The 288,358-nt window shown below is 37.6% G+C and overlaps 3 protein-coding genes and 1 long non-coding RNA gene across 11 annotated transcripts in view; 2 read left to right on the top strand and 2 right to left on the bottom strand.

Annotated features, from left to right (window-relative positions):
- Positions 1-18,265: 18,265 nt before the first annotated feature.
- LOC116439572 lies at positions 18,266-30,900 on the bottom strand. Its single transcript, XR_004238196.1, has 5 exons — positions 30,707-30,900; positions 30,235-30,314; positions 28,644-28,772; positions 22,790-22,903; positions 18,266-19,637 (listed from the first exon to the last, which is right to left on the bottom strand). It is a non-coding gene; the product is annotated as an uncharacterized LOC116439572 (long non-coding RNA).
- Positions 30,901-71,318: 40,418 nt separating this feature from the next.
- DYNC2H1 (dynein cytoplasmic 2 heavy chain 1) lies at positions 71,319-226,362 on the bottom strand. 5 transcript variants are annotated; one of them, XM_032099265.1, is made up of 89 exons: positions 225,830-226,362; positions 223,292-223,462; positions 222,648-222,783; positions 222,213-222,331; positions 221,511-221,655; positions 220,508-220,740; positions 220,134-220,268; positions 219,927-220,040; positions 219,634-219,745; positions 219,358-219,482; positions 218,087-218,262; positions 216,521-216,716; positions 215,884-215,979; positions 215,267-215,419; positions 215,058-215,156; positions 212,752-212,891; positions 212,427-212,655; positions 211,844-211,971; positions 210,470-210,585; positions 209,057-209,184; positions 205,344-205,493; positions 204,340-204,545; positions 203,347-203,502; positions 203,143-203,257; positions 202,457-202,627; positions 201,892-202,274; positions 201,040-201,172; positions 200,832-200,949; positions 200,558-200,670; positions 200,350-200,469; positions 199,635-199,785; positions 197,941-198,143; positions 197,286-197,468; positions 196,796-196,978; positions 196,434-196,657; positions 195,743-195,858; positions 194,679-194,878; positions 193,761-194,025; positions 193,222-193,429; positions 192,730-192,859; positions 191,099-191,254; positions 189,920-190,179; positions 189,034-189,280; positions 188,197-188,348; positions 187,529-187,673; positions 186,159-186,261; positions 184,110-184,277; positions 183,865-183,989; positions 182,456-182,704; positions 181,559-181,667; positions 180,451-180,564; positions 179,484-179,626; positions 178,122-178,203; positions 176,715-176,869; positions 174,918-175,055; positions 172,501-172,614; positions 171,184-171,344; positions 170,902-171,025; positions 170,184-170,305; positions 169,221-169,307; positions 167,739-167,865; positions 165,907-166,048; positions 165,252-165,361; positions 162,715-162,813; positions 161,483-161,606; positions 158,478-158,641; positions 157,637-157,756; positions 154,807-154,941; positions 153,903-154,046; positions 152,173-152,262; positions 150,182-150,247; positions 148,068-148,118; positions 145,921-145,998; positions 144,625-144,756; positions 143,201-143,273; positions 139,758-139,918; positions 137,707-137,832; positions 134,100-134,210; positions 132,153-132,308; positions 130,843-130,918; positions 129,122-129,333; positions 127,286-127,390; positions 108,693-108,809; positions 101,258-101,467; positions 98,288-98,377; positions 82,805-82,914; positions 82,393-82,474; positions 75,772-75,888; positions 71,319-71,893 (listed from the first exon to the last, which is right to left on the bottom strand). In XM_032099265.1, the coding sequence occupies exons 1-89, from the start codon at positions 226,028-226,030 to the stop codon at positions 71,735-71,737; spliced, it is 12,921 nt and encodes a 4,306-aa protein (XP_031955156.1). In that variant the 5' UTR covers positions 226,031-226,362; the 3' UTR covers positions 71,319-71,734. The 5 variants fall into 5 exon arrangements, with proteins under 5 accessions (XP_031955156.1, XP_031955157.1, XP_031955159.1 ...); XM_032099266.1 differs by having other exon boundaries at positions 184,110-184,256; XM_032099268.1 differs by lacking the exons at positions 71,319-71,893; positions 75,772-75,888; positions 82,393-82,474; ... (1 more) ...; positions 98,288-98,377; positions 101,258-101,467 and adding an exon at positions 112,510-112,628 and having other exon boundaries at positions 108,726-108,809.
- A 744-nt stretch (positions 226,363-227,106) lies between these two features.
- On the top strand, positions 227,107-242,620 carry DCUN1D5 (defective in cullin neddylation 1 domain containing 5). 4 transcript variants are annotated; one of them, XM_032099261.1, is made up of 9 exons: positions 227,107-227,511; positions 227,971-228,012; positions 230,114-230,196; positions 232,733-232,803; positions 233,231-233,322; positions 238,163-238,271; positions 238,366-238,470; positions 239,318-239,420; positions 240,165-242,620. In XM_032099261.1, the coding sequence occupies exons 1-9, from the start codon at positions 227,432-227,434 to the stop codon at positions 240,218-240,220; spliced, it is 741 nt and encodes a 246-aa protein (XP_031955152.1). In that variant the 5' UTR covers positions 227,107-227,431; the 3' UTR covers positions 240,221-242,620. The 4 variants fall into 4 exon arrangements, with proteins under 4 accessions (XP_031955152.1, XP_031955153.1, XP_031955154.1 ...); XM_032099262.1 differs by lacking the exon at positions 227,971-228,012 and having other exon boundaries at positions 227,130-227,511; positions 240,165-242,609; XM_032099263.1 differs by lacking the exons at positions 227,107-227,511; positions 227,971-228,012 and adding an exon at positions 228,034-228,194.
- Positions 242,621-281,821: 39,201 nt separating this feature from the next.
- The window catches only part of LOC116439569 (collagenase 3-like), a 7,058-nt gene continuing 521 nt past the window's right edge, over positions 281,822-288,358 (top strand). Inside the window, exons 1-10 of the mRNA XM_032099260.1 lie at positions 281,822-282,133; positions 282,234-282,475; positions 283,583-283,731; positions 283,831-283,956; positions 284,829-284,990; positions 285,581-285,698; positions 286,273-286,406; positions 286,750-286,909; positions 287,602-287,705; positions 288,266-288,358. The exon at positions 288,266-288,358 is cut by the window's right edge and continues 521 nt beyond it. Coding sequence (XP_031955151.1) covers positions 281,837-282,133; positions 282,234-282,475; positions 283,583-283,731; positions 283,831-283,956; positions 284,829-284,990; positions 285,581-285,698; positions 286,273-286,406; positions 286,750-286,909; positions 287,602-287,705; positions 288,266-288,358 — 1,585 coding nt within the window. The 5' untranslated portion in view covers positions 281,822-281,836. The remainder of the gene's footprint in view (positions 282,134-282,233; positions 282,476-283,582; positions 283,732-283,830; positions 283,957-284,828; positions 284,991-285,580; positions 285,699-286,272; positions 286,407-286,749; positions 286,910-287,601; positions 287,706-288,265) is intronic.

Below are 288,358 nucleotides of genomic sequence, written 5' to 3'. Positions count from 1 at the left end.
AATACAGATCCATTAAAATGTAATTTCCCAGTATCCTTTCAAGAAAGAGTTGCCTTTACATGCAGAACCTTCCTAGAGGGCTCCTGAGACCTCAGAAGAGTGTTGTCTCTACTGACATTTTTATAAGTGCATATTTGGAAACAAATCCACCTGCAAACCCACCATTTCAGAATCTTGAAGATGCCAGGTGGACTCTGTATGCTGAATTATTTACTCAGGGTAGCTCAATGAGCACTTCATTCACAACTGTATGTCCTGGGCTAGGTGGTCCTGTGGGGGGGACTAATTTTGGCCTCAATAGCATCAGACTGGCCAGACTTCCTCATGCTAAGGCATACTATTTTTGATATCCAAGGACTCACAGAGTTTTTACTGTTTTATGGTTTCCATGCTCATGGGTACAAGTACTGAGTACTTTGCAATCCTAATTCAGTATCTCAAAAATCCAAATTCTACTGACTAGAGAGTCAAAGACGGCTGTCAGTACCAAAAGCATAAAATGCATATTAAGCATGCTAAAGATGATGTGGAAATGCTAATACACTTACAGTTTTTATAAGTCTGTCTAAGTTTAACCATGAAAATTATGTCCTAGCACATCCTCAAAGGAGAAAAAAAGGATGCTGAAAGAAGCAGAATCAAAGGAAATGTTTATATGTGGCAAACGGTGCTCATACATCTAGAACAAACCACAAAATTAGATTGTCTAGGCAACCACTGAAATTAAAATTTAGGTAAAGGTTAAATTTAGTTTGTCAAGAGACAGACAATTAATATGTTCATTTATTATGCTTGTAATAATGAAGTTTTCTGTCAGCGATTAGACCATAAAAATTCCAATCAGCAGTTGTAATGAGATACTCTCTTCTGGCTTAACAGCTGAGGCTTAGACAAGATTAAGCCTTTCTTAAGCAGACCACCCATAAGTGTTTCTTAATATTTAAACCTTATAGGAATAAATTTATTAAAGCACTGTATATTTTACACCATTTCAAGGTTTATAGGCTTCTTTCATGAACTATTGTATACTTATTTGACTAATTTTATGTTTCCATAAGTAGCACGTCAGAAAAATCCTTGACTTTCAGAGCACCTTCAACATAAACCTCCTAACCAAGAGTTGCACACTGTAGCTGAAAAAAAAAGAGTTTGCCATTACTGGGAAGAAGCCACAGACTTTGTATTAACCCAGTAACACAAGTTCTCTGAACTTGTCCACAAATCTGTTGTCCTGAGCTGATTTTAGCATGTCACAGCTGTGACAGCAATTGTCTAGAGGTCACATAGCTATGTCCTAAATTGTTTTAGCTTTGGTTTAGCTGTGTGCAATGGTGCAGTGCAATGAATGCCTACTGCTAACTAAGAGGTAGTGATAACAAGTAGTTATTCTGGGTGGAGTGAGCTGCCTAGAATAGGATCCTTGAATAAAGACGCCATGTAGTACAGCAACAGACATAAACAAAACCCCAGGACTGCAAACACAAATGGTAGTTGCCAATTACTTGGCACTGTAGGAGTGCAGCCATGTGTGTCTGGTTAAATGTTTTTAAAGGATAATAACACAGAAAAGAAAAGCAAGAAAATATGAAATTGGGAATTTCTAGAGTTAAAGGAAGCAACATTTTAGTTTAGATAGTATTTAAATATAATTCAAGCAGATCCTAGGCAAGGAATGTCAGTGTCACACTCCTCCCTGCAAACAACTTGAGACACTGACCACTTGAAAACCTCCACTGTTCTCTTGAGAGGGCTGTGGCAAGATGAGGGAAGAGGATGGGTAAGCAGAACAGCAGGGAAAAGTGATAGGTACCAGAACGTTTGCATATATCAGTCCTAAATGTGTTGTTAACAATGTTAGCAATATTGTAAATGAACCAAGAAAAGTTTTAGTTAGACATAAAAGATTTTAGTTAAACTAATGATGGATTCTTGGTTCCCTCTAGGAAGCTTAGTTCTCATCAAGATTTTTGATGTAACGGCATTCATTTGGGACAATTTCCTTTTCATCTGTAATTCAGATTCATCCTCTTCTTCTCTTTTCTATCCTTTTCTTTTGAAATGCATGAAACTGAAGCAGGAAGAAAATCAGACACTTTGCAGAATATTTCCTTAATTCTTGTAGATATTTTGCAATGGTTGCAAGTTATACAATATTGAAAAGTGCTGTGGATACAGTTTTTAATATTTGTTTTTAAAAAATAACATCCCTGAATTCCTCAACAAGTGGAAACCTTTAATTTCTTGAAATGTTTTTGGGGAAAATAAGTGTACTGACTTGACTGTTCCCCAAGAAGTTACACAGTGAGTTACATGACACAAAGAAGTTACCAACATTGTAATTTGATCAGCTCATCATTTTATAACATCTGGTACGACATGGCTCTGTTTACCAACAAGCAAGTACTTTACTTTCATGAGGAAGGACATTAACTCACTGGAATGCCTGACATTTTGTTCCATTGAAATCTATGAATTCAGAAGAAGGAATTCAGTAAAATATCTCCACTCATCCTGTGGGAGAGTACACTGCCATGGGGGCTGTCTCACCGTGCCAAGAGAACACAACAGCTCTCTGCTGGTGGACAGCCAAGAGCAGAGGGACTTGTGTGGCTCAAGGCCAACCCAGCCTCTCCCACACTGTGCTCTGGCTGTTAATATGAGACAGAAAGTCAAGGCCAGGGCAACCCTCTGTCCCGCTGTCAGAAAGCACTCATGTCACTGCGGCTGGTGGTAATGGTGAGGGAGGAGGGAGTGAAGTCAGGCTGTACACACCTGTGTTAAGGGCCAGCCTTGGGACCAGATAAACCAGAAACCAGACATTGAAAAGGGAGGTTGCAGGTGGCTCTGCACTCCTCCAAAAAGCCTTACCATTGTCCCCAGAGGCACAGTCCAGAACTGAATCCAAAGTCTCATGGTGCAGTGTTTCCTTGCTCAGGATATTGACTCCTTTCAGCTTGCATAGTGCCTTTTTTTCCCCAAAACTACAAACACAGATTTCCTTAGGAGTCATGCTCAATAGACATTCTTGTTTGTATTAGACTGCACATGCACTGGGACAGGAAGCTGTAGCATTTCCAAGGCATTGATAGCAAAAAATAATAAAAAGACACATTCTGCGCAATGAGGTGTAACTTTGTACGTCAATTAGTGATTGTAAATAGATAAAAGCTTCATTTGACTCAAAGATTTTCACCACACTTATGGAAAATAAAAGTCATTTCCCTTATTTAAAATGGATCTGAAGCCACTAGGGGAGTGCTTCAAATGCTAAGCATTGGCCTGATCATCATCTGAGTCACCCTAATGCATTGTGGCTTCCAAACACTGCCTCTATGCCCTACCTTATTGCCACGGAATACCTGCCGGGCCTGCAAAGGGGCATCAGAAGCCCTAGAGTCTCTTGAATGGCATGAGATGGGTTTCCGTGCTTGAGAACGGCATCCTGCTCCATTGTCTGCTAACACCATCATCTTAGCAAAGAGAGGTCTCTGCACAGAGAGAAAACAACAGGCAAACATCTCTCCTCTGTACTGTGAGTTTCAGGTGTATAAAATCTCTCTGAAGCATAAGGTATCACTCCAATTTATCATGAGAATTAAAATGCTGTGTTCATCATGTTCACTACACTCCATGACATCTCCATGAAAAACTGTCATTATTTTGGGGAAAATAATTATTTGTTGATCCACCTGTATTGGGTCTGGCTGGGATGGAGTTAGCATTCCCCACAGTGTCTTTCATAGCACTGTGTTTTGTAGCTGGAAGCTGTTGATAACGCACCAGTGTTTTGGCTCCTGCTGAGCAGTACTCCCACAGCATGGAGGCTGTCTCTCCAACCCTACAAAAAGTCAGTAGGATGGAATAGGTCAGGAGATTGGGAATGGACATGGCTGGAACAGCTGACTCGAACTGACCAAAAGGATATTCTGCACCTCATGATGTTGCACTCAGCAATAAAAGCTAAGACAAAAGAGGAGGAGGGGGGACGTTTATTATGAAGATGTTTGTCTCCCATAGAAATCACTATACATAACGAGGCCCTGCTTCCCAGGAAGTGTCTGGATGCTGCCTGCTGCTGGGAAGTAGAGAATAACTATTTTTGTTATCTTTTGCCTCTGAACACAGCCTTTGGTTTTCCTTATTAAGCTGCCTTTATCCTGACTCAAGAGTTTTTTGTCTGATTTTTGCCCCCTGACCCTTTGAGGAGGGGGTCTGAGAGAGCATTTTGGTGGGCACCTGACAATTAGCCAGAGTCAACCCACCACACCATTATTTCAAGAAACTTATCTCCGTAAGAAAATATAAGTTATTTTCAGTTCATTTCTCTACATAGTCACATTCTTCTGTGCGGTTGGAGTTACTGGGAAAAAAAAAAGAAATTGAAAACTTTCTTTGACACAGGTTCTGTACAAACTGAAAATATGGCATTGGTAAATGAAGACAAATTCTTCAACGGACTACAGACTATGCAGGTTAGCAGTCTGGGTGGCAAAGGTCCCATGTAGCCAGACCTTGAGCAGTGGGCAACTTGATTGACATAGGATGTGACTTCTTGAGATGTCTCTGTTATATGCAGAAGAAAAAAAGACAAAACAAATAAAAAAATCCAGCAGTAACAACGCCCCCAAAAGTTCGTCATTTGTTGCTGGAAAAGTTAGTAAGGTTGGTGGTCTTATACTGCTGGGAGTAAGGTAGGAACAAGATCTTACTCTAAGCAATTATCCAGTTTGTGCTCTCAGTATTGCCGCTTTTTTTGGACTAAGATCACTCTTAAACAAGCAACTCCTTTTGGAAGGACCATGAAACCAATTGTGCAGAGACCAATTTCTGCAAGAACCCTATGTGATACAGCAGTCATTGCCTTACTTGCCCTCTGTTTGCAAAGCCATATTCTGCCAAGAGTACCACGCCGACCATTTGCCTCAGGCTTTGTTGTATCAATCAACCAAAAATGAGGCTGTTCGTTTATGAGTAAAGCATGTCAACACAACCTTAATGGGCTAAGGCCTTACATCATTCAAATGGAAAAATCCAAACTTATCTACATGAATAATGTTATCAATTGCATAACTGTGTAAGAGGCACAAGGATCCACGTGATTTACCTGGCCCAGCAAAGCCCTGTATGGAGGGAAGAAGTCCCAGCCTCCTGGCTGAACGTTTGCTCCCATAACATTACCTCACACAGTAGACCAGTATAAAGGAAAGAAGTTTCCAAAAGATCTGTGTCAGATTAGTTCCCTTGTTAATGACAGGAAGGATGAGGACTTGAGCCAACTAAGCTGAGTCAGAGTGTATCCTGCCCTGCTACATGCTGTGCTCTTGCTCTTCCTCTCACTCAAGCTGGAGTCAAGGGAAATTCCTGCATCTCAAGGCAAACATTTTAGTGAACACCGAAGTGACTCTAGGTTAAGAGCTTCACCCCAAGTCCATGATATTTGTAAAGACCTATGGGATACCCATTACTGCTGTAGAGTAGCAGAGTACTCCTCATCCTCCCAAAGCCAGCTGGCCTTTCGGTGACGGGAATGCACTCTGCTGAGACAGCTCCAGGCCTTAAGAATACAGAAGTAAATGAGCACAAAGAATCAGAAAATTACTAAAATCTTTATTAGAAGTGGAAGCATAGAGAAACTCTATTCTAAGCAAAAAATACACAGAGCAGACAGAGACAGTGAGGAACAGGACAGTTATTGCAAGGGCAGGAGATTGTACAGAAAAAGGTCCAGAAATTTTGGAGACAACCATCCAGGGAAGAAAATGGATGCACAGAAAAGGAGGACTGAATGACAGAGTAGAAAAGAAGGGACTATATTTTCCTGATAGGAGTGTCCTAGTGTCTACTTGGTGTAGAACTGAACTTGCTCTGCAACTCGGTTTCCTCCCACTTAACATGGTAGAAGTATTTAACTACTGCAAAACTTGCAATTAAACTTCTCATTTTCAAATCTCCACACTCCCTTTTGTGCTGGAAGATTGTCAGCAGCTTCACAGCTTAATGTGCCACCATGGTGGACATCCAAAATACCAGGAAATCCCAGACAGTTATTTTCACCTGCCAAAGTCAATGAAAATAACCTTTAGCTTTCTGATACCTCATTTAGGGTCAGCATTGTCCCATGTGCAAATTTCTTTTTTTTTTTTTTTCCCTTGGTTGGTTGGTTAGTTGGTTGGGTTTTTTTGGTTTGCGGTGTTTTTTGTTGTTTGAGGTTTTTTCGGTTGGTTGGTCAGTTGGTTGGTTGGTTGGTTTGGTTTGGTTTGGGTTTGGTTTGATTTGGGTTTGATTTGTTTTGCATTTTTTTAAAGGTAATTGCATTTAAAAACCCAAAACAAAACAGGAAAGCATGGCAAAGGGAGCCATTCAAATGTAAATTCCAAGTTCAGTCCTCATGCAAGCATTCAAACAGAAGAGAGCTGCAGATTTCATAATTGTTATAGTTCCCACTCCACCATCCCTAACCGACTCAGTGCCTGGAATGAACAGTGCTGCCTGAATAGCAGCTATTCATAATTTATCACAAGCTTCCTGAGGAAGTGGTGCACTGAATTCTTTTCTGTGCAACTACTCAAAAATATATCTACAGGGAGGCTATTACTACAGTATCTCAAACAGCAGCACTATGTGCATCTTTGCACAGAAAATTGCATATAAGATTAAAGCTTAGCAAAACAAGAGAACAGAAATGGGGTGAGGGAAGTAGTGCTTTTCATTCAGCGACAGAGAGTACAATTTGTAGGTACATACCTTCCCTCAAAAGTAAAATTTTACAAATTTCAAAGGTCACACTGAGATTAATCTCTCAATATCAAACATTTCCCAGGTCATTACAAGAGTAGAAATTAATATTAAACTCCCAAACCACTGAAGCTTTTTGATTTTACCCAGACAGATAGCAGAATATCACCACAGTAAAAGGCATACAGAGAAATTCCATGTCCCTCTGACAGCAGAAGATGGGAGCACAGATAATTCCATGGTCTTCCATCTCCTTTCTGCACATTTTATGAGCAGAAGTTAAAAACATTTTGCAGTGTCTCTGAAACAAGGATGACATAAAGCAGAAGTAATGTAATGAATAAATCAACACAGCTAGGATGTAAAAATATTTACCCTAAATGGCTATAAAAGTTTTAAGGACAATCAACACACAATCAGCCTTGGCTTTTTTATCCAGGTGGCTGAAAACTAGGAGAAGTGCTTGGATCAGCTCTCTGGAGAACATCTGTAGTACTGGGAATGACAAGGACTTTGTAGCTCTTATGTTCTTGTTATTGGTGCTGTATAAATATGTGCAAAATACTTTTCCCATGCTTAAAAAATTGCACTTGGTTCCATACAGAATAAAATAGAGACATAAAGACCCTTGGAATTTGAATAAGATCCACATAGATATAGAAGGAGGAACTCAATACCATGGAGGTGGCATAGCAAGGGGCTGGCATGGCCTGTGAAAGCTGTACCTGTGCCCGTGCTGGAGCTGGGCTATCTCTGCGTGGAGCAGTTTAAGGCCCCTCATTCATGGGAACACTGGTGTTTGTAACACCAGCTGAGTCTCTAGCAGCGAAAGGTAGTAGACAAGGAGTTAGACAGAGTGCAAGGTTAAACAAGGAAAATGAAAATCTAACTCAGCAGATGCAAAAATCAGAGCAGTGGTTAAGTTACCACCTATTTAAAACAGAAGTGGAGCAATGTGTGTTGTCCTGAGGTCCACACATCCACCATACAGGCCTAGGTGGGAGGTTTTGCTTTAGACTGGCTGTTATCTGGCGCTGTGAATGGAAAACACGATTGCCCAGCTGTGGCTCAGGCATGCACCCCTCCTTTCTCCAAGGATTGCAATTCACCCCTCTGGAACTGCTCCGTCCTGGAGCCAGAACACCGATAACAGGGACAATCGGGAGATTTTTACTTCAGAATCCAAGCCAATGTGGCGACACAGGTATAGCCTTAAAGGACTTCCTGAATGACCCCTAGTGGTAACTGTTTGCCAGCAGCCTCTGTGTCCCGCTGGGGTTTCCCTACAACAGGCTGTAAAGCGCTATAGAAAGCGACTTTATCACTGTTTTGGCTTGGTAGAATTGTTGTGGTTCAGCACAGTAATAAGTATTGTTAACAAACATTTACTACTAGAATATATGATTTCTTTGCAAACTCAAAATCTTCCATCCGCTTTTCTGATAAATTTTAGCAGTATACCAAATTCTGCTGAATCACACCATATTGAACTCAAAAAACACTGATTAATTATTATAATTAATACAAATTACAGGTTAAGCGATAGCCATCTGTCTTCTCTCCCATTCTTTGTAAGCATTTCAGGGATGTAAATATCAGGCAGGGAAAACAACTGTTTAAGCTAAAGGCCATGCTGACACAAGAACAAATGGGTATAAATTGGCTATGAATAAATTTAGGCTTGAAATTAGGAAGGAAAAAAAAGATAAGCATTACAGCAGCAAGGATCTAAAAAAGAACTTTTTATGGGAGCAGTGCAGGACTAAAATCAGCCTACTCTTAAGGTTGAGACAGATATGTTTAAAAAACATTCAAAGTAATATGGAACTTGTTAAAGATTGGAAAAAAAGAGGTACCTTCAGAGAGGTTCTTCTGAAGCCATGTACATGACAGTGTAGCTACAGCCATATCTCCATATGGCCCAGGAACAGGGAGACATCAGGCTTCAGATGACATTGGAGGTTTCTCTAATCAGACACCGTTAATTGCTTCACTTTATCTGGTCTAGATAAGATCACATGTGGTTCCACAATATTTTGACTAAAGATTAAAATATGTGAATTTTGTTTGAAGCAACAGAATATGTTTTAAACACCTAGAAAGAAATACAGTGCAGATGTGAATATTGGTAAGACAGGTAAATTATAATCTACCACTGCAGTTTTGATGCTGAAATACCTCTCTTCAGTTGTTATTACTTTGAGCTTTCAATTTCTTTCAGATTATTTATAGTAGATATAGGCTATATTATCATGTACAATCCTTCTCTTAGCTTTAAGGGACCTACAGAAATACAGAAGGCACCAAGAAGAGCAGATCTGTCATGGGCCAAAGATAGATGAAAAAATATATATCCAATTCCGGAAAGAAAAATTCCATTACAGGGTTTAATTTAGTCAATGATAAATGAAACAATGCAAGCTTCAAATATATTTCTGAAAATGTTTCTTACTTTCTTACTCCTTTCATATCCTTTGTCCACATTACAAATTCATAATAAAAGTTATGTGGTTTATGAAGCATATGTATTAAATTAGCTTCAATTCCAACCTTTCCTGCAATCTTTTCAGCCCACATCTTTTTTCTCTGTTTGTGTAATATACCTGTAATCCTTTATTTGCATTGCAATTCACTATTCAGCATGAGTAAAGGGAATGGACTTTCACCTTAAAAATATTTTAATTTGTTACTCCAAAAGTATTAAGATAATATTTTTTAGCTTATAGCAGCTTATCAAAAATAAATAAAATATGTTTTTCTTTTTAAAGATGCATGAAGTAGCAGTTTGTCCTAAGGGGTACACTACCACTTAAGAAGCTGAAGGATCATCTAGCTTAAGTACAGCTGGAGAAGAACAGATTTATTTGAATAAATTTATCTTTGGATGGCTGCAATTTCATTTTTGTCTAGATTGAACCTGTTCAGGAGAATTTCAAATTACTGGTTCCGGTGTCCAATACTTGCTAAACAGTGCATTATTGACCTGGTGAAAAGGAGGGAAATGTGACTGCTTGAATATTATCAGTACTTTCTACAACTCTGTGAAACATGCCCCAAAACACTGAACAAAGCAGAAGTGCATAAACTTGGAGGCTATCTTCATTATTCTATTAGCTCAGAAATGCTCAGGGCAAGAATATGGCTTTGTGAGTCCATGAGATTAGGGGGTAGCATCAAAGTCTCGGCCGCTTATACTTCATAGAGTTACTAAGAAATTCTATCAGCTTTACTAAAAAAAGAAACCAAACCAACCCAAATTAGAATTGTGGGGGTTTTTTTATTCAGCTATATCTGAGACCCCTGTACTGAACAGTTCTGAGCCACACACATCCTCTCCAGTCAGACACGTGCTCTCTGGGGCTAGCCTTGTATCCCAGCTCCCAGGGGATCCAGGAGGCTGCTGTGCACTTCTGAGCTGGATGCCTTTTCTGGCGCAGTCCTGTGCGTGACCTTGCTGCTGGGTTAGGTTAGCTGGCTCCCTGCTCCATCTGAGAGTGCTGAATGGCTCCACTGAAGTATGAAGGCTCCCAGCACAGTCAGCAGAGACAAGTAAATACTCCACTTTTGATCATTATCGAGAGATGTGCAGGGGTGCCTGTATCTCTGTGCTGACTGTGTAGGGTGTCTGGGACATACCTAAGTGCCTTGCATCCCACTGGCAGGCCATGAACCTACACGTACAACATTTCAATGCCTGACTTAGAAACTTTCTTAATATAGAACCACAGGCACAGCAGTTTTGAGTCAGGAGTTCAGGATTCTGGCTTCCAGGTCCATTGTAGGAATAACGAGGAAAGCCAGCACAGGGCCTGTGAGAAAATGCTAAGAGGCATTGGCTTGTTTAGTCTGGTAAAGAGCTGGTCTACATGCAGTCTGCAAATGTGCCTGTGGGAATCATAAAGGAACACAGCCAAATTATTCTTGGTCATGATATATATTATACATATGCAAGGAGTAACAGTCACACATTGTGAATTGAGGTGTTCAACTTCTGCTTTAAGGTCAACTTTTTCGCTGGTGGGTAGCTGAGCAATGAAGCAGATTATCCAGAGTGGTGGGGGATCCTCATTACAGGCTTTACTGGTCTATTGATGGTGACAGTTTCACTGGTAGGAGGGATAATATGCCACTGAAGTCCCTTCCAATCAACACCAGAAAGGTTTTCTGTTTCCATATGAACCTCAGAACATAGCTTGTAAAAACAACCCCTCAGGTTCATACCAGTAGTTATAAGCAGAATTTAAGGACTCCAGTGGTGTGAAATAAGTTTCTAAAATATAGAAATATCTTTCATCTTATGACTTGTATTAACCATCATATGTTCAAAATTCTTGCCATTCCCTGGTTAAACAGGTAGAGCTGAAAAGAAGCATAGGAGACCTGAAGACATGGGCAATGTGTGGTTGCAGTGACCATAATGCTGAGGACAATCCACACCAGAGAGTTCCTAAGAGTTGTTTGGTGGGAAGCAGAGGGCATTGGAGCCTGCTAAGCACCTAACTTGTGAAAGACATGGGTCTGGATGTAAGATATAAACAGGTATTTCTTACAGCTCTGATTTTCTTGCAGCAACAGTTCTCATGATGTTTTGAAACAATTACAGAATTACAGTTGATACTCAAAAACAAGAGTAGGTGGATTTTCTTTTACTTTGGAGAAAGAAAAGGAGGATTTGGTAAACAGCAGTTCTGTAAAAACGTACTAACATTCACTGAGATGACAGCAGCAAGCAAAAGAACTTTCTTTTTATCAGCTTTGTAGGCTTAAGTCATACACAAAGGCAAGAAGAAAAATAAAGTCAACTCTGAACATTCATTTCCATTTGTGAGAAAGATGGAAAAAAATTGCACAGTTCCTAAGAGAATTAAGAACTCAAAGAATGTGAAAGCGTATCTACAACCTCTCTGGTTAGTGGCCACAGATGAGAAGAAACTGTGTAGATCTCTGATTTCAAAACTCCAACGTGTGGATGCTCAAACCAGTAGAGGTGTGAGAGTCACTGCTGATTGAGGCGTGAGCCTGGAAGAAGCCCAGCCATGTTAGCTCTGCTACAGCCTTGTTAAGGCACACTCCTGCACTTGGGCTGTCTCCCACACTGCTGATTCTCCCTGCTTGGTGTGCCATCACTTCAGGGATCAATGCAACTATCCTGAGCTCAAAATGTTTTGTCTGCATGGTCTAGATATGCCCAGAATTTTCAAGAACTAACAAAATCATCCTTACTAGCTGATATTTTTTTGGAAATACATGGACAAAAGTACACTGGTAAAAGTCATTAGACTCAAATTCTTTTTCTTCACAGAAGAGAAGAAGCAGAACCTGACTCAGACCTAAACCACTAATTCTGAAGTAGACTTATGTTGAAAGAATCTGTTATGGTTAAACATATTTATTAATGACAGAAAGTTTCTCATACATATCTCTTTTCACTCTTCAGGACAGTAAATTAGGTAATATAATTACAAGTGCTGCAAATATGGAAATAAAAACTGAACCAGATGTTGCAAAACTTAAATGTTCAAAAGATTGATTTGATTTAGTGCTGTCATTAAATTAAGAGAAAAGGAGTCAGTCCTAAACAGTTGTAATTGTATTACATAATTTTGGATGCTTTTGGGTCACAGTAAAGAGGAGGTGGCTACTCCTGCCAGTAGTTGCTACATAAGCAAGATGACTTTTCACTAACTTTCTGGAGTTGTTTCCAGCAAAACATAGACTAGAGCTCTGTAATGTACTAAAAGGACATGAGGCTCAAAACCAGAATATTATGTTTCACTACTATGCAAAGGAAAATTTTTAGGATCAAATAAACAGGGAATAGTTTCTTGTTATGAATGTGATAATGTTAAGATGTGATAATGGTTCAAATTCCACACTTAAATAATGGTAAGACTGGATCCAGCCTCTGGGAGTGGCTTACAGTGAATAAAGTGCTATTAAATGTGAAAGAGGAAGGTAATTAATGGGCATTTATGGCAAGTAGCAGTATATTTCTTTTTCTTCCAAACTTTAAATGTCATCGTTTGATATTTAGATTGCTGGAGCCACTGGGGGCTTCTCAAAGTTTCTAAAAAAGAAGCAAAAAATACAGGCTAAGAGCTAACTGCATATCCCAGCAATAAGAATTATTTTGAACTGTAATAGAGCACAATCTCATTCATTATCCTGATATTTAGTTGAAATAGAGTTTGAACCAGAAAGCAAGGTCAATCTTGTGAAGGTGCTGTAATGGAAATGGATAGTGTACAGCGGCCAGGATCATTTACATCGGTTTTCATCAAAATTTTAAACCCCTGTAAATTCTGAGTCCTTACAGTCTGGCTTTTAAATTACACTGCCTGTCTTTAACACCTACAGGTGAAGGTTCCTACAAGTGTTTCCTGCATCTTAAGTTCTCTTCCCCAAGTAGGAGATTGTGTCCATCAATGTTAATGGTGTCTTTGCAGACACATTCAGCACTGGCAAGAAGTGTGAATTTTCTGGGAGTGTCAGGGAAGGCATTTCCTGCTCTGCTGTCAAAGAGACAAAGCAATCTTCAAGAAACCCGAACACTGCTGTGGCTGAGTCCTGTACAACATTTCACCTCACCCATGGTGTATCACGAAAATACAACTCCTTTCCCAGCAGAACAAATCCCATGGAACAGCAGGTCTTTGGGAAGCCTGGCTGAAGGCACTCCCTAACACCTGGACATCTGCACAACACTGCCTAAAGGATGAACAGGAACTTCTGGTGTTCCACCCCAGCCAGCACAGTGGGTCCTCTCAGATTAGACCTGGTAGGAGTTTTCACAGAAGTAATTTAAAATTTGACTGCATAGTACACTATTAGCAGATAATTTTGCAGCAAGGGGGAGGGCTATGACTAAATGGGTCATGACTGTGTAATAAAACACTGCATGTGGTACACAGGTGCTGAGCAAGAAAAATCAGAACTTCAGCATCTGCTGTGATTAGATAAGGGGAAGATTCTTACCAAATGCAAACTGTCTCATTCTTCCACACATTTATCTGACTATGATATTTACTCCAGTGAGGATCTATGCAGTGGAACATGCTTTCAAAGAGATTACAAATGAACTAGAAAAATGTTCTCAGGGAAGGGTGTCCTCTAATAGCAGCACAATCCAAATTCAGCCAAAAACGCCAGCCAGGTCCAGATGAACATTTTAGTAACAAGTATTAGAAACAAGTCAGAGTTGTGTATAGCAGCACACCAGGGACTAGTTTAAGGTCTGTGGCTGAGAGAAGGAACCTGCCACCATACTGCAGATGGTTTTTATTACAGGCTTCTTGTTGTTCATCAGAAGGCACTTAATAAAACAGATCAGCAAATAAAATAAGAACAGAGTTTACAGTTGTAGCACAAAACCAAATAAGCAGTAAAAAGCTCCAAGATACATTTTTTTTCAGTCCTGACTTCTTAAATGCAACAGGCAGAGCTCTGCACATTTCAGGCAGAAGGATTTCAGAGGAAGTCTGAAGCAAATCTTTGTCTGAAGGGTCTTCTGCCATTGCCATGGATAAGACCACGAACAGCTATGCATTTTGTCATATCGAATATTTTGAAAAGCTGCTAAGAATGTAACAAACCAAATTCTGCTTTTAGCAATATTCCAGATGACCCCACTGGCTATAGCAAACAAGCTTGGGGTGTTAATGACAGCAAATTTTAGTCAAAGGGATAAAGATTTCTTCCAAAAGGCAAAATGAAAATCAAGCTGCAATTGCATTTCTGTTATTCTTTCTACCCCAGCTACCTAGGGGCAAATATGTAGCTGAAATGTTATCACCCAAATCAGCTGATTAAGAATAACTTCAGTCTAAGCTGATGTAACTATATATGCCTAATTATTGCATTTCAAAATATTACTAGGAGGAAAATAAAAGCAGAGAAAAATTGACTGATGTGTTTTCACTACATTTCCTTAGTACTGTGTCAAAACAGAGGAGGTTTTGGGCAAGTCAAATACTCTCTTCTCAAGGTCCTTTCCAGTTCTCCTTTTTTCTCTCTCTCTGACAGTGAGATTATGCAAGCTTCATGAAGTAAAGCACTTCATGATCTTCAGATAAAAAGTAATTTGGAGAGTAGATTATTATTTTAGACAAATAAATGCCATACTTTACTGCAAGGCAAAGATAATTTGACTGCTGTTGGAAGAAATGGAAAGTAGCAAGAGCAAGAGAGAGACTATAAGATTATTTAGAAAGACAAAAACTCATGCCCTCTGATTTAACAAATTTGTATTTGTCAGATATAATAATACTAACAGATTGTGGTCCATATGCTTTAATAGCAAAAGGTAGAGTTCCGCTTGCTGACAACAACTCTGGGGTATGGTTGATTTAATGCAAGTATGTAGCTGATTTAATGAAGTGCAAAAAAAGATAAGGAAAGTCTAGGAGATATTCCAATAAGAATGGAGCAGAATCATTTTTTTCCTGGCTCCAATTTCATACAAACAGGCAAGTCTCCTGGAGTATAACCATCACTAGCCATGACTATGGCATGTATTAATGATTACCTAGATTTTTGCTACCTTAGAAATTAAAAGGGAGGTCTAGTATGTAGACAGAATATGTTAAATTCATACAGAGGTCTGCTGAAACTAGGGACATGCTTTAATACAATTCCCCTCACCTTCCAGGCCTTTTAGCAAAAGAATTATACTAATAGATCCTGACTCTGTGACTGAATAGAACCCTAAGTAGCTGTGTTACTGGATACTGCACAAGCAAAGACAAAAAAAAATTTATTTTCTACTTCCCACTGGTGACCAATGTCAGACCATTTCCTTGGATGCAGGGCTTCAGCACACGTCTCAACTGCTCTGAATGCAAACACTGAAAATAACAAGTATCCCATTTTCCTCCTCCTCTCCTTAGCTTTTCTATCTGAGCTGATATGATATGTTATGGAATACCCCTTTGGTTAATTTGGGACTAGCTGTGTCTCCTGCCAGGATCTTGCCCATTCCCAGCCCCTTGATGGGAATGTTAGAGAGACAGCACTGATGCTGTGCCAGCACTGCTCAGCAGCAGCCGCAACACTGCTGTGTTATCCACAACTTTCTAGCTACCTATGCAAAGCACAGCACTATGGGGGCTGCCATGGGGAAAATTAGCTCCATGTCAGCCATTCCCATTAAACTGGCAATTTACACATACAGCTGGTGGGGCAGGAAAGGATTTTAACATGAGAAGACTTCTGGGAGCAAGAAGAGTTAATGTAAGAGCCTTCAAGAGATAAACAGAGATTCATGTATTCAGTTCATCTTTGTTTTAACTGCAAACAAGCCCTCTTCCCACTGAACACTTTTATTGTGTGTGAACATTTTGAGTCCATCAGCCCGGAAACAGCTGTACCTCCAAGCTGCATCCCCACACCACAGACACCACAGGCACAGATCATTTCGCCAGATTTCAGAAGCTTAATCCAGTTGCCCGCATCTGGGTGTCTTGTGACATTGGGGTGACTTAACACATTCTACCTGGCCTGCAACTGCCAGCCTTAAAGGATATGGGCATCTGTGTACATTGTAAATACCCCATGGCACCTCAAAGTCACCAGGTAAGTATACACATCATAGATTTCTCAAGCTGATAAAATGAATTCCAATAAAGAGACAGGTCACCAGTGAGCCATGAGAGTGACTTTGGTTGCTGTGTCCACAATTGTACAAGTTACACATCTGAGCTCTCTCGCTGAGCTGAGGAGTCTGAACAAATGTAACACTGACTAAAGGTGCATGCCAAAAATAATAGAGCTAGTGGGAGATATTCATCACTGCAAGCTTAAAGCCAGTTTCAGTAAACGTTCTTTTGTTTTTACTCATTAATTTAACCATATAGCCAGTTAATATCTAGTGCAAATACAGGCTATAGCCGTCATTTGCCATGGAGGAATTTGGGGCAAGGCATCTGGGGACAAGTCCATCTTCTCAGTGACATAATTCTAAAATGCTGTTGTGAAATTATTTTTCCCTTGTCAGCAAAGAGCAGCGAATTAATAGCTGTGTTAAAAGAGTAGCTGCATGTTTCTGAAAAATTAAATAGCCAACCCTCAAGCTGACAAAGCAGCTTAGTGATGTACTGCAAAAGGTGCAAACAGCAGCACGGGCAGCTTTCAGAAACTGAATCCCAAGCGATACAAGGAGAATAGGCCAACATGACAGTGTCTATCTGCTTAGAGCCTCAAATCTTCTATTTCTCTGGAAAAAATAAAACAGAACTCAGAGCAAATAGGTGTATCATGAATTGAGATTTTGTTCTCTCAAATGGGGGTTGACATTGTCATCAAAGCTTGCTCATGGGATTACAGTGGGGCAACAACCTGTTCTTATTTTTATTTTTAATTTTACATTTATTTTTAACTTTACCTTTATTTTTGCTTTAATTAAGCATGGAAAAAGCAAATAAGACATTTCAACCTGTGATATTATAAACAAAAAGTCATTGTGGAAGTTTTATAAAGAAGTATCAATATAAATCTACACAATAATGAAGTGAATTAATACAGCAACTAAAGACCATCAAGTTGAATAACTGCGGACAACTGACTTTATTAATTATGAAAAGATCTGAAAATTCCATAGTTTGGAGTTGGACTCTTAGCAAAATACAGTCTTCCTTGTCTCACCTGAGAATTTTAGCAGGAATGCAAGAGCCTGTTTTCCTACTCAGACTGATCTGTCTGCAATGATACCTTTAGTCAACGTGTTGCCTTGGAAAACAAACGTCTTTAGAAATATATATGGAATATTTTCCCACGACAACTACTAATCACCCACATGATGTGCCACTATTAAAGAGGAAATCCAGTCCTGTCCCAATTAAAGATCATTTCAGGGTTAATATTATATTCCAAGCCTTTCACGTAGTACCAAGGCCAGAGAGAAACAGATTATGGACCCTTTGTGCATGTGGGAAACTCCCGTGAGACACTCTGTTTATGTTTTATGCATATTTTTTATATCATTAGTTCTCTAATCAGTTTACAAACAAACACTCCTAACACAATACATTCTCACAAAACAGAAGCATTTAATAACACAGGATATTTCTATTCTGTTCCTACATCTGGAATAATAGCTTTTAATTATGTCATTTCCTGCTCTGAAATCTTTTAAGTAGTATCACTGTGGTTACACTCACCTTGAAATGCAGACTCCTATTAGAGTTTTCATGCCTTGAGAGGCCTCCCAGAAACAGAGACTAGACAGGAGTAAGGTAATAAGGTAGTTATTTATTTGAAAGGCCTTCAAAGCTACACTCTGGGGAGCCAGAGGCTACTGCCAAGATGGACCTCAAGATGGATGACAGGTCACGAGTTCTTCACACTTTTATAGGTTTGGTTCATTTGCATATCAGGGTTAATTCTCCAATTAAAGCTTCAGTTTAATGATGTAATTCCCCTCCACTTGCCCCCCCCACAAAGGCTTTTGGTTTATACTTCTTGGGCCTAGGATGGTCTGGGTGTCCTTGGAGAGCAGGCCTGGGGAGGCTTTGTTATGTCTGCCTAGCACGAGAGAGCAGAAGTTAACAGGCTACAAGAAACTTCAGAGTTACACACTAGGCAGTACAGGATTTGAAAAATATAAAAGTTACAACCTAAGGCATCAGTTTGAGCAGAAACATGAACATTGTGGCAGCTGTACAGTGTGATACCTATGAAGTGTATGAGGCAGGAGTACTACACAATACGCTCTAAAAGTGTGTGCATCTGTGTGTGTGTCTGTGTGTGGGTGTACATCTGTGTTTGAAATCCCAACAGTACATGAAAGAATATGGGAAAGATTGGCCTAGTTATATCTAACATTACTTGTACTTGCAAGAATGCTATAAAAAGGTACTGCCTCTTAAATTATAGCCAGGGCCATACCAAGAGGGCTACCCAGCCTGGCACCATGCCTGTGAAAGGCCAGTAAGTAGGCACAACAGGAATATAAAATCATGACAAATAACAAGTTATCCTTCCCCTGGTGTGTCCTCCCACTTCAGTTTGGAGACTTTTCAGAGCAAGAGGTTTCTGCTGTTCCTTTATGCTTTAAGGCAGTGGAGAGGGAAGTCTTCTTTCATTCCTGAGTATGTTTTCACTCTAATCCCAATCACTTCTTGTTCTTTTTATGCCATTTATATTTTTATATATCTACAATAGTCATCTCTATTCCAAACTAGAAGCTACTTGTCAATTCTATCTCTTTTTATAGCCATGCTATTTTAAAGCCCTGATTATACTTGCCATCCTTCTCTGATTAGCTTACACTGGCATATGCAGAAGCAAATTATGCTTTTGATAGCCTTGTGGTTAACACACTGATAAGGTTGTCCATAACTGAGAAATCAACCCCACACACATATCCCAGTTCCCACGTGGTTTCCAAGGCAGAGATTTACAGCGACTTGAGTAAGAATGATAGGAAAAATAGTCCTTAATGTCTCCCTTGCTCAGTCATTCCCTTCCAAAAAGACTTATCCAAGATCCATGGTCAGGTCCTTGACCCCTTCCCACCCAAAATGTCCAGATATAGAAATTTTTGTTTCTATTGGTCAGAATTGCCAAAACTGTAAGACTTGAGAAAGAAACTCATAAAACCAACATCGAGAGCAAAAGACAGTGGCAGGTTTGGCAACCAGTGTGCCATCCTGCCAGCCAGAGGCACTCTCAGTTTGAAAGCAGAGGTCAGTACTAATTCATTCCATTTCAAAGGCTTGCTGGTCTTTTCTTCCTTTTCAAAGTGTACATGTTTGTGCTTGACCAGTCTAGTCATGGCTCACGTGATGTGAACAGTGGGCAAACCTTGAAGTCCTCTCTTTGTGCAATTGCCTCGATCCATTGTCCCTTCCATGTGTTATGTCTTTGGAAAAAGAGACATGCTGGGAAAGCACAGCAGCATCCAATTCCTGAGGGCACATAAAATGGCAACAATGATTACTGGTTTAAGTAAATATAGCAACAGTGGTGGCAATGGAATCTACTCCTACAGTGAATAAAATTTAACATCCACTTTCAGACACTTCCTGTTATCCATCAATTACTGCATCAGCAGGAAATAGCATACTCAGGAGGAGCCACCTGGGTAATTGCACGGCAGGTAGTTAAAGGAGTAGGCAAGTCAGATGGTTAAAATTTAAAGGAGATCAAACAATTTGTGTTTGAAAATCTCTGATTTTAGTGAGGACCATGTTATTAAAAATTTTAAAAAATTATTTCTGCTTCTCAGTCAGAATTTATGTAGCACATAGCTGCATGAAAACAGGAAGAAGAAAGATCAGGGGGATCTGTTCTGTCAGTTCCAATATCAGGCTCTTATCTGTAGACCTTTTCTCGAAGCACAACAGTGAGTCACTGATAGCAAAGTGATGGTATTTCCCATTATTTCCCTTTTGCAGCTATCTCTGGCTGATGTTAAGTTTTATCCTGACACTTTCTGACATTTTTTAATCAATTTAACCATCTTAAATATTTGTTTAGGTTCCTATCGAATGAAAAGAATAAATATGTATTTCAACCACAGCCTGAGATTAATTCTTTGCTGGTCTTACACAGAAGACAGTGCAGTTCTGTAGTGGATTTAGTGACATCCACTAGCTGATGTGGTTAGATGGATAAAACTCCCAGTGGGCATCATACTAGGAAGCCCTTTATTGAACAGATATATTCTTCCCATCCAATATAAAGGCAAAACAAGGAAGAAAAATCTAAGGCAGAGAGAGTACCAATATAAATATGAGAAAGCAACACTAAGAGAGAAGTATCAATTTCCTTTTCAATAAAATGATGGCTGTTGAAGCTAGGAAAGGAAGATGTGATAGGTTCTGGCTACTCAGGTTGCACAACCTAATACCTAGAGAAACTGGTATCATACCTGGACATCAAATGTCCTGCTGTCTCCTAGGCAAAATTTAAGTGTGCCAAAAATGCTATTATTTTCAAAGAAGTCAAAGAATGGCTACAAGATCCTATTTCCCAGAACATGTTGTCTTCTGCCAAACCCCACATAACTACAACTCTGACTTGATGAATTTAATTTTGACTTAATTTTTAAGGGAGTTTCAAAGGGAGTTCTGTGCTTACTGTGTTTAGAACAATGAAAGAAGGAGTTCTTCTAACCCTGGGACAAAAAAATAATGCAGAGAAAAAGAAAGGAAATGGATCTGTACAACCAAAATTCAAATAGTAAATGACAAAAGCACCTCCTTGGCCCCCATCACATTCTCTGTCTTATGTCTGCTGTTCATTTAAAAAAAAATTGGTTATGAAAGCTTCTTATGAAATTTTTTATAGATATTTTTAAAATAGAAATTGTTAGGTACATTCAAGTAATGACTGTCAGACCTCCTTACATGATAGTAATAAAAATATTTATATTACTCATCATTTACATACATATTTTACCCAATATAATCATTCCTAGCAACTATTTGAATTTCAGGCTATTTTCTCTAGCGTGATAATTTCCCCCAAGTTACTCACTTTGCTACTTCCTTTTCTGATGGCTCCTTCTCTGTTTTCACTGAAGCTTTAAAAGCTGTGCAGTCCATCAGCTTCTGGCTGTCCACATCAGCAAAAACCTTAGTTCATTTCCCACAGTTAAGGCCAGGTAACATCATCTGTGCTTTTACATAATATTTTCATATTAGCAATGTTAATATTGCTCTAGCTGTGTTCCTCCTTGACGGATATGAAATGAATGCTCAGAAATTCGTATTGTGTGGTAGGTCTGAGGAATCCATTAATCCCACTTAAAAGCCATATTACAAAGAGGATGCACAGAGCACACTGTGGAGAAAGGGACTTAAGGCTCTGACAGCAACACACTGTTACCTATACCTTCCCTATGCAGGTATAGTATGGCTTCCCTTATCCAAATTCCAGTAGCTGCATCAGTGCATTAGACAATGCCCTGTAGTGTTTAAGCACAGAGAACTTGTGCAGTATTTTATGCTTTTAAGTGATGAAAAGGGGGAAAAAAAGGGACCAGGCCTTGCTTGACCTTCTTGGACCTGCTCACTTTGAAGCACACAGTGTGGTTGCTTGTCCTGGCCAGGAGCTCTCCTTCAGTGCTCAGCAGACTCTCTATCTCATGCAGCTGTTCCTTCAGGCACAGCCCGTTGTGGACAACCATGGAGCCACCATGTTGAGGACATGAAAACTACTTGCAGGACTCCTTTTACTGCTATCCTGATGTATTTCTCCCAGGTAAGGAAACTTAAAAGTGAAGAAAATTGTGTTACCCATTTTGAATACTTCCCTGCTTCACTCAGATGGACTAAGAAAAAAAGTATCCCAGTAGATAAAAATGTGTCCCAGAGTGAAATTCTGGCCCAGGCAAAGCCATTGGCAAAATCTCAACACATTCAATCTGACACATGGTTCTATTCTGGACTTTATATACATGGTAAATGGAAATTTAATTATACCTTTATGCACTGCTACAATCCACTATTTATCTGCTCTGAACTATTGACCTTCTTCTGTCATGCCTCAAGCATCAAGGGTCTGTTTGTTCGATTTAATTGCCCACAGGCAAGTAAGTCCGATGTGCTCTTCTTCGCCTTGATGATGTGACTGCTGTTAATTGAGAGTGATTACAGCACAAACCATGTTACTGGGGGAGCTGGAAAAGTCAGGCCAATATGTGTAGTTCTGGGAGATGATGAGAACCTTTCAGCTTTTAAGGAATCGATGCAAGTTGAAAAGCTGAAAGGTATGGGTATGTTCAGGAAGTGAGCATACGGTGATCACACTCCTGGAGGGAGGCAAGGAGATGTCCTTCATGTCCAGCTAGACATGTCCTCTGTGCATTTCCCTGAAGACATGTCTTTTCTTCATGATACCCTTATTAAGGAGTGACAAGGTAGTGTTGTTTTTCACAAATGAATGTTTGCATTCAGCAGCATGCTCCTGAATTTCTGTTTTATCAGGTTGCAAGTAATTACCATGCGTCACATCACCTGGAGTGCCATTATGCAAATTTGCATATGGCTTGAATACTCTGCTTAGGCAAATATTTATCATCCTTTAAAGCTTCTCGTGGAAAAGAATGTCATACCTTCTGTTCTCTCTTATCACTTCACATGTACCATGATTCAATAAGAATTCGCAGCTGAAGGGAAGGTCTGTGGAGAAAAGGCTTGGTGCCTGCAGAGAAATTTCTTTCAGAATTCTGGAAGAATAAGACAAAGGGAAAAATTGTAGGTAAATAGCATATAAAAAGAAACATATATCTTGATGGTCCACCTTGTTCAGAAGTAATTTTATTCTCTTGTCCCAGGTTCTATTCTGTATACTCTCCTCCTGGGCCTGACTTGAAGGGTTCAGTAACCATTGCAGGCATGTTATTACAGTGAAAGCCTTTCTCTCATCAGGGTTGCTGGAAAGTTTGCTACCATCTCTCATTTGCTCTCTCACTGAATGTTCATAGAATAAAATACATAATAAAAAGCCTGTAAGAATAATGAGCAAGAAAAATATGGTCTTAATCAGGTTTCCTTTTGAGGTATTAAGGATTATCTGCCTAAGAAGTGAATGAGGACTAGCAATGATACTTCTGCCCAAAAATTAAGTTGGTACACTACTGCCTCATTTAAATTTCTGGACCACAACTCTAATTTAGAGATCCAAGCAAGCCACACTGACAAATACAAGTATGAACTTGGTTTTGACGGAAAGAAAAGGAGCAAGGTGAGAGCGTTCTCTGCTATAGAACTTTGGGTTTAGGCAAGTGTCAAACCTCACTTGAGACCCAGGCATGTTTATAAAGTGCAGGCATTTATAAACTCCCAGTCTTGGCTTTTTCAGAAAAAAAAATGGAGGAGGAGGAGGGGAGGGAGACAGAAGGGAGACAGAACAGACAGTAGACACAGACTAGGCCTGCTTGGTGTTCCCTCTCCATGCGTGGTGCTTGTGGGGTCTGGAAAGAGTCAGAAAAGCTTTCCATACCACAGGGATGAGCTGCTACATCTGGAACTGGAGTCTTGTAAACATTCCTGTTGATTGGGCAGAGAAAGACCAAATGCTGTTGTGGTGAATGTTTGTTGCATTCACCACTGTTTCATCCAGCCAGACGTCATTTCACCCATCCAGAATAAACAAATTGCTGCAGGCCTTGTCTATCTGCTCTTCCTGCAGGTGTTGGCACTTCTCATGAGGTCTCAGAAGGCAGCAGCACAGCACCATTGCATCAGTTGAGTACCCTAAACCCCGTTGTCATTGGAGGACCCCACTCACATCGTGGAGCTGAAATGCCTGTTCTGTTTAATTGCACAAGCTGAATGTATGACAGGTATTTTTTCCCCCAGTCTTGCTTACTCTTTCTTAGAGAGCACTACAAAAGATACATGTTGCCTTCCCAAAGACACAGCATAATAGCATCTGATTATTGAAGGACCAGCAATCAAGAAACGGGAAGAAAACAGAGCATTTTGTTTTAAATTATAAAAAGAAACTAGCTTGACTTTATGTAAGTCAGGCTGATCTGGTACAAAAATAGGTAGATAAACCAGGGAAGGGTATTTTGCCTCATAAGAAGGAAACTTAAAATCCCTTGAGTGCCCGGCAATCTTGATTCTGTCAGCTGAAGAAAGAGATACGTAGATATACACATCCAGGTAACAATTTGAGATGCCTTGGAAGAAAAGGTGGTGGTAAAATCTTTGCTAAGCAGAAATTAGTAAAATAACGATTTGTTCTTTTTCTTACCTGTTTTTTCCTTAATTGTCTTCTTTGTCATGTGAAATTTACAACCCAAGTTGAACCAGAACATAGCAGTACATGGTTAATGGCTCACATAAATCAGGTAAATTAGCTATTTTTACCATTTTTCTTCCTGAAAGCTTTAAGACCAATTTGTGTTGCCTTCTCAGTTGAAAGAAAAATGTCTGTGCCGGTGTGTTGATAATGTGGGAGCTGCAGGAACTGTTGTATTAAACTAGCTGTTTCTTAACATATGATTTTCTTAAAACTGTCCATGTACACCTGCTTTAGAACTACTCAGTCCTGCTTCCTCTTAGTACTGGGATATGTTCAGAGCTATACCCTCAGTATAAAAGAACTTTAAAACAATATCATACTCTTAAGTCTCTAACTACAATCTCTATAAAAACGCTACAAAACACTTTCAAGCATGGTGTAGCAGGTTTGGTTTGAAATCGGGCAGAAACACCAATTTAGTGTAGTGGTTTGGTCCAAAATACTCATTACTGTTTACCTTCTGTGAGATAAGAATTAGGAGAAAAGCAAAGCAGGCACAAAACTTGAAAGAATATGAAGAAGTTTATTAATAGACCTAAAATAAGGAAAAAGAAAAGAGAAAAAAAAACATACCACACCTTCAGAACACTTCTCCTCCCCCCACCTTCCTCCCTTCTCCCACTGACAATGTAAAAAGACAACCCTTGAGATGTTCAGTCTGTTTACTACTTCCGTAATAGCCTTGTTCAGTTCATTTAGGAAGAGGAGTCTCTCTTGCTCGTGCTATGGAGGAATTATCACAACGAGACAGCCGCCTGGGTTGGTTCTCTGCTCGCATCATGTGAGAGTCCCCCTCCCACGACTTGCAGCTTTTCCCACAACTGCTTTCGAGGGTCCAATCTTGAGCCAATGGGGTACCATTTTAAGGTTGAGCCGTTCAGAAACAAAAGTTCTCTTCACCCATCTCTGGGAGCATTTCATCTCTAAGAACAGAGGCCCTCCTCCTTCCCTGGGAGCAAAGGGTCCTCCTCATCTTCATCTCTAGAACTATCTCTGGGAGCATCTCTAGGAACTGAGGTCTTCTCCTTTCCATTTGGAGCAAAAGTCCTCATCGCTTCCATCTCTCCCTGTTCAAACTTCTCATCAAATTACAGCTGCTTCAGCATTTGCCTATCTCAGCGCAGGTGCTTTTGCTCACAAGTTGAATGCTCCACCCCCCATGCCTTCATGGAATTACAATGAGTACTCTGACATATCATAGCTTCACAACAGAATTTCAGCTTTAAGCATCTCCTCTTTCTTCTCCCTCAGGTTTTCAGCTCTTCACAGCACCAAAAGGGTTAATCTCACCTCAGCCTTGCAGCTGGAATTTCGCTTATCGCTGGTGGTCACATGATCTCTGCCAGACAACAGGGCAGCTTCAGCTGAATCTTGGCCGCACTGGAGAGGGGGAGCCGGGCTGCTCTATCTGCATGTAGCAGGGCTAGGGGGCGGGGGCGGGGGGGCTGCAGGTGGAACAGGGCCCATTGGCTCCAGGATGGCCATGGCCCCGCAGACACCTGTCCCAGCGCCAGAAATGAGACAGAGACCTGCCTGGGGTTTGTCTACTCTTAAGTGTGGATCACAGAGGCGGTCAAAATTTTAAGTGGCTTAAGAAATTGTCCATATTCAAGCTGGCCAGCTGATAGGTTCTGTCAGGTCATAGAAGAGCTGTAAGCACCTCCTTGCAAGAAAATCACTTCTGGGACTCTGCTTTGCTAACCCATGACACATGGCAAAGTATATTGTTTCCTTCATTTTGGAGATGCTTAGTTTCAGAAACCTTAAAAAGACCCTGGTTTTCAGAGGGAAGACACTGACCTTGATATCACAAGGGACAATATCTTCCTTTGTTTTTAGTTGCTGAGTGATTTGACCATGATCATACAAAATAAATCAATATTATCTTTTAGACTACTAAATGTTCATGATCAAACCAGGACCTGAACCCTGACTAGAGAGTGGCAAATAACTATTATAATCACTGAGCAGCCTTTCATTTTACACTGGAGTTAAACTGCTAAATCTTAGTTAAAGCAAATCCTGCTTTGCTTTTTGTACTCCATGCCCTTCATTTACTTCAGATGGCTTGAAAGTCTAGTTAGTAAACAATGCTCTGAGGAACAGAAGTTACCTTGTCCAGCCCAGAAGTAACTAACATGTAGTATGGATCATCAGGGCATTGCACTTGCAGGGACAGCCTGAGTATTCCTGCATCCAACAAACCCCCCACATAGATTTCCCCACTTACTGCTTCAAAGCATATAACATTTTGCTTCACTTAGCACTTCTGATGTTATTCCAATAATGTTGAATGGACTTGAGCAGCAAGGAGGAAATTTTAATGATGTCATAAATACAGCCAGCAGAATCTTGCACTTTCCCGGTAGAGACAATATGGGTGTTTTGTGATACAGCTGAAGAGCTAATGCTGTCCATAGGTTTGGTAACCACTGTGAGAGAGTAACACTTCAGCCAGCTCAATAGCATTCCCTGCAGCCAAAGAGAAAGGACTGAGGCTTTGGAGTCCCCCCAGCCTGCTCATCCGTTGGCAGGCTCTCCCCACTACAAACTGCATGAATCACAGATGAACAGCAAGAATGGGTACCTAGGGTGGGTAATCTGTGAACTTCTGCAGAAGGTTTAAATACATCATATGTACAAAAAAAGACCTAGCCTCTGCAGGGCACCAAGGTTGGTATTCCTATGACACTCTTTCTCTAGGAGCATGAAGGCAAGCATTCCCCAAAGATGAGAGCTGGAATGCAAAGTTGTTGTACTGTCACACTGTGTACCCCCCAGCACAGACAAAGCTGCTATGCAGTTCTTGTTTTGGTATCAGTTTATCGTTTCATCACTCTTGGAAGGTTGGCTGCTGTATCAGGTGCAATTTCTCTTGACAGACAGAAACACAGTTATGAAACACCACCTATCACCATCACATACTCTCAATTAAGAGAACTGGGCCTGGGGGCAATAATAAGTCTGGAATTATTTCACAACTTGATTTTACTCCAGGAAATAAATATTCCGTTCTGCTATTCTTTTGTTCTTCATGAAAATGTGGATTTTCATTTCAAAATTAACAGAATAAAGAAGACAATCAGTTTCACAGTATAAAGCTAAATTGCTAATGTGTTGCACTTTTACATTTTGCAGCATGCCAGTGATCTTTTCTGTTGGGAACTGGATTATATAGCATATACTTAACAAATAAATTTCCATGAATCTAAATTCCTTGTTTCATTCCACCTTCTACTTAATTTCTCTGAATAAATTAACTCTTGTTCACTCAAGCAAAAGTGGTTGTAAAGCACACAGCATGTTTATGAGACCACACTGTACACAGTCAAAGCTCTTCCTTCCCTTTCTCTTTCCTTCCCTCCACACACGACTCAGGAGGAGAAAACAATGTTCCACCACAAAAGTTGTTGAAAGGACATAAACTTTACAGGGAAAGTGAGTATGGACATGCAACTTTGGGATATAATGTTTCCGATTCACCATCAAGTTCCAGTCTAGGACTATCCAACCTTTTGCCAGGTAAAATACAATTTTCAACCACTTCTCTCTGTAAGGTGGAAAACACTTTATCTTCAAGCTCTCCCTAATATTCAGTGAAGAGCCATCATCTAAACATAGAAGACCCGTTTACTTCCATCGACTGACTGTCAGTGACACCCTAAGCATCTGCTGGGCCTTTGATCTGATGAGCAGTCAGAACAAGGTAGCTTCCTTAGCAATGAAGAGCGGCCATTTATCAACAATGAACATATTAAATAGAAATGCATGTAAAAATAATACAATTAATGTTTTCAGAAGACAAGATTCCTGTCAATCTCTGATTATCAAAATATTGTCCAGCCTTACCCATGGGCAAAGCACTGGAGTAGAACTGTGCTGCCAACATCTGCGTCTTTGCATGATGCCAACATGCAGAACCATGCTCTGAGAGGCAACACACAGGCCCATGATCAAGCCCCGAGGCTCTCAGGTGCAGAGGCACTTGGGGAGCACAAGCCTGCTACATGGGATCCTGTTGAGCTGTTTTGAAAACAGCTGAATGTAGTGCAGGCATTGGTTGCCAAGCATTTCTGTTTGGTTTGCCAGCTACTCATATGCTTACTGGAAGGTGCACACCATTAAACACATCCTCATAGCCTCTCTATTCCCACCTGGTGTTCCTGTATTTTGAGTTGCCCAAAGCTGATTTGTCCAATCTAGGCCACTATTCCTCTTCTTTTTTGACCTGGGACATCCTCCAAGCTGACACAGGGTAACTGGCTGATATTTCTCTTTGATGTCTGAAAAGTGAAAATGGACCATGGGAGACTGGTTAATGCAAACAACAGGGCAGAGATTATGGAATGCAATCTCTGTTTGAGCCTTGTAATAAAGTCAGGTTCCTGTTGTCTTCAGAAAGGCAACAGAAATTTCTACAGAAGAGTAGTGCTAACTGGTTCTGGGGGCTCTTCTTAGTAAGGACACTCAAGCCTTGTACCAGACAAGGCATCTCTGGTGTGCTACTACAGCAAAGTATTTCTCATCCTTCAGAACCCAGAAAGAATATTTAGTGCTGGGCTAGCTCAGACAAATATGATTTTCATTGTGTGAGAAATGGCAGCATTTTGAAATTAATTTCTGCACTGAATTAGATTGTTTATGAATACTAAAATCTATGGGAAGAAGAATGCCTCTGCTAAAAATGGGAAATGCCACTAAAACTGTTGGCATTTTCAATAGAAAAGAAAGTATTCCATTTGCTGAAAGAAAATCAATTTTAACCTGACAAATGGATGCTGTGTTCTTGTGACTTACTCACTTATGAAATGTAGGCTCCAATTTTCACCTTTCTGTTTTCATCATCAGATTTGTTAGTTAAATAATAAAAAGTAAGTTTGGTCTGAGAAGTTATTTACCTGTGTTAAAAAAAATCATATTTTCTGAAGGGAATTGTCCTGCATCACTAGCTTTAAGAAGCATTGACCACAGCATGTGGCACGTGTGGTGTGTCCATGCACATCTCCACGCAGATGCACCCCATTTTTTCCTTGAGACCCGAATAAAATCTCCAATTCTTAGAAAAACAGGCTTTAACTTCCATTGTGTGAGGCTCCCAGCAGTGTCTCTCCACCTCACTGCAGCAGATTTACTGCTTGTGTTAAGCTTTGTTGTTCTGCAGTATGTATGCACTTGAAAAGTTAATTCTGACTACTGAGAGACTACCGGAGCCCCAGTTTAAGCATGGGAAATATAGCTGGAATTTGAAATGCTTCTGAAAGCACAGTGAACTCCTGAAGTGTGCCTACTGTTTCTGCAAATTACATCTGCCTGGGAGATGCAATGTTATATGCTTTGGGATTTGTTTTATTTGGCTTCTTGTTTGTGTAAGGCTAAGAGCATAAGCAAAATCAAATCAAAGTAACTGAAAAGTTCAACTGTGAAATAATAAGCAAAGGAGAAACATTTCTTTCTCTTTGTCTCCAGGTGGAGGGTTATTGCAATCCAGATAATAATTTTCTTAACTTCTTCACTCTTCTTTGCACAAAGAGAGCAAGCACAGGCTTCACAAGATACAACCTCTCTCCTGCCCCAGAAGAAAAAATAAAAGAAAGAACCCCTCTTTCCTCTAAACCCAAAAGCTACAGGAAGCACTTTGTATTCAGATTTGCCCTTGGCTTTTTCAAAAAAGATTTTGTCAATTTAAATTCTCTTCATGCCCCTCCATAGTTAACTTTCTCCTGTTTTCTCAAGCTACCCACTCACCATTAGCATGATGGGAATATTTTTCAAATGTCAGCCTTTACCCCGAGTCACCACACTCCCAAAACATCTTGACTGTGGCGCTGGATGCAGAACACAGAGTGTTTTGATTAGGTTCCATCTTAAAAATCTGATATGGGCAACAGTTTTTACACTATCTCATAATGTGAAAACAAAATGAAAGACTGAAATTAATAGGCTATGGAGAATTGCATCAGCTGCATAAGAGATAGGCTGGCACTGCAGAGCGCTATATTTAACCTTCAGGCTCTGGAAGCATGAAAGCATGCTGACCACAGACAGCAGAGCTAATGGTTATTTTCGTACTGCTGTTTATCATCACTGCTCACAGTGTAGGTGCAATAGTTTATAATACATCAAAGGCTTAAACTGAGTGAATGGATTAGTGAATTAGGAAGCAGGTGATAATAGCCTGGAGTTCTACAGCAAGACGGTAAAAATGTTTAGTACATACCTGCCTCCCTCCTTCAGCCTGACCAGCTGTGGTCTCAGGTTGTGGCAGCTCCAAGATAGAGCTTGTTTCAAATGTACATCCATGGGGTGACACAGAAACACATTGCTTTTCACAGTTGTGGCACTTAAGCAGGAAGCGATAGAGATTTGTCAGAGTCATGAGAAGGCAGAACACTATAGAGGAGGTCACATGGATTATTGTCAACACTTTCGCAAGCACGTAACATGCTGCTCCCCACTGAACAGACACCATTTTGTGAGGCTGGAAGAAAGAAAAAAATAACAGCACCATCTCAGAGCCACAGTCTGAGAAAAAAAGTAAAGTGTTATTAACAAAACAAAACTAACACAGGCTGTGCTAAAAAAAGACTTTTTTAGGTCACATCAGCAAGACAGAACATGCCAAAGGTTACAGAGGAGGCTTATCTCTATACAAGATAACTGCAGAGGTTCACAGATCCATGAAGTATGTCCCTTGTCAGTGCTGGGGACCTAAGAATGACTGGTAAAGACTATTCATTTCTGCTTTATACTGCTTTTTCTTTTTTTCAGACCAAAGCCGCCTTTCTAAGGAATATACTTAAAATCATACAGATTAATTCAAGTTTTCTTACTCAAATGCCTCACATGATAAATGAGTGTTGTTCATTGGTTTGAAAAATCTTTTCATGAGAAGAAAACATTCAGTTTATAAATTCCTGCACAGCTGAAACCACACATTTGACAACTGACCTTGCAGGATCTTAAAATCACAGAATCACCTATGCTGGATAGTAACACTGGGAGTCATCGATCCAAACCTCCTGTGCAAACCAGGGCTAGCTCCTATGCAGATCAGGTTGTCTGGGGTCTTGGGCAGCTGAGTTCTGAGTACCTCCAAGGATGGGGATTCACAACCTCTCTGGGAAGTCTGTGACAGTGCTTTACCACTATTGCTGTACAGATTTTCTCTTCTCCTTAACGCAACTCATGTCTGTTCCCCGCAGTCTCTCATAGAACCCCTCCACAGACAGTCTGGTTTCTATGCATTCACTGGTTGGGTGTTTAGACACTGAATAAGACTTCCTTGAGTCTTCTCTTCTCCAGGCTACAAAGTTTTGGCTCTTGCAGCCTCTCCTTACATAAGATGCTACTGTCCCTTGATTATTTTCATGGTCCCTCCTGTTACAATCTGGTTTAAACCCAGAAAAGCAAAGAAAGCTAAGTCTCTGCATAAACTGGAAAGAATTTGGAAGGTTCAAAATATTCCCAGAAACAAGATTAAAACCAAACGAGGTCAGATGTTGATGCCAAAAGATGGATGTATTTTATTTAATAGGAGAGATGCAAATAAGAAAGAAAGAAAGAAAGAAAGGAAGGAAGGAAGGAAAGGAAAGGAAAGGAAAGGAAAGGAAAGGAAAGGAAAGGAAAGGAAAGGAAAGGAAAGGAAAGGAAAGGAAAGGAAAGGAAAGGAAAGGAAAGGAAAGGAAAGGAAAGGAAAGGAAAGGAAAGGAAAGGAAAGGAAAGGAAAGGAAAGGAAAGGAAAGGAAAGGAAAGGAAAGGAAAGGAAAGGAAAGGAAAGGAAAGGAAAGGAAAGGAAAGGAAAGGAAAGGAAAGGAAAGGAAAGGAAAGGAAAGGAAAGGAAAGGAAAGGAAAGGAAAGGAAAAGGAAAGGAAAGGAAAGGAAAGGAAAGGAAAGGAAAGGAAAGGAAAGGAAAGGAAAGGAAAGGAAAGGAAAGGAAAGGAAAGGAAAGGAAAGGAAAGGAAAGGAAAGGAAAGGAAAGGAAAGGAAAGGAAAGGAAAGGAAAGGAAAGGAAAGGAAAGGAAAGGAAAGGAAAGGAAAGGAAAGGAAAGGAAAGGAAAGGAAAGGAAAGGAAAGGAAAGGAAAGGAAAGGAAAGGAAAGGAAAGGAAAGGAAAGGAAAGGAAAGGAAAGGAAAGGAAAGGAAAGGAAAGGAAAGGAAAGGAAAGAAAAGAAAAGAAAAGAAAAGAAAAGAAAAGAAAAGAAAAGAAAAGAAAAGAAAAGAAAAGAAAAGAAAAGAAAAAAAAGAAAAGAAAGAAGTGTGCGTGGGCGTTGGGGGGACAGGGAGAGGTGACAGGGGTTAGGTGGAAGCAAATCACCCATCCGAGGGTCCCGACGATGTCTCGTTGCTCCCCTCCATCTGGTCTGACGGTGGTGACGGTCCCCTGTTGCCATTGTGGCCATGCCACCACACGCTGTGCCAGGCCGCCACACGCCACCACACCACACGCCAAAGAGTGCAGAATCCCGTGGATTAATATACACTTTGGGCCAGGTGGGTACCCCCATGTGTCTCCCCTTGCAGGGGGCAGCTTGACACACTGTCCCTTGCAACACTGAGGGTCTGTTGCAACATCTCTGGTGCTCTGGTGCAGGGTCTGGGGACCCCTTTGAGGGGGCCCCTGTGATGGGCCATGTCACCCCTTCTGCTGTGGATAAGCTTCCTCCCACCCTGGTGAGGACCCTTCAGCTGGGCTGCTCTGCACAGTGGAGGATGGGCAGTCACTGCACCTCTGACCAGAGGCTTTTCCAAGATACCCAAAGCCTCTTCTCCCTCCACCCTTTGGTTCGAGGATCTGTTCCAGCCTGGAAGCTGATAGCCCTGGGGCTGTGGTCTCCACCTCGGAGGTGTTAAGCCTGTGCTTTGTGAATGTCCCCAGCCCTGAGTTGTTACTTTATCTTATCTTCATCAGTGAGCAGTGTAAGGCCTCAGTCAGAGCCCCACTCAGGTTGCAGTAGTCTTCTCTGCAGCTTTTGTAATACAGTTTAAAAGTCCTTTAAGAAAATGTTTAAGTCATAAACTATAATATTTCAATCTCTGACACCTTCCTGGACCTGCTCCAGAATGCCCACGTGTCTCTTGTACTGGGCAGCCCAGCACGGGACGTGAAACTCCAGTTGTATTTCACCAATACTGAGCAGAGGGGAGGAATCACCTTCCTCAACCTCCTGTCCCTTCTCTCAGTACCTGGAACCTGCCAGAGCATATTTTCACCTCCTGCTCTATTTGTGGTTCCTCAGGCATCTCTCTGCAGAGCTATTTCCCAGATGGTCATACCCAGCCTGTCTTGTGCCTGGGGTTGCTCCTCCGTGGGCTCAGGACTTTGACATTGCCATTGCTGAGCTTCATAAGGCTCCTGCCAGCCCATTCCTCCAGCCTCTACAGTTCCCTCTAAATGGCAGACCTGCCCTGCAGCTCATCAACAGCTTCTGCCAGTCAGGCAAACCATATATCTGTGCTCATTCCCAGAAAAACTCCCAGTCTGAAAACAGATCCTGAGGAAAAACTAAACCAAAGAAACAAACCAAACCAACCAACCAACCAACCAAAAAAACCCACTACAGACCTCCCATGATTGTGTATTACTTGTAAACACATTCCTGGAAGGAAAGTTTCTGTATGGAATGGGTTACATCCAAGAATCACCCCATGTGCATGATACTTCAAATCTGACACCATCACCTGAAGATCTCTGAAGACCTTCCATTGCTACCACTGGTAATGAGTGGGAATATGTGCTGAAACAGCACTAAAGTGCTGATCATTGGCTTTGCCTGGGTCATTTCCCGGTCTCCTGAGATCAGTTTGGCTGGGACAGGGAGCACCCTGCACCTGTGTATGTGCCTTGTATCCCCACCTTGCTGCCTAGTGGTGTTTCTCAGTAGGTCTGTTCTAAGATTCTGATGCACACTGTAATGTGAGAGAGCTACTGAGCACCCAGGAGAGCTGTACTCTGAATACTAATTTTTCTCTCGCATTCCTCCTTTTTTTCCTAAGGTACAACTGATAAAATTCACTTTCCTGACAAATTACTATCATCCACTCAGCATTAGAAGTGGTAGCTTTTAGGTGACAATCAGTATATTTTTCCAAATGAATTGAACAATCATGATGATAGAAGAAGAAAGTAATTTTTACTTACAGTACATTTGCAAAGTGGGGGGTAGCCACTAGAAATACCGAAGAGCACGAAGGTTAACAATACCTGATTTTGCACTGACAGAATATTTGTACAAAGGGGAAAAGAATGAACATTTTTCAGTATAACCGTAGTGCATTTGTGATTCAATAAAACCAGGAAAGCTATGGAACAGGGACACAAAGCTGGTTTAATCTATGACTATCAGAGATTGATTTCCATTGAGAGTTAATGCAGGAAAAATGCTAATATAATTACTTTCCTTTGGAAAAATGCAGTCAAAGTGAAATAGCATGTCTTTATTTTCCATAGTATTTTTATGTACAACAGTGTGCCAGTTTGGACAAATTTGGAGGAAAATATCCTCTGATAGAAGGCAGGTTACAACCAGCCCTCCCCCACCAGGTTCAGGAAAAAATAAATTTTCCTCGGAGGAAAGCGAAAGAGATAAAAACTATTTATTTAGCATACACACAGGAAAAGGGTAATGATGCTAAATAATAAAACCTCTCGTTGTGGAGAGAAACCTGGGAAAATTCAGAAAATTCCTTCTGTAGACTGAGTCTCTCTCCTCCTCCTCGGAGCTGGGTGGTGGTGGGCCCACCTCCAAGGCCTCAGTGGAGAACTCTCCCGATGTGTTCTGATGTTGAAACAGTCTAAAAAAGAAGACAGAAAAGAAGCCCAAAGTCCCAGGAAAACAAAGTTCAACTCTCCGTCTCCCTCCAGAGAAAAAGTAGCCGAAAGCTGGCTGAAGAGCAAGCAGGGTGCTTCCTCCTGCTCCCACCTCTGCAGAAGCAGAGAAGTCTATATATCTCTGTGTCCTTGAACAAACTGCTTTGAAAGGTTGCTCGGGTTTTTTTTCTCTCCCCCCTCTCAGGCTCAGTTTAAAGGCACAGAAAGGCACAAAATTAATTTCTGGGCATAAAGCAGTGATAGGGGATACACATCATGAAGTCACCCCAAGAAAAACAGTTCAAAATATTGGAAAGCAAAATATTTGGATGGTAGGAATATGCAGATTTTATGATACAGGAGAAACCCTGCAGAATGTAGAGGCCTTGTTTCTACATGCTGTACTTCTGAAGGTAAGGTCTGACTGCCTGCAAGACATGTTTTGCTTGTCCCTGGCAATTTAAACATGACCTGTGTAAGGTCTGTTAAAATTCTAAAGCTCTTTATGCGTGCCCATTTCCTACAGAGGACACAGATTTATGGGAAGAACAAATATTGTAAGAACCAACAGCCTTAAATCCATTATTTTAACAAACTATAAACGAATTGTCATCATTTTGCATAGTTTAGAAGTCAGAAGAGAGATCTGATGAGGTAGTGCAATTTGCTGCATAGCACATTACAACCATCAGGCCCATTTCAAACCTCCAGATATGTAGAAACTTCAAGCTCCCCTGCAGACTTCCAAGTGAACCAGGGATCCTAGTCTTGGTTTCAGTGATAACTGAATAATGGTAACAAAGTGAAATAAATTGGATTTTGAAGTCTGCCATTTTCTACGTTTACAGTTTTGAGTAAGCAAGATGAATGCACATGGGAGTGTGAGCAGACTAATACAAATCATTTACATTGAAAGCATCTTTTCAGCAGAAAAATTTCAAAGCACAGGTATTTTATCTTGGCGAGATCTTCATGAAAACGAATAAGTCATCTGTAAGACTGCTGGGCTTGCAGGAAAACATTACCTGACTTTTCCAGCAGTTCATGCACTCTGCTGTCATAGAAGGATGCTTTACTTTAAAAACTTAAGCAACTGCTGTCACATGCTTTTTTTTTAAAACTCAGAGAGAACAATGCTACACCGCACATCTAAGGCTCTTTTGCATGCACTGCCTCATTATTTTACATCTGCTGAGGCCTCCAAAGTTTTGCTTACTGTATGTAAGAAAGCTCCAGTCCTTGGCAAGGTTCTTACGAGCTCTGTAAAAAGAAGTATTTTTCAGGTACACACTCTTTGGAAATAAATGGAGAGGTGTACCACATGATCTTCCTTGAATGAAAGATGAAGGTCTTAGTCAAATTTTCTAACGGTTGATAGCAAGGAATTTTTAAGAAAAAACTCTTTTATTTAAAGTATTACATGACTTATGTGTAATGATGAAATACATGACTAAATGATGAAACACAGATTAAATGATGAAATACATGTTCTGTCTGTCTTCTTCATTAGTAAATGATCCTAAATCTCAAAATTTTGGTTAAAAAAAAGGTGTTAATATAAAATTTCCCTGGCAATTAACCTTCAACTAATGTATCAGCATCAGTCAATCTCGTCAGACAGGGTGAATCAGAAAAGGTAAAACATTTACTCTGTAACAGAGTATCATTTTAGTATTTCCTCGCAAGGAATGGGTTCAGTCTGGTGAAGTCTCCTTCTGGACCAACACTCACAGCTTAATAATGCAACTCACTGATTCACATATGGTCACTGAGCAGGCTCAGATGGTGATGTAGCAGATGCTTTGAGGGCTGGGCAAATAGAAGGCTGCGCCTGACAATGTGGGAAGTACCTGACCAAATAAAATTTAGGACCTGACAAGGAGTGCTTGACTTTGACTGGGGAGCGTGTGAACTTTGGCTTGGGACAGCATAGGACAATAGGCACAAAGATGGACTATTTCCCAAAAAAGGAGGTGAGTGGCACCAAGGGCTGGACAGGGCAGATCCCCACAGGCAGGCCTGAGGCTGGGGCTCGTAGGGGTCAGCAGCTCAGCTAGAGGCAGTGCTGCCAGGCTTTTCCAGGGAGGAAAAGGCAGTGAGGAGCAGTGGAGTACCTGCCCTAGGAAACACTCACACAGCAGCTATCCTCCCTTCACAAAATTGTATTTCGAGGAACAATATCCTCAGGAATGTGATCCTTGAAGAAAAGTAACTGAGCTCTGTTCCCTATTAATTTCCTTTAATTTTAACTTGTACTCTATACATTTCCTCTGACTGGTCTCTTCTGTGGAGAAAAAAGTCCATTTTCATCACAAAGGCTTTTAAAAACACAAATGGTACCTTTATACAAAATAGAGGCTACATACATGATTCTCCAAGGTTTTTTAAACCCTTGGTGCAATGGAGAGCTTTTACAGTATACATATCTTTTTGCACGTTATAATTAAGTCACTGTCCTATTTTTTCCTAAATATAGGCTATTGAATGAGGGCTTTGGTGGATCAATGCCGTGTTTATTCCAGAGGGTCCCTCGTGGAGACGCTTAGGCGGCACTCTGCCAGCACCCACGTGTGCACACGATCTCACCTTCGCAGGCAGTCGCAAACAGCCGCTCACACACACAGTCTGTGCAAGAACCAGAGATGAAGAGGGGAGAGGGGTTCTCTGCCTGCAATTCCGAGGTGTTCAATGGCAACACACCTGAAGGGAACAGAGGCAAGAAGAACCCTGAACTGAACGCCCGCACCGGTTTTATCCCGAAAGCTCCCAAAGGCGGGCAGAGCATCCAAAACCAATAGTCTGAGGGCTGGGGGCAAAGGCAAGGATGAGTGGCATAACAGGGGCCAATGGGAAAAGGGATGGGAGGGGGGAGAGGGCCAGTGACCAGCAGAATCTAGACAAAGGGAGAACTTTCTGGCACAGTGTTGTAGGGAGAGATCACTTTTAGGGTAACTTGGGGGGTGTAAAGTGGACTTAGCCACCGCAACATCAGGCCAATTCTGAAAGAACAATGTCAACATCAGACTTGAATTCTGGTTGCCTCTAAGATAATTAAGCATTTGAATACAACATAAGCATTTTAAGAAAAAAACAAAACAAAACAAAAAAAACCCCACAAAACCAAAACCAAACAAAACCAAAAAAATAAAATTAGACAAAAACAACAATAAAAACAAAACCCCCAAACACATATACTCCAAATGTAGTAGAAAATAAATCAGCAAAGATCACCCTCTCAGTTTAACAGCAAGCAGGACGTAGGACTACAGATTGTTTGAGTTGCATTTCAACCTGTGGTTCTATAACTACAGGAAAAAAGAGACAGGGATTGAATATTGCCATAGATTAATCTATAGACTAAGATGATGGATGCATTGGCCAAGATGCCCTAAATGGTGGTACATAGAGGGTATGACCTTCCCACGCAGGTGGGGAGTGTCTGGCAGCTCACCATTGTCACACTTTATTGTTCAACTGCTTTTCTTAGGAGTTCATTTTGGTTTAGCAGTATTCTGATGCATCCTTGCTACATTTGATGACCAAAAGCCTGAGCTGAGTGATCACTGCGAGCACAAGCCAGCTATGAAGTGCATATTCATACCACCATCTCTCTCTCAGACACTGCATGTGTGCTCGGCTAATCTACAAGAGGCAAACCCATCCACTAGTGAGAGGTCTTTATTTGTGGCTGTGCAAAATGAATTCTTGCCCCTGGTGGCTCCTGGGCAGCCTTTTTTCCCATGTCATGGCAAATATCACTAGATTATCCTTGTGCTGAATTGTGACTTTACACCTGCTGAGTCCATACATGCTCTGTTCATTTGCTCAGTTTTGCGTTGTGCAGGTCAGGCTTTGAGCTCATCCACAGGGTGTTTACAGGATCAGAGAATCATACAGTATGCTGAGTTGGAAGGGACCCACAAGGATCGTCATTTAGGAAGAGCTGAGGAAAGCTTCACTGTGGCTTGCTTGGTGCAGGTCTGATGTCCTTATGCACTGGGCCGTTTTAAGGCTTGAGCTCCTCCAGGCAAAAGCCGTGGAAGTCTCCTAACCCTGCCCTGGGACACAGGAAAGCAGCACAGATAGTCCAGGCTTATGAAGAGATTCAGAGCCACATTTAAATGACAGCATAAGGATGGACAGGAATCCTGATGGCTCCTCATGTACTATCCCTGTGATTTGCTTCCAGGGTGGTCCATGATTTGAGCCGAAGAGGCAGAGGCAGTGTCCATAGTGGCATCAAAGGCAGAGGTGACTGACTGTACCCTCCTGCAGTGCATCTAAGAGATGCTCAACACATGGCACCCACAACACTGACTCGCATGCCTGTGGCACTGTGAGAAGACTGTTGACACCCATTTTACATGGTCAGGGTAGTTTCCCACAGGGAAATTAGCAAAGCTTGGGACTGTGCCTGAAATTCCCAGTGTGAGGCTGCCTGCATGGGTTCTGAGGGGCCCATAGACCCCCAGCCACCATGAGCTCCTCTTCAGCAATAACTGAGGACACATTTCCTGCCTTCTGTGGCCCTTTGAGTCACAGACATTTTATCATTTAAAGTGCTTTTGGAGTTCATATTGAATTGTGAAACAGTGAGAGGACTGACTGTGGGAACCTGCCATGTCTTTTACCCCTATAATGTAACACATGGGTGAAACAACAGAGCACGAAAGCATGTGGAAAGCACAGGCTTTTTGGAAGAGTCTTCAAAGGCCATTCCAAGCCAAGGCACCAGGACATCATGCAGTCCCATCCATACTGCCAGGGGGAATAATCTCTGGACCATCTAACTACAAAACCACCCACAGTTTTTGCATACCTATTTCTTCCACTTTCAAAAAAAATTTTTGGCTAATACAGCAGGCTATGGTTAATCAGGAGAACAGGGTCCTGGAGGGAACCAAGAAGCAGTCCAAACCGACAGTGTAAAATGAGACAATGATTGCAACACAAATTCTGCATTAAATGAAATAATTCACTTTGAAATTCTGGAATAACTTTCTGAAGGTGACAGGATTGCTGATGATCCACGTATGAGTGCTTCAAGCATGGGCTGAAGACTTTCTGGTTTCTGTCTTGCTGCTCAGATCAGTCCTCACATGAAATATTCCGACTCAAGTCCCAGCTCATGGCTAACTAAACATAGATCTTCTATTACAAAACAGTAATTCCACTAGAATCCTAGTAGAGCATGGACAGTAATAGATCCTCTACTCCTCCCTTTCCCTCAAATGAAGCTTTAACCTCAGGCTAAACAAATCTGCAAAATTACTTCTGGAGGAATTTAATTTCCCTGTTCACTAGTTTTACTTGTATTAATTAAAAGAAAATTCTCAGTCACATCTTATTTGGCTGGGAGAAAATATTTTACCATCAAACCTTTCTGAATAAAATATCCTTTCTGCTTTGAATAAGTTCCTCCTCCAAAAAAATCCAGGTAAATTATCTAGCTATGAACATTTAATGAGTACATCTCATTAGTATATAGGTATCAGTCAGAAACGTAAAATACATAAAAAATTCAGTTTATTTCACCTCATCCTGAGTTTAGCAATATTCATGTAGCAATATTCATATACATGCATATTGGGATGTATGGGAATGTCGGAGTTTTTAAGTGTATACTTTGTTCCATGCCTTAAAGGCACCTTCACACTGCCTTTTGGTTTCTAATTGTAGAGCACGACAATCATGCCATGGAACATCTGAGATCTTCCTCCCAATCAGTCTCAGGAGTCCTAACAAGGGAAGAGAGTATCTTACAGGGAGTTCAAACGTAGATTTATCATTGAGAAAAATTCCAGTTTTGCATGTTCATTTCTGGCTGCCCTTTTAGTGAGGCATTCTGTGTCATGGGAAAGAACTGGCCATTTTAAAATCTTCTTCTTCTTCTGTAATATCCCAGAGAGGGACAGTTAGACTATTGTTTTATACCAAAGCATAGTTTTTACTAAAATCAGCAGTAGGAGAGTACATTTGTATAATCACAATCTGCATCTCTCCTTCTCAAACAGAAAACAGTACCACAGTAGCAAAAAAAGCAAAAAGATCTGAACAGTTCATTCAGATTTTGCTAAACGACCGCTCAATTTGCAGTTGTTACAGAAGAATGTAGTGTCAGCCATTAAAGTTATTTTTCACTGCAGGACTTGTTCAACACAATCATAAGCACAGGCAACCTTTCAGAGGCAGACTGGTTGCCTATCAGAAGGTTAGAGAGACTCCCCAGAGAGGTGGACTGTGCTTCTTGTCAGTAGTAAGGTCAACGTGGTCACTGCTTTTTGGCTCATCTTTCTACCACAACACTTTATTTTCACACAACTGGGCCCATGGCATACAAAAACTCACAGCCTTGGCTAGGTCCCTACTGATACCTTTCTCCCAAGCTGGCAAAAATCAGCAGGTTTCATAATCTGTGTTTTTGCACAAGCATGGTGCTAATAATGCGAAGGTCATGGATTTGATCCCCATATGGGCCATTCACTTAAGAGCTGGACTCAGTGATCCTTGTGAGTCTCTTCCAACAGAGAATTCTGTGATTCTGTATTTGTCTCTTGCTGTAATAGTTGAGTTTCCACAATTGGTAACATGTCTTAACAACACTCATTGGAAACTGGTCACGTAACCTGTGGTGGGAAATATGATGGTTTTGGCCCTCTTTGCTCCCTGTAGAGGTAGTCCTTGGGCATTCAGGGTATTTTAAATTAAGTCCTCAGTTCTGTGTCGAGATGTCAGTGCCCTGGGCAGAAGGGATGCCATCCCACATCATGTGATTGTGGTTGCTGTCAGATTCTGTGGATTTGCATATCCTGCCAAACAGCTATTCCTGTAAACATACCATGGATGGTGAACTTTTATTATGGCAACATGATCAGCTTGCAGAAAGACTGCCTTTCTAGTTAAATGGCTGGTGTGTTTGTTAGAGTCCTCTCTCTTATTGTGAATGCCTTTCTTCCCTCCAGGACAACACTGACAGAGAATTTGAACATTTATTATCCAATATGTGAGTCATTATCATAAAATATCATGAAAAGTATTGATTGAAGAAAAATAAACCTTTCTTAACATATAATCAGGAGTTTGGGACAGCAAAAATAATTTAATAACTGTGAACTGTCAGCAGAGATAATGTACATTATATCAATTCTCCACTAAATACGGACCACAAAGGTTATCTGATTGAGATTCTCTGGTGTGGATAATACAGCAGGACTGTAGTAGTTTCTGAGACAAGCACAGCTGAATAATCCAAGTTGACATCTGTCTGGGCGCACTATCACAACTCGTTCCTTAAATTCCTAGATGCTGGTCTAAGATGTTTGTTCACATCCGTGAGCAGTGAATGAACAATTCCCTCCCAAGACAGGTGTCCATTAGCAAAATGGCATGCCTCATTTGGCCTTAAGCATGGGTGACAGCTAATAAAAGCATATGAACATGTGTTATGCATATATATGCCATAAAGCATAATCCTCTTTGCTCTGTGCAGAAATATTTGCTATTGCCCCGATTATTGTGAGTGCTGGGAAGTATTTCAGCATGGAATATTATGTCCTTAACATCTGTGTCCAGGCTGGAAACATGCAAATATTGCAGAATACTTTTCACAAACGTCCATTTAGGGGTTATTCTATTCCTGCTGTCTATCCACAATAGGATCCATATAAAGACAGTTCACTAACACGTGCTGCCTTCGTGCCAGCTGTCGCAGTCGCTGCTGCTGGGCCCTGGCACTGAGTTAGGGCTGACAAGTGGAACAGACAAAGGTTGATGCCCCTTAGTGGTGCAAAGCTATAGTCCAGGAAGGACAAATTGTTACTCTAGGCTACTTTCTGAAGCAAATCATGAATGGAACATCTATCCTGTAAACCACCAGATAGGTTTCAGCATTTGTGTCCAACTTTTTCCCAATGCCTTAAAAAGAGATGTAAAAATATCTTCTAATATGCTCACTGATAGGAAAGATACATTCCATTTTAAATCTTTTATGTGACAGTATGTTTCACCAAGTAGATCATAAAAATTTAAATTACGGAAGAGGGGGAGAAGAGACATGAAAATGCTTCAAAGCTTACTGAGAGCTTGTACAAATCTGACTCTGCATCAGAATTTTCACTTAGGCAAATGCTTTCCATCTCCCCAAGAAGAGTTATTCTGACTAAGGAAGGCTTCTGCAGTGGACATTGATTTCAACTGCATCTCTGCAATACAGCTAACTGCAATGAACATGTCAAAGCTGATATCCCCATTGCATCCGAAAGCAAGATGTCTCAAAGCAGCAACTGAGAGCTAGATGAGTTTTCCACGACAAAGCAAGGAACCCTTGTTTATCTAAAGCAATACAGTGTTTTCTTCCAAGCTGGCCAAAATAACAAGCCTGTGGTAGTTTCTGTCTTAGATACTTTGACAGCAAATAATTACTAGTACTGCAGGACATAAGCTCAGTAAGAAAAGAAAAACATAAGAAAACATCCTTCATATCATGACATTGGTTTCTGCATCTGACAGCCCCAGCTAACAGCCACTGTTTCTCAAATTTTAGATCTTCTAACAATCACCTTCAAGCATTCTCCAAATAATGAAAATGTCCCTTTAACCAGTCTCAAACACTTACAGCATTAACTTCCCAAAAGCTCCCCAGAGATGAATGACTACAGAAAACGAACATATTGGACATACCTATGCAGTATTCATTATGATCAATATTCTTTTACAACTTCATTATGCTCCTTATCTACATACACTATTGCACCTTACACTTTGATTGTACCTGCAGATCCTCGTTGCCTTCTGGGCTTGTGCACAGCACTAATTAAGCAAAATGGCAAATTCACTTGCAAAGTCTGGCCAGACAAGGATTCAGCGGCAGGGTGCTGCAGCCTGGGTGGCTGTTGGAGACACAAAGAGGCAGCTGATGTCCAGCTCCTCCAGCACTGCTTGACAGACATATAAAGGTCAGGGTTTCATGACATGGTGCTCTTGAGCGTATTGTGGACCCTCTTCCTTGTGCTGGCTTAGCATCTTGGTATGCTTCTTTTTTCTCTCATTCTTCATTGCCATTTTGGTTTCCTGGTCCTTGGCTTAGCTTCCAGTCATCTTTCCACGCTGCTGGGCAGATGACTCTTTATCTTGATGTCCAGCTTACAGACTTGGATATTAAAGGAAAAGGGGGAACTGAGAAATTATTTGCATCCACTTTGCAGAAGTGGAAGAAGTGAGAGAAGACTCTGAACTGAGTATTCACAGAGAGACCAGGATTAGCCATTAGCTTGGGAGCAGAGGCCACTCTGGGCATGGTTACAACAGGGAGGTCACTGAAGAAGAGGAAGCACCAAGACGTGCTGTCAGGGAGATCTTCTGTCTGCAGCCAAAGCATGCACAGGAGGGTGAGTGGTGGTGCTTGGAGCAGACCATGTGTAGCATGAGGAGCTATGACTCTGGTCTCCCAGATCCTCACTGGCATGGACAGCAGAGCCAGGCGGGGGGACACAGCCAGGTGGAGAGTCTAGTGCACAAAAACTGTAGAGAAGACTCCCTCTTTCCAAGATATCACACAGATATATGGATATATTTCCCTGAAACTGAGCACCAACCAGGCCAGAAGTGTGTTTGAAACACAGAAAATATAACTACTGGTGGTGTGATTTGGAAAGTTTCCAAAATGGTTCTCCTAGCTGGAGGCAGATGCTGCAGGCCACAGAGTTTATTAAAACAGTCCCAACCAAAGGTTTGCAGCACTTGAGGCCAGATTAGTAATAACAGATGGGCAAAATATAAAGCTGCACAGACTAATTGGGTGCCCTGTTAGTGTACACTTCCCATAATCAGGAGATTTTTGAATGACATGTGTTTATCTTCCCCCCCGTTCTTGGGATACTATTTCATTATACACAGTAATGAGACACCTGGCTTGGTGGCTGCTGGGCAGAAAATCCTTATGGGGATGTTCACCTGCTATGTGCCAGCTTCTTCACTGGTAAAACATAGATGGTCTATCCTGACTGCTTCTCTGGGATCAACAGCAGACAGGCTATCTGGAAATCACTGTGATCGGAGCTATCAGCATTCAGGAGGCATCTCTGCCTGGGCTAAGAAGGTCAGATGGAGGTCACTTTTCAGCAAGGTAGAGTGGGAAAAGGATGGAAAGGAGAGGAAATGACTTCAAACATGTCACAGACAGTATGGATAGAGGCACAGCAGCAGTGAGTGAGTTCACAAGACCTCAGTTACCATCCTTGCTTGGAGATGAGAATCCTGCAGCCATTTGGGTGGCCCACCTCTGCTTGGGGCATCAGCAGCACTTGAGCCATATTCCCTCAAATCCACATGCGAACAGTGGAATTTTTCCTCCAAGAAGGCTGGGGTCACTGAAGCATTGTGGTGGAGGTTTTTTATTTCTTTGTAATTCACAGATATTTCTGTTCACAGCCCCTGTTCAAGCAAGAGACCTCATGATGGACTTTTGCAAAACTGACTGGCATTTCCAACACCTTAAAGGGAATTTCTTCCCTCCTGATGTGGCATAACCACCATCCCAACAAACATCTAATTTTTTTTATGGTTGTAAGTACAAAACAAATCCATTTGTGTCCCTGTCCATTTTCTTCTACCTTTACATATATGTTCTTTGCCCCTGGTGGACACAAGATCCTGCCACCTGCCCTGTGTGTCAAAGATGGAGCAGGGCAGGTCTGTACCAGTTCTCACCTCTGAACACCTGTGGAATTGCTGGTATGGAGCTCTAGAGAGGAGCTGGCTCTGGCCAAAAAGACTAAACAAAGCTCAACACTAGCTGAGTTATTGGAGACAGGCACTGAGTAATCATGTTCCTACCTGTATAAACTGGAATCAAAAGTGAGTTATTCAGTCAGTGGAAATAAATGGATTTTTCCAGCTGGTGTGGCTGACGTGTACCGTGTATATCACGTTTATATAACTTCCTTCCACCAACCAGCTCCCCTTTCAATAATCAAGCTCTATAGCTATAACAATTCTACTGACTGGAAAGAAATGTGTGTTCACAACATGCACCAAGAGATAAATCTTGTTACAGCACTGGCAACACATTCCATGCATTACATGTGCCAAAGGAGTAGGATTTATTCGGGTCATTTATGCTCCACTGGAGTGGAAAAATGAAAAAAAAATAGGCTTTGCTATAATGAATTGAGCTCTTTGAGTCCTGCAGAGAATAATCCCCATGCACGGGTTGACAGGGATTGCCATCCATCAACGCAGCAAGGGGTGGCCTTGCAGGACGTGTCTGTCCTGGACTCACGGCTCTGTGTGCACCCTTCCTTCTTCAGCCATCCGTACTCAGAGCCCTGCTCCATGTGCTGCACACCTGGGCAGCAGCCCCTCACACAGCCACCACCATGCTCTCCCTACACTTCACAGGAGCACCTCCTGCTGCCTGGCACACCCTGTGCCGCATGAAAACCCTTCCTGAAGCTCCCTGCCCCTTTTGGACAGGCCACTCTGAGGGAGTTTCATTTTGCACAAGTTATTGTTCATCCTGCAAAAATGCCCAGAGGAAAGTGGCCAGTGTCCCACTTGGCTGTGCAGCTGCAGAGCCACAGACTCCTGTGATCTAAATAGAACAATGAGGAGAAAAAAGGGCAGAGGAGGGGAGCACAGCAGGCCAGAGCTACGGCTGAGACCAGAGCTGGCTTCAAAGCCATCACCGTTCCCTCAGAAAAAGGAGGAGAAATTAATTTATAAACTTCTGGGAGTTGCTGCCTCCTCCTTCTCCTCCTTTGTCTGTCCGTAAGGCTGTGAGCTCTCAAAGAAGAAAGCACCCCTTTCCCAGGATTAAGAAAACAGCTAGCCCATTGTAGCTAGTGCTACAACTACAGGGTAACCCAACATACATCCACAGGGAGCTGGCTGGTATCTCGCAAGTGCTGTAGGTAAACAGCTAATCTATCTATCCCCTTATGCACCAGCATGTTTCCTTTATTCATCACGCTTAAAATTTGTTAGCATTGAGGACAGGAAGTTGAAGGAGAAGAATAGAGCAGGGAAAAAAGGGCCAAAGGTCTGTATTTGAGTTTCAGCATCAAACAGAATAAACCCATCAGGATGCCACAGGCCACCTGTCCCTACACAGGAAGAAGCAGCAGCAACTTCACCTTTACTCTAAGGGGAATAGCATCAATGGTGCTTTTAACCCTTACCAGCTTGCACTTTACCCAGAAGACACTGTGTGAAGTCAAAGCAGCCAAAAAGGTATCATGAAATGTAGAAATGTAGGTATGGAGTTGTGTTCATGAGGAAATCAAATGGCTCTCTTCTTTTTAAAAGTGAAAATTAAATGTATTTTTCTGAATTAATATCACTGCAGTAATACATGTGTGGATCTGAAAGGACATAATCTTTAGTCTTTCACTGTGAAGGTATTTTAGATAGTATAGATATCTCCAGCTTTTGAGTAAAAACCAGCAGACTACCAGGTTCACTTGTTTCAAAAAACTTCAAGCTACACAGGAAACCATCAATTATGTATTTGCCATTCAATCTATTGACTCTACATCTGCATTGTCACAGGGAGGAAGAAACAAGAACTATTACACTGTGATTAAAATGGTAATGAAAAGGTCTGGGAAGGGAGAGTGCCTTTGAAAGAGTGCAGGAAATGTTTGCACAGCTCCTGAGTGTCTGGTAACACTAAGCTTCTTGGTCTTCCTAGTTTGAGGCAGGTTTCTCATATTGTCATAACACAAGAAGACCTGGGGAGGATGGTTGGATATATCATGTTCTACCAGGCACAGAGAATTTTTAAATTCCTCAACTGATGAACCAGGCCAGATCTAGGCTGGCTTGTTTTCCCATCATCCCATCAAGCCTCACTGGTCTGGCTAAGATAAATGAACAGGAGGTTCATGCTATACAGAAGTGAATGGGATGGAGGACTGTGGAAAATTTCCTTTTCTCTGTCATTTTCTCTAGACAATCAGAGTGAGACACCTATCTAAAAATGACATAGTTTGAGACAACATAGCACGATATCTGAGCCACAGGATGCAGAAGGATAGTAGGTGTCAGAGGATCAGCAAAGGAAGGGTGAAGTATATGGTAGCTTGGAGTGCACTCCAAGACTTGGAGTGAACTCTTGGGTCACTGACTGTAGTTGGCAACAGTCTTTGCAGGCTCCCTCATATAAACTCAATCCTTACTCAAGCACAATCCATCATGAAATGCTGAAGGATGCTCCTGTTGGAAAGAAAATATACCTTAGTGTCCTCTTGCTCTTGCAGTCAGAAACACACCCATTATTCTGTCTGGTCTTACTCACAGCCATGTAGGTTTCTGTTTGTTCATGCAAATCTTCTCTGCTCTTGTTTATCCTTCCCTACTACTAAGAAATATTAGTCCTAAGGTTGTTTTCTGAAAAAAACTTACTGTGACATGATCTGTTACTGCAAGTTTCATTTTATGCTATCTCATTCTCACCTCCATGTGTTCAGTCTTTCTCTCATTCAGAACTGGATTGGGTTTTTTGCTTTTTATTTTGTATGTTATTCATGTGTGATTGATGGGGTATGGATGTTTAGGCTATGCTTTCCCTTTTTCTTAAATGGAAATGCTGTGGGTTTTTACTTTCAGGGAAGATATTTGAAAGCAAAATGGTGTAGGAGGAAGAGGGATTAACACAATGGGATACACAGTTTCAGGGTGGGAAATGCAGTTTGAGGCATACATTGAACTGCACCTTAGGTTCAAATATGAATAAAATATATATATGCTTACATATATATGCACTCTATAATCAACATTTCTAGAGACACAATTAGGTAAACTGTTTAGAAACACAAGAGATTTGAAATGCTATCATTTCTTTCTAAAGAGAATTGGAATGCAGCCTCAACATGGAACTGGCAAAACCACACAAAAGGCAAACTAATTTTCATTTTGTAGTTGTATGCTTATTCCTAAGATAGTAAACATTACCCAAAATAATAAATGGTAAAAATTAAAACAGATATTATACATATTTGTGTATGTCCTGATATCTCTGCCTTGTTAAAATCAATAGGAAAGGCAGAGCATGAACCTGAAGCCAGGGTACAGCAGTGGCTGCAGCATATTTGGCAGAATCCAGCTGCACTGCTGGAGCAGATGGCCCAATATAAACAAAAAGAGTTGTTGGTGTCTTCAGATAGATAGATCTGACTAAGCAGTCACTGATGTTTGTTTTTTTTTCACAACCTCCCTCCAAACCATGTAAAATTATGCCACAGTGAAGTAACTGCTCTGTTCTTTATTCAGTCTCGGGCATAATGGTTTTTACAGCCATCCAGATCTCTTTCACATAGCAGCATCCTGATGAATACAAAGAGCCAAGAACATGCACGGGCTGGGAGGAGATACCTGATGTTTTCCACGGATAACTTGTGTCCAGGCCTATATCCTGCCAAGTAGTTCAAGGTACACTCTTCACATGGGTGTCTCCACAGGCTGGGGTAACTAAGAAACATCAATGTCATTAAGCAGAGCCCAAAAAGGAGTGTATAAGGCTACCCTCACTCATGCTTTGAGATCCTCCCTCTGGAAAAGTAGGTCTTTCTCAGACGAATCTGATGATGGGATCAATAGTGAAACACCACAATTTCTCCTCTGCCATATTCTCTATGCATACATTACCTAGACAAATCATCCCAGAAACAGGAGACTAGCACTGTTAATCAGTGTAGCATATTAAATATTCTTGATGCTTCAGGGGGGAGTGAGGGGAAGTCTAATGTAATTGTCCTGAGCAGAATATATTTCCATTACAATGAAATCTCAAAATCAGTCCCCTATTCATTTCAGCAAAGGAAAATTACCATACCCCTAGATATTTGGGGTCAGTGGGGATACGATTACAACCTTCTGAATCTGTGAGAGCCATTTTGAGCTGCATTGTTTTATGATGACTCTGTCACTGCAATGTGACAAAATGGCACAGGTTTTAGTTCAGACCAGTAGATGGGGATTAATCAAGCTGTTATTCTTGCTGTTGTATACCACCAGTGGAGGCTTTTAACTAACCAGCTGAGAGACTTATGAGTGTGGAAATTGGTTTTTTGCATATTCATTAAGAAGGAGAATTGTTCTCCCTTAGCAGAGCAATCTGTATGAGAGCACAGGACCATAACTTCCAATGGAGTCAGGCAAACTGCCTGGTTACAACTGAGCCACATCTCTGGGAGTGGGAATGAGAGTTTGAATGCCCTGGGAACCTGGACTAGTCTGTAAATAAGAGGAGATTTTCCCTGCAGACAAAATCCCTTCAGAGCTCAAACGGACAGCAGGAAGCACTACATTTTCTCCTGAAGCCGTATAAAAATCAGGTAAAAATAGAAAAATCTGCTGTGTGTTCCCCTCACTGCGACATAAGAGACTGTTACCTCTGCATCTGGAGAGAATAAATTTGGAAGAGGTGCAAAACCTCCTATTGTCTTTATCAATCTCCAGGTGAAAACAGTGACATTCAGGGAAGAAACCTTAAGCTGCTGCTGGGAGTTTGCAATTGGTTTGAGGGGTAGGAGAAGCAGCACGTGGATCTCTAAATGAGAGAGCCTGGTAGACACAAAGTCTGAGCATCTGAAACAATCACCTGAGATAGTTACCTTCATAATTGGCCAAGGAACAGTCATCATCAAAGCACAGGTCAAAACACCATGAAGTACATCTGGCAGGTACATATTGGGAGCTGTGCCCCAAATCAGTTTGTGTCACTCTACTGCCCCTAGATCCCAAACACTGTCTCCCAGCACTGGCATGGTGACCTGTTTTGCAGATATAAAATTGCTTGAGACAATTGCCACTTTATCCTTAATTTAAAAAATGACCCTTGAGATCCTCAGAAAAATGGCCTTTTTGTGGTGTTTTTTGCAGCCTCCTCTGATGCACTGCAAAGCCATGTGCCACACACATGTGGCTATAAGACACCATGGTCCTGGGTGAGGTGTGCATAGAAACAGATACCCCAGATCCAACTCTGTATGGTATGTAGAAAACTGCTGAACTCAGAGATAGTTGCTGATGAAGACAAGTTTAGTGCATTTGGTAGGTTTATCTTTTTCTAAGTCACGGCTCAGACTGGGCCTCAACAGTCTATTCTTCAATGTCAAATCCCTGAGGAGTATTATTTCCAGAAATGTTTAATGACTATTTAATAACAGCTGCATAAAATATCTCTAATCATATTTTAATATTCCCAATGACAGAATTGTTCAGTGATGAAGTATCTTATGATTATAAAAAATATATCACTCCATTTTCAGAGAGCTGTCCTTAAAGCAAACCCTGGCCATGCAGCATGACCCTCTCATCCCAGCTGAAAGGGCAGGCCAGGTATGAACTACATGAATCACAGGGAGAAAAGGAGGGAGGAAAATGCTTTGTCTGTACATAGGAACTCACAGCAGCAAAACCCGTGTCTGGCTTTTTAGAAAGGCTGGAAAATCTTATCACTTAAGCATTTGCAAGCAGGCAGGTGAAGACAAGATATCAGTAATGAAATTCCTTGCTTGAGGGCACCAGCTGATCACCTATGGGGTGCAAGGCAAAGCTCCGACAGCTGCCTGAAGAGCCCAGAGCAGATGCTGACATGTTGCTGGAGTGCTTGGTCTTTCCCTGAAATGTAAGCTGCTGCCCAGAGGTGGGATACAGCTCTGCAGGGGGTTTTCACACCCCAGCTGCATCCAACCTCTCCCTCGTGAGCAGCCAAGGCAAAGCAGGCACAGTGGGTGCTACCAGAACCTGCCATTTGGTTTACCTGAGCTTGCCAAAGGCACTTGGGGCTCCCTTTTGTGTCTGCAGTGTTGCTGCTCTCCTCAGCTCAGTCTGGCTGCCTTTCCCTTTGCTTTCGGTTTTGGAGCCAAATGACATCAGCACCTTGTGGTAGTGTCCTCCCCCAGCCCCAGGGTTAAGCCATAACCCTCAGGGGGGCTGTGATGGCTGCATCCAGTTCACTCTAGAATCTGGGGAGCAGATGTCAGCAGGGTGGCTGAGGGTGGTCTGGCATGGTGACCCCAACATTTTGCTGGTTTGCAACTCTAAGTCAGTCATCTCACTCCATAGGCAGTGGACAGACCAGGCCCCACTGAGCAACGCTGCATGACAGCATCTCCCCTTGAGTAGGAATGTCAAGGTTATTCCTCAGTGTTTAGAGAGTCCTTATAGCATCAGATACTAAACTTTGAAATCTTTGGCAACTTTAATACACTAAACTTCGAAACCTTAGCTGAGTGATATAAAAGATTGTGCAGATATAATCCTTCAGACATAAACTGTTGACCAAGCTGGGACTAGGACTGAACACAGCTACACCTAGGTTCCTCTCTGAAAAGGAGTTTAGAATAGTTTAGTTCGGTAGGGGGTCCTTTCTGAGCCCTACTCAACAGGAGGGTCTTCCTGATAGTTCTGACCCTGCATGCAGTTAATAATCAAGTTTATCTTGCCATCAAGTCTTGTTAAACCACTGTTCCATTTACCATTGAACTCTTTTAACTCACTGGTTTAGATCAATAAAGTATATTGTAGCTTTCCTCTCACAGGTGAAGAGCTTGACTCCCTCTGTGACAGAGCTACACCTGGGAGTTAACTTGCCTTGGGAGAGATGTGTGACAAGTCCTCATGAACCACTTGTTAATGTGGATGTGATGCTAGTCAGGAACTTCCTAATGTAGAAGGTCTTACTTTTCTTTACCCAGATATCACCTGAGCTCCCTGCTCCTGGTCTCAGACAGACCTGGGCATCAATGCCAGCCATATACCCCATTTTGTACAGTGGCTGTTGGGGTTCACACTACTCACAGGGACATCTGTAATAACCCTAAATGGTCTCTGGTCCCAAACAGAACTGCAGGTCAAGCATGCAAAGAGGTTTACAGCCTTCAGGTAGATGAAAGAAATACGTTAAAACAAGTGAAATGTGCGTGTCTGTATGTGCATGAAATAAAATATGAAAAGAAAATTTACATGAGTTTACAGTGTTTGCACATTTACATGACCATTAAAAGCCAGTTTCTGGTAAATGGATTATTGGCCCAGTTGACTCAGATTCTTGGCTTCCATAATTTATCGCTAGTTTAAACATTTGCCACTCTCCTTATGATCAGGTTGCTGTGAACTGGGGAAGTAAAATATGTTCTTAAAGCACTTTACATTCCTAAAGGGGATTGAAGTAATCCTAGACCCTGTTACATTTCCATTTTTAACTGAATTAGTGACCCTATTAAAATGTGCAAAAATTAGACTTTTCTTTGCAAATAGATACGGTTCCAGAAGGAATCCTTTTTTAATGTATCTATCCTCATCACTATCAGAAAACCATTTTCTCTACATTACTTATATATGCATTTAAATTCCCTTTTGAATGGACTTCACCAGTCTGAGACCTTTGAAGTGCAGCTACCTCTGAGGAGAAACACCTTTAAAATCTATTCAGACCATTGCGGAGTATTGATATGGAAGAAAATCTGCTGAGTGTCTTGAAGGTTTATGCCTGTTCTTTCAAGAATTTTTACAGGCTATTTATGTCTTTTTGGAACTGACATTTCCTAAAGCTGTCTGTAAAAGAACATTCCATGGCAACCTTAAGGCATCAGCTGCTTTCTAAAAGGGAGCAGCATCTCTTTATAATTCCAGCATTTACAGTAAATCTAAGCCTATGTACAATAGCATTGCTAAATTCCTTGTTTAGGTATTGATTATTTAACTCCAACCAAGGAAAGCGGAGAACTCCCTGTACCTAAAATATTCCTTTGGGTGGTGTGACTTTAGTGCAAGTCGTATATCAGTTCCAGAGAATTTACTTTCTGTTGAGTGAGTGAGTGAGTGGCATGACTGATGCAACTCATGTAATCCAGACTTCTTGGTGTGTTGCAGGAAGTAACAGGGCACAGAATTCTCTCCCTTTCTGTATGTGGAGATGCTTGGTCAGTCATCTGCACAGGAAAGTTATCGTTCTATAGATTCTTGTAATGCCTTGATCCATCATCCTTTTGTAATACCTGGCTGACAGTTTACACTTAACGAGCCTTACAAGGCAATACTGAAATGAGTCTGGCTGTTGCCTCGTCCTTCAAGCAGCTTCACACCACTGTGAACCACTGTGGTTTAACTTCGCCAGGCAGCTAAGCCCCAAGCAGATGCTTTCTCAGTCTTTACCTGTGGGATGCAGGAGATAATTGAAGGGTAAAAGGGAGTGTGCTGGTTTGGGCTGGGGTAGAAGTTATTTTATTTATAGTAGCTGTTATGAGGCTATGTTTTGGATTTGTGCTGGAAACAGTATTGATAAATGAGGGATGTTTTTGTTATTGCTGAACAGGGCTTACACAGAGCCAAGGCCTGTTCTGCCAGCGAGAAGGCTGGGGGTGCACAAGGATTTGGGAGGGAACACAGCTGGGACAGTTGACCCGAACTGATCCAAGGGACATTCCAGACCACATCGTGCATAGAAAGCTGGAGGAAGAAGAACAAAAGTGAGGCACATTTGGAGTGATGGAGCTTCTCTTCCCAAGTCACTGCTATGTGTGATGGATCCCTGCTTTCCCAGGGATGGGTGAACACCTGCCTGCTCATGGGCAGTGGGGAATTAATTCTTTGTTTTGCTTTCCTTGCGTGCATGGCTTTTGCCTTAGCTAATACTTGTCTTTACCTCAACCTATGAGGTTTTTTAGTAAATTTACTGTCTTGGATCCATTTGCAAATTCTCAGTGGAACGACCATAAAAATCATAGAATGGTTTGGGGCAGAAAGAACCTTTTGTCTAATCCAACCCCCTGGCAAGGACAGGAACATTTTCCACTACATCAGGTTGCTCTGGGCCCCATTCAATCTGGCCTTGAGCAATTCCAATGATGTTGCACCTTCTCTGGGCTACCTGTTCCAGTGCAACACCACCTTCATCACAAAAATGTTCTTATTTCCAATCTAAATCTACCTTCTTTCAGGTTACAGCTGTTGCCCCTTGACCTGTTAGGCCCTGGTAAAAGATCTCTTTCCATCTTACTTATAACTCCTTTACATATTGAAAGGCCACAATAAGGTCTATCCAGAGCCTTCTCTTCTCCAGGCTGAACAACCCCTGAGATGGTGGCTTTGCACCCATGTTGCAGAGAAATGGGGCACGATGGTATCTTTGTAGACAGAGACATTGCAGTCTCACAGAGAAAAGCAAAATGAACAAACTGGAGGATTTCACATGCTGAGGAAGACAGGCACACTTGCTCCTGCCCAGAGCCTAGTCCTGAGATCCCTAGATAGGGATGGTCTTTTCTTCTAGTCCTAGTCAGCCCTAGTCCTATGCTAGAAAAGACTGCCTGACCTCCTATGTAAGCACACTGTGGGATTGTCTCAGGCAGCACGCCCTTTAATGGCTGGCTTCAAACCCAGATCAAAACATCTGCATTCAGCCAGTACATGCTCAGCATCAGCTGCACGAGGCACACAAACACGTGGGGAGATAATTGCTCTACTATTGCTTTCTTGAGGCACTGAGAAGTACATCATGATCTCCTTTGGGATACCTTGTGAGGACAGAAAGAGCATTTTTGAACAGTTACTTGTGATCCAGCCCTCCTTTGGTCTGTTTGCATGGGAGACACATGGCTGTTTTGAAAGGAGTCTGAAAGAGATTTATTTATTCATGTGGTCTCTGAAAGGTTATTGCCTGCATCAAGCTGCTGAGGACTTGTCCTGTCATGTTGTCCGAATAAAAACACAGCTCCTAAACCTGCACGACTTCAATAACCTTAGTGAAACCTAGTTGGCTTTGATGGAACAAGTGGACATGACATCAGATGCCAAGGATTTGCTTGTCATCTCCATTGTAGCTCCACTTCAGGATGCTTGCTGGGCTACAGAAATCTGTCAGAGACTAATCTGCTTGGGATGTCAAGGAAGCCAGAGCTGAAGCCTTGATGTATGAATCTCATGTGCTGATAACTCTCTGCTGAGCTTTGATGAATGCATAAAGAGTTGGCAGATGAGTGGGATTTTTGATTAACTGTGCTAGTCTATGCACACTCAAGCTTCAGTGAGATTGTATATTGTCAGTCTGCTGTCTTCTGTGTGCTGAATTCTCATTTAAGCTTTTGTATTTAACAGAAAATTTTGATTTCTCTTTCACTATGGAGTCTAAAATGAAGTTCAAATCAGACACAATTTACAGCATTATAAAGACTGGGTAGTAATTTCTGTCTCTGTAAGTAGCTTTGAGATGGGATTGCCTTTAATGTTTATAACTTCTCGTATTCACATTTGCATTAATGCATGTTCCTTAACAAGATAAAAATATTTCTCCACCAAGCACATCCATCTAGAATTGTGCTCATGAATATTTTTTTCCCAGGTATCAAGTTCCTCAATTTTTGCAAAAAAAAAAGAAGTTAACTTCTGCTTTTTAAAGGGAAACTTGAATCTAACTGAATCATTCAGACACAGAAGAAACCTTAACAATAACTTGGAAGATCCAAATTTAAATCGCAACATGCATCCTGAGCAAGGCGAACAAAAATACAGAAAATTATGTATTTTCGAACCTGTAAGAGAAGAGAAATAGTGCATTCCACTTTTCTTGTAAAAAAAAGCAGTGCCTAGACAGCCACCAAGGTGGGGAACCACTATTGTCATCAGGGACAAACATTACAGGTAAAACAATTTCTGTCCTGTTTTGCTTGTGGACTAAAAGCAAAGTGAGGCTGTAGGAACAAGAACAGACACACAATGTAAGAAGGGTATCAAGCTATTAGAAAGCATCCAAAGAAGGTCTATGAAGATGGTGAAAGGTCTGGAGGGGAAGTCATACAAGCAGCAGCTGAGGTCACTTGGTCTGTTCAGCCTGAGGAGACTGCGGGGAGACCTCATTGAAGTCCGCATCTTCCTCATGAGGGGAACAGGAGGGGCAGACGCTGATCTCTTCTCTGTGGTGACCAATGACAGGACTTGAGGGAATGGCCTGAAGCTGTGTCAGGGGAGGTTTAGGTCGGATATTAGGAAAAGGTTCTTCACCCAGAGGGTGGTTGGGCACTGGAACAGGCTCCCCGGGGAAGTGGTCATGGCACCAAGCCTGCCTGAAGTCAGGAAGCATTGGGACAATGTTCTCAGGCACATGGTGTGATTCATGTGGTTGTCTTGAGCAGGGCCAGGAGTTGGAATTTGATAACCATTGTGAGTCCTTTCCAACTCAGGATATTCTAAGAGTCTGTGATTCTATGATCATACAGAAATAGTCAACACTGTAAGGTGCAAATATGGCCCCAAGGTGCCTTGATGTGTTTTATGTTTTCATTTTGTGGTTTGTCATTTTCTTATCCTAGATATTGAACATGTTCTTACAGCCCTTGGTTTCCATCAAGTTTCTATTCAGTCAGTACGTTGGACTGTCTGGTGCAAATCATCCTGGCTTAACTGTTTTCCTGCTTCAAATTAGCTGGAGTGCATCTCAATATATTGGGATGAAACTTCTCATAGCCAACATCAGATCTAATTTTTGCAGCATATCTGTGTTGACTCTAGGAGTTAATCCAGTTTTCAACAATGCAGGTGAGGCCATACCCTGTCTCTGACCCATGAGCTTGTACCTCTTCATACTTGATCTCACCTTGTCACTATGATGGCAGTAAAGCCTTTGCCTGATGAAGAGTTATATGGCTTCATCTGCTGTATTCTTCTGTACTGTCCCTTGCTACTACCCATTTTGTTCAAGGAAATCACTATGGAGAATTAAGCCAGAGTATGTATTATTTAATAATTATTGTATATTACAGTTATTGAATAATTTTAATACATTGCCTCACTGCTCTATCTTGAAACCTTTCTGCCAGTGTCAGCTATATTTGTAGGAAAACATCTCTTTTAATTATTATTTTTGAACAGGAATCCTCTAATTTCTTACTTTATCTCTGTTAAACAGGCTACAAAAACTAACTCAATGCAACATAAAAGTTCCCAATAGAACAATTTATTGAGGTAAGTCATCTCCACTGTATGAAACTCCTGAAAAGGAAGGGGCAAAGGAGGAATCACAGGCACTGGGTTTTCCTGCCATGTTTTGCACTCCTCAGTGCATGAGTTTCAGAGAAGCCTCTCAGCCTCTTTAACCAATTTTCATTATGTTGGGCAATGGTAGCACTTACTGCCTCCACCCTTTCTTGTGCCCTTTAGTGTTTCTAAGCCATGCAGAATTCATCCAGTCAAAATCCATGGTCTGGATGTGCTACCGGGTCTTTGCTACTTTCATTGCCCTGCAGCCTGATGTACTGACAATGTTTAAATGTTTTTATTACCTCTGTATATCCTGTCAGCTGTTCTTCCTGCAGAAAAGCCCAAGAGGTCTTTAGGAAGAATTGGTCACAACTGACAGGTTTTGAAAACACAATTTTCACTGTCCTTTATAGGAATGGTGCCATTTACAACTATTTCTGGCAGAGTGCCCCTCTGTGCCCAACAGAACCAGGAGAAACCAGTGAAGTGTGTGGCTGAAGTGTTTCTTTTATTACTTTAGGGACCTCACGAGTTTTGAGTTAGACATGAGGAATTAAAGGAAAAAAATTCCAAAGCCAGTTCATTTCATCTGTGTTGGGATGACAAAAGGTCTGTCTCCTACCAAAGCTCAGTATGCATGACCCGTTTGCTCTTAACAAGTCATCCCATCTCTACTGAAAGGTGTGTAAACCCTTGAATGGTACAGAAAAGCCAGTGAGAAAAGGAAAAGGAGGAAAAATCCCACACATTTTGAGTTAACAAAGGCTCTACTTGTTCGCTGCTTTTGAACACAATGCAACATTTCCATTCACCAGTCTTCAGTGACTTTTAAGTTATCATTCAAAGTGACCCAGTGCACTTCAGAGCGCAGCCTTCCGTTTTTCACCCAGCAAGAAGTGCACCTGTCCAAGCCATGAGCAGCCAGCTTCTCCAGGAGACTGTTGTGGGAAATGGTGTTAAAGGCTTTACTAAAGTCCAAGCAGAAAAAATCCACAGCTTTTCTCTCATCCACTGAGAGGGTTACCTGGTCACAGAAAGAGATCCGGTTGGTCAAGCAGGACCTGCCTTTCACAGACCTGTGGCTGGGCCTTATCCCCTGTTATCCTGCATGTGCTGTATGATTGCACCCAAGGTAATCTGTTCCACAACTTCCCTCAGCACTGAGGTTAGGCTGACAGGAGTTCTAGTTCCCTGGGTCATCTGATGGTACAGCCTAACTCCCTTCAGATGGTTTCTTCCACCTATTTTACAAATTAATTTCAGCATAGGATGAAAGGACTGCTATGCTTTCACTTAAAAAAAAAGAGAGGCTGCAAAATAATGGCGATCAAAGCCCAGTGTTCCATGACAGCTGGTGCCAAAGCCAGCTGCCCTGCCACCCCTCCTAGGTGGTGTGGGGAACTGGGGCAAGGCTCTTGGGACCTACAGTTACACCAGGATTTTAGGTCACATCTTGACAGCTGAGGATGACTTGCTAGGCCAAGTGAAAGCCATATCTGGTCCCAGTTTGGACCAGATAACTTGGCTGGAAAACACTCAAATACTGATGAGAGTAATTTTGTGTAGAGAAAAATACCCTGGTATTATTCCCAAGTAAAAGCCTGTGTCAACACTTCAGCAAAAACCTGAGAGCTGGGGTTTGCTGACTACCAAATCCTCATGAAATCCTTAGAAGCACAAGACAGGATTTTTCGTAAGGTTCATAACTCCAAAGGATAAATGAGCCTGAGGCACTTCCAAAGTCCTGTTCATAATCATCAAAGTATCACCTCCCGTATATTCTGAAGGGAAATGTTGGTGTCTGTGGTTTCAGATTGTTTTCTGTACTTTGTACTGTGCACAACAGCTATTTTAGTAACTGAATTTAAATTTTTGGTAGCCTTCTTGCTTGTCTGATAATACACCTTTTTTATACCTCTGTTCCAGCATCCAGAACAAACCCCAAATATTGCAGCAATCTGTAGGAACCAAACAGCATGAAAATCCAGTGCCACATGTTTTGGAGTCATAAGCTGGTAGGCAATTTATCCAGAAGGAATCTAAAATTGTAGTTTCATTTTTTGGAGTAAAAGCTACAGTATGTACATTGAAAGCAGCCAGACTCTGTAAACTAAATTTTATAATGGCAGAAATGGGTCCCTGTAGTTCTCAAAAAATGCACTCACGTATCTTGGATTAAATCAAATCCTTGTTTACAAAGCGAATTAATTCTCTTGACATATACTTTTAGCGTTAACTGTTTCAAGATATTTTATTTTGTGATTGGATAATTTGTTAGAGAAACTGAATTAGATACATCTTAGATGTATCAATTTATTTTGGTGTCCTTTGGTGGTTTTGTCATATCTTTTCTCCTGGTATTCTTTTAGATATGGAGGAATATGTTCAGATTTCAAAACAGAAAATTCCTATGAATTGAGGGATAAAAACTTCTGTATTTCAGCAATCCTAGAGGGACACTCTAAAGTGTTAAAACCCTTTTTTAATCTCTTATTTAGGACTGGTTTCAATGTACTTTCCTGCTCAGAAGTCATGTTCTAGTGAATCATCATTTTTCAAAGGAAAAAGAAATCAGCATAAATTTCTTAATCCGGCCCATGAAAAAAAACCCAACCAATAAGTTCTGCTGTTCACCACAGCCATGGCCCCCACTGCACAGAGTTAAGGTCAAATTAACTCAATGAGACGTTTCATCAGCTGATGCGAACCAGCACAATTTCCCTGAAGACAACAGAGACATGTTGACTTACAGCTGCTCAGACTGTCCATGTAAATTTTCCAAGTTTTCCACAGCACTTAACCCTTCTGATGATTTATGTTAATGACACTGCCCTAGACAGGTCTTCAAGGTGGTCATAATGGACTATAGTGAACAAATAACTTCTGTCATATCACAGAATAGTCTGAGTTGGAAGGGACCCACAAAGGACCATCATGTCCAACTCTGAACTGAATGTCAAACCCACAACCTTGGCATTATTAGCACCATGCCTCAACCAACTGAGCTGATCATATGAAATCTTCTGTAAAATCTCACTTGGATTAAACGACCCACACGATGGATCAAACCACCCCTGTCTCCAGCAGCATTCAGTAGCAGATGCTTTGTGCTGAGTGCAAAGATGGTCCTTCAACAGATGCGTCACTTCTTTCTTGGCTCTCCAAGAAAATCTCCACAACGCTCCTTCTATGCTTTGCAAATGTCCTCCATAATGTTAAAAACAGTTCATAATAGGCTAAGATAAGAGTGGTTTTGCAATTTTGAAAGAAAATATAGTTCCTGCCTGTTCTTATTCTCCGTTAGTGCATTTCTGTTCTGTTGGAAGTTTGGAGCCTGGCAGTAGTGGGAAGAGGTGTGTGCCTGCTCTGGGCAGCTGAAACCTCTGGGGAACAGAGGGGACCTTCCACCTGGGAACCAACGAGACCTTTCTTGCTGAAGGGACCTTCTGGAGAATAGGACAAAGGTAAAAAACCCAAAACCACAGAGGGCAGGGATCATGCTACACCACAAAATAAGTATTGTCACAAAATAAGTAAGAATTAATATTTCTTTTATCTTGAGTATTTTCTCAGAAAAATAAAAATTTCCCTGCCAAACACCTACCTCTGAAGTAGTTCCATCTGTAGGTAGGAAAGAAAGGTGATCTATTTATAAATAACTTTAAAATTAAAAGATAAATTCAAAATTTTAAAGATGTATTTAAATTCCATGTTGCTTTAAAGTAAAATGGCAAGAAAAAGTAAGTATTTGCTTATTGGATCTTGGCTCAACTCCCCTCATTTAATGAAAGAAGATGGGCAACCCCTCACATTACAATATTTGGCTTGTCTTGTTCATGAAAAAGCACTAGGAGAGTGCTGTTCAACAGGATATGAACCTTGTAGGAAGCAATTTACTATAGTATCTGGATATCAAATAAAATTAAAAATTTTACATGGTTTTACCTGAAACTTTGTGACTACCTGATCATTAAAAAAGAAGGAAAAAGTTCAGAATTCAGAAAAACTTAGCAAAACCAGTTGAAGATGGCTAGATGGGAAATAACTTTTTTTTGCTATCAATAGACTCCACAAGGCTGTGACTGTTTTGTTCAGGAGGAAATTATTAAGAGGGGATATCATCAATATGTATAAAGTAAACAATCTAGATAGAAAAGTCCAGTCACAAGTATGTTTCAGGCTCAAAATTTCAGACAACTCAAAGAAGGTTTGTACATACATATATGCATCACAGGAGCATTCAGGGATATACTGGGTAACACATGTTTTCCTGGAAAGGGAATGAAATCTGCCCTTTGGAAAAATTAAGAAAACCTTTCATTTGCAGGAAAGAGAAGGAAATGTACACGGCTTTACCTTACTGCTTTTGCCTGTTGCTGGGTGCATTAGCTTTTATATTTTTCCCCCAGTATTTGTAGTGGCAGCATGCTGGATCAGTTGGTATGTGGTTCTGATCTAAACCAGCAATTTTCACCTTCCATTCACAACGGCAGCACCCGGTCAGATGCTAAATTTTACTCATCTTTGCATTATTCCACTGCAGAAGTATTTTCTGGATTACAAAGCATACAATTCTTCATCAAGTCAATATATTTTCAGTGTGGACTAAATTCTACTCTTCAGGGTAGCTGGCATGATGCCAGTGGGTGACAGGCTCTTCCGACTGCAGTTGCTTCACATTCTAGTATTGAAGCACTCCACCATTCCTCAACAAGTATGGCAAATCCATTATTTAGGATTCTTCAGTAATTTTTAATTTTTCTACCACTTTGTTTTTAGCTTTCCCTTTATTTAATTTTGTTCTGTTCAACTTTTTATTGGTTAGGAAATTGCTGTGTTTCACTTGCTTTTTTAAAATCTGCATCAGCTTTCTTTTACTTCAGTTTAGGCTGGTTTCCAGTTTCACTACTTTGGACCTTTTTGTTTCCATCCAATGAAAGATAACAAATTCAGTAATAGTAGAATAAAACATATTTCAAACATCTAGCTGAAGCTGTTGAAAAATGAGATTTACAGGGATTAGTTACATTGGCATCACAGACACAAGACAGGGTAATTTTGGCTTGCCTGCGGCAACACAAATTTCACATCTCATCAGCTCACTCCTAGAAGCAGCTTTGTGCTAGGAAGTGATCAGGTTGAAACCTTCAGGTTTGTTTCTTATAACTTCTGGAGTTGACCGGGAAATGCAGTCAGGATACTTTTATTTGTATTAATTCCTGTGATTCTGCTGTTGCTGCTCCAGGCAATCCCTAGAAGCAGGTGTGATACAGTCTATTCTTTGATATGAACTGGATCATAACTGCCAAGATATGAAAAAAATTCTTCATTCCCCCTTAAAACTATTTCAGTGAAGTTTTCCTCATTTTATCTACCTTAATGGCCAATCACATAACAGATGAGTTGGAGGGAGGGAGTGGGAGGGAGGGAGGGAGTGGGAGGGAGGGAGGGAGGGAGGGAGGAAGGCAGGAAGGAAGGCAGGAAGGAAGGCAGGCAGGAAGGAAGGAAGGCAGGCAGGAAGGCAGGAAGGCAGGAAGGCAGGAAGGAAGGAAGGAAGGCAGGCAGGAAGGAAGGCAGGCAGGAAGGAAGGAAGGCAGGAAGGAAGGAAGGAAGGAAGGAAGGAAGGAAGGAAGGAAGGGCAAACTAAAAATTGACTGATTACCTCTTTGCTACCTTTCAAGATGATCAATCATACAGCACCTAAGAGAGAGGCATAAAGGGTACGCAGGTTAAGAGAGAAGTGACCCTTGGGCACAGCATGTCTGAATGTAGAAAAAGCAGTAAAATTAATGCAGACTTCTTCTTAAAGAAGTATGCTGTTGTACTGAAGAGCCACAGCAAATATTCTTGCCTGGGATTCCTGCCCTGGTAAAGCTCAAGTATGAAACTGAGATCCTCAGCTGCTGTAAAAGGGCACAACACTACTCACTCTCTCCCTCCATCTCTCTCGCTCTCATTTTTTCTTGTTGTACAGTTTAGTTTCTTTCTCCCAACTTCTCCCACGTTGTGAAAATCCCTGTATACTGTATCAAATTATTTTCCTGACTCCATCAATAAATTCAAGCTTTTTTAAAGGTTAACAAATTGTTTCTCTAAAATCTGACCTCAAAAAATCCATGCTGACCTTCCTTGTTTTTGAGATAGTTGAGTATCAGATTTTTTTGGTTTACAATTTCAGTAGGCTTTACATAGAACAAAGTCTTTATGGAGGATTGTTAAAAAACCAACTTTTCCTTCCCCTAGAACCACAGCCACTTACATGATAGGTTAGACACCTACATTGACCAGTAAGGCAACATTGTGCTGGAGTTCTTTGAGTTTCTTTAGGACTCTTGGATGAGGACCTAATAACTTATTTCTTACAAGTATTTTCTAGTTTCTTCTAAAACATTTTATTTTGACAGGTCAGTTTAAAATGATCCCTAAGGCTCATCCCTTATTTAAAAAACACAGAGCAAGATGTCAGTATGGGAACCACACTCAGCTTCTCTGAAATGAATTTTCATGTAAAGAATTTAGGTTTGTGTTGTGGTCTTGCCTTCCCTGAGTACTCTTTTTGCATTTCATCTAATAACCAAATACTCCCCTTGGCAGGCATCTTGCTTCTGAAGTATTCAGAACATTTATTTTTGGTTTTATGCCTTAAGTGAGGTTCCTCTAAATTGTTTTTGGCTTGCTGTATTATGGTTTAACATTTCATTCATCCATTTATTCCGTGAACTGCTTCATTTTCCATTGACTAACCCCTGAACTTGCTGATAGCTTATGAGGCAGCAGTAAAACTGAAGGACTTGCAGGTCATTTCTATATGGAGCACAAAGTAGAAAGAGCAAAATTACATTATTTTCTTACTGTAATTTATACACTGTGCTTGAAATGATGAACATGTAAATAATCCACCAGAGGCAGAGTGTATTTCAGATTGGAGGGGACACTGTGAGGTCCCCAATAGCAGGGTCAGCTCTGAGGTCAGAAAGGACTGGTCAGGGTTTTATCCAGTCCAATTTTCAATACTTCCAAGCACGGTGACTGAACAACCTCTCTGGGAAACCTGTGCTTGACTGTCTTCAGGGGGAAAATCTTTTTCCCTGTATGCAGTTATCTTCTGTCCCCTGTCCTCCTGCCACAATATCTGATAACCTCCGTGTAGGCAATGGCAAGCTGCCAGTAAGTCCCTCCCAGTAAAAGCTGCCTCTTATCCAGGTTGAACAAGGCCAGTTTCTTAAGCCCCTTCCCATAAGGCATGTGCTCCAGCACCCTGACCATCTTGGGTAAGTATCTCAAGTTCTCCAATGTCTTGCTTGGACTTTCTCCAGTATGTCCGTGTCTCTCCACCGCAGAGCCCAGCACCGGGCCCAGAATGCCAGATGTGTGTCGCCAATACTGTGCAGGGAAGGATCACCTTCCTCAGCCTGCTGGCCTGACGCAGAGCAGGAGGCTGCTGGCCTTCCGTGCTGCAAGGGCACCCTTCTCCTCACTGTTCCTTCTCCCTATGCAGATACTGAAGATGCACAGAAACAGCTGCAAACAGGCCAGAGTGGTCAGTCAGTGCCTTTTCCACTTGCACAAACCAGGCATCTTGAAGGAACAAGAAATCCACTTTCTGAATTGCTTACTTCTATAAAGAACTACATCATAACTAACTAGAAGCATTTTTTTTAAGTTGTAGCTGCTTATTCAGCGTTGCTGTAAGAAATTTCCTTTGGAACGGACTGTTGATGCAATGTTGTATAAATTGTCCTACCTCCCAAACCCCCCTAAGCCCCCGTGCCAGTCTCTCACCAGGGTCTAGCCCACAGTACCACCTAGTGGGAGACGCTGATATGACCGTGCCCATCCCAAAATCGCTCTGAAGACACTGTCATTTCTTCCCGATCTCAGCAGGGAGAGAAAAGTGTATGAAAATCCTCTTAGGTGCGGCAATAGTACCACGTGGGATTGCATGAGGAGAACTCACCTTGCCAGGGGCTGAGACGAGTCAGCTCTGACGATGAATTTGCCTATCTGAAACACTTCATAAGCAGGATTACTAGTTACTTTTTCCAAGGCTGATCTGTTGAGAAGATCCGTATCTGCCACTCTGAAAAATTAAGTGGATCTAACACTGGGGGAAAATGATGAAGAATACATCTAAGACTTCTTCTAAAGAGAGCTGGGACAGCTTGCTGCCTCCTGAGATGCAAAGTCAGTAGCAACTCTGACACTTCTGTAGAAACTGCTCCCACTTAGAGTACACAGATCTGACATCCACCTAGGGCATCTGCTCGCTGCAGTTCAGGCAACTTCCTTTACAGGATCACCAAGCAGGAATGAACACCACACAGGGTACTTACTTACAGGGTACTTACACAGGGTACTTACATGTCCTCAAATGACATGTGCTCTCAATTTCTGTGTCGGAACAAGACACTGCAATGCAGATGGCTTTGATCAGAAAAAAGTAAAATAGCAGCATACTCTAACACAGGGTGAATACCCAAAAGCTTGCATTGACTAGCCTGTCATACCTACACAGCCATTCTAGAACTGGTGTGTGCAAAGATTTCTGGATATTCTATCGTGATTGTTTATGTGATATAATCAAGCCAAATTAATTCACGTTTAAAATAGAAGGAAATAACCACCTCAATTTCCACAAAGATCATATCCTAAGAACTATTCCTGAGGCCAACTGCAGCCCATATTAAGAGTAATATTATAAAGCTGTTCAAAGAAGTAACACCAATTTTGCTCCTTGATTTTCTAAAACAGGCCAGTGAAAAGTCTTTCTGTTTGCAGCAAACATACAGAAAGTGAAAAAACCCTCTTCTGTTGCTTTCTAGGTATCTTACATAAAGGCCATGAGAATTAGAAGTAAGAAATTTAAAGACTGGCATTTCTTAAAACACATTCATTTGGTGAGCTCTGCTGCAAGGAGCTTCAGTATCTGAAATGAAAAGCAGATCCAGGAGATGGGGCTGAGTTATGCAGCCTCACTGGCTGGAGGCCATGAGCTGAGGTGAAGGAGAATGGCCTCTCAGGCATATGGAAAGCTTCTGATCTGTGAAGAACTCCAGTGCACTGATGAAGCTGCACACCTTCAGAGGAGAACACAGCGTTAAGAACTCACAGAGGCTGAGCTTGGTTTCTCAAATGTGACCTGGTCTTTATTGGTCTTGAGACTCTCCCACATGTAGTTTCTTATTCACACCTTTCATTTTCAGAGGGTTAAAAATGTAAAAATTAAAGGGAATTAAAAATACCTATTTTTACTATGTAAAACTATTTTTTACTATTTTACTATGTAAAACTTCATATGGCAATTTCTAGCCCTGGTAAAGGCTGCACATTTTTATTATGGTAACCAATATTAAGTATAATTTATGCAAACCCTTTTTTTTTGATGAAAGACAATCCATCAGATTAATAAGTCATATAATTCATATTTGATGCTTTTGAGCATGGAGTTCAGGTTATTACCCCTTCAGCTCTAACAACAATATAGCTGTTTGGGGACAAATTACTGCTCGTCTGAGTATTGGTCTCTGAAAGCTGAAATAAAGAAAACTGAGGGGAAAGACAATTTATATCACCAGTTCTATTTATACTCAGCACAACTTGCATAACTTGCCTTTCACTGCTGCATTTGGATTTTTATGAAATGCTAAAAATTTTCTGGGAAAAAATCCTAAGTCAACTTGACTTAGCACTAAAACATGTGAGGTATTCTATCAACATCATAGGTCTTGTTTCTGAAAGACTGTTTACCTCAAATAGCAAAAAGTGAGTCTGACTCTTCAACAAAAGTATATTCTTCTGTTTGGGCACACAGCACACTCTGTGACAGTAGACTTGCAGTGAATTTGCTAAATGCACCAAACAGCATATCTTCCAGTGAATGACAGCACCAATATCTCACAGAAAACTGACTGCTATAAGGTGTAAAAGAAACTGTTCCTTTTTAAATTTAAAATAAATGCATTTACAAAAAAAATTTGTATTTTAAAAACATTTAGATATTACTGCATAATCTTCATTATTTTCAAAGGTTTTGTTATTTGTTTAAGGTTTTTTCACTTTGCATTTTGTCACTTTGATTTCTGTTGATAACAATTTGCACTAACTGAAGATATGCCTTTCTCAAGTCTTCAGAAGAGAGTGTTTAGAGAGTAGCAATGTGTGTTTTCTAAGATCTCTTTATATATCTCTTTTTAGTCTTACAAGTTCCTATACCCTTGAAACTGAATAGCAGAACAGACTCTTTCAAACCCTGGTCCGACCATTAAGGCATTTCTGACGTTTTTATTTCTTGTGTTTCCTGATTCATACTTCTCAATGGCCTATGCATGTGATACGGCTGCACTTTGGTGGTAATAAAAACTCTACAGTTCTGTTTTTACTGCCAAAAATATAATTCCTATGATCTAGAGTAGCAGTTACCTATAGTATCTTCTGTTTAGATTACAACATTGGGTAGAAAGAAAGCACATTGTACATTGCAAGCAGACAATACGTATCAAGGAACACATGATAAGTCATTTCTTTTACCTCTTTAGGTCATCTGGGAGCCATCTAAAACATGAGGGTTATAACTCCAGTTATGAGAAGCAAAGATTAGTGAATCACTTAAACAAAGTAAGTATCAAACATACTGCTTAATATACTGTGAGTGTAATATACAGCTCCCAAGGTTTGGGGGTCTTTTTGTGATGGTAGTATTACATAATTAAAAATCTACTAGATTTCAAGCTGAAAAATTAGTTTGACATTTAAATCAGTTTATTGTCCTGTGCTGAAAAAAATAAAGACATCAAAGACACATAGGAAGAGAGAGCCTTTCACGTCTGTAACCAACATCAGTCTCAGTGGGCTCAACAGGACCTCTGTCCAAATAAAAATATAACTCAATGCTCCAGTTATAGCTAAACATTAAGAAGGCTGGGTTTTTTCATATCATTCAGGGACGGTCTTAGAAAGAGCAGAAGCAAACAGACAGTTCTAGTAATGTGAAAGGGCTCCAAACTGAGAGGACAACCAAACAAAATGAGATTTAATCAAGCTGGCTAAGAGAAGGCTCTGACAGAAATGCATGAATGCATGTCCTGGGAACAAAACTCCTGATGCTGTGAGGTGAGAAATATTCCACAGTTGTAAATCCATGCCAGTAGTGGATGACAGAAGAGGTAACAAACCTCCAGAGATAGGCCAGTTCTGAGGGGTTAGGATACAGACAAGTCATCAGTAAGAAACTGAATCAGTTCCTGACCCTGAAACAGAAATACGGTGTGATAGGTCTGGAGGAGTCTCTTTTCTATCTATTCTTTGTGATAGCATCAGTATCTGTTTATTAGTAGGATGAGTAAAACTAAATATATAGCAAGAGGAGACTTGAAAAGAGAGACTTTAAATAATAATTGTACTTCTCTTGGCAATATGGAAGGCATTTTGAAGCTTACAATGAGGAGAGAAAAAAAATTTAAAAAACAAAACATGAAAATCCCCACAATATTCTACTAATGATTCACTTCAGGGATTCTACCACTCACTACAGTAGATTTTTACTTCCCATTACAAGCAAGATTGGTCATCAAAGCCACCTACTACATCTCTGGTCTTTACTTTCTGTACAAGGTAGGTGAAAATAAGATGTATTATTTTCCAGACATATTTGCCCTAACAGGCAAAACAGCCTGAACAGCTGAGTATCTCTGTATTTCTCTACCTGCCTACAAAAGAGAAGCTGGAATTTGTAAGAGCCAGTAGATCCCTCAGTTTTGAGAGGTAGGAAAGCTGAAATCCAGTCTAGGTTATGAAAATGTTGGATCCAAAAGGGAAAGTTGCAGCATGTTCTTTACATGTGCCTATGGGAATTAAAAGCATGCCCTCTGCAAAACTTTTCATCTCCAAGAAAGTCTAGTATGGCAGAATATTTTCTCTGGACAAGTCACCCTCTAAAACCACACTGAGCTTGTACATAGATTTACACAAGAGCTTTTGTTCTGATGGAGATTGTCATTTTTTTCCCAAAATTTTCTTCAGAGACAATTTATTTCCAAATTTGCTACCTTTTTACTCCTCAGTGAATCAGAGTGAAATACATACGGGAAGATGAGGCAATTATCTGGAAAGTATTAAGTAAGTATATTCTGCTTTTTGACAGGATTCAGTTTTAAAAATGTATGTTCAATGTATCAAATTATTTTAGGACAGTTTTTAATTAGAAGAACAACTAAAATGGAAAACTTTCCACAGAGACAAAGATGAGAAGAAGAGAGAAAAACGCTTTCTTCAGGAAGTTGACCTGGAGAAAAGGCCAATCTTTTCTCTGCTTTCTTTCTCTCTCCCTCAAACCATCAATGAAAAATATAAGGCAAGTGAAATATAGACTTAATTTAAATACTACTTCAAAATGAAGATAAAATCTATCAGGTATCTCAGAGCCAAACCACCTATTTGTTTTCCAAACAATCCAAGAAAGTGCTATTTTGCCTTTGGCTTTAAAAAATATCTTCATGAGGTGTGTAGTTCCAGTTAAAAATTAGACACTTTCAACTGTTATGCTGAGACATCAGCAATGCTGCTTCCTGCTGGATTTTGGGATTTTGTCTAATTGCACTCCCATGCTGTGACAGCATCCCATGATACATCATGAAAGTGAAATCAACCTTGGGTATCCTGCACTAAGAATAAGATTCCAGGTGTTCCTCACGTCACCAAAAGCACTATTATACCCCTCTGTTATTCATTTAACAACTGGATGGAAATCTCTTTGTTTTGGTCTAAGGAAGTGTTTGGCTATTGTGAGCCATTATGTGCACATTTTTACTGGAATTTAGTACAGTTTCATAATTGTTTTTTCAGTAACTTTTAGATAATCACCATGATAGTAGCCTAACTTTGTAACGCCACATGAATTTGTAACTCTGCATGAAGTTAGTGGAAGTCCTATTATTTACTACTTATACAAAGAAATATAATTACAAGTAAAACATCATTAAAAGAGACTGAAACATTTATCCTGACTCTTACCCTCAAGTAAAACATTAAAGTTCAGTTACAAAAGGTAGGTTTTATAGTTTTATTTTATTAAATATCAGAGGAACATGAATAACAGTTCCAAAAGAATAATGAAAAAAACCAATCAAAGAAAAAAATGCTGACTTTGAATTTATATTCAGTATTTCTGGGCAAACCAGAAGAGATTTCAACAAGTTCAAGAAGAAATACAGCACATTACAATCTTAAGAAATGCCCCAAATTAGCAGTCTGCTGAATAGTGCCATGTTAATTTTTACAATATGCCACAAAGATACACTGAAGTTCTATCAAGTAGAATTATTTGAATATATCTTAAAAAAATAAGCAGGAATTAATAAACCATTGCTTTAAAAATATAAAAGAATTAATCTAAAGTTCTCTTTTAGTAAGTAAGAAATTACATGTTTAAATGTCTCTTAACTTCATGAATTAGCACAGTTTCAGATTACTGATTTTTTAAAAATAAAGCAGCACCACATTGAATCCACTGGTCCTGGTTTCCTCCACAGGGTACATCAATATTTGTAACCACACGGTCTCTCTCCACACTACTGTAGACTGGTAAAGATATACATTCCTCTGCAGAATATGGGCCACATGCATCCTGTCAACAAACAAGCACTAAGTTATCACCTAAAAAAGGCAACAAAACATGAGAAAGCAATAATCTCCACTGGCATGGTATTTAAAGCTAAGATACAGTTTGGACACTGCAGCCTTGGGCAAGAAAGTCTGCATTCAGGCCACTAAGGAGAAGGATTACCAAGGAAGCAGAGACTTCAGAAAAATTGCTCGCTCCGTAACTCAAACACCAGGAAGTACATAACAGGGTGATCCTATGAACTAGGTATAAAAACCTTCCTTCAGCTAAAACCATCCCAAAAACATGCCAAAAGTGTCTGCAAACCAGGGCAAGGGAAGTGCTGAACAGTTTCCTGCAGGGAGAAAGCTGCTCAGGAGCTCCTGTGCTGAAGTGCAGTGAGCAGCTGTCCTGGCAGGCTGGAGTCCTGCGGCGGCCGCGCCCTTGGCAGACCCTACTGCCGCTTCCATCCCTGCTGCAAACCCTGCCCTCCTCCCGGGGCACAGCCCCTGGTGTGATCCAAGATACCTGCAAGCATCATACTGCAGGAACTACAATCTGAAAAATCTTACCCCACACATTTCAGGCTATTTTATGGAACTGCTCCTCTCTGCTGTCTGTACACAAACTGCCTTGGTTGCAGTTTGCTTTTAGGGCTTTGCATGGGGCATTGTCTGTATGTGTGACCCCAGAACTGAGCTCAAAGACTCAGTCTAGACTTCCTACAGCATTTAATTTCAACCCATAATGTATTTAGTTACTGCAAATAATTCAGGGTTTGATTCAACTGATATATATTAAGCATCACACTCAAAATGTCCCTTCCTGTCAACAGGAAAATGTCAGAAGATTGTCACAAACCAAATAACAAAGCAGCACACTTGTCAGAAAAGAATTTAAAATAAAAATGAGTGTCATTTTAACTCAGATCACATCAAATGTGACTTAGTGATGCTCCAGTATTAGAAAATAACTAAAAACGGGAAAAAGGAAACATGCAAACAGTAACTGTCTCCAGCACTTTGCCTTGCATGTCAAGTGTAAAACCCTTACTGAAGAATTTTTTTTATCCCTTTTGAAAATCAACTTCCCCTGTCTTTTGGACATCAGTGTTAAAATCCTTGCAGAAGATCGATGTGCAGCAATATTTGTATAGAGTAACTTAATAATCAGGAACTCAGCTGTTCTCAGAGATTGTACTTACCCCGTTTATCCCTTGGTTAACACTACCGAAGAAGACAAAATGCTAGCCAGTCTAAGAGTAAAATGTTAATCAGAGAATTTAAGTTTTGCCAAAGCTGGAAGCCAGAAGCTGGTCAGTTTGCCTTTAAAGACCTTTTTTTACACTTTGTAGGGACAAAATATTCTTGTGCCTTTCTCAATCCCACTGATGTTTTAAGGAATTACATTATTGGAGGGTTGAAGCCATTCTGTGGAAGTCTTTTTGAATCACAAATCCTTATGTCCTTGGCTTAAGTACAGTCCAAAAATTCTCTTTGTCAGACCGCATCACACACAGTTCCATCCCCTTTAGTGACGCGCTTCACAGCATGGGATCTATCAGTGGATTAAAACTGGCAAGGACCTTCACAGTTTAATGAGAATAAGCATCATGTTAGCAGCTCAAAATATTCTGTTTTGAGCACTGCAGCATTTTGAGGGGAAATCCTGTAGGCTACTTTAAGTTTGGTTGAAAATTACTTCAAAGCATTACATTACAAACAGATTTTTGCTCACTAGATTTTAGAAGATGTATTTATGGAGAAATGAAAACAAATTCAAAACCTAAGAATCCTAAGAAAATATGTTCAATTTTATGCACGCTTCTCCCAAGGAGAGGTAATGAAATTAAGAGAAATGCATGATATCCCATTTTGCTTTGGTTTCTGAGCACAGTATTTGATTATAGTCAATTTTTACAGTGATGGTCACAGCAAAAGAACTCAAGGGTAGACCAATTCAGAAAAACTCTCCTTAGAGAGACTTTGTATTTAAAATCTGGGCAGTTGACAAGTTATGGCCTGTGTTTTATGAGAATTGTATTTTTTTCCAACACAAAGATGTCAGTTGCTACTCATTTCAAATATAAGTACATTTGAGAAAGTTTAATTCATGGATTATTGAAGAATCTAATTTTTTAATTTTATAGATAAAGATCTCTGCTGATTTCACGTATAACTTCTGGATCCTACCTTTGGAGTTTAAAAAATACAGTCTTATTCAGAAAAGTACTAAAAAATCTGTTCTAACACAAGATGAATGTTTTTCAGAACAATGGGAGGACTACTTACAATTCTCATTTTCAATGTGTTTCCTCTTGGTGTTACCATGGAAAATCACATATATTGTCATCCTCCACCATCCACCACTGAGCCAATATATTAGAATGTCTGGCAATTCTGTATTTATCCCATGCACCACCTCTCAAGTAAATAAGAAATCTATTTATTTATCTGAAAAAACCAAACCCTGTAATTACTGAAGAACTGGAAAATCTTTCACTGGTCAGCTTTGTAAGAGGTTTCGTGATGTTTTCATTTTCTGTCCTTTTTTTAAAATTGTCACTATTTTCTTTTCTAACCAAGCTGGGAGCAATGGTGCAAATGGTGTCTAGCATTTACTTCTGTGTTCAACGTCTAAATCTGTTGACCTTTACACTTCTAATGCTGTACTATAATATAATGCTATATTTCCACTGCTGGAAATAACAATGAGAGAAAAAAAAAGTTGGCATACAGCAGTGTGTTATCAATGGAGCTCCTTGCACAATATCTATCACAATATACAACAAAGGTCATCATTGCCATAATTTATCATAATTAATAAACTCAATTCTAACTGAAATTTCAACTTTTTTTGGTCCAGTGAACTTTTCTCTCTAACAGTTTTCTAACTAAACAAGGCTTTCTTTAGTGATAACTCTGCTGAGTTATGTGGCTTGCCAAATAATAATCTCCTACAGTTAATGAATTTATCTGCCTGGCGAGTTAATTTCTACAGGACAGGATAAAAGTTGACATTTTTCTCCATATATATATATATACATAATACACTGCTAATTTTATTTATTGTGATAAAGATGCAGGGAGAAAGATGCATTTGCTCCTATTTCTCACTTTCTACATTTCCATTTGATTTTTATTGTGGTTTTTTATGTCCATGTGCATGGGTGTTCATGGGCTTGTCTCTCCCCGAGTTAGCGGTCTAGGTTGTCTCTAGAGTCACGCCTAGACAGATTTATCCCAGCTACCTTCTGATGGGATGGGCTTCCTAAATGTAGGTGGGATGAATTCTAAAATAAGCAATTTTTTAGTTAACAGACACATCCTTCAATATATTCTACGTGACTTCTTGAGTTATTTATCAGTGACTGCTAGGATAATTGGAGGGCAGAAGCAGCAACAGTTTTTACTGTTTGGATTACTTTGCTCTCGTCTTAAAATCTGCAAGCACTGGCATTTTTTAAATTAGTTTAACTAGGGGAAAGGCTTTCTTTGCTTACAGCTCACATCATATTCTCTCTTTTTTCATTGCTGTTGCATTTACTTTAATATTTAAAATGCAAAGAAAATATATTCTAGGAATGAACTCCCAAACACATGTACACATTTACTAAATACAGGTTTGGAAATATGCTAATGTTTTTAAAAGACAAATAAAAAAAGGTATGACTGAAATAAAGCCCTTTCCTTCATCTAAGCAATATAAGCTAAAGAATATTAACAAAATTATAATAAATTTCTGTCTTAAATAAAGTAAGTAACTGTTTTTCCTAGTAAAGACTGGGATTTTTATTTTGAAATGGAAGGAAAACAGGTCAGCAACATCATACTGAAAAGCTACTACACAGAAAAAATCAAATTATGGGTCTTGAAAGTTTAGGGCTTTTAATAATTTAGTACCTGTGGAATCCAGGCCATGTAACAAGGGAGAACAGATGACACACTGGGAGAATCATGCAGATTTTCTGAAAGTCGATTTCCATCGAAATGACAACCTTCCAGTTGTAAGCCACTGATCTGCCATGGAAATACAAAATATTCAAACATAAATAATAGACTTAATATGCCAATAATGATTACATTGTGCTTTAATAAATGATGAACCTTTTTACTGTGACCATATTTTTAAATAACAGGAAATTAATTATTGTTATGTCCTTTGTGAGAATAGGAAACATGATTTAAAAGCAAGATCTGGACCACACTTCAGTGTGAACTTCCTCTGATTTGGATTCACATTCTTTGATATGTTGGAGAAAAATACCTGTAAATGTATTTAATTTAATTTAATTCATCAATTATGAAACTGCAGTTGCCTGGCATTAGATCAATGGAATTATGATAGCAACAGCCAAATTCACAATCATTATAATGTCTAGAAGAAGAGAAGAATAATCACTGCAATAAGCATGATTTCCTGCTTGGAAATCTGAGCACAGCTTTCAAAGAATGGAATGTACAGCTACAGAGCTTCAGCAGTGGCAAACAAAATATATTGAAATAATATGAGAGAAAATTTTATTTAGCAAACCCAGGATTTCTTAGATAAACTGTTGTTTCGCAAAAAAATTAAAGAAGAATTACAGCTGCTTCTTTAAGTAAGTATGCAATGCTTTATATGCAACATGTTTCAAGTGTTTTCTTTTAATGAAGTCATTTCAGCCTCTGAATTACAGGTTCTCTCTTTTCTTCTCTGGAGTCTTCCATAAGTTAGTGACAATTATACTTACTCAGGATTTCTTAAAAAAAATCTCCAGTATTTGTTGATCATATTATTTTCTCCATTACAAATAACACTAGTTATACTACTACTACTACTTGTTATTTTGGCCTGCTGAAAAGAGAACTTCAGTTTTAACCGCAGTAAAACTTAATAACAACTTTCATGCAGCTTTTTGGAAGGCTAACTCTCCAGCTGCAGCTCTCTAACAGAAGCTACAATCTGAAAATCATCTGTCTGTTATACCATCATACTAAAGCACTGAATTAAATTTATCATGGCTGAGGATGGCTTTCACGAAATGCAAGGTTCATAAAGCAGTGCTGGAATTAGGAAATACAGTGCTGCTGGAAACTGAATGAGTGACCACATAACCAAAACGGAGAAGAACATCATTTTCTAATATATTTTCCCTTGCAAGAAATTTTAAAACATCCACCAGACTGCAAAAAGGGGTTAAAGTATGATGTTACAATGAAGATCAATATCATAGAAGATATAATGCGTATAATTTGCTTAGGTAATTTTAGTATTCTAAAATTATTTATTTGACACGAAAAGATAGAATTAAACAGTAACACAATGGGGGTTACTGTCATGCTTGAAAAGCAATGCTTTCCTCCCAAGTGTTAGGGGTTTTTAATTAATAATGTAGTAACTGTAAACTAGCTAAGATTACATTTTGCATTTTTAATATCTAACTATTCTTTTTATTGTAGACAGGCATTACGCTCTTCAAGAATTTGCTTCTTTAAACTCATATTTCTCTTTTAACACTTAGCTGGGGACTCTTCCTTACAATGTGTAAGATGCAGATGTACATACTCTAACATGAAAAATAATTGTTATAAAACATGGCATTTAAAAAGGACATAGAACAAAGCTGTGTTTCTGTCTGTTTTCAGATAGACAGTGACCAGAGAAGTGACAACATTCTTTGGAGCAATCTGTGCTTCATACAGAGTAGGACTTAGAGTGAAACCACCAAAACTTGTGGGTAACGTGAACCAAAACAACCCCAAATGGAAAGTTCAGAGTAGACTTTTTCTCTAACTTTCACAAATTATTGTAACAAGTCCTCAGTGAAATGAATGATATTTTTCAAGTTTTTATCTGGAACTGCAAAAACTCTTTTTATCCTTCAACCTCTTGTCAAAAGTTTAAGGTCTGCTCTTTGTTATGAAAGTGCGACACTATTCTCACTTCTGCTGCCAAGTCTGTGATCTCTTCAGGTATGTTGCTTTTAAGGTACGGTGTTAACCTTTGATATTTTGCACCACTTCTTTTCAAACTCAAAAACTCTCTACGCAGAGAGATTTTGGAAAAAGCTGGCTTTATGCAGAAAAGTTTGGGTGTCAATAATCTTTAATGATAGCCTATATACATTCCAGTGCCACTTCTGCCTTGAAACAACAAAGATTACGAATAAAAGTATCCTAAATGGCATAAAATGAAGAAAGTCTTACTAATGAATATACTGAATCTTTAACACAGACTCCTTCCTACTGCTCTCTGTTGTTAAGGCCTCACTTTATAATATGCACAGGTCCCAGATTATACTTTATCTCACTACAACTCTGATTGAAAGCTTTCAAAGTTCTTCCTTACCCCTATCACACAAATATTAGGAAGATTCATCTCCTATGTTATTTTTTCTGTCCTTCTTGCTTTCTGCAGGGAGTAATTTTAGGGAGTTTAGTTTAATAAATAAGTTTGGCAAAGTTATTGCAGAAAGACTGGTCTGATTAAGAGGTTTTAAAGTTTATTGCTAGGGTGTTCAAAGGTCTGGCCATCCTGAACATCTCTGAAAGAAATTTCTATAGAAGTGGGTCACCTATTGAAAAAACTTTTTACTGCACGTTTCTTCTTTTGATATCAGTAGTCCTTTTGACATTATAGTTATGTAAAATAATACCATTTGATCTCCTGGAAAACTTCAACCAATGGTAGAAACTGTTTGAAGATTAAGAGCAAATTTTTGCTTTGATTCAGTATTAAAAGATATTAAGAAAAAAATCAACAATACCAGAACAATGTACTTTCAAGACACCATTTGTCTGAGTACTCCCATAGCCATGTTTTCATTTCTATAATAAACAATATAGAGAAAATACAAGTACTATGAAAAACATGAATTTCACAGCATCTGTAATATAATCATAATATCTGTGAAACTCAGCAGAGAGTAATGGCAGGAGTTGACCATAATTTTTAATTTTTAGAAAGAATTTGGCAGTTCACAGCTATTGGTACTAGTTTAGGTTCAAAAAAGTTATTTTCACACATTTCAGACTATGTTTCTTTAAAATACCTTTGTAGAAAGTGTGCTGATATCATGGTCCAAAGTATGTCTGTTTCTAAATTTCAAATTCTCTGCAACAGATTTTCCCTTACTAATTAATGCCAAAATTTCCCATGAAACAATGCAAACTGCAGTGGAATTCAGGAGTCATATTTTCACTTCATTACCTCTGCAGGCCTCCATCATTAATTTATTGATATTTCAGGATGGAGGTATACTGTAAAAAAGACCTCTCAGGATGCCTTATAATAATATATCTCTCAGTTGCTAAGAGTATAGTTTTGATATCAATACTCATATTGTGAATTTGAGACTTTCAATAATTTTTTATTTTTCACTATTTATATTAAGTTCTAACCAAGGTCATATTACTTACTACCCAATAAGTCACTTGCCATGTTTCCTCCTTTCTTTCACTCTTTTCTACAATACAGAAAACGGAAGGCCAAAAGGAATGACTACCTGCTTTTGTACAACAGCACAATCAGTGCACAAAGCAAACCAAGAGATGTATTTGCATATCAATCTGTGATTATAGTGCAACAGCCATACATTTTCAGTACCTTTTGTTAAAGCAATTCAGAGTGCTATTAAAGAATGTGTAATTTTATACAGATTGATTCTAAATCAAATATTCATCACCTCCTACTAGAAGAGATCCACTCCACATCATACATCTAAACCATCACCTGAATTGACACTGATAATTTAACACCTGATTTGATAATTCATACAGACTTAGGTGTGTTCTTGCCCTGAGTGTTCCTCTGCCTACTTTGTAGTTTCGCTGACAGTATTAGCACTGCATGCTTCTAACTTACAGATGATCACTGGGTAAATTATTTGTATTTTTAGGCATAGAAAGATCAAATATCTACAATTGCTGAAGCTTGATGCCATTTTTTAAAATCACAGGAAAACTGAGAAAGCATTTTCATCACACAGATCATAAAGAGATCTTCTTCTTTTCCTTATCACAGAACAAATTCTAAGCCATCAAAACCTTTTAAAATTAAAGGTAAGAAAAAATCTTGAAGAATACGTCTTCAAAACCTGACAGTGTTACTAAGAAAGTTACACAGAGTATGTGTAACTATCAGGTTTAAATTCATCTGCATTCCTACTTGTGCCAATCCTTCAACAGAGACATTCTATTAGGCTTTTAAATTATTTGTTGATTCAGGGACTCGAGCATGACTCCCCAAACCCTGAAACAGAGTCCCCCAACTCTGTGAGTACAGAATCAAGTCTCTCAGTGGAGTTAGTTACATAAGGTGGAATAACACCATTAGCACCAATTGAGACTGACAAACCTCAGAATAGCCTACACCTGGTCTGGTTCCTGTAGGGGAGTTTGGTAAACTCCAAATTTCTGATTTAGGTGGAGTAAAACAAGGTCCCAGCTACCTCATCACAGTATAATGTTTAAGGACTTAGCTATTCTGCTGATTGATTTTTGGTTTTTTTTTGAGTTCCCACTCCGAATAGCTTCTCATTCTACAAGGTTAGCCTGAATTTTTGAAACTGCAGATATAAAGTTTACCAATATTAAAATTCATATGGCTCAGGCAAACCAAGCTTAATGTGCAAGCTAGAGGATCCTTATCAAACAAGACACATTTTAGAGAATGATTTTTCTGAATCGATGACATTTTTAGGCCCTAGCTACAGTCCATGTGGTATTTAGCTTTACTAATGGGAAAGTTTCTCCTCAGCTCTCCACAAGCATGAGGAAGGACTCATGGTAGGGAAATCTAAATATTCAGCATTGCAAAGGGTTCCAAAGCGTTTCTGTTCATCAAAGATTAAAAGAAGCAGTGAAAATACTAGTGAATACTTACTAACAGAGAATCAATGAATATTTCTCTTACAGAGGAGAAGATAATACTCAAATCAAGTGAAGAAACATGACAAGATTCTTATGTTTTGCTAAAAATAACCACTCACCTAACTGCTTGTATCATTCCCAGGGCAGAGAATTTGCTCTTAAACAAAATTCTCTTTTGATTTTCAATCCCTTGTAGAACATGACACATTCTTGTAAAGCATTAGATTATATACTTTAACCTTTTTGCTTACATATGATATAGACTGTTAACAGTGTACTTTAACTAGTATTGCCAAAAGTTTACCACATAAATTCTCACACATTAAAACATTTTAAACCTCAGTTAGAAGTTTAATAAAAACTGGAGTACTGTTACAAAACTCTTACCTCTCATTCTTTATTTGATAAGCAACTATTTCAACCTAGCAACTGTAAAATATTGTGGTATTTTTTAATAGATGAATATGCTGAGATAATGTTATTCAGGGTGTTGAGATACTTGACATTGACTTCAGACATTTTTCAAAAATGTTAAGATGGTTTTGGAGAACTTTAAGCTTCTGTAATCTGCAGCTGATAGCCAGCCTACTGGAATGACTGGCCTGAGATGTGAAACTCAGTTTTGCTTACTGTTATGGACTTAGAAGTCTTGTCTGAATCTGTAACATTAGACCATGTGACTTGCAGGCTCCAAGGTTGGTCCTATACCAGGTTTATTCCTAGCCCTAAAAGTCCCTTGGTTTATTAATCTCAAAGTTCTACACCCCTATCTTCTCACGCTTCTCATGCTTCTCATGAAATGAAGCAGGCAACCATTTTTCTTAATTAAGTATCAAGACTGGAAACTCCTCGAAATTACATTTTCTAGTTCCAGCAGGAATTAATTCAACAAAGTTCAAAAGACTGTACTGTATTAAGGTCAGATTGGATGATTACAGTTATTGCAGGATTATTTTGGGATCAACATACCTGTAGGAAGACATAGCACAGAAAATTTATTTTGTCAATTCCCTACAAAATTAAGTATAAAAAAGGTGCACAGAGACCTGTGCTGACCGAAGAGGTAGTTTTATCTGGAATGTTAAGCAGCTAAATTAAACCATTTGAGGATTCATCTCTATTTTGCTGTCTAAGCAATCAGTAGTGACTTTATGGCTGCTGGCTATAGGCTTAACTGGTCATTAAAGAATTGTTGTGTCTTTATCATATCAAAAACTAGTCATCTTACTTTGGTTTACTCCCTTAGTAGTCTCCTTTCAGTGACTAAAGAAATGCTAACACATGGCCTTAGACTTACAGATTTACATGTGTATTTCCTCTTGCTACAAGCCACTTGTCTTTCTGGACAAGAGTGAGATTTTAACTGCAAGAAATTGCAGCTTCAATTTTCAACTAAGAGGTGGTTGAAGATAATGGAGCAAGAATAAGCTTAGTTTTTAAATGAGAACAGTGATGAGGGAGAAGAAAAAAGGATAACTGCTTTCCTTTTCTAATTTCTGTGGAATTTTTGCACTGCCGTTTTTGTAGCTGTATACCATTAACCAGCCTTTTTATCTCAGGTACTCTAATGTATTTACAGCTCAGTTTTCCAGAAAGTTTATGGACAGATGATTTGGACTGAACTGATAAAACATCCTCATAAAATCCTAGTAAAATATTCTAGTAAAATACCTTAACTTGGAGTTTGCCTTCCTGTATTCGCCCTTTCCATGAAGCTGTAAATTTAAGGCTGTCCACTGAACAGCTCATTACTCTGCAATGGAAACACATATACAGTAAATCTTACGGACATGTAACAACAGGATATCAAACACAAAACCAAACCCCATGTATTTTCAATGTGTACCATATCATATTAGGTCTTACTTTGAAGAAAAATACATCTCTAACTGAAAAAAACATAACAATCAGCATTTAAACAAGTAATAGCTATTTTACTTCAAGGCAAGAAATAAAAGTAAGATGACTGATGACAGCAATTGACAAAACTTTTTGGATCTGTGTCCTGAAAATGAAATAACCATCCTCACACATAAGGAACACTGGCACATTAGCACAAATAGGCACATTATTTTCCCCTCACCTTGCAGTCTCCTGGCGTAAGGCATTGAGAAAAGTGTCTGGATGAAACAGCTCGGAAAGGTCAAGGGTGTCCGACAACAGTTTCTGTTTCTCTGCTTTTTCTACCCAATTCTAAAAGACAGAATATTTTCAAAAAACAAAGGAAAAAAAAAAAAAGAAAGAAAAACATGGGAAAACAAAAAATCCTGAAATTATTATTTGATTTTTCAACATTTTGAGTTAATGTGGGTATGCCAATTATTATGATTAATGAAAAATGTTTCTGTGAACATACTGTAACCTCAAAGCTTAATATTAATTTCAATTATTTCAAACTGATGAAAAGGAAATTAACACCTTTTTAAAATATAAAGAAAAGCAACAGTTTATGTGTAACATGACTCATCCATTCTAAATAAACTCATGTTTCATTCTTTTTTCAGTGCAGCTTACTTTGCACAGTGAAAATTCATCATTGTACAGTGAAAATTATCATTTCAACAATTTTATCATTGTTGAAACCCTTTCACCTTTACTTACAGGGGAGTTCATGTTTTCCATCAAAAGGGCTGCCATTACTGCGTTTGCTTTAATAAGTTCAGGAAAATAACTGCATTCCTTTAGGTAGGCTTTAGACCATTCTTTTGTATAAATGACAAATTATACTGAAGAAACACTTGATTTTCAGTCTGCAGTTATAGTTTTTAGAAGTACTTGCCAACAGGCTTTTTTAAATACCTCCTACTACTATGTTGACGCTGTCATTTTTAGTATATTAGTTTGAGACGTGAGTTCACAGCATTTATTGTAAGATAAAAATTGGCCCCTGTTTTACGTGGTAATAAATGAGTCTAATAAAGGTGGGGGGAGTAACTGTCCTCAATTATCCTTACAGAGCACATGCCTCAAACCTCTTCCACTCTTTCTGCCAGGCAGCTATGAAGCCTGTTAGGAGCAACAAGCTCGGAATTTCCCATCAATGCAACACCTTATGTGCCAATGTGAGAAAAGAGACACACATCGCACCTCGCAATCTTTATCAACCATGCATCCCAAGAAATGCAGTCTGAGTTTGATCCTCAAAACATTAACAATCTTGGACTAAAGAATTTGCTATCATCAAACAAGTTATTTAGATACCTGGGTGGTTACACAACAGTCCACGCTCAAAATCCTCTTCTGAAACTTTTACAATGAATCTCTTTTGGTACAGTTTCTTTATATGATATAGCCACAGTCCTGACTATGGCACTGTAGTATGAACCTGAAGTCACTGTATAATCCACACTATAAGTAAGCTCTTCACAGAAAGATTAAGTCTTCAAGGCCAGGTTGGATGGGGCTCTGAGCAACCTGGTCTAGTAGAAGGTGTCCCTGCCCATGGCAGGGGGTTTGGAACCAGATGATATTTAAGGTACCTTCCAACTCAAACCATTTTGTGATTCTACTAATACTAAGCTAGAAACTAATCAGAGAATAAGATTCTACATGCTATCACTAAATAGAGAAAGACAAGTCCCATTCCTTTCAAAATACCAGCTCCCAGGAAATTATAAAATTGCCATAGTCACTGAATAAAAAATCTTGGGAGTTACACTCTCATCACACAATGCACCTGCCAAGCACCTATATCTTGTTTAAAAAGTACTTTAGTGTATTGTTTGGACTGCAAACTGATGAATAATTCCACAGAACCATTTTGGAAGTGACAAAATCATATCACTCATGGAGTTTTATTTTATTTTGGCAGTGTGTCACACACATCTCCATAATGTTTCCACCATGTTCAAGCCTTTAATCAGTTTTTTTTTAATCTGCCATGTCCCTGATTATGAGCCCTCAACCCAAATGATTATGAATCAGTTCGGAGGTTTTTGCTTTCCATATCCATTAGGTAAATGTACATGGTTAATGACTCTTGTCTGCATGAGTCTTTAAATGACTACATATAACAATTTCTTTTATCATATAGCAGTGACTCTGTATTCTGGTTAAGAGAGGCTTAGTAAACTGCTTTGTGTAATAAAAGTAGACATCATTTCAACTTGTAATTAATACAATCATTCTATTGCTGTCATCAAATAAACTTTTAATGTAACTGCTAAAGAGAAACACTGTCAGGAACACAGATGTTTATATTCCACCCAATTAAAAGACCAGTATGGGTGACATTAATTCTGAACTCATATAATTAAGTAGCGCTAGGATGTACTCAATAACGAAAACTTTCATTAGATCACAAAACCAAAATTGTATTGGCTTGTACTGCTCTATATAAAGCTGAATATGTAGCTCATTTATATCCATTTAATAAATAATTTTAGATAGAATCAAATGTATTTTACAACGCACTTGTAAAAAAAGTCCTTATGCTTCTTTTAGTCCTATAACACCACATGACAGCCTATTAGGGAAATGTTTCAGTCTCAAAAGACAACACCCCTCTATTGACAGACCATTTGGCACTGGTAGTCCCACTGGCATAAGGCTGGAAGAGATCAGGTGTTGATGGGAAGGAAGTTTAAGATTAGCTGTAGAAAGACTGAAGTGATGTTTCTTGAAAGGGAGAAATCCTGTAGAAGATAACAGCCCTCCCCCCATCCCAACTCTGACAGAAACATATATTGACTGCATTTGTCAAAGTGATGAAAAGTTGTTTGACTTGTTATTCATCTTGGATGGCCATGCAGCATTTCAGTCTCAAGGGCTTTCTTCCATCACCAACTCTTATATAACTATTATATGAACAATGTGGTCTACAAGTCCAAATATCCTAACCTGGAAATATTTTTACTACAAAATTTAAAAAAAAAAAAATCTACCATTCACTCTTCTTTGCAACCGTTTCTTTCAAAATTTCATTATTTCAATATTTCCTGAACCTTTCTTGTTAGAATTACACTAGAAATTAAACTGTGATAGATCAATTTAGGAAATTATGATTATAAATATAATATCAAAACTTATCAGCGATACTCAAACTGCTTGGAAAGCAATTCCTTGCAGGATATTTCAAAACTTCCATTAATGTGCGGTTCTGTTTACTGTAATAAAAATACTTTGTTTTCTTTTCCCCTTATAAAAACAAGTCTCTAAGTGTGGTCTCGGGTGGTTCAAATAGTATTTTTTCATGTAGCTTAACATCCAAGAAACATCTACTCCATTTTCAGAGAGAAGTCTTCCTTATCATCTATAATCCCAAAGCAAACTGAGAACCTCATTGAACAGTGGAAGGAATAAGGAGGCTGCCAGATTTTCACATTTTTATACAGCTTTAGAATCACAGAACTCCTCTGAAATGAACCAAATACTCTTCCTTCACCAGTTTTAATTCATTCCAAATGTATAATCTTCTACTGCTGTGGTCCCCAAAGAGAACTTACACTGAAAAAGAAAATCATATAAATCACTACAGAAGTGATTTCATTTTTGTGCCTAGATGGAATTGTATTCAGTGTTATATGAATATGCATAGCCAGGAACCATGTGGTGTAATTCTGTTTTTCTACTAGTTTTAGAAGGTTTCCACTTTACTGGGCAAAAAAGTGCAGGAATCTGGCTAAGTCTGAGAGCAAATGATGGTGAGTAGCACTGCTAGAGGAGTAAGTACTCAGTTAACTGGAGTTTAGACTGAGCAAAGGTCAAACAAGCAGTTATTCTACAGTGCTATTTTCCTCACAGTGTTCTACAGGTGGGCTCCTAAGTGCAGGTATTCAGTGGTAAATGCCAGCAGGAGTGACAGTATCACAGCTCAAAGAAATGAAACAGAGGGATTTTTCCAGGCATTGAGCCCAGAGGGGGTTATGCCTAAGGTCTGAGGAACAACTGGTATACAACAATTCGTTCCCTTGTGGTAAGTTTTTTGTATGTGAAATCCTTGAGTCATTATTCTTGAGGTAGTTATCCTCTATTAAATGACCACGTGAATACTGCAGTGTTTCAGGTATATGATAAGGTGTTGTCTCATACTATCTTTCAAATGGTAAATAACACAGTAATTTAATTCAGAGTTTATGTTTGGTTTAACATTTTTCCCCTTGCCCTTCCCTTTCCTTTTCCTTCTCCCTTTCCCTTCTCTTTTCCCTTTCCCTCCCCTCCCCTCCCCTCCCCTCCCCTCCCCTCTCCTCTCCTCTCCTCTCCTCACCTGCCCCAGGGATGCTGAAATCTATACTGTAATGGTGCTGGTGTGACTAAACAGGGGTAAAGAATATTCAATATATAAGCCACTAGTAATGATGGGATGCAGTGCAGTAATTTGTTTTACAGTACCAGCCTGAAGGCTGTGTTACAATAAAGAGAGCCAACAGAGAACTGCTTACTTTGCTATGGCTCGTTTTCCTTGGTAACACCCCATAAGATACATATTTTCCACTAAGCATCTCCCTCACAGTCCTTGTTCCTCTTCTGAAACAATGACCCCTTGAACAGCAGTCAGCAGTCTCTCTCCATTTTTTTCCCCTTGTTTACTAGTCATTTATTTCTTGTTAACATCCTCTTTTAAGGCTGCCAAAACAGAAAGAAAATCTGTCACCCATGCCTGTGTCACAGAACCCTACCATATTAGTAACTATTAAGGCTTAACCTAACTCTCAGGTAAGTATGGAATGTTAATCAAACGTACTAAAGCAGTCTAATCAGAAATTGTTTAACTCTGTGGGGGGTCCATATCCCAAAATACCCAAAAGATATCACAATTAAAAGGTAAAGAAGGAAATCTGTTTTTTTCAACATGAAAAAAAGAGATCACAGAATGGCAACAGTGGCTGATGCAACCCCATGTAAAACAAGGAACTACACGATGTCATGGCCATGCCTGTGACATGGCATCTTGGCACACCATGCTGGCTCATGCTAAAGCTGCTTACATTCCATTAAAGAGAACACTCCAACATGGGATTAATGCTCAGACTATCAAATAGTTTGTTCAGCAAAGGAGAATTTTGTGTAGACACAGACTATAATTAAGTTTTTTTTTAATTGGTGCAGTAAGCTGCTATGTATTGTTGTTTGCTCCTACACTGTAAAGCCAAGCCAGTTAGCATAAAGGTACCTCAAGTGCAGCATATCAGCTCCCTGAAGTTCATAAAACCTTTTATTAAACCTGAAAGCGAATTTTTGTTAAACAGTTTTGTTAAACAGCACACTATTTTTTTGTTGTATTTTTAAATTAGTTTTTGTTTTATTTTTTTCAGATATAATGACTTTAGTTTTTAAATTACTTCCATTATAGAAAAAATTTATTCATAAAATTAAACATTTTGGCATCCAATCCAATTGCAATTCAGAGTCGTGCCAAATTCAGTATCAATTTAGGTTGCTCAGAGCATTGTCTACTCTAGCTCTGTGTATCTCCAAAGAAATCTCTACAAACCATATATCTCCACAAACCTCTCTGGACCATCTGGGTAATGTTTTTCAAATTCACAGCCAAAAACTGGACAAGGGTTTCAGATGCGGCCTCAAAAGTCTAGAAGAAATAACAACTCTCTTTGACTTTTAGTAAGGTCATTAGGAATTCTGCATTTCCATGGTATGTTTGGATATACATATTGGTTTCAGTTTTATTATTCTAGTAATATCTTACTGGTTTTTTATTTGATAGATTCTTCTGTTGATATATTCAAATCATTACTTTGTACTTTCTCAGTGTGATAATATATTACACGAATACACGACAGAATAAATCCTTTTCATAGCTTCGTAACCTACGTATCTGAAGAATGAACAATATTTGGTTTAGTCCTAAATTATTTACTGCATTTTGACTGATGTATAGGTATTTTCACTTGCTTAATTTATTGCATGGGATAATGAAATGTTAGAAATAATAGTGAAAATGTTAGTGATAGAAAACCTATAGGAAAACACACTGTATGTATAAGGAAAAGCACATACAACACTGTGCAACAGTACAAACATGACATGAATTTTGAAACTCAAGTTCAGATGTAGAGAACAAATTTCTCACTGGATCATAACTCTCTTAGTTCAGAGTGACTGTGTGGAATTACCAATACAAATACATCAATATGCTTTTGCACATTCTCCTCCACGTAGGAGCACACATTTTAATTTAGTTGCTATTTATAGCACTCAGTTGAACACACTGGGAAACATTATAGAGCAGGAGGGTATTTATCCTTACCGTCTTTAAGCATCACTTACACAGCTTAAATAAGGATCTAAGCTTCCCATCACTCTTAACAACTCTTCTATTTTGACTCATGGTTTGGTTTCTTTTTTCTTCAATTATGTACCTTGCTGAACATTTAGAGATAAAGACCACACCAAAAATAACTCTACTAAGGAAAAAATCAAACAACAAAACAAACAAAACCCCAAATCTGAATGCCTTTCTGTTGACTTCAGTTTTAAAACGCAGTTATGTCTGTTTACAGAACTGTTGAGTGCACTTGCATCCTGAACTGATTGCTTTATTTGACTGTAAAATCTCAAGAGTAGAACAACTGCACACACAATAGATAAAGAACGGTTTAGTCAAGAATTATTCGTATGACTCTTTTCCTTCACAAACTAAATTTGAGATGTCAGCCTTCGAACTTAAAAGACTCTGAAATTTTAAATATTTTTTAATGTATTTGCAAAGGAATACAATATGAAACTATGCTATAATTTCCAATTCGGTAATATGGCATCTCCTTCAGAGAAAGATAGGTCAATATGCAGCTACATTTCTGCCTTCCCCCAAAGAAAGGCCAAAAAGATTGCTAATTAGGGACGGTGCTTGCTTGTGGAATGGAAAAGTGTTTCTATTTAAAAATGGGCTTTTTTTTTAAAATACATATCTGCTAATGATATTTGAGAAATAGTTACAGCATTGTACCATTGATTTTGACCAATTAAAATCTCAAAACAGGAGATGAAACATTTTGCAAACTGTTACACCAACCCAGCTCCCAGCAAACCATCTAGAAGTTAAAAAAGAGCCACAATCACACCTATGTGTTAGTTACAAAGCTGTCTTATTACTCTAAGTGATTTATTTCTATGTATGCACTGCTAACTATGACATCAGATTTATAAATAAAACAATAAAAGATTTTTAATAGATTGTTTATTATTAGTAGACAGAATATTTCTGTCAATATAGTAGTGATCAGAAGAGCAAGTTACTCTAAACAAGGGCAATCTGCCTGATCAATCTAGTGGCCTTTTATGATGGCGTGACTACAGCAGTGGACAAGGCAAGACCTACAGATCTGGATGTATGGGCCATCTATCTGGATTTCTGTAAAGCCTTTGACATGGTCCCTCACAACATACTTGTCTCTAAACTGGAGAGAGATGGATTTGATGGGTAGATTGTGAGATGGATAAAAAATTGGTTGGATGGTCACATCCAGAGGGTGGTGATCAATGACTCAGAGTCCCAATGGACATCACTGACAAGTAGTGGCCCCCAGGGGTCCATACTGGGACCAGCGTTAATTAGTATCTTCGTTAATGACACAGATGAAGGGATCAAGTGCATCCTCAGCGAATTTGCTGATGACACCAAGCTGAGTGGTGCTGTTGACACACCTGAAGGATGGGATGCCATCCAGAGGAACCTGGGCTTGAGAACTGGGGACATTGGAATCTCTTGAGGTTTAACATGGCCAACTACAAGCTGCTGCACCTGTGTGGGGCATCCCCCAGTATCAAGACAGGCTGAGGATGAGCAGATGGAGAGCAGCCCTGCTGAAAAGGACTTGGTGGTGCTGGTGGATGAGAGGCTGGACATGAGCTGCCAATGTGCCCTCACAGCCCAGAGAGCCAGAGGTGTCCTGGGCTGCATCCAAATCAGCGTGGGGCAGCAGGGCCAGGGAGGGGATTCTGCCCCTCTGCTCTGCTCTGGTGAGATCCCACCTGCAGTGCTGCAATGTCCGGGGGGACTGCATGCTACTGTATTCCCTATCATCTGCCCTATGCCAGACATGAATCCTGTGCCTTCCTGTGTCTTTAAGCTGTTTCTCAGGAGAGGGAGGAGAGAAGCCAGGCGAATTTTTCAGAGCCGGTTTGTGCTCAAGGACACACACACTCCCCTGCGTTCCTGCGGCAGAGCGGAGGAAGCACCTTCCTGCTTTTAGCCAGCTCTCAGCTCCTCTTCTCGGGAGAGAGACTGAGAGTTAAAACTTTGCTTTTTAGCTAGCCTGCTAGCTGAGCTGCTTGCCTCCTTTGGCAAGAATTTTTCTTGGGACTGTTCTGTTCCGGTCTGGAACATCATTCCCAGGAGGCCCTACACCATGGGGCCCATGCCGAACCCCAGCTCTGGAGAGGGCAGAGCCACACCTACAAAGGACTCTGCATTTACCAGGTTTTCTCCACAGTGAGAGGTTTTATTATCTAACATTATTCTTTTTCCATGCCTGTGTGCACTTTTCTTGTTAATAAATAGGTTTATTTTTTACTTTCCTCCAAAGAATTTCTTTCCCGAACCTGGAGGGGTAGGGGCTGCTGAAATCTGCCCTCGATCAGAGAACGTTCATTTTGGATGAACTCCTCCAATTTGTCTCAAACCAAGACATGTGTCCAGCTCTGGGGTCCCCTGCAGAGGAAGGACACAGGCCTGTTGAAGAGAGTCCAGAGGAGGGACACCAGGATGATCAGAGGGCTGGAGTATCTCTCCTATGAGGAAAGGCTGAGAGAGTTGGGATTTTTCAGCCTGGAAAAGAGAAGGCTTAAGGATGACCTAACTGCAACCTTCTAGCACCTGATGGGAGCCCTACAAGAAAGACGGAAAGAGACTATTTACAAGGGCATGTAGTGACAGGACCAGGGCGAATGGCTTCAGACTGAAAGAGGGTAGATTTAGATTAGATATTAGGGAATAAATTCTTACCTGTGAGGGTGGGTAAGGTATTGGAACAGGTTGCTCACAGAAGTTGTGGATGCCCCATCCCTAGAAGTGTTCAAGGCCAGGTTGGATGGGGTTCTGAGCAACCTGATCTACTGGAAGGCGTCCCTGCCTATGCCAGGGGTTGGAACAAGATGGTCTTTAAGGTCCCTTCCAACCCAAACCTCTCTCTGATTCTAAGTTGTCTACAAAAAGCAAAGCAGATTGACGGGATGAACCTACAAATTGGTGCATTAGCATGTGCTGCAGCCTTCTCATTCATTAATAGATGGAATTTAAAATTACCAGTCTTTGACAGAATAACATAAGGACTCATGTTCACATGTGAATGATAATAACATCATTTTCTACCCCTTATACTAAAATTAACCTTTTCTGCTTGAGCTTTTGTCAGACAAGACTATCCATTTTACTCTGCTTTCTCTTTTGCAGACAGCTCTGTCCATGATAGAGATACAGTGAAAAACAAGCTATTAGAAACAGAGCAATCTACACTTTTAATTTTGATAGATTGAATGCATAAAATTTATTACTATTTTATCATTGCATCTTTTCAGATTTCTTTCTGTATTGTGAAAATGTATTTCATAGCTTAAAGAGAAAAATCAATGAATGATGATTATTTTATTCGTTTAAATAAAGTATATCAACTACAGTTTTAAATCTTATAAAATATATAGTACAGCTTTTTGTAATTTACTAAGTATATAAATACTATCTTTCATCCATAGAAAAAATACAAAATACTAAATCTAGTTTTTTTAAATTTAAACCTAGGTTAGGAAAGAAGATCATTTTCTTTAAAATATGGTAATTTCTCAGACACAATGTCTGTAGAGACAATGACCTGGGTTCTTCTTCTTTTACTCAACATTTACAAAAATCTTTTTATGAGTAATTATCTCCTGCAATAAATATTTTATAATCAAAGAGCTAAACACCTGGTTAGTGGTGTGATAAGGGGTGCTGCTCAAACTTCTGCTTACAAGGTAGTATTTTACAATTTCAACAGAACAGCCATTCTCACAAAACATGCTTAAAATTTCAAGAGTTTAATGAACAGCAGCTGAATTCTGTTGAAACAGATTACATTTCACAACAGTTAAGCCTGATATTTATTGAAAAGCCCATAATTTGCAGATGCCTCAGTTTAACAGAGCATCTAAACCTCACTGGGAATAGGCTTCAAAAGCTCACAAGAAAACCAAAAGAAATGCAGGTAGCAGTATTTTCCATTTTCCAATGCTGCTGTTTAAAAACCATTTTTCCAGGTTTTTTGTGCAAAAGGCACAATGTTTTTCCAAAACTTGACGTAAATCTTGCTCATTGGCAACCAAAATGATTTACATTTGAAATAGCATAGTTTGCAGATTTAGTGTTAAAACCCACTGTATTTTGGAGGAAAATAAACATTTCACTATGAAAAAAAAGTGATGTTCAGTTTTGGGCATCACAATTTACGACAGATATTAAGTTATTAGAGTGTCCCAAGGAGGGCTGAGAAGATGGTGAAGAGCCTGGAGGGGAAACTTTACCAATGCATGAACACAGCTTTCTGTAAGTGACAAGAGTACACAATCTCTTTAAGCACAAAAATTGCTTCAGCTTCTGCTTTAATTTCCTTAGAAATGAGATCTTATTTCAGTGGACAACTCCTATTACCCATCCATGTCCAAAACTTAGAACTCACATTCTGTGTGGTCCCTTGTTCAGATGGTGCATCTTTACAAAGCACTACCATTCCGTATCAGCCATGACTTCATCAGTGCAATCTCACTGAGACAGTGATTAAGAGTGACATGATAAAACAGCTGCTAAGAGCTTCAAATTTGCATATTAGAGACAAACAAAACATTTTTTTTTAGTAGTACCTGCATATTTCCAAATTTTACCAAACAGTTATCACTTAGATATAAGGTCTTGAAAGACATATCCTGGCTGATAAACTCTGAACGGAATGAAATCATGCTGCAACATGATGAGAACTGAGGGAGCCAATTAAAGATCAGTTCCTTAGCAGATAATGTTAGGCTGTAGTTGTATTTTTGTTTTGATATTCATGATAGCTAAAGAGAAGAAGCCAAGAAAAGCAGCAGAAAAATGCTAATTCTTCAGAATACAGTGGAAATTTGAACTAAGATAATGGAATGGGTGGATTTAAACCACATTACTTTTATGAATTTTTGTGCTTTAATATTAGAATACTAAATCTGGAGCATTCTGCACTGTACAGATACCTAGGTAACAGCTGTTCACATAGACAGCCATGAGAGGAACAATGACAAGGTGGGTGTCATAGGTTAGCAAGCATAGTCCCTCTGAAGGTGGTATAATTTTTTTTTCCCTCTTTTAGGTCTGTTAATAAACTTCTTTATATTCTTTCAAGTTTGGTGCCTGCTTTGCATTTCTCCTAATTCTTATCTCACAGAAGATAAACAGTAATGAGTATTTTGGGCCAAACCACTACAGTGGGGAACAAGCAAAACTAATCCATCTGAATCAGCCTCTCCTAAAACTGTAAAAGACAAACCATTAAGCTATTGTCCCTGCTGCAGACTCTGCTAAGGCAATGTATTAGAAAGCACTCTGAAAACTAAGTGTAATTACTTGAATTGGGATAGGCCTTATTATGGAGTACCCCAGTGGATGAATAGGGGGACTGAGCATGACAATTCTGGATTTTTACAAGAATTGTATGAGTTCTTTAGCCTGGTGAAAATTGAGAGGACTCAATTCCCTTGGTTTTCTAAGAGCAGACTTTCTGCCTGTTATCAGTGAATGAAAATTTAGTATCTCTGCCTAGATGCCTAGGATATGACAGAGAAATCCTGTGTTTCCTATTCCCAGAAGGTTTTCCAGTATATTCAGCAGGCAATTTCCAAGAGTTCAAACCTCATATAACTTGGGTGTCCAATCCACCTTTCTGGGGGCCTAATTGTTGAAATAGAGGACTATGGTTCCAAAACAGGAACAAAGTCATTCTTTCTCAAATACTGAAAGACCATTAAAACAGCAAAAATCTTATACTAGGTGCTCAAATTGGTATTGAAGTTAACTATTACTACCTTAGATTTTACTCAGGATGGAAAGGCACAAGAGACCAGCATCTCAGAAAATAAATATAAGTCTCTTGAAAAAATATGAAATTTAACTTCTTTATATACTAGGAGTACTTTATAGATAAATGCACATTTTCAACAAAACCTTTCATAAATTATGCAACTAAAGACTTTCAGTGTTTATAACATTTCCTTGATTAGAACTCTGAAATTGGTGCTTATGATTCTGAGGACAGAATGTATGCTGCAAGACTTTTAGCAGCTCTCTGACCAAACAATCATCCTAAGGAAGAACTGGTTTTGTAAATGACATAAAACCAGCAGAGTCCAAAAGAATGAAATAAAAGATCTTTTTGGAATAAGAAGGGTTTGGGGTTCTTTTTTGAAGAGGTGAAATTAAGCTCTTTATTTAGTTCTTGTGAAAACAAAAATTAATTTCCAATCTGTTGACCTGAAATATTTTTTCAAGGTTGCTGTTCAGCTGACATTTGCCTGGGCTGCTGTTTCACCTCTTAACAGCTGCAGTTGTGAGTCTCCTCTTTCTCTTTCTCTCCTGCTGGTATCCACAGCCACGAGAAGACACTTATCTAGAGACTGGGATGCACTTAATACCCTTATACTGATGTGCATTATTCCTGAGCTATGATCGTGAACCATGAGAGAAGGAAACCACAGAAAACATTTAGGGTGCCATCATGAGGAAACTGACAGTGTAAGGACCGAGCACTAAAACTTATACAATGATCCATGATAATTCATACATTTCATATCTTAATGCCAGTAGCAAATACGTCACTGTAGACAGACAAGCTGAAACACAAAATTATAAAGTTCAATGTCAGCACTGCTTATTGAAAGTATTCAGAACTCCATCTTAGAAGAATGTTCAATACATATCTTTTGTTTCAATTTAAAGCAAAAGCTACCATCCAAATATCAGAACTTCCACATGGGAAGAAGTCACCTATTTACATCAGGTCAATCGCCATAACTAATAGTACACAGCAATGCATGCCTCTACTGCATTTTGCATATACAAATACAAATTTCTTCACACTTTCAATAGGCAGGTTTGGTTTTTTTTTATTTTCCTTTTTACTGAGTCAATTCAGACCTGAAAAATGCAACACCTGTTGTTTTTCTGCCTGTTGTTGTATAATGCTCTCAGAACAGCTTTACACTTTTAGAAATTCTGCTATAAATATTTTACCATCTGGCCTGTATTTTGTGTTCCTCCCCATCCCCATTAAATGCTTGTTGCAGCTACTTTTACTGTTTTCTGCACTGGCAGCAAACCTCTTGACAAGGCAGCCTTTAACTAATAACCTAGGTAGAGACTTACTGCATCCTTAGGAAATGTAATCCTTCAATACAACTTTGATCTTTCAATATCTCCTATTTCCTCTTAAAAAATGCCTAAATCAAACCTGTCTCAAACAGTAAGTCAATATCTTATAGTCAATGAAACAGAGGGAGATAAGAGTAACTATAAAAAAAAAGCTTATAAAGTTGGTCATATAAAACTAAACTAATCCAAAATATGGCATTTATTGAAAAATAAATCTGAAGATAATTTTCAGAGTTATGAAATATCTTTATTGAAGCCTTTATTGAATTTTTGAACACTAAACCTAGAATTAACTAATGATTAATTACATTTATAAAATCAATAATGAAAAGTCACAAAAAAGGAAAGTTAATTAAAAATGATCAAGACTAATCAGAAAGGTGTAATGGGCACAATCATGACTTGGAATCACATTTATGGACAAAGATGATTCAACTGAAATGCATAACTAGAAATAATCAACATTTTTCTAATAATATACACCAAAAAATATAGAATTTGTATTTCAGATGTGATTTGACTAGAAGCTTGACAGGCAAAGCAGACTGATACTGTATTATTAAGAATTGCTCCAAACACAACTATATTACATATTTGCCATTAAAGAAATAAAATGAGACAACCAGTGACTGTTATCACTAATAAAAAATTTAACATAATTTACTGCTTAAGGACACAGTTAAGTACCTACATTAAAGCTATGCCTTAATAATCTTTCTCTCTCTTACAATAAATAACTGATTCCTTCATAATAACTTTCATAAAAATGACTAATCCAAATGTACCATTTTGTCAGCAGTTTGAGCAATGAGAAAGGAAGATTACTATCATGGTAATGCAGCAAATATAATGCAGCACATTTGTCAACAGCTGAGTGGAGTAATAGATGGAAATAAAAACTTTTGGAATATGTGTGGTTGAAAATCATCTATTACTATTAACACTAATTTCATCCTGTTACCTCTGCATTATCACTTTGTATGGGAGGTGCACTACACACAGAAGCTTGAACTCTAATCTCAGGCTTCCATTAAAAATAAATCATGTAAGTAAGGAAAATTCCATGCAGTTTGGTCACAACCAAATGAAAGGAGAAGTTGCAAACAGTACTCTTGAAGCTTACGAACATGCTGACTCACCACAAATGATGCTTTTTTAACACTAAAGGCTTTAGTAGTCAGCAAAAAGACAGATGAGACTAAGTTCAACTCCAGCTGTATGACGAAATAACATTTGAACATGTATTATCACTTGTTGCTATACATATTTATATTTTTTTCTTGTTTATACTTTAAGCCTTTTTTGAAGAAAAGGATAAAGAAAAAATAAGCATTAGCCAAAACAAATTGTTTGCCTAACAAGAATCTTATCAATACTTTGGAAACATCTGTTTGACAGTTTCTTTAGAAAAGTAATGCCTAGAAGTCACATGCCCTTCAAATGTTTCTTCTGAATCTGACAGTCAACACTAATATTGACGGGAATCTTGCTATCCCATTTGACAAGATGTGTTAATCAAGATCAAAACCAACAGCTTTCTATTTATTGCCGGGACATAACAAAGATCTGTCCTTCCTAAAGTAGTCTTCCTTTCTTGAAGGTTCTCACAGTTTTCTCTCTATGTATCCAACATAGATAAGGAATCTGTTTCCTTAAATATTAATTAATTTAGGTAAATTACTTTTATTTTTTCTGCGTATTATCTTACATACAACACTTCTGACAATCAAAATATATATAGATTTACCTAAACTAAAATTTACCCTCTTCACTGTCAGACTATGGACAGACAGGGCTATTGTCAGACTCTGCACGCTCTCTTATAGCCCCTTCTAAACCTGGAGAATGCAGATGTTTTCATTTTTTTCTTCAAAGACTAGTCATCTATGAATTTCTACATTACCTTTATTAGAAATGCTTCACTTACATCTTGATAGGCATCTCTCTACCAGATTAAACAGTGTGTCTTGACTTAGATGCAAAATTTCATCTGGGTAAAAAAAGTCTTTTTTCCCCACAGTTCACAATAAAGATTAATGACTAAAATCTAACATATAAACCAATTGTGAAGTAACTAACCATATTATCACATTACTCCTTGATCTTCATATTTTTACATGCATTTTCACATATCTAAAACTCTTTGGGACCTGTGTTTGTAGAGGTCTACTGCAGTGGAATTTACATAATACACTGTGTCACTGAACACCAGCATGCTGAGGTAAATGACTCTGAAATTACCTGTATGGCAAGTGCTCGAGCTACAAGACTTCTGAGATATTGCAAAGGATCTTCTGGACCTTCCCACTTGCTTTGCCATGTGACAGGACACTGAAATAAAATATGTATTTACTGAAAGTATACATTTCAAATCCATCATCATTACATTTTAAGCCAGAAACTTGAATGAAATTAATAATCAGGAGATCAAATACATCTATAAAGGAAAAGGGCAATACTAGTAACAAAATGATCAAGAACATACAATCAGAAACAGAAAGGTCATATTCCCACTAATTCTTTGTATGGCCCAGACACAGTTCTGATGGAGAACTTGCAAGAACCTCTGCTACTCAATAAGGAAACATCAGTTGGTTCCACAAAGACTTCCAAAAGGCCTAAGACAACTATTTATTGGAAAATCACAATGCCATCTTTCAACTGCAACCACAGTTTTCCACTCCTTTGCTGCAGCCTCCTCAGTCTTGAACACGCAGTTGTGTGGCTGTGTGGTGAGGACAATCTGGTACAATTCCTCTGAATAATTATTTTCTCATCACCTTACAGTTTTTGCAGAGCAACACCCGAGAAAAAACATCCTGCAAGACTTCCCTGTACAAGTTTTTTCACTGACTTCAAAAAGAAAGGCTTAAAAGAGCATCTGTTAAATTTCCTCCTTAAAAATAAGGATAGGAACATTAACTTTACCTAGTCCACAGGAATCTAAACCACAGTGAAAGTGACTGCAAGATTCTCCTACTTATGAGAAAGAGAATTGATGTGAAACAGTACCTGTGGAATATTGCACACTACTGAAGATGCTGAGCAGAAAAAACAGTTTATACTGTTTAATATTTACAGCTGCATTTTCCAGGAAGTTTCCATTCTAATAGCATATGTATTAAACACGTATTCAAAATCTGATCATAGAAGTTTGTAAAAAAAGGTATCTTTCAAAGTAAATACTCTATGTTTACCTTTTATAGATAAAAACCAGAACATAACTAGATTTGAGGATAGTAACTACAAATGGATTGAATAAACTAGAGCACAAATGAGACAATTAACAAAGCATTGTTAACTGCATTGGGGGGAGTCGTCCTAATCGGGATTTTTTGAAACTTATTTTTTATTTGAAACCTGGCATTTTTGCAGCCTCTTCTACTTGATATGCATTTAAAGACAGCTCATCAATTCATCAATATATCACTTAAAAGGCATTTGCCTAATGTTGCTAATATATCACTCTAAATTACTTTAAAGAAATAGCTTAGCTAATTGTTATTATGTAAGTGTATCTCAGATGTACTTATGCTCATTTTGGCTGGGATGGAGTTAATTTTCTTCACAGTGGCTAGTATGGGGCTAACATACCAATTTTACACAAATACAGCACATTGCTGAAACCTTTGTAAGTCATACATTTATTGAATTTCACAGTTCTGTTAGTAATCCAGCAGTTTCTTCAGGTGCTATAATCTTAAAAGAACGACAATCTTAGTGGGTTTAAAATACAGGTTTTGAAAAATAGTCCTTTGCTACATAACACATGAAAACACTTAAGAAGAGTGTATAGAAAATACATGAAGCAAATCACTTTTTTGATGATAAATATAGTGAGGCTTAGCTGCCATGCCACGAATGTGGCACTAGGCTCTCTGGAAGGCTGCTGAAAAAAATGCTATATGGTCACAATCCAGTGCAGTGATCCGTGTCAAGGAAAGTGGGTAAGTAAGCAGATGAAATGACAGAAGCACTGGTCAATACATCAGGAAGCACTGAACTGATACTTGTGAGAGGTTAAAATGCATAGAATTTTTAAGAAACTTTCTGTGGTAGCCATCAGCTTCACCGCTGCTGCCGGTTCCAATTGAAGCGTGCAGCTTAAGCACACAAGCGAGCCATGCTCTCTTGCTCAGTAACAAGAAATATAACTGTAGGAACTAAAGAATGGCCATTACATGTATCACTTTCATTCACTATGACTTGGACTTAGCACCAGTTTCTACCACACAGTCAAAATGTGTTTAAAAGGCGATCAGATTGCTAACATGAAAACACGAATTTATTCTAATTGTACAGCAATTTTGCTAACAAATGCTGTCTTGTGAATCTAAAAAGACAACAAATTTATTTATTATTTTGATTAGAATTTGATATATCAATAAATGCATAACAATCTTTTTAACAGTACTTGTTCTTCACATGAAGATAAACAGGATGCTAACAGGAATTATCATTCATTGAAGAAGCAATCTCACTATCTATGCATTAGCATCGACAGAATTTATGAGTTGCTGGAGGTGAAACAAAACCAGAGTTTCATGTCACACCAATGCTTGACTATCTTTGTAATCCAATTATCTAGCTATTAATGATAGAGCATGTAAACTTGCTGTCACTAATTATACCAGATTATAAACGTGTCCAGTTTAATGCCAAAAAACATGGAGAAAGTACATGTACAAATTCTGACTGCTTTTCTTCTACATCAAGAATACAGGGTGAGATGATAGGCTGGTATGATAGGCAGAGCTTGTCTGGTGTGGTATGGCAATACTCCATACTGAATAAATGCAAAGGGAATTGTTATTACAACTTAAATTTTAAGAAAATGTAAAAACTAAGTAAAGGGACAGATTTACATGTTCTACTGGCTAATATATTTGACTTATCTAGCATGACTTGCTATTTAAAATTCAAATAGTATTCCACAGCTTCTAACCTTACTGCATTTGTCTGTAAGAGAAAACTTGATAAGAGAGTAATACATTCAGAAGCTTCTGCAAACAAAAAAAAATTCTGAAAAAAATTCTGGAAAAAAAAAGATTTTGCTTTAGGTTTCTATCTTTAAAGAACTCCATTTTAGAGTCTTTATCAATAAAAAAACTTAGAACAAATAGTAACATGAAAATATGTGTCAGAATTAGTTTAGTTTCCTTGGGTTTTTCAATGCTTATTACAATGTATATTTATTACAAAATGACTTACCTTCTGGTTTAACAGAGCACTTGCTAGTCTTTGTACTTCAGAGCTCAGTAGTGAGGTACCTCTGATGACCTTACTTAAAGAAGCAAGTGACTGATGGACACTCTGCACAAGGCGAATGGCATTGAATTGCTCCAGAGTAATGAATGATAAGACTGGAGATCCTTGTTGTTCTGCAGGAGGAGACACCTTTTGATGGATCAGGTTAGAATTCTAAGAAAGAACACGTGATACTCAGTTAATAAACTCAGGGAAACTCTGATGTTGTACAACATATTGTTTGTTTAATTCATAATACCTCATATGACCTCGTTAGCTTTAGAAGTAGTGACGGTATCAACCCTCTTCTGACATGGATTAAAAGTATAATGATACTTTCAGTACTGTCTGTGACATCTTCAATAAAAGCACCACTCTTCTGAGACAAGCCTGTCCACCCAGTTACTTCAAAAGTACTTGAATTGCTGAAAAATCTTCACTTAGCTGAATCACTGCTTTTAGTATTTGTGTCAATGTGCCAATGTAAAAAGCAGTGGTGTACTCAGCACAACAAGATTTTCTGGGTACTGTAAACTATGCTGCCAGTACTTGCTTTGTGAGACTGCTTCAACATGGAATTAAATTAAACAGAATAAATACAAAATATATATCATTTTATGCATAAATCTTGAGTAACTCAGGCTCTGAGAGATACTTCTGCTCTCACATTGCCATTTTTAATACTTATTTCCCTTCCATTAAAGCCACTGAAAATTCAAATTTATTCAATAATTTCAAGAGATGGTGTAATTTTGCAAATCTTAATTCATATGCAGCTTATTACATAAATACAGTTTTGCATGTGTTTGGAAACTGTCAACCTGACATGTGACAAGATGCTGCAATGAATTCCAGTTACAGAATTAAAAACTTTATTGGAAAATTCTATAAGGCATAAATATAAAAAGTAAATTCTAGCCTATAGGGAAAAATGTTTTGCTATTTCAATTTCTAGTAATTTAGTAAAGATAAAATCAGATTTTACTTTCTCTGAAGTATGTAGTCTTAAAATAACAAGTAGTTTTGATTATTTTTCAGGTTAAATGCATTTCTGAATTGTCACATGGCATCTCGCTTTCCAGAACACAGAAGATATTTACCTCTATAATCTTTCCCAGGCACTATATGTTTGTCAGAACTTTTACATTTTTAATTTCAGGCTCATACTGCACTCAGCTACAAAGCTAAAATATGAGAGAAGCTAAATGAATGAGCAATACTTTGGCTTATGACTGACCAACAGAAAAATGAAGAATAAAGTCTTCAAACATTGTTAAAAAGGTATACAACAAAGTTACTGATCAAAGTGTAAGAAGCATATAGTATTTACAATTGTTATGCTTTGTATTTTTTGTTTGCATGCTTTCAAAAATTACAGTACCAGTTCCACATCAGTTTTTCTGAGACCATAATCTGCTGAGTATATGTAAACTGTAATATAAAACTACCATAAACTAGTTGATAATTTCTTATTGAGGTATTTAATTGCACAAAATAAAGAAAAACCCAAGACACTGCACTTTGGAGGCTTTGCTCAATCTTTGACACTTTCAAATTCACAAAAGCTTATTGAAAGAGAAGTCATCTAAGTTCCTCAATATTGTCCTTTACATAACAGTCTCCTGTGAATTGCATATTCATTTCATCACTCTTTCTAATGCTTTCCCCAGAGAATTTGTTGAAACAACCCATCTGTCTTTTCCATAGGAAAATTAAACATGAATACCAATATCAGCTTATACATTTAATGTCCTATTACATTCCCTTAAAATCCATTATGTATATAACTCACATCAGCTTTTAAAATATGTGTATGCTCATGACCTGCTTGGGAATTAAGACGAAGAACTGCTAAAGTACTGAGTGCTTTTCCTAATCATAAGAAACTGAAGATAGATTCTAATCTTTAATATTCAATACTGTATTATGCTACCAATATTAATCAGGTGTATTTTGAGACTTTGATGACTTTCCCTCTTTCATTTCTGTATGTGTTGCTATCTTAGTACAATGTAACACCTCATATAGTCTTACCTAAACTGTCCCAGAGCTCGACTTTGTTACCTTCTTAAACTCAAGCTTTTGCAAACTCCAGTGTGTTTTGAAAACTGCCTCCTCAGAAATGCAACAAATGAAAATAAACTCATATACCTCTGTTAGTTCTGCATTTTATTCAAAATTCTATTTTGGTTGTGGTGATGGGTTTTAGAAATCTCTACTGCCCTTTTGATGTACCTATTTTGCCTCCTCCTTTGAGTCTCTCTGCCTATTCTTTCAGATATTAGCCGCTCACTGTGTTTTACAGGCTTTTCATTGTTGAAAATACAATGAAGAATGACCCTGTATTTCTGTTTCACTGATTTTCCTTCATGGAAAAAACCCTGGGTTTTTTTTAAAGCTGAGGTAGATAATGAGGTACCAGGCACATGGTGTGATTCTTGGGGCTGTTCTGTACAGTGCCAAGAGTAGGACTTCAAAGATCCTTGTGGTTCCATACAAATTCAGAATATTCTCTGATTCTATGATTCTACAATGACAATTTTCTTGCATCATTATGCAACTTTATGAAAACAATGAGTTACAATTTACAAACATAAGACACAGAACACACAATAATTAATGATCATACATTCAGCTAACAATTTTGAAGGAGTTGCTGCTGAAATTATGGGTGGGCCTTCTAACTTTCATGGAGCTGGTAAGGGGATTTTCTGAAACAAGGCAGAAAATGCCTTGAAAATATAGCACCGATTCCTCTCTCTCTCTCTCTCCTCATGAGAGAGCGCCATTTGGACATGATGAAACATTTATGCACTCTCGCTGCGTCCTTGTACTTTTGTGCTTCTCTGACAACTATTGCATGAGGGGTGATGCTTGAGTTCCACAGGACAGTGACTTCCAGCTGATCCAGTTATGTGACAATGAATGCTTACACAGGTGCTCAGCCACGCTCTGTCAGGGCAGAAGGCTGTGCGGGAAGAGAACGGACACCAGGACAGAGACTGGCTGAATTAACTCTGATTAACTCAAGGGCCCAGCCCTTGCAAACACCCTTCCACATTAAGGAAGGGTTTTTTAAATTTGGGTGACATTTGACAACTTATTCAGTGAAGACTTTATAGCGCAACAAGTCTTTCATGCAAACTAATACTGAATGTATGAGTATGTGATTTTTTCTAACTAAATGGCAGGTTTATGAGAGTTTAATTAATTTGATGAGTGTTAAGCTGTTATCAAATCATGCCACAAAACACTGTAAAAGCAGTTTTAGGACAGTATTCATTACAAGGGTGTTTTTAAATGGCAAGAATTAAAATGTATGTTTTCAAATGAGGCTAATGTAGGCAAAAATGTCACGACATTCTGTATTAGTTCAGAACAGCTCAATAAAAGGAGAAGTTTGCTTGTGTAGTTTCGACACAGGTGCACATTGATATGAAGCACGTTTTGAGTATCTATTTCATTTAGAGTAAAATTCAACTTAAAATTTCAGTCTGAATTCTGGCTGGACTAATAAATAGTGGACGAAGGAGAGGCAGCTGCCATGATTCTATTGTTATAGATACAGAATAATAAACTTCCCAGCTCAACAATTTCAGGATATCTTGTAGTAACATTTATCAGGGTTTTGCAACATGTGTGGTCTGAGAGGAAATTTTTTTTTTTTTTCTGAAAAATTTTCAGAAACATTTCTGAAAAAGTAACAACAAATAAGTCCTCACTACCATATTAATGTATAAGAATTATTTCCCATTTCAAAATGTCTAAAATGAAAAAAGCTAAACTTTCCAAAGTATATCTGCCATTTTTGCTGTTTGGCCACAGAGAATGTGATAAGCTCTGAAAACTGAACAAAAATTACTCCTATTCACATAACCACAAAACAGCTGAGGTTGGAAGGAACCTCTGGAGATTTTCAGGTGCTCAAAGCTACAGCAGGTTGCCCAGACCTGGAGACTGCATCCAGTCTCCAGCCAAGATCCCTTGGAGCTTCATATGCTCCACACTATACCTGGCAGTTGACTGGAGCCTACGTAGAAAAGCTCCAAGGAGTCATAGTCTGAGGGCCAGACAAGCCTTGGCAGTATTTCCACAACGTCCCACAGCTGAACCCCTGCAAGGCAGCAAAACTCCCCAAACAACAGATGAGGTCAGAAAATGGGTGCATCCTTCTCCCACCTGCAGGGAATTGCTCACTAGTTTTCCTTACCACTTCCTCCTGGTGCTTCTGTGTGGATCAGGCTTAGTTGGCTTGGGAGTTTCATTAAGAGTGCAGAGACAAAAATACAGCCACACTAAGAGATTGTGATCAATCATAGAGGCGTAAATTCTACACGACATACCTAGGTCAAGTGGTAAATTTTGGTGTATTTCAGCATTATCAGTACATAGATATACAACGACTATTTTCAAGGTATTTATAAGATAATCCTTTTTTAATTAATCCTTGACTAACATACTCAACACGGGAATAAAAATGTTTAAAACATACTTAATCTTTGTCTACATATTAACAAACTTCTGAGTGTCTTTCTGCCTCTGGAATAATTTTTTTTTTTTACAGACTTCAGGAATACTTTTTTTTATTTTACTTCTTCATATCTGGGAAACAGTTTTAGTTTCATATTCTCTGCCCATTCATGCATAAATAAAATAATTTATGATTGTTAACTTAAGCAGCAATTCAACAATCTTCTTCATTCCAATTTCCAGGTCTTTATAAATTCTGCAAACAAAGACGATGCCTTCATTGAGCTATCAATCTAGAATGAGAATGTAGAACTGTATGCAATGTCTGTGAAATATTAAAGATCCCTAGGCTTTTTCAAAGCTTAAAGCAATTACTGGTTGAACAGACTATGAAAACTAATTTTGATAAAGAATATTATTATTTAAATTTTCTGAAACACTCAAGAAAGTGTCCCCCCCACAAAAAAACCCCTATAAAATATCAGAAGCCATCCTATTCTAAAGGATCTATTCAAAAGATTAATTTCATTATCTACTTATAGCATAAAGACTTTAGAAAATCAAAGAAACTTCAAGATAATACAGAATCATTGAATGGTTTGGGTTGAAAGGGATCTTAAAGATCATCTAGTTCCAACCCTCCTGGACAGGTAGGGACACCTTCCACAGACCAGGCTGCTCAAAGCCCCATTTAACCTGGTTTGGAGTATTTCAGGGATGGCGTATCTGCCAGTTCTCTGGGAACCCTGTCCCAGAGTCTCACAACCCTCTCAGGAAAGAATTTCCTAATATCTAATCTAAAGCCACCTGCTTTCAGTTTGAAGTCATTCCCTTTTATTCTGTCCCTACACACCCTTGTAACACATCCCTCTCCAGCTCTCTTACTGGAAGGGCACAACGTCTCCCCAATGCCTTCTCTTCTCCCAGCAAATAACTCCTACTCTTTCAGGGTGTTCTCACAGGAGAGGAGCTTTGCAAACAATATACAAAATTTCTGTACCCACTGATTCTGTGAAAAATGAAATTGCTCTAGCTAGGAATAGGTCATGCTAACCAGGTCTTATGCTTACTGTGCAAGGCTGGAAGTACTGGCCTTCTAGATGTGTTACCAGCTTGTTACAAGAGCTTGCTGTGTGAAGTGGAATTCAGCACCAGGTATCTCCTATTATTATGTGAAGCTTGGGATAGTATGGGAAAATAGCAAAGGTCTTGAAAGTATGAGCACAGTTTGAAAAGAGAGGCCTCAGAACTATGAACAACAACCTGATGGTCATGTAATGGCCATTTAGAAAGGGCACAATTAAGAACTGGCAAGGTTACTTGTGCTCTTACGCAAGAGGCAATGCAATTACGCAGCAAAGAAAAGATTCTAAGTGACACAATAAAGGTACCTGCTACAGCCTGAAAAATAACCCCACCTAAGTGTCACCCACCCTGTAGATCAGGAACTGAGGTAAAGGGCTAAAAAATCATATGAAAGGAGATCTCAGATTTGAGGGCAATGGTAGGGGTGAAAGAAGAGGCCTGCATCAAGTCCAGCTTCCCTTGTCAAAGAGCTCTCAGGTAATCTTGATTACCTCCATGTAGGTAACTAAGACTATCAAGAACCTCAGCCACCAGTACCAGCTATGTGGCTTCAGCTTCATGGTACTGCATGCTCACAGCTAATTTATGACCCAAGTTTTAAAGAATATGAACTTTGAATTTGCACTGCTAATAACTAACAATTACAAAGAACTAGCCATTAGCAACGTGTGCTGTTAATGAATACTAATGTAGTGCAGATTTGTTTTACTGTTTAAAACTGGCCTAATTTACCCATCTTCCAAACACTACAATCAAAATCTCTATTTTTCTGCTTATTTGTGTATGTATATGTAATAGTTTCATCTGAGCTCTTTCAAAGATTTACAGGCCTAGAGGTATGTTTAACTCTAGTCAGTAAGAGATAACGGAAGGTGTCACACTGAAATATACTTTTTCTTACAGGATCACAGACCTGGTTAACAGAGGTCCATGTTCAGAGGCCACAGATTTCAACATGAAGCTATTTAGTACTGGAAGACTATTTTGACACACAAACATGATGTATCATACACTTAGGATGGATTAGATGAGAATTTAATGAGATATTCCAAAATGTAATGGCAAATTCAAGTGTGTACCTCATGTCACTTCCTTGTATGTGGTTATTTGAGTAAGGGAAAGGTTTTTCCCAGTACAGTGTTGCTGTGTACAAGACATAGTTTTAGGTCACAATGTCTCTGATCTATTACTTAATCATTGAGGAGACAAAGTAACAGCCAAATGTCTAGGTGAGCACCTAGCATGAGGTGGGAGAGATCCTTCCTAAGTATGTGTAGTGTCTTCATTCACACACATCACACTTAATGGGTGCCTGCAATAGGAATTCAATGGTTGGAAACCAAGCTTTACGATATGTATTAAGAAACACCACCAAACTGAACCAAGCTAGACCAACAAAGGAATATAAAGGGAGTGATACTGGATAGTGAAGAAGGGATTTTAATGAACCTCAGTTTAAAGCTAATACCATATTTCAACAGTATAAAGAAAAAACTTCATTATATTTAAAATCATTAAACACTGCCTTGTGAGTATTAGATAAATGCAGAGACTAAATTAAAATCTAAAGTACATTAGTATTTTTCTGGAAACACATAAAGGATGTTAGTTTCATGTTTTGAGTGTGGTCTCACCTATACGGAGAGACAAAAAGTACAGCCTGTTATACCACATACAGACTTCATAGCTAATTATGCACCTAACATTATACTTCCCACCTCAAATACATTTCATTTACTTTTTCTCTTCTTATGTTTCAATACTCAAGATAATTCCTTAGACCACATTTTTAATGTAGTTACCAGGAAAAAAAGTTGTCTTTTCAAATTAGGTACATTCCTACCTGATTAAGTTTCTTCCATAGGTTGAGAACAGGAGAAAGTTCTGTAGACCATATTTCTCTGTCAAATTTGCAGCCAGCAGTTACTGACCTACTCAGGATCCGAAGCTGTGAAATCACCTGAGTGATGAGAATACAAATGCACTCTTGAAGAAGGATAAACAAACTTCTTTTAGTACAAAAATGTGATACACTAGCAAATACTCTTCAATTTATCTATAAACTATCCTTTCCTGCATACTTAATTACTGATCATGATCTGATCAAAACACAAACAATATCCATATTCAAGTCCAAACATACTGGAACCTCATTCATATTAAGCTACAAAAAACCCCCTACATATTTTTCTTATCCCAGTAATTGTCTTTGTTCAATTATAATTTAAAAACTAATGAGGTGCATAATTAATTAAAAAGCCTATTTTCCACAAAATTTAGATACAAAACTCGAGCTCTGCCCTTGGAAACAAACCCCCAAAATATGTTGCTAAATACATACAGTAATTATCAGGCATCAAAACTCAAGACAACTATAGGAAATTCATTCTGATCTGACCAAGATCTCTTATTTACACATTCATGCTACCTCAAACTATTTAAATGCATACTTATTAAATAAAGAAAGCAAGAAATCAAAAGAATAACTACAAACCTTCCAGAAAGAAGGGGAGATTTTAATTCATTAGGTCCAACTGCCTTTTATTGTTAGCAACCCTGGTAAGTTCAAAAATCAACTGATAAAATATATACATACATTTGGAAGAAAGGACACTGAAATTAAAATTCTTCAGTGATATTGAGTCTGTTCCTTAAATTGTATATAAACACCCCTGGTATTTTTGAGGCATTTTAGCGACATTCTAGCTGTTTTTCACAGTGTATATTTTGCAAGGCATGCTGCAGAACAACTTATTAATTCTCTCCTCTTGCACTTGACAATAAAGAATTAAGCTTGATAGTAAAAAATATATTAATCATTCAGAAGGACTGGACTCTTTAACTGTAACAGACTGAGGGAGAAAGTAAAGTTGTTTCTGCTGGGATTTGGTTTATTTTCTTAGTCTTGAAAGATGTGCACTGATGAAGTGTTTTCTGTTGTTTTTCATTTTCTTTCACTGAAGCAAACGGCACCTTCTTATTTATCAGCTTTGATAGGGACTATGAAGCACTATAAGATGATAACACACCATCATAGTAAACCATCATTTTCACTTCTAAAACAAGCACTGATCATGAGACTGTGTTTTAAAATCCTGAGAGAAGATTATAAGGCCAGTAGTAGAATCACAACATCAGAACTGAGGAAAGAAGATTTCAGCTTAGCCAGGGATCTTTTTGGCAGGAGACAGTTGGCAACTGTTTTGGAGGGCAAAGAGGGACCAAGAGAGCTGGTTAATCCTCAAGAAAAAAATTCTCAAAGCACAAAACCAGTTCTTTCTGATGCAGAGGAAACAAGCATGATAAGCAAGTCAAAGAACAATCACGGCAGAAGATCATAATGGATGTAAAGGAAGCTACTGACCTCCGGTCACAGAATGAACTGAGTCAGAAAGGATCCACAGGCATCATTGAAGTCCAGCTCCTGGCCCTGCACAGCACCATCCCCAAGAGTCACACCATGTGCCTCAGAGCATTGTGCAATCATTTCCTGAACTCTGTCAGGCTGGTGCCATGACCATGTTCCAGTGTCCAGCCACCCTGTGGGTGAAGAACCTGTTCCTGATATCCAACCTAAACCTCCCCTGACACAGCTTCAGGCCATTCCCTCGGGTCCTGTCACTGGGCACCACAGAGAAAAGATCAGTGCTTGCCCCTCTGTTTCCCCTCATGAGGAAGCTGGAGACTGCAGTGAAATCTCCCACAGAAAATGGGCACAAGGATGGACTACCCAGCACAGGCATAAAGACATAGCTCAATTGTGTTAGGATGGAGTGAGGAAAGCCAAATCTCATCTGGCTTTGAAAACAGCAGTGTATGCAAAGGCCTAAAAGGACTTGTGGAGTATTCTGGTAGCTGAAAGAAAAGAAAATATAAGCCACTGCTCTTTATAGCTTCTGTTATGTAAAATAACATTTCATTCTCTCATTCTCGTAACTTAATTTTAAACTTTCATAATCCTTTGTGTGCCCCAGCTATTGTGTATACCAAAAAAGATTCTTATTTAATTTAGCAAAAAATTAATTTCTCTGATGGATGTTTTGATCATAGTATCTTTATCCTTCCTGCTATTCTTCCTCATTTTCACTCTGCACATATGCAAATGTTCTGACAAGCAATACAGATAATAAACACACATTTGTGCCTTCCAGATATCATTCTTTTAGCTATAGTTTTGTATCTTTTAATTTGTTTTTGGATAGTTGCCTGCCATAATCTGCTAAGCAATAAAACATTTATATCAAATGCACTTTAACTGGTAATTCACTATGTAATAGTTCATATAAACTTGCATATAGTGCATACTATAAAGCTGAAAAATGTTTATACGATTGCTTTGTGAATATGGGGGATTGAAAATACTAACTCTGATATTCATTTTTAAAGCGCCTTTAGAGGTATAAACATGTATCTCCATATAGCTGAAATGATTTTGAGAAGTAGTGACTGCAAGAGCAAGTAACTAAAGTATTTTTCTAGCTCTACAATATGGGGTTAGCTGTCTGTTTCTAGTTATCTAATTATAAAATCTGTCAATATAGTTTAAATAGGAAATACACTATCTATCCTTAATTTCAATTTTTTTTCTTCAGTGTGCCTGTATGTGTTCCTGGTTTGTAAATTTCATCAAAGTAGTTAAAAAATACTGGGTTATCATTATCAAAAGTTAAACACTTAAATTAACTGAATCAAAAGAAATCAAGTTTTAGCTCTCAGTGTTCTAGAGTACTGTAACATACAATGATCTTCATCAAATATTCATGGAAAATCTTTAACTCTTAACAGTTCATCCCATTTCTCTCAGGTATAAACATGTATGATGGTAATATAATTTACTCCTAAAGTTTCCATGACAGCAAAGATTTCAATTCACTGTAATTTTTTTTTTAATTAATGGGTTGGGCTGAAACTTTGTGTACTGGTGGCTCTTTCAGCGTGAGTATTTTTTGAAAATTTTAACCTAGAATAGTCATTCACCTTCAAGAAACAGATGAAAATACATTTGATTCACGTCAAAATACTCAGGTTAACTTCACCTTTGAACTGCTTCAACACCCCAAACTTTTGCTAATGAACTGCAAATTCGATGGCATGACATCTGTCCAAATTTAGGAAAGAATTAGAGTAACACATATTACTACTTAAGTATGATTACAAGTTTGATTTTAGAACTTGAATGGCACAAGTATTTCATTCTCACAGATCTCACTGAAGTTCCTTACATTATTGACCAGTCTGTGCTACTTTGAATCAGCCAAATCTTGAGAAAATGTTTACTCAGTACTCTCAAATCAATCTCTTTCTGGATGTTATGAAAATGAAAAGGGAATTTTTTTTTTTTAATAGGATCATAGAAGAATTAATGTTGGAAAGAACCTAAGGAGGTCTCTAGTCTAACCTCCTGCTGGAATCATGATGAGCTTTAAGATCACACCAGGTTGCTAAGGGCTTTATGTGGTTTTGAAAAATCTCAAGCAGAGAGACAGAACAACCTCTTCCACTGCTTTACCACCCTAATGATTAAAACGTTTCCCTTAATATCAAATCTGGACCTTTCTTGTTTCAGTTTATATCCTGTAAGAGTCAAATGCATGGATTGGGACAAAGAATGTGTTAAGATTGGGAAGGGCCTGAATAAAACCACGAGTGGGATATATTACCCGGGTAGAATTCTCAGGTGCATCACAAGTGTCCAAGGGATTGTAGTATGTTTGCAGTTGCTCCACATAACTGTTTTCACCTCCAGGCAAGTGAAATAAGTTTTGAGTTGGAAGGGACACTGGATTTAAAAGAAAACGGATTATCAAGAATACATTTCTGGGGGTCACATGAAAACCAAAGCAACAAGACAGGAATGAACACACAGACTGGATAAGTACCTAGAAGGAAGGAGACCTTGGTTCAGATGACAAAGAGAATACAATTAGGAATCTGATTTAAGAAGATGAAAGAACTCTTGGGTTGAAAGAAGGCTCTGCATGCGGTCACATTAGGCAAGCACAAATACATCCTTACCTATCCTCAGGCACTTATTTAAAGCTTACTTAAAACTAACTCAAAAATATTATCGCCTTAGCCTCCCTAAGAGGAGGGCTCCCAACAGACAGATCTTAAGTGGGCTAACTTGAACTTGACAGACTCTCTTATTGAGTACATAAGAAAGCAAAGTTCCTTACATAGGTACCTGAGATGGATGGGTCTGTGCTGTGGAAATTAGAATGAAGGTTTTAATTTCATTTCCTGAAAATCTAACTACAAAGCTTGAGAAGAATTTATTTTCTCTCAATGTACTATATATACAATACCGTCAGGCCAACCTATAATCAACTTCAAATACCTACTCTAGATTAAGCTTGCCTTAAACACAGTGTTTCTATGGCCACAAAATGAGATCAGAAATGACCAGCACAGATGCATATATCCAGGTCTGTGGAATCATATCATTTGCACTCTAACCCAGGTATTTATTTACAGTACCAAGGAAACTGAAAATTTAATTATAGGTGTATAATACCAGGTACTCAAAATAAGAGTACTTTTACAATACCTAACCTTTGAATGCTCTCCTTTGTTATTGCAATGTATTCTTTTTATATATTATACACTAAAAGCTCTTGTATGTTGTGCTAGTCCAGACCAAACACACATCTGAATATTCCGAATAATGAGAAGAGTGAAAGAATCTACCATTAAGCAGGAAAATAGTACCTTGATTAAAAATATGAGAGGGATAGAAAAAGAGGAAATAAAAATATAAAAGCAATCACCAATAATGGTGAGGAGGAGCAAGAAGATTATTCAGACTCACAATTCTTTGTAGAATCTGTCTGTTTTAAGTAAGGTCACCTAATCATAACAGTATTTATACAAAAAATTCAATAGAGCAATTTATTTGTGAACAATGCATCTAATACTGATGAACAGCCTACAGAAACTGCTACCAAGTACCTTCTCTATTCTTAGTGGAAAATTCATGCACTGCATGTTTTTTTCTGAGTTATCAGTGCAGAAAAATACAAATTGCATATATTAAGAAAGGTGGGCTGGTCAAACTAAGAATGTCAATATTTATTTCTCTAGTTATTAAATTACTTATGCATCTCAGCTTTTTAATCTATTGCCTATTTTTGGGTGCATCTGTGGACATATGCTGCTATGATATTGACCAGCACATCAGAGTAAAAAACAGATGAATCTAGAGAAATTATGAGAGATAATGAACAGAATGGAAAGCTACAAAGACAACAAATGTTCCCATGTGGCTTCATACAGAACTACTAGAAAGACATGTTTTACCTGAAAATTAAAATTCACGGAAAAAATAAAAACGAGGAAATGAGAAGATTTGAACTTTTCATTCTCTGGAACTCAGACAAGACAGATTTCTAGGAACACAAAATCTATTTCTGTTCATTACTAATGCACAAGATGAGGAAAAAGTCTTGCCTTCAGTCATTCACCACTACTGCAAAAACTGCTACTTCACAAATACAACATATAATAAACACAGACTTACATCTAAGTCTTGTACTCATTTCAGAAGCAATATACCCTACAAATCATGCAACAAAATCATATTTTTACACATAGTATTACGACTTGAAAAGGAGGAAAGTAATAGAGTAAAAAACATCTTGTGAAATTCTGTCAGTGAACTAAAAAAAAAAATCTCAGATCAATCATTTCTGAACTCAATATGATTACTGTTTTAAGAATGCAAAACGGTAAAGATTTGCTAGTCAGATAACAGGTATTTTTTTCTCACACCTATGGAACATACAAAAAGGATCTTCATTTTTGTACAAAAATCTAGCAAAGTCCTCTCAGTAAATCTACAGATGTCAAAGCAGATACTCTACTGCCATCTACCAGTTTTAAAAGGACATAGTCGTAGCACAGAAACCACTTCTATGCTTCATTGCTGAATGAAACAATATATCCCTTTACACAGCTGTTTGAGGAAATATTTCTGTTTTTATAAGACTTTACAGCTCAAACTGAAGTATGAAGCTTTAGCTTAATTACTTCGGTAAATATTGTGAAAGTACTAACCAAATGCAACGCAACTATGTCTTTACTGCATCATGAGAGGGACGAGGTTTCTGTGTGACATCCCTTCTGTCACAACTACATGCTTCCAAACAGTCTACTTTCACAGCAATGAGAGAACAGGAACCAAGCTGTGAGAAACAAAGACTGAGCTGCCACTGGAACCTCTCTTCAGTCCCTGACTGTGTGCCTTGCCCTCTCTGCAAGAAAAGGATCCATGGATGCTGTTAGGATGAGGGTACTTTAATGGCACTTGTAAGCGAATCATTCCTACTGCATGTGGATCAGTAAGAGACAGTGTAGGTGTAAGCTTGCTCTTTTGTTGTTCCATCAAGACCACCTCAAAGCTGCACTCTCACTCATTAAGGATCTGAAGTAGGGCTGGACTCTATACAGAGATACATACCTTCTCAGTCAAATACAAAGCAAATGTGGCAAAGACATTGACCACACCTGCATCTTTCCTTTATATAGAAGCACATCATTTATCATGTACCTTTGACAACAGGAAGACTCTCTGCAGAGCAGCGGTTCAGGGAAGGAAGGAAGGAAGTCAGCACTGTGCTGTATATGGACAGCACAAGCCCAGTACTGACACAGACAGTACTCTAGCTGAACCTTCTCCTGAAGAATAACTGAGTTTTCCTTCATACAGGTCCACAGGATACACATTACCTGGAGACCATGATGCTAAAAGGCATGCCAGAAGAGGTGATTGACCTTAACTAATAACATATCCTAACAAAATTCAAAGAGACTGGAAAATGGCAGCCTGTTTTTAGAAGAGAACAAACTTCTCATATGCAGAGCACCACCAATATATTCTCATATACACAGCACCAATCCCATGGGAATTAGTAAGGTTATTTGAAGCATTACATTGAATCACTAAATTGGTAAAGAGATGTTTTCTAGCTCTTTTTGCTAGAGCACAGTACTGTGGCTTCTACTCCATTAATGGCACAGCACATTTCTTTCATGCATCACCACACGTGTATTCAAAATATTCCCCATATTTTAAAAATCCTTTTTAAGTACTCAGATCTCTCTTATTGCAGGGTAATAAATACAGATTGACATTACTCATCAATTTCTACTAGAGACTGTTAGTCATATATTTGTGATGTGGGATGTAATAAATGTCAGTAATTAAACACTCTGAACAATTAAAGGGTTATATAATTGCTAAATTATTTTAAGAAAATAAATTTATGTTCATCTGGAATCTATAGTAATAACATAAGAAGTTCAAGAATAATATAAATTGCTTTTCAATAATTAAAATACTTTTCAATAATTAAACTCATTACTCTATGTGGCACAATTAGAATAACGGAGGAGCAGTAAATATAAAATTCATGCTCTGAGTTCTGTTGAGCTAGATTGTGAAAGAGAAAATTGTGTCTGTTGACAAACACTCAAGAAGCTGCAGCTATCACTACAGCTGCACCTTGAAAAATAACCCCACACCACAGCCCACCTATTCTATACACAGTAGAAGTACTGCAGAGTCAGATGTATGACTGCAATATTGGGAGGACATACCCCAACTTTTCTTTATCTGACTTGGGTAATAACAACCGAGGAGATTTGGTGTACAAACTCAAGCATGATCCAGCAATTTAAGAGTTGCCAATGTCCTCATACACCCTCCCCTACACCTTCCGTCTCTGTTGCTCTCAGAAACAAGGCAAAAAGCAGCACTGGAACCATATACCTGATCACAGTTCTAGTAAGACAGAGAGCAGTTTTAATCTAAGTAAAAGGATATGCAAGGAATAATAGGAAGAGGTACAGAATCAGCCAGTGACTTGCTGAAAATAAGAGCACATCAGAAACTAAGTAAAAAAAAAAAAAAGAACCTAATGATAAAATGCTGTTTTACTGAAGTCAGTGAGATCACAGCAATTAGATTTAATGAGGCAAAATTTGCTTCATGTTTCCTGACCCTGGTTCATACCTTGTCTACTTTACTAGATTGCTCTACACTGTTCTTCATTATTAGTTTAACATTAATTTTAACTTGAGAAATACTCATCACATAATAAAAAATAGTTATAAAAAGGTAACTTTTTTCCTACAAAATTTCTCATTTTCAAGTACAGACAGAAGAGCAAGAGTATTTATTTTAAATAAATACTGTATTTAGTAGCTACACTAAGGCCCAATTACCTATTCCTTTTGACTTCTGATGGATCTCATTAAACAAATTACTGTTTCTCTTTAAGCAATCCCATCTACAAAAAGAACGCATTCAGTGTGAGATTTCTGTGCTAGTATTAATTCCTGTGGAGTATTCAGTTGGGCAACATGCTTTTTACCTGATTTTTTGAACTTGACATTGTTCAGATACCATAATTTTCTTAAGTCATCCTGATGTAATGTTAAATATGTGAATATGAATGTCAATATTAAATAACACTACGTGAATATTAATTTTCTATGTAAAGTTTCTGCTAGAACAACCTCTCAAGTTTTCAAATGATTCAGCTGCCATTCATGATGAGTATGAAATGTCATGGTATGAATCACAGAATGACAGAGTGGTTGGGGTTGGAAGGGGCCTCTAGAGATCATCTAGTCCAACCTCCCCACCAAAGTAGGTTCACCCAGAGCAGGCCACACAGCATCACCTCCAGACAGGTTTTCAATATCTCTAGAAGAGGAGGTATTCAACCACATCCTCTCTGGCAGCCTGTTCCAGTGTTCTGTCACCCACACATTTAGGAAGTTTTCCCTCATATTCAGATGGAATATCCTGTGATTCAGTTTGTGCCCACTGCCCCTTGTCCTGTCGCTGGGCATCAGTGAAGAGAGTCTGGCCCCAGCTTCTTGACACCCACTCTTAAGATATCTGTAAACATTGATAAAAATCCTCAGTCGTCCCTTCTCCAGGTGAAACAGACGCAACTCTCTCATAAGAGAGATGCTCCAGTCCCCAATCATCACAGTTCTCCCCTGAGCCCTCTGCAGCAGCTCCTCATCTTTCTTGAACTGCGGAATCCAGCACTGGACACAGCACTCCAGATGTGCCTCACCAGGGCTGAGTAGAGGGGCAGGATCACCTCTCTCGACCTGCTGACAAAGCTCTTCAATGCACCCCAGGAACCCTCTGGCCTTCTTGGCTACTGCTGGCTCAGGGACAGCTTGTTGTCCATGAGGACCCCCAGGTCCTTCTCTGCAGAGCTGCTTTCCAGCAGGTCAGACCTCAGTCTGTGCTGGTGCATGGGGTTATTCCTTCCCAGGTGCAGAACTCTGCATTTGCCTTTGAACTGCATTAGGTTTCCCTCTGCCCAACTTCCCGGCCTGTCCAGGTCTTGTTGAACACCAGCACAGCCCTCTGGGGTATCAGTCACTCCTCCCACATGAAAATAAGTATGAATACAGGCATGGATCATTCCTAGGCATTTTTAAATACTCTCTATAACACTCTGCACTGTAGTTCTGTAAAAGTCAAATTGACATTTACAGCAGTGATCTGCAAGATGAGATTTTTACTGAGTATGAGAAAAAAACACACAAGCTTTATACTATGTCAAAGAAGTGCATCAACAATTTTTTCATGGGAATTATAGCTCAAAATCTTAAATTAAGAGTTACCTTTTAGTCACAGAAGCCCTCTAAATACCATTATTTGCAACTGTGCATCTTTGTATTTCAAAATATATGTGAAAAAGCTGTATAATTGATGATGACTTCACTGCAGGAAATTTCTAAAGTGGTGGTTAACAGACAACATTGCAAATGCAGGCAGAAATTATTATTTATATTTATATATATGTTGAGGATACCCATGAAGTAAACTGCAGAGTTAAGATTTTGGACTTAAGGAAATAAGACACTGGTTTAATACACATAAGGGAGAGGGAAAATATGATACAGTATAGTAAGGAGAGAGAAAATTTGAGGCAGTAGAGTGGTCAGCACATTAATTTCAGTTGATTAAAAAGGGGAATAAAAGAATATTTTTGAATGAGCTTCAGAACAAGTCCTCTCATTGTGCAGAAATGCCAGGATTTTTAGCAAAATGACTGAGTAAGCATGGAATATCTCTGTGGATTGAAAGGCAAAAAAAAAAGCAACACATAAAAAATATCAAGGACAGTGAAAGAACTGCTTGGGAAATTCAAGATGAAATTAGAAAAGCCAAAGCCCAGCTGGACATAAGACCAGCAGGAAACAATTAAGACAGGTTTCAACACATATGAAGAAGTTCAAAAAAACATGGGGCATTGGCTGAATGTAAGAGAATGTAAGTGAGGCATGGTACATAGAACCTGAAGTATTCTAAGGCCTCTGTGCATGGTGTAGGAAGCAAAGGAGTAGATAATAATGGGAGAGAAACAGTCCACACAAAGAACATGAACACACTCATACACTACCAGGGACTTCAAACCAGCTGTTGGCCAGTCACCAGTGGTTTTCCTGAGGCTCATTAGTGGAGCCAATTCTGTTTAGTATCTTTACCAATGATCTTGATGAGGAGATTGAGTGCACTCTCAGCATGCTGGCAGACAGCGGGCAAGTAAAAGGTCAGTCTCACAAGCAAACTCTCTTCCATTAATGGGAATGATGGCCTTGCCTAAGGATGCACAATGGTGGGAACCATTCACTTGCTTTAGCACTTGAATAAAATAAAGCTGGTAACAAACAAATGAAATTTGAAATGTGTTGGTCTTTACTGCCCTGGAAAATAAAACATGCAAAAAAATACATCCACTAACTAATAAAATTCCCTTTTTATCTTTCAGACAAGCACTATAACTTGCATACTTTAAGATGCTTTAAATTTCACTTCCTCCCCCTGAACTTTTCCATTTTAAATTGAATACTTAGATATGAAATGCAAGTGTGACAACTATACTTACACTGTTACAATATTCAATGCAGAAATGGCAAACGCAACTATTTTCCAAATCCTGATATAATAAAAATCTAATTTTTCAAATAGTCCAGTTTTCAGTAGAAAAGAAACCTTCCTGTATTCTGCATAGGCAACAACCTCCTAGTTACAGCTGTTATCTTTAATCTCCTAAATGCTCATTAAAATGCTCACTATACAAGTTTTAGAAATGCTGCTGACATTATTACAAAGTTTGATCCATAGTTCAATGGAAAGAAATAGGTAATTCCAAAAGGTGATTCACTCCTTTATTTTAGATGCCTATCTAAGACTGGCACAAATTATTCCCTGTAAATGCTTGTCTTTCCTTAATAACAAAAAAAAAAGGGATGACTAGGTAAGAAGAGGTGGATAATATTCATATGATTGAAGCTAGTTGAGAGGTATTACACTGGGTTTCTTTTTTTAGTTTCAGTTGGGCTTTGAATTGGGCTTATCATATTTTTCTATCACAGTACCTAAACATTTAAAAGAAAAATAAACTCATAAGAAATTATTCCAGTATCAGTCAGGGGAATTTCAATAAATCAATAAATACATCAGAAGTCTTTTCTAGTAGGATTTAAACCAAATATTCTCTAAGAGCTGAACTAAAAATCTGATGGAACCTCTCTGTGTATTTCAAAGATAAACTTTAATTCCATGGTATCTGTTTTAAAAATACCATTGACTTGTGGGAAATGTTAGAATAACATCTAAGTAAAATATTTGGTATTAAAACAGGAGGCATTTTAAGAAATATTAAAACACTAACTGAAGATAAAATCAGTGAAGGAAACAGGAATTCACACATCTACATAATTCACTCCATGGCAGGTATGAATACGGTATTTTGGAGTTGGACTGTAATACACAGGGAGCCCAGATAACCATAAGATTAGGCACCTTACTCTCAGAAAAATCAAGCTTTGTTAGATGACTATCACTCTTAGAAAATATTTTTTCTGTTATATTAGTTTAGCTGCCAACGTGTAGTGACTATCCAAAAAATTATGCCTGTTCTGGTACATAAAAGGGGAAGTTTGTGACTTCCAGCAAGAATGAAAAGGCTCCTTCTCCACCTGCAGATGTGCAATTGCAGAATAAGTAGAAACAGGTGAGGAGGGTAAAGTTCTATCAGCATGTGGGCTACTGGGGCCCAACACACGGATCAGAACCAGTGCCTTCAAGAGAAAGTGGCAGGTGACCACTGATGTGGGGGCCCAGGTGGTGCTCTTGGCAGTTCTGCTTGTGAAGGGAATGGGACAGAACAGGGGAATGTTAACTTGGCTGCAAAGTGTGTGTCACCTCTGTGACAAACTGTGACAAATACCTGCCAGCAGGACCGGTTCTAGCAAGGAGAGCTTTAAACCAGGCTTATGAGGCAGTGATGGCCACAATCCAAAGAAAAGGTGCTGGGCAGACAATCAGGTAAAAGCACCTACAGTATAACCTGATGGGAAAGGTATTCCTGCAAATAGGTCAAATAGCAAGTCAGTCCTCTTGGCAATAATACAAAGCAGCACATTAAAGTTACGGGAATTGTTTAACTCCTTACGGTGCTTTCATGAATACCAGGTGGAATCCACAAAGAAATTAGTTAGATGGGGCAGAAAAGCAGAATCAATTATTCTCAAAAGAGCTGAGATAAAAATCTATGGTTAAAAGAAAAAGGAGCATCTCAAACCACTTATCTGCAACTGCTTTCAGTTAATAAAAATAATAGTGTTGCTAACTAGGAGAAGTGAGAGTCATTCCTGTCACTCACTCTGAGACGAAACAGGTAAAGACAAGCATGCAGCTTGAGAGAGATGTATCTGGGAAAATATTACCTTATATCCTCTGCCCTGTCACAGAAAATGCTAGATGGATTTGGATTCTATTTGAGTCTATAAAATTAGTATGTAAAAGGTTCTTAAAGCAAGTAACTTGGTTGCAAAATCTGAACCACCCGAACTGCAGAATATCACTGGCCTGGTTGAAAAGCAAATAAAATTACAAAGGACAAAATATAGGAGGATAAATACTTTCATCAAGTTCAGTTGAACAGTTAATATGTAGGTTATAAGTATTCAGAGGTCAAAATTTTTAATTTGTATATAAATTCTACAATTACATAATTTTATAGTGTTTCTTTGAAAATTTGGTAAGAAGCTACAATCTGTGGACTCTTCAGCAATTATTTTGTTTTGTAAAATAAAGTATTATATTACATTTCTGATGTCCTTAAGCTTTTTGAAGATGTATTGGATTGACCGTGGCTGGCCACCAGGTGCCCTCTAAAGCTGTTCTATCACTCCACTTCCCAGCTGGACAAGGAAAAAAAAATGTAAAGAAAGGTTCATGGGTCAAGCTAAGGACAGGGAGAGATCACTCACCAGTCAGCATCACGAGCAAAACAGGCTTGAATTGCAGAAACGGATTTAATTTATTGCTAATCAAATCAGAGTAGGATAATGAGAAATAAATCTTCAAATGCCTTTTTGTCATATCTCATTTCTTCCTGGGATCAACTTAATTCCTGAATTCTCTACCCTATCCAACCCAAATAGTGCAGAGCGACAGAGAATGGGGGCTGTGGTCAGTTCATCACACACTGTCTTTTTCTCCTCACTCTCTTTCCCTGCTCCAGCATGGGGTCCCACTCACTTAAGACATTATTCCATGAACTTTAAAAAGCAAGTTTCAATTATGCATGCACAATCAACCTTAGGAGGTCCTAAAAAGTTACTGCAAATCCACAGACTTGCCTTCCACTTGTGCCATCACTGGGATGGTGGACACAAAAGAATCAAGATGCTGTTCTAGTACAGAGAGACTGTAACTATCCTTCATCTTTGCATGATAATGTGAGAGACTGTACTCATTCATTTACGAAAATATCAAAAACGACCTATTCTTCAACCTTACTGAGACTTAACCTGTCACCCATGATACTCCCTGTGAAGCATTAAAATGTGTAAAAGAATGCTGAATTCCTGAGGCAAGATATTTTTAGAATTATTAAACACAGTATTGTATACAGAAGTTAGCAATGAGCAAACCACGTGCTAGCCATATTCATTATCATTGGCAGTCATATTTGAAGTCTTGCACAACTTGCCAGTTACTGATTGGCTTTCTTCTCAAAGTAATTTACTGTATTATTGAAGAATGTTTAGATTACCCAGTCGACTGATCATATATAGCTACTACAAACAGGCTGTAGTCATTTGTATTCGGCAAGGTTTGTTGGGATCACTCAACACAGGCAGCTTTATGTGCTACACTCTCTGGAGTGCCTGCAATGACTATGTCTGCTGTGCACAGAAGGGAGACAAAACAATAATGCCTCTGCATTTTCATTTCATCTTCCTAGGGGGGTTACTGGCATAAGTCATATTAGCTACATGTATGGTGAATCCTGCACAGAAAAAGATAGTCCTTACTGCTTTTTAAAGGTGTAAAAATACATGCAGGCCTGTCTGTTTCAATGTAAAAATTCCATTTATCACATATGATACATATTATTTTGATGATGACACTTATGTATAGTTCTATTAAAATTATAATGAAGGATGAAATTTGTTCATAACAATTCATAAAAGCACAAAACTAAGAATAAGAGATGAGTACACTGGCACCAAAAGCCCACTTTGCAAGAAGGTTACTGGAGAAATATCTAAATTACAGACTCTTCTCATTGCACAGGATGCCTAAAGCCAACCTCCACACATTCTGATTGCTCCGATCATTGGTTTAACACACTGGGAGACTGGACCACCTGAATACAGGCCAATATGCAGGCAAAATACAGTGTTTATCAGCTCAGGAGAAAGAAGCATGACTGTAACTAAGTGGTGAGGACTTGTGGAGTATGAGGAACATCTGCAGATGTACAGAAAATCTCTATTGGTGTAAAACAGGTAGGATGAGGTATACTGACTCCTGCAGCTGCACTGTAAGTGGAGTTTTTTTTTTATTTTAATGCACTGTTGTGCAAAGAGAAACAGCAAGAGATGTGAGATTATTCATGACCATATTCAACATAGGAGATGTGTCAAAGGCTTGTTCAAACATCAGGTGAGGCAGAACCAAAGAGACACAGCGAACTCTAGAAATCCAGCCTCTAAAAATTTACTTATCCTTACCTATGTAGAGCAACTAAGCACAAAATTCAGAAAAAAAATCTAATTCATGTTTCTAAAAATATCATGTGTTTTTAAGTAAAATGTTTTCTTAAAAAAAAAAAAAAGGCTTTTCCCAGTATGGATTTAATATTAATATTCTCTGAATCACACCACAGAACATTGGAAGACATAATTTCTAAAATTTCAATTAGTAATTGCCAATGTAAAAATAATACTGGTAGCAATATTCAGCTTTTAAATTAGGAAAGCTGCGAATACAGTCATCACTTGTAAAATTTCTGAAAAAAGCCCCTTTCTTCTTATTGCTGTTTTAGGTTTACCCAAACACAAGCAATGCGTAGATTACAAAAGAGATATCTGCATGACTGCAAAATGCCGCACTGTGCTGCAGCCTATTTCTACTACAGTACAGTGTGTTGCTGCAGCAACACAAACTATCACTTCTAGGCATGAAAAATTAATCATATTCATAGAAAGTCTACAGAATCAGTGAAGTAGTGGATGTGGTATTGCCTTTTGCCTTTCTAGTCCTAGAGACATGGTGGCTGAGCTGGTAGCAACTGATTTCTGACTACCCTTGTTCATCCACCTTTGCTTTGCTTTAGCTTGGTAATGGATTTCTGAGAAACACTCCTGTAGGAAAACAATCATTCAATTTCCAGCTGTTAACCATGGGATCACCTATGGATCTAAAACAGCTGCCAAACTGTCAGAAATGGAAAAGGAGTAGCATTCACAGGGAGGGAGAAGCACAGTTTAAGGAAAATCTCATGTTTCTGTTACTTAAACTGCCTAAGACTTAAAGAAATATCGCAAAATACTATTGGAAGGGTGAGAAAATATCTCCTATGACAAAAAAAACATCTCACAGAATTTTAACTACAGCAGTCTCACATATTCAAGACTATAATCCGTAGTTTATAGCTTAGAATCAATGCTATGGCAGACCAGCTCAGCAGAGTGAGTTTACATGCAAATGCACTCATTATCTATTTCCCTTCACACAGAAACTCTGAGTATATTCTGATTCTCAAATATTAGGATTTTTAACTGCAGCTTTTAACAGGTTGTGCAAGTACAGCTGAAATAAAAAAAATAAGCAGCAGTCTACAGTGAATCTGAGAGAAACAAAAGCATCTAAATGGTTGTTTATGTAAATGATGTTAAGACAAAACCAAAGACAGCTACATTGAATCTCAGAGCATGTATTAGCTTTGTAAGAGACAAGTTCTTGAGTTCATCCTATTACCTCAGGCACCTTCATCCTACTGATTTGTCTTTACATATCTTTATATTTTCATGTTCTAGAGAAACCACAAAGAGTTTGACAATACAGCTATGGATTTAAGTGAATAGATGTATTTTAAAAAGTTTACAGTACTATATTTGATAGGCAACAAATGCAATATGCGAATGCCTTTTTTTTTCAGCAGATCAGAGGTCTTATATTAATAGAAAATTTCTGCTTGGAGGCCTTTTTAAGTGTCTGTAAACAAATAATTAGATACTTTTTTAAAAAACTGTAATTCTTAGTCTTGAAATTATTGGAAATTCCAGTTATAGGGAACTTCCAACAGATTTTGCCAAGAAAGGTTGGGCCAGATTATCACTGAAGTTTCTTCCAACCTATGATTCTATGATTTAATTTTTTCCCTCTATAACTTGTCCATACATAAAACAGCATGCTAAGGCTGTGCAGAAAATTAAAGAGAGCCTTGATATACAGATCTTGATGCAAGATTCTCGAATCCATCAACTTTCACGTTATCTGACACTACTAATTTACCAGTCAAATAAACTATGTTAGTAAGTATTTAAAAGATTTGTACTGTTTAACTGCACTTATACAGTAACTGTGTGCTCTCATCCAGACTTCACTGAAAAGCAGTGGAAGAAAAATATAGAACAAAGAATTTAAGCTTTGCTTTGAAGTCCTAAACTTGCTCCATATTTGATCTAAAAGGTATTAGAATGACCAGCAGACCTGAATAAACAAAAGGTGAACTTTCACCTGCCTATGAGTATTACTGAATTTCAACTCAGGCTGAGGTACAGCCACTTCTTAGTCAAACTACTCCCTTGACTCTAGGCTCTAGGAGCTCAATTTAGTTGTTACACATAGTGACATGAAAATGTTACAGATAGACAAATATGACATAGGACCCCCAGACCAATACCCTACTGGATCAGGGCGTTCAAGAAATGGGAATCAGTTGCTTAAACAATGGCTTCTAGTGCCATTTTGCCCTGAATTCCAGTTGCTGGCCCAGTAGAGCATGTATATTCACTTGGGTCCTGCATTGTATTTGACACTTCCTAGTAGATGTCTTAAATGCACCAGGACATCTCCAGATTTATACAAGATACCAATTTTTAAGCAACTGAATTGACACCTAAGAGAACTGACACAATACTAGCAATGAAAAGCTTTGTCCAAAGAACCAAACATACTGGTAATGGAGACATAAGGAATTAAAATCACTCCATCTTTTCTCTTCACAGACTGACAAAAAAAAAGTAATGAGGAGAACAAGGGACATTCAGAATTTCTGGGCTCCCCCAAAGGTAAGTAGGAAAGCTGCCCCAGCTGGGTCCTTAGCAGTACTCAGGATAATGAGTGACCCATGTCGCTCACACAAGCTGCAATTTCTACACACAACTCTTAAAGAGGTAAAAAATGTTTAATCATTGCCTGTTATTCCAACACTAAGATCAATGCACTCTCACACACTAAATACATATTCAAATCTGGACTAGACTGCAATTAAATTATAGTGGAGAACTCTTGACTATTATAAAGCCATCTGCCATATCTTACAGTTAAATCAATAAAGGAAATACATCAAATCAGTGAATTTTTAAATTAAGACCTACAGCACCCTCAAACTTCCTTTTCATTACGATGGGAATTTCATTATGACATGCCTAAGTAGTTATAAGCTATTCTTCAGTGAGAATAACATTTTTTTAAAAAAAACACATTTCTAATTGGAATGATGGAATTTTTTGACTAATTGGAAGAATTCTGGAATTAGTGGAAGAATTCTTCAGAATTTCTCTTCCAGCAAAAGCAAAAAATCTTACCCATATTCTATGTGTAAAACTATCGTACCACTCTTCATTGTAAAGTGAATTATACTGTTGGAAACCTTCTCAATAAGTATTTGTTTATTTAAGTTCTAAATGAATGCTCTTGTAACTAAAGATTAAATGTTACTATATAAAAATACTCTACAGATAAAAGTCAACATATTAAAAAAACACAACCATTTACTCTTTCTTATGGAAACTGCATTTATGAACAGGTGGTTGGGTTCTTCAGCTTATAATGGCCCCAGAAAAGATTCAGAAGTCAATGAAAAATGCTAAAGTTACCTGGGAACTGATCATACGCTGTGATGAACGAGCAATATTAGCTGGGAGGCCAAAAAAGTCAGGTTTATCATCTTCTGGAAGGCTTTCAATAATATTACGATAATCCTGCATAAGAAGAAAAAAATAGACATAGCAGAGGGAACTTTTTATTCTGCTCATGAAAATAAACAGCATATGCTGAAAAGAATTTCATTAGGTGCAGAGCACAACACAAAGACTAAAATAAGTATACAAGACGTGGCATATTATGGTAATCTTATTTATAGACTTCTTCATTTTATTTATCAGAAACTATCTTCTTTCATATAACTCTAAAAGAGCATAAAGCAATTCTGGTTACAGTAATGCTATCAAAGGAAAACAAAAATATGCCAAGACTATCCCTGAAAAGTAGGTACAATACTTCTTTTGAAAACTTAAAGGCAAGAGTAATGACAAAATAAAAAACCAAAAATACTTTGGAATTCTAAAACAAGTATAGTACATATTAATAAAATTAAGAGCACTCACTTCTATTTAAATCTAGGAAGATATTATCACTCAAAGAAAGTGAAATAGTTTAGGTAAAAATAGGTTTGCATAATCATTGGAGATGTGGAATAGCATCAATAGCAGTTGCAGTGTAATAGTCACTAGTGATGCCCTCTTGCACAAAACAGAAAGAGGCCTTGCAGACTAAGGTAGGCTAATGGTGTTAGACATCTTTTTTATTGTGATTTAAAGGCAAAAATATTTACTGTCTGAAAGTCTGGCTGCACCCTGTTGTGTATGTGTCACATGCATTTTGTCTTTGCTAGCAGGAGCATGTGCTGGATATGCACAACTCACTTTAATGTGGAATCTCACTTCAGAGGCAACAACAGCAGCAGAACTCTACACCAAACACTGAGGAAACACTAACTGAAGACACGAAACTATAAATTCTTACATAAATAATCACACAAGATAGCGAGAGATATTAAATGCTGGGCAGGCTAGAAAAAAAGGTTCATCTACTTGAACATATTATCTACAAGAACAGAGACCAGCCGGGTTTGTTTATTCCTTCTGTCTTTATGATGCTAACTCAGAACATCTATAGCAAATAAAAAATAACTTTCATATTAAAGTAATAAAGTAACTCCAAATCAAATCAAGCCTAAGCAGTCAGAATCCAGGTAAAGAATGCCAAATGACAGCAATTTACTTTAACTGAGATAATACTATTTACATAATTTCGTATTAGAGGTCTACTATGGAGTCTTCCATTAAAATGCAAGTGAACCTTAATCACAGTAAAACCAAGAATTACATTGTGAAAGGACAGGGAGAGATCAGTTGTTTAGACTGTTGGAATTCCCTCTCATTTACACTTCTACTGAAGGAGAATCAGAATCCATATTTATCACCAAATAAAATGTCATATACCCTCCATGGCCTGTCAGCAGATTGTCAGAATGTTGATATATTTTGGAAACAGAGAGGTATATTTAGATTTTCCTATTTCATTCAGAAGTTGCAGGAATATTTAGCAGTCTTTAAAAAACTACTGTTACGTTAATATACTAATTATATAAAAAAATATAACTAAAAATATAATTATATCCTTGGCATAAATTAACTCAATTTCTTTTACTGATTTCTTCATAGGTAGGCTGTTCTGCACCACAGTCCAATCAGATATAATAAAAAAAAAAGAGTGAATGAACTGACAAGAATTAATGCTCCACAAAAAAGAGCTAATTTTCTGAAGAAACAGAGGTATCCTTTGGATTGCAACTTCAGTTTTCTTTGTGGAAATATTTCAAAAACAGTTCTTGAAAATAAATTATTAGGTGGTAGAAGATGTATACTTACCAAAATACTGCAGGAATTTGGTAAAGAGATGGAACATGGGAAACTACTCATCTTCTTGCCTCTGGCATTTAAACTGCCAATGATTCGTGAATTGAAAAGCTGCTCCAAGTAGGACCGAAGAACCCTCATATCGAAGGAATTATCTACACGGCCTCCATAAATTGCATTTTCAAACAAGCCATGAACAAATTCCCACTGAAATTCTTTGGAACCTATGAATTAATTCATTAACATTAGTTTTGTATCACGGGACAGCACTGCATTATAAGCATTTCTTCTTGTCACTGCAGTTCTTCAGGGAAATAAAAAGAAATTAATACATCAAATAATTAATTTTTAATTGTTCTTCTATATGACCAAATAGCAAAAGCTGCAGAAACTTGGAAAGAGTTTGTAAATATATGTCATTGACAATATGAACACTTACTGTGTTGCAAATGAATTATTAGAAATTTTACTTTAGCCTTCAAGTGCTTTTTGAACCAATTGGTTTTATTATTTATTTATTAAAAATTATTTATTTATTAGAAATTATTTTTATTTATTTATTAGAAATTATGTTATTAAAACTTCAATTTTGTGCTCCTTTGTCATAAATAAAATTGTATACGCTATTTTCTACCATGGTACCATCTGATCTCATAAAATAAACTGACTGATGAAACCAAAAGCAGATCATGCTCCAAATAAGTAAGACTGGTGGAAATGTCATCCTTTCAAACACAAAGAGGTCCAGGATAGATACTCTGCAAATCATTATAAATCACACAACACAGCACATAAATTTAAGCATGCTACTAATAGTTTCCTGATGTTGCATTAGATTACTCTGACCTAACTATACCCCACAAGTTCAAAATGTCTTATTTTTCTTCCATTCTATCACAGTTGCCCAAAATAACTGCATGGGACAATGAACTACTTATATCCTATAGCTTTCATGTGCAGGTAAAAGCTTGGTCAGAAAGGTAATCCTTTAAGTCCTTTGGAAGACGGAAGTGGCAATTACTTTAAGAGGGGGTTTACTGGTGGTGACTGTTGTTTCCTAGTGCTTCAATCATTCCTTTGTAAGAAAAGAGATTTTCACAGTAATAATTAATGATTATCATTGACAGTTAATGATTCAATCTCTTTACATCACTGTGTGGTTCAAGTCTGCACAACTAAGGTCTAATTCCAGAAGTATTAATCATCCACAAATCCCATTTGAGTCAACGATTGTAACTTATCTCTACATATCAGTTCCTAACTTTACTTTGAAATTGTACAAAATGCAAAGAGTTGAAGAAAATTACCTTCAACATATTAAATAATATTAGAAATTCCTACGCTGGTTAACAGAATAATGAAGTGGGGTCTGTCTGATACTGAGTGTCAATATGAAGAATTCTTTAGTAATTCATATTCAATTCATTTATACAATATTTTGGGGAACTCACACTGGGAAGGAATGGAGACACAAGATTTCATCTTACAGGCTGCCTGTATCTCCAATTTGTTCCTCTGGACTCAAGAAGCTGAGCAGAATACTCCTTGGGCACCAAGAATTTTTGATTTACCCAACCACCCAAAAATGGATTTATGATTTACCCTGTTTTTCTAGTTTTGCTTACTGGTGATGAGCTCTACAGCATCTCCTCTCTTATATGAATGTTGTAGAAAGATAAAGCTCCTACATGCAACATCCCAACTAATGGGACTTTCCTTAAGAAGTGACTTACCCTCAAAGAGTCTATCAATAATGTCAAAACCAGCACGGAGATCAGACAAAGAAAATTCATAGAACTTGGTCCAACCCTACCATGAAAAGAAATCCAAACAATTTAATTAGTCACACAGTGAGGATCATGAAGTAAAATACAAGCACCATGTGGTTACTGAATGCTGTATAATATACTTACTGAAAAAAGAAACAACCTGTGTCCATTAAGTGCATTTTTTGAAATAGTCAGTAGTAGTAGTATAAAAAAAATTCAGTTGTAACAGTGCATTTAATTTTATATACTCACGTAAACCAGAATCCACTGAGTATAAAAGTGTAAACTTAAGGTTATTTTATTTTCTATCAATATTTACTTCAACTAAAACTCACTGACATCTGTGACTAGATCATGAACTGAATTACCATTTTGTTTCTGAGGGCCTCTTTGTATTTCAGTATACAGACAGTATTTTCATAAATAGGACTGACTCTTCAAACATAGTCTTTAATATACTCTGGTGCCAAAGAACGTGAATTTGAACAAGAACAAAGGAGAATTCACGTGTCAGTTTAATACTTTAAATATCTTCACCCATTGTACTACTTGAACACAATATTCAAAAGCCTGTTACTGCAAAAGGTAAACAACCTTAAAAATATCACAGAGTCGAAACTAGCAAAAAAACTCTCCAACATTCCAGGCTCGGCCAGATCAGATCCTTCAGATGACAGTGTAACTTCATATCTAGTCTAAATAGAATAAAATAAACCAGACATAGAGCAGTTTACTGTTTGGTGGGTTTTTTGGTCTGTTTAATTTAAGCACCTGCAGCCAGAAAAAAATGTTCAGTTTAATTAAAAATTTAGCTAAAGAAGAAACACATCTCTGAAAATCATTATAATCCTCACAAGAAACTAACAATTTCCCTTGCTCTTCCTTCTCCTTGAAGGAGTTTGTATGAAGAAAGAGTAGACAGTGTCATTTCCTTCCCCCAATGTCTCTTTTCACACATCTTCCATTTGCTCTCCCAAGCAAACAGGATTCACAGAATCTTTTCCATGGGACCCCACTTCTGCATCAGTATCACTTAGTACATGAATCACAAAATAACCCCATGCAGGCAGGAGCAATTTTCAGAGGGACAGGAACTGAGGTTACCAAGATCTTACTTTGCAATGAATTCAGAGACAATAAAGACAGGCACCAGAAATATCCAAGTTTTTCTCATTTCTGAATATGACCCAACATATACGTGATGAAAAATGCTTCCAAGTACAAGAGCTAATAAATGGGGTAAATTTTTTAAAAGATAGCAAATAAAATATTACCTGAGGGATGTAATTTCTTCTTTCTTGGCATACAGCATGAAACCATGCTAAACAAAAGAGAGAATGTGCTCTAGACAGATTTCCCTTTTTGTTGATTTGCTCTGGTGTCCAAGATTCATAAGTTCGCAAAAGATTTTTTTTGAGGCCTGGGGGTGCCTGTATTGGAAGGAAAAACACTGTTCTAGACAGAAAACCTGACATTTTTATGTGCTAGTTTCTTAAATTGTAACCTAGAATTTGTAACTTAATGAAATGACAAACAGTACTTAATAGAATGGAATTTAACAAGGAAAGAAAATGTTTGTAATAAATGGCTTAACAACAGAATGATTCTATACTGAAAATAACTTCAACATACTGAAGGAAATGGTAACCAGGTTACCAGGACCGACAGGACTGTACTACACTAAAAGAACCTAGTGAAAGAATAGTACTCTACCAAAATGTATCAGCATAAAGTAAATTCAACTGTTTTCAAACAAAAGAACTTTTTTTCTGATTTTACAAGCTCAACTACCAATGACTTCTGTGATGTGATGAATGTCAAATCGCCTTATGCCATCACCACACTCTGTTAGTTAGCATATAGCTATGGTATATAAGAATGATAAAATGCCAGTTCTCTGATTTAGTGGTAGGTAATGATCACAACCACTAGAAAGAACTGCATTTAAGGTGTATACAGTAATTGAAATTACAGTGCTTAAAAGTAAAAACAACTGGACACTCAGCCATTCTCAAATTATTTGCAAGTCTGAAGACAAATATAAATATTAAGATATTTAAATTACAATTCTGTCTTTCTAATAATGTTCTTTGTTCTTTCTTTTTAAAAATGGCTGTTAGTGGTTCCATAAGATTACCATAGTTGGTTCTGATAAATACCTGCAAAACACTGTAGTAAATTCACTTTTTTTTTATAATGTCTGTATCTTCATTGGTAACATTCTACATACACTGGTACATACTATAACCACATAATAATCAAATACCATTTTCCAAGTCATTGCCTATCATTGTTCTTTCATGATAACAAAATATTTACTACAATTGGAAAGGAAACAAAATTACTTAGAATATTGCATTTGTGCAAAGTTCCAATTATTCCAAAAATAGTGGGATGAGTGAGACAGTCCTGCAGTTTCTATACCATTGAAGACCTCAATATAAGCAAGAGGGTACTCAAATATAAAATACCTGTAGCCAATATAAAAGTATAACAATTTTGGCTTCTTGAAAGTCAGCAACATTGGACTCTAAAAGGTGAGAGTTTCTTGGATTAGCTGCAGGCAAAATCTCCATACTCCATCATGAATGGAAGAGTTAGGAGCACTCCAGTTAATGATTTCCATACTGGACATTACTGCTTAAGTGCATTCATGATTAGACTACTTTCCAGTCAGCTGGAGGAACATGGTCCCAGTTATTCCTTAAGCTGAGCCATTTCAAATGCAAAGCTGTCAAATTTGAGTAAAGGCTTTTAACTGTATGTTCTGATGTATAGGAGGAGAGCCATTTTTGTTGAAAGGATCCAGTGAATATAAAGCTACATGGCCAAAAACGAAAACAAGGAAGAGAAAGTGGGATTCCGTGATCTTCAGATGAGGATATTCATCAAGAAGGAGAAATTCCTTGTTTTGCATCCATGTAACAACACCTGTGTAGATTTCTGGTTTTAAGAAAAACTGATTAAATGCACAGAAGTATTTGGAGCACAAAACAGATCAATTACTTCTCCTATGTAAACTTATTTTCAGTTCATACTTTCAACTGGGAAAAGCATATAGGAAAAAAATCATCTTTCAAGGTAAACTCATTTTATTTTTTGTATTACATGTAATTGAAATGTAAGATAAAACCAGTTTTTCTATCTAAACATATAGTTTGCTATACATCAAGGTTCATTCACTGTAAGAACCTAATAAAAGCTTTCCAAACAGATCTTACTTCATAGGTTATTTTCAGACTTGATTGAAGCAAAATTGGAGTAAATTTTGGATGAACTTCAGTAGTAAGCCAAAGACGGAAGTTTGGTTGAGGATGTAATGTATTCAGTTCCTATGAAAGAGATGTTATATACTGAAATAGGCTTTGAAGTGATTGGAGTTTTTTATATATAGAACACTATTTACAAAATTATATCCTGGATTGAAAGTTTTATCTAAAACTTTTTATTAGAAAGGTTTATCTAAAAAATCTGTAGTTGTGTATAAACATAAGCTTATAGCTCAAGATGTGTTGCCTCTGCACATTCTGTATCATTGCTGTGCTCAAATTTGAAATTCATCCTAGCTGTGCCAAAGTATTTGCCCCTTTCCCTTAGATACTTAATTCAGGACATAAAAATATAGAGCAGTTCTTTACTTCTTTTAAGTACAAAAACACCAGAAGGCTACATCAAAAATGATGAAGGCTTGCAATGTGGGCTGCATATCAACAACAGATCTCAATGACTTTCAATACCAGTATAGCTATATTAATTTCTTTTTCTTCAAGTGTTTGCTGTATGGCCCCTTCATATATCATGATTCACAGAAAATTGAAGATTGGAAAATTGAGTTCTAAGAGAAATACTGCCAGAAGTTATTTCACACATGAAGGCTTCACAAAAATATATATTAATTGAATATATGGAAACACACTGCTGGTACTTTACGCTCAGCTGAAACCCATATTCTTCAACTACGATTGAAGACAGCAAAGTTGCCTGACAAGTGGTTTCAGAACAATGTCAAGAGTTTTATGTATGTGTTAGAAGAAACATAGCTCAAAAACCTCTTAAAAAATTTTCTCACAATCCATTCACCTCTAGAGCATAATTATCATTTTGTTTTCAGTGTTTTTAGTAAAGAAAAAATCTGAAAAAACAGTACCAGTTCATTCAGCTATTTAAGCAAAATGATAACTCTAACATTACGGAATTGTGGAGCTTGGAAGGAACCACCAGAGACTGCCTAGTCCAACTCTGTGCTCAAAGCAGAGCCAGATACAAGTTGCCCGGACCTGTAGCCAGTCAGGTTTCCAGTATCTCCAAGGATGGAGACTCTGCAGGCTCTCTGGGCAACCTGTTCAAGTGTTTGACCACTGTCACATTAAAATAAGTCTTATCATAAATTTAAATAGCATTTCCTGTATTTTAGATTGTGGCCATGTGATGCCATGAAGATTTTTGCCTTTTCTTTTATACCCCTGTTATACCTTTTACAACTTCTGTATTCCTAGTGCTTTTTGCCTACATTCTTGGACTTGTTTGTCAAGCTAAGAGACTAAACATTTTAGAAGCTTTGTAGTTAGAGATCAGTGTGCCCCAGACCCCAAGGTCCTCTCCAGAACACATTCTGTAAACTAAGATAGAACCATCCAGGGGAAGGTTCCTCGGGGAGGGGGGGGGCTCACTTGAGCCTCTCATTGGGGAATCTTTGATAGATATGCTAATTAGTAAAACCTATAATGTTATACCCAATGTGGGGGGGGGGAGGAGGAGGAGAGACACAGAGACACAGAGATAGACTCGGTAGGGTGCATCTCAATGCATATGACCTGGACGTGCGCACCTAAGGATCCTTACAAATAAATACCAAGGTAAAATCCCTTTTCCCCTTCTAACCGTGTATGCCTCTTGATTTTAAGACCAAGAAAAGGCATCACATGGCCTCTTGTCCTGTCATGGAACACCACTGAAAAGGGTCTGACTCAGTCTTCTTTACTCATTCCCATCAGCCAATACACAAAATACTAAGATTCCCCTGAGGCTTCTCTTTCCCAGGCTGAACAGTCCCAGTTCTCACAGTTTCTCTTTGTACGATACATGCTCCAGTTCCTTCATCACCTTTGCAGCCCTTCACTGAACTGGTTTCAGTATGTCCATGTCTCTCTTGTCCTGGGTAGCCAAGCACTGGACTCAGAACTCCAGGTGTGTCTCACCAGAGCTGAATAGAGGGGAAGGACAACCCACCTCCACCAGCTGGCAACACTGCCTAAAACAACCCAGGATGCCAGTGGTCTTTGCTGCAAGGTCACTTTGCTGGCTCATGGTCCCCTTCTTACCCACCAGGACTCCCAGGTCTTTTCTGCCAAGCTGCTTTTCAGCCAGATCATCGCCAGACTGTCTGGGTGGTTGGAGTTACTCTTTCTCATGGGAAGCACTTGCCATTTCCCTTTGCTGAACTTCACAAGGTTCTTGTCTACCAAGGGCCTTTTGAACAAAAGTACACTCATCTATTACATCAATCTTTTCCCTCATTTTTTTATCATCTCTACTTGCTGAGGATGCACTTTGTCCCATTATTCACCTCATTAATTAAGATGTTAAACAGTGTTGGCCACAGTATCAATGCCTAGAGCACAACACTAATGACTGGCCTCCAACTGGATTTTTTGATGCTGAAAAGTGCCCCTTGGAGTAATGCAATTAGGCCAGTTTTCAATCTACCTCACTAAGGTACACTCGGGTCCATATCCAGAGACTGTGAGAACTGAATTTCTGCCCCTGGATGGAATGGAATTATAAATCTGCAGCAGTCTCTTAAAACGATGTTCAAACGTAAGAATGACATAGCTTCGCACTTGCCAATGGTACATAAAACAGGCAAGAGGATGTGCAGAGTCAAACATCAGCAAATCTCAGTCTATATTAACCTCAGCAGGAAGTTTAACGCATTCAGTATTATGCTCATGTGGAAAGAATAAGAACCTCCTGACACATACCCATATTTTAATACTTACATTATCTGAAATTTTGTATTCAGTAAGGAGCTTACAAACATTTCCTTACTGCTGACTGTCTTGTTCAGACTACATGACACACATCAGTGTTATCTTGCTTTGCCTTTCCGTTTTTTCAGAATGGATTATAGGAATGCTAAAGGTACATGCCACATGGTTACTGCTAGACAGATGACAGACTCCAAGCTCACGTCCATGGACTGTGTTTTACAAAATCATTGAAAACTAGAAAATTAAAACTGCAGTAACTGTTAAAGGAATTCCGTGATTTTCTTCTGACTTAATTTGTTCTGAGGATTTCACAGTGATAGACATGAAAAGTATACCATATAAATGCAATTTTAGTTAGAAAGTTAATGATTTCATATGCCGCAAGTGTGTGTTTCTATAAAATACGAGACATTTTAATTTCAAATTAGCAAAAACCTCCTAATGATTCAGACTCAGGCTGCACTTCACAAAAAAAAGAACTACTAAAAAGAAAGTCCTAGAACTAAGGAGGAAAAAAATTAAATTCAAGCATACATAGATTGATAGGTCATAAAAAACATGGACGGTATCCCATAAAATACCAGAAGTCCTAATTGGAGCATTTGACCACTCATTGTGGTAGAAATACTCTACCTTGTATGAAAATTAAAGCATTCATGCAAAGAAAGAAGCTCCTTAGATCTGAAGCAGTTCAACTTATGCATGACTGAGAAAACCGTGAAAGCATATTTTTAAACTGCAATTTTAAAGATCACTGTGGAAATGCCTGAACTGCCTCAGAAATGTTGCATACTAATTTTGTCTGGTTTCCAGTATCTTCTTCTCTATTTGCTCTCACCTTTTCCAAAACAGGAAGCCAAGATGTAACAAGATGCAGGTTCTTCAAACACAGCCATTCTCCGTTCTGTGCACATTCTCTTAAAGTTTGAATAGCCAGGTCAGCTTGGCCCTGGCCCATGGCAATCTGAAATGGCAGACACAGTTGTATCAAGAATCTCTCAGACCTCATTTAATAGTTAAATACAAAATCGCGTTTGCAGGTTAGGATGAATACGTAAAAAAAAAAAAGAGTGCTAAAGATAACCAGAATTTTCTCTTATGTGATAGGTTACTAAAGTAGAGAAAAGATTAAGAGAAACAAGTTTTTCTTTGCAACTTATCTAGCCAGAGTTTCTGAACAAACAACATTACCTAGTCTTTGAATGGAAAAAAAACATACATCACTTGGTGACAGTGATGGTATTCCCTGGGAAGTCGAAAAGTAATTTAAATATCAATGACTAAACTGCATTACTGCAGAACCACAAAAGTAAGAGATAAATGAGAACAAAGTTTCTTTTGACTGGAAGTTAGGAATACTTCCTTTGAAGAGAAATACTCAATTTTGTATTAAGATGAGTTAAAAACTAAGGCTGCTCTCTTTCCAGCTGGGATATATGAATAATTTAACATATACTCCTTTCTTCATTTTTATAGTACCATGTTAGTTCTACTGTAGAATCTATTTGGAAGCTATATATATAAAAAAAAAAACCCTGAACCAAACAAATGGAAAATAACGAGGTCTTAGCCAACTGAAAAATCCTGTCTTAGCATTACGATTCTCTGACTAAGGAACACTGAGCATAATATCTTGAAATAATTGAAAATAGCCAAGAGAAGACAACTGGAAATCCAGCAATATGGTTACAGATGGCATAAATTTAGCACTCTGTTCTTTATCCTATAGAAGAAGTAAATCAACAGAGAACAAAATTCTGTCTTACATGTTCAACTCAAATTACATGAGAAAGTGTAGGAAAACATAGTAACAAAATATTCTCAGTAGTAAGACAACTTTCAGGTGATTTAGCTTTGAGTCCTGATCCTTGACTGAATACCATACCATGCTACATTTTGGAAGTCCAACATGTAAAGGATATTTAGAGATAAACATGAAAATCTATGTGGCACAGTGAGAAATAGGTATTCTGCAATGTTCACAGATAGATAAGATGGCAGTAGGATATAAATATTTACAGTTTGATGGGAAAAATACATTGTATCAGTTTATATTCCAGGAAAGGAACAATTTCAAGGACTATTTAAAAGCAATATTAAACTTGACATTTTCCATTTCTATGCTAACTAGTGATCAGCTAGATAACAACTTCCCCCCCCTTAATATATCAAATGACAGAAGGAAATAATATTTTACAGAAAGTTATAAAGCATATTGGTACTGTTTATTGAGAATATTAGGAAACCATTTGATTCATAGAATAATTTGAATTGGAATGAATCCTGGAAGGTGTCTAGTCCAATCTCCTGCTCTCAGTAGGGCCAGGTATGAAAGATCAGACCAGGAGCTAAGGGCTTTGTCCAGTGGATTCTTGGGAACCTTCAAGGATGCAAAACTTCTCAAAATATTTTACAGAATTTCACAAAATACCTAGTATTCACAAACACTGAGCACCTGATTTATGTTTTCTGTTGAAGAAAGAAATGTGCAAATCCTACAAGCAGAGGAAATGATGAAGCCTAGTTTTCAGTGGGTTTTGTTTGTTTCAATTACTCCACACTAAAAAAGATAATTATGCAGCATGTATAATTCTCAGCCTCTTTTGTTCCTTTCCATCCATCTTCTCATTTTTTCCTTCTCCACACTGGAGGAATGTCTCTTGTTTGGATACTGCTTCTGTGAGCATGACTAATTGTGTCTCTCTTCTCCAGCCCATTTTGCCAATGGAATGAGAAGTTAGTTCAAGACAGGTGGGAACAACAAAACAACACGACACCAAATGATGATTTTACATACTAACTTCTTTAAAAAACAAAGTAAAAGAGATATTACTACAGTAAAATTTTACACGTTGTGGTTTTTAATCATTACACTTAGATAAGACTGACCTGATGGTAGCACTCAGTTTTTCTTTCAACACCGGCAAGTTCCTGCAACTCTTGAGAAGGGTCAGCACCAGGAGAAATTATTATCAAGATGGGCTCAATTTCCAGTGTCTCTTTATACAGACGTTTCATATTCAGAGGAGATGGAGATAATTCTTTTATTCCTACAATTAGAATTACAATTATTATGGAAATAAAGTGACCACACATGATGGAGTACTTCACTATCCATTTTAGAGCTCATCTGGCTGTCAAGAGTTCTGTTTAGCAGACACCATAAAATGGGCTTTAAAATGAAGAAAAAATCCTTACAACATGCAGGTATAAGGTACCTTATATTGATAAGAAAAATATACAAGCTTGGTACCTGGATTTCCAGCTTGACAAATATAAACTGCAGTCTTTATTTAGAGTGAAGCCTTGAGGAAAACATACAAAGAGAGAATATGCTACTTGCTGAAACTAATTGCAGTTTATATGTCCACATGCAGAATTTCTCTCCTTACTGCCCTGGGAGCCTGAATTATTAGACACACACGGTTTTTGGTACTGTGATTACTGACTGTCGCGAAGCCCAGCGGCTTGGCTGTGCCGCATAGTGAGGTGCCGCGACCTTCCTAAAAGCGTCTCCACAGCGGAGCCGCTTGGCAGGACCAGCACACTCACACACGTGTACATGCACACACACACACGGAGAGCTCCAGAAAATACAGCAATGGCAACGAGGCAGGAAGGGTACAAAGTTCAAAAGAGGCAGGTACAGAGTTCCACGGGAGAGGTTTATTGCAGCAATGCTCATGAAGGGTTCCAGGGATGAAGACAAGGAACAATGGAGGGTCCAGGTTTAAGTATGGGACCAATGATCTGAGGGCAGTGGGGCAGTACACAGGCAGGAGTAGGGAATGGGAGCCAATGGAGAACTCTGAGGGAGTGGTGATGGGGCAGGGGCCAGTGGAGGGAACCTGGAGTGGAGAACCTTCTAGGACATGGGACAAGTAAGGTAACAAAGGAGCAGGGAGGCCATGGGCCAACCAAGAGAGCGGAACTGGGGTACATTAACATAGCAGGGCAAAGCATCCTGGGGAAAGCCTCTTCTGTTCACCCTAACCTGGGGAGGATCTCTGATACTAGGGACTATCTCACCAGTGGACTCTCTTTGTCCCTTGTATCACAGGCCCACTGGCCACCATAACTTATGTCTATTATTTGTTTTAATATACACCTTAAATGTCTAGAATGTTGACTTAGTATAGGCAAAGGATTTATCATGAGCCCAAAGATACATGTGTAAGTGTATCATAAATGAAATAGTGTTAACCACATATTTTCATGCATCTTTAGACGGGGACTTAACTAGTGAAGCATTGGGTGCAATGGGAAATCACAACATGCAGCAAGACAGAAGAGCCCAAATCTGTGACATCTATGCCACAACTACTAAAAGATGCAACGCACGCTTCCTTGAGGGCACAGTCTGTTTTCAGAATTGAGCTATTGTACGTTCCACACAGAACAGTACTACATAATTTGTACCATGGAATCACAGAATGGTTTGTATTGGGACCTCAAAGATCATCTCCTTCCAGCCCCCCTGTCATGGGCAGGGACACTTTCCACTAGACCAAGTTGCTCAGAGCCCTATCTAGCCTGGCCTTGAACACTTTAAGGGATGGGACATCCACAATTTCTCTGGGAAATCTGTTCCAGTGCCTCACTACCCTCACAGGGAAGAATTTCACCCTAATACGTAACTTGAATCTGCTCTCTTTCAGTTTGAAGTTGTTCCCGCTTGGCCTGTTACCACATGCCCATGTAGAAAGTCCATCTCCAGTTTGCTTGTGGGCCCCTTTAGGTACTGAAAGGCTGTTAACATGGTGCATTTCTGTATAGCATGTAAAATAAAGAAATAAGCATGCTTTGCGTGTTACAAAACACATTCTTAGCAAATTTTTATGAACCTTAACTTCAAAAGAAATTATTTTAATCCCTCTTCATCCATAAGTTTAAAAATACAGGTAAAAGGTGACAAAAGGAAAAAAAGGAATATCTGGATAAAACAGAAGTGAAAGGCTTTCTTGTGGGATATTATAGGTCTTCAGGAATTTATTTTTCTCACAGGAAAAGCAGCCAAACAAGATTGGAAACTTAATGGCTCCCTTTAGAACTATGTAAACCAGTTTGTTTTAAGTTGTTTCAGGGCAAGGACACTGAAAAAACATGGTAGAAAAAAATATGAAAAAATATTCATACAAGCATGACATCTTTTATTGGTTAGAATGTGCTAGTCATGATTTTACACCGATCTCACTGATATACATGAAAAATCCATGGATGATTTGTGGATGATTCAATCATTTTGAAAATCCAAATGGAGTCAATGGTATTTTGCCTTCCTTGGTGAGTCTGCAGCTTCATTCACCAAAACTATTCCCTTGTGCAGCACTCCTCCAAGGAACTGGTCCCAGAACAAGCGATTTATGTAATACTTTAAGATTTGGAAGACGGTAAGCAAGCAAATAAACTTACTCTGCATTCAGGTCTCTGCTGGTTTTTGAGCCACACACACTGCAGATCACTCTTGTCATTGATTCCAACAGGCAGGGACATTGTCAGCATGGGCCATGCCACCATGATCAAAATACCCTCTCTACCTACTAATAATGTTTGACAGAGAAGCTATATCTTAATGTTGAAAACCCCAGTCTGGGTGGCAGATATGGAGGCAATTTTGAGCAACAAATAATGTCCACAGACAGCATAAGGGAGTAAGATAAAGTGACTTTTAAAACTTACAGCGTCCACACTCGTAACTGCTAAAAACTCAAGGAAGGTTTTTGTGTGCTGTACTGCAATATTAAGATTATTTGGCATATAGGTTTCAAACTCTGGATATAATAGACTTGAGAGAGGAAACTGACTGACTAGAACAAATAGACAACCATAGCACTGAATCACTCTAAATCATGTGTACTTTTAAAAAGACAGTAAAAAGTATTATAGACCAAGAATTAAGACAAAAATGATATTAATTAAATAATCTTTTGAGAGTCCATTTACAAAATCTCAAACCTAATGGTCTTTAAATGGTAAATGACATTAAATAAAGTAATGTTTATGTAAAATCTGAGTCTTAATGAGAGTGTTGCAGTGTAAAACTTACAGAAAACGTTATCTTCCTTTCTTAATTATCTAGTGGTCAAGAACTAATTAAAAGAATCTGACAGATTTTTTTATTATATTTTCAATCACTGTGCAGCATAAACAAAACCATTTTAAAAGCACTTTTAAGAATATTTTACAAGAACAAAATCAGCAAACCTCTACAGCATATTTTCATATGCTAAAATTTAGGGATTCCATAAGAACTATAAAATAAAAGAGAAACATAGGACCAAAGAAGATATTTAATTGTTGTGCAGAAATACCCTGGTGAAAAATTAACTTACCTAGGGTTTTACATGCAAAAAGAGCCATGGCACTCTGTAGCCTGTCTGGTCTGACAGCCTGGACCACAAGTACCTTAAAATAAAATATATTCAGGAGAGATGAGTCTATAAAAGTGTGTAATGACAATTTAAAATGCAAGACTCTTCTAAGAAGGATGAATTCTTTGAATTTATCTTAAGAACAAATTTATCATCTCTGAATATATAGAGCTATCTGATCATTCCTTTCCAAGACAATCTACTGTAATTGTTCTTTTGTAAGTAGCTTGTTCTATCAACAGAATCAGAAAATAGATCTATACTTAATGCCTATTTATACAAACTTTTCTACAATGTTTTAGAAAAACAGTAGCTATGTGGGTAGCTAGGATGACAGAAAGCACACTTAGCTTTATACTAGTAATCTAAATTCTATGCACGTATATAGGCAGCAATGTCCTACTTGGAATAGTAATATTTCTGGTTTCAGTTCAAACTAATTCATGGGTGGCACATCAATCTTACTACATAGTTTCAGTACACTTCATCAACAGAAACATTCTTAATACTTTCTGTACAAGATACAAGGTACACCAACATTCCAGATTTACTTTCCTATAAACGCAGACCTTTTCTGACAACACACTGCACACATAAGAAGTACTCTTCAGCATTTCATTGAATCAAATATTACTCAGACAAATTCCTTTCCAAAATGGTTTATTCCTAAATTCCATGCATGCTATTTCAGAAATATTCCTCCTCCACAAAAAGCTCTAATAGACAGCTGCTAAAAGCCAATCAACACAAAACTACATTGTCTAATGCCTCATCCTTTTTCTGGATTTTTTTACGTGAAGTAACTTCAAATGAAAAATCACAGCATCATTTGAAATTAAGTAACAACATCTTTTCATTCATAAGCACAAAAGTGATTTTCCAGTGGAAAAGGACTCTCAGGTTGAGGAAGGAACTTGCCTTTCCCATATTCTCCATGAGTTCTTGATCACCAGGTTTTCAGAAGTCATTTTTCATGACTTCTATTCTAAAAAAGCAGAGGCTTCTACTGCATTTTGTGTGAATTTGCACATTCAGTGATGAAGTAAATTAAAGATGCTCAAGAAGCTGACACATCCAGCAGTAACAAAGCAACCATGAAAGAATTTTAATACCTATTCATAAAATTAATTCTGTGTATATTTCTAAAGAACTTGTTACCTTACAGGATATACCCAGTTGCAGCTAATATACCAACACTAAAAAGACTCAGATAACAGAGAAGTAATACACGATAGTAAAAAAAATATATAATCCTTAAACTAAAAAAAATAGTTAAACTGTAAGAAAGTGTAGATACTGTCACTGATTATAATTCAACAAGGCCTGGATGTAAAATTTACTTTCAATGCTGAACTCATAATTAATATTATGAATGAAAAGATTACCTGCTGAAACAAGGAAATTCTTTTTACAACAGAAGATGGAAAGTCTTGTTCACATATAGAGCTCTGAGAAAAAGTGCGCCATAGACTTTCATCTTCAAAGCAAAGTGTCTGATAGAGACCTGGGAGAGATATCTACAAAAAAAAATGGTGTAGATTTAACTGTAAAGAAGAACAGACATTTGGACATTGTATATTTTAATTTATTTCCAAATATCACTATGACCACTACCTGTGCAAATCACAAAATTCAATTTTATTCTTGGAGTTAGAGAAGAAAAGAGTACATTTTAAAATTAATCACTTGTTTACCTACTCCCTGGAAAGGCTAAATCTATATTGCGCTGTAATTTTAGTTTTAAACCTTAAGGTTCTTTGATTTTAAACTTTGGGCTCTACCTTTAAGTCCTTTCCTCTAATGATGATCTGCTATTAGCAATGGTTTGCTATCAGTGCATGCTACTGATTCACTCAGTTACTCAATTTCTGTTTGTTTAAACCTCTAACTATTATGCTTGCCACACCTTTATTGTGATTGTTCCTGATTCCTGGTTGAAGAGAAATTAAATAGTGAACTCTGGGTTTAGCAAAAAAAGTCCTTGCCAAAGACCAGTCAAGGTTTTTCTTCTTGCTGATGAGCTACATGCATGAGGAGAAGAGCCTGAGACAGAATTTCAGAACTAGTATTTTCCTTATGTTCCCTTCAGGATCAGAGGACTTCAACACCGACTGTGGTAGGAGGAACCAATGCAAAAAAGTGTTTTTGTTTTAGCTCAATCTGAGTAATCACAAAGTCTGAAACACCTATAAAATGTACAGAGAAATCTGATTAGGAGAATACTAATTTCTAAATTAGCAGTTTATGGCTTTTAATACAATATGAAGTGATTTGTGAAAGTCATTACATAAGTGAAATCTATAACTAAATATTATTGCAATTTTCCCTCTATCTTCCTATCTATAAAAATTGTAGTACCTTGGGTAGACTTAAAGTATTTTCTAATCTCAGTGAGATGACAGGTTCATTCACATGCATTGAAATGCATTGTTAGATGGGGTAGAAATGTACATGAAAAAGGCTCCAAAAAGTGATATTAAAATTAAAAAAAAAACCAAAAAACCTTTGTATATTAAAACCTGCGTATATTAAGCTATGGTTTCTGGAAGATGGAATAAACATCTTAAAGTAAAAAAATCTTTTGATCTGAAAAATACATATCTGAGTATTCAAGTCCAAATTGGTATCTGCCAAAAACAAAGTTCTTTAAATTTAAATTCAACAGACCACATGATGTATACCTTTAAAGATGCTACTGCCCAGACTCGGTCCTGCTCTATCCAAGAGGGAATCTGGTCACGAGCGCTTCTTTGTGAATCCTTATGGAAGCAAGTTACATTACACATGGAGGTTACACAAATTTTTGTGAAAAACTATATGGAGTAATAAGATTTTGAAACCCATGTTTTACTAAAAATAGCATTCATAACAGCAATCTTTCTATGGTCTCTGGCTAAGTACATAAATGGCATAACAAAAAAGCTACAAAAAGATTTAAATATGAGATATACTGTTCACATTAACATTTGCTTAGCTACTCGAGCATGATAATGCTTAACCATTTAGAGTATCCTTATGACACACTCAATTCTAAGTAGTTTTTCATTAAAAACAAGTGACACAAATGATTGGCTATCTGCATATGCACTCTGAGTAACTGACTTCAAAAAACAACTCCATTGCACATATTTGAAATCATGAAGAAGATGGTCCCTCACACAACGGGCAAAACACCACCTCTGAACATCTCTGCGCTGGTAAAATCTGGCCACAGCTCTATTTTTCTGCTCTTTAGATGTTTGGCATGGAGGGTATTATAAGGATGAACAACACTGCTTAAGCTCCAGTGGAATTTCTGTATTCCCTACATCATTTGTTATTAAAAGGTATTACAGTACACATTAACCAGTCTGACGAGTAGCTGCATGGAAATGTATTTGGATCTTTCAACCAGTGAGCAACTTCAAGAGTAATCTTAAATGCTCAGCAGAAAAAAGCAGAAACTTTCTTGTGAAAGGGTATCTCAGCCATAAGCTACAAAGTCTGAGAAAGAACAAAACTAGGAAACTTGGAAGCAATTGTAGGAATAAATTTGACATGGGTCTGCAATATACATTCCATTTAGAACTGGGCTGAAGGACACAAATGCACAATCTTTCCAAAATCTATAGATTGTGTGTTAGGCAGGTGGAAGTAAGACTGGTATTAAATTCCATTATACAATCAGATCTCACATTCCTTGAAAATGGCCTACAGCAAGAACATACTTGACAATCACTCAGTTCACAGACATTTAATTGAATTACAACGACTCCAGAGAGATGAAGGGGGACTTCTGCAGTCACACTGAAATGCAAAGCCTGTAGTAGAGCCATCTAACAGCTAGAGAAACTGGATTTTAAGGATCATTTTAGCAACCAGCTGCCTGAGAAAACCTGAGTAAAACATTATATTTTAAATGACTTGCCACTTCTACCAGCATGCATGGGAACACAGTTGCTCTCATGAATATTCTAAAATCAAGGTACTTGCACTGGTCATCATTTTGTACCACTCAATGTACAAGATACCCTGACAGATATTTAAACAAGGCTGTAGGTTAAAAGTAGTCATGAATGATGAAAAATGCAGCTGAGCCTGAAAGAGGAAAAGAGCAGAAAAGCAAAACAGGAGGCAAAGACTGAGCTCATAATTCCTGATTGTGCTCATGCTTCCTAAAAAAACCTTTCGAAACCTTTGCCAAAATATTTGGCTCAAAGAAGGGCTATAATGGGCAAGATATGGAAAGCTTAGCGTTTTTCTCTACCCTTTCCTAATGGAATTTTATGTTAATAGTATACAGATTCAATAGAACTGAAAGACACTTAGTAAACTACAGCATGCTTCATCAGACATGCAAAGAAAGCTTCACAAGCTTGCTCAGTTACCCAAGAAAACATATAAATCCATCTCCAGATGTAGAACCCTTGACACTGAGAAAAAAAGGAAGTCAAAGCTAGCAAAGTGTGTGTACAATTTCATTAATTCATACAAGAAGTACAGCTCAGACACAACTCTGGGTGAAAGGGGAATTCAGAAACACTGATTTTAGTTACAGCAGAGGGCTGAAAACCTTCTCAAACATGCAAGCATTACAAATTGTCATCCTGGTAAAAGAAAAATACAAGAAAATATGCAAGAAAGGCAAAAAGTTATTCAAATTAGAAAATTAGTTGCCATGTTCAGAAAGTTTTATATAAATTTGTATTTTTATATTACTATGTGAAAAGTTACTCATTTCTTTAATGTATGAATACAACTAATTAAACAACAAAGTAAGAATATTTTAAGTTTTCAGGATAAAAGTAAATGTTCCTTATTTCAAAATATGAAAATAAATGTAGCTTACTGATTTTCTGATGGTGTCTCCAATGATCACACCTGTAAAAGTCTCCCATTCCTGGGGGGAATAAGTGAACAACTCATATAAGTCCCAAGACATCTTTAAGAATGAAGATTAATGTGTAGTAGCATGTAGGCAGAGCAGGAAAATAAACAAATTAAATCCCAGATTCTGAAAGAGTTCCAAGACAATTTTTAAATGGTAGGTGATGCTACCAGAATGTAATTTCTTTTGCAGAATCCAAGCTAAGTGACTGGAGTGCTTTATAAGAAAAATAAGCAAAGGAGAAGTTCTAGAATTCCTCAGCACTCACAGCTCCGACCCAGACTGCCCATCTATAGACTATCAGGAAGCAACAAATGTGGCTGGCAAGGACACACATCCTGCCTGGTGGGGCATCAGCAGCCCACATAGAACAGGTAACTAAAAGCATGACTGAATTTATGTATGATTAAAGCTTTTAGACTTGGTATATGTATCCAAGAAGACAGTTTTTAATTGTTTTACATCAGATCAGACAAGTACTTCAAACCATTAGAAATTACAGAATCCTGTATTTGGAGGTGACAAGAAACAGACTAAAAATTCTCATAAGTACTGGAAATTTGCATAATTAATATCTATATTCCATGATAAAGATTTTATATTAAAGACAACAGTAACATTAGAAATTTAAAAGCAATTGACTAAGAGTAGTACTGCTGATACAAACCCCAGCACAGTTTTTTGCACCCATCAGTCTCACTGAGTCTCGAAACAACCCCCTCTTTCAGTTACAAACTGATGCTCGTCTCCCAATTCCAAAGAAAATGCTTGTGCACACAAAAATGCGTGGAATATTTTTTTGTTTGTGCAATATTGTTATGAAGAAAAGCAGAAGTATAATATATGGAGACATATAAAACTACCTCAGAAAAATCTATACATATTGATTCAGAAAGAGAATGTCCCTACTAAGAACCAAGGCATTCTGTAGTATATTGCTAAAGTTGTACTATAAATTTCATATTGCTATGCGTAAGTGCAGAAGGTTGAATTCTTTTGAGACAGGGACTTAGAATAATAAATTCTCTAGCAGCAGATTAAGCAACTCCTAGTCTCATCACATTAAAAGCTTTAAAAGAAATAATTTTAAAAGAATAACCACTTCAGCTTCATTTTCCTCACTATTTTGCACAAGCACTCTTCTCTTAACAATTTAATTAAAATAACTTCTACCTTTCAGAGAAGTAAAAAAAATATTGATGTTATTTGCCTGTTTTCTCTCTTGAGTATTCAGATACAGCAGAAATATGCATTATATATAACCTAGATTAAGCTAAGAGCTCTGATAGCTGATGGAAATGAATGCTAAACAATGGAAACCAGCGTACATAGGGTTGTACTTACAAACACTTAAGAAGCCAGAATTTAATTTAGTCAGAAAACTGTTTGCAGGTTGCTGCCTTCATGACTTTAGAAACTCAAGAAAAATAAAGCAAGGTATTTTCAGAAGCTCAAACAAAATAATAAATATGAAATAGGGAACTTTGGATAAGGAAGAGCAGCCAGGATATACTCCTACTATAAAGATGAGTTATTTTTATGAGGCCACATCATTGCTGGAAGACTGGGATGTCACTTTGTCAATCTATATGTCTACAATGAAACTACTCTGCATTCATAACATCAGAAGGCTCCAACCAACTTTAACTTTGTACCTTAAGCTCACATCTTTCATATAATCAAGCTCCATTACTTCCTTCAAATGTATAATCTGCTTTTTACCTTTACCTCCATAATGGACTCTCCTCTATCAAACTGACATCTACTATCATTTGATGTCCCTTCTGGTCTCCAGCTTCTAGTACAGAAAGCCATAGTTTTGTCTCTCCGTTCCATGTAGGTACTTTAGATAATTAACTGTGTCTTGACTCAGGATAATCAGCCACGTTTAAGCAGTTGTATGAAGTCAATTATGCATACTCTTTCACTGCAGGCAGACTTTATAGCACTAATCAGACTACACTACAGATAACTACAACTAAGTCCTACATTTATTGACGAAAACTTTATATCTACTTTACTTTTCATATTAAGTTTGAGTAAAATACTTGGCCATTTTCTTCTCTAGCACTTACATTCTCTTGAAAAAGTTCAGGGTGCATTCCTCGTACAAAATGTAGAGCAAACATTAGCTGATCAGCCTGAAATAAAAGCAGTAAAAATGTATCTATATACTCAGCAAAAGTCACATTTCTGGTTCTTTTTTATAAGTAACATTTTGTTAAAAAACCACCTCTAATTCCATAGTAATGACTTAATGACATATCCTAATGTAAAATTGCTACCTACCTTTGCAACTTAGAGACAAAAACTAAGTCAAAGTGGGCCGTGGAGTGGAGGGCAAAGAGGAATTAGCATCAATCTGTGCAAGGCACTGAAGTTCTCATTCTATTGATAAACATGAACATCATACGGCACTGAGAACAAACCATACCATTTAACTCTTTCATCTTCTCAGACAAGGTCTGTCAGCAAATCCGTAACAAAACTGTGTATTGGGATGCTCCCTGGATGATCTAGTATCTAAAATTTGAACAAGAATTGTTTGGAAGAACGCTAACTGGCCCAGACTAAGCCTGTTTTGACAAATTAACAGGAAAGGTGGGCCAATTCCAATGCTCAGGTAAATTTCTTGGCACCACTTCATTTAGTAGTATATGTGAAGCCTATGTACACATAAATAATAACCACAGACAGACAAAATCATTCTTCCCAATTCTAACATGCTTCAAAAGGTATAAACTCATATCAGCTATACCTTTTATGAAGACACTAGTAAAGCCTCAGTGTCACAGAAGTCTTTAAAAAATTTCACGGATAAAAGGAAGAATTAGCAGTGAATTGTTGATGGTGTGAAGAGTTTATTTGTTCCCTCCATTACTGAACACAAGAGTAAGCTGCATGGACCATTAGTTTGAAGCAGTACAGCAACACACTTTCAGTATTTTCTAAACTCCAATCTGATCACAGTTAAAATCTTTCCTACTAGAACTCTCTTCTCTGCCTTGCATTTGAACTCTCTACTCTTTTCTCACATATAAAAATAGCTGCCTTCCATATTCACAAGATATAATGACTTAGTGGAAGGCTTCACATACTCATGACTTCCAAGACAGACATCAAGTATTACGAGACTATTTCATGAGAATCCACGTGGACTTTGATAAACAAAACCGCTTAGAAATAACTGCTACCCCTATATCCACAATATAGCATTGCTAGATTGGGGGACGGGGGGAGGAGGTGGTGTGAAATTTTCAAGATCTCTCTGTTCTCACAGATCAAGCTACAGACTTGCATGATTTGTACTGCTCAAATCATATATGCAGATCTACTGTGCATTCTTCAGCCTGGTACTATGAGACAAACACCTCTCGTTATGACAGTTCCATGTGAAAGTAAAAATTAGAACTGAAAATAAAAGGCATATATTCCCTAGGTCTTCAGTAAGAAAGCAAGAAGTGAAAAGACACCAGATTGAAATAAAGAAGAAATACACTAAGAACATTATATGGAGGAAGAATAAGGAATAGATAGAAACAAACAAGATAGCAGGTAGATACTTGGGACAGGCTGTGAAAAGAAAAAGGAGAATATCACAGTGGAGGACTTTTAGAAACATAGAATCATCTAGGTTGGAAGAGATCTTTAAGATAATCAAGTCCACCCACCAACCTAACAAATCCACTTTTGTTTCCTTTAAAAAAAACCCAAACCAAAATACAAAAAAAACCCTAAATAATCACACCAAATCCTATATTCAGGAGTGCAAGAGATAAGAGCAAATGCAAAAAGAGTGCTCAGAAGACTGAGAAGCCCAGGACTGACTCTGAAGCCAGAATGAGGCAGAGAGGTAGAGCTCTGCGGAGAAATGAGCATCAGCAATATTAATTTGGTCATATCCCGATTTTTAGTCCTCCTCATTTAGAATGTTAAATATTGATAGTGTAATTTTTTGTATCTATTACACAATACTGCTTATTTAAAGTAGATCAAGTGTTGACTGCTGAAAGAATACTTCCAAACCCAGTGCACTGTATAAAAGCCAGAAAAAACACAATCTTACCTTAAACAAACAACGACAAACATATTCATACACTGTATGCTTCAGTGAGCCAATAAGCAACTTGATTCTTTCCTCAGTACTACTTGAATCCTAAAAAAGAAATTTCAGATTTCAAAAATTCATGTGGAAGTAAAAATCTTTTCATGTGCTTTGTTAATTTCAGCAAAATGACACAAATAATCTGGACTCTACGCGACACTAGTTCTAAAAACATACTAATAAATTCATCTGCAGCTATTAATGCACAGGTGATCAAATGCGAAGTTCATGCTGAACTATTAAGAAATAAATATTTTGGCACTGAATATTTTGACTATGAACATGATACAACTTTGTGTATAAGATGAAATACATCGGGAATGAGAAAACATTTTCTTCTCCTAACATCAATATCACTGAAATCTCATCATTTTCATGTGATAAAAAATTGCTTATGCATTTATTTACTACACTTGATACTACTAAACAAGTATGTTGATCTTAAGCATAGCTATGAAACTTCTGGTCAAATTTGGCCCAACTGAAATGAACATTGTAAAAAAAATTAAGTGTACACTGTCCCTCAAAGATCATAGACTGAAAGACTAATTCTAACAGGAAAAAATTTAAAAGATAGGACAAAAGAAGAAAGGGACTGGGTGTGTTACAGGTAGTATGAGTTCCTTTCTACCATACTGGAATTTGAATGATGAGTTTAAGGCAGGCACTTGGGCAACTGATTTGCCTAATACCTTTCCCATGTCTAATAAATCACTTGGCAAAAATGAAGAATTGGATAGAGGACAAGGAAAAAAGAAAGCAAGCAATGAAGGCAAAACCAGAAGTTGAGCTTGTTAAGATTATAGGCAGGAAGAAGAAAAATTATGAAGGAGCGTGAGAGTAAGAACAAGAAGTTAAAACCTCATGTTGTCGAAAAGAAGTAATAGGAGCTTCAAAGAGGGCAAGTTCACATAGTCAGAACTGTGTTCCTAGTAATGACTGGAGCTGAAGGAGAATTGTAATCACAGATGCCAGACTAAAGGTAAATCCAAAGGAAACATGATGAAAGGTTGGTGAATGACTTTCTAAGTAGAAACAAAGAAAAATACAAAGGATTTTGGAGATGCTGAATAAAAAGAAAATGCATTATTACTCAGTGTGGGTATTTAGACCTAAAGAGTGAGGTGACAAGGGATAAAACCATTCTTTGCTTCAATAAGAATATACTGGCCTAAGAATATAGAAGAATAAAAATTACATTTTAAACAGGAGAGGCTACAGACATGCTTACAAACGGTATAAAAGTAGATAAAGTTTTAACCTTCCTCTGGGTAAATGAACCATGTAGAAAAATAGGTCTTTTCTTATTCTACCCCTTGTTGATAAAGCTACCTTTATTAGTATTTTAGATCATGAATTTATTTAAATAAAGCCTTCAGTAAAGTTATCATCAGCCTTTGTTTTCCTAATTCACCATAGACAAAGAGCAAGCCTGCAATCACAAAGAGTTGCTTTGCTTTCAGGTGATACAGAAATTCTGATTTATATACAACATAAGATAATTTAAAAGTCCATATGCCTGTATTCTGAACATCTAAGCACCACAGGTCAACATCACTACTTATTATACACTTAATCATCAGTTATTCTAAGTTTTTTTAAAAAAATGTCCTGAGTAACTAATAAATTCTAAGGATCAAAGCAGATGGATTCTTCTGCAGCATTAGCAGCTTCAGGAGAAGAGAAAATACCTGCTCGCTTCGCAGAGCTCTTTGGAAAAGCCGCAGGAACGCCGCCAAACTAAAGCGGTACATATTATTAATTTTGGACAAGTCAGAGATAATGAAATACATTTTGCTGGCACTCTCAGCCAAAGGGAGATAGGCGTCCCTCTCCTGTGGAGAAAAACAACACACATATGAAAAAAGGAGGTGCATTACTGCCACCTACTGATTTTTGCATAAACATTTACTCCTCCTGCTGAGAAAACAATTCGTATGACTCCCAGTGCTTTAGAAAACGGAATCCTTTCCAAGCCTTCACATCGAGGGACCAGCACTCCAGACTTCAACACTGTCCTTAGATTTCAAAGTTGGAAGTAAACATTTTTAGCAAAAAATTCTTTAAATGATGAAGAACATGCTGGAAATTAATCCCTAGGGCACTAAGGTCTTCTCCCATCACAGAACACATCCCAAAATTCAATGGGAAATTTTAAGGTAAACAAATAGAACACAGAAGAAAACTCTGAAATCTGTCACAAAAAGAGGAGGATGTCAGATGAATAACATCACCCATGATCTAAACTGTTCCAATAGCAAGGGGCATACTAAGCAAAAACATCCTTATGAACTATAATGTTTGCAATAGTGGATGGCAAAAATAAAGTCAAAACCCAGGATTTGCCAAAATTCCTTTAATTCACACTGGCAGACTTTAAATTGTGTAACTATTCAGCATATACAAAACAAAGCATTTTAATTACTGAAAATACTGCATGTATTTGCATATACCAAATATCATTTACTCAAAAAAAACCTAATTTAATATGTTACTCATCTTATAGCCCTGTGGATGTATGTATCTTCTCTAGATAAAAGATGACTATTTTTAGCAGGAGAAAAACAGCACTTAAAGATTAAAATATTCTCCTACCTTATCAAGGAAACTCTGAAGTCTGGAAGATTCAGCCAGTGATTCTTGGATGAGTGCACTGCTTGCTTTAGTTTGATTCAAAGATTCAATCAGATCCTTATTTTCTAGTATATTGCCTTGTGATGTGGCAAGTGTCTGGAAAAAAGAAAGTAATCTATGCTACATTAAAAATAAAAAATCCTGTAAAGTAACCATTTTGGAAGCTGTCCATCTTTCTGACCTGTACATATGTCTGAATCACTGAATGCATCTCAACAGTACTAGAAAACAGGTGGTTACACCAAAAACTGAGATGTTTTTTTAAAGAAGTATGGAAAATAAAGCTCAAGAACATACTCCAAAAATCCAGATTCTGAAACATAGGTCATCAGCAGGCTTTTGAGAATGATTTCTATGATCACAGTCTTAGGCACTAAAATCCCCATGGTAAATACACATTAGGGTATTTTTTTCTTGTGTTTAACTTCCCATTTATCCTGAAGTTGGCTACTTGTAACAACTTCCTGTACACAGTCATTCATAAATTCGTTTTCCTTCAAAAGCATTCCAATATCTCCTATACAATCTAGTTCTCATTTCCAACAGTGAATATTCACATTACAACAATTTAAATTTCATAATCAGAGATCACTTCAAAATCCTTGAGATTACCCCACAGTTTTCCTGAGTTCTCCTCATTAAATTAAGCAATTAAGCGATTAATTTCACTTCTAATTAGTAGGAAAAGCTTGAATAGTTCACTTATATTTAAAGGTTTTTCACTAACCTTCAGTAAATATGCATCAATACATTTATTTTAGTCAGACAGAAAATTGGCTGCCTGTCAGTCAAACCAGTTCTGAGCAACCACCTGTAGGACAGCATTTTAGCATATCTGGAGGCAGAGATTCACCAGTTAGAGTAGTAGAATGCACTTACTTCTCTACCTGAAACAAGTTTAGGACAAGACAACCTACTTTTTCGAAGAGTCCAATTAATCTATGAGGAATCATACTGTGAGCTATGAGACAGCAAGAGCACCAGTAAAAAACCAGTACAGTACTTCAGACGGAACGGCAACGTTGCTTTAAGACTAACTTAAATTTAGCTAGACCTCATCCAACATTGACTTCTTTGTTGACAGAGTCCATGTAGCACCTGCCAGTTTTCACTGAGCTTTACGTTTCTTTCTTCAGGGTCAAAGAGCATCCTGATTGCAGCACTAAGAAGAACAACCTTGCTGTCAGTACTTGGATGCTTTTTGTTGCAGACAGCTGCGGCATCAACTACTTCAGGTTTGTACCTGATAATTCAGATCGGACAAATGAAAAAGATTTTTGAGTTCCAGGATCGCAGAAAAAGTGTGTCCTAAAAAGTGAAATTGGTTTTGTTGCATCTCTGAACCCTCAGCTTCTGGTAGACAATAAGATGTTAAAATGGTCAAATCTGGATACAGAATTTTATTGGAGAGCAAGTTTCCCTCTTCCTGTAAGAGAAATCTGCCCCACTAGAGTTTTAAAAAAGGGCTGAGCTTAGTATTTGAGAATTAATAGGGAGTTCAATAGGGACTGTAAATGTGGAAATTCAAATCACATCAGATAATTATATGCAGAATTCTAAAACTGAGCTACTAATCATAGAATCATAAAATGGTTTGGGTTGGAAGAGACCATCTAGTGCCAACTCCCCTGCCATGGGTAGGGATGCCACTCACTACATCAGGTTTCTCAAAGCTCCATCCAAACTGGCCTTGAACACTTCCAGGGATGAGGCATCCACAAGTTCTCTGGGGAACCTGTTCCCAGAGGTTCCCAGAGGAGCTGGTGCCTTACCACCCTCACAGCAGAGAATTTCTTCATAGTGTCTAATCTAAACCTATCCTCTTGCAGGCTAAAAGCCATTCCCTTGTCTTGTCACTGCATGTCCTAGTAATAAGTCCCTCTCCAGCTCTCTTGTGGGCCAGTGTAATGAATGGCCAGGCTAATCTGTAAAAACTGTTATGTTAATCCACTGCACTCAATACTGCAAAGTTCTGTGACTTAGCTTCATACTGAGGGTTTTAAGGCACCAGGTCAATCTCCCTGCATCTCTGACCTTTTAGAAAGACAGAGGATTTGAGGATCCATTCCTACAAGCATGAAGTACGATTTATGTGAAATCCATGACAAGACACAGGCAAAAAATAAAACAATCCTTCCTTATAAGGTGAACAGCTGTTTCTGAGTATAAATACTTTCAATAAAATAAAAAGATGAACTGAAAATTGAGAATATTAATTTTAAATGCAAGACAGGGAATGTTTAACTGGAAAGAATATTACAGCTCATTGCTAATAAGAAACAATTGTGGAGGTTTAAAATTTTAGATGTCTCTCTCAGCAATCTTTCAATTTTGTAGTGGGAATTTTTTATTGTTTTCACAACACAGGATCATTTCTCAAGTTGAGAAAGAATCCTTTGACATGATTTACAAGTTTAAAAATCTGGTATTTTTTTCAACTCATAATTTCAGAATGAAATAGTATCATTTTTAATAAAGTTTCTCTTCTTGGTGTGTTAAAATTAATTAAATTTCTAATCAATCTAAATCAGCCTAAATCTAGTTCAACAAATTCATAAATTTAACTATGAAAATGCTTGATGTATTGAAATACTATGGTTTCATAACAGATGTACATTTTTATCTACTCTACGCTTCCAACAGGTGCAGGCAAATAAAGCCTTTATTTTCTGTAATCAAAAATCCTGAGGGCTCATTATTCCAACACTCCCAGCATCTTCATTCAAACACATGCCAATGTGATCATTATCTTACTGGTCTAACAGATATACAAGAGGTAAATTTGTTTTACCTCCAAAAGAGAATCCTCAAGCTTAGCTAACTGTATCTTCTTATCTTCTTCCTGTTGTAACAGTTTTGTCTTCTGCTCTTCCAAATCAGGCTTTTCATGCTGAATCGTTAAAGCCAAAAGCTAAAAACAAAGAAAACAAAAACAAAGTTGGGGGTTTTTCTGCATTTCCACGTAAAGAGGGGTCAGTTGTCATGGATACATTGTATGATGCCAATTCTCTATCGCCAGAGGAAGGAGCAAATCCATGTGGTTATCTATGCTTCATATTTTCAATTATATCTTACTTATGAACATCCTATCTACCCCATTCTAAGCATCTTGTTAGTATAGAAAGCTTGTTTCCTACCAAATAAAGAGGGGATTTTCTTCCCTTAATTTATCTCCTTTTTCTTCCATTTGTATGTTACATTTTGATTTCTAGACTTTATAGAGAAAACCCCAAAACCTACTAGCATTTTAAAGGAAATAAAATACACAGTATTTTGGTTTCACTACATTTGTCTGTACACAAAGTGTCTTGATGGTACCAGCATTACTCTCTAAGTAGGACACTGGAGAGCTATAACAGAAATGTTTCCATGGTACCATAAATGCATCTTGAACAGAAAGCAAAGGCTTAGCAATTAATCTGTTGCAGCTGAAGTCAATGAGAACATTTTCATTTTCTCTACTGGACTCACTCCTTGGTTCCAAAGTACATAAAAATTTTACTATTTATATTTGTGAGCTAGAAAGTACCTCCATAACCATTAACACAAACTGCACTGGTTTATTCCAGATGCTGGATGCAGCTATGCATGTTCACTACTATACATACACTGGTTTTATTCTAAATGCCCACCTGTCCTCTTAAGCCACTTGCTGTTGTGGTAAAGTTTACTTCTGTAACAATTGAAGAAGCATCAGGTGGAATGAAGGGATTTGGGTTCCTTGTAGATAGAAAAAGACGGAACTCTTCATTATAATCAATCATTTTTTCACCTATTTGTACAGCATAACGGGGTCCTGTAAATAATAAATAGATGCTATACTCACTCTGATTGGAACATTCTAAAATTATCTGAAAACAATGGCATTTGTGTAATACTTTATGACCAATGGATCTAAATATATTTTACAGTATGTATTTATAAATTGATTGGAAAAAAATACAAATTCAAAAAATTTAAAGAACACATCCTAACCTGATTTTTACAGATAGAAAAGTAATAACGTAACACTACTACATGAAATTACATAGTAAGAATATTTAATACACCTGAGTAATTTAATTTTTCTTACCCAGAACACAAAGCATAAAAGACAAAAAATGCACTTGACATAGAAGTAATACTAATGACTTCTTGAAATCTTCAGACCATGAATAGGAGACAAAACACCACAGAAGATGACCTCGAGAATCCCCCTTATGTATGAGTCTTGTCATAATTTAAACACATTCCTTTACCTTTAAACATTGGTCTACCACTCTATACTAGCCATTATTATACAATGGCTAATTAAGATGGTTCAATATTTCCTGAAATGTCATCCAAACCCATGAGATTTCATCTCTGTATCTGTTATATTTATTTGTAGAAGGTTGATGTTGTTGTATAATCATAATTCTATTAAGATACTATTTTCTATGATAACTGTTATAGAGCAAATCTATGAAACTAAAAATGATGGAATATCTAGACAGTAGAATGAAAGAAAAATACCCCATCAAGAAATATCCCATAAATTTGTATTACTATAAATACATTTAATTTAATCATATTACGAAAGAAACAAGTGATTTATTAAATAACTAATGTCATGGTTTCAGTCTGTTTATACTCCTAGTATTTCTCAACATGCCTGTTACAGAATAAAACTACATGTATGCCCCCCCCCCTTCCATAACAGGTTTCCATTCTATCAGGGTTAGAAAATAATAGACTCAGACAATCCCATGATTAGAGTGAGATTTTGCCTCCTGATACTGAAAAAGAAATAAGAACAGAATTATAAGATGAAAAGTGAAAATTTCCATTACAGAAAACTTTCCAAGATGGCATACTTAGGTGCTTCTCTACTTTTAGCACTGAGTGCAGATCACAAATATAGATCTCTGGCTAAAACACTGGTAGAGATGAAAATCACATACCAATTTTGCCTCTATGCCAAAGATCAGTATAAATTTTAGGACTATGCTGTAAAAATGTTAAACAGAAAATGGAAGCTGTACAAAGACGAATTTACTGCAGTATATACATTCACATTTTTCTTAACATGTCATTCCAAGTAATGAAGAGATGTACAGTCATCACAAGCCAAATAATGCAGACAGGCCCCCACAGCCACATTTTGACAAAAAGAAGAAGTGCATGCTTGCTTGTAAAGTGATGGAAAAGGTTCAGATAGTGACCCATTCTTCCTTTTCCAATAGCAGCTCTCTAGTTTGGACCTGCACAGACCTGGAATTAACATAGCTCATTAACAAGCAAAAGAGGATGTCTGAGTGTTATGAGCAATTTTCCTGAACAAACTGGTATATTTGAATTTAATCTGCTTTCTCCACAGTTCTGCAGACATAGTCATCTCTCATACTGTATCTCATCAGCTTTCCAAAATTCAGCAGAAGCTAGAGGGGCAAAAAAAAAATTGTTACAGTGCTCTACCTAACCCCCCACAGACCCCTGAAATCACTGCTCTGGTGGTGTTCTTTCAATGAGAATAAACAAGCAAGCACATCTGTAATGGCAGGCTGATCTAGGCTGACTTTCTTCTCCCTAAACAGATCTTTCTGATATTGGAGATAAATGTACGTAAGAATCCTATGGTTTTTGCATTTATTTTTAGTATGTACCTACATTTAAAAAATTACTGCTACCTCACACATCATTAGATCTCAATAGTAGATGAAATGACAGCAAAAAAAGTCTTGAGTTATTTTCAGTACCCAAAGTTCATACAGTAAATTACATGCATATGCTGTGGTATATGCTGAGAAATTATCACTTGAGGCAGAAATATGATTACAAAGGGTAATACAAATCTATTTTAATTACTGTAATTTGTAAAGTATTTAAAACACACATTGCTGTATTTTTTAATTCATCCAGTTCTCGTGATATAATTTCAAAATATGTAACATAATACAACAAAATTCATGCTGAGATACTTGCATAATTACTATTTATTTTTGCGAAACTTTGATCACAATTTTTCATACTAAAAAAAAATTTTTAAAGCAACTGAGTCCAAAGCAGTTATATAGACAGTTAGATAGAACACATTATCTGTCCAAACCAGAGATATTATATTGCAAAACTTAAATGTTGTGTTTTTTCCTTTTTCTTGCATTGGTTAAGGGACTCCTTTCACCAAATTCCACCATTTTGCTGATCTCTATGACCCTCCCCATTCCAAAGGCACATCAGGAACAGATTTGCGCGTCTTCTTTAGTTTCAGAGAAATGCAAGAGAAGCAGGAACACCAACATCCTAAACCTTTGATTTCTAATTGCACAAACAGCTGTGTAACTTCTGGTTTATTTAAGGCCCAAGTTTCCAATTAAAACTATGTGTCTGAAATCATCACTAGAAATTAACTTAAAATTTAAATTTTAAGAGTCGATAAAAACACATTATTTTAATTTCAATTACAAAAAAGTTTTAAATACTTTTCAGTATTTTTCCACTTACTAAATAAGAACGTATCTCCAACATATTTCATGCACTGAAGCATTAGCAGCAGGCTAATACTACAGAGGAAAACAACTACACAATATTCATGTTTTCAGAAAAATCAAGTTTTATATAAATAGATCTAAATTACAGAAGTTTTGAACAAGCATTTGCGAAGATCTTGGTGATTTACCTTGAGCAACAAGATCTTTTCTTAGCAATGGGTAAAGTACAGGCTCCACTCCATCCATTTCCTGTATAATAAGCGTTTTCCCAAATCTCACTGCCAGCTCAAGAGCAGTTAGGAAGTTGGTGTCCTAGGTAAATAAAAATATATTCCTTTGATTCATGCTTCTTTGAAAAACGTGAACACTTCAGAATGAGTAGGAAGGCACTACACCATATAGTCCAAATCTAAAAATCAGTAGTACAGATGAAAAATCCTACTACAGGCATATGGTACTTCAGGGTTTAGCCATAAATGTTTAGTTGAAATAAATTTGATCTACTCAGCTACTGACATGCAGAAAACCTATCTAACATGCCTAGATCTTCAAGTGCCCCATCAGAAGAGAGCAGGTTCACCATCATGTCTGCCAGGTGCACCTGGAAGTCCTGGTCATATTTCAAATTTTAATATGTAGCTATGTCTCAAAACTGAACCAAGCACAGGATTCACATTATTAAGAGGTCTACATGCAGTCTTTTGTTGCAAACAGGTGTTTAAACATGCATGTGGTGCTTAAGATCTCATTAGTCAATACAGATCCTGGATAATATAGACAACAGAGGCTAAAAGGTAATCAGGCAAACCAGCTAGCAGGAGAAATAATCAATTACCCAAAGATATATTATCTACTACCATCAGAGAGCATCTACAAGGGTTACACAGAGCTGTTGAAGCAATATTTGGAGGCCAGGTGGGGTTCAGTAAGGAACTTCTTAATAGCACCAGATGCCTGCCTACGTGTGCACAACTGAGCTGTGCCTCACTACTCAGGTAAACAGTTACAGGCACACAATGAATTTCGGGTACCTTAATCTCAAACTGAAATCAAACTTACTCTTTCCAATGTAGATAATACAACACAACAATCAGGGAATTAAGTGTATATATACTCCTGAAATCCAGTGAATTGCAACCAAGTATACAAAAGACTTCTCTATTTGACAATCTTTTACTATCTTCCTCTCAGCAGGGAATATGACGTTCTTGGAGATAGCAGCACAAAGAAGCAAACATGTAGAAGGAATACCAGATGTTGACCTTCCAATTTTAAATAACCTCGAACTCTTTGAGAAATTATATGCTTCATAGAATATAAACTCATTTTTGGTGATTGCTATCACACACCTTTAAAACTACTCTGTAAAATTTGGAATAGAGAAAGCTCAAACAAAAAAGACCTAGAGTAAATACTGCACCTGTTGGTTAATAACTTCCAAACGTGATTCCTTCAAATGTGTCTTCAACCATTCAGTAGCCCGGAAAGAAGGGTCTATCAAAAATGGGCAAACTTTACTCTAGGGAAAAAGAAATACAAGTATATTTACTAAAATCTATTTTAGGAATAAAATTGAAATCCTTTTTTTTTATTTCCCCAAACTAATGGAATATATATTTTAAAAACTTTTTAAATTAACACACTGTTTAGAGAAACAATAACAGACGAGGAAACTTATGTCTTTCATTTTATCTCTCCATTAAAAAAAGAGGAAAGCACCCAAATCCAAACTTAGATGTTTGTCCTGCTGAAGTTAGGCAATTCTTCACCTTCTTTTAAAAACAGGAGTCTATTCAACGAGTATAATCTACAGCTCCTGTTATTCACAGCTGCTTTTAAACTTAGAATTGTTAGTTTTCCGTTTTCTTCCTCTGGTGGGCAAAGTTACGCCACTTCTGGGTTTGGACCTCAATGCATTTTAGAAACAATCATGAATACAAGTATTTTGCAGGCACAAAGCTACACTCAACTCTGTCCAGTACATCCATGTCTGTCTTGTGCTGAGGATCACACTATTGGACCCAGGAGTCCAGGTGCAGCCTCATCAGCGCCGAGTGAAGGCGAGGGATCACCTCCCTTGAGCTGCTGCCAATACTTTGCCTAAAGCTGTCCAGGATACCACCAGGACACCAAGGAGAAGTCAAGGGCCCATTACTGGCTCATGAACAACCTGGTGTCCACCAGGACCACCAGGTCCTTTTCTGCAAATCTGCTTTGCAACTGGTTGGTCCTCAGCACATGTTGGTACATGGGGTTGTTACTACCCAGGTGCAGGACTGTATAATTCCTCTTCCTGAACTTCAGGAGGTTCCTGTCAGCCCATTTCTCCAGTCTGTCAAGGACTCTCTGAGTTTCAACTTTAACCTCTTGTGTATCAGAGACTCAGTCATAGAATGGCTTGGATTGGAAAGTCCCTTAAACATGATGAAGTTCCAACCCCCCTGCCATGGGCAGAGATGCTACTCACTAGATCAGGTTGCCCATGGTCCCATCCAACCTGATCTTGAGCACTTCCAGGGAAGGGGCATCCACAGCTTCTCTGGGCAACCTGTGCCAGTGCCTCAGTACACTCTAAGTAAAGAATTTTTACTTAACATCTTATCTAAATCTCTCCTTGTTTAGTTTATAACCATTCTCCCTTGTCCTCTTATTATCTACCCATGTAAAGACTTGTTCTTCCTCTTTTTTGTAAGTCCTCTTTAAGTACTGAAAGGCTGCAGTGAGGTGTCCCTGCAGCCTTCTCTTCTCCAGGCTGCACAACCCCAGCTCTCTCAGCCTATCCTCAGAGCAGATGTGCTCCAGCCCTCGGATCATCTTGGTGTATCAGCCATGTCTCCCAGTTTTGTGTCAGCAAACTTGCTGAAGGTTTAAGCATGTATTTTCAACAATTCTCTGGTTCAGTCTGAGAGAAAAGCATTTCCAAGTTTGGGGCTTTTTTTTAGATTGAGTTCCAGTATTCCAAACTGAGTAACTACAGAGATCTCAAATTGAAAGACAGGGGAACATAACCAGTATTCAAGCACCAAAACATGATGAACACAAGAGGCTGAGAACTCTACTGTAGATCACATTGATAAAATACCATTTTCAGCTTTATAAGGATGCTGAAAAAAACTGTACACAAAGAAAATTATTTGAGCTGAGGGAGTGCTTCAAAAAGCTCTTTTTACACTGCGAAATTTTTAAGAGCTCAATCTACTCAACTAATGAAAAAAATGAAAATAAGATTTTATTACAGCATGTAAGTAGCTTTAATGGTACAAGACAGTATTTATTGAAAAGCTTTTTAATCAAACTGAGAAAAGAATATACAGATCTACTAAAAGAGGATGATAAAGCAAGATAAATTCAAATTGGAGAAAAATCAGTAACTGATTTGAATCATTAATTATCCAAGCAAATCACCTGTGGTAAATGCAGTTTCCCCTCAAGCCATTAAATATTTACTTGTTAGCAGATCTAATAAATTATTAGAATATTACATACATAATTGTATATTATGTATTTTATATATATATATATATATATATATATAAAAAATAAAACGGAATCTTTTCCCATTCTCAAGTATTATTAGCTGTATATATATATAGATCTTGAATGGTATCTGCATATATCCTTTTCCTTTTTCTGAGGAAAAAAAGAAATAGAAATTATATGTCAAAGTGAGCATATACAGGACATAATCCTCCACTGATTGTACTGGTGTTAATGACTATTTACACTTTAAGCCTGAACAGACTGATATGGAATAAAACAGTAAAAGCAAAAATTAAAACACGTATTTCCTTTAACAGGTTTTTTTTCTTTTGCTACAAAATATCCATTGCTACATAAGTATTTATTTCTATGTGTGTGTGTGCTCTGTGATGCCAATAAGTAACACAAATGAAAATAGTTCAAGTTGCCTTGTGACTGAAATTTGTAAATATCTAAATCCCAAAAAAGCAAATTTACCTGCAAGATGACAAGAGCATTTTCTATTGAAAGGTCATCTGAAGGCAAACCTTCACTTTTCCAGACTAACTCCTCACTTTCTGTACACAGGAACCGCCGTAAATCGAACTCTGACAAATGAAAGTGTAAGTTTCTGTCAGCATTTACAGTCTGCATAATTTTAAAGCATTTACCAGTCTATACAGAACAGAGACTTTGTCTAACAGAGTGCAGGTCTGTAGATTTCCCTTTAATCTATTATTTTATTGCTTTTATTAAACTTATTATTAATAAGTAGCTGATGTCATAGAAATATTAAATAGCTTTGCTAACACACAGATCAAAATGATTGCTGAAAAAGCAGCAACATTCAGAATACACTGGCAAATTTACAACCGTTAATGTGAACACATTCATTTTCGTAAACTTTTCTTTTTAAGCAAGGACTATAAGGATACAATTATTTATAAATATTTATAAGCCTAATAATTTCATTGAATGATTCTAAGAAATAATCTGTCAGCATGTAGAAATATTTATTAAGAAAATGTCTCTTCTCATTTGGGATCACAAAGACAACTGAGACTGTTCATAAGAACTCACTGGCATTTCTCACTTCCTCAATCAAGCTTAATTACTTGCATGCAGACACTGACAAACACACACACGAAATTACTTTCAAGGCCTGCTGATTTGGTCCATTCATCCAAGCTGTTTTTCCTCTGATCCTCGGGAGCAGCAGAAAGATATGTAACAAATGCAGCTGCTAACTGAGCTCTTTTAGGCAATGTAGCCAGGTCATCTCTTATCTCTGACACCTTCAAAAAAAAAAAAGTACAGAATATACAGAATGTATAGGTGTTTTGCAAACAAAAACTGCATTAATACATCTCATCAGTTACTAAAATGTCAGAATTAAGTTTGCCTGCCATTGGTAATACAGATGAGACAGTTTCTCTTCTTGCATTTCAGCTATCTCTACCTAGCTAAGACACACATGGAGATATGGGGAAAATTCCTTTTAGCTCTGGGCTAGGGCATGGACAGATATTTCTGAGAATGTAACTGCTAAAAATCCATTAATTTGATGAACAGTTCAATTTATAAGCAAATGGATAAATAGTATTATAGTAAGAAAAATAAGAAATCTGTGATCCTAGTCACAGTCAGGCCGTAAGTATAACTTACAATATGTATACAGACAACTACATACAACTATTATACTTACTGTTATTCACTGCACACTTACATGATAAAATATATTCATCATATATTGTCAAATAATTTATCTGCACTGAATCAACTCAGTTTTGAAATGTTCCAGTGTTTTGGAGAAAAATACAGTGTATCAACAGCATATGTGACTGCCATAATTGGTTTCAAATTACTGACACTTTTTTTTTACTTTAACCAAACTGACATTAAAAACAAATACTGATACACAAATTAAAGGCAAATTTTTACTGTTTCTTCCTTACCCTAAAGGGAGAAAAATACTGCCTTTTTACTGTCTTCATTATGGGATGAGTTTCTGTTTAATTTAGCTGTCAGTTTAGTCTACAGAATACCATTAATAGATAGTCTGAATTCTTTAATGTACCAGGGTGATAAACTGAGGAATCACTTTTAGAAGCATTTAAACTCTGGGGTTCAAATATATCCAATCCTTACTATAGCAGATGGAAAAGCTGTAAAGCGACTTTCAGAGGATAATCTTCCATTTTTTTCCAGTATGGTGGTCAACCTACAAGAAGGATTCATCTAACCTTAACTTTGGTTCTTCAAAATGCAGGCATTTAGTCAATTGTTTAGGCTTTTTCCTGTATCATTGGAGAGACAGGACCATGTATCTCTGCATGAAGATTTCTTCTGCTTTAAGATACCCATGAAAGTTACTTACCGGTCTCTGGAGGTGACAGCAATTTTCACCTCATATATATCTTCAGATTTTCCTTTTTGTTTCAGGCTGTAAAAGGGCCTGTGTCTCCAAAGACTTGACAGCTTCTTTCAAATACATCACTTGAGCAAACAATGTATGCTTACCTTCCCTACTTTAACAGCAGAAAAGTTCCAAGCATCTAAGTGAAGACTTCAAAAGCAACCCATCATTTTGGATAGACCTACATCTGCATTTCCAACACTGATGGCATAAAGGAGATACATTTTAAGACTGTGATCATTTAAAATCTGTCCCTTTTGGCTTTATCTCAGGTTGGAGAGTCCAACTGCTGACACATTCAGCCATCATAATAATTACATTCTTGTGACTGAAAACCAGCACAGAATTTTGTATATGTTTTGTATTAAATACTGGGGATTTTTACACTTCTGGTAGAGAGGTGGCAAGTATGGTGAAGTAAAAAGAAGTTTCAGAAAGAAGGAAAGCTTTATTTTCTAATGAAAAATCAAAAAATGTAGAATGGCAGTAATTCACATTCTCCGAACAGTGCAAAAATTGTATTCTCAAATTATCAGCTGTAAGATGTACTTATGAAAATTTTCACTAACCTGAGTGCTCCATCTTTTATGCTCCCTATCGAGTTGACTTATCAGTACCTCTGCAGCTTTCAACGTTTTCTGAGCTTTACTTAGTTCTGCTTCAAGTTTTGCTGCTTCTGTTGTTCTATTCTGGAACCTGTAAAACAAATACCCTTTGTAATTGCTACCATGAACTACTAAACTTATGGACAGTTATTTTCAAGGCAGTTTAATTGACTGAATTTGTAATGAATGCCTCGCTTATTGTTAATGAAGAACACAACTGCAGCAGTTCTTTTTTTTGTACCTTCTGCTTCTAACTGGCAGATGGGCTTGTTGACTTCTAGCTAACAAAATTTAGATAGATGCATAGGTGACATTTAAAAATAGATTTGAAATACAGACTATAATGTCTGAAAATCATTCCTTCTTCTATTTAAACAGCCTGACAATTTTAGTGATCGTATAAAGTTCTGATCTGCACCTAGTGAGGACAACAGCATGCTCAATACCATACCATACCTTTGTAACCATTTGGTCAATTTAATCTATTAAATGTTTAAAAAAGAATATTACTAATTCACATGGATGACTCCAGTTCAATGCACAGTAGTCTATTTTGTAAACTAATATGAAGTAAGAACATGCCCTAAAAACGAGGCATGGTTTAGGTATTATTTTGTAATGTTCACTATCTAATTATTTTGATTCATATTTAAAATACTTAATACATTTAATCCATCTCTTTAAAGTAATATATTTATATATTACTTTATAAATATATGATATATAGTACGTGAAGTAATATATTTAACTCTAATATATAGTATATAATGAATTATAGCTGAATTACAAGAATTATCCTTTTTTTGTTTCTGCAGACTACAAAACATGACTTTCAGTAATATGTACAACATATGTCAGGTTGTAAAGTATCTCCTATACGAAGTACATAATAAAAACATCAAACTAAAAAACTTGAATTAAACAGAATTTGGAGAAAGTATAATCGTTTACCAGGTCTATTTTCATGCCACTGTGAGTCATGGATTTGATGAGAGGCTAAGGAAAGAGGAGATAGCTATCTAAGTAACTGTCACCAAATTGGCCACCCTAAAAGAAGCAGAACTGCCTCTCTTCAAGCTGTGATCAGTAGAAGTTTCGTGTAGGAATGTTTCCAAAGTCCTAAGGAGTCACTGAAGTCCTCTGTGATTCAGAAGGTGAGAAACATATGTCTACCTTTGACATCTACAATGACTACAACGAAGGCTACCAACACAGTCAGTAGTGAGAAGGAGGTACTTTTAAGGAGCATTTATTTCATCTGATCAAAGACAAGAACTGTATTCTAATAGCATTTATCTCCACTGAGAGTATAGATAGCCTAAGCATCACTAATTCTGATGTAAATATCTTGCAGTACAGGAATTTACATTTCCTTAAATTCATTATTCATACTGTAAAATCATCAATGCTTTTATTTATACCTTGAAATAAATGAACCCAACTTACTTGTCTTTCAGTTCCAATACTTTCTGACCAACAGAGTTCAGAAGATCCTCTAACTTCTGTTTTCTGTCTTCAGTTTTCTTGAGATTACTACAAAAATGTAATATTTATTTTAAGACTATGGACCCAAAGGGAAAAAAAAAAGAGCAAATATAACAGGAAAGTAATTTACATAGAGATAGCTCGGAAATAGTTCTTCCTTGTGTTTTATATTAAAATACATGTTTTCACATGTCAAAGCTTTGAGTACTTCTCATCACATAGTTTTAAAAATGGAAACCAAACACCCCATCCTTAAAGATCAGAACAAATTCTTCCAATACAGAATTTTAATACCTGGAAAAACAATCAGTACAGATTCCTCAGGTTATGGATGGTCATAAGACAATGCCTTATCTTTCTGATCCTAAGGGCAAACTGGTAATGCTTGGTACATTGCTGAAAAAAGAGGAACTATATATCTCATAAATAGCATGGGTTTCACTGAGAGAATACATTTTAAGCATATCTGTGATGCTCATTTCTCCCTGACAGTATTCAGCTGAGACAGGTAACTCATGATTGTACAAAAGACATCCAAGGCTAGCTTCCAGGAAAAAGAAACTATTGCAAACTTACTTTTTCTGCGTCAGTATGTACCTTTTATTACCTCTGGATGAGGTTATCTTTTTTCTTTTGTTTTTAATAAACTTCAATTCACACAGGATCACAGAATGGTCGGGGCTGGAAAGTGCCTCTGGAGATCATCTAGCCCAACCCCCCTGCTAAAGCAGGATTGAGTCCAGGCACGATTTTAATATCATCAGAGGAGGAGACTCTACAACCTCTCTGGCAGCTTGTTCCAGTGCTCTGTCACCCTCAACTAAAGAAGCCTTTCCTCATACTCAGACTCCTCCTTGGCAGCTTTAGTTCCACCCACCACCATTGGAATGAAAAACACTTATTTTGTAATAGAGTCTAACTTACGCTTCCAAGCCAGCCTTTTCTTTTTCCAAAGGCTGAATTCGTTCTAAGACATGGGAATACTGGATGTTGGCATTCACCCAAGCTGCTAATGGAGCAGCTGCAGCACTAGCTCGTTTAGCATTCTAAAAAATTCAGTAGAAGAAAAGTTGTTACAAGAAAGTCCTTGAAGTATAATGTAGAAGAGATAAATACAGGATAAGTATTTATGTATGCAACAGATTTTCTAGTTACCAACTTAAATATGTTAATAAGCCAACTCTTCTACTGAACTAACCTTTTAAATTGTTACTAATATATTGCAGGCCATCAATCCATGTAAAAAACCACAATGGGTATCTTTATAACTATGAAGCTATACTGAAATTAACAAGTTTTAAATTAATGAATGATTTATTAGACTCTTACTGTTACAAGGAGGCCAGAGGAGCCAGTTACAATTCCTTGGTCTGAGTTCTAATTTACAGCAGTAGAAAAATCTTTGAGTACTTGACTCCATAATGACTTCTCACCCCACCCCTTCTCACCCACCAACCACATTCTCACTGTTGGATACACCTTTATCTCTTTATACTGAAAAATTCTGTAAGCAAAATTCTTAAGCTTTTTCTCTTACTTAAGTTCATCCTAAAAATTATATTGGCAAACCAGGCAATTATGTCCTTTCTTTTGGTCTTTTTTTGGGCTTGTTTTCATTTTACATAATGCCATTGGGAATTACCTTTGGATCAAAAGATGCTCTGTTTTTATAAAGAAGTTCTTCAACACTCTCTCGTATTTCTTTTGGAATATTACGGGCATCAAATGATCCTATGTCCTCCCTTACACTTCTTTTGGCCAAGAAACTGTAAAAATAATTAAATAACTAAGTAAAGAAGAAACAAATGTTAAACAGGTTATTTCCATATGAAACCAAGGATTCTGACCATATTCCAGAATACAATAGGAAGTAGTTCATATTGTAAATTAGTGTTTAATTTTAAAGGTTAAGTAAAATTCTCACCTCTTCATGCTCACCCATGATGTATCAAAAATCCCCATCAGCCGCAGAACTCCCTCTAGAATGTCTCTGATTATGTCAGGGGGCATCCGTAGTGATCGGATTTCTAACAAAGCCTCTGGCTTTATATTTCCAACAGCTAATTTAGCTTCACTAACCAGTGGCTTAAAACATGAAGACACATTAAAAAGAGAGATGAGGATATGAGAAAGTGAACATTTCCCATTCCAGTTTTCATACAATTTCTTGTTCTTTTTAAATATTTTATTACCTAAGAAACTACTATAGATGCAGATTCATGTTTACAAGTTAGTAAAAAATTGCCACGTATTCAATAAGTGATAACAAGTATACTTCCATATAAAACAGCATCATATAATCTAACATTGTGATATAGGTATCTTTTAATAATGATGATAATTACTATTTATAGGCATGACTGAGGATCTCTTTGTAAACATCCACAGAAATACAGGCCACAAAAGCTTTTCATTTCCAGTAGCTAAACAAATCCTTCACCCCTATCAACAAAGCAACAAAACGGTCAGGAAACAAAAGTTATAGATTATCATTAAAGACTGTGCACACCTTGCACATCCTTCATATTTATCAAAGACCACAGAATGGGTCTAATCCTGTAGTTCCATGTCACTTTCAATACAAGGATATAATTCCTTGATACCTATGATATTTAAAAGGAAAAAAATTAAGTTGTTGTACTGTTCCCTTATTCTTTAATATAAATTTTAAATGGATAGGATGAAAAATACAGACTAAAAGCAATGACTGAACACACATACCTCCCAAAAACCCTGATGCTTAACAGCTGTAAAATCTCTTGAACAAGCAGTTTGCTATAGTGTCATTAGGATATGTACTTTTCAGGATTTAGTAATAACTGTAAATTATCTCTCACTAAACTATTTCCATTCAGCTGAGAGTACCAAGTCCTGTATTACCAGCTTGATCAAGGCAACGTAATGTAGTTGGTCTATATAAGATATCAGTAATTGAAAAATATTCCATAAAATCAGAACTCAGCTGTAGAGCATGGCAGCATAGAAATTGCAGGTGGAAGCAATATTTGGCTTGAAAACTCTTTCTGTAACTACTATCTAATAGAACACAAATGCCAAAATGACAATCTCTATCTGGCAAACGGAATTCTGTTTTCTAATGCATAGAAGTTTTAATATCAAAATAATTTGGAGTAAAATTTAAGAATTGCAGGGATAAATTCTGCAAAACTATTTTGCACAGCAGGACATAAGTCAGATAAAATCAGACTGCAAAATATTACTTTTCCTTATCAGCTCTTACCTGAACCTCTTTCAGTTCATCTTCAATTTTTCTTTTTCTTTGTTCTATTTCTGCAGCCTCTTCTGCTATTCGGTGTTTTATTTTTTCCATTTCTGCTTTTTGCTCACTAGCACTCTGTAAAAAAAAAAAAAAAGAATACCTTTAGTTTGCAAATTTACACAGACTTTATTCCTTTAGGTCTCTTATTTCTTTTAGTCTTCATTATAATATTTTGCACAACACCAATTACAATAAAATATCTGAGTCTATTTGATATTAGGCAGGTTGCCTAGGTAAATAAAGTATATGGAATAAGCATAATTTGCTTTTACTGTGTTTCCTTCCCTTTCTTTACCACAGACAGATCTGTACGTGTATCTTTGAGGCTCATTATGACTGTTTTTCCTTTGCTTCTGATTTTCCTTTATCAAGATGTCAGCCTTCCTTTAAAAACACAGGAGTGACAGCCTCTGTAACATTCTCACTACATTTGAAAGTACTATTTTCCTGTCATTGGCCTTGTCCTGCTCCCATTTCTATTTCAATTTCTTTCAGAACATCACTAAAACACTCTTTTTCTATCATGTTCATAAAAGCAGCAGTTGTATTGGAACTACAGCTTATTAGCCCAGAATTACTAATCGTGGAATGGTTTCTTTACTTGTAATTTTGTACCAATCTGTCCATACAGATACTTGTCTTATGTCCTACCTTTATACTGTAAGTTGTTGGGGTTTTTGGGTTTTTGTTTCTGGATTTGTATTGTGCATACCCGTGTCTACCAGCAGAGAGTAGCTATTAGCCATCTTCAGGAATGCTAAACACTTCAGTACAACAATTAATACTTAGTCTATAAAACAACAATAGAAAGGACCTTACATGTGTTTTATCCATTGAGGACAAATGTATGAAACACACAAAATAAAATACTAATATTCTAGGCTCAGTTCACCTAGAAGACACAAGACAATGAAGCTCATTGTGTAGGTTTTTCCAGTATATAACACATTATCATCACCAGCAACTGCCAAGCTGAGTGAAGATGTAACAGAAGGTAACAGATGCATAAAAGCAGAGAAAATCTTAAAATAATAATAATCCTCTGAGCACTTGACCCAAGCTTCAGAGCAGCATGTTACTGAAGATTACATTCAAATCCATAAAACATTAGCTACATAAAAATAGATTAGACATCATGCAAATGAACCTGTACTGAATGATCACTCTGAATAAGAAAACCTTAAAATTTAGTTGTAGGTCAAAAGTCTTTCTCTGAAAGGAGATTAAAAGAGTCTGTCTGTATTAGAGCTCTCTCTGTTATGTAACCTAGATCATTTGAAGTGACATTAAAATGTTAGAGGGCACCTATACTTTATGCTAATCTAAATAATCAGCCTTCCACTGAAATTTTTCTGATGTCAGTGGGGCCATCATGTTTTATTGCTTTTGGCCTATTTTGTCCTACAGTGTAGTATGTGCTACCCACATACCTGTAACTCTACTGGACAAAAGCAGACACGGATTTATACACTAAGCCAATCACCATTATTCAAATTCAGTGTACAGCAGGCAGATAGAGCCCAAAAGTACTAAAAGCTGCCAACAGGAAGAGACTTACAAAGATGGGAAGTAATGCACTTTTACAGCCTGTGAAAAATATGCTGTGGAAGATCAAGCATTTACTTTACTGCACACACAGAATGTCTTCGACATCGGGCTTCAGACTGACCAGATTAAACCAGTAACAAAAAAAACCCCAGTGCAGTCACAGCAGACTCATTACAGCTTATCCAACATTTATAATTCCAGGAAGCATCAATGTAGAGACCTATTTTCTACACAATTATTTTATTTGACGGAGAAAACACTCCTAAAGAAAATTATAGAATTTTGAAAAAAAAAGTGTACTTCTGAGCTGAAGAATAAAGATTCAAAGAGTGATGAATATAGAGGTATTATTTAACCTTCTCTGAGGTTGACTTCTGAGAATCAGACCTCATGAAATACATACTTTTTAACAGTCCACAGATTTAATTCCTGGTATTTGTTACTTAAAATAGTGCTACTTGGAAGTATTTGGCTGAAAGTTCCTATCTGGGATAAACATAAAATCGATCAGTTTGGATTTACAAAGTTCTAGGAAAACTTTCAGACAGACTAAACTACAACAGTGAACACTACTCAGGTACAAAAGTTGCACTGATCTCTTCCTACTCAACCAGTTCTAACCTGATTTAAATTACATAATTCTCTGTCCTGTTGCAACTTTATTCAAGCCTCTGGGCTCATGCCTTCCTTTAGGCAAATTCTTGTAAATGCATCAGATTTTGTTAACAGTTGAAAAGAATACAAAACATAGGCAGTTACAGAGACAAAAGATAGAAAACCAGCTTTTTTTCTCTTTTTCCCTCCACTTTTGATGTGATTGTATACAGCACCTGCATAGATACTGTAATTTCTTGAAGAGCAGCATCAGCTTCATCCTGCTTTGTTTTGAGTAAAATGCTTTGTTCTCCAGCTTTCCTGTTCAGTTCATCTACAAGGGCTTTAGCTTCATTCAGCTTTGAAACACCTGCCTATAAAAGTTTACAGGAAGCAGATATTTAGCAACAAATTTTAAGTGAATTTAAATGAAAGTTTGCTACAAATAGTATGGACAAACTAAGAATAATGTAGACTAATTTTATTTTTTTTATTATTATTAATTTTTTCCACATTTTCTTGATATTATTTAACCTAAAAATGAGATCTGGCAATTCTAGATGTGTCGTTCTAAAATGTATTATTACATCAAGAAGATTAAAAAAAAAAATCTCAAAATAATAAACTCTTAATGAAACAACAACTAGCACATAACAATTTTGCCAGTAATTCAATAGCATTTCACTTAATTGATATTAACTCAATGTAACAATATCTCCCATAAAAGCAAATCTATAAAAATTAAACAGAATTAAACAAAATAGATTATCTGATTTCTACATATTTGTACACTCTCTAAAAATCATAGATATGTATAAAATAAAGCTTAATATTAACATTTTCTTTACCCACACTTTCCACATTGTTTACTTTATGCTAATTATATATTACCAATATTTCAAGATACTTTTGAAAAAAAATTACCTGGAAGATGTTTTGATTTAGGATACACATTTCTAATTTTCATGTAAGTTATTACCTTTATTTAACCAGAGCATTTAACAAGCAAATGAGCGTTTGCCACAAACAAACCCCGGTTATTTTCTAAATAAACTGAAAATCCAATTTCTATTATTACAAATTGAAATCTTGTTAAACTGCGTACTACAGTGATGGAAAAATATTGGCAGGCAGAATACAAGGCAAGGAAGTAATTTTGTTTGGACAAGCGTTTTAAGAAAAAAATACAGACTGCCAGTGTGGTTCTGAATAGCAGCAAGGGTCACTGAGAAGAGGAGCTGAAAGGGGTGGGAGAAAGGTAAAGATAAAAGTTGCCCTAAAGGACCATACAGATCTTTCCAAAATATACTGGTGGGAGGGAAGTAGGTGTGACTGGAAAGATACCAAATGGGTTTCAAAAATAAGGATGTTATACGTACAGCACAGGAGTAAAACAACATCTGCAAGAAGAACTGCATTTGGGCTACAACTGTCCAAAGGACTGATGTGTGCCAAAGGAATTCAAAATCAATTCCAAAACAGAAAGAAAAGAAAATCACAACACAGGGAACCTTGGTCAAAGCTACATAAGAGCACCACGAGGTTAACACTGAATGTAACAGTTTGTTGAACTAGAAGGACATGAAAATCACACGAAGCAGGAAGTTGCTGTCAAGATATAAAGGGATGGAGTATGGAGCTACAAAAGGAAGATTTATAAAAGCACAGGCAGGACTTACATTGATGGAAAGATGATGGGTTTTTAGCAACACGATTCCAATACACACGGGTGAAAAAATGTAAATTGCTTTCAAGTATGTTTTACTCTTCCAAGAAAACATGCCCAGTCTGATACATTCTTGACAAAAAATATTAATGAAAACAAGAAAACCACTTTTCACTCTTTCAGGCACTTCAACAGAGAAGGGCATTAAGATTGATACTATTTGTCTCCTGAAACCACAGCATGAGCATATGCCAATAGAGGACACATCACATAACAATGTTAGCAGCTACAGCCCATTTATACACAAGACATCTCCTAATGCAAGAATATTTTGAAAAGCAGTATTTTAAGTGTTTTAAACACATACCTGCAAGTGGTTCTGCCTTTTTATTAGCTCTCTTCTTTTACTGTTATTGATGGTACTGTATACATGAAGGAATGTCATATACCTGCTAGGTGTTGCTCCGTGTATTTTACATGATTCATGGATTGCCAAAAACGACTTCAGAAAATCAGAATCACCTGTACAACATCATTTGTTACACAGATAAAATTATATTGAATTTCATCTCACATTAAAATAACTAAGAAATAGCAACAGAATATGCTTGCTCTTTGAGATATGAATTAAGGGTATTCAAAAAGCACAAAGACTATGTTTTTTTAAAGTACTATCAGGGAAACATGTAAGTACATTTGAAATGCCTATTTCTCAGAAAGAAGGATACTGAAATGGTTTGATGTTTGGAAAAGCCAGGAAAATTAACTGCAGATTACTGAGGGCTAATCATACAAGAAACTACTTCCACAAAAATTGAATTTTAAAATACTTGGCCTTCTTTAGAAATAAAGCCCATGTGTTTTTGTCTTCTCCCTTATCTCTGATGACAGGCAAACTAAAAAGTTTTCCTGCCATTCAGTTTGTTGAACAGTTTCTCAAAAGAAGCCCAAAGATACTGTAAAATAAACTGCACTACCCTACAAAAGAAAATAATTGCTAAAGCATATCTACATATAAATGAATGCCTCTAATAAGTACTGCGGCCTGCATTAAGTATGATGATCTAGGATAAAGAGGGATGATCATGTGAACACTAAATATTATTTTTGGCCATTATTCTGATTGGCAGGAATGCCTATTAAAAAGCAATATAAAACAAGAAACTCCAACTGAACCACTTACCATCTTATATTCTGTTGGTTCCATGACCTCTAAGTGCTACTTTTATAGAAAGTGGCTAAAAGTAGTATTCTGCAAGTGAGTGCTGGCACTGGTCTCTTAGATTATGTTCGAGACCCTATTTTTAACATGATCAAACTTGGAGTCTTATTATAAAAACAAATTATTCTGAAAAAGGGGCATTACTTACAGGAAACTAGTTTTTGAAATTATTAAAATAAACCCAGCAAATCTACAAAAAGAATAATGAAATATATAAACCAAAAAAATCCCAAAACATCAAATTTTTGGGTTGCAAAATAACATCCACATTGAAGGAAGACACAGACCGAAACAAGATACAGCTAAATCAGTTTATAAAATTGAATAGACACAGTGACTGCATGTGACAGAAGAGACCACATTTGATCAGCCAGGATGTATGTTCCAGACTAATACTTCCTTGTGCAAAATGCCTGCCGTGGAAACGACACCAAAGTCTATGAAAATGCTACTAAAGACATATTCAAAGTATCTATGTTATTATCTATGCCCAACACGGGATCAAGTGTTTAATAACAAGAATAATAACTAGTAGGTCTACTTAAATATTACCTGAATGTTTCTTCTTAACTTCTTTATGTGTTTTTCCAGTCTTTTCTTGTTCATCTGAATCACACAGAAGCATTTCAGGTATCTAAAAAAAAAACACATGATTTTTTGCATGAAAATTACGAACAACTACAATTCGAGTTACAATTTTTTAAAAACCCACAAACTTTCAATCTACCTTCTCTTTTGAAAAGACTGAAAATGATGCATTTAGTCAGAAAAAGGAATCTATGAATATTTTTAGCATTAGAAAGATAAATTCTGCCCTTCCATGTCACTGATAACTTCCTATTCTCTCAAGTAGAAGAGATTTTCCTGGCTGTAAGAAGGAGCAACTAATTCTCAGAAGATTCCAACAACAGCACAAATGTTGGAAGTTTTAAAAGTATATACAATTACAGAGGAAATAAGACAGTCTTAATCCACATCCTGCCCATGTACATATTATCCACTAACTGGCCTTCACTGAGATCACTCAGAAAGAGGAACAGGATGATGGCAATGCTGCATTGGTACTGTTTATGTTAGTGCTTAGGGGTTCTGTTTGTGTTGTTCTGTGCAACAAGCTCTGTGTGACAAGCACATGCATATATGTGCACGGGCTTCCCACGTGGTCATAGATTCCTTCAGGTGCTTCTACCTGCCTCAGCACGGGGCTCTCCATGGGCTGCAGGTGAATCTGTGCTCCACTGTGGACTTCCATGGGCTGCAGGGGCAGACCTTCCATGGTCTACACCACGAGCTGCAGGAGAATCTCAGCTCTAGCACCTGAAGAACCTCCTGCCCCTCCTTCTGCACTGACCCTGGGGTCTGCAGGGCTGTTTCTCTCATGTTTTCTCACTCCTTTCTCTAGCTGCATTTGCTCCTGTACAGTAAATTCTTTCCACTTGTTAAATGTTATCCTAGAGGCACTGCCAGCACTGGGCTTAGTCTTGGCTGGCAGCACATCTTCCTGGAGCCAGCTGACATGGGGGAAGCTTCTGGTAGCCTCTCACAGAAGTCACCCCTGAAGGCCAACCCCCACACCAAAACCTCGCTGCACAAACCCAATACAATTGCCTTTAACATTTTGCTTGTAGTCTGTATTTTGTTGTTAAATGCTGTGTTTGATCAGTCATAGCAGTCAGCATGTTGTTCAGGTCAGCCCACAGAGAGAACAAAACATAATGTTACTGCTAAAATAACAATGCTAATAATACTCAACTGTTCTGCGGAATCTTCTGTCTTTGTAAGAGCGTAAAAATGGATTAACTAAGTACAGTGATAATTATTCCTTCACAACTTTAAATATCTTGACCTTACTCACCAGAGCTCAGTTATATTTAGAGATACTAATTTAAATAAGTCACAATTAATAAAATTTACCTTTTTCATACTGTCATCTGACCAGGCTTCCATCCACAAAACCTGACATTTCTTATATAGTGCTGGATTACTTTCGCAGTTTAATGTGAAATTTAAATTGGTAGAATCCATGATCAAGACAACATGCAGATTTTGTTGGATCCCTAAGAAAATGTAACATTTTAAATTTTTAGTACATAACAATCTGACTACATGATGGTAGATTTATAACAAATACAACATAATTTACTTTCTTTCAAATACTTATCACAAGGTGATTTCAGAAAAAAAAAGAGCCTAAAACATCAAATCACAGTAGGACAGGAATGTTTATAAGTAGAACCTTATTTAGTATCATGAATTCTCGTTACATATACTACAGTGTATTTTTTAATTCTGGAGAGCTGACAGTATTTAAATAGGTACCACTAATTTTCATTCCAATTGAGGTAGAACAATAAAACCAATTAGAAGTAGTTCCATGGCCTGCTACTAAGACTGTATTCTTTCAGCCATATTCCTTGATTTATTTGTAAACTATTTAATCTTCTTGTTGAGCCAAGGAAGAAACACAAATAATTAAGAAACCTATCTGTAAACTTGCTTATGATTAGTCAGAAGCCAAAGTGATTTCTTGGTATAATTGACAAATAGAAAAAATCTCTGTTACTAGATAGATATAAAAGCTATAAAAACCAGAACATAAAGGGAACAAAAGCTTTCTTCCTTCTAATTACTTTCAACAGTAGATTTAATAACATTTGTTGAACATTCATCAACACAAAATTTCAGACAGAAAAATAAATTTTAATTTGAGATTCTATGCCCTCAAATATCACAGATATCATTATTCCTGCCTGGTATTTAATAACTAACTAAAAGCAAAAACTGCACACAATAGAAGGACCATGTTAGAAATTATTTGTCCATTATTATACCACTTTTGTAACTTCATAATAAATTATAAATTATAACTCTGGTGACATACGGTATGTGAAATAGTTGAAAATTGGTCCTGTAAATCCATCTTGCGAAGCTTGATCCTTCAGAGGAGATAGCAATGGTTCTAATTCTTCTATTTTATACAGCCCAGGAACTTCTCCTATTTCAAGAATGAATTTAAGTCAGATAAAATACACTATAATTCTTTAAATTCCTCTGAAGGGTTCCCTTGAATTCTCTGTATAGAGAATTCAAATATGGTAGTATTCACCTGTATACTTTCATGAGTATTATCCCATGTACTTAATCATTTTTTTCATGAGATCATGAAAACAAAAAAAACAAATTACAGTGATTCTATTTAACAGTCTACTTTGTTCATATTGCTGAAATGTGTTTGAAAAAAGCTCTTTCAAATCTACCCAAAGGCAGTGACCCAATACTGTATACAAAACAAATCAAACCAAACCGTGAATACACCAGGACACAGGAACATGAAAATGAGTAGTCACCTAGATCCTCAGACAAAGATTTGATACTGGATAATGGAAATCTGATACTGTAAGTAGATTTGAGGTTGCACCTGAGAGACAGGAAAATCTGGGGCTCTTATCAATCAGCTCTTAAACTACTGCAGTTCCAAAAAAAACATGTAGTAAGTTAGACTCAGTCCTTCAGTGATCCTCTCTCTGACTCAGGAACAGAACTGGACAGTAAAATAAAGTTACTTTTGTTATTGTTATTTATCATCTCACTGCTTTCAGGAAAGTGAGCTCTGCTGGTGTTCATTTAAGTAAAGGCCTCAGTCTATACAACCTAGTAAAGCATTGGAAACCTCTCAATTTTTAATTTTATTATAGAAGGGAAGCTGTAGAGTAGAATGCATCCTCATTTTGTGGTTACCCTGTTATAAAGAAGTCCTTTGAAACACGTTAGAGGAACTGAAAGCACCTGTACTATAGGGTAGGTTAAAAGACAGCTAAGTGAACTTTGAGTCAGGCTCTCATGTGGAAGGACTCTAGCTAAAACAGCATAGAAAGCTACCTAAACCTTCTGATAGAGACATAAAGTTAGAAAACATCATCTAATTCTGCCTCATTGAGCTAATTCTGTGTGGTATAAGTAGTACCATAATCTCTTTGGACTTGACTCACCTGAGGACAGTAAACTGTTGACCATCTCCAGGAATGTGGAATGAACAAACTGATAGTCTTCGAGCAGCAATACCACCTGCTGTGCTTCAATGCCTGCAAGCTCCATCACCTAGAAGCAGGGAGGACATTTAAATCTCAGTGTATAGAATATATGTATTGATCATAAGAGAATGATAATCATACAATATCCTGAGTTGGAAGGGACTGACAAGGATCATAACCTTTCTCTGACTACGTATTACATACATATTTTCTCCACAGCATCTACACTATTATATTTACAAAAGATTTCTAGGTGATGCAGTTATGCATCAATTACAAAGAACACTTTGCCTAGATACGCATCTTAGTAATGAAAAAATAATTAAAACAGACTCTTTCATAGAGTATATTTATGTATATGACTCAATGGTATCACTCTTTTGTGTAGTCATAGATCTAGAATACTCTTTAGCATTGCTGAAGGCAATGAGAAACACTTGATTCAAGGTTTGCATCTGGTTTTAAATAATATGTACACTTTCATCAATCACTAAGATTTTATTTGATTCAACTACTACTAACTGGTGGATCATAGTAGAGACAGAAAATAAAGGTATATATCAATATGGAAATATATTCATGAAAAAGACTTTCCAATATTCACATAAACCTCTTAAGTTCTATAACACTCAAAAAGAGCTCAAGATGTTCCAAAAAGTGGAGTTTCAGTTCGTTACTATAAAGAACAGTATACACATCTGGAGTGAGAACTTCTAAAAACTTACTTCTTTCATTTAGACTGTCATTTTTCTTCTCTTAAAATCTCTCTTCACACAACCCTTTGCGTCATTCAAAATTTCTTTTCTTTAACATACACCTACAGCATTACAAAATAGAAGAAACTGAGTGACTTACGTATTTAAGATCACTTTTGAAGTGCTTCAGCTCATAACCTCTGGAAATTTTGGGAGTAATCAGCACAGCTCCATGCATATGACTAACTAAAGAGGTAACTGTCCGACGACCTACACCACTCCGTCCTGCCAAAAGGAGTGAACCTCCAGGGAAACTTAGCACTCTGTCCACTTTGGACATATAACTGAGGACTTCGTGGAACAGTAAAATATCCATCTCTTTTTTGTCCCGTCCATAATGAATGATGCCCTATTTTAAAAAAAGAGAAAAAAAAATCGGATCACTAGTAATAAATAAAAGCAGTGAGATATGAAAACATCCAACATTTAAACATTTAGAAAAGAAGGGCTTAAAAGCTTTAGAGACCACATTGGTCTTCATTCCAAACAAATTATTTTTGTGACAGAATTTAGATACACCTCACATACCCTTTTTGAGTAATGAATGTATCAGTAATGAACATATTCTACACCCAGCACCATAACACCCTGAAAGTCTTTGATATATTGAAATAGGAATCTACCACTGAACTAATTAAAATTGAATAATGGACCAGAACAAAGCCTGAACTGTGTCTCTGACTACAGATTAATTCATTAATAACTCAGGAGAGTGTTTTAGGCACCTAATTGCTGCATAATTGCAGATTATGGAAGTTCCTAGTGAAACACACAATAACAGATCCTATAATTAAATTCTGACCTTGTTATACTTATTAAAACCTCATCTTTGAAGCCTAACATAACTGTGTAGTCAAAAAAAAACCAAAACCAACAAACTCCCCGCTTACTGGGACTATTGAATTTCACCATTTCCCATACAGTGTATTGGTAACAAGTTGGCACTTAGGTAGAGGGAGTAGAGTCCCATCTGCAAGAGCAGTCCATCAAACACTATGACCAAGGGTGATGATCTCAAAGCTCTCATCCTAAAAATCACATAGCCTAGAAGAGTTAAAATGTTTGCGTTTCCTCATCAAGCTCATTTTTTGTACTTTACTGCTTAAAAGCGAGCCAGATCTCCAAAAAGTCCATTTGCATCTCTTGAAATAAAAACTATGTTACCAAATTACAAATTTGAAAAGTAATCATTTAATAAAACACTTAGATACTCAAACAATATACAAATATATATGGACATAAATGTTTGTCAAAATGTTGGTTCAACAAACTGTTGAAAATCAGCAGCAAATGCAACTGATGCCCTTTCATTAAAACAACCTTGCTACATGATACTTCCTACTGCCTGCACAAGTCTTCCCTCGCTTCACCGAATGCAAATGATGATTCTTTGAACAAGAAGCAGCCCCCACCATAAACCTGCTGCTCGCATGTTACTACTCTTCACCAAAACTGTCTAGAATCATTGCTGTGAACCCCTGCAGTGTATATTCTTTAATCATGTCTCACTTTTTGAATAATATCCTTCAGGTCTGTTGAGTTTAGTCTGCCAAGTGGCCTCCCATGTGGTGGCAGTGCCTGTCCTGGTGTGATGTATGCCTCTCGACAAGCTCCCCAAGTTACATAAAAGGTATCTGTGAAAATAAAAGGAAACATTCAAAACTTTCTATGTTCAACTCATATGCTATCTTGCTTGATTACATAGTTCCTAAACAATTATTTCAAGTTTGTGTGGTACGCTTCAAAGGGCTCACCTGCCATATTGTCCAGAACATCTGAGCCCCAATCACCTTGAAACACTTTGATCAAAATGTTATCAAATACATGAAGTTCTTTCATGCCAACAATTCTGTCACGGAACAAGCGACGTGCTTCATAAGCAAGAACTTCCAATACAAAGTCTGCAGTTTGTATCGATGAACCTACAAAATTTAAGGAGAGAATTAATTTTATATATTTATAATAAATTTTCAAATTTCTATTTCAAAATACAAAATTGAAAATGAGCAAGAGAAATTACATACCAGCAGGAGAGCATCGGCAAGGAAGAAATAAGAGAAAAAGCAAACATTATGAAGTGCTTTTTAATAATATCTTTATGGATCATGACAAGATGAAATGAAATATATTCTATTAAAACAAGTTCTCTCTATTACAAGTGTCAGCTTCTAACAAAATTGAACAAGGTGCTGCACACAAAGTTAAAATTAAAAGTCAATTTTCCAGGCAATAAAACCAAGAAAATCCAGAAGACATTTTTAAATGGAAAGAGAAAGACTGATAACAAATACTAAAATAAGAATAGATACCCAAAACATGCATAGCAAAGTATGTATAGAAAATGCCACTAGAGACTCCAAATCTTAAATATTCCTCACAAAAGTAAAAAGGAAGGTAAGTAACTAACAAGCTGCGTTGTTCATCACTGGAAAAGCACATGTGACACTGAACCGTGCCATAAATCAAATCCCTCCTGATGGGAAAGAATTTTCTAAAAGTCCTTGCAAGGAGTTTCAAAGATAAACCGAGACTTTTCCTGGAGTTTCAATGCTGCCGGACAGTTGTTTATTAAGTCTTATCAGAGGAACAGAGTCACTAGCGTGACCCAGGTACAGCATAGAGCACAGAAAGCAGGAGTGAAGTCTAATTATCAAGATTTACATGGCCTTTTAAAGATAATTTAACCAATAGTTACTAAAAACATGTATTATTTTCACTTTCCTACCAATTATTCAGTAACACGGGCAGGACCTGCAGAATTCTCTATCCAATCATTCCAAACTACTTTTACTGCAGAATATGGAGTAGTAGAAGAAGGAGAAGAAGGTTTAGCGAACAACAACAATCCTCCATTTTGATATTTTTTACTCTTATCTATTTACTACAAAGAAAAGCCCAAAACCTCTATATTTTTCACCCTGTGACAATCTTACAGAGTAGTCTATCACCTAATTCACACCACTGCATTTTCTAGTTCTTGTCTGATCGTTGGTAATTTTTTCCAAGGTTGGAGGTTAAAACAGTGTTGTTCAGGGGGTAAGAACCCTTAAAAACAGGAAGAGAAATATTCTCGGCACTCTGGGTTCCTACACACATGCATATGACAACACTAGATACAACTAAGAAGTCCTTAAATGGGCTGAGATCACCCATTCACTGATTGTCAGTCCCAGAAAGTAAGTGGAAATGAAGTACAACATTCTTATGACTTTTATCCTCTTTAAGCAACCCTCTATGCAGCCTTTTAATCAATGTAAGAGCTAAAATATGAGTATTGCTCGTGATCTAGCAATAATACCAATTTCAGAGACAAAAAGATTAGAAAAAAAAAAAAAGAAAAGATTAGAAAGCAGCCTATGAATGATGTATATAAACCAGGTTTATACAACCAAATATAGCAGGACAAGCATGAGGGGCAAGGCTCTGGGAATCCAGAAAACAACATATATGCTCAAGAAAACCCCAACACAAATCAAAAAAACACAGAACAAAACAGTGGGGAGTAGGGGGCATAGTTCAAGTTCCCATAGTAAGAATGCAGTCCCAACCTACTAACTTCCTTTAAAACCGTAAGTAGCAGCTCCCACACATATTTTAAAACATCATTAGATTTTTTAAAACTTGTTTACTTTTATGTTATGGAATGAACTGTCAAGCATTTATTCCCTCTACTGAGTTACGGACAGTCCACAGTTTAAAAAGATCAATGAGTTACATGTGGAGCCAACAGTAAGACTGACATCAGTAATAATCTAGGCCATTTTAGAACTGCTTTATTAATGAAAGCCAAGCAAGTGACTTACCACCTTCTAAATCGTATCTGAATAAACCAAGAACCCACTGAGTAAGAATACATGGTGTAAAAAGGTAATGACTGTGATCATCCACTGTGAATTTTGCTCGTACCTAAAAACGGGAGTTAAGGGGAGGAAAAAAAGTGATATTGTAAAATGTAAAGCACTTTTTCTAAGGTACCAGATAAATTAGTTTTCTAGTTGGTGTATATTTAGACATTTTATGAATGCACTCCTTGTTTAAGTCTTGTATTCTGACCACAAAAGATTTCCTCAGAACATTTTTTCTGGTTCTTTCTGTTTTCATCTTTGATGGAAACTACTGCACATCTCACCTAGGACTTTTAGTGCAGTATTATTAGACAAAATACATAGCTTTTTAAAACAATACCAAATATGATACGCAAAGGCAATACTGAAATTTAATAAAAACCTACCTAAATTATTAACATTTTCTCACTAAAACCTACCTAAATTAGTAACGCTTTCTCACAACAAAATACTTCATACTTACTCTTCTCCCAGAGTGGATATTTGAATTTACAACTACATCTTTAATTTAAAGAATAGCTGCTTTCATCAGTTATTTGATTGCAGTATAATGAGATTTAAACTCATATTTCTCAGAATACATGGATAATGCCATATGAAACTCCTGCTAACAGGTGCATGCTGGCCAGCAACTAAACTCACATTCCAGTCATAAAGATCGGGTTTGTATCATGCTTCTGCCTGGATGGGGATATTCACACATTATACAGCAAGCTCCTACATATATTCTACAGCAAGCACCACACAGTACCTTCCCCAGTAAGGCTATGTACTCATTAAGAAAAGCAAGGAGTTAAGCGTTTTGCTAGATAGAAGTCCATAAAATTCCAAGTGGGAGGCTAAAATGAACTTGTGTCCAGTTCTAAACACCCGCTTTTAACAGTATACAATTTTAGTAGGTAGTCCTTGATGTTTGTAAAGGACTCCACTCTCATATCTCCTTCTCTGTTCATAACATCATCCATAAACAACTGGGCACACAACAATCTGTTGCACTGTTTCCTCATCCATTAAGTAGGAAAACACTACTGTCCACATTTTGTAAATCAGGAACTGAAAGTATAGAAGTGTTAAGATGCGTGCAAAATCCTAAAATAGATCTGTGGGAAAGCCGGAGCACTCACTCTTACTTGGCTTGCTTCTAACACCTAGGATTCTCTGAAAGTAAGAAGCTCCAAAATTGGTATCAACTTTATTAAAAATATATAAACTTAAGATTTTAATACTGATAAACCTTTTTACTTGCTTGTTAATATCAAAAGCTAATTATTTGTAATAAAATATCTGAATTCTCCATCTCCTTGAAGAAAGAAAAACAGTTTCCATACCTGTTCATAGATTTGAACCATAGATCCTGCTAGTTGATGTATTTTTGGTAAAGAACCCCAAACAGGGTGATTCTTCAGGTTTTTCTGCAGTACGGGTTCCAGGTAGGCACTATAAATAGTCTGCAGTTGTTCTCTTTCTGGATAGCTAAAAAAGGGAAGAAAATTAATTATTATGGACTTTTTCTATTTAATTAAAACTGAGTTAAACTTATATACACAATTACTGAGAAATTTCATTGACTAGCATTTCCATCCAGAAGCTAAGTAAAATTACCATTTTATTGCAATAGGCCTCTCTCAGAAATTTTCTAAATACGTATGTTGATATGGTCAAACTTAAAAACAAACAAATAAACTTCAATTTCTCTAACTTTTTAAACAAACAGCACCTTAACATAAAGCTGCAGAAAGCAGTTCACTGGAAACAAAATTATCCAACAGGAAACATTTCAAACACTTCATTATCAACAGGCAGCTGTAGATTCCTCTTAGCTGGACTCTGGTGCCAAGAGGCACCAAATAGCACCAAACCTGACAACCACAAACTGTGAGAAAAGATGAAAGACTAGAACAGCTACATCTGCATAAAGACTAAATTGACAAGACATCCTTATAAAGAGAGGCTGACTCTTGAGTTCTCAGAGTTAGACTAATTTACATATACTTACTCAATTGCACACAGACGAACAATAGAAGTGAATCTGGAGGTAAGTTTATGTCTTCCTAATGTTCCTCCAGCTGACATGGAAGCCACAATTTGGATGTTTTCTAAACCAACCCACTCCAGATTTTCATCATAAAATCCTTGATATGTAAGAACCTTTAATAATTAAATAAATACTTCATTAAAAGAAAGTCAACAGAGTATCATACAAAATAAAATAAAATAGCGAGAAGTATACCATTATTTCTGCTTTCTTAATTGCCTGAGGCGTCTTACTCCTCACAGTTCTGTCAGCTGCAGACCTGCAGGACTCTACTGTCCAGGTCATGAATGAAGATGTTAAACAGATATTGGCCTCAAGTAGACTCTGTACCATTGATGATCACCCTCTGGGCCTGGCTCTTCAGCCAGCTTTCAACCCACCTCACTATCTGCTTACACAGCTTGGATCAACAGCTTTTCTTGTGAGGATCTTTTGGGAGACAGCATCAGTGGTCTTAGTGAAGCCCAGGTAGACTATATTCACTCTCCTCCCCTCATCAAGCATGACTCGCCCCTGGTGAATCCATGCTGACTACTCCTGGCAATTTTCTTGTCATTCATATGTCTACTGCATTGTAACTCATTAAGATGATCATTGTCTTTATTTATTTATAAATATAAGCCAAATGAAAGTGGTATCTTATTTCTGGCTGACACCTACATAGTCTAGTAAAGCACAAACAAAACTCAGATGCAGGATTTTAACTCTGAAATTATTTGACGTAAGTACTTACTACATACACTAAATTATATCCAGTATACTTGAGTCCCTTGATAAATAATAGACGTAAGTGTTCACCTGCTGCAGAAAAGCCACAAGAGTGCTTGTTCCCCATTTATCAGGTTTGGGTAGATTGATGTCCTTTAAGTATAAAACAAGCCTTTCACAGTCCTTTGGTCTGTACACTCGCCCAGTGTTTGTACTGATTACAATGCAAGTTTGACTTAATTTTTGCAGAAGATGTTGAGAAGTAGTCTGCGCACTGCAGTGAATGGTAGCAATCTGAGTGGAACGGAGCTGAGAAAATGCATAGTGAAGCAGCATCCTAGAAAAGCAAACAGTACATACATATAGGCATAAACAAATTAAAATGCTGTGTATCCAAAGATATTTTATAGATTTTGAATTAAAATGCACATACTACATCCTGTATTAATGGAATAGGTGGAGCTGAGGTTTGCTGAATTCAACATCCTTGCCTTTAAAACTGTAACATTTTCCATTCACAAAATTCAATGAAAATGTAGTGTATACAGCTGCACAAAACAGTTAATTTAATACCTTGATTGTAGTGACCCAAGCCATCTAAATAAGGAATCTAATAAAGGCAACAGGATGTGCTAAATTCAGTTGCCCACACAAGGCATCTAGAGCCTCTTGAAATGAGACTGGATCTCACGTGCCTCTAAGCTGTTGCTCCATGACAGTTGGTTTTCCAAAAATCTTGTTTCATATCTAAAAGCCACATTTAGATGTCTTAGATGCATAATGACAGTCTGAACTGTCCCTGTACAACTTCATAAAAATTTACTTATTTGCCACTACAAAAGGTTTGTTTAATTAATGACCTAAACCAGTCATATTCTATCAGAAATTCATATCTTAAAAGCATTATAAAAAAATATTAAAAATTCTGTCAAACAACTAGAAGTATATTTTACTTAAAATAGGAACTATTTTTTACCCCTTTCCGCATCCTTCAGGACCCACAAGAAGAAATGGCTGCTTATTATTAATATCTAGCCATGGTCTAAAGTAATCTAAACCTCTCTGCATGTCAGGGGTTTGGATGACAGGAAGTGTTTGGAGATTATTGAAGTCATCAGCTGTCAGATTTTCAGGTTTTTTCAGCTGATACAGCATTAGCTCTCCAGTGTCAGTGTCATAGTACGTGTCCAGGGGCTTCCTCGGATCAGGAGGAGACTCTTGTGCCCAACTGAAGACCTTTAAAGAAAATAAAAATAAAACTTCAGTTAAATCCATACTCCTAACAACAAGATCTACCATTTCAAGCTGGTCTAAAGAAAGTTTAAGGAATACTTATGTAAAATTGAACATATAATTCTTCGACTTGATAGTTTGAGGCTGCCTTTGAAAATTCAATCATATCATGCATATGCTTTATGATCAAGTCCTTAACTAAATAGTATATTACTCTTCCAGTTTTCATAATATAAAGAAATTAAATTAAATTGTATTTAGGAAAGCTTTACATTTTTTTTATTAGGCAACCTAATAAGAAGAATCATGATATAACTCATTCACATGCATGAATAACTAATTCCTAGAGCTGAGTCTAAACCTTTACCAATTGCCCAGTATATATATTATAGCTCATCGCTGTCTTTTGGAAGGAACTACTTCCCTCTCTCCAACACAAAACCCAAGTGTGATTGTGGAAATAACTATCTCCAAGGTCAACATTCTCAAGCCACTATGAACCAGTACACCCACACAGTTTTCCAAAACTTTAGCCTGGCCCTTGTACTCTCAAATATCTTCACAGAGACAGAACCTCACTCCAGTGCATACAATATATAACCTCAGTGTAATGCCCTAACAATACCTTCCTAATGAGGTGCAAAGTCCTATTATTATTTCAAGTATTCTGAACAGAAAAAAAACCCACAAAAATAAATCTGAATTACATATACAATGCATATATACAAACACAGCCTGCTACAGTGAGTCCTTGCACTAAGCAGCATGGACAAAGGTATTTCACAATCTCTTGGTGCAGAACCAAAGGATTGCTATCTGGGACAGATGCAATGCATCAGTGACACATAAAACATTCCTTTACTCCTCAGCAACTTCTCTACAGATAACACAAATTAAAATCAAATTAGAGCACAGAGATTACCTCTTTTGCAAATTCATGTCGTGACTTCATGTTGAGATTGCCACCAAGACCACGTAACAAGTTAATAATAAACTGTCCACGATCAGTACTCCCATGAAGATGAGACAGTCCATTCATCACAGTTCCAACTAAACTTGTTTCTAACACAAAGTCATTCTGTAAATTGAAAGTTGTAGTAGATTTAAATATATTCCTCAATATAAATGTGATGTGTTGCTAGTACGCAATTATTACTCATTTCTTCTTGACATTTTCACAAATGATGGAAGATCTCAACATTGCTATTGTTCTAGAAAATTCACTTGGCATTAAATTATGTCTAAGCATTGATTTGGAGGTTTTAACTCCAGACTCTGAGTTCATGTAATTTAGGATAAGCAATCAAAACTTTCCTCACAGATCTTGAGAATCTATAAGGAATAAACTTAACTGTATACTGGAAACCTTTCTTTTGAACAGAATCTTTAGAGATTCTGCTTTTTAGCACCAAAGAGAATTTGCAGCCTCAGGAACAATGCCATGAATGAAAGAACTAGGAGGAAAAATAATTAGAACAACACAACAGGACCATGTATGTACCCCAGGAGGAGACAATGCAGGTCTCAAACAGTAGCACACTGGCCACAGCAGTGGGGAAGTCTCCTAAAAAATGTTTTGTGCACATAAGCTACTTGAGATCAAGGTGAATCCAACTCCTCCAGAAGGCGAGTCTGGGAAGCATCTAGAATCCCTCAGCAAATCTAGCATATGCAGAACAATTACTATGATGTACATCCCAGAGTCCCAGAATCCAGATAATTCACAAAGTTTTGGACTAACCTTTTATTAAATATTGTAATTACGTACCACTTTTCACCTATTAAAACATTTTTCAGTCAAGGTTTTGAGTAGAATCCTAGAGAGCTAAAGTTACATACTTAAATTCAGGACAGATTAGTGGAAGCTGTTTGAATTTAACATTCTGAACAGTCAAAATATTTCCCGAGATATGACATTACATTTTTCCTCAACCTATTACAATCTTCAGTGTACACTGTGCAACTTGACAAATTTTAGCCATCTTTTTTTGTGATAGACAATAACATCAATCTAGAAAATAATTTCTTCACTTTTTCTTTTCTTTTACATATTCAAGTCTTTCAGATCTCTGAAAACATAAAGAAAAATGTCTGGTATGGAACAATGAAATGCATGTTAAATCTGTGAAACTTAGTATCTGTCTTTACTAGTTAAAATGGTATTAAATGTTCCAAAACTTTTAAGCACAGTGATCAGTTGTTGGGACCTTATTATAATAGCTCCAGAATTAATCATACTAAGGAAACAGCATCATTAATGTGGTCACAGCACCAAGCGTGCCAGAGTACAAGAAGTTTGGACAACTCTCTCAGCTGCATGGTCTGATTCTTGGGGTGGTCCTGTGCAGGACCAGGAACTGGACTTCAATGATCCCTGTGGGTCCCTTTCAACTCAGGATATTTTACAATTCTGTAATTCTATCAAAAAAGCACTGAGTTGGGTTTTTTACTTACAATTCAAACATTAATCTGAATGATCTATTCAGTGCTAAACTAGAAAAACGGATCACACTTAACAGAAGCTGAAATTTGATTAAGTATTCATTTACTAACCTTCTTTACAACCCAGTTTAAAGCCTTTTCAAAATAGTCCCCAATCCAGTTTTCAAGGTTGTATCTGGATTCTTCAGGCTGACTTCTTAACCAAGACTTTATTAGAGCATTAAGATCTGTATCTTCATCACTAAGTCAAAACAAAACAAGATTCAGATAAATATAAGGCACCCATATCTTTAAATAGACCGCTTTAAAAAACCAACAGAATTCCAGAAAAAGTCTGGTAAAATACTTCAACAATTTCTAACCAGTATTTGGGCTCTCCAATAAAGAATTCACCATGTCTTTTGGAAAAAATCTGAGGTATTTAAGTCAAAAGATTATAATAAACACCACAGAAGGGATATGCAACCTAAAGAAACTTTCCCAGTGATTGGCTTCCTAAGTGTAAGCAACTAACCAACTGCTCCCTTCACCTGAGAATACCTTTCAAGAAAAGTAAGTATATATTTGCTTACTTTAAAAGTATGTAATACTCCTGTGACTTACCTCAGAAAGATCATTCCCATTCGAGATATTGTAGCAGGAGAAGCACAGCTAAGGTCATGAGTTTCAAATATAAAGTTGACATTTGAACCAAACTGAATTCTTTCTCCACTGGGCATAGTTAACAATTTGTTGTCATCCAAAACAGAATTCAAAGATTCAATCCATTCAGGATCAATATCACCATCACAAATTATCCATGAAGTAATATCTATTTCCAGACACAAAAATAAAATACCAAACCCAAGAAAAACAGTTTAAAAATATTGCATCTTGCTATCTTAACACTATTTATTATCTTTTCTTCATTACGACTTGAAGTTTTATGAAGGCACTCCTCATATGCTTTATCTTCTGCTGCCTATTTTTGCTTTCTGATCACAAAATTTGTAAAGAACGTACCGAGGCTTTTGGCTACAATTGTTACTAGTTTTTCTTGCCTTATGCTATCCACAAATAGCAACACAACATAAAGATGTACCCGAAAACGAACCATTTCAGTAATTCCAGTGTAACAATCTGCGAGTCCCTCTCAGACGTACCTCGGGGCTCTCGCACCACGTGCCGAGCGCTGTTGGTAAGCACTCCATCAGACCATTCCCTGGTATCCATGTCAATGCGGCCCAGCAGCTGATGCCGGGGCATGGCTTTGGGATTCATTGTGTACTGCTTCACTACTTGGCCAGTTTTACCAAGGGCTGTCTTTAACATCCGCCAGAGCGTGGATTTACCTCCACCACTTGGACCTACGATAACCACACCCATTCTTTGACGCAGTTGTTCATACAACTCCAAAGCCTTCTTGATCTAGACAATGAAAGGGATAATGGCTATGTGCAATTGTAAAGCTAAATCAAACATGTTCTTTTATAGTATTTCTGCAATTTACTTTGCATGCAGACACTTTCTATAATTTTGATTTTTTAAACAATGGATATTTGCAGGAATAATTAAAATTATGACACTAAAATTTATGAAGAAATTCATTTTACATGTTGGAAGCATTTCACTAAATTACTAGTACAAAAATAACAGCCATCTTTGGGCATATTTTTAATGAGAATTTAACAAATCTTCAGTCACAAAACTTCGTCCAGTTCTACAATAAATAAATAAAAACAAGACAGAGAACTGCTTGCGAAAACCAAATATTCACTTATTTCATTCTTTCACTGTCCAAAATATTCACTGGCATTTCTACCTGGCTTGAATGAAACTGTGTGTCATGTTTACATCTTAATTTTCCTTGCACTATTTTTCTTTCAATTACATAACTGATCTACCATGCTTTGAACACACATCTAATTTCTTGTATATATGTAATTAGAATCTCACTACCAGTTATTCTCACTTTTTTATAAAAGATTTTTCAAAAGAAAACAGAAATGAGTCAAATGAATGTAATATTAATCAGTTCTAATTCAGAATAATACTGTTTTGTTGCTGTAGCTAATGTTTACCTGTGTGCTTATAACTTCCAAGTTTGCTTCTTCAAAGACTTGTTGTAAAGCTGCAGTTAACTCAGCATATTCCACATCTTTAGAATCAGTGCCAGGAAATACATCTTTAACCAGCTCATCAAAACGTGTGCAGTCTGCAAATGTGAGCTTTGATGTGGTGTTCAGCTGCAAAGCTTGAACCACTATGTGACTTTCATTAACTGGAAAGAAAAACAAAGAAAACAGATCAGTTTAAGCTGTTTGTTGGGGTTTTTTTCCTTTGAATATATCAGAACCTGAGCCAACACTGCTTAGATGTTGAAAGTAGAATCAGAGCATAGATTCCAGAATTCCAGTTCAAGAATTCTACTTGGAAGCTAGGCACAGTTAGGCATACTTACTGTAAGTATGATATATGCCCACAAATGCACTCTACACAGATATGAGGTGGTTATGGTGCTGGTCAGATGCAAAACATTTATTATGTCAAAATTTGTAAACTTTCAGATATATGCTGTTTAAGCAAACAGGAAGCAGTAGTTGTCTCCTAAAGATGTGAAATGCTCATCCATTCCACACTCTTTAATTCCCTCTCATTAAACACCTAAACAACAATAATTTAAAAAATCTTTAAAAAATACATTGACTCAGTCTAGTCCAATACTTTTCTATCCTTCCTACCTATCCTTATATTTGTCTACCAATCTGAATCTAGTACCATGTGACAATTTTTGCAAAACTCAGACAAAATCAAAATGGTCTGATAACTTAATGAATGACAGCATCAGAGGATCAACTTTCCTGTCCTAAGCCAAGTGAAAACAAGTCTTTGAGAAACATTTTAAATGATTCCCAAATGAAGTTCTGTAATCCATGTGTTATCATCATATAAAAGCTAAATCTAGAATACGAAGAATCTTTTGTAGTCTCCTAGCAAAGGTGGGCTCATGGATATTTTCCTCTTTTCTAAATTGCCTACAGATACAAGCCGTGGCTTTTTAAAACTCCAGTGAACAAGAAAGCTGGAGTGAATTATATTTGTACAAGATCTTAAAGAATCCAAAGTTTGGTGTGGTCAATCTTACCTTCTTGCTTTGCATCGCTTTTCTTCAGCTGATGAAGAAGACTGCCACAGCCTCTCAAAACAGTCTTCAGTGCTCGTAAACCCCAGTCATAGTGCTGCTGTGGTGTCAGAAGCTCCCTGAATTTATAAACAACAACATGGTAATAAGCTCTAGGTGACAGCATCTGAAATTTTGGGTTGGTGAATGAACGCTCTTATAATACAGGTTTGGTCAAAAGAGAAACTGGCACATATTTGTAGTGTCATCTGAAACGCATCTCAGAAATACAGCAATGACGCTCTGGAGTTTTCAGAGGGGTTATATTCAACATGTATTTATTATTGACTCTGACAGCATTCACTATAACCTCTGATCTTTGTACTCTCTAGTGCACATACTTTTAACCAAACAGTCACTTGCATTCCAACAATTTCAAGAGTCTAGATACAACACAATGCTTGCAAACATTCATATGCTCATATTTATATTTAGTGAGATACTAGGGGAGCAGCACCTTGATCCCTTGACATTATAACTGAATTCAAGATGTTTTCATACCTCAACCTCCCAACACATTACAGTATTTTTAAAAGTTAAAGGTATCTGTACAGAGATTTGTATGGTATACCATTTAGATTTAAGAGCTACAAGGGAAGAGAATTAGAAAGGGAAGTTTACTAAGGAGCAGGGAGGTGGGGTGGGGAAAGCTTACCTTGCTAGATTAAAAATAGCCACTAATTTTCTACCCAGTATTTTAGCATCCTTAAAGCCTTCTGAATACAAAATAACTTCTGCAATGAGTTCATTGTCTGGATGAGTCATAGCAACTGGTCTGAAAAGTTGTTTGAGATTATCAGGCAGTTTCTGTCTTCCTCCATAACCTTTTCCGGCAGGATTCAGAGTGATAAAAATTCCAGAATTAGGATCCATTTCAACCTAGCATTAGAAGTGCATTGTAAGGATATATTGTCAGATGAAACAGTATTGAGAAAGGATGGGTGGATTATGTTTAGTTACAGTAGACAGTTTTTTAAGTTTGGCCTATGTGAACAGAATAATTAAGTTTTGCTGTACCTTTTTGCCAAGCATCTCACACACAGGACTGTGTTTCTTCAGTGCATGTTGAATTGTCTGAACCTGCATGGATACTGCAGACAATACAGCTTCCTCAAGTCTATTGAATTCATCAAAACAGCCCCAGGCACCACACTTCACTAAGCCCACAAATATGCGTCCCATTGACTTCACATCAATACCCTTGAAATTAAAAAGAATGTTGTCAAAATTCAAGTAACAAGAAAATATACAAGAATGTCTTCCCATCCACTAAAAAACAGGTCCTTGGAAATATCCACAAATTTCAAATGGCAACTGACAAATTATCAGAATAATTTCCATAATAATTTAAATAATATTAATAATACTAATACTACTCATAATAACAATTTATATAATATAATAATAGTTAATATTATAATTTTAATATTACTTGTGGACTATAATACTGCTTTATGAAGTATGGGTATAGATAACCATTTCCTAAATTAAACAAAACCATATTCACCTCATCACAATTAAAGACTAATACTTGTCTTCCAAGAAGTCCACCCAAGGCCTTTACTGATTCTGTCTTCCCAGTTCCAGCTGGACCATAGGGATTTCCTCCAAGGCCCATCTTCATGGCCTGAGTAAGAGTTAGGTAACACTTATCTGTCAAAGGTGTATAAACAAGTTTTGGGGAAATCCCCTGCAGAAACAAAACAAATTATATTGATTGGTAGACAGAAAATACTGGCAATGTAATTTCATTGATTTTATTGGTAAGTAATTAATTTAACAATATAAAGCAACAGCCAAAATTTCTGTCTCATTAAGTATATGAATTTGTTTACAAAGCTTTCCTTGTTTTATATCAAATGCCAATGTATTGTTCAAATTTTTTCACAACTACAGATGAAACTGCACTTGGATATATAAAAGCACGCATATTAGAAAATAGTTATATGATAATACAGCTACTTTGATACAACTTACATTTACCCCATCAGCATCAGGAATGAAAACTATTACCCTATCTTTTAATATTATCTATGAAATAGCATGTTAAGGACATAGCAAAGTTTAGAATAATGGCAACAGTTGGGAGACAATCAGCAGCATGTATGAAATGAGAAAGTGTTTGACTCATATATAAAAGCCACTAGGTAAAAATACCACACCTGATATTCGTAAGTATATTGGAGTTCAGCATCTACCATCTGAACATAACATTTTTGGTTGTTCATATAAAATCTCAGCTGCTTCTTCCAAGCCCAGTCTTCAACACTGTGAACCTCGGCTTGATTCAGCTGCTTCACCACATCAATGTTATGAATGATATCAAGAATCAGAGCTTTAAGCTTGAGCTCGAGGATTCCAGATTCTGCAAAAAATCACACCAAAAGAAAAAAATCACACCAGTGTAGTAAGGAAGACACACATTACCCATTCACAAGTTCATTGTGCTGCTTTCTATTATTTAGACCTTGTTTCAATTATATGAAGACTCTTATTTTCTAAAGCAAGCAGCATAAAATAAGATCCTGACAGACAGTGTAAATCATGTAACTTCAGTCATTTTGAAGTGATTTTGTCTGCCTCTACATGGGGGGGGGAGGGGGCGAGAGAGGGAGAGGAAAAAAGGAGAGGGAGAGGCTTTTCTGCAAAGCAATTTACGCTGAGAGTGTTAAAAGCCATGTCCACTTCAGCAATCAGTGTGGCCCAACCTGCTGAGGGATCTGTTGAGCATCTGAAAACCACACTACATGCACTCTGGAGATTTTACTCAGAATAATTATGTTGATGTGGAATGAATGCTCATTAACAGATTGGGTGCTTTAAGTGTACTCTTAGAGCATACTGTTTAATTTAGTTTCATTTGAAAGAAATCCAGTTTGTGTGCTTCTATGCCATTCCATGATGGTAATTAAAGCACAGTAAGTGGGAATAATCAGGCAACTCACTTCAAAATCACACTTACTATCCAAACTAAAAAGTTAACAAAATGTATTATACAATAGATGAAAGGAAGACTCCTCTGTAACTGATGAAATTTTTCAAACAGCTATAGAAAGAGCACAGAAAGGGAGCTCAGATAAAGAACCACACTTACAGACTTCTTGAGGTAGGTGACATGAATGCTATTTCTAATTAACCTATCAGATGTTTACAGTTCACAAATTGTAAACTAGAATCTAATGTAGTAAGCAGCTATACAAATGTGGTGGAAGACTATAAACCATATGTCAAATTGAGTCTTTTTACACCTAAGGTAAAAGCCATCTCACCTAACCTACAGTGTGGAATTTTACATCTGAAGTAGTCACTCAAAGCCTCTGGTCAAAAGAGAGGAAAAAGCACTCAGAGGCATAATTATTCTAACCCATTCGGACTATGTAAGATTCAGAACAATCATGCCTTGAGAATAACAAGCTTATTTTGCCTCAAAGGTACTCAGGAATTATTAGTTCAAAGGCAAATGTGAACCTCGAACACAGAAAAAGAGAATCACCTGCACAATTGTATGGAATATACTGGCTTGACATAATGTACCTCAACTGCTGTTTGGCCACTTCCTGTGAAACAGCAGATACATAAGCTAAAAGATGGAAACTTATGAGAAAATTAAGAAGAGAGGCCTCCAAATACGTAAATTCTCCAAGATAATTTCTAATCTAAATAAAAATCCTTTTGCTTACTCTGAAATATTAAAGATTTTAATCTAGGCTGTAGTAGGTGAGTGTTTTTATGTAACTCAGCTTTATGAAATCAAATTGAGACAGATTTATATAATTTCATGTTTAAATAAACAATGTAAAATACTACATAACTGCAGTCATAATAAAGAATTGTATATTAATTGTAATTTTTATACCTGTACTCCCAGTATCTTCTATGCCACTACCAATGTTAGTATAATGGTCCAGTTTAGCCATGAGTTCTAATTCTAATTGTTGCAGATTATGGTTTTTGATAGCACTTTCAACATCTTCAGTGAACAGAATTTGTTCTGCCAAGGAAAGGATCTTTGGAAGAGAAAGTTCAAATTATACTTCATAAATACAGAACACATATAAAAACTAAGCAGTTTACCAACTAATTTGCAATTGCTTATTATGTCTGATAGTTTAAGTATTTTATTGTATAATTTTATTGTATCATTTTTATTATTTGTATAATTTATGCATTCTATAATTATAATTTCTATAATTTGTATATTTTTATTTATTGTAAAATTTTTAAACAAAAAATATTTGCTATGCTCTTAAAAAATAAATAACAAATAAAGCCATCTTAAAATCTGACAAAATTTTGCCAAAACTTGTAATGTAATCTAATACAGCAAGTCTTTTTCATTAAATGATATGTCAGATTGCCATGTAAAAGACTTGAATATTTCAAATGTTTACAAAGAAATTTATAATAGCACATATTTCTAAGAATTTCTCTATATGATAAATGAGTAAAATGGATTTGACTGGGCCTATTTTCTACATAATCTAAATGTATAGTTCTTTACAGAACTAAAAAAAAATAACTCATTCGGTAATTCTAAGACTACACAGAGGCATTACTGGATCAACTACTACCTGGGAAGGAAAGAGCGATGGATCAATTGAACCTTGTGATTTTTTTCCAGCATCAACACAATCAATTAACATTTTTTTCAGGGTTTCCTTCATCTCTGAAGCCAAACTGTTTAGCCACACCTGACAAAGAGATGAAAAAACTCAAAAATTACATTACAAATTAACTTCTCTAAGATGTTTGATCTAGACTAGGATGTGATTTTCTTACCTCCACATCATTTGACAGAAAAACTTTATTTCTAAGTGGCACGGTTTCTCCTTCTACAGACTTCATGGCAACTATGTACTTAAATTCTTCATCAAAGCTCACACTATTAATGCCTATTAATCAGAAAACATAGATAAAGTTATATATTCTCAAAGTTAAACATTAATTATTAAGTTTCTAGTCATGGAAAGAGAGGAACTGAAACATATTATTTAGCTTTGAAGAAGCTTATTTCTAAATAAGTATATTTCACAAATAAAGATTAATGCATTACCAGCAAAAAGTTTCTTAAGATGAGACTGGATAACTAGAGGATTCATGGACTGTCCTAAAATCTCTAATAAGTCATCATCTCCAATAAAATAGAATCGTGGAAATGCTGAGCGTTTTTCCTATATAAAAACAGAATAAATCAATTTTGTTGATTTAAACTCAAGCTTACTGACTTTCTTTATAAAAAATTGTATTGATGTTTACTGTACCTCCAAAAACTCATTCAAAGATTTCTGACATCTCTGAAGCTGGTCAAGTATGGTAGTTAAGGTATTTTTTATTCCGGCCCGGGCATTCAGTGATGTTATCCTATTGTCACTCTTAATATCTGACATAATGGATCTTGACAGAAAATAAAAGAATTCATAAATCCATTATAATTTTAATTTAAATATAGTATCTATAAAATTAAGTAAATAGAAATTAACACACAGGCAAGTAATATAAACAGCTGATATATTACTTTCAGGTTTCAGTACTAATGATGAAACATTTCAGAATTTACCTCAATGTCTCTCCAATATAATTTAAGAGCAATGGTTTCTTGCTAAAATTTCTCTACCCAGAACCAAGAAAATTCAGTTCTTGACTTCTATTTCCTTTTAAGTCATTTCAACTCATGCCAAGACAGATAATGGTACGTATCTTTCCATATTTCTAAAACCTACTCCCTTTTTATCTTATGACTTGTTTGGAAAAAATAAACCATCTGTTTCTCCCAAAAGTCTGTGTGTACTTTCTGATGGTTTCCAGCATGATTCTTGAAAAAATAATTACATCACCTCTACTTCTGCTAAGACTAACCTTGTGTTTGCCTGCCTTGATCACAATCTTTGATGTTTCACATGATTCCCTTCTTCACATGTACCCCATTAAATGAAAACACTACCACCTTTATTCAGATACATGTCACCATCATACATGTGTATCTTCTGAATTCCTGTCGCTGACCTTCTTCTCCATACATATTCCAATTGTTCCATATATTTTCACCACGAAGAATGTTCTAGACTACATGCCAAAGACACTACAAAAGGTAAGTAGCATTCCATAACACTAACCTGAAGTTTTCATCAACTCTGTTAAAACGAGCTTGTTCTTTGGGTAGAGCTCCACGACCAAATATTGGTTCCAAATAGACCCATTTCCTTTGAATTTGGTTTAAATTCTGCAGGTATTCATCCAAGTTAGCTAGCTTTTTTTCCCAGACGGACACTTTATCTTCAAAACCTTTGTAATATGGAGAGTCCTTAAGAGACTGTAGAAGACAGCGATGATCTCCAACTTGGTTGACTGTGTCCTTCCAGTCTTTAATAAGCCTGAGAGTCTTGCCTTGGCTGTCTTCATAATCTGTTAACACAAAGACAGCTCCAACTCCCCAGAGTTCAAGCTCACGCAATGCTTCTCTGATTGTGATTTCACCTTGAGCTCGACAATTCAAATCCTATTTAAAGGCAAGAATAGATCTCATATGAAACTACAGAGCTTGCAATAAACTCTCCATTCAAAAATATAATGCAAATTCTACTTCTATAGTATTAAAAAAATATGCATATGGAACTACATATACCACATAAAATAAACCATAAAAAAAACTATAGATCCTGTGTTTAAAATTATTCATACCTTAAGTTCCACTGCTTTTTCTATAATGGCATCTGTCACTTTCAATAGATCTCCAAATAGCAAACCCTCAAGAGTAGTGCCTCGGGGAAGACCCAGAAGACGGAAGAGATCCAACCAATGATCTGGAGAAAGCTGTTCTCCTCTTACGTATTTTAGGAGTGGAATTATCATCTGCAGAAAAAAGGCACATATAAATCCATCTAGTCATTATGAAAATTGCATCTCTTTGATTTTGGAGTGACATGCTACTCAAACAAAAATAAAATTTAAGTTCTTAAACTGAGGTACAGTTTTTCCAGTTCCTGAATTTAAAGTTTAGGAGTAGGATTCTGAAGACAACTCATTTATAAATCTGTGTCTATGTAAGCTGTAATGACCATTCTGTTTACTGTAGAGAACTAAAAGTTCTCAAAAGTAAGTGAAATGTTCAAAACAGTACCAGAAAACGTTTTGTTGAATTTTAATTGATTTTATTGTAAGAAATGAACAATGAGGTATAGAACATTTTTTGTTTCACAGGCCTTGCTGAAATTCATAGAATCACAGTTATTTGGGTAGAAAATGACCTTAAAGATCACCTGGTTCTAATCTCCCTGCTGTGGGCAGGGACACCTTCACCCAGACCAGGTTGCTCAAAACCCCACCCAACCTGGCCTTGAACACTTCTATGGTAATTGGCATCTTACTTTGTATTTGTCCACTTCTTTTTGCAGCTTTACTGTCATTACAGTATGTTCTTCCATCTTCCTCAGTTTGTCATGCCAGTTAAACAAAAATTCTTCAAATAGGTATATTTTACTTCTGCATGAAAATCAAACGAGAAGGTCATAACAACACAGTACTACTACCACAACTGTATGTCCACTAAAAATAAAGTAACAAAATGTTACCTAAAAGTAATCCAGTCTTCCTTGGCTTTTTCCTGAACACCTTGATAAAACTCTTCATACAATGCCCATACTTCTGCACAACTCTGAATATCTTGGCTTACAGCTTCTGACAGTGATAAGTCAGGCTCTTCCAATTTAAAATGATGGCATTCTTCACTGCATAAAAAGATCACTGCATTATGCATTACATTATTCCACTGTATTTTTACAGTTTAAGAAATGGTACCATAAAGAAATCATCATATTTTTTTAAAAAAAGTCATTGTCTTTATTAAAGAATATTGCTGCCAACTGCAATTTCCTTATAATCTCCTTTTTGAATAGAAATAATAAAGAAATATGAGACATAACTCTTCTACACAAGAATCTTCTCCCACATTCACATTTATTTCCCATAAACTTTCATTTATTTCCTATTTATGAGAAAAGTGAATTAATTGGCACCCTCAAAATCAAAACCGAAAAGAGAATAATTTTGAATTGATTGTTTCTTCCTGCTAGGTTAAAAGAATATGCTGATTTTATTTACCATCATTTACATGCCAAGGTAAGAAGTTAAATAGAAAACTTCATCCTCTCGAAATCTGCAATAATGAGCAAGGACACTTACTGGTGGGAGAGGTGAGCTCCTGCCCGCTTAAGTTACAAGAGGATTGAGGTTCTTTTTGGACCAATATCCCAAACCTCCTCTTAGTGAGAATTTCAAAAGTCAGAATCAAGCCTTTAGTGTACAAACTTCCTTTTGCAAGACCTTAAGAGACTTCTCAAATTATTTATCCAAAAAAACATCTAGAAAACCTTAGCTTAAGAAATTCATGTTAGGTAAAAATCAACAAAAAGGACCCAGAAAAGCTAATGAAAAACATGTAACACAAATTATATTACTTATATTATCTGTTGTGATAAAAATTGGTGAACATTTTCTGAGATACTATTGCTACAAAAGATCAATATATTAATGAATAAGATATACAGGGAAATAAACATACATACATGAGTTTTTCTTTCACTGTTTTAAGTTCATCGAATTCTCTTTTTTTTTCCTTTATCATCTGAGCACTTTTCTCGAGTACATCCTGATCACCTGTTTCAATGACATCATCACTTGGCTTTAGCTGATCCCAGCGAGCTTTAAATTTTTCCAGGTCTTGAAGATATATGTTGATACGTGAAAGCACATTTCCTCTCATCATTTCCATCTGCAAAGCAATAGGCAAAATTACATTCTTTCAATGGTTTGTACCTACAACCGTGATCAAAATCAAAACATCATCTTCAAAACTTGATTACTACAATTTGATCAAAAATCAAACTCAAAAAACTTCTTGCGTAACGCCCAAAGAAATAGTTCAAAATAGTTCAACTTTATTCTCCTTGTTTTGTTTTTCTTTTAAAGGGGGCACTACTTTTTTTTTATTATGCTAGCACTTGAGTAGTACTTGAGACCTATTTATTCAGCCTATGCTACCTACTTAGATTGCCTCTTATAGCACATAGAAAGATTGCTGAATTTGTATGACAAACTGCTATCTTCAGTAGAACTTCAAACAAGTTCAGTAATTTGCCTATGGACTGGAATTACAGGACTGTGCATAGGTTAGCAAAGCTAAGTGAAAAGAAAATAAAAAGCTTCAATACTAAAAACATGATAAAGTAATAAAAATGCAGTCTTTGAACTGTTATCCTCTTTTCCTCTGTTAACCATTTATTAAGCCATTTGTCACCAGAAAGTTGTTTTGAGACAGAAGTACAACAATACAACATTCATTTCAGCATCAGTTCAACAAAGTTTCCCCTAGTTACTGCTTCAGAGTTAACAGTTACTGCTTAAGAGTCTAAGTATTTTTCCTCAGATGGCTCATCCTCAACTCAATAATGCCTGTGTTAACACTGAACTGACAACATTTATAGATGTAATCTAAGAAAAAAGTATTGTTCCAGACATATTCAAAATAATTTCAACATTCTCAGGCAAAATTTTAAGCTTTCATCGCTACCTGTTCAGCAATCATAAGCTGGTGGCTTTCCATCATTAATTCAAATTTATCCCACGTAGCTCTTAGGTTACCGATACTGTCCAAACCTGCACCAGCCACAGTTCGCAGAAGTTTGTTTTTATCTTCAGCTTCTTGAAACAGGAGAAACATCTAAAATCAGAAAGATCAAAAGTAAGTGTGCATGCAAAAACTCACTAAATCGTGTTTATCTAAAGCAAATACATATGAATCACCAATTGTGTATGCACCGATAATAAGCTGATATACAGCTGCTTTTTTAATACTGCTTATAGAATAACATCTAAACTTTTGAAAAAATAGTATCTGAGGTATTTAGAGAAATTCTATATCTTGATCCTAACATAAGATATACAGAAGTGAATGTTAACTATGAAAGAGGTAAGTGACACCTTACATATTGCCGAGATCAACTCAATCAAATTGGAGAACAGCAGCAGAGCAACACAACTCAATAAATCTGTGTGTATGTTTCCTGGCTTTGACTGGGATGCAGTTAATTTTTTTCTTAGTAGCTGGTACGGGGTTGTGCTTTGGACTTGTCATGAAAATGACATAGATAGCACAGGGATGTTTTAGTCACTGCTGAGCAGAGCTTACACAGAGCTAAGGCCTTTGCTGCTCCATACCCCACCCCACCAATGACGAGACTGAGGATGCACAAGGGGTTGGGAGGGGACACAGCCAGGACAGCTGACCCCCGCTGATCACAGGGACATTTCACACCATATGGCATCATGCTCAACAGAGAAAGCTGGGGAAGAAGGAGGAAGGGAGCGTTCAGAGTGATGTTTGTCTCCCCAGGTCACCGTTATGCATGATGGAGCCCTGCTCTCCTGGAGATGAATGGCTGAACACCTGCCTGCCCATGGCAAGCAGTGAAATAATTCCTTGTTTGCTTTGATTTTGTGCGGCTTTTGCTTTACTTCTTAAACTGTCTTTATCTCAACTCATGAGATACAGCCAGGCAGAGATATTCCATGCCATGTAATACTGCCTCCTTTCTGTTCATTTCCTTTCCGTTCCTTGCCTTGCCTTATTTATGTCTTTCTTTTACTTCTTTCTCTCTTTCTTCATTTGTTGAACTATTTTGATTTCTATCCATGAGGTGTCTCATTTCTACTCTTCCTTTCCTTTTCTCCTGTCTCATTAGGGGTGGGGGAGGCTCTGAGTGAATGAGAAAGTGACCCAGCAGGTGTGTAGTGCTTAGCTGCATATCAGGGTAATCCACAAAAAATATGGTATATTAAAAAAAAAAGAAGTAACAGAGACAATCCAAATAATTAGAAATTATCTGAAAGAGCACCAGTTTTTGTCACCTGTTTATGCAGGGCAAAAAAACCCATCTTTTTTTCCCCACATACTAAGAGACAACAGAATTCAGAAGAAAAACCAAACCAACCCTTTTAAACTATGTAAGTCAGAAGAATCATCTGAGATAAACACATACAGTTTTATACATTTACCAAAATTTCCTGTTATGTGTGCTTTCCTTTAAAAATTAAAAAGAGATAACAGGCAACAGTACTACAAAGTAATTCTCTTCAATATCCAATAATTCTCCCAGAGTTCCTACAAAATGTACTGAGTAAAGGGCTAAGCAGATAACCTGTATGCAAGACAAAGCTAAAATTAGCTGTCTGTATGTGGACTTGTTAAGCAGACATCTAAAACTCCACTGAAACCAAGGTCTCAATTATTTAATCACAGAGGTTTCCAGCACTACTTGAGATCCTCTACTCTATCCCATCTGCCTTACATCTACAGCCCCGAAAGTTATGGGGCTTCCTATACATCCTGTGTCTTACCTACCTTGAGCCTTATATGGAGCTCTCTGATATGCAGGACATCCCTCAAACAGTAGACACCTATGCATCAATAACTGCACTGAGCTCTCAGCGGAGCTAAGAAATCAACTCAGGAGGATGAGCCACAAGGTGCCTACACCAGGGTAACAAGGATTGCTCCAGGCTGCAGCTGATTATACCACTGGGACTTGATTCAGTTCCTCCCAAATACATGTATCGGGCCATCCGAGATGTCCTGTGGCACTTGCATGCCCTGCAGCTGCAACTACAGGAAGGTAAAGGCCTCCAGAACTTATCTGTTACATCTGCCATCCTTGTGAGGACGTTGGAAATGCATCTCGATTAACTCTAGAACTGCACTTTCGGGCAACTGGACCAGACTTCTGCCGAGTCTATTAACAGCACATGCACTGCAGATACCTGCACATAAACACCTAAACTCAGATGCACTCATTTAGAACTGAATCCTTCAAAGGATAAATCTTGTCCAGTGGGGAAGAGCTAATATGGGGTTTGTAGAACTCCACAATCTTGCAGAACCAGTGCTCTTTAAAGGCATTGGTATGGGTACAGATGAAGGAAAGTTAAACCATATATTCCAGCTGAGTTTCCAAAAGGCTTTTAATACAAACTCTCATCCAAGGCATTTAAGGAAAACTGGTAACCTTGACATAAGAACAAACGTCTTTGCACAGATAATTAATTGGGTAAAAGACAGGAAACAGTATTAGGAGGAAATGGCTAGTTCCTGCAATCAAAAAATATCACCCATGGAGTTCTGTAGATATCTGTTCTGGACTGCTCAAAGTGCTTATAAAAGAATTGGAAAAGGAGACCAGCCTGTGAGATGATAAAGTTTACTGATGATACTATGTTATTTCAGGCATTAAAACACTTCACCTGTAAAAAACTACAGAATGAATGCAGAAGAAATAATGACTAATGATACTGGTGACAAGTAAAATTCAAGTAGATAACCATGAAGTGACATAAATGTGAAAAAATAAATTTCACATGTACAAGCTGAGTCCTAAGATAAAAACTGCACCTCAGACTGGGTATCTTGGGCTTATGACAGCTAATTTTACCAAAATGTGAGCTTAATCTAAGAAGCAGGAAGCAAATCAAATATTCTGAGTCACAGAGACCAAAAAGATAATAAGAAGTAATATTACTATTCCATCATGTAAATCCATGGTTTATTCAGATCTTAAAAATTGAGAAAAATCTGTTGGTCACACAGAAAAATGAAATAGAAAGAAAAGACTTATCAAAAGGCAACAAGGATGATCAAAGTTGAGTGAGTTTACGCATAAGAAAAGATTGTATTAACTAACACTCTTCAGTCTAGAACAGAGATGGCTGATACTAGACACAACAAAGAAGACTACAGTCATGTGCCATGAAAAGGAGAACAGGAACTGTTTGGTCCATATCTCTCCCAGTTTAAGACATAAATGGTAACAGGAGGCAGTTGGAAAAAAAATGAAAAGAGGGGTCCTTCATGTAATGGTTAATTGATCTACACTTTACTAGAGTGTATTTTGGATATCAAACATGTATTTGCTCTCAAGAGAAGACAAGGGAAGGCTGTGGAAAAGAAATCCACGAAGTGTTACTATATACTCAAGAACCACATAAAACTCAACAAGGTTCTGGTTGAAGATTAGAAGTAAAAAGTATCAAATACAGTACCCTGGTTTTATATTTTCACCTAGATAAATCACTCCACTGCTGGACACAAGTTACTGTGCTACATGGACTACTGCCCTGACCCTATATGACCTCTGGATGATCTTTATTAGTTATTACTAAATATAAGTTTCCATACTAGAAAGTAATTAGTTTTATAGCTGTTTTTCTGGACAGAATAAAATAGAATCTTACCCCTTCTTTTCGTTCATTTAGGCTTAAATATTTTAAATTGTCTTCTGCCATTTCCTCTACAGTCTGGGGCCTAATCACTAGTGTTTCCATGGCATCGGTGAGAAATGTAGAAACATCACACAGATGAGCTACATAAAGATGGAAAACAAAGTCACCATGGAGAAAATATTTGTAGTTTTAAACATCCAAATCAGACAAATGCACAATGATACAACATTATTCATAAGTATGCAAAGTACTTGCTTAACAAATTGCAGACGCCAATCTTGTCTACTACCTGAACAAAAATTGCAGATTTGTGTTTACACACAGCTTTTCAAATGTGATCCACTGCATTCAGTGTATGATTTAAACCGTAAGTATCAGAGTCCCTTCTGAACATTAAACATAAATACATTTATTTATGTATTATATACATATAGGTGTTTATTTATATACTTTCAAAAGCTATATAGTTCTTTTTTTTTAGGTAAACAGAAAAACAGATGTTAAAATAGGTTTTGGGTTCTTTGGGGTATTTTTCTGTTTGTTTTGGTTTGGCCCTTTTAAAGAAGCTAACAACTAAAGCCACCTTGCTTTACATATTGAAAAGTCTCACAAACAAATGCCTGAATAAGCTATAATGTTGTTTTTACCTACCAAGGTAAATCTTTTCTGACACCGGGAAAGGAGCTGTATAGCTCCAGGAAATCTTCCAGGAAAGATTCACCTTTCAGGCTATGGAAATAATTCACTTTCTGCACAATCCCTGTTCTATGTTTCCTGTTTCTAAATCATTAGATTTAAAGCACAAAGCACTGTTATTTCTCATCATGTACACTTTATTCCGCTTTGTCCTACTGTTCCAGATATAGATCGACCACCCAAAATAAGGAAACGTTTTGCATTCTTCAACACAGTTTTAACAGTTTTGACAATCTAAGCGACAAGCAATTCTATGGAGTAAGTCTAGATTATTTTAGACTCTGCATGAAGTATTTCAATTTGTAAAAGGAAAATCTAATAGAATTTTTTATTACAACATTTTATGATGCCTTCTCAAACACCTAGGAAGTTTTCCTCCCTCAAACATCAAATAAATTTTCCTCCTGGAAGCAACAGAATTTTCTTCCAGATAAAGGAAACATGCAAAATAATGTTCATGTGTATTCTTTTACACCTGGAACAGAAGCGGCAAAAACAAGAGAACAGGAAAGATACACAATGGACATCAAAGGGTCCTAGGTTACATCTGTAGTGAAAAAGTAATATTGTGGAATACACAGCTGTAACAGATTACTTTCTCTGCATTGTGATTTCTGCAGTTCACTGTGCCCGAAAGCACAATGTTTCTTTAAAAGAGTATTTACATTAACACAAATGTGCCCAAGTACAACAGAAACAAACAAAATACTATTCATTGAAGTTATTTACCTTGAATAGATTTTCTCAAAGAAACAACCAGAATGTCGTACAACTTCTGGATGAAATCATCAATTACAGTTTTCACAGGGTTGCAATTAACAGTTAAACAATCTATTCTGATCGTGCTTCAAAAAAAGAGATTAAAAGACAGCAAACATTCAGTCATTCAGTAGCATACTTTTATGTCAGTATCTCTGAGATCTATGAACATCTGTAGTTTACCCTTTGTAGCTTAATGAAAAATTTCCTTTAGAATTCTACAAATAAAAGTCATAGCTTATTGGGAAAATTACGCATAGTATTGAAATATTTATAACAATTATGCATATATACTTTCAGTTTTATGAGGACTGAGGTCCAATGCTCTGCTTCTCCAAATAGGTGGAAAATGGCTAGATTTTATATAACCAGTGCCATAAAATTCTGAAAGGCTATTACCATACTCAAAAGAAAAATACTTTCATTGTTTGTATACTCATGCCTTTAATTCTCTAATTTCCATAGGAGTTTACTAACTGAACCTTCAATAGTAATAAGAACAGAAGAAAAGCCAAAGAGAGTCATTTCAAGGCCCCATATCTAACATATCAGTGACCATAAGTAGTTGCCTAAAGAATACTAAGAAAACGGTCTACCTTATTTGAGATCTTCCTGAGTATTCTCCCTCAACACCAATATTTTCAACTCATGGACTTTTTAGCAACATGTTGTTTCTGGCTGTAAGGCACATCAGCCAGTTTCTCTTCTATTCATTTCAGTCTGTCCATGAACTCATGGAAATCTTTACTACTCAGAGTATCACTAGCCGGCAAGTTCTACCAGTCCATTCTCCAGCATGAAATCCCACGTCTTTTTCCTTGTTCTGAACGTGATTCCTACCAGTTTTACTTGAGAGCTCTAACCATATAGTACAATAAATTCATGTGAATATATGTAAGAATAAAAGCCTACATTAGCATATTTTAAACTATAAGAGGTAATCAAGTGTTTCAATACAGGAATTATTTCATGACAAATATTTACAATGTCTGTTCTTAACTGCCATATACATTTCACATGTACAGGACTTAGCTAAAAGATTTGTTAGAACATTATGTTTTGTAGTATTTCAAAATCAGCCCTGAATTTTGAAGAAGTTTCCCATTAGATCACAGGAAGTAATTAAAAGTTTTCAGAGAAGGTGGCACAGATAAAAGAGAGCAAGTATCTAAAAATAAAAATGAAAAATTAATATCTAAACATTTAAGAAGTAAGTCAACATTTTAAAAACACTTGAAATTCCATCTATATCTTCATATAAAAAGAAAATCTCTATTTTACTATTACCTTTAAAATACCTGATAGAATAGATTATTCAAACAAGAGAACAGAATTACACTATACCTTGGAAGACGTTCTGCTTCTTTCCCTCTCACTTTTAATGCCTTGAAGTTTCTTTCCCAATCCTGTTTGCTAGAAAGATGTGTCTTCACCAAAGGTTCCATATCTACTTGGCCAATTACGATCCATTCCTTTCCAACATTATTTTTTATTTCATGGGAGAGAAATAGTTTCCAGATTAAAAAACCGTTTCACAATAACATTAAAATATTTTCATAATATTTTCAAGTTACATTCTCTTTAACCTTTGTTCTCCTTCAATTATCTGTAGATTTTCTTAGTGGAAAAATCAGGAGGTAAAAATGTTTTGACAGATTCACACATTTAAGGAGAATCAAAACATGAAGACTGAAAAGTCAGCTATTATACAGAGCTTTCAAAAAGAACTATAGATAGTTCAAGTCAGGCATGTGCTTAAGCGGTTGGTTTAACATGGATGGACTTGCTAAGCTTTTGCTTATCTGCCTTGAAGAAACAGACAACAATACACAAATGTCACTGCTCAGCTACTTCTAGAATGTCCAAAGCATAAAATGATACAAATCTAAGGGAAAAAAGGCATGAGTCAGTCCAATATTGAAAATACCTTGAATTGATTAGAAACATCTGTCAGCCTTCTGAACAAATCCTCTGCTTTACTGAAAGCAGTCAGAAACCCATTTGCATTTCTTTCGGTCATAACAGTGAATATAGACTCATCTTCTGCTTCACTTACTCCCCTAAACTGATTTGGAATGGAGATGAATCTCTTCATTTCTCTGTAATATCTAGCTCGTACTTCTTCAAAAGGAGGCCTGAATTGCAACCGGCCTTGCCTAAAAAGTGAAACAAATAATAGAAAAACTAATACTTTAATGTAATCTGCACCTGAATATTTTCTTTAAAGGCCAAAAAAAAAAAAAAAATCTTACTTGAATGTTAGATCAATAATTATCTCTGGTAAATTCTCATTGAGTGCTTCTAAGCCCATTTGATACTGATGCTCCAGAGCTTTGTAAAGTTGATGATTCCAGTGTTGTCTCCAAGCTTTCATATCACTCGATTTGAAACCCTAAAATTTAACAATGTTTATTTTTATTTTATTCCCCAAACCGTAATTTTAAGACAAAACTGCACATGGTATAAAATCTGAAGAGCAGGATCTTAGTAAAATTTAGTGATCACAAAGCTGGAATAGACTTCATCACAGCACCAAGCCAGTCAGAGGTTAAGGTCCATCTGGACAACATACCTAAGTCACATTGTTTAGTTTTAGGTAGTCCTGTGACGAGCAGCGAGTTGGATTTGATGGTGCTTGTGGGTCCCCTCTAACACAAGATATGAGCTTTTGATTATGTGACCAGTTATTGCATTTATTGGATTTATTTCATTTATTTCAAATTAATATAGGAATAAAAAAAATATCCAAATCAAACAGTCTCTATGGCTGATCAGCATAAGCACTTCACTGAGGTTCATCACCCATTGGTTTACCAGAACGTTCTTCAAGGTTACTCTAAAATGAGTAGGACTCTGCTGGAAATAACATAAAGAGCTGGCCAAATGAGAGATTTAAACCTGTATCACACCTCCTACTTTCTTGTAATATGTAAGTTGCCTTTTAAATAGTATTTATAAAAATTCTTGTGTGTTTCCACAGATAAATGCTAACTAATAAATTAACGTAAGATTTTACCTCAATGAATTCCAATTTTCATTGGAACCTGCTACACTGCACTATAAAAACACGTAAAGCCTTATCATACACTCAAGTTCTGTAAGTCACAGATTTGGGGTTGGAAGGGACTCACAAGGATCAGCAAGTCCAACTCTTAAGTGAATTGTCCCTACAGGGATCAAACCCATTACCCTGGCATTATTACACCATGCTCTAACTGAGCTAAACGGTCATTTGCAAGTCATGCAGAAATTTGCAAAAGTACAACAGAAGCTAGAAAATAAATCAGAAATTTCTTCCAGCCTAAAAGGTTCTCTTGTTTAATTGGAGATTTTCAGACAGGGCTTTGGAGGCAGTCCAGGGTCGCTGCAAGAAGCTACACACTTAAGGTCTGCCCTACAATTCAAAGCTGCCCACAGGAGCTCTTCCAAGAGAAAGATTCTAGAGATTACGAAAACCTGAAATTGTCTTAATTAAGCCTCAAGACAATTATAAATGGAGTTTTTAAAGAAATACATAAAATCTTGATGATGACAGCAGTAAGACTACACCATCTTATAATTTTTGGAATGTGAAAAAAATATACATTTGGTTAAGTTTTATCACTTCTACTCAAAGATTTTTAAAGAGTGACTTAATACAGTTCAGGTAATTTTCCATCTAAAAATATTGTGCAATACCAAAATAATTTTCAAGCAGATCCTAAAGCAAATCTAGATTATTTTCATAAACTATACTGACTTTAAGATAAAAATCTGCAAATTAAACTTCAAAAGAAATTAAAAGCCAGAATCAATATACTTATTTTTCATATTATCTTGAGAGACTGGAAACAAAATTAGAAGTAAAATACTGTGAAGTTACTGTATTTATTTGACTGGCAAATACCAACAGAAGTAATCTGCATTTGCATTACAAAGGATAAGAACAACATGTCCATCTAAGAATAGAGTCCTTTGTTTACTGAAGGTGATAGGAAAAATTAAACTGACTTGAATGATAACTCAAAATAGCTCGCTTTGATAATACGATATTCTTAATCAAAATCTTTGACATTTTACTCAATATTAAGGGTCTTTTCCAACCTTAATGATTCTATGATTCTACCCTAAAAGTTGTCAGTTGATAAGTGAACAAACAAAAATATGTTTTTCTCATTATTTCAGGCAGAAATGCATTTTAATTCTAAATTTTATACATTTGTTCTATTCTGTGTGGGGATCACTCACTATCTTTACCAATTTCTTCATTTTACCTTGCATTAATGGCTCAGACACAACTGATCTACATCACCCAAGGTTTTCCCATTTCCTCATCTAACACCTGTTATTGACCAAAAGTTCTTCCCCCATTACTAGTATGACAAAAAAATTACCTCCATCCTCCTCATCTGAGATTTTACCTCACATCTGGCATTAACTAGGACACAGATGTTTTCCTAAGACAGCCAATAACTCCTTAATCAAAATTAATTAAATCATGCTATGTTTGAGTCTTAATTCTTGATTACTGTTGAAAAGTCAAATGTTCACAGTTTGCAGCACAAAAATCAAACCCTGCCTGTGACACAAGGCTGGCAAAACCAGTTCTGAGCTCCTGAAGTCCCTCTTTCCAACGCTGCTGCTGCCGAAGTAGATCAATATTCATAAGCGATATGACCTGTTAAAAGAATTTTAAGGGATAATAAACATACTCATTATCATGTAAATCAAAAAAAGGTTAAGGTATGCCATAATAAACATGATTTCAATTTCATCTGGAAAATATACCTTTTGAATGAAGTTTGTGTGCCACTTCCTTAGTTTTCTATTTTCAGTGGAAAGCCGTTCAGCAGCAGCTTGGAGTTTTTGGATATAAGCCTCTAGTTCTCTGGGATTATCCCATGTTATTTGAGCTTTTCCTCCAGGACCAGATTTTGAATGCTTTAAAAACACACAAACTTTGTAAGATTCAATGACAAAAACAGTCTACCAGCTAGCATAGAGGAAGTGATAATATGAGAAAGATGGTTTTATTCCTCCCTTTCCCTAGCTGCACTAGAGACAAAATAATCTGGTAAATCACAGACATAGAGGGGCATAGCATTATAGCTACATCAGTGCAGTGGAGAAGGAATAATGACAGACTCCCAACAGAGTTTGAAATAGATCAACTGATGTTGAGACTTCTGCTCCACAAACATAAGCAGACATCTGAAGATTAGAGGACACCTTTGTTCTGCACAGATCAACACCAAAAATGTGACATTAATAACTGCTAATCAACTTCACCTGTTTATCAAGAAATAATTTTTTCAATTACAATGCAATAAACGTAGAAAAAGTGACCCAGAATATGCACAGACACCACTGAAATTAAAAAGACAAAGAGAGGGGAATTCCTTCACCTTAATTATCTGTTCAAATGCTAGAGCAGATTGTAACATCATTGGCTTCTGACTCCCAATCATTTGTTGATCAATAGAATTATAGAAGTGTGCCACCTGTAAAAAAGGAGAGCTTAAATTGACTAGAACAAATAAAAGTCTTACGTCATCTTTGCCTTAGCTGTAGGGGTATCTCAAATATCATTGACACCTCATGTGAAATTGAATTGAATGGCATTGAGTGTAACCAAAAAAATATACCACCCACCCCCAAAAACCCCATTAAAATGCTTACTAATATATTTTCAGTTGAAAATTAGCAATGGCGAGGCCAAGTTGCTCCATTTTATGACAACTCCCTTTAGTCATAATTATAAAAAACTGGGACTAAAACTTGGTGATCAATTACTTATTTTTTACAGTAACTTCATATGGCTTTAATACTGTATTTTAAAAGAAGACACATTCTGAAACCATAAAGCATATCATTACTTTTTTTTCTTTTATGGACTTAGCTAACTTGTTCAAGAAAGAAGTCACTTTCATGCAGACAAGCACAGTGAAAAGCTTAACCACACAGACAGAAAAGACAGCACTGTAGAAAAGTTGTACAAACTAAAGATGGGAAGTCAGAACAGGAAGTTATTATGGCATATACCTGCTTGAGGATGACTGCCTGCTTGCAGAACTTTTGTGCAGTGTTTGCAACATGCTGTATTTTTGCTGGTATAGCAAACCCAAGTGCTGACAGCTGACGTACTTCTCTTAGCAGAGTCACCAAACGATCTGAGTAAAGTATGTTTAATGTTCCAGAAATGGGATCCAACTCCATCACAGGGCTATTAGCTTGGATACTGAACCAAAATCAATCATATTACTGACTATAATTTGATATTTATCCTTAGGTGCATTTTACCATAATACAACAAACTATTCTAAACAGCTTGATGTCATTCTATTTTTTCTATGGTTGCTAACATTTTAATTTACTCATAAATTATTCTAGTAACTTTTGCTTTTATTCAAAGCCAATGAAGATAAGACAGAATTAACAACGCCTATCATTTTTGCTTACAAAGTTTTTTCTGTTTTGTGACAATAGCTAGCATGTAATTCACAGCTAGATAGTATTTCTAAATTACACTGTATCCATCATATTCTCTCAAGCAGGCACTTTCCCAGCCCCAGTCTTCAGCGCTGCAAAGGGGAAGAAAATAATGAGGGAACCAATCTAAGAACCAGAACTTGCATCAATGGAGCATTTTGGTATATTCAACCAGATGCTAATAAGAACATCAGCCTATCTTCAGACTTTACTCCAATTTTTTTTTTCTATTTTAGCAATGCTTCTACCACCATCCTTTCAAAAACAATTCAGCCTTACTCATTTTTTTCTTTTTTTTTTCCTCATCTCTTTTCTACTTCCCATATCCATTGCATTCCCCTTTGTATGGAGCTACTTCTTTTCTTGTTCTTTTAATTAACCACATCACATCTTTTAAGATCTCACAATAACAATATGGTGCTAATAAATTAGATGGCTGTTATATATTTGAGTATTTTCATTAAAGGTTTTCTCTTAAGTATCAACTCCTGTAGCCTCTGTAACTGCAGACAAATTCTTTTCAGAGGAATTCTGCAACACTCAGAGTTGAAGACAGAAGCTATGTAGCCAATCAACTAAACCAAAAAATCGTTAAAATATATTTTAATATCCCACAAAGAAATTTTATTCTTTTGGGAAACAAAATTAATAAGATTTAAATTGATATGCTTACCCTTCTTTCATCTGCCTTATGTAGACTGCAGAATTTCTTGTGAATAACAATTTTTTACTCTGCATGTGTCATCTATATATCACAGCTATACTCCCATATCATCTGGTTTCTATACATTATCACTCTAAGGATTACAATGGGTAACAAGTAAAAACAACAAGAAAATCAAACGTCCTTCATTCCAGGTGCTAACAGAAACTGCAAGATTAGTTATTAACCTGCAATATTAGCTATTAATTAGTTATTAATAATACAGTTCTGTATACTTCAACTTACCAAGCAAGACTGGCAGGATGATGAAAGTATAATAAATTGTTCTAATTTGTCTCTCCACTCATTCTTAATCCTGTAATTTTTTTTTATTTCCTTTGTCAAGTTTTAATGAATTACATCCCACTACAGATTTCATTATTTAATAAACATTATTTTAAAAAGAGTGTATTTACCAAAGTCCTGACTTGGGATTTGATAATTCTGACTGGATATTCCTAGACCAATCATCAAATTGTTCTTGCTCATATACTTTTAACTGTTCCAGAAAACAATCTGCGTTTTGATGAAAAGTTTGAAATCCAGGTAAGTCAGACAGAAGAGCCTTTGCCAGCTTGATAGAATCATCCACCTTAAACACAATAACAAAGAAAAGAAGATTAACTTCTCAGTATTCGATCAGAAAAGAAAAATCACAGCAATAAGGATCAATATTACAAAACATCCAAGTGGGATTCAAAAGCTGATTAGGAAAAAAAAAAAGTGAATTCTGAACTGTGTCCCAGACGTTTGAATTCTCTGTACAGTAAATTGTGTCTGAATAAGCTGTCCACCAATGGCATCCACCACTACTAATATACCCCAGGATATCTCACTTGGTCTTTAATTAACTCTCTGTAAAGGTACAGATCTCCCATGAGTCTTCTGTTGTATCTGTAAGGTCCATAACAACACTCAAATGTATTTGAAATGGAATTTCACATCTACATGTGGACAAATTAAAACCCTAGTCAATACAATCAGTGGAGATTTGAGAGCAGTTAAAAAATTTAGTACAGCCTAAAGCAGACATACACCTGACACCCATCAGCAGAACGGGGCTAATCATTATTCTGGGATAAGTAACTTCTATTCTCATTCAAATCTATAGTTATTGCAGAGGGTACTTATGTTCACAAAAAACATTTTGGTTTTCACTGGTCAATGTTTTCCAAAAAATGTCCAAATTTTTCCTACTAAAGTGTGAACACAAACTTACAAAAACAAGATAAATTAAAACAGAATTGTTGTACATTTGCTTTTACTACTGTAAATTCCGTGTCAGGCACAAGCTTGAAGTGTACTACCAAGAAATCCCTTTGACTACAAGAGGACACTACAAAGGTTAGTAATAACAGGTGAGAATTCAGAATCTGGCTGTCTGTGAATCTTAAATACAATTTTAAAATGCAAATTGGAGGGCAAAATTTAACAAAAACACCTCCTGTCCAAACTTTGGTCTTTTTTTTTTTTAATGAAAAAAGTTCAGTTTACTACAAAAAGACTGCATTCTGGGTCTGCTAAAATAATAAACTTAGCAAGCAGCACCACTGATAAGGAACCTTGATTACATAACTACTGGGAAGCCCACAATTTTTCTGTGTGGAATGTCCCACAGAAATGTCAAATACCATGTTTTATATTCTTGTGTGATAAATTGTGTGTAAGCAGTAACAGAATCTCGTACCTTCAGTTCCAGCTGCTGTACCCATACAATATTATTGACAACTTCAGAAAGGTTCTTGCCTGACAATGGTCCAGTAACATCACCAGGAACACCATGGCATCGAGTTTCAAAGTCTGACTCATAGTCTAACACATGCAAAAGATGCATTAGACCAGATATTTAATAGAACAACCTTAGATCATTACTGTAGTTATAAAAATATACCAGGAAAACTGACATACTTCTAGAAGTAAAAAAAGATCCTAGCATTCACAAAAAATGAATGCAATTAAATACCTTTGACATAATCTTGAAGTGCTGCTAGTAATGTTTCCCTTTCAAAAAGCAATTCTTTGCTTATATTTGGGTGCTTTATCAGTTCCTTATGCTTCTGAAATATTTGAAGAAGCTGGAATATTAAGATTTAAAAATGTTATCACTTTCTCATTAAAAAAATTAAACATAGGCTGACACTACCCAGTAGTGCTGTCTTCGGCCCTAAGTACTTACTCTTGTCCCCTAAACTGACTACTTAGGCATTAAATAACTTCATCTTCAGGAAAGTTTTCAGACTACAGAATTACTCATACCTGCTGTGGACTGTCCTGAATTTCTGAAATAAATTTCTTCAATCTGCTTGCTATTTTTTGTTGCGCTGGTGCAATAATTCTTTCATACTGAGAGACTGCTGCTTTCCATAATGGCTAGAGATAATGAGTTCGTGTGTTAGTTTAGGACTATATACATTGCAAAAAGACACAGAAAGAATGTGAATAAATCAAAAATAAGCATTATACCTCTGTGTAAGGATTATAGTGGACAGGATTTAGGCCAGCAAAGGGTTCAAACACATGCGAAAGATGTAAAGAATTTTGTTCTCCAGCTGGCAAAAAGAACGTAAGTTTTTCATGCAGTGTTCTAACAGCTAGCACCTATAAGGGAAAAAAAGTATTTGCTGTATCAAATGCATTTTTACATAAAACTTACATTTGCAAGTACCCATCTCTCTCCTTTTTACAAGAAACTTTTGAAAGGCTCAGACAAACAGATTATGGAACACTATCTGACTCTGAAAAGACTATGAAAGTATTTCAATTCCCTTTTGTAAATTAAAGCAATGCTGTTTAATTCTGCGTCTAATGAAACTAATGTGTATAATTCAAATCTCTACCTCATCAAGACGTTTGCCAAGTTTGGCTATCGATTCAGGGAAATATTTCTCATTTTTCCATGGATGTACAGTATAAGGTTGCCACAGTTGTCCAGTTAGGTATTCACAAGCTGACACCCACTGCTCACAAATCAAGATGCCAGCTTGTATATTTTCTTTAACACTGTGAAAAGTATCCTCCCACAAATTCAAAGCTGCTAATTTTCTCTGAACAAATCTACCTAGTGAGCCACCTAGAAGACAAAAAACCAAGATGTTATGTTTGTTTAAAGTAATTCCTTTAAAGGCTACACCACTTTCCAATCACATTTTTTTAAAAAACAGTGTAGTGTCTTGATTTCAAACCACACAAATGCAGCAGTAACTGATTATTTTGTTTCAGATTCAATAAATCTCTTGCATATCTCCAAGGTAAACAGAGGTTGGTCCAACATGTGAAGCTGATGGATTTGGATTCTGGATTCCACACACAAGCACCTGTCTTTATCAGCAGCAATGGCAGTATCTGGCTGCTCCCCACAACTCTTCCTCTCATGCATACACACAGCTGGCAGCAGCACACAAACTCACTGTCCTATGCCCGTCCCCAAATGTGGGGCTGCTGTCGAGAATGAGAGAAGAACCTCTCTGCACATCCTGCTCTCACCTCCATACAGACTGAACCGACCTTTAATAGGGGTTCATGCAAATAAATTTTCTCCTCTGAAAGAAAGACAGGGAGTCAAAGCAAGTATGACAAATCCAGCCCACAGGCTGAAAGGTATCCAACTCCATCTTGTAACTATCTATCACCTTTCCAATCATGTGTGAAGGCATCTACCAGAACTGGCTGAATTATTGCATACTGGAAGGCAAATAATATTCATGGATCATAATCACAAGAAGCAAGCACCTTCATGCTGTGGGCTGTTATTGGTGCCTTTACAAGGAAGAAGGTCTCTGCTCAAGGAATCATTTTACTTTTCTCAAATATTCATTTAATAAAGACTGCATAACAGTTTACCTATCACATCCAAGAGATTATGCATGCGAGACTGTGGATAAGGATCATGTTCTGTTTGTCTCCACACACCATCAACGGTATCCTTGGTAGTCTCCACCAAATCTACAGCTTCAAATAACGAGAGAGTATCCAAGTTGTAATAATCCTAGAAAAAAAAATCCTTAATACGTTTACTTTGCAGATAGTATTGTAGAAACATTTACTTTTCTGACGCTGACAAGTGGTATAGTTTCCTGAGGTTTACTGCACAACAGAATATGTCATAATACTCTCAAAAAACAAGCATTTCTGTAAGTTTATTCACGTGAAGTATTCATTGATATCTGAAGTACTACTCAAGAAAGTGCTTTGTGGGTGCCGAAAATTTTGCATGAGAGCATTAATAGTGTCCTTTTCATCTCGTGAATCAATCCCCAGTTCACAAACTGTAGAATATAGTTGTATTTCTACAGCAGCTCCTAGTATTCAATGATCAAACCCGCTCCCAATTAAATGTCGGCATTCCCATGCACCACTGTCACTACAAATCACATGAATGTAACTTAAAGTAAAATTTTGCCTAAGAAAAAAATAACTAAATCTTTATATATTCATATATCTGGAAAGAGTATACATATACTGACATATTGACATATATTTCATAGAAGAGTGTTTTTTACTAAATCCAGAAATGTATCACTGATCACACAAAATAAAACATACTTTTGCAATGTCCTCAAATAGGTCTCTAAAATATGAAGCTCTCTCTTTACTACACCCTTTACTTCCATGACGAGAACATTCTCTCCAGAACTGAAATTCATCTGTTGGTGTAAGTATAGCTGCAAATAAAATAGAAAATATTTATATATAAAATAAATGAATGTTTATAAAATATGTTCAGTCAGAACATACTTTCTAAAGCAAATTTTTACTATATGATTATGTAAATATCCTTTAACTTCTGATCCTGACTAGATGCAGTATAAAAGTCAACTCTGGCCTCCTCGCATGACCGTCAGTAATTCCAATCTACTAACAACAACCAGTTATATTTCACACTGTGCAATCACTGAGAAGCCTAAACATTCAACTTGTAAATAAATTATTTACTCTAAATTCAAAATTAACTATAAAAGACATAACTGCAAAACAAACCTCGCACATCATCTTCATTGAATTTTGCTCCTGTGTAACTGGGATCTGGTCTTCTGAGAGCAGTACTCAAGCCAGCTTCAAGCTCACTTAGAAGTTTCTGGAGTTTGGGATCAAATGCTTTACTCCACTTCTCATCCTGTAATGAAAATTTCAAAAATTGTGACTCACATGACAGAGCAATTATTATTTTCTTAAAAAATACATAAAATTCAGATTAAGTAGAAACCACGTGGTGGGACAATGTAGCATTTTTTGTCTATAAAGCCAAAGAAGAGCCTTCTCATTTAACAATTCAAAATAATACTATAACAAACATTTTTATCACAAAATCACAAGTCAATTGTTGGGTTTATAAAGGCACTCTGAAAATGTGTGAGCTGTTTTCCAAATTAACCATCGCTGGCCAGTGTATTCCACATTTACAGTCAGGCATATGTATGACCAGAATCTTCCTCTAATCCTTACTCATAGGAGCTTAAGTACTTTCTTTAACTTAGAAATCATAACTATCACCCATTGTTTAATCTCCCCAAATACTTTGGTTTCATAACATAAAATATTCAGCTCAGAATTACATAACATCCAATTGAATTCCAGTGTCTCAATATAAAGCTACAGAACATTTAAACTGGCATATTGCTCACCTTCAGTAATACTGGTGCAAAAACCTGTCGTACAGCTTGATAAAGGGTGTTGATTGGTGAATCTAGCATAGATGACACAAGAATATTACTGTGAAGATTATCCTCAGTAATTACATCAGGTCTCAGCTTAAAGAACACCAACACGTTATTCTTTGAATCGGTAGCTTCAATCTGTAATAATCAAGAAGACAGGATTTGTTTAGAAAGCTGTTACTGACTGCATATTTTACTAAATTAAATACACCATTTACACAAACAATTGGCATCAAGAAAAAAATATAAAATACCATACTGCTCCCTCTGGGTTCTGATAAAATTGTGGCAGTATCTGATTTGCAGAGAAAATTAAAAGTTTTATTATACTCATTTCTGAGTCCATAGGAACCTGACTTCCAACACCAAATACATAAAGCCTTCTACAGCATATAATGTCTGTAAATACCTTAATTTCTTACTGTATTTTGAAAACTCTGCTTATCGCTTTCTCTGGACAAAACAGAAGCTCTCTATTGTACCTAGAGAAAACTAAGCATGAAACCTATTTTTTTTGTCTTTTTATACTACATACCTTTGGGAAAATTTTTCTATAGTCTAAGTATTCTGTATTGTTCTCCTGAGTTTCTAAATACATAACTCTATTCATAAATTTCTCAAGGACAGAGAAAGGCATGCTCCTTCATCAGTAAAACCATAAATTGTAATATGACGAATGTTCCATCCACAACCCAACTTATGGGTAAAGTTCCAAAAATTGCCATAAAGTAATTACTGAAACTATTTGTGGCTGAGGAGAATTCACAGAACAGGGAAATATATTAAACATTTGATAAATTAATAGCAAAAAGATATGCTAAGTGAAATCCCAGATTCTGTGCAATTGTAAACATCTGTGTACTATTTTTCTGTTAAAAGAAACAAAGGGTAGTAAGAAGAGCTTTCAGTTGTATTGGACAGTATCAGTTCTACTTTCTTATCAACTCTGTAGCCCAACACCTACAGACATAGCTTCACTGAAACAACAAGTACACAGTACAGCACCAATATGCATCTGATCTTCCACAGCTGCTGAAAGCTGCTTTGTAATTTAGACAGTGGCTCAACAGCATCCCCAAAAACTGGTACATAAATGTTCACTCTTGCCTGAACATAGCATGCGCTAGACTTCACAGAAGATTAACCAAGGAGTTATGCAAGTTACTGGTCCAAATTTCACGTCGAGGACTCCTTAGATACATCTTTGTGTGCAAAGCCACTGACATAACAGACACCATGTCCCTGATCTCACTGCAGAATGACATGTCCCATGTTAAGACCCACACTTTGCCTGCACAGGCTGTGTGGCTGGCACCACACCATGCCCTCCTTACATGGTGACACTTCACACCCCACGGTATCAATCCCATGAGTCAATTGCTGAACACAAGACTCAAGGCAGGACATTTCACACAAAGATCCTTAGATTTGCTCGCAGCTGGACACATCAGTTTGGAAAATGCATGCTTTGGACAAACGCCCACCTAGGATTTGTCAAATATCAGCCAATGTGCCACACATTGGGTCCCATTCCCTGCACGGACATTGCCCATGCAATCCTTCCCATCACTTGCATGCAGCCATGCCCAGGAAGAAATCATACATCCAACTCCATGCCCCAGGCCGCCTTATGTTCACATAGAGACAATATACAGCTAAAACTGCACCAACATGGGCACAATCCACCAACAAATGTATCAGCAGCTGATGATAAGGCCTTCACAGACTCTGGGGACAGTGTTCTTGTAACAGCAAGGATAGAGCTAATTTTCTTCTTAATAGCAGGTACAGTGCCATATTTGCAGTTTAGTATTGAGAATAATGTTAATATCACACTGATGTGTTGGTTGTCGCTGAGCAGTAATTACCCAAAGTCAAGGACTTTGCCATGCTTCGTGATCTGCCAGTGAGGAGGGGCACAAGAAGCTGGGAGGGAGCATGGCCAGGACAGCTGACCTGAACTGGCCAGAGGGATATTCCATACCACAGAGCATCATGCTCAGTGTATAAACTGGGGGGAATTGGCCGGGAGGCACCGATCGCTGCTGGGGGCAGGCTGGGCATCAGTCAGTGGGGTGGTGAACAACTGCATTGTGCATCACTTGCTCCTCCTGGGTTTTGTTCATCTCTCTCGCCCCTTTTCATTGCAATTATTAACACTATTATTAGTATATTAATAGTTTCTATTATTATATTTTATTTCGTTTCAGTTATTAAGCTGTTCTTATCTCAACCAGCGGCGTTCTTTTCTTTCTAATTCTTCTCCCCACGGCAGGGGACGGTGAGTGTACTTACCTGCCGGTTGGGGTTAAACCACGGCAGCTGCCAGTACCTTGCAGCAGACACAGAGACCGGCACAAATACTCGCAGGAGGGAGATGTCTCCCAAATCTGACACCAGTCTTTACGACCACTAAGCCTGGGCTGACTCCGGGCTCTGCATCCCCGCTCGCACGCCGGGACGCGGCAGACGCGCGGCACCCGCAGGCGCCGGACACTACGGTACCTTGTTGGAGGCGCTGAGCTGCGCCCCCGAGCGCTGCACCACGAGCAGGAACTCATTGCCGTCGTCGAGGAAGCGGCTCAGCTCCAGACGGGAATGCAGCTCCGCGGCCAGGGCAGCGGCACCGCCCGCCGGGTCCAGCCCGAAGTAGTTGGCAGCCGTGGCTGAAATAAAGCGCTTCCTCCTGTCTCCCTCCCCGGCCATGGTGGCGGCACGCACCCCGCCAGGCAGGATCAAGGCGGGGGCGGATCCAGAACCCCACGGGAGCACATGCAGGCGCTGGCAGGAGAAGACCCAAGGGGCTCACGGCGGGAAGGACGGCGGCTTGCTCCGAGGCACAAGGGGAGAGGCCCGGAGCCGTCGCAGCGTCGCCGGGACCCGTCACTATGGTGACCGGAGATGGCGGCCCTGGCGCGCAGGCGGGCTAAGTCCGGGCGGCGCCGGGCAAGACGGGGAAGGAGGCGGCGATTGACGCGCTAGGCTATCAGCGGGACGGGGCGGAACGGGGTGGGCCCGATGGGCGGGGCCGGGTGGAGAAGACGCTGCGCTCTTCCCGGCGCGGCAGCAGCGCCTGGCAGTCACACGCGGCTTAGCTGGTCCGAACCGTTGCCAGGCTTCCCCTGGGTTCACCGAAGCATCTCTCCTGCCACCAGCTGCGTCACGGTGTCACGGCCGCCGCACTACTTGGGGTGTTTCCCTTACCCCTGCCCCGCTAGGGATCGTTTCTGCTAAGGAGGCCGTGGTGCCCAGTACAGCAAGGCGCAGAAGGACTGCGGGCCCGGCCCCGGGGAGCGCTGGGCGAGTGCTCAGACCGCCCACCGGGAGCACGGGCTCGTGGCTGCCCGTGGTTTCGCGGGCCAGTGCGGGCGTAGCGATGCGCGCCCCGCTCAGCGCTCCCGGCCGCTTCTCCAGAGCGTTTGTAAAGGGACACAGCGCATCCCGTCCCGCCCAGCAGTTGCCGCTGAACTCGGCCACCGCTCGCGCCTCTCGGCAGGCGGCTGCCCCAGCCCCACGCCCGCTTCCAGCGCTGACAGGAGACGACCGGCAGCTCCCCCCCCACGGTGCGGGCTGCGACCTCGCGGGTTCGAAGGGACTGGAAGGGCTGGCGTTTCCCCGTTTATTTCGCTGCGAACGCCGAGCTCTAACCAGCACCCCGACCCCCGCCAGAGCACGCGGCCCCGCGCGGCTCCCCCTCCGACCGGGAAACGCGCGCGGCAGCCCCGCCCTCCCGGGGGCGGGCCCGGCGCGGCCCCGCCCCGGCGGCGCTACCACTTCCTGCCCGGCTCCGTCTGTGTCCGGGTCGTTCTCGCCGTTCCCTCTGCAGCCGATACCGCCCGCGCTCGCTCCCGCCCCCGACGCGACGCCCGCTTCTGGGAACGGGGTGGCGGCGGCGGCGTCTGCCCGCGGCGAGCGGGGGGCGGCAGCGCCCGGTGGGACTGGGGAGGAGCAGCAGCAGCAGGAGCAGGGCGGAACGGGGTCTCCTCTCGTCTCCTCTCGTCTCCTCAACGCCGGTCTCGGGAGGCGGCGGCGGCCAGGGGAAGCCAGCCCGGGGGGGCCTCGGCTGCGGGCCCCGACATCGGGGCGGCCCCGCCCCGAGGCAGGACGATGCCGGTGAAGAAGAAGAGGAAGTCCTCGGGGGCGGCGGCGGCGGACGACACCAGCCTCAAGAAATGTAAACTCGGCAGGTACCGTCTCGCGGGGCGGCGGCCGGTGCCGGCGGTCACGTCCCGGGCGAGCGGCTGCGGGGCCGGGCCGCTCCTCCGCGGGCCCCGGGCCGCGGCCGCCGTGGGGCTTCCCGGGGCGGCGGGCGGGGTGAGGCCGTGCGCGGCCCGGCGGGCCCCGGCAGGGCCTCGGCCGTGCCGGGGGGCACGTCCCGGTGCAGGCGCGGGGCTCGCCGCGCCGGCCGCAGCGGCGGCGTGCGGCGTGCTCACGCCTCGGGGAGAAACGCCACGGAACGGCTCCCATTCCCGACTGGCTTTGCCTCTGGCTGTACTTCTAGGGCCAATTCTGGCATTTGTCCCCATATTCGTTCTATCTCCCTGGGGTAGGCGGCTCTCGTCACTTTAAGGTTGCGAGTACTCGGAGTGTCGGTGCTAAATCGTCCTTTCCTCTTTTTTTTTTTTTTCCTTTTTTTTTTTTTGCAGTGAATTGGAAGGATTGGTCAGCACACTGGAAAACAAGAGCAGGAAAGGTTTCTCTAATAAATACAGGAGTCTGAAGCATGTTGTTCATTAACTACTGTAAAAAGACCACTTTATGCCGTGATACCCAAAAGTTGCTATTAGAATGATGAGCCGTTAGTGCGGTGCAGCAGGAGCTTACAGTGTGGCTTCCCTGAAGTAACTGCCTGCTTCATCTATTAGACCCTGTTAAGTATGCCAGTAAAGCAGTAGTTACTACTAACGTCCTGAGGACATGAGGGCACAAAGGACTTGCAAAATCAACACTACGGGAATGGCTATTGCAAGAAATTGTGGTGTATGGCCTTTCTCATAGGCTGGCCAAGCTTGAGTTTAGAAGTACCCGGGCTCTTATTTTGTTATGACTGTTCATTCTGGGTAACTATTCCAGAGCTCACTTTCTGTGGTCATTGATGACCTTTTAGTTTCAGTCAGTTTATTCATTGCCTACAAATAACTGTTCTTGTGCCAGCATTATCCTCTATACAACTCTACTCCTTCGTGGTTCTCCCTCAAAGAATATTTGGAGGGAACACTTCTGTTTTCTCACACTTTATTTTGTATACTTAAAAAAGCTAAATTGTTCTGGTTTGTAATACCAACTTTCAGTTTCCTTGCTCATCTTAGCTCTTGTTTGCATGTGTTCAGTTTCAGTTTGTCTTTCTGGGACATTGTTAACCGAAATTTTATGATCTTAATTTCTTTTACTCAAAAAAAGTGTTTTAAAAAAAGTAGCTCAAGGAAAAAAAAAAAAAAAGAAAAAAACCTAGATTCTACAGGGAGCTAGTTGCTGGGCGAAAACTACGATGTAAGTGAGAGTTTGTGCTAGGTGATCAGAAAATGTTAGATACACAAGCATTTTTGGCATTATGTTCTTATACAGCAATTTATTGGTAATATTCTTTAGTAAAATCAGTGATTACAAGTAGATTTATGTCAATCTAGGGTGAAACCAATAAGCAGTAGCATACCGTATGACTGCCTCTTTCTGGTGACTTGTGTTCCTAATGCCAGTTGGATGGATGGATGAATGTTTGTAGGACACCTTTAATTCTAGCTTTCAGTACAGAAGGCTTCATCTTGGAGTGTTGCATTCTTTTCCAGTGAAGCTAAAAACGATGCATGGGAGATAAAGTTGTTCACCCCTCTCAGAACTCTTCTTCTCCTGACATTTTAATTTTAAAATTGCAATGTGGGAGCTGCATAATTTTAAATCCTATTATATGATTAGCTCTCACCTCATTGTTAGAAATAATCTTAGCTTGTTCTAAAAGTCTGTAATTTGTGTTTGAAAGGAGGATGCATTGGAAAGGTGCTGCAATGCCTTACTGACTAAAGATGCCTTTGTGTGGTTGGTGTTTTTACTGGAAGAAATTCTATGCATTCTTTTAATGAATGATGAATTAGGAAATTCACTTCCTAGGCAAACTGGGTTGTGTGTTACATAATGAAGACAATGATCTGGGGAAGCTGTGTGTGCTGAGCAGCTTCAGTCTTACCACAGATTGCACATTACTGTTCTGGTATATATACCAAATATCTACAGAAGTTGCAGATTCTTAGTTATACATATAATGTAAACAAATTGACCAAGTTTTTTTCCCAAATGAACTATAAATAGCCTGACTTTTAAGTATGTCAAACTCTGCAGCTCCTGTTGACCTTAATGGGATCTGTGCATACTCAGCACTCTTGAAGATCATGCTGCTTATTAGAGACCTAACTTTAAATGCCTGAACGTATAAATATAAGTAGATAATAAGGTATTTGAATTACTGAGGAGTGATAATTTGGCCATCTGTGTGGGGTTGGGTTTTTTTTTTTTGATTAATATCTACAAGATAACAGTAGTTCTGCATTTCAGAAAAAGTAATAGTTGCAATAAATTGAGCTATGAGATAGTTGTAATCTAAAGGTAGTTTTATGTTCCAACAAGAGTTGGGGATGACAGTTGCCCTTTATGAAATGCAGCATAACTGTAGATGTATATTGACCTCGTGAAACAATTTAAATAGATGATTAATAAATATGTTTTAATTTTTCCTGGTTTTCACATGTGCCATTAAAATAACACTGTTCGTCCCCGTGTTTCTATTTGCTATTGCAGATCACAACCATCTGGTAAAGTAATAAGTGGAGAGGAACATTTTTCAAGCAAAAAGTGCCTGGCTTGGTTTTATGAATATGCAGGTAATATGCAATGGATTAATGTTTAAAACTATATGGTTTTGCTTTAAATAAAGCAATACATCAAATACTACTTGCATTTTTCTTTTTTTGATGTTGATGTAGACATAAAAATATGTCCATATTTCCTTCCTTATAACATGCACTTGAATTAGTATAGCTTTTACTATTATTTTCTTGGTATTTATTCTTTTTGACTTATTTTTCCTTACTCTATGCTTTATAACTTTAAAGTGAAAGAACAGATGTTGAGCAGTACAGTTGAACCAGGATATACTGAGTGATTCTACTTCTTGCTTTGAAATTGTCAAGTAGAAATCAGGACATTGAGAGTGAATTCAGATTGATGTGTATGTATCTAACTGCGTCTTTTTTTGTAATCATTATGGAAGGCTAATGACATAGGCCATGATTTAAGCTTCTTGGGTTTCTATTTTACAAAACAAAATAATAGAGGTTTATACTGTTTTTCCATTTGAGAATTTGTACTAACATTTTTGATATTCTAAATAACAAATGTCTCATTCCAAAAATATTTGAAGTAGCCTCTTTCAAATAACTCAGGATTGCCATTGAATAGCTGCTTTCAGTGAATATGCAGTGTATTTTGCAGAATTTATTACACTATTACTGCTATGTATTAACCAAGTATATGGCTTCCAAACTCAGGATTTCTAAATTGTTATTGATTTCTTGTCTACTCACTACTTAATAGTCTATCATAACTGGTTGGTGATTAAAACTCATTAGTGGCCAGTTCTTAGTGTGGAGTGAGCTGCTGATTTATCTGCCAGCCATTGGTTTGAGTATATTTATCAGGACTGATATTTTCCTTGCAGTCTTTTCACAGCAATAAACTCCTCTTGTTTATAGTAATCTGCATTTTACTTCAGGTTTGAGGCATGCTCTTTTGGAGTAGAGTCTTTTCTAGGGAAACAATAATTCAAAGTTAATTTTCTTGTGATAAATATGTTTGCACGTACTTCAGACTTAATGTCTGTAAATTTTGTCTTTGTTGTTGAGTCAAGAATTGAATGTAGGAAGTTATACTTCGTTGGTTAACCAGTAATCAAAAAATGCCACATTTCCAGCATGAGATAGAATTCCAATTAAATTATACACAACAGGAGATAGAATATTTCCATTGGAAGATAAAACTATACACACACATATATATATGTGTGTGTGTATATGATTTCTGGACCAGAAACACTGATTCAAGCTTTTACTTGTCATTGCCGGTGAACCCTTGCATGTGTTTATCTTCATAACTTGTTGGGGTTTTTTAACAGTTTCTATCTGACACTGTTTGACCTTGCTTACCTAGCCAAAATGTCCTTTGCAATATTTTTCAAGAGGTAGGGGTTCATGATCTTAAATGTCAGTTGCATTTTATTTTCCAGTAAAAGTAGCCATTCTCAGTAGTTTTTATTGACAATGTTCCTATCTCATAGTGAGTAGTTACTCAAAGCACATTATCCAAACTCTTAAAGAGGCTTCTGCTTACACTAGCAGCAGATACAGTGGAGATAGGTATCATCAAGGACTCTCTGCCTATTATAAGTAGCAAAATTTGCCAAAAAGTTGTAAAATGGCATGTTGTTTTGGAAGACAAAACCTTTGCCTTTTACATGAGTTCATCCTCACTGAATGTTAATGTAATGATCCAAGACACATCAAAATACTGTGTTGACAAGCCTTTTTAATAATATTTGGCTGCCCAGTAGGAGTAATTTTTGGAACTTAGTCAAAATAACTGAAACCGGAGAGGGATTAGAGGAACAAAACGCCGTAGAGTATGTCCGTATGCACTCTTTAAATGCACTATTTTGCTGCATTTTAGAGACTTTTTTTGTGTTAAAATGGAGAAATTACAGCTTAACACTAGCTGTTGTGGTCCTAATCAAGCTGTTTTCATTGCAGTCCTAAAGCTTTTTCTGGTTTGTATATGGCTAACATGCTCAGCATTTCTTCAATTTATTGTTATCACTTTGTTTATATTACTCAGCTCATAAAACTAATCTTACGTTATTTGCAGATTCACCCTCTTCTGTGTTAGTGTAAACCCGTAACGTTAGCACCATCAAAAGAATAATATCTGTAATAGTAGCTCAGACAGAATTAGATTGGTTTTTTTATTGTTGATAAAATAGTTTTTCGAAGAACATTATTCATAAAGTAACTTCAGCAGAGAGTAATGGTACCCAAATTTTCTTAAAACAATTGACTGCCACAGTTATTGGAGTTGAGCTGCATCAATAGGAAGCTCACCGGAGTCTTTTGAAAATTCGGATACAAAACTAAAATGGCTTGTCTGCTATCATAGGAAGGCAGTGCACAGCACAAACATTCTGGTGTAGCACATAAGTGTCTACACAATTGTACTTGATAGAATAGTTCTAGCTTAAAAGCTATTTAATTGTGTAATTCAGTGTTTTTAGAAATACCTTGTGTGCAGTATAGCCTAATTATTGTGCATCACCGTTGTGAGCAGTGAATGTTACTTAGATTTCAATCTGGTGTGGTTTTTGCGTTGAAGGTCCTGATGAAGTTGTAGGCCCTGAAGGAATGGAAAAATTCTGTGAAGACATCGGTGTTGAACCTGAAAATGTAAGTTTCTTTCCTAGTGTTAATAACACCTAAGAGGAAATTAGATAAGGTTAAGTTCTGTGTAACACTCTTAACTCCACTAAGCAAAGAGTTTGTCATCTTCCTGCATGTAGGAGCTGCTCTAAGATACTTCAGCTGAATACATCAATTATATTTGGCTGGTGTGTGAGGTTTTTTGGGTGGGTTTTATTATAGTAATACTTCATTTTCAGAAATTGAAATTAAGGGGAAAATTGCATGTAGCTGAATTATTTAATGGTAACAAATATGAAGTGCAAGCATGTACCACAATTGCTAGAATGTTTGTATGCTTAAGAGTTTTATTCTTGGACATCAGTAAATCAGCCTTTTCTTACATACTGACTCCTTTTCCTCCCCTTGTTTTTCGCTTTTTTTTTTTTTTTTTTTTTTTTTTTGCTTCCCCTAGATTATTATGTTAGTTTTAGCCTGGAAACTAGAGGCTGAAAGCATGGGATTTTTTACCAAGGAAGAATGGTTAAAAGGAATGACCTCGTTACAGTAAGAGTGTTTTTACGTATCTAATAGAATGTTCTAATTTTTTGGTTGTACCTATAGCTTAACTACTCCTGCTTTATTTCTTGTATGTTGGAAGTAAGACACAAAAAAGCTTGCTTTTAGGTCTGGTCTTGGTCCACAACTGCAAAATTAATCCGATGAGTTCACTCAAAGGATTAAGTTATTGTCTAAACCTAGTTAAGTCAGGTTTTGGTGGCTTCCTTTTCTTGCGAAAATATGTTAAAATATCATTGTAGTTAGCAGACATAAATAAGTAGATGTGGAGATGCACATAAGCATATTTCAGCACTGATATTCTGGAAAGATTTTACTGATTTCTGAGCTTTATAGATGAGAACTGCATGGATAATAGTTTTGGCTATTAGTATTATTAGATGCATTCTTGCTCTTTCTGTTTGTATTTGAATTTTTGGTGTGTTAATACCCTTCCTAAAGAGATCGAATCTTACATTAAAGTAATCAGCTTTTTGTGAGGCTTAGTTCAGTTGTTACTTTTTGTTTGTTCTTTGTGTAACCACTTACGTATGGTACCTTAGTGTTTTAAGGGTGTCTTGTTATAACACTGCATTCAATATTAAAAATAGGGAGCTACTATTGCAGCTAGAGCACAGTAGGAAAGTGGGGTTGATTTTGCCCTGTCAGTTGTAGATTGGTTTGGGAAATTGTATCAGGCAGATACCCTCCAGTTACTCTAAACTATGGAGTAAGTGACTCTGGACTGACTCTCTTAACTCTTAATTGATGAGGCTTCTGATAGATGCCTTGATTATTTTGTAACTATCACCGGAAATTAAGTTAAGAGCTGGGATGATTAAATTGACTGAAATTCAGGATGACAGAGATTAAATTCTGGGTGCATGATTTTTCAGATGCGGTGAATGGGTATTGGTTGCTTATCTGAAGTACTTCGTTTTTATGCCCAAATAGAAGCTTTCAAGAGTTAGCCAATCTCACAGAATGCAAGCCCAAAGATGTATGAAATCAGGCACCTGTTCAGAGCCTATGTTTTAGATTTTGTTTCTAATAATTTGCTGTGACTGGAAGTCTTGTGGTTCTTTTCAGAACAGAGCTGGTCGTGCTGTAGTCTAATTGTGTTTAAGACTGAAAATGGAGTGCTGCTGTGTGTTTTTATAGAAACAGACTTGTGATGAGAGCGCTTGCCTAACCCTAAAGCAGTAAACCTGTTGTTCCCCTGTTGTTCTCTGATAAGCTGGCTATAGGCTAAGCAGCTGGATGAAGCAAAGACACTCACATAACACAACTCAAGATCCATTGGCTAAAAGATACGTGTGGGTTTTGGCTGGGTGTGAGTGAACAGCTCTGTGGCGCTTAGTTGCCAGCTGCTGTTAAACCATGATGAAAGAGAATATAAACCTGTAGACTTGTGCTGTTGTTGCTTACTAGGAACGGAGGATCATATTGTGGGGTTCCATCTGGAATGGGGTAATCTAGTTTCTCTTGAAAGGTTTGACAGAAGTTTGAAAGAAAAGGATTTTACACTTCAAATGATAAAATATTACTACATGCTTGCACAGCTTTTTTCTTTTTCCCCTTTTAAGTTTCACATGAAGAAATGAGATTGAAATGCATTAAAAGCCCAGAGTGTATTCTAGTCAGAGTTACATTATAGAATCCATATTTCAAAATACACGAAATGTCACACAAGGTAATGGCATGAGCAGGGTTGGGTGGAATTCAGCTCCATGGTAAGATACCTAAATGTTTGGTTTATATGCAAGAGCTGGATTTCTTAAACTCTTAACTGCAGTCTTTGGCGATCTAGTCAGCATAATGGAGCCTTGGAAGGTATCCAGTTTGCCCTAAGACCTAATGACTGGTCACCTGAATTGCTGTTAGATGTTGCTTGGCTAGTCCTGTATGAATGGTAACACCTGAATCTTAGGGCATCTGTATGTAATCTACAGTTAGATGGCAGCATTTGGGTGCCTGAATCTTGAAGTGACATTCTCTCTGCATGTTGTTTTGTAATACACTGGCGAAGTTTGTTGTTTAGAGGTGAGAAAAATAAGTGCATGGTAAGGTAGATGCTGTTAAAATTAAGGTGAATTGAGCCCTAACTAGCGTCTTATGAGACCTAAGCAACTTGGGCTGTGAGGTTTCCAGTATGTTGTGTAGGTAGGGTGAATTCTGCCACATATATGTGTGTGTGCATATACATATGTATGCAAGCTCTCCTCATAGCAGAGAGAATCAAGTACCTCTGCTAGGCAGTTTATTTCAGCTGCTTTAAATACCTCCTTAGGATGAAATATATATACTAACATTAAATACTTTTGGTTTAATGTTTGTATACATCTTACTGATTTTTCTTTCTGGTAAAAGACAAGCATATGTGAATAACTATGGAATATAAAACATTGGAATGTCTGAGTAGGAGTTAATGAATCATCTCTCTGTCCACGTTAGCTATGCCTCAAATAATCTCTCTACCTCAGTAGAAATTAAAATACATCTGCTTTGTGGTGCTAATTTAAATTTTGTTAAAAACGTGACATAGGGATGAGAAGAGAGTGTAGTAAGCTAATGTCTAATTTTGTTGATCTTAGGTAACATTATTTAATGCTGTCTTTCAGTAAAGACAGTTTGAGAAATCCCATCTTTTTCTAGTGTCTGTACAGGAGTTTAGTTTTAATTCACTTGTGCTAATTAGAAGGTTGTTCTGGTTGTTAGGAAGATTATTCTAAGTATGGGTGACCTCAGTCATCTATTTTATGGTGCAGCCACACAAGCAGCCGTATCTCTGTAAAAGAGGAGTTTGACAACTCCATGCCTCCTTTTGGGAAGAAGGTCAGTGGCTAGGTAGAGAAATGCCCTAAATGACTTTAACAGAGACGTGTCCCTGTATCAGGATCCAGAGGGTGGTGTTTGTCTGAGCATGATCCGTTTCGCTGTTTGGTTACAAATGCACTGACAATAAATTGCTCGGGAGTCTTGACACTTAATAACTGCACATGTTCATATCAACTTTTTCAAAATATTTAATTGTGCATTAAAATACACATAGCCAGTAGTATAGTAGACAATAACTGGCATTTTACTTCGCACTTAAATTTATGATTATTTGACTGATTTTAATGAAGTAGCTTGTAAGAAATTTAAGCATACTGAAACTTGTGTTTACCCATGGTATGGTGAATAATCTCTATCAAATTATTTTTAACAAAATATGTGGTAAACTCACTATAAATAGCTTATATATGTCACTAGTACACTAAAAACTTGAGCATTTAGGTAGATGTTAAATAGGTAGATTTGTCCTCAAATGTGTAGAACATTCTGTTGGAAGTATGAAGGTTGGAACATAGGAGAGATATGAATATAAAATGAGATGCCTTTCAAGCATAGCATAATGCTGTTTTAACAGTTAAATAGTAGAATTCAGACCAGTTAGATGGCTGAAGACAAAAAAAGTAATTTTATCTTTAGTTAAATTTACCAAAGCTCTTTTGACAAGAGTTCTTTTCAATTTATTGTATGATTTATTGCAGAATATATTAGTTCTGTCATCTGAATATGTAGCCTAATTAGCTAATAGTTTTATTTATTTAGCACCAATGTTGGCTAGGAGTCAGTGCTGCTTTAGGTAGATGCTGCCAGAGACAAGAAGTAATAAAAGGCTGATCCAGTTGGGATTGTTACATTTCTCTTGTCGCAGTCTGGGAGGGACAGACTTACAGGCAGCTGTGCACACAGGCTGGGAGATCTGAGGAACAGGAAGTATCAGCTGTGGCAGGTACAGCATCAAAGCACAGCATCTCAGCAACCTGCTGCAGTACCCCCGAAGGGCCCTTGCTGGGGCCTGTGTGACAAGTCCATGTGGAGCTGTTAGAGGTGCACGTGTATTCTCTGAGAGGCAGGCTGCCAAAAGGGGGACACGTGACCAAAGGAAATATTTATGTACATCTGCATTTCTGAAAGTATGCTTCTTCATGAAGGATAGAAGGCAAGGTAGATTATTTAATTTATTTGGTTTTAATCTTGGCAGCTTTTTTATAAGAATAAAATGTCATGTTATAATTGTTCTATTGAGTGAGTATTTTCTGGAGGATTAGCAAGGTTAAATTGCATTCTCCTTTGCCATTGTTGGTGAATCTAACCCATTTTCTATTTGGAAACAAAATTCCTTGCTGAGTAAAGTACAAGGAGATCTTTCTGCCAAAGGATTATTTTTGCTGAAGCTTTATCCTGTTGACTAGCAGACCTGTACATTCTCATACAGCCTTTGATTTTTCAGTTGAATAGCTAGTGACTAATTCAGGTGATTAAGGTTTTTTCAGAGCTTGCATTTATCAGTCATAAAACATGAGCAGACTAGTATGTTTTGCAGAGTGCCTGCTCAATCCTGCCATTTGTAAACTCTCACTTAAAAGCTACATGTTTAGGGTTTGCATTTTCCCGTTATTTCCAGCTGGATTTCACCCTTTAATGCACCCCTTTAGAAAATGTTTTCTTCAAATGTTCATAGTGATTGAAAGATAAGATACTGCTGGGTATGAATACAGATTGTAGAGTATGGAATAAAAAGGCTATTATTTTAGATGTGAAGCATACATACACTTTGTATTATTGTTGCTGATATATTTAAAACAACAAACTTGCTTACAGAAGCCAGCATTCATCATTTCAGTAAACTGCAAATGTGTTGAGCATGTTCAATATTAAATCAGTTTTGTAGTATTACTCCTGTGTATCTGATGATTGCATTTTGGTGATTTTAGTTTTTTATGTTTGCTGGCATTTTTTTCATTGCCTAAATGTTGTGTTTTGAACTTCTAATGTTTGGGGTTTTTTTTATTTTAAGGTGTGACTGTACAGAAAAATTACAGAGTAAATTTGACTTCTTACGGTCACAGTTGAATGACATTTCATCCTTTAAGAATATCTACAGATACGCCTTTGATTTTGCAAGGGTAAGACTGCTGAAATGTTAGGAAAGTTCTCACTTCTATTTATTCAAAAAGCTTGTGGTTGATTGGTTTCTGTGCTTTCTTTATTCAACCTTAGGAAAAAGACCAGCGAAGTCTTGATATTGATACTGCAAAGTCCATGTTAGCTCTTCTGCTTGGAAGAACTTGGCCACTGTTTTCAGTATTTTATCAATACCTGGAGGTACAAGTTTCCTTGACTTTGTGAATGATGACATAGTGGTTGGACTGTTCTGTGAGAATATTGTGTTTGTTTTACTCAAGAATGTATCTGTATTACTCCTCTTCGCTTGCTCAATGTGCTTATGAAACAGTGATGTTCTTGCATGCATCACACCCCCTTCCTCCATGTGCCCCACCCCCTTCTTGTATCAAAGGCAACTAAACTTCCATTTTAATTATACTGTAAAAATAAATTTAAAAGTAAGTAGTAGAGCCCCACCAGTGTCTTCAGCTGTGTCTGTACTGCATTTCACGTTCGCTTTTTGCAGATACAGTGTGTAGGTACCTTGATCTCTGGCTGTCTCTGGAAGACTTTGGTCAGCTCAGCTACAAGTGACTGATTAAAGTGAATGTGTGTAGGTTGCGGAACACATTAGGCTTGAGACTATTCCCTGGCTTCAAAACAGTACTAACACTGCAAAGTAGATGTCCTTATGATCATAATGTTTTGTACCCTGGAGAAAAGAAGATTTTTTTTTTTTTTAATAGTTCATTCTGGAAATATATCTGAGTTAGATATGCCCCGCTTCAGGGCAGGGCAAAGACACGCCAGTTCCCAGAGCTTAGCATGGTGACTTACTGATTTCCAGGTATTTTGATTCTGCTCTGACCTTTGAAGAAATCATTTTATGTAGTTTCATAACTATGAAATATGTTTGTGTGTAGTATTTTTAAAAATGGAAAATCAAGTAAATAATAGCCATTGTTACCTATTAAATTGTTTGTTAGGAGCTAATTGAAGATAAAATGAGATGCAGCAGTACCAAATGCAACTTGACATTTTAATATTTTGAAATTACTTTTCCTAGCAATCGAAGTATAGAGTTATGAACAAGGATCAGTGGTACAATGTACTAGAGTTCAGCAGGACTGTCCATGCAGATCTTAGCAACTATGATGAAGATGGTGCATGTAAGTATTCTTAATGTTTTGCTTATTCAAATATTAGCAGAGAATTTTAAGCATAAAACAAGTTTCTGTAACAGAAACAATACTGTAAGGTGTAAAATTGTTCTTCTCCAAAAATATATAGAAAACAGCCCTGATAACCATTCATCTTCAAACTGTAGATACTAATTGTTGTTAATAGTATGTTAGGGGTATAGTATGTCAGTAGTATGGTGGTGTTCTTGAGCCAGCTTGTATTCAGTGAGGATCTAGTGAAGGTGCTTGCTGCATGAAACTGTAGACTTGCAAGTAGAATTATAAACAGCAAACTCTCATTTTGTTCTAGTATGTAACAGACTGTAGCTTAACAATTTTTACCCTGCTGGTATTTGGGGCTGAACTCTCCACCAGTCGTGCTATGACTGAATTACCTAAGTCCCGTTTTCATCCATGTTCTAATTATTCACAATTTTGAAAACTTCAGGAACAAGGAATTAGTTGTGCTGATTTACAATATAAGATTATTTTTATGCTTTCCGTTCAGTTTGCTCCACCTGTCAGATATCAGGAACACTTTTTTCCATAATTCCATGTAGTGTTTTTTGTGCACTTTTTGTCATCCTTGGATTGGAATGATCATACTGATCTATGAGTATTTTACCATAGGATTGACATGGATGTTTCCTAGACCAGTAGTTTTAACCTCGTACTTTGAGAGATGTTTGAAAGACATTGACAAATGTAAATCCAAGTTTTGTCCATTTGCAGGGCCTGTACTTCTGGATGAGTTTGTTGAATGGCAGAAAGTTCGTCAAGCATCATAGCAAGAATTCAAAAGAAAATGCAAAAATTTTTTTTGGTGCCCGCCTGTACACAAAGTAATGAGAAAAAGAAAGGATTGCATTTTCATTCATAAGAAAGACTTTACAGTAATTTTTTTTTTCCTTTTTTAAGGAGACTTTCTTGTTACATGTGATATGGGCATTGAACCACACCTCTTCTGAGACTGAAAGTTGGAGTTCTTGTTTTGAGTCTTATGTTTATAGCATTTATTTCAGAACAATAAAGATTCAGATTTGTGACAAAGGCCTAAAAGTGAAGGATGTCCCTTGAATGTGAGTGTGGTGTCTATTTTTAAAACCAAATCTGTAAGATTATCTTTCTCAGAAGTGCCCTTTGCTTGAATTTTTGAAGACCTTAAAAATGCTTAATTGGCGCTGTTGCTTGCTGTTGGTATGATTGTCTTGTGTGGCAAATGTTAGAGTGACTGATTTTGGAAGCCCTGGGTGGGAGTGTGCTCATTTGGGTAGTAAGTATTGGTCATGGGTTGTGCCACAGTTTTCAGCTCCTTGTGGAGATAAAGGCCTTAAACTCCTACTATTGTTTTTTATTTCTTTGTTTATTCCCCACCCAGTGGCATGGCATTTAATGGCAGCCCCTTTCAAAGCAGGAGGGTGTAGAGCAAATGGCTCTATGTGCAGGATGGCTGAAAGCTTGTTGCCTGTACTTCAGATGCTGAACACAGATACTCTTTGGTACAGCAAGGCAGCTTCAGATTTTTACTGCTATTTAGACTTTTTGGATTGCTTTGTATAAAAGTGCGATTTATATTTTAAAAGGGAAAGCTGGGAAGACTTGTTTCAAGCTTTGCTTCTTATGTGTTTTATACTGGAGGCACGCATGACATGACTTTTTTTTCTCCCTGGATGGTTTTCATAATGTAAGTCAAGAAGCAGCTATTTAATCACCTACCTTTGACCAAGTAACAGGCTTTTTCTAACAGGATATTAATTGTCACCCTGTTACTCTGTGTTTTGAGTCTAATAACTACTGCCCTTTTAGGCATTCAGTATTCATGGCAACCTTTAAATACAGTAGAAGTTTCTCACTCTACTTTCCTGCCCAGGAGACCCAATGCCACCCTTGAGAAGGAAAGGGATTTTAATCAGTAAATGTGAAAAACCAAACCAGAATGAGAGAATGAAGCATTTGCAACTTCTACTTTATTATATAAAGTGTATAATACAGGCTGTGATAATGCCAGGAGTCTCAGTCAGTGATCAAGGCCTCAGTGTGCCAAATATTTCAACAGGTGAAATAAGAATAGACAACATAAACTAGGCATGACTTGAAGATCTTTGCCTCAGGGAAATTACTTCTGTTTTGCACATCCCTTAGCCAGGCTAACAAGCATTTTTCCTGTCTGTATTAAGGAAAGCTGTATTCCCAAGATGGTAATTTTTTTTTTTTTTAAGAAGGGCAAGAAAAAAAAAAGAAAAGGTGTGAGGATAAATAAGTGGTACCAACTAGTGGTGTGGGCCTGTGCTCTTGTCCTACTACCGAGGACCACACTTGCAGCTTACTTCCAGATCTGCTTGCTGTGGGCTGCCGGAAGCAGTGCAGTGGTGGGCCACGGGCTGTTCCGCAAGTCACCTTGATTTCACCCAAGTTAAAAAAGCAGTGGAGAAAAAAAAACCAATCATTGCGATACTTGGAAGATCACTGCTTGTACAATGACTAGTGTCTGTGTGCATGTAAACAGATGCACTACAGCTGCTCTAGATATTTTTTCACCTGTTTTACAGGAAGTACCTAATTTTAGACGTTGTGTAAGCTGTGGCATTTCTCTTCAATACATTACAAGTTGCCCATTTGCATTGCTGATAATTCTGATTTCACTCATAACAGAGTGCCTTTCATTTGGAAATTGCCCTACCCCACAGGAAAGTTTGTGCCAGGATGAGATTAATTTCAAGAGTCCTAAGACCTACTGGTACAGTAAGGTCCTAAGATGCACAGATAAACATGCACCACGTAACTGATGTCAAGGGATGTACTGCTGTATACTGTAACTCTTCAGGGATGCTGATTCTGAAATGACTTTAAAATTCACTACAATGACTCTCCTTGCATACTGTATTTAGTCCTCACTGAGGTGTTCTCTTTCCAAAAGTTTTGAAATGCTGGTCAGAAGAGAATCTTTTGTAGCTTGATTTTAAAAAATCCTTGGTTTTAGGTAACTGCAAACTGTTGTGAATTCAAACCATTTGGTCCTAGAGGATGGTATTAGAGTGTAAGAGTAGGAGTGATGCACCTACCAATCATGAGGTGGTCAAGTACTTGCCATTAAGGTGTAAGACACTATGTGATGTACCATTTGTATCTCTGTTAAGGTTTTATCAGTATTCCTATAATAAATCCATGTTTCAGGGATTTACAATGTGGCTGTGTGTGTGATTGAAAATTATCAGTTACTGTAAAACTTTGACTGGGGATGAATGTATTTAAACTGGTTAAAATAGTTTTTCAAATTTGAATAAAATAGAATTTTAAGTTATGGGTTTTTTGCTCAAAACTGCAATCAGGTGTATTGTTTCAATGTGAATTAATGGCTTGTGCAGTTTCATTGTGAACTGATCATATTTATTAGCTATGTTTTATTACATCATGTTACAGCTTATTGTGGATAGGTGCCAATAGCTGTTAACTTAGTTTTGTTTCAGTTTTTTAATTTTGTGCGTGTCCACATGTGAAAACTTGACTTCTGCTAAATGCGTGCTTTAGTCTTTAAACTTTAGTTTTTGTTTTGCTCAGGTGCATTTCAGTCTATTAAATTTTTTTTTAAAAGTTATACCTTATCTTTCAGTGTTCTAAGATGAAAGTTCACAGGTGAAATATGCTTCCAGAATGACAATTGAAGGTGAAATGTCTTCCAAAATTAAATCATAGGGGTGTCTATCTTAATGCTATAAATTTCACATTAATCTCACTTTCATGTCTTGGCATTAATTCTTCCTAACATAGTTAATTACTTCTCGTTTTCTTAGACAAATAACAGTTTTCAGTTTAAAATCTGAAAACATCCACCTATTCATGGAAAAAGCCATACTGGTTGATAGAATGTTGTATTTCTCCTGTGTAGAAATGTGATCCTGAATTAAATGGTTATGTGAGTTTGCCTGTGTCTTTAACTGTATATGTAGTTTTGATCCAATTTATCTTTACTGTTTAAATTAGCTTCTTAAATTCCTCTTAGATTCTTTACTAATGGATGTAATTTCACATTTCTATATAGCAGACTTCGAATTCAGCTTATGAGATTACCACGGACATCAGCCTGATACTATCTTGAGTAGCCCTAATGAGGGCCCTGTGGTCTCTGTGGCCTTTGTTCAGTTGTTTTTGGGGGTTTTTTTTGTATCTGTCAAAAGCTTTGAGCTGATACATTGATGCTGACTGCACAAAAATTCCAAAAGGGACCGTAAGTGTAATGCTTCTGATGTTTTGTTCATTTTTTGAGCTAGTGAACAGTTCTTTCAATGCACTATGTACAAACTTGTACAGGTTTAGCTTTGTTAAGTATGACGAATAAAATGGTATGTAATAGGGCAGAAAACTTTTTTGTCATGCTGCCTCTTAGTTTTTCCTTTTGTGTTTCTGTGTACGTGTAATTGTTCTTAAAATCGCTGAGAACTTAATTCTGGCAAGATGGATCAGTCTAATTGTTAAGTTAACCTTATTGAAGAATTTCTTTGCTTCTGTGTGTAGATTTAGGAAATAGAACTTTATCTCAACTGGGAGTAACAGCAAACACTATTCTTGATTATATCCCATGTTACTAGGTGCTGATAGGACATCATAATCTTGGAAATTAACCATCATTAATTATTCACTGAATGAACACTGTTCCAACAACCCATTGCAATGCATGTGAATGAAGAGAGAATGAGCTTTTCTGTGTTCCCCAGCCGCCTCCCTTCACTCTCCCCCAGCGTGTCTGTTTTTAGGAAAGGACTTGGTATTTCCTAATGTACTCTTCCATATGGTCTTTCAGAGCCCATAACAGAAAGGATCAAAGACAGCGTCCTGTCATATGTTTGAGTTAATGATACTGTTTTCCTTGCAGATGCCTCTTGTTCCACTCTTGAGACTTCCTAGTTAAGGTCTGATGCCAAACCTACCTCAGGACAGTCTTCCCTCCGTGTCTCTCAGACCTAAGGCAATGCCTGTTTGTTGTCTCCATGGTTCTGCTTTTATCTTGTTTTTGATAATGAAGTTCCTGATGCCCTCCTGAGCCAGTAGGAGTTTAGTGGTATATGCACAGCAGGCATCTCATATCTACAAGAGGTGGCCAGAGTTTTGTTACTTTATTACTCTTCTGTATTGTCATTCTTCCTGTATTTCTTTCTGTCTCTGTGAGAAAGAGCACTGAATTGATAGGTAGGTGCATTAAAGCCTGAATATGCACTGCAAGATTATGTAGCCGGTGTTATCTTAATTTTCATTTTAGTTTTAAGCCACTGCCAGGTGAGTCACCACCAGATTCTCAGCATCATCTGGATTCTAAACTTTAATCTTGTTCCTGTTTTTGTTCTAGTTAATCAGAGTATGACACACTCTGCATATTTGGATCTCCTTAGCTTTTTCCCCTGAATAGTGACCATATTAACAGTGACAGAAGATGTAAGTTACTGAATTTGTTTTATAGGCCTTAGAGTGGACAGATCTTTGTCTTAACAAGCCAAATACTAGTTCTTTAATCCAAGTTGGTTCCAGTGGATTTCTGCTGAATGACTCATAAAGTAGTAAGTTATGAAAATGTAATGGTTGTGTCCTGTTTCTCTAGAAACTGCATATTGATAAAGATGCTTTAAACACATAAAATTCTTTAGCTTCATAAATTAAACTTCTTCCCTAATTATGACCATTAAAAACAAAATCACTCTATGTTTCAGGGGTTTGTCCATGTATGTATTTTTGTCAGCTTAGTAGTGAATTAGTGCTGATTATAAAATAAAGGTATTTTTGGTTGATTGCAATTCTAGCTAATATGCAGCTTAATTTGTTCCTTACTGTTTCCAGAATTACTTTGTTTACTTTCACTATTCATTTTATGGTAGTAAATTAAAGGGATAGAACATAGAAATGCTAGCTAGCTAATTTTTTAGGTAATAGCACTGAGGGGAGTCTTTTTTATTCTTTTAAATACTAGGATATTTCAGAAAGGTTTATTGTGCCTATTATAGTAATTATCATAAAGTGAAATGGTAGATGTGGCATTTAGCCTCCTAACTACCATAGGCTTAATGTGAAATTATTTTAGGATTCAAAATCAATTAACTATAAGTTAGTTTTTCTAATGAAAAAGGAAATAGTATCTGTGTAATGTCTCTCAATAATTAAAACTTACAAAGAAATATGATTAACAGTAATATATTTCATCCTCATCCAACTGCTCAACATACGTCAATTTGAACATAGACAAAATGTTAGTCAAGACACATCTAAAATAAATCATTATTAATCCATAAGAAATGTAATGGCTTTAATTTTTTTCAGATTACAACAGTTATATAAAAAATAGGCTCTCTGCATACCTGACAATTGCATTGAAATGATGCTTTGTGTAGTAGTTATATTGGTTCTATCTACGAAACAAAGAAAGTGGTTTATTCCCTCATGCATATTAGGGTGGTTTTGCATTGGGACTGAGTAGCAATACAAAGCAAAGGCCAGTGCTGGAGCTCCAGGGACTGGGCATGGGTCATGACACAGTGCTTCTGCCAAGATGGAAAATGGAAATATTGATGGCACATTCAGGAAAGAATAGGAAATACATCTCAAAATAAAATACAGTCATATCCTACCATTTTCCCCCGTATTTCTATGGTTGTTGGTTTAACCAGGGGTATGCTCTCTCCTTGTTTCAGACTTGTAGCCTCTATGCATGCACACACATTTTATATATAAAAATATATAGATGTTTCCCATCTAGTGTTCTGTGTGGTGGAAACTACCAGAAGGATTTTGAAGCTGAAAGGAGAATTAGAAAGGAGGTTCTGTTCTGCTCAGCTTTCCTAAATCATATGTACTTCTCTGGGGCTGTGGAAGTGGCTGGCACCTTTCTGTCCTATGTAAATCTACCCTAGATGGTGTTTTTTCTGCATTTGAGTGGTTTTGTCCTAGGAGCCAGTTTAAAGGTCTGGCAGTGAAATGCTGTTCCCTTCCTGAATTTTCAGTAAGCTGATTCCAGACCCAGTGACTGACTTTTTATGGTTTGGGGTTGGTTTGTTGGGGGTTTGTTGGGTTGGTATGGTGATTACTGGCTTAGAGAAAGAATATTCTAATGTGGAAAAATGTCTTTGTAGAATTGAAGATGCCAGTGTTCATGGGAAGACAGTAATTATTACTGACACTTGAGTGAATTACCAGGATATTTACGTGCCAAGGCCTACCCTTTGCCAATGTTTCTGACTTTTCTTTATTTCTAATCTGTTCATGGGGCTGTGATTTTAGGTCGTGTATTAAATCACATGAGGATGTTGCTGTGCCTGTGCTGTACAACTGAGTCTATGCTGTAATGAAGTTCATTACAATGTGTAATTCTTAAATGCAAAGCTTATGGCTTTAATGATGTAGTGTAATACAGGTTGTGGGTCTTCACATCATTTTGCAACATAGTGAGTATGCTGCTTTGCTCAATGGAAAAACACTGATTTCTGAAGTCATGGGGAAACATCTGCAGTGTTAGGAGCTGTTTGAAGCAGTGAATAAGCTTCAGAACAGTTTAATTTGAGGTTTTATTTTTTGAATCTCATTTTATTTTCCTAAAGGGCAGCTGGTTATCAGGGAACACGTTCATAGTCCTTGTTTAATAACAGAGTATTATTTTTCTATCAGTTTGGGAGTTTGTGGGACAGCTAGTGTACTAACATGTAAGGCTTCAATTTCATTGTTCTGGGTACTGTGTTAATAAAACTTTTGTTCCAAACTAATGATACTACTGTCCTACTGACACTGTGCTTCTGCTTTGCATAGTGCTTGTTTTTTAACTAGACTGTCTCTGCAATCAAAATATTACATATTTTTTCCATTTAAGTACATCATCTATAGTTGCTCAGTATTCCTTAAAAACATCATTAAACAAAGAACTTGTGTTCTGGTATTGATGGTAACAAACGCCAGAGAGAAAAATCACCTCATTCCCATTTCTTGCTTAGTTTGTTTATTGAATGTTTTTGCTTTTTTAAACTCAACAGATTTTGTGTATTAGTATAGTTTGACTTCACCAATGGTTATTCCAATCAAGTTGTACAATTATTTTGGTTAAGTAAATAAAGGAAGTAAATAAGAGACACAGTTCTCCAAACATTTTAAGATTTCATCTTTACGGAAATTAGATTCCTGTTGATTGACAAGACATTTATTTTATGCCCTTCTCTCTTAGATTTTCATATGTATTTTAAGATGAATTTTCTGCTGTCCCTGAAATAGTGCGGTCATTAGTGCACACTAATTGCTAAGCTTTTGCTGCTGAGCAGCACCAGGTGGAAGACAGGAAGAGCTGACTTTTAGGTTGGATTGCAGGCCAGGTCTGTGTCCATCACTTGGGCTGCAGTTTGAAACATGTGTGAGGTTGGTGGTATTTCTTTTTGTTCTGTGGGAGTAAGAAATAAAGATTGCCACTACATTGTGCCACATCTGCACAGAGTTAGAAATAGGGCACAGTAAGGCACAGGGAAATCAAGGGAAGTTTCCGGCAGTTTCTGAGATAACTTTGTTTGCATAAAGCAGTATCCCTGCCTAAAGCTATCTGGTCTGAATTTTCAGGTTTTGGATGTTTGTTACTCAGATGCTTAACATGCTACACAGAGGGCCTGCTTTTAAGATTTGAGTATCCAAAAATGTCACTTTTCTTTTGCAACAGTGTAACTCCTTATATTGTTCTAGTGGCTGCTAGGAAGAGGAATCCATTTAATACCTGGATGTTTCCATTAACAGAGTCCACAGGAGACAAGACCAGTGAACTCCTGTTGAAACTTCCATGAGTTTCATGCCTTCAGCATGAAATTAAAGGACTCTGATTCAGTTGTATGGCTGGAATTGGTGCTGCACGTGTATCTACTGTTCTGTGGCCCTCCTCACCATTCAACTTCATTTTATCTAAGCATGGAGGGGTAATTTTGGCTAGGAATTTATATTTATTGGCTTACCTTTTCAACAAGCAGAACAGAGCTTTCCATCTTACATGCTGGCAAGTACATCTTGCCCCCGAATGGTATGTGCTTACTGTTGTTACTATGCATTGTTTATTGATACAAACATTGCCAGTGTTTGATGTTTAGGGCCAAACTCTAGTGAATTAGCAGTATGCTAAAAAAGTAAATTTACGATTTTATACAAACACAGCACAAGTTTGGAGACAAAGTAGAAATTAACACCCACAACCAAGAAATCTGTCCCTCCCTAACCTGCTTCCTTTCTCTGTAATGTGTATCTTTGCAGTATATGAATGGAAAAATCCTGAAGAAAAACTTCATAATAGTTAAATATTTGATAAGAAACTTAGGCTTAGAGGTAAGAGTTTTATTTTAGTTATCATTTTACTGAATAATTTGGAAAATAATGGAGTTGGAAGCTAAGCTTCATGAAGTGCAGTGAATTAAGGATACAATGTTGCAGGGTATAGAATCAATAAGTTTTGTGAACATCTTGGAGAAGTCATGCTTGTATAGTTATAGTTGTTGTTTTCTTCCTAGTTTCAGTAAAAGACAATAGAGGATCCATGGTCATTCAAGGAAATATTTAAATTTGACTGTTACTATCGACTATCAAAGTTAAATGTTTCTGTTTCATCAAAATTACACCTTCTATCTAACTTTCTTTGGTCTTTCTCTGCATAAAGAATCCAATGGGAAACAAAGTAGTATAAAGCAAGAAGTAGTGGTTTCTCACTTAGGTAACATGACTAAACCTAATTGTGAAAATCTGCTAGATACAGTCAAGCAAAGTTCTCGGATGCAAGAGATGGAGACCAGAGGGAGTAGGAATAATTCTGTATTTGAAAGAGTATTGAAACTGTTGGTTTCTGGCTAGAGCAAGTTAAAAAAAAATCCCACCAAAAAATTTGAACTCAGACTCTGTGTTATAAATGTATTGCAATATTTCAGGCTTTCCGCAGTGGCACTGACTTTGAACAGTCATCTCAAAAAAAATTTTTTTTTAAAATGAAATTAATTAGATTTAATAGAACTATGTTGCCTTATCCAATGGGTCTTTATTATTGGTGCCATCAGTGCAGCCCAGTGTTGTGACCAAAACAGAAATAAACACCTCCTTACTATCTATTTTTGGCTTCAAGGAAAATGGGCCATATTTTGGAATACTGAAATAAAACGGGTTGTTTTCAGTTTTAACACAGAGAGAGGATTTGGAGCTTTTAACAGTGCAGCTTAGCAAGTTGACTTTTAGGTAAATACAACCAGGGAAGAATCAGTGAACGCTCATCTGTTGACACAAGTATGGGCATTTAACAAACATCTTGCATATGCTGCAGTGCAACAGCACAATTTGCTTTTCTTAAAGGCTGGGTTTTTTTTAAATTGAGATTGATTTCATTAACAATTAAATCCACACCTAAATTTTGGTCCACAGAATCTTGTAATGGTACCAGAGCTTATCAGTCTTCAGGGCTGTCTCCTTGCAAAATATATGCTAGAAAATGAGCAAAGAATAATGAGAGTCCTGCTACACACTCCAAGAAGCTACTATCAGAGACTTATCAGTAGGACTAAAGACTTTAAAATACTGTTTTCAAATGAGACCTGGAAAGGCTATCATTAGGCTATCATAGAGATACACCAGTGAGCACAGATAAAGGAATACGCTTGGGGCAATATTATTAAAGTCCACTTGTAAATGTGTTAATGCAATACATTAGCACAACCAGCTGTGCAACTAATGTGAGAAAATGTAGAGGCTGAGAGAGGCTCTGCAGAGTGAGGTTACTGTGGAGAAAAGGAAGCTTTGCACGTAAGTGTTAGCCTGTACAAACACAGAATCCTTAAAAAAAAAAAGGGGGAAGAAATACTGGTTTATATTTACAGTGATGTGATTTTAATACCTGTTTCTAGCTTTTTAAATATATTCATTGATGTTATTATCATGTCCTATAGAACTTCAGGTAGTGGATGGAGGTGGGTTTGCAGAGTGCTGTGGTAATGGAAAAGCAATATAGTTTCCCCATATCCCTGAATTGGACCCTGAAACTCTCTGTGCATCTGTAAATGAAGCTTCTTGTTTCTTCCAATAGTCATTGGTGTGCAAGGTGTGTTGGGGAGGTCGTGAGAACACCAATCTCTCAGTGGCCACTTCCATCTGGGGTGAGATTCACAGAGGGTATCTAGATCCTGCTAAGGCTTCAGGCAGACCTTGGGCACCTACAGGCAATATCTAACCATAGAGGTGACTATAGCTCTAATGGCCCCAGGCTTCTTTCTACTGCTTCCACAGGTGTCCAAATACCTGCTGATGGGTGTCCCCAGAACTGCTGCATTTGACATATTGGAGTCAGTAGATGCCTAGGTCACATCTAATCCCAGAGGCAGTTCAGGGAGTTGGCAGCTATTTTGTTTCTGGCAGAACAGGCGAGGCATCCCAGAATATACCTAATTGTTTGAGCCACTCAGAAACAACAGTCACAGACAGAGATAACAGTCTTCCTTTTGTCCAGTAGCCCAGTAAGCTTTCAAGGCTTTCAGGAAAATTCAGGTAAATGTTATAAACTTAAACATTCATTTTAGTAGGGCTTGGATTTCTGATGAGTGCACACTCTGCCAAGGGGAGTTTAGGCACACTCTAAGTTTTCTCTCCAACTTCTCTTAATATCACTGTTTGCTCTGACTTGTAAGTCCTATTCAATGGAAGAAATAAGGTTTACAACTGAACATATTCAGCATAATCTGTCAGTTGATTAAACAGGTTAGTTCATCAGTCTTTTGGAAGCTAGAGCAGATGGGTCACAAGCCAGGTCCTGTGGGAGATGGCATCACTAGCTGTCCTGCAACTAAAACAGAGCAGGGAATGTGGATCAGCTCTGTACAGAAGAGTGAGCTTCTAAAACTCCTTGTAGATCTCATCCAGTCCATCTCAGTTTAATGGTCTTCATTAAAAAAATGCCCAAGGCTTGCAGAAATTCAGAAGGTGTAATTAAAATGGAATTAACACATTAAAGGAACTGTCACAGGTACAAGAATGAATTGAGAGGCTAGGCCACCAGGGAGAGAGACATGATGGTTTTAACAGCCGTAAAAAGCGTGTGCTCAAACACATTTCTGTTCATCGTTTTTGTATTGTCTCTTGCATTTTTGCTCTATTTTAAGAGACATACAGACCTAGAAAAACTTTTAAGAACTTATACCTTTTTTTTTTTTTTTTCTCTATGGTTTGTAGAAAATTAGAACAGAACAAAAGTAGGTGCAATTACTTCATGTGAAGAATCACATCTACTCAGCCTACTTCTGCTATTCAGATTAGCCTATTCTGGCTAGGTTGTGTTTGTTGTGTTTCTTAACACTGCTGCACAATGAATGTTGCTGAAGTGTGAATTTTACTTGCTACCTATGTAGGACAAATTGTTAAATGCTCATATGGCTTGATCTGATATCTATAAAAAGAGCTGATTTCAAAGAAAATCCTAACTTTGCTTTGCTTCTCCATATATATTTTGAAAAATCTAAGGACCAGTTCACTTGTGAAGTTTCCAAATGAATAGAAATGTCAAATAGTTTCTCCTGAAAAATAATGGTAGTTCCTATGTCTCATGCAGATTTCTCTTTCTAAAGTAACATTATCAGGAAGCTCCTTACTTTTCTGTTCAGGAGGTGAGTTCTTTTATTGTTAAAGGGACCACACTGAACACAGACCAGGTTGATCAGCATTCCTGCAGAGACTGTTTGGGCCAGCATTATTGTTCCAGCTATAGGATAAAGAGAGGCTATGAAAGTGTTAGTTCTTGAGGTCTCTGACATGTTCTCAAGGAATTTTTCTCCCTCTGTTTCTACATCTTTTTGTTCCTGTGGAAATCATATTCATAACCTCATCTGAAGTGGACTTGATGACAGATCATAAAAGTTATCAGTTGTCTATTAGATTTTAAGTAAGCAATGCAGTCCCTTTTAAAACTTATATCTCATACAGAGATGCTTGCTAACAACTTAAATGTTTCATGTTTTTCTCAGCCTTGACATGTCACTGATGTACCTCATCAGTCTTTGTTTTAACTAAGTATTACGTAATGGGAAGTGTTGTTTGTAATGTATCAGCCTTGTGATAGGCAAGCGCAAAAAACTCAGAAGGCTGCGATTCTCCAAAACTGGGAAATTTTGGAGGAAAACTCCTGCAACAAGTGCTGTAAAATGTATATCTGTACAAGTGCTGTAATATGTGTATGTGCTCTACTGATTTTCTAATCTGTATTCTTTATTGCTTCATATGCACATCTTCTGTAAGAATGACACTTTTCTATTACCTGTTCTGTAAATTGACCACTGATTCAGAAGTCACTGAATAATATTATATGGCCCAAGCAACATATAATGTGGCCCAACCACATTAGTCCCACCCTGTCTTAGAAAACCCTGTGTCTATGAATGCAGTTGTACTGTGGGTTTGACCTGCTTTGGTGCTGTACAATTTTATTAATATTCTTGGGGTAGCTGCCGATTTTTTCACTTGAGTGAAAAAGTGGGCGTTGTCTGTATACAACTTGGTTACAATAGTGTTACTTTAAGAAAGCTGAGTTACACGTATTGATTTGCTATCTACCACGCTGTGCTTTGTTATTCAGTATTATCCCCTCCTGGTTTATAAATCAGTCAGGGGGTTCTTGTTGTTTTAAGAATTACTATAGTTGCAAGTCTAAACAAATATAGAAATATTTTATATCCGTTTGTTGGTTTAATCCAATGTACAAAGTTGATTCATAACACTCTGTACTACCAAAGTTTTGGCCTTAGCAATTCTGCTCTCGCCTATTGTTTTCCACTAAGTGTCTGTGCCTCTTTTCTGTCCCAGCTTTTTTCTGCTCTTCCATCTCTTTTAATCAAGAGAGCTGAGATCCAGGTAACTTCATCTATCCATGGTATGTGCCCATTTTCTGTGTTAAAACTTTGTATGAATCACAGAGTTATGGAATATGCTGAATTGGAAGGGACCCTCAGGATGATTAAGTCCAATACCTGACCTTGAGCAGGCCTCCCCAAGAATCACACTGTGTGCCTGAGAGCGTTGTCCAAGCTGGAACTCTTTCATTGAGCCCAGAGAATCCAGATGGCAGTGATGAGTTAGTAAACCTGTACAATTCCAGAACTTTATGGAATCATAAATATCGCCATACCTCATTTATGCTACTGGGGAACACTGAAACTGTATGGGCCTTTGCTAAATCTTTGCTGCTGGAAACCCATGAACTTCATGCCTTTCTTTTCTTTTTTTTCATGATTTCCTCATTTGTGCATGTCATTTGCTTCCGTGAGTGGGATAAATACATTTTAAGGACAGGAGCAACCAAAATTAACTTACCTGGTTTTAACCTCTGGGTAACACTGCGACAGATCTTTGCCTCGTACTTCCAGCTCTGGAGGAAGATGCTCTTTTAGCTGGTTCCCCGTGAGCAGGATCTGTCGCTGAAGAGATGCTGTGCGTCGGAGCAGCACCGAAGTGCTGCGGAGGTTCCCAGCGCAGCGTGTTTTGTTGGAAAAGCCGCACGATGACAGCGGAGCGCCGCGAGGGGGGGCCGTGTCCCCAGCGATGGCGGTGCCTGCTGCCATCGGCGCTCCAGCTCAGGACACGGGACAGCGGGAGTGGAACCGGCCTTGGCGGCATCCTCCGTGCGGGACAGGCACCGCTGCCACACCGAGAGGGGACACTGCCTTGTCTCGTTTCGGCGCGCGGAACTCAGCGGCTTGTGAAAGCATCTCATGCTGATAAGGCTCCTCAGATAAGCCAGCTCTGGGGTTTCTTCGAGCTACTCAAAGATATGGACAAGGGGAATCTCTGGATCGTTTTTGCTGTTCCGAGTGTAAAGCCTTGCATGAAAGCCCGCAGAAAGTCTCCCGTGACCCAAAAAATTTAGTACGGCAGGGCACAGGAGTGGGGGTTTCTCGAAGCACCTTGGTACCTAACTCCTTAAACACTTACAAATCCGTCCCTAACATTCAAAAAACAAACAAACAAGCCCACACAAATATAGAAACCCCAAAAGTTGAAAACAGAATTTAGAATGGAAGCCAATATCCCTTTTTAACCTATAATTGAATGGTGACCATGGTAAGAAGGAACAAAAATTATACTCTCTTATTTGGACACAAAGCGCAGCATCTTGTCCCACTGAACTGGGGTTTGCTTCATACCAATACCTGGAAATGCTGAAAATTAAAAAAAAAAAACAAACGAACTTTCTTACTTTTCAACTTTTTTTTTAATGTGGAATACCAATGTGCACTAGATTTTATTTAAAAAATTCTCTTACTCAATGATCTCAAATATATAATGTTAAGTCCCTAGGATTCTAGTGAAACTCTGTCCCAGCTGTTACAATAAAATAAGAATTTTAAACAATCTGGAAATCTGAACACTTCTCATATTCACTATATATTTACATATAGTAGGCTAACTGTGCCACTGCCACTATAGGGACTGAAATAAACCATAAAACCAGTTTGACCAGCCAGTTAACCCACTATTCTGTTCCTGCCCATACAGGAACATTTTCCTGTTGACGTTCATCTTGCACTTTTTAAAATGGCATAGTTGTTGCAAGAATATAATCAAAATATAGTCAACAATCATCTGGCTTCTTTAAAATTCTAATGCTTCTGCAAACTCCCTAGCAGAGTAGGGATGACATCTAAGGATTTTATTGTTTTAGAAAACATTCCATAATATACTGACTTGTGAACTGATTTAAGTGGTCAAACCATGCTGCAGTAGACAGAATTTCAAAGGAAATGGAATACAGTTCTTTCCCCTGCTGATTCAAGTGCTGAGCTATGCATCTTGTGATGAGTATGCGAGTGATTCCTAATGGAAATGAGAAACAGATAGGAAAACTGCATAGTTCTTGTGATTCAGGGAAGTTTCCAAACAATAGGCAGAACTACTGACTTACATCTGGATGGCAGCGTGAGGTGGAGCTCAGAACTAGGGTGCAGACAAGTAAATGTGGTGCCTCAACTCCAGGGAGCTATGAGGTGTTTCACACACTGACCTGGTGTCACCGGGGCTGTCTCACAGCCCAGTATTCTATGGAGATGTATGATACTGGCACACAGGACACTGGACCTGGGGAAGATGCACTGCATGTTTATTTTAATCTCAGCTGTGACAGCTAGAGGTCTGCTGTCTCTGTGCATGGACAGTGAGCTCACACTTGGCTACCCAGAGCAGGGTCCAGGAGCGTGGGAGCAGACCCTCCTAATAATTAACCCTGATGTTGTCTTTCTTGACCATAATTCCCTTTCCCTAGCTTTTGAATATAAACACTTTATATGTACGCATATGTTTATAAAGAGTTTGGATATCATACATATAGAGAGTATAATAGAATAACTAGATTTGGTGCACTAAAGATTTTAGCATGGGAATACCTTTATATGCATATAGCTTTTCTATACAGATATAAAGTGTTTGGGGACTCCAGGCTTGAGAAAAAAAAAGAGCGCATTTACAAGAGTTAAGGTGATTGGAAACCTTAGTATAAAGAATAAATATTGCAGAAATAAACGTGATGTACAAAAATAGCTATAATGAAGCATTCTGGATTATTATTAAGAACCATGAATTAGAATTGAATTAAGACATATTAGCCAAAACATTGCTGAGAAACAGTCTCCCAAGAAGTCATAGAAGCAAATTTGCAACATTTAAAAGTAGACTAAATAAATTACAACTAAAAAAAAAAATCACACTGAGAAATCTTAATGACCTGATAATAAAAGGCACCAGAAATTTAATAATGTGGTTTTAAGTCTAATTTCTATGATTACAGTTCTTGCTATATTTTATGTTCATAGGTAGCTAGCTACTAAGTCAGACAACTGTCATGCCTACTTACTGATTTGTGCTCCTACCACTATAACATTTATTTTATTAAGGACAAATGTCTAAAAGAATCTATGTTCATGTTAGTCATATTTTCTCTGTTATTGTCATAACAATATTGTCTGGGAGACTTATTCTTCCAAAAATGGACAACTATAAAGACTATGAGAAATTAAAAGTTAGTATACAAGGGCTCTCTGAAACTAACAGGGCATTGAGGCAGCGAGTTGGGCATAATGTAGAGCTGTTTCCTACTGAAGTCATTAGCAGTTAGGATATTCTTTTTTACTAAGATGTAAAAAATATTACTACAGACTTTCAAAGCTATTGTAATTCCATATAGGCATTCCAGCTACAGACACCAATGTTTCCTGGGCGTTTCTATTCAGTATTTGACTTGGTAATTGGTGGGCAGGACTGGTCTTGAACACATGGCAGTGTTTTCCTTGTAGCTGGGTGTTAAATGCATAGAGAACCTTAGTACCTAGCTCCCATTGCTGCCTCCACATTCTAAAAAATCCGGTTAGGTGCGAGCATGAATTTTTAGATACCTTTTACCAGGTGGCTCATTATCCTGTACTAGAAAAAAGAGTATCAGTAGGAAATAGGTCTGTGTCCATGAAGTCTTATAATTCAAAAAAAACCCCAAAGTGCTTAGCTCATAGGTCACTGCCCAGTTATTTTTATCATCTCTCTGTCTTGGGACATGGAACATATAACCACAAGCACAACTTTTGGTCAAAGCTGGATAATCATCCTTATTCCATTGAGAAGAATGAAGATCCATGGACATTTTTTAAGTGATTGGCATAGTCGTAATTGACAGTGACACAACACAGTTGAAAATTTAAGCTCAAAAGGAAAATAAATATGGTGTTCTTCCCAGAGGAAATTCTACAAAGCTCAGGTTTCCTAAAAATTACTTGGCACAAAACTCTAATCTGGGCACAGTAGGTAATAATCCTGTGTTGGCAAGGAGGATGATCAGATGACTCATCACAGTATTCATCCCCATCTCTTATTTTTATGATTTACGTTATGATTCGAGCTACCTCTGAGTTGGCTGAGAAGCACATTGCCTCAACTGCGGAATATCAGCTCCACGTTTCTGTATCTCCAGGTACTCTTTATGAACAGAAGACTTTGGCAAAAGCAAAGTGAAGTAAAGCCACCTGCTCCCTCTTGGCGAGCAGCTGGGCTGGGCACTGACTTGCAGCCATGGAGTTTCTGTCTAGCTCTGTTTTTACTGCTCAGTCACTCAACCATGAGCTCTCCTAAACTGCAACTACTGCAGTTCATTTTCCTTTTTGCATTTAGAGCCAGGAGTATTCTGGAGCACAAACCAGAGCAATGAACGGACAAAATTAGTTCTATATTGTGAAGGGACTACAGTTATATTTTACTGTTAAATTTTTGTGTTAGGTAATGGGCAGTAATCAATGCTCCTTTGATTGCTTTATAGCTTCCAACTCAATGCAAAGCCTTGTTACAGCCCCTCCGTTTCAATGTGAGTCGCTGCTTGGCAGCCCATTGCAGAGTGTTTATAGCAGTGTGTAATGACTGGTTTGGTTGTCCATCTCTGATTGGAAAAATTGTTTTCTCCTGAATTCCAGCGAGTTGCAAAGTCACAGCTGTTCAGGTATAAACAGCCAGAAATCAAGATTTACTGCTCATTTTACTTACTACTCATTCCCTTTTTTTTTTTGTTTGTTTTGGTTTTTTTGTGAGATGTATCATCATTTTTCTTATTACTTGAATGAAATAAATAAATTATCTACTTCTGTTGCCATTTTAATAGTTTGTATGATACCCAGTCTCCTCATCCTTCATTTCTTTGTCCTTCTAAGACCTGGGACTACAAATTATATCAATGATATCACAGTACACCAAATACTGTGAAGGACAGGATTAGACTGAATTTGTGAAGCTCAGAGAGGGGGATCCTTCTCTCTTGCATGACTATAAAGCTGTGATGACACTCAAATTGCTCCTAGAAACACATTAAAAATATTTTTTTTTTCAGATATGTCAAGCCCTACAAACCTTACTCCTAACAAGCTAATTCCAGGAACAGCTGAGAACAAAATCGTATACTTTGTCTCCATCTAGAAGTACTTACAGCCAAAGAAGTGGATCCTGCAAATAGAACAACACATTAGATCCTTCTGGGCTCCCACTGATGGTTTCCCAAAGCAGAAAAGATTTAGGTAATAGCACAAACATGGGGAAGCTCTAAAGACTTCAATATACACATATTCTAGTAATTTTTTGCAGTTATTCTTAGATCAAAATTTAGTGAATGTTGTTTTTTAAGACAGCTCCTGAACTTGCTTCAAAAGTATGTGATGAGAATGAGTTCCAGGGAAAGAACAGAACAACAAAGTTTTTAGCCCAGGTAAGCTAAAGTTAAGGTAAAATCTGTTTCCAATACCCACTGCTGAGCAATTGAGTGTTCAGCATGACTCTCATTTATTGAGTAATTTTATAGATTGATAACTGAGGAGAAAACATTCTCTCTTGTACTTCTGCTCTTTGTATTAATTACTTTGAATTCTAGTGCATTAAGGAAGATTAATTAAGGATTGACCATAGGACCCGTGTTATATCCAATATGGAGTATTCATCATAAAATCCACCATAAGGATAAAAGACAAAGCTATTACCCAAAACTGTGTGCCTTTGCAATCTTTCCTCTCAGTGACGTGGCTGCCAGCTTCATTATCTAACAATTCTGAACCAGCATCTATGTATTGTGATGGGCAAATGAAATCCTGAAATCTAAAATCGTAGGAAGACCAGAGATTTATTGTTTTCAATACTGGCATATTTTTTACTCAAAACCACTGACAAAATCAGATTGTTAGTGGTACTATTTTGATTCATATAAATATTTGGATTTTCTCTGCCACCTCGGCTAAGATATTTATCCATAAATGAAGTGTTACTACTTCCTGATGGTGTATCAGCTATACTGTAGGATCTATATAAATAAAAAACTAAGCACCAGCAGCTTCCATAGTACACTGAGAGACTGCTGAAGTCATCGTTAAATAGAACTGACTTGCAAGTCCTACTCAGCATGCCAGAAAACAGAAGCCAGCAACTGTTTTTATAAATACAAAGGTCCTGGATCCAAAAGGGCTTCGTTTCACTATGACTGGGAGGTTCTGAGAGGAATCATTTCATGTAGTCAGTAGTTTATTCTGGCACAAGTAACCAAATGTTCCTGAGTGAAGTGAGAGCTTATCATCTTAGAGATGGTGTACAGCAATCTAGGCTGGTAAAGATCTAAGAAATCAAATAAATCAAAGTCCATCTGTACATTATTTCATAAGACATCCTTCAAAATGCCTTTGGGAATATTCATAAATTGCAAAATAAGGGAATTTTCAGCATCTCTAATTGACAGAAGGACAGGAAGCAGCATTTTCTCATAAGTTGAACCAAAGTCCTAGTAAGAAGATGCAGAAACAGTCCTTTGCCTGTGACTCCAACTTTGCCTTCAGATCTGTGGTCCAGCAGCTTGTGATCACCCTTCCAGTATTGCCACTAACTTGGGTCAGCTAAAACAGGCCTGCTTTCAGTTCAACAGCTCTATACTCTAAATCCACATCATTCAGTCACATCTGAATGCACATATTTTATGAACCTGACTGAGAATAACTGGTATTTGAAGCATACAGCCACAGGTAAAATTAGAACTTGTATGATGATTGTTTTTTTCATTAGTTATATAATGTCATTTATTGATATAGCTGGTGAAGGGTTTAGAGACTAAGTCCTATGAGGAGCAGCTGAAGAAGCTGGTTTATTTGACAGGGTGTTTTTCAGTGAAAGGTTGGACTTGATGGCTTTGGAGGTCTTTTCCAACCTTAATGATTCTATAATTTCCCAGAAATCATATGCTGCCTTGTTAATGTTTCAGGTTCTGTCACATTAAAACTAAGCCTTTTCTAGGAGTAGCTGGAACAACATTGCTGCTGCTATGGCCTGCTCATCTGTGCATGGTTATGTGGAAGGTTAGACACAAAGGTGCTCATGATTTTGCCTAATACTGCAGCACCTCAAGTATTTACTATACATTGCCCCTGAACCTTCAACAGCAAATAGACAAATCAAAACAAATAAATAAAAAACCAAAACCAAACCAAATAAAAAGCCACAAACAAACAAAACCCCAAAACAAAATGAAAAAAAAAAAAGAAAATCAGAAAAAGAGGGTTAAGTTCCTTGACAGAGAAAGCCACCCAGGACATGTAAGTACATGTGGTAACACATTCTGTCATAATCCCCATTCCGCCATCCATCTGTTGGTGCAAATGTTGATAAAAATACATGGAATTCCTGGTGTCACTGGCAGCTCCTTGTGCTCCCACGTGGTGATGTTCATGCATTGATGATTCACTTCCCCACATGGCTCATTCACCTGCTAAGCAATGGAACCAAGTTTCTTTTGTCTTTAATTGAACTGTATGATCTGCACTTGTTGCTTTATGTGACCCACAAAAATATTTAATGCCCTAATCTTTTAATCTTTTCCATTTTATGCCCCCATGCTACTACTGCTGTTCTACATTCATACTTAATAGTGTTTCTGCTTTTATTCCATTCGTTCTTATTCTCAGGTATCTTCAAGTATAATGGTACCACTTTTGACTTTTCTCTTAGTTCAGAAGAGTTTGCCTTGGCACAATTTATATAATTTTTACTTGCTTCTTTTAAAGGTTACTCTGTCCTACACTCTTAGATTATTTTCTTAGACTATTTTCTCGAAAGATTGCATCTACCACTTCCCCAATTTTGTTGCGGTTTCCTTTCCTGAAACCAATTATTCTTATTCCCTCCTTCTTTCTTTCCAAAACCAAATTTATAATCTATACAGCACAGGAAAGAAAGCTGTAACAAACAATATAGAGCAGCTGCAGTTTCAAGGTAATGACTTGGATGGTTGATAAGGTAATTTTTTAGCTTTATTTTAATCTAAAGAATTTGTTTCATATTCATTTTCACATATGCATAAGTGGATGAAACATTATATCACCATTAATTTCTCATGACAGTTATAATCATTTATTCTCACTTCCAAAGATCTCTAAAATATTTAAAGGTATACTGAAGAACCTTGTAAAATTTATTAGGAAAGAAACCATGGGAGTTCTATAAAAAGAATACATTTGAGATGTAGATAACTAATTATTTATTTAAATCTGTATAAAAAAACCCCACAGAGGGATAATTTCTACCTCATTTGAAAAACAACTTACGATTTATATTAAATAACTGACTGCCTTTAATAGAATGGTAATGCTTCTATAGCATTAATTAGCAGAATAAGAGTATGAAAGGAATGAAATCTAAACACTATTGGAATTTACTGAAACTTAGCAGTCTAAGCAGAACTTATTAGAATTTAGCAGTCAGATTCATTATCTGAGTGATGCACATTAAAAGAAAGGAAGGAAATACCTTAGGTAAGAAATCCAGAAGTAAACTGTTCTCTCATGAAGGTTTTCACAGGACTTTTAAAGATCAGAGGCAGCTTCAGTTATGAAGATCTCAACTAAACAAAGAAGAAACTGCAAAGGTTGCAACTTACATGTCATGAGAAGCTGCAGGGCTATAATGTGCTTTGTGGATTAAGGGATATTAAGATATCATATATATAGAATGGAAAGTTGCTGGATCCTTTGGCTTTAATACAATGGATAAAGAATTATGATTGACTTGAAATTAGCTCTCTAGAACAGTCAGAGAGTTATTCCTAGCACAGGGCTCAGCTCTGAAGTAAAGAACACTGTGTTCCTGCTCCCAGCATCTGCAGGAGGTCTGCTGCCATCCTGCAAGCTCTGCTGCTGAGCGCCCTGGCAGGATTGAGCCCACAATGTATTTGTATTTTTACAAACCTGCTTTTTCCACAGCAGTATTGTGGAACTTAAGCAGGACAGCAACTAACACAAATCAGAAGAAATATTTAGACGCATGCTTTGTTTCCTCCTGCCCTTTAATGCTTTGTGTGTTGCCATGTTTTTCCTCTTTCCCACAAAGTTAATTTCTTTGTTATTAGTTCAGGTTACTGTCAGAAGCTACTGTCACTTCTGCTGTTTATAGTCACTATGATTCTCAAACTGGGCAAAGTTTATTATAGAGGACGAAGGTGTATTTTTCATTTAAACCTTAGTGTATAACAACAAAAGCAGGCCAAGAAATGCTCTGTTCTGTGGCACCCTCTGGTCCTTCCTGGCAGCAGCAAAACCACTGTTAGTGTTGTGTTCCTTGTGGTGCACTCTTCCCACACTAACCCAAACCTCCCCGCTAAGGTAACTCAGAGCCTCAAACTTCTTTTCTTCTCTATCTTGACAAGAGGGAGACTTGCCGTCTGTGCCTCTGAATTCCTGACATAAACAGCAATTTTTGTGGTTACCATTCTTGGCAAAAGTCATGCTTCTAGTAATAAAAACCCCTTTGCTTCGAAAACAGGAAAAAGCAGTGAGGGCCACTCAGAAGTCTGTATTGCAACAACCATACTAAATGGACAAGAAACCAATGCTGTTACCCATAAAATCTGCTGAGTTACACAATGCTTAAGAATAAGATTTACAGGACCTAATGTCAGGTCTGCACCAGACCCCTCTGCCAGCTCAGCATGCAAACTGATTTTTAGCTACCCTATACGGATCAGGCATTGATCTTGCAGCAAGACAATGGGACAAGATTCTGAGATGTCAGTTAGGGGTGAGACAGGGAAGAACACGTGAAGGGACTCTTGTAGTTTATTTGTTGGAGAGGTACAACACAGCCTCAGAGTAGCCAAGTTACAACAGGATCCACAGCTCTGCTGTATATCATACCCATAGGTGTGCCCAGAAAACATGACTCCATTCCATACCTGTTACACATTGGCTGTGCAGTCTCAGATACCAGACTGTTCCCAAAGGGCACAGAAAGTGCAGGAGAGCCACACTGCTCCATTAATCACCTGGGAATGGCATGTCTGCTGCTCTGCCCTGAGCAGCACGCAGCACAGATGTGCCCACACAGCCACACTGCTTCACCAGCCCCACTTCACCTCTACATAGTGATGTTTAAGCCTTTGCCAAGGGTTACTCCACATTCTGCAGGGCTGAACTGTAGTTATGATTTTGGGGCTGTGAGGCCACTTCAAGGCAATTTTTATGACTAATTAATTCAAGTTAATTTCCTGGTAAGATTCATAATCAGAAGTCCAGTTGGAAGTCCAGCTACTGCTAATGAGAAACAAACCATGCTCTGAAGCCATAAACACAAGTAGACGTCTCAGCAAAAATATGATACTCTCTGAGGAAGTTGAAGAAACCCTCATAGGAGGTTGGAGAACCCTCAGAGGAGATTAGAGAAAGCAACCCGTGTTCAACAGTAGATTATAACTAAGAAAAACAACACCCTAGAGATAAAATAAAAGAGAATATACAAAGACTCCATGGGAAATTCGTTTTCCTTCTTTAGTACATGTTCCATGGTTCTTTACAAGAAAAATTGGTGTTCTTGGGTTTACATTTTTATTATGCATGTCTTTCCCTGCACTCAGAATCATAGAATATTCTGGGTTGGAAGGCACCCATAAGGATCTTCAATTCTTAAGTGAATGGCCCAGCCAGAGATCAAACCCACAAGCTTGGTGTACAGAAACCTGCATTTCCTGATTTCCTTCTAGTACATCTTAATAATGAAATGAGAGTGAGCTTCTTTTCTGCTTCCCTTGTCGAGCTATCCCTGAGGAGCATTCTGCCCTGTGACCATGATGGAGATGCCTGTCAAACACAGGTACTTGCTGTACCCTCTGGCACTGTTCCCCTCTTTCCAGGTTTCTCTCTCTTCGTCTCAGGCTCTCCAGGAAAAGAACTGTCTCTCACTCCTCTGGGTATCACAAGAAGAATACTGAGGCCTTCCACAAAGAAAGCCTTCCAGACCCTGCTGCAGGAAGCTGGGGAATTTAAAAAGGCTTTTGCTGTCATGGGGAAAGTACCCTGGAGAGAAGTGTATGAGTATCTTAGTGCCTTTGAATGAGTGATAGGAATATATTCCTCTCATCTTTAATTGTGAGAAAACTGAGAAACAGGGCTGGGGAGAGGCCACCATAGGCTGGTACCCTCAGGCCAGGCAGCAGGAGAGAGGAAAGAAAAGAGAAAAACAAGATAAAACTATCAAGAAATGATTCTTGGAAATTACTCTAGAGCTCAGGTAGGGAGGTATGTTTGTGCACTGCAGTGTTGCAAAAAGTAGGTCACAGATTTCCACACAGGCTGTCTGGAAGCCGTTCGAGCCATTCCCATAGCTGTGGTTTGGCTCAGGCTGCAGGCTCCCTGCAACATGCCCAGCAAAAGCAGCACCTTCTGGAAGATTCTGCCAGCCTGTGCTGGGCTCAAAGGGGGCTGAGCTGCTCTGAACCTCTTCTTCTGGGGCTGAGTTTACTACAACTGGCCATAACTTTAGCCTTATTTTCTGCTAAGATTACATAGCTGCCAAATTATTTCCTTCCTGTCACAAGAGGAATTATTTTTATTTAACTGGCTGAATTATTTCGAGGCAAATATTTTATTTGCAACTGACATGGTAGTATTTTTGTAATTTCCACTTCCCAAGGGCAGCACAGGGGAATGGCAAGGATGCTCAGTGATGATGCTTTCTCAATCATTTCAATTCACCCTGCATAGTTTTTCTAATATCAGTGTAACAATTGAGGGGAAAAAACAGAGCTAGAATAAAGGAAGAATTTACCAAAGTGCCTAATCGCATTTCCTTGCTTCTCAGGTCCCGATGAAAAACAAGAAAAAGTTTGCTGATTCCTTACTTCCCAAAATGAGGACTGAATTAATGGGAAAGCCACAAATAGCTTCTCTCTCCTGTCACACAACTGCACATAACAAAACCATCTGCAGGCAGGAGGAAACCAGTGGTGGTGCTGTTCTCCAGCAGCTGTTGGAATGATACTGGGAAATAGCTTGCCCTAAAAATCTTAAAATCTCTTTTTTTCAGACTGTACTCTCACTGTGTTTCCTTTTGTTCCAGAAAAATAAGTCCCCAGTATGTGATTGGGAAGATATTATCCTAATAAGACTCCAAAGAAGTTACTACAAATAAATTTTTTGGAATTTAAAAAAAAAAAAAAATTGATGGAATAATTGTCTTTTATTTTAGCCAACAAAAAAGAGTTTGTAAATCATCTGTTCTTTTTCTAATATCTTTTTCCAAGGTACAGATATGAAAACTTAGTTCTCAATCTGACTTCAAACACAATAATTATAAATGGCAGACTAAAGAAAAAAGACAATGTTAGCCAGGAAAAATTACATATATCTTATAATTCTTTGTTGGTTCCTTAAAGCAGAGAGCTGTGATATTACTGAAATGTAGGATTATATATTTACAAAATACGTTTTTACTGATGTCCAACAGGCAAAGTACTGATCTAAAGAGAAATTATTTAATAATCAATAAATTTTCTCTTGTGCAGCTGTTGAGACTAATTCTCTGTAGAACTTTTTCACTCTGAAGATTCTCTCTCCTATTTCAGACTATTACCTTTTTTCACTTCCAAGGTTTCATATGATACCCAATGAAGTCGTTCAAGACCTTGTGCTGTAACTCACATGAATAGGGGCACCAGTGTTAAGGCCAGGTGTCTTGAACTCTTTGTGGGCTTCTGTTCATGACTGATGTAGAACAACATAAGTATTGGTAATTGTATGTGCAAGTTTCATCTGCAACAATTACATGTCCTCCACACTCATCATTAATAAAGCCCATAAACTCAAAATATAACCTATATTTTTTAAATCATCGGGTAATTGAATATAAAATAAAAATATTTGAAATCTCTATTATTCCTAGTAACATTAGTTCTAAAACATTGACAGTGTTATTAATATTTAATGCATTTTTTTCAACTCCCTCACATTTCAGCTTCTGTATTACAAAGCAGATGTTCGAGACATTATTCTCTTGATTTGGTAAAATGTCCATGAGGATCTGTCCTGGAACATTTGCAGCCACTGACAAGAACTTCAGACTTATCTAAAATGTCGAATTCTATTAACCAAAGAGCTATGGGATAATTAACCTGTACTTGTGTCCCAGATACCACAGGCTGAGCACAGCATACCACCTCAGTAGTTTTATACTCCCTTTGGCCATGAAAACTCATCCTTGATGTCAGTATTTACACTGCTCAGATCCCTGTAAGGTAGTGTTTTTCAATGGGCATCCGATTTCATGCACTTGGATTGTAACTATGGACCCTACAAGATAAACTTGAATCCACATTTCTGAAGCTTTCAAGCTTCTTCATGAGCTATAGACCTGGAGAGAGAGAGAGAGTACCTCATACACTAAGAGCCCCTCATTATTCCTTCTCCAGTAAGTACATCTCTGGTTTTACAATGTAGGAACTGCCAAGTAGTGTTTAACAGCTGCTGTGCTGCTATAAATGTGACTGTTATACTTCCTTTCTTTATCATTAATTTGTGATGACTAGTGTTGTGTGTAAGACACAGGGTGTTTCATATCCAGTGTTTTTAAATATCTTGGTTTGTAGTAGGCAATAAACATTTCTTCACTGGAATGCAAAAAGTCATTCCAAGTGAGGACAAAACAAAGCAAGTTCGAGATACATCGGAAATCAGGATCTGCTGCTTCATTAAATATTTTGTGCTTATTCTATTTATATCTAGCTGGTTTGAGTTCAGTACCAAGATGTGAATCATGTGTTATGTTTACTGGACCTTTTATTTCATGTCATTTTATTTCCTGATATAATATAGACCATCAGCTCCAGGACACCTAGGATTACAGATATTAAGCCAAAGTTTGGGCCATAGTTTCCTTCCACTGTCACTTTGTTCCCTCTTTAATTTTAATAATTTCACACTAATAAGCTTATTATTTGTTCTTGATAGAGGGAATAGGGAACACAATTACACTATCTTTTGCTATTATTGTTATATTTGTGTTTATTTAAGAAGGGGTATCTACCAAGAAATGGTTAATTATAAAGTTACCTCCAGATATCTAACTAAGCAAAGTTTCTTGATCCTCATATTTCTCAAAAAGTCTAATTTTTAGCAGGTTCCTCTGCGGTGAGTTGTAACTGGCTTTACATAATTTCATATCAAAAGAGCTAGTCCTTTAAGAGAAATGGGCAAAACAAGAATATGTGAGGAAAGTGTTTAAACTCAGAAATCAGCTTTTCTTCTGTGTCCTCTTTTTGTGGGAAAAAAGAAATTCATTGACTAGAAAGACTGCAGCTTAATTAACTCTTCCTAAGTCTGGGACTGTTCTTGGGACAACATGCAGAATATTTCACAGGAGGAAGATGAAGTAATCCCATCAAATCTTTCTCCCTTGGTGCCATGACAATCATCCAAATCAATCACCCACATTAATTAGACTAATTGATTTTGGACTCTATGCCCCTTTATGAACAGTGTACACAGTTATCTCCATTTTTTCACTGCTTCATCTGGATGTGCTGTGTTCTTAATACCTAAATCATAGGGTGGGTGTCTAGTTTGCAAACATGGTCTTTCTTACTGCATCTCTGTATATTTTTCAGCCCCCAGGCCTGTTTAAGATACAAGTTTCTGTAAAATTAGATAATCTTGAGAACTTTCATTTTGCATTAGAGAATTTCATATGTTTATAAATATGGTGTGGTAGACAGATGAATACATTTTAGGAAAGTCCCCTCAACTAACCATTTAATCAGATGTTACAGTATAAAGACTGTAATCACTGTTTTATTCATAACTGATGTGTTATTGGCTTTTATTCAGAGGAATGCATGACTGACCTCTATTTCCAATACTGCTGTCAAAAATTTCATTAACTGAGGTTGAGTAGGAGTAAATAATTACAATGAATGTTATTCATTCTCCTCTGTGCCATGCCCATTCTAACAGTATGTGTATCACTTCCAGCATCTCAAGTTTGGGGGTTTAGCCTTGAGCTGTACAGGCTCAATAATTTAGCACTGGAATTCTGCCCCTTGTTGATCAAGACAGGGGTCATTGCATCAGAATTTAACCACTTACCCTATAAAGATGACTGACAGTAAAGTTACCCCTTTGATGGTTTGGTTTGGTTTCAGTCTGAGTCAGACAATACTCAAACATCTAACAAAAATCCCCTGGTACTTAGCAGCTCCTCAAGAAATAAACGTTTGTGTAGCTTCATTGCTATCAGCAAAGAATGTCTGGATTAAAGTATTTTGCAGCTCCTGTTATCAATAATGTCTTGTCTGAATCATCAGAATCTGTTGGAGAAACAGAAAATGACTGGTCTAAACAGAATGTTCCCTGACAAAAGGCATTTGGGGCAAACTGAACAGGATTTTTCACATGACACGTTTTCAGTGTCTACATAGACAAGTCCAATGATATGGAGAGAGATCTAAGTTTTTCAGAAAATAGTTCTGAATAAATATCTAAATAACTGAGTATCTAAATATCTGCATAAATATCATGTTGCTGTTACTATCTGCATAGGATTGTATTAGAAGACACACCTTTTATTTAACCATAAAAGTCTTCGATTTAACAGAGCCTGGGAGCTATGGAACAATTCTGATAAAGTGAGAAAGTTGGTTACATTTTACCTTTTATATCCAATATAGATTGTCTGAACATACTAGTGTGAATAAATTAACTATATCTTTCAGACATTTTAACACCATTTTTTGACTCTTTGCAAAAAAATTTAGAAGTTTTTCAGAGCAGTGTCTGTCTACAACCATAGACTTCAAAAAAAGAACATGAAAAATAGTATCATGTCAAATGGATCCTTCAGCTAAAGTATTTGAGAAAATGAGAGCACACTGTTCTGCCTGGACAGAGTTTGAGTCTGTATTGCTTTAAAGAGAAAGAATTAATATTTAGAAGAGGTTAATTTGAGCCTTCTTTAACTTGCAAGTTGTTTAGGAATTGAGCTGCTTGTTGTTATGCTTCAAGTTATCATCTAATAGTCATTGTGGAAAATCCACTATGACTCACGGAACAGACCTCTGCTTTCAAGTCTCTGTGAAAAACACCTTACTCTCCATTCCTTAGGTAAACACGACAAAGGAGGTCCCTGCCTCAATAGTCTCCCCTTTTTTTAATAATCTAAAAATACTGACTGAGTTTCAGACTTAGATCTGAGTCATAGTTTTAGGCGACTCATAGAACCATTAATCAAGTCTTATCAAATCACAGAACAGTTTCAATTGTCTTAGGTTAAAGTGGGCACAATAGCAACAGGCATGCTGGCTTTGGCAACCTACCTACTCATTTTATGTTCCAAGTCATTTTCTAACACTCATATACATGGTGCTCACCCACACATCTACATTTCAGACTGAAAGAATTAAGAACAGCCCATTTTGAACACTTCACCCTCTTACAAAGCATTTGTAGACAGCATTTTCAATAATTTTTTAGCCTGTCTCCTTGACTTGTTTTTTTTTCAAATGAAGGTGGTAAGCATATGAATCAATAGAGAGCCTGGCATAGAATTTAAAAGGAGAAACATATCAAAGATCTATGTATTTTGAGTCGTCAAGTTGCTATTTATTTGAAGCTGGAATACCAACACACTGTGATTGCATGGAGATTGGATTGGGAAGCCATTAGAAGTGGATACCCTTTTGTCATATTTATTGGTTGAAGAATTCATTTGCAAACTTTATTTGAGCATCATGTAGTAGAATTTGGACTATGACTGTCATTAATGATTTTGTCATTAATGATGTTATTGGTCTGTAAGTTAATATTTATTGAGGATTTCACCAATATCTTTAGGATCCTCCGTTATATACATACCAGTGAATTTTAATTGACCTGTATTTGAGGACAAAATTGAGGTTCTTAACAAACTGTCAGAAATGAATGCACTGGAACTGACAGATAACTTTGAAGTTAGGGACCAATCTTTCTCAATTTTACTATATATCCTGCATGAAAATGCTTAGTTGAGCAATAGATATATATAAGGATTAATCATCTAATGCTTGTGAAGCACTCTGAAGCTAGAAGACTAGTTTATAGAATTTTATCATTGACTCACTACTATGAAATCTGAGAAAATTTAGAGTTTAAAAAACATTTAAGACAAATATTTTTTCACAAAAATAAATCCAATTTCAGTGGACCTGATGATATTCACATATCTGAACTGGGTGGGAGAAACATGATCCAGCCTAGACTCACAAATTCAGAGAACCAAGAGCAATGTGCTGAGTGTTGTTTCTCAGCAGCTCAGATATAAAATACATTCCTTCCGAAAGATTTTGCTCTTATCTACTGGATCAGTAACAACCATCATTAAAAAACTGCAGAAGTATAGGTTAATTTAGGTTGGAAGGAACTTTGAGAGGTCATACAGGCAACCCCTGCCTCATATTTGTTTTGACCATGTTACTTATGGACTTGACTATATGAATTTCAAACACCTCCAAGGACAAATAATCAAAACTCAGCTGTTTCAAACATTTTACATCCCTCAGGACAAAGACAATTTTCCTAATACCCAAGTGGAATTTCCAGTGTTCAATTTTGTTTTCATTGCCTCCTGTCCTGTCTCTGCACATCTAAGGAGAGTCTGCCTCCATCCTCTTGGCATTTTCCTGTCAGGTACCTGCAGATATGACTAAGGTTTCCCCTTCACCTTCTGTTCTCCAGCATGAACAAACCCAACTTTCTCAGCCTTTCTTATGTCCTGTGCTCCAGTCCCTGACCATCTTGGTAACCTCTTCTGTGCACTAAAGAAGCCAGACTTGGGCACACTGCTCCAGACCTGGTCTCACATGCCAAGCAGAGTGGGTGATCACTTCCCTGGATCTTATGGCTGTACTTCCTACCCATGGGTTTTAAACTGGGCTTGCTTGAGCCTTAGCTCTCATTAAGGAAACATGAAATATGGGTGTTTTTTTCCTTCTGACAAGAAAGATAAACACAAAATACTTCACATGAAATCATTGGGGTTTATAATTTTTCTTATTCTGACTGAACAAAAACATCAGTTATTCACACAGTTTCAGAAAAAACACACATTTGTCTGGTGCACAGCACATCATATATCCTATAATTTAACTTACAGTTTGTTTAGCCGCATGGGGTTTTTGGTCATGTTAGCTTTGAATGGGAAATTGATCTTTTCTTCCTGTTATTTATTCTTTTCCTGTAAATGATAATGAAGCAATGCAGCTAAAAATGCACCATAAGGTAAAACAATCCCTATGTTTTGATTGTCAGAAGACAGTGTGCCCTTCTAGAGTTGTTGTTTTGCCACCAAAAATCTGTAACCATGTCAACCTTGATTGTGTTGTTAGTTCACATTCTTTCTGCCTTCTGGATTTGGAACGTAAACAGACTATTGTATGAAAGTAAGAGTGAACTCTACAAGACTAAATCTTCTCTTGGAAATCAATGTCTCAGTATGCAGTGGCAGGCAAAGAAGTCGAAAAGTGCTGGAAGCCATCAGGGTAAGTGCTGAGAGCAGGAGTGATGGGAAGCATCATTTTCCCACTATATCAAAACTGCCCATGTCCAATTCTTGACGACTTTGTGTAGTTTTGTTCTCCAGAACTCAGAAAGGATATAACGATAGTGAAGAAAGTACACAGACAGGCAATTTCAATCATTAAATTGAAGGACCAGCTACCAAATTAGGAGTTTGGGGAAAAGGAGATCAAAAACTTCATATAACTAAGATTTACAAAATCATGAAGGTACATCTGAAGCTGAATATAAAGCTGCTATATACCAAACTGCACAATATTAGAGGTATGGGGCATTGAATCAGACTTGCAGGAGTCTGACTTGAGACAGAGAAGTTAAACCGTCTCTTATAGAATAGCAAGTGAATATCTGGAATTTGTTCTTAAAGAAGATTGTGAAGACATCCATCATCAGTCAAAAACTCATCAAACTCATGTTCTCCCTACATACTGTATTTTATTATCATTGCTACGAGACAGAATACTGAGATAGATGGGTCATTTAGTCATTTGTATGTTAAATAGAGAAACTGAAACAATTGAGCAAAACTGAATGAAAGTAATTGTGTTTAATGGTATAATCAAAGTTTTATGCTGTGAGAATTAGGTACTCTGTGAAACAGAATTAAAAATGGGATTGATCCCTTCTTACACAAAGGCAGGAGAAACTGATTCAGCCCTTTACTACATGGACAAGAGCATTCATCTGGGATGTGGGTGAATCTCAATTTCTTACTTTGTTAGGTGCATGGATGTAAAATTTTGTCTCCTGGTAAAATTCTGTAATAACTGAAAGTAGATCTGTCATGTTGTAACATTCTCTTCCATCTGGAGACTTTCAGTTTGGATTAATATTGCATAGAAACAATACTTATTCTTTTTGTTCAGGTGTAAATCAGGAGTTGTTACATGTGATGTTTCTTAAACATAAGTGATAAACAGTGTTTCATTCATAGTTATTTGAATAGTTTCAAATAGTTATTTATAGAGAAGCAACCTTCAGAGAAAACTTCATGTTTCATAGTATTTTGTTAAGTTTTTAGAAAAAGCTAAAAAAAAAAGCTAAAAAGATAAAAATTATTTATTTAATGCTCCTCTTTCCTCATCCAGGAAAAAGGAAAGCAAGAACACACAGACCTTATTTTTAACCATTCTAATAATCTCACTATTTGACAGTAATGGAAGTATTTTTCATAGCCAGAGATTTCTATGTCAACTTTGAACAGGTTTTATAAATTATTTTGCATTAAAAGGACGTAAAGCAATAGCTCATCTTAATGCATAAGTTCTGTGAAACTTTCAGTGAACATTTGTTGTGGCTCACTTTCAGGCAGGAATTTCCATTTAATATGCTAAGGAAACCAAGCCACATATGACACCAGATTTTTTACTAACTTGAAAGATTCTGACACCACTATGCACAGATATTCCCTAATTTGTTTATATAACAAATATATAACATCTGGCTAGAGAGAAGTGGAATAAACAAACAAAGATGGTGAAGGTTTGGAGCATATGGCTGGAAATTTTCCCAAGACCTTGGTCTGACTGTCTTATGGCCTTGCCAATATCGTGATAACAAAGGCTGAAAATGCTCCAACCATTTTAAAATAGTCGGGGAGAGAGTCTATTCTGATTTAAGACCTATGTAATTTAATGAGCTTTTTAATGGTTATTAATCTGCAAGTATGAACCATCATAGAGTGATTCTCATAAATTAGATTACTATTTCTTGTGATTTGTGTGTATTCTTTTGCATAGGTAACATTTCTTTCTTTTTCTAGATCTTCCAATAAATTGAACCATGCTTGCCCACCCGAAGGGGATATGAGCTGAAGACTCCCAATAGCCTCTAGTCTTCCACTAGTGCACCCTCAGTTGACAGAAAAGGCAGTAGGAAATTAAGGGCAATTAAACAACTCTGAACTGTTTTGGGGAGGTTGGTCACACATATAAGTCACGAAATGATAACTGTCTGTTAAGATACATACACAGTTAACACAGAGGAAGTGCATCCCAGAGTCCTGAGGGAACTGGCTGATGTAGTTGCCAAGCCCCTCATCACATTATTCAAAAAGTCACAGCAGTCAGCTGAAGCCCCAGATGACTGGGAAAAGGGAACCACTGCTCCCAGTTTTAAAACAGAAAGATGGATCCTGGGAACAAATGACCTGTCAGTCCTACCTCCATGCCTGGGAAGATCATGGAACAGATCCTCCTAGAAGCAGTGCTAAGGCACATTGAGGATATGGAGGTGATTTGAGACAGGCAGCACAGCTTCACCGAGGGCAAGTCCTGCCTGACCAAGGAGTGGCCTTCTATGATGGAGTGACTACAGCAGTGGACAAGGGAAAGGCTACAGGTGCCATTTGTCTGGACTTCTGTAAAGCCTTTGACACAGGCCCCCACAAAACCCTGCTCTCTAAACTGGAGAGAGATGCATTTGATGATGCACTGCTCAGTGGATTCCATACTTTGCAGGAGAGGTGCTCCATCCCTCTGACCGTTTTTGGTCTAGGCAACTGGCTCTAGGTGACCCTATCTGAACCATGACCTCCAGGCATCTTCTGCAACATCAAAGCTATTGAATTCAGCTTTTCAGCATGAATATGAACAAGCATTGCTAACAAAGATCACAGCTTTGTCAAGTCTTCTTCTCTTAACCAATAATATTTCTAATTTTATTTTTCTAAAATCCTTTAACCCCCACTAACCAGTTTTAATTACTAGCAGCTGGTCTTTGTCACTGCAGTGAATCAGAGCACACTGCCTGATGAGGAAAGAGGAAGAAGTAAGTGAAAGAAGCCACTTCTTGCTATGTGCTAGTACAGAAAAGAAAATGCTGAATGCCAAGGCTAGGGAACACATGAATGGAATTTTTCAGCTGACTGAAGAGCAGAGATAGTGTGATGAAAAATTCATTTCTAAGACTTGTCAGAAACACTCTTTTGTTGTCATTCTATCCCACAGCTACCATGTGAAAAAGAGGAATGGAAGCTGTTGTCTTTTTCTGAAAGTGAATACAAAAGGACAGTTATATAGCAGAAGCCAGGGTGAAAAGTGTAGAATGTCACAGAATGCCAGAGAAATTAGGAAATTTGTAGTAATGGCTGAAAATACTCTGTTAATATCATTCATATAGAGCAGTGTTAGTGTGCAAGATAGTGTTAAGGCATTAGATAGGCTAATACGATGTTCAAAGTATTGCAAATATCTATCTTGAGGACTTAGTCTGAATCGCATTAATTTGCATTTGCAAACTGTATTGGCTGGTTAATTTTTCTAGATCACCTTCTGACCAATATTTCACAGTAACTGAAAATTCACTGATATCATGAAGATATTGACTGATAAATTTGAACATGAGAAGTCTCTGAAGATAGATTTCAAGTGACAGCCAACATTTGGAGCCCTGTTTTGTTGGGTTTTTTTACTAATTCTCACTCAAAAATCTGCAATGTATGGAACTTTAGATGTCTAAAGTGTCACATAAGCATATTCACTAAAACGTTTTCAAAATATCTAACTTTGATGTTTGGTTATTACAATAAGGTATAGAATCACAGAATAACTCAGCCTGGAAGAGACTTCAGGGTGCCTCTGATCCAATCTCCTGCTCACAGCAGGCTCAGCTCTGAGGTCAGACAAGGCTACTCAGGTCTTCACCCAGCTGGTGTTGAAAACCTCTGACAACAGGGACTGCACAACCTCTGCAGGCACTCTGTGCCACTGCCCAGCTGTCCTCGTGGAGAAAAGGTTTCTCTTCCTACCCAGGCTGAACCTCTCTTGTTTTACTTAATGCCCATCCTCTCTCACCCTCTTGCCCTTTACCATAGTGACATGCCTGGCTTCAGATCCTTGGAAACCTCACCACAGGCACTGGGAGCTGCTGTTAGGTCCTCCTGAAGCTGTCTCTGTTCCAGGCAGAACAAGTCCAGCTCTCCAGCCTCTCCTCACAGTGCAAATGCTCCAGCTCTATCATCTTGGTGGCCTACCCTGAATTTGATCCATATGGGGGAATAAGATTTTTGATTAAATGTGCAACCCCTTTTTTATTATATTTCTTTGCAATGGAAAAAATTAGACATTTATTTCTGTGCCACATCACTTTATCGTTTAAAACATGGACTTTGCTAGGTAGCACCAGGAAATTTCTTAAATCCACCTTTAGTAACCTTTCACCAGTAATTCAAACCTTAATTTTAAGCTTACCACTTGCTTTTAATACTTTCTATAAAACTATATGCAGCAGTCTTCTAGTTTATGCCCCCCTTATCCTCAAGAGCTTTTGCAATGGAGTTGAGAAACTGCTTTGTAAAAAGCCCAGCTGTATAAACAACATGAATGTGGTTGGGAAGCAAAACCCATGGCTTTAAACATTGCCCTTCCTTTCCTAAATGTGTTTAAAATGTATGGTTTTAGTCACACAACTCCTTACAAATCAAAAATTTACAGTAAACTTTACTTCCGTGCATTTCTGTGAAGGACAAGCACCTGTCCATAGGATTTGTGATGCTGTCTCTTTCAGATAATGTCAATGTAACTCTCTAGTCCCCAAAATTTCAGAAAGAAATGTTGAATTGCTTTATAGATAAATCATCAAATGCATTTTTCTTCCTAATGAAGATTTTTATTACAACTACAATTAACTACAATTAACATTGTTTCTATGAACCATGGTTATCCATTCATAGTGGAGGTCTTAAGTTCTGAGGCTAAAGTTGCTACAGTAAAATACATAAACAGTAAATTGACAAGACAGAGAACATTTTTTGCTATGATGGAAGAGCTAAAATAAAAATGCTTTGAGGACATAATGTATGTATTTTCAGGCTGACACAAGAAATAAAATACATCAAAACAGACCTAATCATGGGTGTCAGAGATCCATAGTTCTACCGAGGTAGTCTTTAAACGTATTTTTGAGACCATGTGCAATCTTAAATATCAGAATTAAAAAACAAGTATAAGATGATGGATGTATTAAAAAAATATATAGAAAATTAAGTTTTTACCTTTGAGCTAGTTTTCTGCGGTTTTATTTTCCCTCAGTTTTTATTGTACTGCTGACCAGCTCCTTCCCCTGAGCAGCAAAATTATGTTGGCTAGACACAAACTCATAAACTCATTGTTTGCCTACGGTTTTCTAGCAATAGAGATAACTAGATATTTTGTACTTGATCTGAGCAGTCACTTTGTTGGGACAAAGAAAATTTGGATTCATGTGTGAACATTCATGTACCTCTTTGAGGCATTTTATCTTTCAGTTTGGCTGTGGGCATGAGGTGGGAGTCCCTGTTTCTCCCAGGTCAGATGCAGCTGTGAGCAGGAGCACTGTCCTGGAAGGGATGCACATTGCCCAACTGCCTACCAGGTGCAGAGCTGCCACCTTGCACAGCAACAAAACAGTTCCCTGCAACGTGATATCTCCTGGCTTATTCAGGCAGCAGCAGAAAATGGGCAAGATGTTCTGCTGCAGGAAAGGTCACCTGAACCAAAGAATCTCTGTGTGCGCCAGCTGGGGCACCATTAGAGTCAGCGGAGCCCAGCTGTGGAGTATTCAGCACAGCAGCCTGAAGAAAGGCTTCTCTAGCCAGCTGAGATGCAAGGGGTAACCCAAGGCATCTTCATGAGATTGTCAGATATGACACAGGACCGATGAGAGCTCTCTGTCCTTTAAGAAACTTTAGATATCTGTCTGTGGGCAGCTGAAATAATCCCAAGGTGCCTACCTCAGTGTAAAAACCTAAACTGCTGTCTAGGGTTTAGAGAGTGCATTGACTTCATTGATCATAATGAGACTTCAGACAACGCACCCAGGAGAGTGCCCAAATTTAGTTCTGCAGATAAAAAGGCAGTCCATCTGTGGTGTGCTTTGCTTCTGCTCCACAGGGTCTGCAGGGTCTCCTTCAAACAAGAGCCACTGCCTCTTGGGAACATGTTTATATGTTTCTTTCTTCTGACACTGGACCATATTGAACATCTCTGAGCAGCCCAATTGCATCTTTTTGCCAGCAAATGGCACAGGGATGCTGCTGTTTAATGTAAAACAGAGTCAGGTTGGTGTAACATCCCCTTCATCCCAGCTCAGTTGTCTTGGCCCACGCTTCTCACAACAGGTCCTTGAGATGGAGTCCCACCTGGAGAGGCAGATCCAGACTAATTCCATGTGTTTGGAACTACTCCGAGACTCCATTTACCCATTTGCACAATGGGCCTCAGAATAACATCCTTTTTCCCAGAGGAAGCTGATCTAAATATGATGGCACAGCCCCAGGCACTGGAAACGTTTCACTTGAAATACAACTGCCTTGTGGTAAGAAACATTAACAAATGGGACCATAGACTTTTGCTTATTTGTCTTAAGTGAAGTGTCTGCTGTTTCAGGGTCACTGATCATTCACCACATTCACTATATACTGTTATTTTGGGCACCAAACACAGACTGTAAATCAAAACAGGACACCTTTCAATTATTTGTGTTAACAAAATGTATGTTGAAATCACATGGTTGGCACAATTCTTATTTTCAAATAAATAGTGCCTAAGGGCTGCTTTAAGGCACTTCATTTCATCTTGACACATCTTCCATCCCCATTTTCCATTTTTCCTTGGGGGGGAAGACCGTCATGATTATTCCAGTCTCTGGTGTGCCTGTGTAAATTACCATCAATCCAGCTAACTTTACCCACACCCACAAGATGACAGAACTGCAGAAATTTTGCAGTGCTTGTTGAAATCTTACTATTCAGCAGTTTTGTGGGTATGAGAGCTTTTAAAATAAAACTTTCCAGGCTTGCTTGGTTGCACTGGGGTCAGCACAAGGCCTATGAACCACTGCTGACTCTTTTTTACCTTCATTTACACCCCTCTTCATAGTTTTAAATTAATTTTCTGACTCAGACAGTGGAATCACCTGCACCATAGATTTTAAATCTTACAATGCACAACACTGGGTGGCTTTATTGTTTATCATTGCTGACCTTTAAAACTTCATTTTTTTGAGGTTTTAAAGACTCACTGTATATAAAGCAACTTCAGAGGTCTCTACTTAGTTCCCAGTTCAGTCAAGACTTTGTCTCCCCTTAAAAAAACATCATACACTACATCTGTGATGCTATTTCAGAAAAACGGGGAATAAAGCTCATTTTTTGGGGCCTTTTATTTGCTTGTTTGCTTGGCCTTTCACCAGTGTCCCTTCACTTTGTCTACAGAAGACAAAATCCATGTCTCAATATAGGCTTCTGGCCACTGATATAGTATAAATAGCAATAAAATGTGTAAGAAAACATTTAGGATTCTGTATATTTACATGGCCAGGACTTCCAAAGGATTTAATTGAATGTTCAGAAAACACAGTTCAGCCATAATACACTCTCACATGGCTCATTGCACACAGTCTTTCAGAAACCAGTTTCAGGTTTAGCATTTTGATTTATTCCCTGTGACAAAACAACTACAGACTCCCTGCTTTTTTTTTTCTCTTTGTATGTTTTCCTACTCACATGCAGAGTACAGCAGACTATCTCTTCACTTGTTCATTTCAGTTCATTGTCCTACAGTAGCAAAGAACCAGCTTTACTCATCTCTTCTTACACAAAGAGAAGTTGTTTGCAGAAAAGCTGCCTGTTCTAGATTTTCCTGCAATTGCTTTGTCCAATTTTTAAAATATTCCTTGGAAATGCCTCAGGGCTCTCTAAAGGTACCAAAAGCAAAAGTTTTGAAAGAGATTTCATAGTGAACTTCAAAGAACTTCAGAGCATTTGTGAAAAAAAGTTACAGAAAGTGGAAAATCGTTCTTCCCTGACTAATATATCATTCTCTTCATGCAAGACAATTATAATTACTCCTGCTTTGTCGACTGCAGCTTAAGCATTTTAAAGAACAGGGCTCCACATCTCCTTGGAGCACTGTTGGGTAGGCTAACACTGTTCTTTAATTTTACTCTTGAGCCTGGATAAATATTTTTTTTCAGTTCTACATTTATATAAATCAAATATTGTCTCTGGATATTTGTTTCTGCCTTTAATTGGCAGATGGCTGACCTATGTTTATTAAAGTAAATCTGAAACCACTGAGGAATAATTTGGGATCATCTTCTCCTCAAGTGTAATGGACTGATCATATTTTTGCTGTAACAGTTGGTTAAGGAATTAATTTCTCCTATTCCATAAGCAAAGATTCCAGTATCCGAGCTGAGAAAGAGTAGTGGCATAAGGACTTGACACAGAATAAAAAACTTTTAACTAAGTCTGGTAAAGGGCAGTGATACACAAATGGTGATATACAATTGTGCTTCTTTTTGTATAGGTAACCTAATTTCAGATAATTTGGAATTCACAGGAATGTTACCTGTGGAGTTTTAAGCTATTAATTTAGCTCGTAGATTTCTGAGTTATGTCTGGTATTCCTGTGAAGAGCAGTAACATTCACGGCTTCATGGTCTCCAGAAAGTATTCCTTACAGCCACAAAACACACAGCAAGGAAACACCACTGCCCCTAAGCTCCACGCAAAGCAAGCAAAACCCACTGTAAACGTTGCTTGTCTGCTAATTGTATCCCCAACATTAATAAAAGCAATGCTGCAAATATTCATACAAAAATGTTGGAAGGAAGGAAGTGGAATATATACAGAATCTGGCAGTCTGCACTAGCAGGGAGTGCAGTGAGAGAGAGCATCAGCAATACGGATTCAGTGCTTGTCCTGAAGCACTTCAGGGGAGAATACTCCTAAAGAAGGTGGAATAACCAATTAACAGTCTTTATGCCCCATTGCTGAGTAAAAGTCTCAGCACTGATGACAGTCAGTGTAAAGGAGAACATACAAACTGCTTTAACAGAGGTCTGTTACTAAGGGGTGTAACCATATTTAGCAGTGGCTGACATGGGCAGTGAGGCAGAAATAGCCTACATAGAAAATCCTCTTCAGCTTTATTTGCATTTGCTGTTTGTCATCATGAGGCATCATTGTTTGAGTAACAAAGCTTTTACACATACAACTTCACTGATTTTTGTCCTTTTCCTGTTTTGTCAACAAGGCAACATCCATGTCAGGATAGTGCATTCCAGGATGCCTGTACCAATGTCTACCAGAAAGCTGCCTGAGGCTTTCCATACAGGCAAAAGAAATTACCCATGGAGGACCAAGGCAAATTCAGCAGAAACTGCATCTCCCTTTGGACCCGCACTTGTCGGCATGGGATGTGATATAAGTTATAGCAGAAAATGAGACTGTGGTGATCCTGGGGAGATAGAAATAATCCTTATATTTTGAAGTATAGTAATGACCATCTCTGTCATAATGTCAGATTTATCCTATTACTCACCTCATAAGACAAAATCACATTTTTCTGTTATTCTAGACACACAGATCCATTGCCTACCTGTAGCTGGTATATTGCCTCTCTCAAAGTATTAGCTGTCTCATTGATATATGGTTGTCATCCTCTCATAAAACATATTGAATTCATGTCTTTTGAAGAAGATAAATTGTATGAATTAGTGACTCTACATGACCTGATTTATTACTAACAAAAAATGCTTTTAAATGTTCTTAAGTGTTTCCTGATATTTAACATTTCTATTTTTGAGTATGTCAGACAGTGAAGTATTCTGTAATATAGCTAGAAATTCTCTTTAAGGATTGCTGAAGTAAAATTTTTGTTAATGCTATGGAATTACAGCTCTTTACAGAAACAAGGAAATATAATATCATATTGTATATTCTATAATGCTATTTCTTATCAGCCAAGGCAATATTTATTAACAATTGCAGTTCTAACAATTTCAACTGTTAAAAATTGCTGTTGTACCAGTGTAATCATGAACTTTGTTAAATATTTTTATTGTTTATTAAATGGTAAAAAGACAATTTTTCTAGCCAAGAAAAGTAAGTTATTGCAGCATTGTTGCCGGTTATTGCCAGTGCAAGTTACTGCAAAATAATGAAAAGGTGTGGTTTGCTTCTGCCCATTTCTTCCCGCAGTCTCTCAATATTCAGAGACCTCATGTTTGTACAAGGATAGAGTTTCAGAGCCCTCAGCTGGGGAACGGATGCCTAAACCACAGTGTTGGGGAGGAGAAACAAACCAGCCATCTAAGCATGTTTACTTCCAGCAACGAGGAAGTTCTAACTTGTCCCTAAGTGGTGACTCATTGGGTTGGGACTATAAAAGTAAAGGTAACTGCTCTCTAAAACATCGGGGCTTCAGACTTCAGAAATCCAACATGATGCAATCAGGACTTCCAGCTGTTTTCTTTTTCTTGTTGGGTTTGCCATCTTGCCTGACAATCCCTATTCCCCTTGAAGACAGCCATGAATTCACAGAGAAAGACCTTCAGTTTGCCGAGGTACAGTACAAAATAATTTATTTGCATGTTCCACAAACAGTAAGTTGTGCAGTTACAACTGGTTGGAAACCAGGCTTGTTACTTCTTTTCCCCTTCTTAGCGCTATCTCAGGACTCACTATGATCTCCGTCCGAATCCTGCTGGCATAATGAGGAAGAGTGGAAATACAGTGGCTGCTAAACTTCGGGAAATGCAGGCTTTTTTTGGCTTGGAGGTGACAGGCAAACTGGATGAAGAGACATATGAGCTGATGCAGAAACCAAGATGTGGTGTCCCAGATGTGGGGGAATATAACTTTTTCCCTAGAAAACTCAAATGGTCAAAAATGAATTTGACATACAGGTAAATGCCTGGTATTTTGAGTGTTATTGCTGTTACTACCTTCTTAGCAGGTGCATTGCCCAGTAGGTCGCTCAGTACATGAGTTTGATGTGAGAAGGGTGCATTTGAGTTTGAAAAAATTAATATTGCAGTTTAAAACCCTTACAGCCCCACTTTTGGAAAGGTGCTCCCAGCCTACCTTGCATTTCAAGGAATTAAACATGAATTTTTTCCATTGCACTTTGTCATGGAAAAGGAAACCTGGTGTGGTGTAAGCTAGCAGCTCCTCCTTTGGCCTCTGTATAGACACTCAGGACACATCTATGGGGCCGAAAGAAAGAGGGGTAGGGACTCAGATCATGCAATTCTCTGGGTCACTTCTTAGCTCTGTTAGGACCTGGTTTAGTGCTTGGTCCACAGAAGACTTGACCGGGACAGAGTGGTGTAGTTGCAAACCAGTCTGTGTAGCGTGGCTGTGAGAGCAGTGTCTTCTCCTTCACATTCCAGGTGTGGATGTCTGTGTTTGATCAGACAAATCCCTGTACCATGACCTCAGAAAGTTGACCTTAGGAAGTGAAGGGCTGACAGTTCACATGTTAGCACTTTCTCCTCTAATTCTGCAAGGTTGTCAGCCTGGAATCTTAAACAGCTGCAGACTGAGTTTATTTAGCAGATTCCAAATATGAAATCACTAAAATCTATTAGTTCCATAGTGATAAATATTACTTTAATATGGACAATTATAGCCTATAAAAATCACTTTGGATAATGCTTTGCTCCTCCAGGAAGTGAGGATCATGAAATATTTTATACTACATAAAAAAGTTTGGAGTTACTGATTTTACTTAATACAGAATATATCTGTCATTTTCTAAATCTTCTGGTGCATAGAAAACCAGTTACAGAAAGCTGTTGTATCATTTCAGATATCTCTGAATTATTTTAATGCAGATAGAAATGTTTATTTTTATTTTTTTAATACTGTATGCAGCTGCTAAGCTCCTTGTTACACATTAAGGCCATATGACAAAAGCAAAAACTTTTAATGAGGTGTACAGTCAGGTAAAAGTGCATTTCATATTTCTTCAATTCACACAATTTAACTGGAGATATTAATGTGTTTGACAGAATTATGAATTACACTTCAGATCTGAGACATAATGAAGTAGACAGAGCTTTCAAAAAAGCATTTAAAGTTTGGTCTGATGTGACACCACTGAACTTCACCAGGATACGAAGCGGTATAGCTGACATCATGATCTCCTTTGGCACTAAAGGTAACACAGAACCAGTTGTTCTTACTTTATAAGTAAACAATATTCCTATATACATAACATGGAGTAATTAATTTAACAGTTTTGAATTTTGCTTTATAGAACATGGTGACTTTTACCCTTTTGATGGACCCTCTGGATTACTGGCACATGCTTTTCCCCCAGGCCCAGACTATGGAGGAGATGCCCATTTTGATGATGATGAAGTTTGGTCAGATGATTCTAAAGGTAACAGAAGTTCCTGAGATTATTTGAAATGGTGATAGATGGAAAAATTATCCCTGTTTGATACCTGTAAACAGTTTGTTTTGCCTGTTTTCTGTTTGTTTATCATTATGTTCACTGTACACACATAGGAAGCTGAGTTTAACCTCCAGTCATAAATGGAAGTTCAGTGTGTGCTTAGCAAAGATTTTAATATAACTCTCCTAAGTAAAAAAATGACACAAATGAGATTTTGTCATTTTGGCATTTCACTAGGCGCAGCTAGTTCTGATCACAGACTGATAGGAATAGCCTTACTGAAGCCTATAGCTGTACATTGCTTGCATTGAATTTGAAAACTCATTACCGTGCCTATTCAGGACAGTGTTTTAATAGAACAAAACACCATTTTTTTTCTGCTCTGGATTAGGTCACCCTCCTGTCATTAAAGCTAATTTCTGCAATACTGAAAATCATATGGACTCTCTACAGCAGGTGAATTCCCAACTAAAAAATGTTCTTGATATCAGTAGGACCAAGACTTCAACCTAGAGCTTTCCTGTGTTGCTAAGAAATTTCAAGAAATCTAAATCTCCCTACCTAGCAACATTTTCATATAAAATTTAGGCTGAACATCAGCTGTGAGACACTAGAACTATTAGGCCCTTACCAATGCAAAACCCATCATAGTTCACAAATGACAAGCAATTATGTTTGGTGTAAGGTGCCCCTGCTCAAGGCAGGGGGGTTGGAATCCTTAAGGTCCCAAACCATTCTATGATTTTATGAGTTATGTGTAATTTTTCCATGTATTCAGTTGTCTCATTCATTGTCCCATATGTTAAAGCACAGTGTGCAAGGAGATACACATTTACTTTTGCTGTGGTTTGTTATAGGCTATAACTTGTTTCTTGTTGCTGCCCATGAGTTTGGTCATTCACTGGGACTTGAACACTCTAGAGACCCTGGAGCTTTGATGTTTCCAATCTACACATACACTGGAAAAACTGGGTTTGTTCTTCCTGATGATGATGTGCAAGGGATCCAAGAGCTCTATGGTAAGTCTGTCTAATACATAATATATGTCTCCCGTATCATTATAGCCTGTTGCACATGCACTGCACAGTTACTGTGAGATGCAGATGTTCAATAACAATAGTCATAACTGATTAAGAATGATTCACTGGAACAGAAGATGCTTAGATTTAATAGTTCAGAGGGAAAACAATTAAGTGATGCTGCAGACCACAGTTGGTCACTGACCTGTCTCCTTTAGTGGTAGGTGATGGGGAGCAGAGTCTTTCTACTTTTTGACCTGCCTGAAAAGAGGGTAAAACAGAGTCTAAAGGTAGAAACAGAGCTATCTATGCTTCATTATGGAAAGAATAAAGCTTTTGGGGACCTTCAAAACCTGGTATAAAGAAAGCAAGTTCATTTAACATCTGTGCAGCACTCTTGAGCTGCCAAGTCCATGAAGGTATTTGGTTATAGGAGAGAAAGAGAGAACAGACTTTCCTGGTAAAAATTTTTTGCCTGTTATATTTGTATTCATCATGATCTTGGGAGCTCTTCCATGTTTTGTTCAATATCATGATCAGCAGAAAGGAAATTAACATTGTCAAGCTTACATCATATGATATGATTCCAGGTGCTGGAGACAAAGATCCAAACCCAAAGCATCCCAAAACACCAGAGAAATGTGATGTAGAATTATCACTTGATGCAATAACAGAACTTCGTGGAGAAATGCTGGTCTTCAAGGACAGGTAAAGAGACTTCCATATCATGGATGGTGGGTAGTGGATAAAGTTTGAGCAAGCAAAAACACCATTTCAGTTTTTTACTAAAGATTTGGGTAAACATACATTTAAAAGAGCACAAATCAATATAGATGTCTCTTAAGGAACTTTTTGGCAGGATTTATGATACAACTACAGACTTGACTGTTGTGAAGATAATATGGCTGAAGACTGACACTTTTGTACACATTTTTAAATTCATGGGACTTTCTTCAACATGCGTAATCTGCTAATATTTATTTGGGTGAAGTTGTACTGCATTCAGGAGCTTCACATGGGACAGCAGTGAAGTCTTATTCTAAATGAAAGAAGTTTAAAATTTGTTATTTTTTGAGATGACCACTGTGTGAGTGACAGAAATTGTCTGCAGCTGATGACTATGAGGAAAAGAAAGGTCTAAGAGGGGGTCTGTGTATTCAATATTCTATGTTACGATAACCATTAATTCACTAGTAATTTATTTTAATTATAGCACATCAAAGATACTGCTATTCTATGCTGTGACAAGAAACCTAAAATATATCCTCTTTTTCTCAACTAGGTTTTTCTGGCGACTGCACCCTCAGATGGTTGAGGCAGAACTGGTGTTACTTAAGTCCTTTTGGCCAGAGCTTCCAAATAAAATAGATGCAGCCTATGAAAATCCCATCAAAGATCTTGTGTTCATGTTTAAAGGTGAGATTTCGATTTTGTTGTTGGCAGAAAAATATACATATTTAATCAAGCTCAACAGATGGTGTAAAGGTAATCAATAGAAGAACAAAACATCCTACCTTCCTCGCTGGAAAAACAAACGGTTTCACCCCATGCACATCTATAAAATTTTCAGTGAATTAGGAGATGTACAATTAAGTTAGGATGCCCAGAGTCATAGTACAAATAGTCTAATACCTACTGAGTACGTGAGCCAAGAATCTCTTTGTTGTATGAAAATAGGCATCATGGTATGCTCATTTCATTCTGCTCTCGAAACTGAGTCTTTACAAAAGAATCACCCATACTTTGTTCATATTCTCAGGGAAAAAAGTCTGGGCTTTGAATGGCTACGACATAGTTGAAGACTTCCCTAAAAAGATACATGAAATGGGATTCCCAAAAGAAATGAAAAGAATAGACGCAGCAGTCCATGTTAAAGACACTGGCAAGACTCTCTTTTTCACTGGAAATAAGTACTGGAGGTAAGCTGGAGACAGGTCAATCTCGGCGTCCCTAGTCATAACCTGTCCAGACGTAAGGAAAGATCAGGAGTTTGGTTCAAACCAGGCATTTGACTGTTCCAGTCTGTGGTTGTCATTAATGCTATAGCTGTGTGCAACACGTTGTAAAGGCATATGCAAGCCTTTTATAAAAGTATGGGCACAGACTGTAAAAGCTGAATGTGTGTAAGGAAATGAGAACAAAGTGCTCTAATCTGGAGGAATTTGTGATTGGTCATGCCTGCTAGACAAAATTCCCATCTTGCTTCCTTGAGTTGCTTGTGTGACATGAATGCTATCAGTGCTGTGAGTAAGAATTCTGTCCCACTCTAGGGTGTCTCTTTTTCTATTGTCCATGAGTGGGGCTTGCAACCAGGTCTCATGCATAATTAAGACTTTACCACAGGCTTGTAGTACCAATACATCCAGGTGCAATAATCTCCATATAATACATACTTTATAAATCAGTTCTGAAAATGTAGATCCATTTGTTTTGTGCTTATTCCACTTCTGGTGGAGGTGTGCCCTGTGTATTGCCCCGAGTTTTACCACTGCACTAGACAGACTGCTGGCTTGCTTTGGGTGTGGGTAACTTCAAAATTTATGAAGGGCACAAGCCAAGCTCCCAGGCTGCTTAAAGTCCCTGATTCTGTTTTCTTTTGTGTTTCATATAGTTATGATGAAGAGGCAGAGGTTATGGAAGCAGGCTACCCCAGGCTGATAGAGGAAGAATTCCCAGGAATTGGTGATAAAGTGGATGCAGTCTATGAAAGAAATGGTACATAATCTGATTATGAAACTTGATTACAATTAATTGCCCTTGAAACTTGAGATTAAGGTCTTGTAGAAAACTCTGGCATTTGTAATTTTAATTTCTTCTCATCAACACTTCTGTTCTCGGCTGAATCAGTTTTCTGATCTAAATTGTGCTCTAGCCAAAAAAAGAGCCGCCTCCTTGCTTAGGGAACCTAAAGTGATATGCTTAATGTAGAAGCATTATAATGTGTCTGTTCCTTCAAATGGAGCACATTCCTACCCAAATTTTCAAGGAGTGTTTCCGAGTCAGTCTTAAAAATTAACATGCCAACCCTGTATTTTCCTGATCAAGTGCAGTAAGAATTTGACACAAGATTAAAAAACACCAGTTATTTTAAAACTCTGATCCAGGAAGTAGAATGAGGATCTTTAAAAAATTTAGCTCACTATTCTAAATATGAAAATGTTGCATTAGAGTTATTAAAAATGAAAACAAACAAGATAGTTACTGTTTTAAGGATAATTTTGATATGACAACACAGTTTCTTAGTGTTAATACTTTTTACCTTCCCTTTTCCTTAGGTTATCTCTACTTCTTCAACGGACCACTGCAGTTTGAATACAGCATCTGGAGTCAAAGAATTGTCCGTGTCCTGCATACTAACTCCCTATTTT

Source organism: Corvus moneduloides, chromosome 2 (genome assembly GCF_009650955.1).
Source record: "Corvus moneduloides isolate bCorMon1 chromosome 2, bCorMon1.pri, whole genome shotgun sequence".
Taxonomy (NCBI): domain Eukaryota; kingdom Metazoa; phylum Chordata; class Aves; order Passeriformes; family Corvidae; genus Corvus; species Corvus moneduloides.
The sequence above is the reverse complement of the archived record's forward strand: the minus strand, read 5'-3'. Positions and strand labels throughout refer to the sequence as shown.

Coding starts and splice junctions, on each gene's coding strand:
- DCUN1D5 (XM_032099261.1), top strand. CDS start 227,432: ATGCCGGTGAAGAAGAAGAGGAAGTCCTCGGGGGCGGCGGCGGCGGAC. Junction 227,512..227,970: donor AAGAAATGTAAACTCGGCAG/GTACCGTCTCGC, acceptor TTTTTTTTGCAG/TGAATTGGAAGGATTGGTCA. Junction 230,197..232,732: donor TTGGTTTTATGAATATGCAG/GTAATATGCAAT, acceptor TTTGCGTTGAAG/GTCCTGATGAAGTTGTAGGC.
- DYNC2H1 (XM_032099265.1), bottom strand. CDS start 226,030: ATGGCCGGGGAGGGAGACAGGAGGAAGCGCTTTATTTCAGCCACGGCT. Junction 171,345..172,500: donor ATGAACTGAAAGAGGTTCAG/GTAAGAGCTGAT, acceptor TCATGTTTTAAG/CCACTGGTTAGTGAAGCTAA. Junction 82,475..82,804: donor TTACGCCAGGAGACTGCAAG/GTGAGGGGAAAA, acceptor TTTCCATTGCAG/AGTAATGAGCTGTTCAGTGG.